This window comes from Camelus bactrianus, chromosome X (genome assembly GCF_048773025.1).
Source record: "Camelus bactrianus isolate YW-2024 breed Bactrian camel chromosome X, ASM4877302v1, whole genome shotgun sequence".
Classification (NCBI taxonomy): domain Eukaryota; kingdom Metazoa; phylum Chordata; class Mammalia; order Artiodactyla; family Camelidae; genus Camelus; species Camelus bactrianus.
The window spans coordinates 31368521-31655002 of record NC_133575.1 but is presented as its reverse complement, the minus strand read 5'-3'; the positions used below and the strand labels follow the sequence as shown (position 1 = coordinate 31655002).

Below are 286482 nucleotides of genomic sequence, written 5' to 3'. Positions count from 1 at the left end.
GGCCAAGCTCTTCTCTTGCAGGTCAGCGGCAGGATCCATAGGAGCCCACACGGTAGAGGTCAAAGGCAGCCCACTTACTTCATCTTGGGGAGAGGAAAGTCAGATCTTGCCAAAGCATCTGCAAAACCATTGGGGATATACAGCACGCTGCATCAAAACCACCAAGCAGAAACCACACGCTGACCACAGCAGGCAACACACCAGTGCCTGCAGATTGTGCAACAGCCTAGAATTCCCTGTCGACCTTAGCGGGGACTGTACGTTCCACCCCCCCACACACACCCCTCGCCTTGGGGAACAGTGCACTTGTCGCAAAGGCCTCCTACGGACATTCCTCAATGACACGAGGCTCCACCTGAGGCTAGTTCAAGGCCATTGGAGGCTGTGCATTCATCTGGGTGGGAGCCCATCTTCCAGTGCTCAGAAGCCTAGTATGTTCCCAGGGCATGAGAGTTCTTTGAGCTCTGGCCCGGACAGGTCAAAAGCAAAGAAACCAGATGTGTCACTTACAGTGATGCTGAGCTCTGATATGCCCCCCCTCCCCCTTCCTTCTTATCCCTTCGTGCTGGGTACAGTCCTAGATTCACAGACAGTCTTCTGGCAGCTGTTGAATTGAATTCAACATCCAGAGAGTCTGGAAATGGGTGGGAAGCTGAGCCGCATGGAGTAGGAAAGTTAGCAGCCGGGAATGAAGCCAAGGGAGGCTGCCCAAGTTCCGACTTTCTGATTTGCCCTCCTCCATCGGTCATTACTCCACTAGTTGGAGGATCGCAGTGGGTGGAGCTGATTACAATCTAGAGCAGGGAGTCTGCAGGCCCAGGATCCAGAGGTCTTTTTCCCAAGCAAGTGACAAGGCCAAGGGGAAAGGTCGGCCTCGGGAGAGAAGGCGCTGGAGCTTGAGCGAGCAGAAGCCAGGAGTGCTTGCCAGTGTCCAGGCCACATTCCTGGCCCGGAATCAGGAGCGGACAGAAGGGGGAAGGGGAGGATGGGAGCCGAGACCTCCGCAGTTGTCTCTCGAGGACTCAAGCCCTGGGCCACAGGCCAGAGTCTGAGCTCACATCAAGATGAGGGAGTGGACCTGGTCTATGGCCTGTGGCGGACTGAGGTGGTCCAGGCAGTTCAAGTCAGCAAATGTTCCAGAAGCCCTGACTCTCTGGGCCTGACCCAGCTCAGGTCTGAAGACTGAAGTCTGTCACCATGGGTCCTGCTAAGCTGTGGCCAGGAGGACCAGCTGCCCTGGTCACGCCGCTGGAAGGGCCACACAGGGTGTAGCAGATGCTGGCGGCTTCCCACTTACCCCATCACGGCTGATCATTCCAGGATGTGCCAACTGCCACGGAGCGGCACCTGCAGTCTCCCAGGGGCAGCCCTCAGCTGAGGACAAACAGGAGTTGGTGGAGAATCACCGCAGCTTCCTTGCCCTTTGGTGGGAACAGTCCTGAGAGGTGTCTTCACTGTCTCCCAGACATTCCCCAGGAGGATTTCAGCCCAGTTGCCCACAGTGAGACCTGCCCCATAATACATTCTGTACTGGTTTTTCTTGCCTCCATGTCTCGATTGTCCAGGGTCCAGGTCATCAACCTTGTCTTGGGGTCTGCTTCTGGGACCAGCCAACTAAGACACAGGATTAGGGGATGGGTGTGGCTGAAACTCTCCAGACAGGCTCAGACTGTGATCAGCACAGGGGAGACAAGTTGGCAGCCAGGCCTAGACAGCCTGGGAAGGCCGAGGAAGGAGGCAGAGGTTCCAGCCTCCATAAAGAACTGCAGTTTCAGCCCAGCACCAAGGAATCTCATGAAGCAGCCCCGGTCCTCCATAGACTGTGAGCTCCCGGAGGGCAGGGCCCCAATCTACCCTGCTCACCTGTCGGCCCCCGGTTCAATGCCTGGCACAAAACGGGTGCTCAAGAAACAGAACTGAATTGGAAATAGAAATGGACTTGCAGCCAATCCCAGGAACTCTTTCACTCCCCCACTGGACCACTGTCTCTCCTACTTGCCCCTCCCCGCCTCCATTCATTCATACATCCATGCGCTCATGAATGTATACAAATATGTTGGGCCCCTACTGTATGAGAGGCACTAAGATCACCTCCTTCTCTCTGTTTCTTCGCCCATATTTTGGGGAAGCCCGCCATCCTTGGTGGATTGGTAGCTGAGAATTATCTTAGCTGAGAATTATCTATGTTTTAAAAGAGGCTATGGAAGGTAGAAAATTTCTTCGAAGCAATGGCTTTCTAATGAAGAGTGGATGATGACAGTTGTTGCTATTTGAAAGAACGGCAAAGAGGCCCTAAAATCATGTCTCTTCAATGGAGTAATCGGCTCTGCCTGTGTCTCATGGGCGGTGGGTCCAGCCTGCAGACCCCACCCATGGCACTAACACACAAATACAACTGGACTCGGTTTCCCACACTCAGGACCACAAGCATGTGCACAGACACGCCCTTATAAAGAATCATATATGAGAAGACACACACACAGGCATCAAGGCTCCCATGAGCCCACTGTGTGCACACACGAGGCGTTTCTCCTCCCCGCCCCTGCCCAGCACCGAGACTGGTTCCTACTGAAAATGCAGCTGCTGGGTGATTGACAGGCCAGCCAGTAGCTTCATTCAGTTGTAATCTGAGATGCCATTACCATGGCGACCACAGCCCCTCGCAGCTCTGCAGCTCCGTTATCTTCCCTGCTCTGGGGAGTTAAGTGCTGTACCTGGTAGACTTTCCTCCTGGAAGCCACTCCTTCCTTCAGGAGTGGCTTTTAATTTTTCCCCAGGGCCTTGCATCTTTGAAGCAAATTGACTTTATACCTCCCTCTGGCTCTCCCTCTGTTAATGGTGCTTTAATCCAGCTAGAAGCTCCTAGAAGCTTCCAGCTACTCTCCTGGGGTGTCTGATGTCATGCTTAGCCAAAAGGAGTAAGAAGTCCACCCCTTTCTCCACAGGTTACCCCGGGGTTGGGGAACCAGAAGGGTGTAGCACTCAGTGGGGTGCAGTGCTCGGAGTCTCCCACCCCCTACCCCACCCCCCACTTCAAGACCAAGGGATTGGTTCCTCCAGCTGATAGTTCTCAACTGAGTCCCTCTCCAGGAACTGCCCTCAGCCCAAGAGAGCTGCCTCACCCAAGTCACACTTTCCTTCCCTGGGGACAGACCACTCAATTTGTGACAGCTCTGAAGGACTGCATGAGTTCCAAGGCTCCCAGGGGATCATGGGAGGTCTCTGTGGTGACTGCATCACAGTTGAGCCCCTCCTATGCCCAGTCCTGCTTCCCTCAACTCTCCTACAAATGCTGACCCTAAACGGAGCCCCAGGAACTGCCGACACACAGATCATCTCAGAGCCTGTTTCCAGGCGCCCCGACCCAAGACAAAGGGTATAGAGCTCACATCACACAGTCCTCCCTTTGACAGATGAGGAAACTGAGGCCCAAGGAGGGGCTGGGTACCCCTGAGGTTACTCAGGGAGTTAATAAAAAATTTAGTTCCCAGATCCAGACTCTCAGCATTAGAATAGGCCCTAAAGGTCCCCCAGTCTAAGCAGAAAGAAATGGAATCAAGAGGCTGCTGGGTAAGTTTCACAGCACCGATGGTAGTGGTGATGGAGTCAAAAAACCAGAACCAGATCCCAGAGGCCATTGCCAAGATGCCCTGCTGCCCTGGGAACTCGGTCTTGCTGTAGTGAGAACTCTACCTGTGAGCAGAGTCCCTACGGTCCCTACTTCTAGGTGTCAGGAATCCCCAGTTCAAAGTTACTATGGATGTCCAGATTGCGGGCCCAAGCCCCGGCCCAAGGAAGGCTGGAGAAGTGGGGTCCTGGCAGGACTGGTGGAGTCAGCCTGACTAGGTCACTAGCTCTCAAACCTGCCCACATATTAAAAGCACCTGGGAGTTTTAAGCAATCCTGATGCCTAGGTCACACCTCAGACCAATTAAGTCAGGATTTCTGGAGATAAGACCTAGGCATTGTTTTTTGTTTTGTTTTGTTTTGTTTTAAGCTCTCTAGGTGGTTCTGATCAAAAGTGGAGAACCTCTGCTATAGGGGAAACCAATGATGGAAAGATTGGGGAATCTCTTCATGGGGGTACCAGGCAGGGTTTGATCAAGGAAGTAGAACCACTCAGTGATACAGAATAAAGGATTTATTGTGGGAGATGGTTAAGCTGCCCGTGTAAGACCATTGACTGGCATCTGGTGGAGGGCCTGAAGGCAGCAAGGCCAGCAGCTGGGATGAAAAGATGGACATTGAAATAGTTATTTATTGCCGTGTAATAAATTACATCAAATTTTTGTTACTTGAAATAAAAAATGCTTATTATCTCACAGTTTCTGAGGGTCTGGAATCTGCGAGTGGCTTAGTGGAGTGGTTCCAGTTCAGGGTCTGTTCATGAGGTTGCAGTTAAGGTGTCAGTTGGAGCCTGCGGTCATCTGAAACCTGGAATGGGGTTAGAACATCTGCTTCCAAGATGGCTCACTCACATGTCTGTTGATGGGAGTCCTCAAGTGCCATGCTGGCTTTTGGTCAAATGACTCTAACCATGTGGGCTTCTCCATTGGGCTACTCCTGACAAGGCAGCTGGCTTTCCCCAGATCAAGAGATCTCAGAGAAAAAGGGAGAGAGGGTGGAAGGGAGGAAGAGAGAGAAAGAGACTAAGACAGAAGGTGCACTGTCTTTTGTAACCTAATTCATAAGTGACATCCCATTGCTTCTGCCATACTAATATTGGTCATACAACTAACTCAGGGCAATTTGGAAGGGATAACTCAAGGGTATGAATACCAGAAGGCAGGACTCATGGGGGGCCATCTTGGAGGCTGGTGTGGTACGGTGCAAAGACAAAGTGGTACCCACCATGGCAGCTAGAATTCCACCTTTCACTGCCTCCAGACTCCCTGATATGGGTCACCTGCAGGAAAAGCTGGCACCCTCGGCCCCGACAGCACAAGCACTTGGCCCAGGATCTGGAGAAGCCAAAGGAAAAGATCCAGCAAGAGCTGAAGAACATAAGGGCCTGGCTATGCCCTGGGGCCAAAAAGGTGAGCCAGATCAGCCACAACACGGGAAAGTTCCCATAGCCCCAGGCTCACACCCAGCTGCAGAGTATAAAAGTGGCTGCCGCTTCACCTCCACCTTCCAAATCTCATGCAAATTTCTCCTGCCGCCCACAGAATTGGGCAGAGAAAGGAATTCCGGGAAATGTAGTTCAAGCCTGACTTGGCAGCCACAGTGTAAATGTACCACAGGGCTGGAATGGGTGTTGGGGGACGGTGCAGCCAATGAAAGAGGTTCTCATAATGAGCTTTCCATTCCTTCTCGTCCAGCTGGAGCTAAGAGGTGCCAAGATAGCCATGGGAGAGCCAGAGTCTGACAGTGAGAAACAGAAACCTCAATCTTCTCAAAACCTCAGGGAAATCCTCCCCAATTCCCTCTTCAGGTTCACTTAGACCCAGTCTGGATTAAGCCTCTTTCATTCTGTTGGAGAGAGGGAGAGAGGGAAGGAGGGATGACAGATGGGTAATTTAAAAGCTGATTCCAAATCAGATGGAGTGGACAGTCATCTCTTCCCACTTCACTTCAATACCTTTAGACAGGCAGAGGAAAAGTTAATGATCTGGTTGCATCTAACATCATGGCCACTCATACCTTTAGCCTGGTGACCTCAAAATGTCTCACTCTAATGCTCCCGAACAGTGGTGAAATGGCATAAAAGATGGCACATAGGACAGACTTGCTCTGTCATTTCAGAAACCCCCAAATATTTCCCCCGCTGGCTTACTCATTCCTGAAATTCCCACATCATAGCATTAAACCTCCAGTCAAAAGCTTAACATGCAACTATCTCTAAGAGGGGTCACATTTTAGGCTATTATTGGTTATTTATATTCCTTAGTGCAAATGAAATCTGGAGAGGCATGTGACATAGGGGACAAGTGAGGGAACACTAGACACTTGGCAGGAAAAGATACACAAGAATGGAGAGTCCTGAGTAGACAGATAAATGAGTCACCTTGCTGTATGCCTGAAACATTGCAAATCAACTATACTTCAATTTAAAAAAAAAAAAAAAAGAAAAACAAGAAAAAGGGGGGAAAAAAAAAGGAGAGTCCTGAAAAGAAATAACCCTGTATGTTTGCAAAATCCCGTTGCATTTTCTTCTTTCTGGAGTCACAGAAAGACTACATTTCCCAACCTCCCTTGAAGTGAGACTGAGGTCATGTGATGGGGCACCTGCCAATGGGATCTAAGTGGAAATCATGTAAAGCATTCCTCCCAGATCCACCAGAAAAACAGAGAAATCTACCCAGTGGGGATACTCCGTTGGCCCCACTCATGTTCACACTGAGTGTGAGCACACACTTGTGAAGGCGTGTAAGCCAGCCCTTCAGGCTGCCATCTCCCCCTTATAGACAGTCACTGTTTCAACTGTCCCTTCCAATTCGCTATCAAACTAGTACCATGAGGAAGATATCTCACTGTCCATCCTTGGACACTATGAGCTGGTAAAGTGTGTTCCTTGATCTGAAGAAGTAATGCTCAGCTGTCCAAATTGGTGCACTGTCTTCTCTCCTGGTTTTCCCATCAAGCCTGAGCGCTTGCACCTACCACCGGGTAAGCAGCACCCAGGCCGCAGTCTGCACCGTGCCCGTCAGCACCCATCTGTAGCCCAGGGGCTTCCAGCATCAGTGTCACTTGCCAGCTGTGATCAAGACCCTCCCCCGGAATCTGCCACACAGCCCTCTGCACTTGCCGGCTCTCTTGTGGACAGAACAGCTCCTATTGGCATTTTGTGCCTCAGAGGGAGCGAGAGGACTGTGTCTAGACCCAGCCCGTCTCTGCGCGGCTGCAGTGCCCCAGGTCCACTCACTTCACGCACCCAGGGGGCCGCCTCCAGCGAGCGCACGGGGACATCTGCTTGTTGATTCCAGTCACCTGCCAAACCTGGCAGTGGGTTCTTCTGATGGGGAGGTTGACATGTCCTACCTTAATGCACCCCAATTCCCGGAGTGATTTCCCGGAGTGATTTCCTTGTCTGTGGAGAACTGTTTACAGTGTCCAAGTGCCGACAAAATCCAGCAGCTCCTCCCGCCGTTCCAGAGTCAGCTCTAGGGGAGGAGAGGCTCCCTGCCCCAGACTCTCCCCTCCTCGGACTCCCCGATCAGCACGGCCCTGTATAAGCCACTTCCATTTGTATGGAACGCTTCTGGGCACTGCCACCCCCAGCGGAGTGTTTCTCTGACATTACCCAAGACATTATGGGTATTTCTGGTTTCAAGGTCATGTTACGTCCTTCAGTCACAGGGGGCAGCTTCAATTAATGTCTGATTGCAAGGGATTCGATACCCCTCAAATGGGAACTTTGAACTAAAGTCCCAGCAGTGGTCGCTGGGAGGCTCACAGGCTCCTGCCACAAGCCCCAGTCCACACTCCACGAAAGGCCGCTGCACAGGGAATCTGTCCCCACCAGCGCCCTGGCATCTGTTCCACTGTGTGGGCTCCGGCAGTCTTACGGACGCCCATTTAGCAAGACCAATGAACAGTGCTTGACGGCAGGAGTTCCATGCCTTCTGTTTTACCATACCAGGCAGGGGACACATCCCCAGTCAGACACAGTGTCCGTCCCCATGACACCCTCAGGTAAAGAGACACTAGCGCATCATGTGAAGCCTGTTCCAGCACCCCAAGTCTGCAAACCTCTGCCTTCATCCCATCAACTCTTATGTTCTAACTGGAGCTTCATCCGCAGGTTGTGATTTTTACAACACTAAGTAGGGGACATGCTCCCCAGCCAGACAAAATAGCCATTTCCATAAAATATTCAGGTACTGCTGACACAACTTTTTTTTTTAAATTGAAGTATAGTCAGGTTTACAATGTTGCATCAATTTCTGGTGTACAGCGTAACGTTTCAGTCATACATATACATCCATATATTCATTTTCATTTTTTTTTCATTATAGGTTACTACATGATATTGAACATAATTCCCTGTGCTACACGGTAGGACCTTGTTGTTTATCTATCTCACATGTAGTAGTTAAGTGTCTACAAATCTCGAACTCCCAATTTATCCCTCCCCACCCCCTTCCCCCACTGGTAATCAAGTTTCTTTTCTATTGACACAACTTTTTTACATACTACCTGCTTAGACATTTCAACTTTCATAATCTTATCCACCCTTACATTTCTATATCCTCTCAATCTGGCTGTAGGCTGAGTGAGGTCATCAGTGGGTTCATGGGATTCCCGGATCAAGGGGTCCTGGGAACCTCTCTTCTCCAGCCCCAACCATTGTACCCACTCTTGTGCAAAAGGCACTGGGTCCCTAGTGAGAGGTCCAAACAAGGGACCCTGGCCCTTTTGTCAATCTTTAAGTTGATTAACCTGCCAAAGTGCTGCCCCCAAGTAATTGCTAGTCAGATTTCCCATCATAATCCCTGCCTTCCAGCTTTTTAAATTTCTCCAGATTGGTGCATATAGAGTGGACTTGTTTAATGTTGGGGGACCAGCAGGGGGTCCTTTGGCCTACCCAACCTTAGGGAATCTGTGTTAAAACCTTTGTTTCAACCCCATCAATGTCCAGTTTTATTCATCACATCTAAAGATTCTAAAGATTTCCACCCTGCTGGGACTTTTCCTCTTTTCCTTTGACAATATTTGCTTTATTTACCTTATTTCTTAATAATCACTTAAAATTTCCACCTTGTTAGGAAGAGTCCCTTGACTCAGCTCTCAGCCTCTCCCCATTCTCTTGTTAATTAATCAATGTTTTGATTGGCACCTGTAAGACTTATTGTGACAGGAGGGAGGGGGCCAGGCACAACCATTAAAAGAGTGACATAGCGTTGAGGTTATGACATAAGCCGGTTAGAACCAACTAGGCCCAAAACGGCAGAAGATTCGACTTGCAATACACCTTGAGCTTCATTATAGACTCATTGTAATACATGAGCATGCGAAATGACACACCCACAGGTGCTATGACAGCTTCCAGGCTGACCATAAAAGGCCAAAAAGTGGGTGGGGGCCCAGTTCCTGAAAATCCCCATGCCTTCCTCAAAACAGTTAGAATAATCCTCCCAATTGTTAGCATATGAGATTACCCAGCCCATAAAAACCAACCACCCTCACACCGCGGGCCGGCTTCCCTTATGAGACTGCATTCGGTCCGCAGAACGTGTATCTCTTTAAATAAACTTGCTTTCACTTTACTATGACTCGCTCTTGAATCCTTTTCTGCGCAAGACAAGAACCTACTCTCCAGTGACACTATGGGGGGCAGCTGAGAAACCAAATTCAGTAAACCTTCCTGAACGGTTTTTTGGGTTTGGTAACAATGACGGGTTGCCCATGTGAAAAAGATCCCCTTAACCATGTTTACCACGATCTGGGTAATGGACATATTCAGCGGGTGAATATCTCGGTCATCATAAAGCCAGTCCAGATGGCTTGCTTATCCTGTGTATTCCACTTGGCATTCATACGGGTGAAGGACAGCCTCCCCCCTCAGGATAAACACACATTACAGTGGCTTTTATCCAGTCCGCCCAGCTGGCTGTTCCCTCGGGACTAATCCCTTGTGTGTCCAGATCACAGAGAGCCACCTGTGATTGCTCCATAGTGAGTCGAGGGTCCTGCATCAACCCAAACATACTCTTCCACTCTGCAGCATCCAAAGTGGAGACAGGAGGGAAGGGGGCACAGCACAGCCACTGAAGGAATGACACAGCAATTGAGGACAGGACAAACTGGTTACAACCAAGATGGCAGAAGATTCAACTTCCAGGAGACCTTGGGCCTTATTCCAGGCTCACTGTTATACATGAGCATGCTAAATGACACACCCACGGGCACCATGACAGTTCCTAGGCTGTCCATAAGAGCCCAAGAAGTGGGCAGGGGCCCACTTCCTGGAAATCCCCACTCCTTTCCCAACATAGTTGGAATGATCCTCCCACTGGCAGCATATGAAATTAGCTGGCCCATAAAATCTAGCCACTCCTACGCCTCAGGGACGCTCTCCCTTCTGAGTGAGACTGACTGTGTGCTGTCTATGGAGCGTGTATCTCCCAGAATAAACTTACGTTCACCTTACTACTCTGCCTCTCTCTTGAATTCTTTCCCACCCGAGACAAGAACTTATTCTCCGGCAACAAAAGCAAAGGTGCTCCTCCTAAATTAGTTCACAGTTCCTTCACACTCTACCCTCTGGTTTCCATAGTTTCTTGGGTTTCTCCTTCCCCTACCTTGATTTTTACCTGGGAGGGCAGCTGTGAGGCTAGTGGCCACAATCAGGCTCACTGAAATCTGAGCTTGGTCTAGCATCAAAGTCCGACCGAGCATTCTCTTTTACTTTTGGTTTAGCTATTACAGAAAACCACCACCAAGGGAATGAATATTTTGCCTCCTTCTAATCAGTTTGCATTTCCCTAGGCATCCGGGGAACCAGCTGCCCCGGAGCTGGGTCCAGCTGTAGTAACTGATTGCAGCTTGGCTGCTGTTGTAAAGCCCGGGTGACCATGTGGCCACTTAGGGCTCAAAGGTTCCTCATCCTCCACCCTTTCATCCTTTCTCTTCCCAAACCACATCTTTCTGTGAGCCAGGGCCGTTTTAGCAAATCTCACTTCACTGACACCAACTCTTTTGGGTTCCTGGGCCTAATTTCTAATGTGTGTGAAGGAAAAATACTGCAAACCATATCAGCAAATAAAGAATGCTGAAGCCATCCAGTCATCAGCGGCTGCCCCACCCCCCAGTGAATACAAGCCTGCAGCCTGGCCTCTGCAGCCACGCACAGTGGTGCACCCTGAGGGGACTCAGAATAAGAAAGGACAGGATACTGGCCCTAGATAGCTAGATGCCTGTCAAAGGAATGAATTCAATAAGCCCAAATGTTTGCTCCCTCCCATACATAGAAAAGCACTAAATTCTTTAACTTGAGATGCCTGGTTTTCTTCAGTTAACAAGTAATCTTTTAATGTTCCAACTACCAGGTCTTTGTTGTAAAGCTCCTATATATCCTAGCCCCTCCCCTACCTCTTCGGTTCAGTGCCTTAGAGTCATCTGAGAGGCTGTCACCCCGGGCTCGAAGGGGTTCGAGTCCTCTGAAATGTCCGTTAAATAAAACGTAACTCTCAACTTTTAGGCTGTGCATTTATTTCCGTCAACACATGTTTGTCCAGGTGGGGTCTTCCCCGACACATCCAAGCAATGCTCCAGACACCAGCTGGGTGTGCTACAATTCAACTCAATTCTGATACAATCTACCCAGAAATAACATCAGATCCCCCAGGTTAAGGGCTCAGTCCCACAACACTGCCCCCTGGCCCCAACGTCAGCCACCAGTCACAAGCCCAAGTTGCTACCTGAACTTCTGACCACCTGGCAAATAAATCAGAGGCTCTCATGACCTATTCCTTGGGTTTGATTAATATGCTAGAGCGACTCGAAGGACTCAGAAATATTTTACCTACTAGATTACTGGTTTGTTATAAAACGACGTAACTCAGAAACAGCCAGATGAGGAAATGCACAGGGCAAGGTGTAGGGAAAGGGCACAGAGCTTCCGTGCCCTCTCTGGGCTCTCTGCCACATTTCCCTGTGTTCACTGACCCAGAAGTTCTTCAGACTCCATCCTTTTTTGGGTTTTTATGGAGGCTTCATGACAGAGCCATGATTGATTAAGTCACTGGCCACTGAGTACTGATTCCATCTCTGGCTCCTCTCCCCTCCCCAGAGGGCACAGGGTGGCACTGAAAGTTAGAACCTTCTAATCCTGTGGTTGGTTCTCCTGGCAACCAGCCCCCTCCTTAGGTGCTTTCTAAAAGTCACTTCATTAACACAACAAAAGACACCTTTAGGCTGTCATCACTTAGGAAATTCCAAGGGTTTTAGGAGTTAAGTGCCAGAAAAGGGGGGAAAAGGCCAAATAGACATTTCTTATTATAAATCAGAATATCACACAGGCAAAAAGGCCAGACTCTTAAAAAATAAAAAATAAAAAAATAAAAAATTAAAAAATTAAAAAAAAAATTAAAAAAAAAAAAAAAGGCCAGACTCTCCAACAGAGGCAAAAAGACCCACGTGCCTGGTCATCTGCATTCCAACGGAGTCCAGTCCTCCCAGAACTAAACTGTGTTTCCACGGAAAGAACCTAGGCTCTGGAACCAGGCAGCCCTGTCGTTTAAGTCCTGTTTCATCTCTTACCCACTGTGTTACATTAAGTAAGTCACTTAACCTCTCTGAGTCTCACAGCGCCAAATGGAGTGAATAACACCCGCTCAGAGGGCTCTAGAAGAATTAAATGAGATCAGGAGCACCAGGTACAGAGCAGGCGGCTTCTGTCCATCCTCTCTGACAGAAACCCAGCAGGAGCCTGTGGGGCCTTCCTGGGTACAAATCCTTTCTGTGTCATTTTCCCTGAGTTCCAAAGGACAGACTCAGTTTCTGTTTAGGGAAGTAAGGGAACGCAGAAACAAGGGAGGCGCAGTCAAGAAACAATAATGCAGGGATGAGGCAAGGTCCTGGCTCCCCCTCAAGGGATGTACAGAACAGTATCTTTGAGTTCCTGAGCTGGAGCTAAGGCCCCGGCCCAGGTGGAGGATGGTAACTTCAGGCTGAGCCCAAGATTCCTGGAGCACCGCCCTGTGATGTCACCTCCAGCCAATCAGAAAAAAGTCCCACATCCTGCAGCCCTCATCCCAAATTTAGCCTATAAAAGCTTTTCCCGAATACCATCAGGGAGTTTGGGTTTTTTGCTCGTTTGTTTTGTTGTTGTTTTTTTTTTTTTAAGCGCAAGCTGCGTGTTCTCCTTGCTTGGCCCTGCAACAAAACTTTCTCTGCTCCAAACTCTGATGTTTTGGTTTGCTTGGCCACACTGCGCGTGGGGCACACAAACTTGCGCTCGACAGTGCACCCACCGTGTATACTCAGAGGGACCCACACTGTTTGAAGTACAGTTGACTGTTGAATAACACAGATTTGAATTGTGCAGGTCCACTTATATGCATATTTTTTTCAATACTAAACCATCCTCGGTTGATTGAATCCACGGATGCGGACCGTGTGTGCATATGGACCCACCGCAGGGAGGGCTGGAGCCTCTAATCCCCACCTTGTCCGAGGGTCAACTGTATTTTGTGCCTTATTGGCTGTGGGAAGCTGAACAATGCCTCACTTCAAAACAAAAACAAAAACAAGATGTCAATATCTTAATCCCTCGAACGTTGCCTTATATGGCAAAAAAGGACTTTGCAAATGTGATTCAATTAAGGATCTTGAGGTGGGAAAATTATGGTATCTCAAATGGGAAGAAATGCTATCACAAGCATCCTTATAAAAGGGAGACAGAGGGAGACTGTAGAGGCGAGAAGGCCACGTGATCACCGAGGCAGAGACTGCAGCGATGCCCACACAAGCCAAGGAAGGCCGGCAGCCACCAGCAGCTGGAAGAGGCAACGAACAGATTCTCCCCTGGAACCTCTAAAGGGAGAGCAGCCCTGCTGACGCCTTGATTTCAGCCCAGTGATACCGATTTGAGACTTCTGGCCTCCAGAACTGTGAGCTGCCAAGTTTGCGGTAATTGATTTAAGCCACCGAGTTTGCGGTCGTTTGTTACAGCAGCCACAGGAAACGAATACAGTGGCCAGTGGAGTCTGTGACCCAAGGAGAGAGTTATGGAAGGAAAGGCCTGAGTCACAAGCCCAGGCTCTGAAAAGGCAACCCTTGGTACCTTGGGTGGGGGCTGCAGAAACCAAAGTCCCTCCAGCTGGGGCTGTCCGGGGTGGTCTTGTTGACATCCGCTCACATTAGCTCCCCAGATTTGCCTCACACCGGAGGCATGAAGGGGGGGGGGGGAGGAGTGAAATTAGCATCATTTCCCTCTCTGCCCAGACTTGCCCTCACCAGGGAGGGCAGGGATCCCCTGTGTCTGAGGCCCTGGAGTCAGACACCTGAAAACCATCTTCCCGACCAGGTCCCCTGGCTGCATCAAAGGCACCCGGGGAAGGACAGAACCCACACAAGTCAAGCCTATGGTGTCACCCTGCACACAGTTGCTTCCCCCAACCTGGGGCCGATAGCCGTAACCCACTTCTCAGGGATGCTAGAAGAGCTAACCGTCGTTAAGAGAACTAACTGCCACGGGAAAGCTCAGCTTCCACCAAACGACCTGCTGATGGTTTGGCCTGGAAAAAGCAGTCATGTTCAAGACTAATTATATTGCTAGATGTGTACTCAACATGGGCGCTGGAATGTACTGTGATGGCTTCACAGATCCCGAGTTTTCAGTTTGCAGCACAACCAGACCCTCCAACGTGGCACCTCCCTGCTTTGCAACCTGATTCTCTTCTGGTGAGTTTCTGTGGCCCCCCAGGTGTAACCTCTACAATCCGTGCCCCCCACCTCCTCAGCGTGCTCCAGACTGCCCATCGGCAGAGGCCTGGGCCACGTGGGCACTCAGAATTGACTCTCTTGACTGCTAGGCAAATGAGACTTAAATTTATAAAGGTGGACCTAACGGTTTGTATCTCTTAATCTCCTACCTCGATACTGTATAATGGTCCCTTCTGGTGACCATTCGTTTGTTCTCTGTATCTGTGAGTCTGCTCCTTTTTGGGCTATATTCTCTAGTTTGCTGTATTTTTTGGATTCCACATATAAGTGATATCTTACGGTATTTGTCTTTCTTTGTCTGACTTATTTCATTTTGCAGAATACCCTTCAGGTCTACCCATGCTGTTCCAGATGGCAAATTTTCATGCTTTTTTCTTCAATGGATGAATGATATTCCATTGTACACACAGAGTACTTCTTTCTATCCATTCATCTGTTGATGGACACCTGCATCGCTTGCATGTCCTAAGTGACTTAAATGTAAAGCCAGGGCTATGAGTCACTACTCCACAGTCCTCTATTTTCCAAAGAATTTGTTTTAAGTTGAAAACAAGTTATGCCCGGGCTATGGCTTTTTGTAGCTGATCTCTATTTTCCGTGATCATGGTTAAATAGGTGAAAAAAATGAGATGCAAAGCTCCCTTTTGTCATTTTAAAGTAAATAAATATTTTTCTCTAAACTAAAAAAAAAAAAAAAAAAAATTTTATAAAGGTGGGCGGGCACTAATCCCTCCCAGACATATGCCAGCTGAGAGAGAAGTCAGTCTGAGGGCCCACTAGTAAAACAAGACATTATTCCGTTCCCTTCCAAGGCAGAGACAGCTAGTTCATCACCAAAACAACTTCCCTTTTTCGGGGGCACACAGCTGGACTACATTTCCCAGTCTCCCTTGCAGCTGGGCGTGGCCATGAGACTGTGTTCTGGCCAACAGAAAGCAGGCAGAAGTGATGAGTTGTCTGGCTTATAAATGCCTGCCACGCCCTTCTCCACTCTGTCTCTTCCCCTCCCAACCAGTTTTGATGTCAATCCTCAGGGCAACCTTGGATATAGGAAATAGGGCCAACTGTCCGAGTTTGCCAGAAACTGTCCCAGTTTTAGCCCTGAAAATCTGCACCCCAGGAAACCCCTCACTCTCAGACAATGATTGATCACCCTACTTGAAAGGCACACGTGGAAGATGGCAGAGGCTCCATCAGCCTGGTTCCCTGAATGACTGCATGGAGCAGAGCCCCCACACACACACACCTCCCACTCCTGCCAATCAGCAATAAGTGTTTTAGATTTTATGCGAGTGAAAAATAAACCGGGATTTGCTACTTGAAGCATCACCACCCTAGTGTAACCTTAACTCATATACCATCTAATACTTTTGGAGAAACACAAAAATATCCAATGTCCCCTCAGCTATTTTAAGCAGACAGATACTAGTCATAAATAGAAAGACTATGTTATCTGGGATGGTTCTGGCTGACATCTGTTGTTTGGACATAATTATTAATAGCACACCCCCTTGACTCTCCAAAGCATCTCTGTTTGCACAATATCTCACACGGTATAGATAACATCTAGTGTGAATGCACACCAAAAACATTGTAGAAAAATTGTTAGTCGAATCCTGTTTTAAATGCAATTATTTAAGGAAGAAACTTCCTGTAATAAAAGTAATTTGCCTCATAGCTAATGCTCTAAATTCAACTCTCAGCTGGTTGGATTTTCTTTGTTGGACACACTGTATGCATTACCGAGAAACATCCTGAAATCCAGCTTTCTTACAGACTTTGTGTTTGGAGGATTGCCGTTCATCTCACACTTTCGGTCTTCTCCACCAGTTGATCAATCAAAAATTACATCTATGGAGTGGTCCAACCATACAATGGAATAGTACTCAATGGTAAAAAGCAATGAGCTATCAAGTCACAAAAAGATGTGGAGGGACCTTAAACGCATATTGCTGGGAGTGAAAGAGCTCAGTCTAAAAAGGCTACGTGCTGTATGATTCCAACTAGATGACACTTGGGGGAAGACAAAGCTACAGAGTAAGAAGATGGGTGGTTGCCAGGGGTTGTGGGCAGGGAAGAAGGAAGGGAGGAATAGATGGGGCACAGAGGATGTTTGGGGCGGGGAAATTATTCCATATGATACTGTAAAGGTGGATACATGGCGTGATGCACTGGGCAAAACCCCCAGAATGTACAACACGGAGAGTGAACTGTAATGCACATCGCAGACTTTAGTACATAACAATGTGCCAACACTGGCTCATCACTTGTGACAAATGTACCACAACTAATGCTAGATGTTAATGACCTAAAACCTAAAACTGCACTAAAAAAAAAAAATTAAGGAAAAAAAAAAACCTTAAAAAGAAGAAACACAATTGTATCTGTTGAATCCCCACAGAAGAGACACAGGAATATGCAGCCTCCAGCATGGAGCCAGGTGGACACGTGATGCCTGAAGGTGCCAGCGCAGACACCCAAGAGAAATGTCCCCAAGGTGGTGGGATCAGGGCCTGGAGCGCCAAAGGGCAGGGGAACTGATGAGGTGGGTTTGGGGTTGAGGCCACAAAACAAAGTCCCCTGGGGGCGGGTCGGTGGAGGCAGGGCTGCCCCCAGGAGCCATCAGCCTCCTGGGGGAGCCCGGCCACCCTGGAACAATCCAAACAGGAGGCTGTGGGCCCCAGCTGGACGCCGCTTACCACACAGTTAAGTGAGAACAAATCCAAAGCAAATACTTGCAATATTTAGAGCTTTAGGACGCCCATGTTTTATTCATCCACATTAGCATGGGGTCTGCAGGCCCCCGGAGTCTGAAGGAAATTAGAAAATCACAGACCGTCAGGGCTAGAAGAGGCCTGGGGACTGATCTAATCCAGGCCTTCTTTCGCAGAAGAGGAAATTGAGGCCCACAGAGGGAGGTGACCTGAGGTTACAGACAGAGGAAGGCAGCCCCGTGAGCCCTGGGCTTCTCACACTCCCAGGCATGTGCCTCCCTCCCTCCCTCCCTCCTTCCCTCTCTGCCTCTCTCCCTCCCTCCCTCCCTCCCTGCCCTGCCTGCCTTCTCTCAGCAGCACATCTGGGTACTGATTTTGTGCTACTTTCTGAGCAAAGTCAGAGCTATACTGCTGGCCATCCTCACATCCTCTGGAGGCTGGGGAACCATCTGAGGCCAAGAGGTCTGGCCAGACCTTGGAAAATCAGAGGCCTGTTCCTGGGATCATTATTATAGGGCCTCAAAGCCTAGAGGGCAGGTGGGTTAAAAAAAAAAAAAAATCACCCCGTGGGAGTCCCATTGTGTGGGAATTTTCGTCCAAACCAGAAAAAGAGTTCACAGCAACTGTGCAACATTTCTTCCCAAGCTCTCTCGCTCCAGATGCACCAGCCCTCTCCCCACGTGCCTCTCCTCCAGCTGTGAGGCCCTAGAAGGTAGCTGTCCTTCTTTCCAGAATTACAAGCGCCAGCACGATTCTAGGGTCCTGGTTACTGACTATGGCAGCCGACTCCGGGCAAGTCTGATGAGATGTGGGGAGGTGATGTTGACTTTGGGCTTAACAGTGATGAGAGGGAGGTGGCGTAAAGGGCCAGGCGCCTCTGGGACATCAGGTGGAGGGGGGTGCGCAGACAGCTGAGCAAACAGGAGGGACAGTGGGCCTGGGGGCAGACATCTGGAGTCCTCCAGCAGCTGATAAGCCTGCCCAAGACAGCAGAGGTCCAGAGAGTGTGCCTGGGAGTCTGACAGTGAGGCTGTGGGATGAGGAAGAGTCAGTGAAGGAGCCCTGGGGTCTTGAAGAGGACCCTCTAAAGTTGGCTCACTCTGACTCTACCCTGACCCTCCTCTAGCTGACTTGCCTCTATTCCAGGGTCCAGAAAGCCTGACTCCCTTGCAGCTAGTGGCAGCCATGTGATGCAGCTCCAGCCAGTGAGACATTAGTAGAAGCCAGCTGGTGAAGGTACCTCTCCTGCCCTCCCTCCTCCTTTCTGTCTTGACTGTGGATGTGATGGCTGCACCTGCAGAAGCCATCTTGGCATCATGAGGAGAAAGCCAAGAGAACTACTCTGACTTCTTTAAGCTGTTGAAATGACTACAAACACCAGCAACCAATTCCCTTCAGAATTCTTATTACCCAAGAGAAAACAAAACCAAACCACAAAACTTCTAACATGCTTAAGACATGATAATTTGGGTTTTCCATTACTCAAGCAGAAGATAGTCAACAATATTGAATGCTATGGAGATGTGCGTCAGTGAGGATCCTTTATGGAACAGAAAAGACAACGCATGTTAATGTAAAGGAAGACTTACTGGCTCACACAACTGGAAAGTACATGATCAGAATAGGCTTCAGGGGTGGGGAGGGATAAATTGGGAGGTCGAGATTTGCAGATACTAATTACTATATATAAAACAGACAAACTACAAGGTCCTACTGTATAGCACAGGGAACTATCTATATTCAATGTCTTGTGGTAATCCATAATGAAAAAGAATATGAAAAGGAATATACGTATGTACATGTGTGACTAGAACATTTATGTTAGATACCAGAAATTGATACAACATTGTAAACTGACTATACTTCAATTAAAAAAAAAAATAGGCTGCAAGGTGAGTTTAATCCAGCGGCTTAATGATATCATCAAGGGTCTTGTTTCCTTTCATCTTCCCATGCCCACCCTTGAAAGAATCACTATGGTAAAAGGGAGAGGATCAGGCTGACCTGGCTCTGGTCAATTGGACCCATCCCTGGAGGGGTCAATCCCTCACAAATCACTCAGTTGCTAGGCAATGGAGGAGGAAAAAGTGTCTGTGAAGGACAATCTAGATGCTATTATGAAGGGTGAATGGAAGCTAGGTGAGCAAGCAATGAGTGTCCACACAGCTATCTATTCTGGGAGACAGAGGATTGCACGGAGGTCATTGAACGTGGTCATCAGAAGGTCATTAGCAACTGTCTGTTGGGAAGGAGGCAATGCCAGTTGTGGTGAGCTATGCGGGAAGTGGAAGTGAGGAAGTGTGGACTCCTCTCTCAAGAAATCTGGCACTTCAAAGAAAAGAGAAATGACACCATTTGGGGTGAGGAGGCAGGGTTAAAGGAAGTTTTCTTAGAAAAGGGAGGCTTACGTATAGTTGTAGGATGGGAGGAGAAATACGCTACAAAGAAGAATTTGGGGAAGATGAGAACAATGCAGATTTACTGCCTACTGAGAATTCTGATGGAGGAAATGATACAGAAAAAGTGGCGGTGCTTGTAGGACGTGAGTAGAAGGTGTACGGAGACAGCCTGGGGCCCAGCAAAAACACTCCACAGCCATATTCCTTTTCTATTGTTATGTAACATATTGCCACAAACTTAGTGGCTTAAAACAACACACATTTATCTCAATTTCAGTAGGTCAGAAATCCAGGCCCAGTGGAACTGGGTTTTCTGCTCAGGGTCTCATAAGGCTGCATCAAGGGGTCTGTCCACAGTCTTCCTTTCTGGAGCTTGGAGTCCTCTTCCAAGCTCACACTTGTTGTTGGCAGAATTTGGTTTCTTGTGGTTGTAGGACTCAGGTCTTATTTTCTTGATAGCCATTGGCTGGAGATCTCTTTCAGCTCTTTGAGGACACCCTCAGGTCCTTGCCTTGTGGCCCCCTCCGTGGGCAGTTCACAATATGGCTGTTTGCTTTCTTCCTCAAGGACAGCAAGAGAGCCTCACTAATGCTTTACCCTCTTTGACTTTGAAGGGCTCATCTGATTAGGTCAAGCCCACCCAGGATAATTAACTTAAGTTAACTCAAAGTCAACTGATTAGGGACCTTAATTACATCTGCAAAACCCCCTCTGCCAGTCATAGGAGCTGTCTCTCATCACCTTCCCCAATCCCACTCACACTCAAGGAGAGGAGATTATCCAGGGTATGCACACCAGAGGATGGGAATCCTGGGTCCTCCCTACCATGACAGCTAAATTCTCAAGGTTTTCTGGAGAACTCATAAACAACTGAAACTGTTCTTTGCTTCCCTACTTGGCCTGCTTGAGGAGAGACAACCTAGACTGACCTCTTTACCAGCTGCCACTGAATCATTTTGCCCCCGAAATATGCAAACAAGACTCACTGTCTCCAAGTCACCTGTAGTTTTTTTTTTTTCTCTCTCTCTCTTTTGTACTACTTTTGCCTTGGTTCCTTAACAAGAGTCTACTGACTGCTCTCCCTTAAATGAGCAAATCAGCATGCAGATAGTGAACTAGATGTCTCTGAAATATTCTTGGGCACTTTATTTCTGGAGAGTTTACCAAGATAGTGTGCACCTTAGTCTTACAATCACAGCCAACAGAAACATGTTGGTTGGAAGAGACTGTTAGGGACCAAATGTTTGTGTCCCCTCTCAAATTCCTATGTTGAAATTCTAATCCCCAACAGGGGAGTATTTGGAGGTAAGGTTTTTGGGAGGTGATTAGGATTAGATGAGGTCAAGAGGGTAGGATGAGAGTGGGGCCCTCATGATGGGATGGGTGCCCTTCTAAGAGGAGGCAGCTGGTTCTCTTTCTCTCTCTCTCTGCCATGTGAAGACACAGTGAGAAGGCAGCCACCTGCAAACCAGGAAGAGGGCCCTCACCAGGAACTGAATCATCTGGCATCTTGATCTTGGACTTCCAGCCTCCATAATTGTGAGAACTAAATATCTGTTGTTTAAGGCCGAGCTGACTAAGACAAGCACCTTGTCGGTACCTGAAACCACTGAGGTCCCAGCTCACCTTCTCTCGACTCCATTGGCCAGACACTATGCCAGACTCTTTTTATATATCATTTCCACTGAAGTCTTACAACTGCTGTATGAGGCAGATATTTGCATAATCTCTTCCCCAAAGGGGGAGGCTGAGGTTAGGAGAACGCAAAGTGACTATCCCAACTCACTGCCCTAGCAGAAGGCCAAGACTGGGCTTTCTCTTGCCATCTGCCAGCCCATGGAGGCCACACCCTATGCCCTTTGGTCCAAGGGGGACTTACCATTCGACTTATCTTCATTATGGGACTACCTAGAAGGTACCATGAGCTGAGAACCCCACAAAACCCTCATTTTTACATGCACCCCAATGTTCATAGCAGCACTATTTACAATAGCCAAGACATGAAAGCAACCTAAATGTCCATCAACAGATGACTGGATAAAGAAGTTCTGTATATGTGTACACACACACACACACACGTATGCACAATGGAATACTACTCAGCCATTAAAAAGAATGAAATAATGCCATTTGCAACAAAATGAATGGACCTAGAGATTATCATACTAAGTGATGTAAGCCAAACAAAGAAAATATCATATATCACTTATATGTGGAATCTAAAAAAAGTGAGACAAATGAACTTACTTTAAATACAGAAACAGACTCGCAGACGTAGATAACAAACCTAGGGTTACCAAGGGGGAATGGGGAGGAGGGATAAATTAGGAGTATGGGATTAGCAGATACAAACCACTATGTAAAACAAAGAAGGTCCTACTGTGTAGCACAGGGACCTATATTCAATATCTTGTAATAACCTATAATAAAAAAGAACATGAAAAATAATATATATATATACATGTATAACTGAATCACCATGCTGTACATCAGAAATTAACATTGTAAATGAACTATACTTCAATTTTAAAAAAAATAAAACTTCAGTTTTGACACTGTCTTTGAAGCTACACGACCTAGGGTGTCTACAAACCCCTGTACTGAAAAAAGGTGTCCAAATGGCCTGCCTGAAGCCATCGGCCAGCTGGAGGCCAGGTGAGGCTAGCTGTTACTGAAGGCCCATCTCGGGAAAGTAAACTACGCAGTGAAGGGCCTGAAATGAGGGACACGGTGGCAGCAGCATCCCACAGTGGACGTGTGGGCCAAGCAGCGCCTGCTTCCCTCCCAGGGTCTCGGCAGACAGCGGCTGCCCCTCCCACAATCCAGGGCTTGCTTGCCTACTTGCGGAAGTCACAGTGCAGGCCCCGTGAGCTATGAATACCCCTCGATTTGCATTTCCACGTGTAGCCTACCCATCCTTCATAAGTAGGGCTGCCAGATTTAGCAAATAAAAATACAGGGCACCAGTGAAAGTGGATTTTTGGTAAAGAATGAAGAATTTTTTTTTAGTAGAAGTGTGCCCCCAAATGTTGCATGGGACATACACTGAAAAGATTCTTTCTTGTTTATCTGAAATTCTCATTTAACTCAACCTCCTGTATCTTTATCTGGCAACACTATCCAGAAGTCTTAGCCAGCAAGCAGAGAAGTTTAGGAGGAACAATGCCCCATGGACAAAGAGCCAGCATAAAACAGTTTTAAAAAAGTTTGTGTACAGGTAGCACACTCTCCTCCACCACAAATACACAGTCTCTCTCTGTCTGTCTGTCTCTCTCTCTCTCTCACACACACACACACACACAGAGTTTCACTCCCCCCTTGGCTTAGCATGAACCTTGAGTCCCTTGACAAAACCACCCCTGACCTAAGCCTGACCCCAACCCCCGTCCTGCATTGGGCCCTCGCAGCACCCACAAGACATCCAACGACTGACCTGTCATCAGGGTGAGTCCAATGAGTGGGACTGATGAGGGCAGCCCTGGGTGGGACCTGAGACAGACTGAGCCTACTAGGGCTTTACAAGTGGTTTTAGTATAAAGTCCCCAGATCACCTTTCAAGGCACTTCTGGTTTCTCCAGGTGAGAGCCCTGGGAGCACCAGCATATTAGTCAGCGTCTGCACAGAAGCTTTCAAGGGAAGGAACTTGTCTGCAAGGGTGCTTTGGATTGAATCATGTTTCAAATCCGCATGTTGAAGCCCTAACCCCCAGTGTGACTGCATTTGGAGGTAGGACCTATAAGGAGGTAATTAAGGGTGGGGGCCTGGTTCGATAGGATTGGTGCCCTTATAAGCAGAGATACCAGGGAGAGCTTGCTCTTGCTCTCCCCCACCATGTGAGGACACAGGGAGAAGGCACCCATCCATAAGCCAGGAAGAAAGCCCTCACCAGAACCTGACCATGCTGGCATCCTGATCTCAGACTTCCAGTCTCCAGAACTGTGAGAAATAAGTTTCTATTAAGCCACCCAGTCTATGGTATTTTGTTATGGCACCCCAAGCAGACTAAAACCAAGGGTGACTGGGGCCCGGATGTCCAGAGACAATGCCCTCCCCTGTCTTCCAAGGCTCCCTGGCAACAAAGAAAGGGCCAGGCTCCCGGGGCCCAGGGAAGAGGTGTGCCTCCTGCTGACATCTGGGTCTGGCAGGATGGGCAGAACAGAAGGCTTGAGCCAACTCCAGGCTCTGGGGTCTGGGGGCTAGGCTGACAGGTGATAGAGTGAGAGGGAGGGCTCAGAGAGGATGACCAGCTGCTTAGTTTGGTGAAGGCTGCTCCAATTCCAAGGCCCCAGAATAAGTTGTGGCTTGAGGCAAGGTTTTAAGTTCCCTCCTGCTGTATGGGCACAAGGCCTCTCTCCTGCCCTGGGGCATGGATGCTGGAGCCAACCTAGGCTCTGGCAGGAAGCAGGCTGTATTAGGCAGGCTTCCTCCAGAGAAACAGAACCAATACAATGAGAGAGAGAGAGAGAGAGAGAGAGAGAGAGAGAGAGAGAGAGAGAGAGGGAGGGAGAGAGGGACTGAGTATAAGGAATTGGCTTATGAGATCATGAGATTATGGAGACTGGCAAATCCAAAATCTACAGTGCAAGCCAGCAGGCCAGAGACCTCGAAGAGCTGATGGTGCAGATGAAGTCCAAAGGCCATCTGCTGGGAGAATGAATTCTCTCTTGCTCAGGAGAGGTTAGTCTTTTGTTATATTCAGGCCTTCAACTGATTGGATGAAGCCCACCCATATTAGGAAGAGCAATCTACTTTACTCAAAGTCTACCTGTTTAAATGTTAGTCTCATCTATAAACACCCTTAAACACTCAGAATAATGTTTGGCCACATATCTGGGCATACCATGGCCCAGCCAGGTTGACACCTACAATTATCATACAGGCCTTGGTCCTGAAGCTCTTAGACACACAGGCCTCTCTCTCCTCCCCATTGAGGGCCCAGCTCTCCCAGCCAGGAGCACTGGAGAGCTCCACTTTCCTCTCTGTTTCTCCCTGGTGCTTCAGCCCTGCACTGGCTTCTAAAAACTCCCTCCGAAAGGGGGTGGAGAAAAGGGAACCCTCTTACACTGTTGGTAGGAATGTAAATTGGTGCGGCCACTATGGAAAACAGTACGGAGGCCCCTTAAACTAAAAACAGGAACTACTATATGATCCAGCAATTTCACTCCTAGGCATATATCCACAAAAGATGAAAACTCTAATTCGAAAAGATACAAGCACCCCAATGTTCATAGCAGCACTATTCACAAAAGCCAAGACAGGGAAACAACCCAAGTGCCCATCGACAAATGACTGGATAAAGACGATGTGGTGTATACATGCAATAGAATATTACCCAGCCAGAAAAAAGAATGAAACAATGCCATTTGCAGCAACATGGAAGGACCTAAAGATTATCGTACTAAGTGAACAAAGTCAGGCACAGAAAGACAAATATTATATAAGATCACTTACTACATGGAATCTAAAAAAATAATACATATCAACTTATTTACAAAACAGAAAGAGACTCACAGACATAGAAAAAAAAAAACATACAGTTACCAATGAGGAAAGCAGGGGGAGGGATAAATTAGGAGTTTGGGATTTACAGACACACACTACTATATATAAGATAGATAAAAAAGGACCTGCGGTCTAACACAGGGAACTACATTCAATATCTTGTAATAACCCATAATGGGAAAGAATCTGAAGCTGTACACCTGAAACTAACACAATATTGTAAATCAACTATAGTTTAATAAATTTTTTTAATGAAAAAAAAAAAGAATAAATAAAAGCTCCCTCTGGGCACTGAGAAAATTTCTTTAACTACCTTAAGTTTTGGGAAACAAATTCTTAGCCACGATCCTCAGGGGCCATGAAGTAGTGAATGGGGAAGGAAGGGGAAGGAGGAAAACTCTTGTTAGGAAACACACACACAATTCAAAACCTCCAAACATTCCCCAACTACCTTGGCCAATGGCACCTACCCTGATGGGTGCTACTGCCACCCATCGGCAGATGCTGCTGTGGGACCGTTTAGAGCACTTCCTCCTGAGTCTCCTGAGAGGCAGGGTCATTTTTCAGGGCTGGGGGACGTGCTTGGCACCCGTTCGGCAGCCTGACCTGAGTCAATATCTCTCTAAGCCCCTGTTTCTTCATCTAGAAAATGGCAACCGCCGTTCCCACCCCTGCGGGGTGTTGTACAGGTAAGATCTGTGTGTTCATCAGACGTTAGCAGGGCGCCCACTGGATCAGGCCCGGGGCTGGGATGCTGTGGTGACAGGTTGATTGTCCTGCAGGCAATGGTCAGGGAGAGGAGGAGAGAGCAGGTAACACACCCTGGGGGTGCCGCGCGCTGGGGTCGGCAGGTGCTAATGGGGTTCTGAGCTAGTCAGGGAAGGCATCCCGGGGGAGGATGTGCTGTGAAAGCCTCTGCTGCATGGAGGAGGCCTCAGCAGGGTCATGGGCTGGGGGACCTGGACGGCAGCAACCAGGGCCGATGCACCTGAGGGCTGGGGCCGGGAAATGGAAGCCTGGACGTGTGGGTGTGTCTGACTCGGGATGAGGCCTCAAATGTCAGGCAAATCCGACTTTTTCTTGGCAAAGGATTTTTTGTGTGACAGCAACACAGCCACAGCCCGCCTGAGAGGGCCTGCTCTCAGGGGAGTTAGAAAAAGGGAGAGAAACCTCCAAGGCGGAGGCAAGGAGGCTGAGTCAGTGTAGAGGGGCTCGGGCTCGGGCCGATCCCTGAGACACACCTGTGGGAGCTGCCAGCAAGCCCCTCAGGTGACGCTCCCTGTCAGGCGAACAGCTTCCCCCAGGATGCCTGGAGCAGCTCCTGCCTTCCATCACTCCCTCCAGGCTCACCTGAGGCAAGGCGGCCAGGGCAGGCCTGGGCCTCCTCCGCCTTTGCTATCCATCTGCGCATCCCTGTTCACCAGGCTCTCTCCTCTTATTGTGATTAAAACACCAAGTTCTACTGATTCACTGAGACATGAGTACCAGGGGGGAGGGTATAGCTCAGTGGTAGAGCACACGCTTAGCATGCACATGAGGTCCTGGGTTCAACCCCCAATACCTCCATGTGAAAAAAAAACTTAAGGAAAAAAAAAAAAAAGACATGAGTACCAGCAGATCTGAGTTATGCAGTATGGCAGCCCTGATTCGGGGATTCCCTGCCCTCCACCTCCCCTGGCCAGCGATGACCCAAAAAACACAAGGGGATTTCTTTCTTTGAAGAATCATTCAGTCACTTTGGCAACAGGGCAGCAAAGCACCCCGCCCCCCAGTAGGATCCTCTCACCTTCAACCCTGTGAGCTCACCCCAGAGTCTCCCCTTCCATCTCTGTAGCAGCTTAGGACACCAATAAGTTTTTAGAGCTGGAACGGATGTGAGACACGAACCTCAGATGTGAAAGCAGAGGCCCCATTTTTCAGATGAGAAAGTTGAGGTCAAGAGAGGAAGTGGCTTGCCTAAGGTCACGTAGCTGGAGGCAGAGGCAGGCTTTCCCCAGGTATAGCTCTCCTGCTCCCTGCATGAGCCCTGGCTTCCTCCTGCCAGATGCAGCCTCCTGGCCTTGTGGGCCGACGGGCCTTGGGAGGCCCAGCTGAGAACAGCGCGGATGCAAGGTCTGGCAACCGAGGTCCAGAGCTGCCCTTGGCCCCAGACCTCCATCCTTGGGCCTTCCCCAAGGACGCTGCCCAGGATGAGAAAGTGTGTCACCCCACCCTTTAAGCAGTGCCTTCCGGGGGTAGGGGACTGGGAGCAGCCCCGCAGCCATGGAAGTGGATGAAAGGCAATGCTGAGCAAGTGCCCAAATTCCCTGAAGAGGGACGCGGAAAACCGAGGTCCCGTGGAGGGGCTGTCCAGGCGCAGGAGGGAATCAGGCGCCAGCACACGCCAGTGGTGCGGGAACCACACTTAGATTCCTCATCCACAAAGTACGGTTAGTAACAGTACTTACCTCATAGGGGTTACACTGAGGATCCAGTGAGATACCCATGGCCCTGGTTTAGCAGAGACTGAGATCAATTCCTCACGCCGTGCAATCCGAACAGCAGGGAAGGCGCACGAGGCAAGACGCATATGCCAAGGACGGGAGCCTCAAACGCACGGTTGAGCCAAGAGCAGCGGCAGCCAGCCAGCAGGGTGGCAGGGAGGCACGAGCTTTGTCTCCACACACCACTGAATTTAACATAGCAATACACAGCGAGGTCACAAAAATATAAAGATGTGTCTAGAAATGACAGACACCAAGTTCCATTTGGTGGTTACCTGTGGAGTAGAGACGGGAGATGCGCTCAGGAAGGCTTCGTCGGTATTGGCAGTGCTTTATTTCATTCGGTGCAGGAAACACAAAACAGGCAAAACTCCCTGTGCCCTTGGAGAACAGCCATGTATGTTTGTTGAATGAATGAATAAACTCAGAATGACTGAAAAGCCCACCAGAAATATCTCAGTCTCTCGGCTCCCTATTTCCCTCCCCACTAGAGGAGCTTGGGAGCAAGGAGATGTGAAATTGAATCAGTTAAATAAAAAAAAAAAAAAACACCTGCTCCTAAGAGAACACAGGCAGGAGGCCAGGACCAGGATGGAGGTAGAGGATCCAGGAGGTAGTTCCACACGCAGCCCAAGGGACCCCAGTCCAGGAGGCTCCTCTTGATTGATTTTCCTGGGGATCTGCTGAGATGGTGGAGATTATCCCCGCTTTCTCTGAGGGTGACCCCCTGCCACAGCTCCGCTTCTCTGCAAATATCAACCAAGCTCATCCCTCCGGTGCAGGCAGAGCATAATGAAAACAATACACGGGCAAGCAAAGTTCAGACCCAGCTGTCCCCTGTTTAATTCAGTGTGGGGGGCAGGGAGAAAGCTAGGATTTCTCCCCAAGCCTCCTCCCCTCCCATGCATCTCCATTCTGAGCTAACTATCCCTAGGCTGGGATCTCACAGTGTGGTACCAGCAGCATCTGGCAGCGTGTTCGAAATGCAGATTCCTGGGCCCTACCCCACACCTAGAGGATCGGGTGCTCTGGGGGTGGGGCTGGCACGCTGTGATTTAACAAGCCCTCTAGGGGCTTCTGATAGGCTGCCTCACTACACTTGGAATCACCTGGGGAGCTTTAAAAGCTGCTGATGCCTGCATCCCCCACCCTCAGGGAGTCTGATGTAATTGGTCTGGGAAGAGGCCAGGTGATTCTACTGTGCACCCGGAGGGCAGGCCTGAAACCCGGTCCCCTGATTCTGTACTCAGGGTGGAGAAAAAGAATTTCTTGCTTACAAAGGGATTCGTCCTGTGGGATCCAGCACTGTGTTTCTCAAACTTTTGAGGCCCTTGGAATCCCCTAGAGGCTTATTAAAGTGACTGGGTTTCTGAGTCAGCAGGGCTGGGGCTGCCCGAGAATTTGCATTTCGAACCAGTTCCCAGGTGGTGCTGCTGGTTTGGAGACCTCTCTGGGAACCGCTGCCCTGGAGGATCCTTAAACAACTCTCTGAGGTCAGCACCATTACTCTCACTGGAAAGACGGTGAAAGGGAGGCACAGAGTGGCTAAGTGACTTGCCCAAGGTAACACAGTCAATGATGGAGCTGGATTTGAAACCAAGCAGTCGACTCCAGAGCCCGTGGTCTTTCCCGGGTGACATTTGTTCATTGGGGTGACCAGGATTTTTGTCCTGAGGAAGATCCTGAGCTCTTTCCTTTCCTCCCAGCCCCCCACCCCTCCAGGGCCAGCAGCAGGTGGCAGCTCTGGGTGCCTTTCTTGTGCTGACAAAGACTCTCCCCTTTGACCAAACTTGAGTCAGGCTCCTCCGAGATCTGTGACTAGAATTCAGCCTCGGCTCTGTTCCTGGTCCGGTGGCTCTGCCCACTTAACCCAGTTTTAGCGAGATGCCTGCTGAGTCAGTTTAGCCCAAATCCACACCTTTGATGTCTCATCAAATCCCTCATCCTCCACCCTTCTTATCATCCTCCCTACCTTCAGCAAACATCCTGTCAACTCGGTTTAGCCAGAATCCCTCAAACCCTGGTATTTCCTCTAATTCCCATCCATTGACAGCCACCCCGCTCCTAGGCTATAAACCCCTACTTGGCCCCAGCCTCTCTCCTCCACTGCAAACCCCACTGCAGTGGTCCCTGTACTCATCGTGATGGACCTAAATAAAGTCTGCCTTACCATCTTTAACAAATGACAGGAATAATCTTTTCTTTTAACAGTGCCCACCTTCCTCCAAGCTCTCTCCCCTAGCTGCTCTGTGCCTCCTGCTGCCCCCTGATGATTTGGGGCTGTATGCAGGCCCGGCCCCGCTAGGCTTCCCTGAAGTCCCCTGTGCTTTGACATTGCATCCCAGGTCCTGGCAGACCCACGTTCTCCCATCAGCTGTCACTTTCGCACTAAGTACAGTTGGCCACTGTCCCTCCCTGGGATATCTGCCTTCAACATGGGGAGACCTTAATCAAAATTAGAGACTTTAATCACCTCTCGGGATGGAATTTAAGGCATTAATGTCAAAACTTTACATCACTCATTTATCCATCAATCCATCCATCCAACCATCCATTCATTTATTCATTCAAACAGCCATTCAATTAACATTTATGGAACATGTTCTCTGTAACAGATCCAATACTAGGTGTTGGGAATTGAAGTATATGGAAGACTTGGGCACTACCTTTTTTTTTTTTTTTTTTTTTTAACTGAGGAGACAGGGAGACAAATGCTTTGGGAAAACCAGGGAACATAAGCCAGGGATTCTACCTGGGTTGTTCACTGCTGCCTAGAGCAGAAAGCGGCACACAGTAGGTGCTCAATAGGCATCTGATGAATGAATGAATGAGTTGAATGGGGAAAATGCCTGAGAGATCCCTCTTTTCCTTCTCCCCAGGCGTCAGCTGAGCCCAGAGTGTTCTAGTCTGTCGATGGATCTGTTTGGGGGTGATGTTCAGATTGAATACGCATGTGTGGGCCCTGCTAAAGAAATGCTCATTCCAAACCCTCAGTGCAGCTTCTAATCTCCTCCTGCCAGGGTTCTGGGCTCTCAGAAGGTATTGGAAGTACTCGTGGCCCCCAAGGATGAGAGTGGAGGGCGAGCAAGTGCCATGCATGAAATGAGCAAAACCACTGAAGGAGAAGAAAAAAAGCGGGGAGAGGAGCAGCTGAAGGGTGAGCCGCAGCCAGGGAGACCAAACCATCCCGGCTGGACGTGGGTTACCCTAGTCTGGGGGGCAGGGAGAGAGTGGGGTCTAGACTTGCAGGGAGAGGAGACCCTGGGCAAAGCAGAGCGAAAGAATACCTGTGCAGAGCAGAGGGCTGCATTTCCTCGTTTCTACCGCTGAGGTCCTGGGCTGGATCTGGTTCCCCTCCAGATGGCCCACCAGGGGGGCCAGCAAGTTCAAGGTTTCAGATTCTGGCCTCAGCTGACCAGGGTTTACATCTTCTGAGCCTCCATTTTCTCAGCTGTAAAATGGGCCAATGAACCACACTTTCCTCACAGTTACTGAAAGGGTTAAAGGAGGGAGGAAATATAAAGTACTCAGCACCATGCCTGCCACATAACAGGTATGAATGGTGTTCAATAAATCCGTGACCCTGGATGGGACTTCTTCATCCCTGGTGATGAGACTTGGGTAGGAGGCTGGGCGGGGGCTGGGCCCAGGCCCAGGCCCAGGCCCATCGCCCACTCTGACCCCTGCTGGGGAGAGGGGCAAAGAACACAGGTCTTCTCCTTGACCTCCGCTGATGGCGCTGAAGATGACGAGGGAAGTGGGTGTTCATCCAAGAGAGAACCAGGTCCATCTATGGGTAGGTGAACCTTCCACCAGCCTGGCCCCGCCACCCCCCTCCCTCACCCTGCCCGGGTTCTCTGACTTCCTCACCTCCACTGCTCTTGTCCCCAACCTCCCTCAGCCACTCAGTGCCCCAGCGAAACCTTGGACCTTGTAGAAAACTGCTGCTCCTCCTTTGACTCAGTGCCACGAGTCCCTCTTTCTAAGGCCTCTTAAGTTTCCAGCTCAAGACCCCCAACATTCCTCTCCTGAACCAGACTTCCACTGTCATGGACCTGTTAGGTAGTTAGATAAGTGGGGGCACCAGGCAGATGGGTGGAGGAGAGGAAGGGTGGTCCGGAAGATGGCAGTATGCCGCCTTCAGCATAAAGGGGCTTTACTTCCTCTATATGAGTGCCAGCAAGAAGCAGGTTAGAACTTGCCAGCCACAGCTGCGAAGTAGCAACAGGGACCAACCCAGACGTGACCCAATGGCATCAAAAACAATCAAGTACCTAGGAAAAAAAAATTTTTAAGGACCATAAGATGTCCTGCAGAAAATTATTAAACATTACTGAGAGAAATTAAAAGAAAAAAAATTAAATAAATGAGAAATATACCATATTCCAGAAGTGGATGGATCAATGCTGTAAAGATGTAAGTACTCCCCAAATTGATCTTTATATTCCATGAAATTATAGTCAAAATCCCAACAGGTGTTTTTGTTTGGTTCTAGCCATTGCAGCAATGCAAAAATAAATAAATTAAACAGAAGGTATAAAAACTAGAAAAGAAGAAATAAAACTGTAATTATTTGTAGATGATGTTACTAGGTACACAGAGTAGGAAATCCCAAATAGTTCACAGATAAACTATTACAATTAATGATCAGCAAATTGCTGACTACAATTAAAAAAATCAATTGTACGTATATATACTAGCAAAACACAGAACTGAAATTTGATGCCACTAAGCATTTCTGGATTAAATCTTATGTGATAAAGGTATATTATTCTTTTATTTCCCCCCTATGTTTTATTGCTAGGTTCAGTTTGCTAATATTTGATCAGGATGGTTTGTATCTATGATCTTGAAAAAGGTAGGCCTGTAAATTTTCTTTTGTATCACGTTCTTGTTGTATTTTGTTATCTAGGTAATATGGGCTTTACCAGAGAAGAGGAATGATCCCTCTTTTTTCTACTATCTGGAAGAGTTTTGTAATATTGGTATTATTTCTTCTCTAAATATTTGGCCTGGAGTTTATGGGGGGAGAGATTGGGGGGAGTGGGGGGGTATGGAAAAGTTTTAGATTCAGTTAACTTAATAGTTGTAGAAGAATTCAGATTTTCTATTTCTTCTTGAATCCTTTTGACATGTTTCATTTTTCTAGCCATTTGTCCATTTCATCTAAAATTTTTGTTTCATTGTCATCAGAGAACCCACTTTCGGTTTTGTTGAATCTATTATAGCTTTACTTTTTATTTCATTGATTTCTGCTCTTATCTTTATTATTTCATGTGTTCCACTCTCTTTGGTTCAAATTTGCTGTTCTTTTTCTACCTTCTTGATATGGGTGCTTAGCTCATTAATTTTCAAGCTTTCTCATTTATTAATATATATATTTAAGATTCTACATGTCTTAGCTTTAGTAACACTTTCGCTGTGTCTCACGAGCTTTGGTATATAGCATTTTCATTATCATTCAGTTCAAGATGTTGTCTTATTTTCATTGTCATGTCTTATTTGGTCATTTAACAGTGTATTCCTTAATCCAAACAAGTGAGGATTTTAAGTTATCTTTTAATTATTCAGTTCCAGCTTAGAAGCATTATAGCCAGAGAATGTGCTCCATTTCTTGAAATGTGTTGAAACTTGCTTTATGGCTGAGCCTAGTTAATTTTTGTAACTGTTTCACTGGAGTTGATAAAGAAGCTATTTTCTACAGTTATTGAGTACCTTGTTTTTTATATGTCTACTAAGTCATGTTTGTTAATTGAATTGTACAAATGTTCTATATCTTTACGAATTTTGGTCTGTTTGTGCTACCAGTTACTAAGAAAAGTATGTTAAAATCTCCCATTATGATCAAGGATTGAGCTTTCCCTTTGTAATTATATTTTGCTTTATTTGGAGTCCTTCTTATTAGAAGCATACGCATTTAAAATTAGTATATATTCTTGGTGAATCTAACATTTAAAAAAAATCCTTATAAATTCTTTTTTATATCTAATAATACTTTTTTCCATAAAGTTTATTTCTCTGAGACTATAGTCATATCTGCTTTCTTTTGGTGAATATTATATATATATATATATATTCACACACACACACCCTGTTACTTTACATGTAATGTGATTAATGATATATTTAATTTTAATGCTATCGTTTGCCAAAGACATTCTATTTGTCCTTCAAGTTCTGAATTTATTTTCTCTCCTTTTGTGACTTCATTTGGATTAATATAGTAGTTTTTAGTATTATTGTATCTATTAGCATCATTATGGAGGCCTATAGCTTTTTGACTTTTTGCTTTTAATTGGTGATTGGTCATCCACAACTTTTTATTGTTTTGCTCCAACGCATCAGTTGTGCTCAGAAATATCCTTCCAATTCCATAGTCTTTATAATTATTGTTTTCCCCGTACCTCTTAAATGCCTAAGACACTGATTGCATCAGGCCACTGAATTCCCTTCCATCAGTATTAAAAGAGACTCTCATCTCCTGTGCATTAAAAGAGACTCTCATCTCCTGCAGCCACTGGGTAGAAAAAGGTGAGAGTCAGGCCCAGGAGTTAGTTATAAGAGTAGCAGAGCTCTAGACAAAGTAAAATTCTCAACTCCAACATGTCTGCCGTACCAAGATCATGGCCCTGATTGGGAAGGAGAGGGACCCTGAGATATAGAATAGGGATATCTGGATCAATACAGTAAAAAAAAAAACACTCAACCCTCTGGGCCTTCAGAAGTGGCCCACTTCTCCATATCAAAGGCTAATGCTAGCAAAAATGGCAAAGTAAGAAATACCAAAAGTCTATCTTTCCATAAAAGCCATGACAAAACTGGTCAAAACTGTCATCATCAACTTTTTCAGAACTCTGGAAAGTAACCAAAATGTTGCAGCAACCAGGGGAATGTTTACTCAAGAAAAACAGGCTGAATCTCAATAAGAACAGTGACCTTTGTGACATTCTAACTAACCTTGGTCCTATCATCTTCTCCCCATCATGGCAGTGGCCTTGATGATGACAGCCTATGTTCCCAGTACTAGCACTGGGACTAGAGGGAGAAGAATGGCCCTTACTCACAAAGAATTATGGTTGTTTACTTTGACTTGTCTGGTGGCTTCCTGAAGGACCAGCTCAAAGGACTTGCCTTTATCTCATCTATCTCAGAACTCTCCCAGTGTTGAGATGACTACTGGAGGCATTTGTTGAAAACATTTACAGGCATCTATGTTAGTCACTGCCATCTGGGGCAATAGATAACCATTGGGGCAAACAAACAACCGACTAACTAAAAAGGTTGGGAGAAAAAGCTGCGTAATGAGGTGCTTTGGGAGTAAGGGCTTTGAAAACTGAGATATTCCTGGGATTCGAGAAGGCCACATGCCTGCCCAGGGCTGTGTGGATGCTCAGGAAAGTCCTAAGAAGGCCCTAGGCTCTGATGTCTGTCTGACAGTCAGGCTCTGTGCAAGCCGGAAGTGAAGGCTAAGGCAAAGTGGTAAATTACCTGGCTAAGTGTTGAAGGTGTACCCTAACGTACACACAGAACTTTTTTTCCTTTTATTAGTATTTTTTTGTTGTTCTAGGAATTTAAATAAATCTTTCTCTAATTCTAGTTGACAGTTAAGCTAATGGAATCAGACTTCAGAGGCCACAGACAATAAAGAATATAGACTTTACAAAATTAGTTCAGAAAAGTCTGTTAAAAAATAACTGCTACAACAAACAGCAGCAAAAAATCCTGGGGTTGGTGGCGGGGGCAGGGAGAAGAGAGTTTAATTTCCAGAGTTGCCATATTATAACATTAAAAATGTCAAGTTTTCAACAAAAAACTTATGATGCATGCAAAGAAACAAGAAAGTATAACTCATACACAGAAAAAAAGCAGTAATAGAACGTCTCTAAGGAAGCCCAGACATTGGACTTACTAGAAAAAGACTTTAAATCAGCTATTTTAAATCTGTCCAAAGAACTAAAGGAAACCATGAGAACAATGTCTCACCAAAAAAGGAATGTCAATAGATAGAAAAAAAAAAGGAACCAAATAAAAATTCTGGAGTTGAAAAGTGCAATAACTGAAATGAAAATTTACTAAGGAGTTCAATGGCAGATTCAAGCAGGTGGAAGAAAGAATCAGCAAACTTAAAAATGTGTCAGTGCAGATCAGCTAGCCTGAGGAACAGAAAGAAACAAGAATGAATAAAAGTCAACAAAGCCTAAAAGAACTCTGGGCATCATCAAGGCATCCTAACATATGCATAATGGAAGTCCAAGAAGAAGAGGAGCTAGAGGAACAACCAGAAAGAACATTTGGAGAAATAATGTCCACACTTCCCAAATTTGATTGGGGGAAGGCTCACGGAACCCTCATGAATGGGATTCGTGCCCTTATAAAAGAGACCCCAGAGAGCTGCCTTACGCCTTCTACCACACAAGGAAACAGTGAACACATATCTGAATGTGAACCAGGGACTGGGCCCTCACTGGGTGCTGAATCCCCTGGCACCTTGACCCTGGACTTCCCAGACTCTAGAACTGTGAGAAATAAATTTCTGTTGTTTATAAGCCACTCAAACTATGGTATTCTCTTATAGCAGCCCAAGCAGACTAAGACATAGATTAACAGCTGATTACCCATCAGAAACCATGGAAGCCAGAAGGCAGTGCGATGGCACATTCAAAGTGCTGAAAGAAAACAAACAAACCCAGAATTCTATGTCTAGCAAAATTATCCTTAAAAATGAAGGGGGGTAGGGATAAATTAGGAGTTTGGGATTAACAGATACACACTACTATATATAAAATAGATAAACAACAAGGACCTACTGTATAGCACAGGGAACTATATTCAATATCTAATAATAACCTATAATGGAAAAGAATATGAAAAAGAATATATATATTCTTATATATGAGAATCACTTTGCTGTACACCTGAAACTAATACAACATTGTAAACCAACTATACTCCAATTTAAAAATAAAAATAAAAAGCACCAGAAAAAGAAAAAATGAAGGCCATTCCAAGCCTACCTGAATTCTGTGTTCTCTCTCACAGAGTTTGTCCTCAAAACTTAGTGCTCTAAATTTCTTCCGAAACAAATTCTGTGAAAAAGAACAAATAAAAATAATTGATAAAAAAATTTTAAAAAGAATCATTTAACTGACAAAAGAAAATAATTGATAAAGTTTTTTAATGAAGGAGAAATTAAGATATTCCCAGATAAACAGAAGCTGAGTGAGTCTGTCACTAGCAGACCTGTCCTACAAGAAATGCTGGAGGGAGTCCTTCAGGTTTAAATGGAAGGACACTAGCAGTAACTCAAATCCACACAAAGAAATAAAGCATCCTGGTAAAGGTAACTGTTTACATTAGTTTAAAAGTCAGTATTAATGTGTTTTTTATTTGTAACTCCTCTTTTTCCTATCTGATTTAAAAAGACATATCTGTGTTGATGGGCACATAATATATAACAACGTAGTGTAGTTTGTGACAATAACAACATTAAAGGGGAACAGATCTCTATAGAAGAAAAGTTTTTGTATACTATCAAAATTAAGTTGGCACTGATCTGAACTGGATTGGTATAAATTTAATGTGTTGATTGGAATCCCTAGGGCAATTGCTAAGAAAATAACAAAAATATACAGTATAAAAAATGACAAGGCAATTTAAATGGTACACTAGAAAATATCCATTTGATATGAAAGAAAGCAGTAATAGAGGAATTGAGGAATAAAAAAATTAGAGACATACAGGAAACAAATAAAATAGCAGAAGTAAGTCCCTCCTTATCAGTAATAACATTAAATGTAAATAGATTAAATTCACCAATTAAAAGTTAGGGATTAGCAGAATGGATAAAATACAAGATCCTATGAGTGCTCCTCAGTAAGCTTCCCATGTGCAAATCTCTGCCTCAGGGTCTATTTCCCAGGAAATTGTCTTGAAGTGGTACTCTTGGGATCTACCCAAGTAAAATACTGGGTATAGTGGCAGTGACTGAGCAGTTACTGCTTCCATCCTTACAGCTTTGAGGAATCCTCATGCGTCTCTGAAAAATCAACACCAGCGACACAGAAGGAGACATTTCTATTGGTCTGTCTTCCTCAAGTTCTGACTGGGAGGGAGATTTTACCATTGATCAATTGGACAATACCACACTTACCTAACTGCACTCTGAGGATCCTGGCATTAATTATTCTAGAAGCAGACCCCACCCTTGGCCTAGCCCCACGTCTTTGCAAAGACTAACTCATAGGGTAAAAGTAAGTGAAATATAGTTACAGAGAGAATCCCACTCAGACATCATACTTATTTATCTGTGCGGAGACAGCTGAGACCGTTCTTGACGGATAGTCCCATGGTAACTCAGCAGGACTGGCTATGAAAGTTGAATAGTGTCTGACATTTGGAGCAGTGAGAAACCTCACATGCCTTATGGCTCATCTTTCTAGTAATCTACTTCAGAGCATCATTAGCACACTGTACCAGCTTCATCATCAGCCCACTTATCTGGAGGTATGGGGGAGGATGGTCACAGTGGGATGAAGTTCTTGTCCATAAATACTCTCTATTCAAGTGAGACAAAGGCAGACATATTGCCAGAGGTAAATGACTTGCAATGCCCATGCTGTAAATCGCCCTTTGAAGACCTGACCATGTGAGAGCAGGGGTCTGAGCTGGAACAATGAGAATATCAAGTGATTCTGCAAAGGAGCCTATCACAATCAAAAAGTCCTGCCTCTGGATTGGTTCTGCAAAATTCTTGGCCAGGATTGCATGGTCTTCTCAAGGAGAAGGAAGTACATTTGCTGAATAGACCACAAGTCCTGGGAAGTCCAGGCATGTATCATTAATATTGCTGTCATTCCAATATTAGACTCTATTCTCATGTTTTCCTGTGAACAGTTCCCTGATATATGTACTGTGGCCAAGGTAACAATTTGACCATCTTTCTAGAATAATCGCAGCTTTGGTGAGACTATATTGTGACAGATACAGTTACCAATTATTGATACGTTGAAACTGGAGTTGACCTTCTGCTTGCATAATCAGCTCTTACTGAAAGCAACTGCAAATACTTGGCTCCATCCTGGCAGAACTCTATGAAATAGAGAACAGCAAAAACCATAGACATTGTTTTAAAAGTCAAGAGCCAATTCTATAAAATGACTTTTAAAAAGACACACCTCTGGTCAAGCATTGTCAAGAATAAAAGGGAGAAAATGTGAATAAACAAAATACAAAAAGATATGGGAGAAATAACTACAGACACAAAAGTAATGATTAAAAATGAGAAAAGCATTATGAATAATTCTGCACTACTAATATTGCAAATAAAAATGAAATAAAGTTCTAGGAATATATAAAATGTCAAAATTTAATCAAGAAGAAGATTCCAGGCCAACAAGTCCAAAGTGATTGAAATGATAGTCAAAGACATCCCCTCCCCCAAAATATCAGGCCCTGATAGTTTTATAGGTGAGTTTTATTAAATTTTTAATACTTAATTCCTATTTTATAGAAATTGTTTCAAGGATTACAAAAAGAGTGAAGTTGTCCAGTTCATTTTATGAGGCCAGTATAATCTTAATTCCAAAACTAGTTAGTGACAAAATTTTAAAAAGATATTCATAGGGCTTTTTCATTTATGAATATAGATCTATAAACCCTGAACAAAATATTAGCTAACTGAATTCAACAGGTTTTTTTTAATTCATCATAATAAAAGTTTAATCCCCAAAATTCAACCAAAGTTCAATATCAGTAAACCTCAAAAACTAGGAATATAAAGAAACTTTGATAAAAATTATGTATCAAAACCCTCAGCAAATACACTCAGTGGGCAGACTTTAGACACATTCCTTTTAAGACTGTGAATAAGACAAGAATGTTCTCATCACTACTACTGTTTAAGATTGCATGAAAGTCCTGACCAATGTTAGAAAATGAAAATAATTAAGAGGTTATATTAGTCTAGGTACCAATAAGATGTAGACAGATATATAGATTAGATAGATAGATAGGGATAGAGACTTACTTTAAGAAATTGGCTCATGTGATTGTGGGAGCTGGAAAGTTTGAAATCTGCTGGGTAGGCTGGTAGGCTGGAAACCCAAAGAAGAGCTTATGCTGCAGCTTAAGTTCAAAGAGACTCTGGAGGCAGGATTCTCCCTTCCTTGGGAATGTCAGTCTTTTTTCTCTTAAAGCCTTCAACTGATTACACACAGCCCACCCACATTATTCTGCTTTACTCAAAGTCTACTAATCTCAGTGTTAATCATATCTAAAAAATTTTTTTTCACAGCAACATCTAAATTGGTGTTTAACAAAAAAAAAGTTTGGCACCATAGTCTAGCCAGGTTGACACATAAAATGAACCATCACAGAATTATTTCAGAAGGAAAAGGATTCAACTGCTATTTGCAGGTGATATGATCATCTCTCTAGAAATAAAAATATAATCAACAAACTTTTAACTCAATAGGAGATGTATATAAGGTTTCCAGCTAGAAAATCAACCTACAAAATTCAGTAACAGTTCTTTACCACCCCCCCAGAAATAACTAGAAACTATAAAATGTGATAAAAACAAAACATCATTTATAATAGCCACAAAACTATGAAGTGTCTAAGAATTAACTTACTCAAGAATATACAAGCCCTTTCTGGGTAATATAGTGAGGTGCTAGCACAGGGGTAAACTGATCAATAGAAAAGAATAAAAAACCCAGAAACAGACAAACATTCAGGTCACTGGCTTTAAGACAGTGTGACTCAAGTGTTCAGTGAGGGGAAGAAAAGGATAATCTTTTAAATAAATGTTACTGGGTTGATTTTATATCTAAATGAGAAAAAAAGAATCTGGATCCCTCTCACACTATATACATACATCAATATCAGAAGAATTGCAGCTCTAAACATGAAAGCTAATATAATAAAGCTTTTACAGGAAAATATCTTCATGGCTTGGTGTGGGCAAAGATGTCTTTAACAGAACACAAAAAAGGACTATTGGACTATTTGAAATGAAAATAATTAAAAGGCAACCTACAGAGTGAGAGAGGACATTGTCAGTACACATATCAGAAAAAAAGACTTCCATCCAGGCTATATAAAGAACATTCACAAATTAACAAGGAAAAGACATCAACACTGCAAAAGAGAAATGGGCAAAAATCTTGAGCAGACACTTCCAAAAAGAAGCTATTCAAGTGGCAATTAAATATGTAAAAGGCATCCAACTTCATCAGGCAGTAGGGAAATGGCGATCAAAACCACAGTAAGATATGAGTATGCTCCCACCAGAATGGCTAAAATGGAAAGAAGATGGGAAATACCAAGTACTAACAAAGACGTGGAGCACCCAGAACTCTCAAACCATTCTGTGGGAGTGTCAATTGGTACAACCATTCTGGAAAGCTTTTTGGCAGAAACTACTAAAGCTGAACATATGCACAGCCTGTGGCCCAGTAGAAATGTATACGGAAGTTAATCCAAAGATGCGTACATGAATTTTCATTGCTGCACTATTCCATATGGCCCCAAACCGGAACCTCCCCAAATGCTCATCAATAGTGGAAATGATAATTATGCAATGGAATACTATACAGCAATAAAAAGGAACAAAATGCAATTAGATGCAACAATATGGATAAATTTTACAAACATATACTGAGTGAAAAAATACCAGACACAAGAGAACATAAAGTATAATTCCATTTGTATGAAGTGAAAAAACCCACCAAAAACCCCCACTAATCTATGATAGGTAGTGAATGGAGGGCTTCTGGGGTGCAGGCAAGGGTCTATTTCATGATGTTTTCACCTTTGGAAATTCACCAAATCATTTATGATTTGAGAACTTTTATGTACGTATGCCATAATTTAAGAAAAAGTTCAAATTCTAAATAAGAGATTTCTTTTTTCCAACTACTCATGTCAGAGCCAAGGCTTGGGAAATCACCTGTGTGGAGATGAGAAAAAAAAACCTGACATAACAAATGGGAAAAATTAAAACTGAATCCCAATCCTTTGGATTAAGAACATTTGATATTGTGATTTATAAGAAATGTATCTTTTGTTTTCAGTTTAAGTAAGTCGTATTATTTATTTATTTATTAAACATTTTTTATTGAGTTATAGTCATTTTACAATGTGTCAAATTCCAGTGTAGATCACAATTTTTCAGTTATACATGAACATATATATATTCATTGTCATTTTTTTTTCACTGTGAGCTAAGTTGCATTTTTTAAAAAGAATATATTTGAATTTGCTTATAAATTCAGAAATAAATGTTGGAAAGACACACAAGAAACAATTACAATGACTATCTGAGAACAGCAATGGCCGGGTAGAGTCTACTTGGATGTTAAGTATGAGTAGGAGATAGTCACTTAATTGTGTTAAAAAATAAAAGAAAGGAAGGAAGGAAAAAAGATTTGGTCATTCAGATGATCAAAATATATTTCTCATACATATTTGGTCTTCACGTTTTTTCTGGCTCACAGCTCCTAAAATCCTTGGAATTTCCTGTGATTAAAAACAATAAAACTGTCTTTTGTGATGTTAATGAGGTGATTTTTGGAAAGCCCTTAGGTGACCTAAGGATGGGGACTCTTTGCCAAAAGAACCAATCAGGTGATTAGAAGGTTGCAACTTTAAGACCCACCCCCCAACCTCAGGGAAGGGGAGGGGGCTGGAGATTGAGTTCAGTTGCCAATGGCCCCTGATTCTATCACTCATGCCTATGTAATGAAGCCTCCATAAAAACCCAAAAGGACAAGGTTCGGAGAGCTTCCGGGCTGGTGAACACGTGGAGATGTGGGGAGAGTGGTGAGGTGAGCCCAGAGAGGGCTCGGAAGCTCCACGCTCTTTCTCCATACCTTGCCCTCTGCATCTCTTCATCTGGCTCTTCCTGAGTTATATCCTTTTATAAGTAACCAGTAATCTAATAAATTAAATGCTTCCTTGAGTTCCTCTAGCAAATTCATACATCCTGAGGAGAAGGTCATTAAAGCCTCCAATATATATCCGGTTGGTTAGAAGCACAGGTGACACCCGGGGCTTCTGACTGGCATCTGACATATGTGAGGGGGCGGGGGAGGGGGGCAGCCTCGTGGGACTGAGCCCTTAGCCTGTGGGATCTGATGCGGTCTTCAGGTACATGGTGTCAGAATTGGGTTGAATCCTAGGACACCCAGCTGGTGTAGCAGAGAATTGCTTGGTGTGAGGAAACAACTTCCACACATTTGGTGACCAGAAGTGTCAGAAGGGAGGTGTTTTATGTGAGTAATAAAGGAGGCTCACAGGGAAGACACACACGCAGTAGGGAAGAACTGGGCTTTTCCCGACACAGGAGGAAAGTTTCCCCTATTTAGAACCTAAAAGTGAACCTTAAAACCATACACTTAATGAAAGAAAATGTAGGAGAATATATTTACAATCTACAGGCAGAGAAAGACTTCTTACATCAAACTTCAAAGGCACAAACCTGAACACGGAAGAAGAAATGTGACTGCTTCCAAATCAAGAGTTGAAAGACGCCCCAAAGTGAAGAGCTACATGGCAAAAATGGAAGAAAATGTTTGCAGTCTCTAAAAGCAACCGCAGATTCATGTGGCAAGTATACAAGGAATACCTGCAAATCAACGAGAAGAAAAACAGCACCCTCAACAGAAAACTGGGCAAAAAATTCCAACTGACAGTGTAGAGAAGAGGAACCCACTTGGAGAGGTGCTCAAAATCATTTGCAATCAGGGAGATGCAAATTTGCAAAAATTAGATATCACTTCTTGTATATTAGATTGCAAAAACTAGCTGCATGATGCCAAGTGCTGGGGAGCTGTGGGTAAGAGCCCCTGGCACTGCTGGCGGGAGTGTAGATGGGGTGGCCATTCTGGAGTAGAATCTGGCACCTCTGACTCAAAGTAAGTAAACACATAGAAAAGACCCAGCAATTCCCCTCCTGGTATATATCCCATGGCATCTCGGAGGTCCATAGGGTATATGTATGTGAACGAAAAATACTGCAAACCACATCAGTAGACAAAGAATGCTGAAGCCATCAAGTCATCAGCGGCTGCCCCACCCCCCAGTGAATACAAGCCTGCAGCCTGGCCTCTGCAGCCACGCACAGTGGTGCCCTCTGAGGGGACTCAGAATAAGGATGGACAGGATACTGGCCCTAGATAGCCAGGTGCTTGTCAGAGGAATGAATTCAATAAGCCCAAATGTTTGCTTCCTCCCATACATAGAAAAGCACTAAATTCTTTAACTTGAGATGCCTGGTTTTCTTTAGTTAACAAGTAATCTTTTACTGTTCCAACTACCTGGTCTTGGTTGTAAAGCTCCTATACATCCTAGCCCCTCCCCTACCTCTTCGGATCAGTGCCTCAGAGCCATCTGAGAGGCTGTCATCCGGGGCTCGAAGGGGTTCGAGTCCTCTGAAATGTCCGCCAAATAAAACATAAGTCTCAACTTTTGGGCTGTGCATTTATTTCAGTCAACGTGTAGAAAGATGCTCAATGCAGGGTTTTTTGTGGTGGGGAGTGTGAATGAAAAACGTTGCCTGCCATATCAGCAAACAAAAGAGGCTGGGCCATCAAGCCATCAGCCCAATGGTGAGCCTGAGGGGAACTCAGGGTGGAGGCAAGCAGGCTGCCCACTGCCAAGCCCTCAGCCACTGCAGCCACCTGCAAAGGTGCACCCCGAGGGGACTCAGGATGGGAAAGAACAGGATACTGGCAACTAAGGTGCATATCAAAGAGATGATTTCAGTGGGTTCAGACTCTTGCATCTTCCCATACGAGAAACGCCCTAAATTCATTAACTTGAGATATCCGGTTTTCTTTAACAGTCATCTTTTGAAGTTCTGACTACCTGGTTCTTGTTACAAAAACTCCTACATATCCTGGCTCCTCTCTTACCTCTGGGGAGCAGTGCCCCAGAGCTATCTGAGAAGCTGCCTCCGGAGCCTGTCCATCAAATAAAACTTAATTCTCAACTTTTAGGTTGTGCATTTAAAAAATTTTGTAGTTTTAAAATTTTTTTTTAATGGAAATACCGGGGATTGAACCCAGGACCACAATTGTACACGCTATGCATGCGCTCTCCCACTGAACCATCACCCTCCCTGCTGGTTGTGCATTTTTTTCAGTCAACAGGAGCAACCTGGCTAGTTGTCACTGACGGGGCAGTTAGGTAAAAGCTGGGGCTGCCCACCGTGGAATAAACAGAAGTTTTTAGTAGCAATGGATTAGATGTACATATAGCTACATGGGTGAATCTTAAAGCTAATGCTTAGGGGAGAATCTAAGAAATAAAATGAGATATGTAACATAAATTTAATATACATCCATAAATAAATACATACAAATTTAAACTATATATATAAATTTATGTAATGTATATAATAATTCATAATATACATACATTTAAACTATATCAGAGGAAGGATGGATAAATTGTTACATTCATACAACAGAATAGTCCTCAGCAATTAAAAGGAACAAACTATTGATACATGCAATAATGTGCATGAACCTTAAAAATATATTGAACAAAAAGCCAGACACAACAGAGTATGCACTATAAGTTTCTGTGTGAAATTCTAGAACAAACAAAATTAATATCTAGTTAGAAAAAGCACAGGAGTGTTGCTTAGAGCTGGGGTTGAGGGAGGGGAGTGACTGCAAAATGGAACTTTTCGTGGTGAGAGAAATGATTGCTATCTTGATTAGGGTGTGGTTAAATGGGCTATACGTTTGTGAAAACTCAGAACAGTGCACTTAAAATGGGTACATTATTTGCATGTAAATGATACTTCCATAAAGTTGATTTTAAAAGTAAAAGAAACATACATGGCTCCCAATACAACATACATTTTCTGAGAAAATACAAATTAAATATTCACATTAAACAGAATAAAGTGATTGACCATAAAGAGGGACAAGTAATGGAAATAGGGTATGCGAATTAAAAGGAATAAATTTAAAACAATAGTAACAAAAACACTTGGCCCACTCCCTCTGAATAAGTTACAACAAGATTCAATGTCTGGGACCACTCAAGGTAATATGAACAGCCTCCAACTTCACTGCCATCACTACTGTCACCGCTACCACCACCAGCGTTATTGCCTCCACCACCACCATCATCATTACCTCTATCACCACCACCATCACCACCTCCATCATCACTATCACCACCATCATCACCTCCATCATCACTACCTCCATCACCATCACTACCTCCACCACCATCACCACCACCACCACCATCATCACCTCCATCATCACTACCACCACCACCATCATCACCTCCATCATCACTACCACCACCGCCATCATCACCTCCATCACCACCATCTCTGGCAGCACTGTTTCACATCAAGTAACAGCTACATGCCAGTTGCAGTGCTAGACATTTACATATATTATCTTTAATTCTTAAAACAGCCACAGAAAATGAATAATGTAATTCTCATTTTGACATGGGAAAATTGATAATCAGAGAGATTGTCTAGTCACCCTAGAACACAGCTAATAAAGAAAAGTTCAGGCTCCCATTTGGCTGGCCATAAAGCCTGTGCTCATTTAATCCCTGCCCCTCGAGCCTGCCATCACTTCCTGGCCGAAGCTTTGTGGATTTGAGGATCATGATGTCTCAGGTACATCATGAATCCACCCTCCATCCTCTTGAATCTCCCAGATGTGTATAGGCATGGCCAAGCCACAGGGCTAGAATATGGGGGCTGGTTTTGCAAAGGCAGGGTAGGAGCCCCCCTGCCCTGAGTTCCCACCAGCAGAGTCTCCTGCCTTTGACTCAAAGGCTGCTCATTGAATTGTTGCGCCACCTCGGGCTGGGACATCGCTAACAGGGCCTAGCCTTGGGTTGCTCTGTGTGCCCAGAGTTCAGGTTTATCAAGAGGTTCTGTTAGATCAACCTGTCTGAGTCCCACAACATATGTAGATCTTAAGCATCAAAGCCCTCCCCACGCTGCTGATCCACCTCTGATGTTCCCATTTCTGAACAAGGTCCAAGCCCTGTGACTCCAAGCCCAGTGTCCTTCACTTTACCCAACAACTACTTCCCTGTGACAAGGATCACAATTTCCAGGACACAGACTGACACCAAACAGCAGAAAGGGCATGGTCCTTGAAGCCAGAGGGGCGAAGGCCCAGCTGAGTAACCTTGGGTAAGTTTCTTTACCTCCCTGAGTCCTAAGAGGAAAATAAGATCAGCCATCAGCAGACAAAGAAAAGGAAGATGGTGAGCAAACAAATCTCATTCAGGGGAACTATTGAGAAGAAAAAAGCAAAATAGCATTGCTATTATGAAAACATAATCAGCTATTTGGGAGTCTGTTAAAGAAAGAATGTGCTGGCAGAAGGGGTTTACTCTGAAGCTTTTATAAAAGGGGAACTCAGAGAGGCCATATGCGGCTTGGGACCAGCACTGCCCTGGGGAGCGGACCCCCTGACCTGAAAGCACTTGGGCTTGTCTAGGGAGGCAGATGGAAAATGGATAACTCCCGAGCCTAAACCCATCTCACCCTCCCGCCTTGACTCATCCACACCCACTAAGCCAAATGCTGCCCGGTTTGGCTTTCCTTCTGGCTTTGCCTAAAAGGAGGGTCACCAGATTTAGCAAATAAAATACAAGTACTTGTACTAAAAAATTATTTGTTGTTGATCTGAAATGCAAATTGAACTGGGCATCCTGTGTTTTATCTGGCAGCCCAACCTACACCAAAGGTTTGCTGACAGCTGGGTGGCAGAACCTCCCAAGTTCTGCCCAGAAACTAAAAAAATAGATACATAAAAGCGCCCAGACCATGCTGGCCAACCCCCCGCCCCACTGGCGTACTTCACACATGCTACAACCGCCTGTTTATCATCATTTGTCTCCAGGCCACGAGCTCCTTCAGAGCAAGGACAGTGTCTGGTCCACCACCAAATCCTGGAGGTGCTCGGTACAAACAGAACTTGTTATCCTGTCTGCGTTTTATTTTTGAAATACTTCTACCTGTATGGTGTGATATTATGTCTGCGTTAGTTAAAGCTTCAGTTCTGGAGGTAATCATTTGCCCTCTTGGAAAATTCCCTCTCCAGCTCTGCGTTAGAGGGGCCACATCCAAATGCAAGATCACAAGGGCTTCGTCAATACCCGAGGCTTTGCTAATTAGCAAAGTGAAAGTCAGAAACAGGTTTTCATTGATGAAATTGGTGGCCTGTTAATTAGCATGACGAATGTTAGAAATAGGCTCTTGGTGGTGAAATTAAAGGGATTCAGGATGTATGGATTTGTTTGCACATGTTCGAGACACTCTCCACTTTTACACGAAGAGGTTTTCAAAATCTAGTAGGCTGCACCTTAGCGATGCTACCTGGGGTTAGGTCCAACCTTTCGTTTTGGAAGATTTCTGGTTCCCTGATGCTTCTGGAACATGGCATCTGCCTTGAGTGGACCTTTCATGCAAAGAGCAGACTGAGAGCTGGGACTTCTCAAGCCCAGAGAACAGGTGGCAGGGACTTTCTTGTGCCTAGTTGCTAATGAATGCACGTTTAATAAATATCTCTGTGTGTGACGTTTGGTCAGAGGCTGGCTTTTGTGTGAGCTGGTAGTGAGGTTATGGGGGAGGAGGTTCGCTCACTCTCACTCAACCTCAGACTTTTTGGAGATGTGCCAGTTACTAAGACACTGTGTCTCAGCTCCAAATCCACCCTTCTTTATGATGCTGGGCTGGAGCTCTGCAAAGCACAGTTCTGCGTTGCCAGCTGCTCCTCGTTAGCTCTGCCCAGAGGAGGTGCTAGAGAAAGGCTCAAGGCCAGAGGAAGAGGAAGGGGCTTGTTTCCTACTTTGGGAATCTGGGATCTGCTGGCTTCCTGTTCGCTTCCTGTTCGCTTCCTGATCCCCTGAGTGGCATCGCCCATGTTTCTTCACTCCAGCAGCAGCAGTTCCTTCCTGTAGCAGCAGCTGAATCCAGTTTGCGGTTTTTCTGACATCCACGGAACCAGCCAGCATCCCCTCCTCGGGGGTCTGGGTCCCACGTCTGTGGGGCGCCTCCTCTGGGGTCAGACACCAGCACCAGCCAGCAGGCGCCCTTTCCTCTGGCATCTGAATTTCAGTCCCATGCATTCCCTGCTCCAAGCTTCGAGGTTTTAATCATTCAAACGTGTTCCCTTTGTTCCCTCAGGAGTGGTAGTTGCTGCCGGAAATGACAACCTCCATGATGCTTTAGAGTTCCCTTTTTACTTTTTTGGTTCTTTGGTGACTAGTTAATAATTCCTTTTACAGGCATACCTTGGAGATATTGTTAGGTTCCAGACCACTGCAATAAAGTGAGCATCGCAATCAAGAGAGTCACGAAGTTTTTGGTTTCCCAGTGCATGTAAAAGTTATATTTACATTATCTTGTAGTCTATTAAATGTGCGATAGTATTATGTCTAAAAAGTAATGCCTATATTTTAATTCAAAAATACTTAATCACTAAAAAATGCTAACCAGCATCTGAATCTTCAGAGAGTGACACAGACACAAAGTGAACAAATGCTGTTGGGAAAATGGTGCCAATAGACTTGCTCGATGCAGGGTTGCCACAAATCTTCAATTTGTAAAAAAAAAAAAAAAAAAAAGCACAATAAAGCGAAGCAAAATCAAATGAGGTAGACCCGTATCTAGCTAACAATTCTCTATAGTAAATTCTCTCTGTTAAAATAACCAGTGTGGTTTCGGTCTCCTGCCCACAGGCTATGTTACCTTCCGGAGAGAACTTTAGGGTTATGCATGACCAGCCTGGCTCAGGTCACCACTCAAGTATTCATGGAATAAGTAAATGAGTAAATGACTGGATTTCTCACTGTAAATTAATAATGACTTTCCAGGTTTTTTATACCAATCTCCAGTGATTTTAATTACCGCGAGTCAGTCCCCTGAGCCCTCTTGCTTGGGAAGGAGACTAACAATCAGATCTAAAAAGAACTAGATACTGAAAGTTTAAAGGAATAAGAAGTCAAGCTGGGGCCACAGCGGGGGTACGTGCACCCACCAGAGCTCTCTTCCGGCTACTTCCAGTTGAATCAGCTCTGCACCGGGGACTTCTCGCCTAACCTAAAAGTCTGCTTCCCTCTGGCCTAGACGTCCAGTATCTCTTTGATCTCACTCTTCTCTCAGCCCAGAACCATCTGGGCTCTTCTGGGGGAAGCTGAGAGGCACCTCTGTTCCCCAACCCTCCACCGCATCCACACACACAAAGTTGACAGCCTCATAAGGCATCACTTATTCAAGGGAATGAGCTGGTGGCTGAGAGGCTGCCCAGGTTCAAAATGATCATTCCAGAGCCAGCTAAGACCCCAGTCCTTGTTCCCAGAGAACCACATTTCAGTCTTGGCCCCCCGGCATTGGTGGTTTGTGTCTTGTTGGAGGAAACATTCTATCTCGCATCCTTTTGGCAACAGTGACATAGGCAGGTCATATACCAGGCCTCGTGCTGATGGCTAGGGATGTGAAGCTGTTCCAGTGGAGCTCACAGCAGAAGCCCAATGATTGTAACAAACACCAGAGAGGCACAGCGGAGGAGCAGCAGTCATGCTCTTGAAGGGGAGGGAGGTCAGGAAAACTGCTTGTTCTTTACTCAGAATCATTGTTGCCAATGTCAGTGTTGCCCCCCGGCTTCCCCGATACTTCTGTACAGTTTTTGAGCCCCCACTGGCTTCAGAGGGCTTTTGTTGCCAATAAACAGCACCTGTCTGTTCTTTAGAGGACCTGCCCTCCGGCTCCCAGAGCAGCTTTATTTGGGAGAGCTGGAAATGGCAGGCAGCATCTCTCTCCCGAGGGCAGGGCAGCCCTGCCAATGACTGATGGTTTGGTAGCCCGGGTGGGACCACCCTGAAGTATAACTCACACTCCAGAGCCGCAGCCCCAGGGTCAGGCTGAGTGAAGCTACAGGATTTTATCTGAAATGGCTTCTTCCTCAACCTAAGCTGCCCGTTCATCCGTGTCTGTCTCCGGGGGGGCCCTGGGGGCCTCCTTTGTTTCCCTCCCTAGGTGCGCCCATCCAGTGCCTGTGGGGAACACTAGCTGATAAGACTTTGAACAGCCTTTGTTCTCAACTCATTCATTCAGCGGCAGCTCTTCTGAAGCCCCTGGGCAGAGCGTTGCCAGCTGACTTCCACAGGCAAGCCGCTCTGTGTCAACTGAGGGAGGAACTCTCAAATTCCAGATGGAAATCTCCCGCCCCAACACCCCATTCCCCTGGCCCCCTGGCCCCCCTTCACCAGGCAGCCCACAGCAGAAGGGGCGCCCCCCATCATGTGAAGTCCTGATGGACTCCCCACTCTCCATGCGGTGCCCTCTCTCCTCCCTCATCCTCTTCCGTCACCTGCAAGCACCCCTGTCCCCAGCCCTCACTCCTGGACCTCTCTCTGCCTCTCCTCTCAACTATTTCACCAGCACAGATGACTCCAGAGCACATCTCACATATTATTTCAGCTTCAGACACTGAGGGACATTACAGTTCCCAGGAAATAGTCAATGGGGATCTTCAGCATCTGAACCCAAATATCACATGGTTCCTGGAGTAGATGCTGCCCAGCCTGCGTACCCGCGGTCCACCCAGAGGGACGTGGTCTGCTGACATCTATGTGCTTGCCAATGGTTTCTGAGTTCCAGTTTCCACTTGGAAGCTGTGACCTTGGGCAAATCCCTTCATTTTTCTAAACTTCAATGTCCTCATCTGAAAAATGGGAATAAAGACACCTACCCCCCACCCCAGGGCTACTGTAAGGACTGAATCTGATATTATCTGGGGAGATACTTTGTAGACAGCAAAGGATTATCCAGGTATTATTACTGGGCGGAGGCAGTGGACAATAGGGTGGGGTCAGAAAAGCAGTCTGTGGAGGCGACAGCGAGGGACTAAGGCATGGAATGGATGGGAGAGAAGCGTTGCAGGTTGGGCTCTCCGGAAGCAGGCTTTTGAAGGACATGATGCTTGTTAGGAATGACATCTGATGAAAAGAAGTGAGGGAGGCAGGACAGAGCAGAGGGGGAAGCTGAGCTTTGGCAGGGGCCCCACAAAGTCTCAGAGCAAGGATCCCCCACTGGAGTTTTGCTGCCATAGGCGGAAATGGCCACATCGTCATAGCCTTTTCATACTTTCTAGGAAAGCATACCTTTGTGCTCAGTCACCAGGCATGGGCTACCGGGGAAGACCGCGACCTACAGCAAGGTGGCTCTCGGTACTGAGACAACTGGGGGCTGTCTGCTCGTCACACACCCAGGCATGGGCAACAAGGACTTCCTTGAAGGGGAGCCTGGGCACACATCTCTGTGTCTACCACAAGAAGGATGGGGATAACACTAGAAGAGTGGTCCTCCCGACCAGTAATTAATTCTGTAGTTCATTTAGATAGATCATTGGCCAGTCAACACATTATTATCAAGGACCTAAACTAGGTGCTGTGGAAAGATATGCAGACAAAACAAGGTACCACCGTGGTTTGGACTGCCCCAGAGGTACAGATCCTGAGATAAGAAGTGAGCACTAGCTAACCATTTGTTTGGGAGGTTCAAGAAACCACAAGAGTGAGACAGGGAAGGGAAGTCAGTCAATGAAGGGTAGGTTTTACTGGCTACCACTGTGGGCAACCAGAACTCACACCCCCAGGGAAAACTCAGAGTAATGGTGTAGAGCCATGTCTCAGAGTTATCCCACCCAAGGGGCAAGGGAATTGGGGTATTTATACACCAGCTCCCATCATTCATTGGTTGAGTGCTGTGCTCAGGAGCCATTGACAGTCCCTGGCACTTTCAGCCTGCCCTATGCTGCTGGGCACAGAAACGGTCATTGCTGAGAGGATACAAGGGCAGGGCAAGGGGTAATGGCTGTGGGTACTGCACTCAGAGCAAGCAATTTGCAGTCCTGACGGGAAGACTGACCATCAGAAAATAGCCCGAGAAGTGCAAAGACAGAGGCATGCAAAAAGAAGGGCCTAATCTCAAGGATGTGGCCTAACACATAAATTGAGTCTTAAAAGGTAGCAAAGGGTTGGCCTAGAAGAAGGGGCTGAGAAAGAGCCCCTGACACTTTGACAGCTGGGCTGCTTCAGGAGTTTTCAAGTCATACAGTATGGCTAGAGCACAGGCAGCATGTGAAAGAAGAGGAATAGGGGGATGAGACAGAGAGAGAATGTGGTGCTAGATCACACAGAGCCTGAATGAGGCTTTCTACTTCCTATGGAAGGATTGGGGAGACTTTCTAGGATTTCAAGCACAGGTATGTCATGAAGCTGATATACTTTCTAGAGATATCACTGTGGCTGCAGAGCAGAGAATGGATTCAAGGAGATAGGACTGGGCAGGAAGCCCAGGAGAGAAATTACAAAGGCTGAAAACAGGGAAGAGGCCATGGAGAAAAAGAAGGCAATAGATGCAAGAGAAATGAAGAATGCACAAGGCTTAATGGCAAACAGGGTGAGGAGCCCTAGAGAGGCATCTATACCAGTCATAGATTCCCATCCAGAGTTTTAATCATATGATACCTCTGAACTTTCTACCACACCTAGAAGGACATTTTACTTAGAACCAGAATATAACAATGAGATCTTTGTGAGTTCTACTACAGCGAGATCACAAGCATAAACTGTGACTGGGTAATTGAGATGCAAGTCCCAGCTCTGTGTTATTACCCTGAGAACATTCCAGGTCCAAAGTCAGACAAAGGGCCCCAAAGTCTTGATTTAAATCCACTTTGAACTAGAAGATTCATCACAACTTATTTTTCAAGGCACACAAAATGTTAGAAGACCGGGTTAAAGACAGTCTTCTGTGTCATTTTTTAAAAAATTTTAAATTGAGGTATAATTGACATATAACATTATGTTAGTTTCAGGTGTACAACATAATGATTCAAAATTTGCATATATTGCAAAATGATCACCACAATAAGTCCAGTTAACATCCATCACCGCACACAATTACAAAAAAAATTTTTTTCTTGTGATGAGGATTTTTAAGACCTACTCTTTTAACAATTTTCAAGTATATAATACAGTGTTATTAGCCATAGTCACCATGCTATACATGACATCCTTATCTTTTATTCATTCTATTACTGGAAGTTTGTACCTTTTGACCCGCTTCATCTATTTCATCCCCCCACCCCCTCGCCCACCCCTGGCAATCACCAATCTGTGCTTTATATCTGTGAGCTGGGGGTTTGTTTTGTTTTCGTTTTGTTTAGATTCCACATATAAGTGAGATCATATGGTATTTGTCTTTCTCTGTCTGACTTATTTCACTTAACATAATGCCCTCGAGGTCTGTCCATGTTGTTGCAAATGGCAAGATTTCCTTCTTTTTATGGCTGAGTAATATTCCACTTCATATATATCTATCTATTTCACAATTTCTTTATCCATTCATCCATCAGTGGACACTTAGGCTGTTTCCATGTCTTGGCTGTTGTACATAATGCTGCAGTGAACATGGTGGTGCATATAAATTTCCAAATTAGTATTTTTTTTTTCAGATAAATATCCAGAAGTGGAATCACATGGTAGTTCCAGTTTTAGTGTTTTGAGGAACCTCCATACTGTTTTCCACAGTGGCTGCACCAATTTACATTCCCACCAACAGTGTACAACGGTTCCCTTTTCTCCACATCCTCGCACTGTATCATTTTTAGCTCCTTTTTTTCTCCATTGACTTTTTGATCCTCACACCTTGCCTATAGTACACTGTTTTGGTTGCTGCTGTTTTATTTTTTTTTTTCTCCTAACAGGCACCAAAGCCACCCATCTCATTCAGGTAAGGTAGGATGCAAAAACAGTCACGTGCAAAATGTTGTCTTTCCAATTGCAGTGGAGTCTCCAATAGAGTCTGGTGTATTGTTAAGATCAAGGCCTCAAAGATATTTCCTGAAGGCTGTATAGACCCTTTCTATGTATACCCCGCTGGCCAGAACTTAATCATATGGCTGAATCTAGCTGCAAGGAAGGTTGAGAAATGTAATTTTCATTTCAGGCGGCCATGTATCTAGCTGAAAAATGAGCTTTTTTTTTTTTTTTTTTAATGAGGACAAAAAGAAGGGACATTGTGGGGCACTTGGAGGTCCCTGGTATATTAACTAGCTATTGTTACCTCTCAAATCACCCAAAACTTAGTCGCCTGAAACAACTACCATTTTATTTCTCATGACTCTCTGGGTCAGGAATCTGGGGCAGAGGTGAGGTGGGAGGATGACTCATCTCTGCCCCACGTGATGTTGTCTGGGGCTGGGGGACCCACAAGGCCGCACAACTGATGGCCCAGTTGGGGTGGCTCAAATGGCTGCGGGCCCACTGGGATGTCTGGGCCTCTGTCTTCTCATGGGATTGGCAAGATTCACTAAGACGTCTGGGGGCTCTGTGCTCCAAGTCATTTCTCTCTCCAACAAGATAGCCTTTACGTGGTCGCTGGAAATCCTCAAGTGAAAATGGAAGCTACACATTCACCTTGAGGCCTGGTAATTCCACCTTTTAATGGAAGGAGCTCAAGATACTTTGCAAAGGGGAGTGAATCCTGGGAGACATGGCTGGGAGCCATCTTTAAGAATCTACCACACCTGCAATTGGGGGTGTACTGGTCTCCTTGAGTTGCCTTAATACCACAGACAGGGTGCCCTAAACAAGAGAAATTTTATTTTCTCACAATTCTGGAGGCTGAAGGTCCAAGATCAAGAGGTTGGTAGCATTGGTTTCTCCTGAGACAGCTCTCCTTGGCTTATAAATGGTCCCTTTCTCACCATGTCCACCCTTGGTCTTTCCTCTTGTGATATTGGGATTTAAAATAAATAGACATTTGGTCTTCATCCCTGTTTCTGGCACAGAGCTTTCCTAAAACTGTTGGAGTTTCCTAAGTGTTGAGAGCAATAAAGATGTCTTTTGTTATGTTAATGAGGTGGCTTTTGGAAACCAAACAGGTAACCTAAGGATGGAGTCTGGTTGGGGGGGGGGGGACACACGACCCAACCATGTGATCCAAGGATTGGAACTTTCAGTCCCTCCCCTCACCCCAGCTTCCAGGAAGGGGAGAGAAGCTGGAGGGTTAATGGATTGCCAATAGCCAGTGATTTAATCAATCATGCCTACATAATGAAGCCTCCATAAAAACCCAAAAGGATGGAATTTGGAAGAGCGTTCAGGTTGGTGGACCAGAATGCTGCCACTTGCTGCCGTGCTGGGCCCCAAACTCCACGAGGACAGAAACTCCTTTGTTCAGGACTTTGCCCTGTGTTATCTCTTCATCTGGCTGTTGATTTGTATCCTTTAATATCCTTTGTAATAAACCGGTAATCTGAGCTCTGTGACCTGCTCTAGCAAATTAATTGAACCCAAGGAGGGGGTCGCTGGAACTTCCGATCTGTAGCTGGTCAGTCAGAAGCACAGGTGACACCTCAGCTTGTGAACGCAGTCTAACATTGTGGGGGAGGGGCGGTCTTGTAGGACTGAGCCCTTAACCTATGGGATCTGATGCTGTCTCCAGGCAGATAGTGTCAGAATTGCATTGAATTGTAGGACACCCAGCTGGTGTCCCAGAATTACTTGGTGGTGTAGGGAAAACAAACCCATACATTGTAATCGGTGACCAGAATCCTGAAATCTGTGCTCACACATCCCTGGTGTCTCTTCCTCTTGTAAGGACACCAGTCAGATTGGATTAGGGCTCCATCCTTACACCTCATTTAAACTTAATTACCTCTTTACAGGGCCTATCTCCAAATACAGTCACATTGGGGGATTTTAACACATGAATTTTGGGAGGATATAATTCCGGAGGTAAGATTTAAGTTTGATCAGTCATTTACACCACTAACCACTGCCTATAAGCTAGCCTCACAGAGACTGAGAATTTCCTCTTCAATTCCACCATGTAAACACGGATGCCTTGGTTTGGTTATCTATGCCCATATCAGGGGTCTGAAAGAAACCAGAAATTTAACAAAATATTAATTCTTGTACTTTTCCTACAGAAGCATCTCTCTTTGGGGGAAAAAAAAAGCTATCTACTTAGGATATAGAATGCTGAAAATAAACAACAACGACGACAGCACTCTGGATAATCTGAAAAAATCACAGCTTTCCTAGAACTTCAGTGAGCTGAGGTCACAGGGCAACCAAGTGACCCGAATGCTAAGAAAAGACAGGTGCGCCAAGGTGAGACAAGATGTGAGCACCTGTTTGCCTGGGGGTGGAAGCCACTGGACACTGGCCTGAGTGGAAAAAGTACAAGCACATGCAAGGTCAGATGGGTGATTTCATCAGAGAGAATAAAACTATAAGAAAGAATCAAATGAAATTGCTAGAAATGAAAAACACTACTGTGCCTTTAATGGCTCATCAGGAGACTTGACACAGCGGAGGAAAGAATCAGTAAGTCTGAAGATAGTCAATGGAAACTACCCAGACTGAAACACAAAGAGAAAAAAATTATAGGGGAAAAAACCAGAACAGAGCCTCACCACGCTGTGGGAGAATATCAGCCTTAACATACATGTAATAGGAATCCCAGGAGAAGAGAGAGAAGAGGGCAGGGGAAATATTTGAAGAAATAATGGCCAAAACCAACAAGATCCTACTGTGTAGCACAGGGAACTATGTTCAATATCTTGTAATAACCTATAATGAAAAAGACTATGAAAAAGAACATATACATATATATGTGTAACTGAATCACTATGCTGTACACCAGAAACTCACACAACACTGTAAATCAACTCCAATAAAAATAAAGATAATGGCCGAGAATTTTCCAAAATGTACAACACAAATTTCTCATCACAGTCTCTTCAGCATTACACTTGCGCTGTTTTAAACAGCAAAGTCACCAACAGAAAGCTCAAAAACATGGCACTCAACAGACCACAAAAAAAGACACTCATTTTCAGTATGGAATCCAGAACAAAAACATAGAGCATCCTCACGTTCAACCTCAGCTGGGAACGGGCGCGTCACCCCTCGGCACAAGCCTGTGAACGTCTGTGAATTTGCCTTGAGTGCTGATCTTGAGGTTACAAATAAATTTTAGTGAGTAGGCAAATTTGCAAATAAGGAATCCACAAATGCCAGTATTCCTTGGTTTTCTAAAGTTTGCTTTATGCCACTTCCCTTTTTACTAAAGATCTGTATTAGTACCTGTTTTCGCTAACCCAAAGAAATCCGAAGAGGATTCTCACTTTTACAAAAAAAAAAGATGAAAAGTGAAAAAAGCGTTCTGTGTCTGCTTTGCTGTGAGCTGAGCTGTTACAGAGGCAGTGCGCACGTGCGGCCACGACAGTGGCCCCGCCAAGCTCCGTCCCTGGGAACTACACGCAGCATCTCAGCATCAAGCCGCTATAGCTTTCACCTGTGTCTGTAAGCATCTGCGCTTTTTCCATCTCGATTGATTTTGTGAATCTGTGGGCAAGATGTGCCCTAAGGTAATGGCTTCTTTGCTTTACGCCATTTCAGCTTACGAAAGATTTCACAGGAACACTCCGCTTTCGGATAGCAGGAGGGACCTGTAAGGAGGAGCCACTGTATTTGCACGAGACTTGGAAGGCGAAAGCGAGGCAAGAAGCAGTATTACTGTTTCTCCAGCAACAGCAGGCAGATGCGACGGGTATAGCAAGTGGAAATTTTCATGGCAACCCTCAGGCATGTCTCTGAGAATCACCTACCTTGGTCCTGCAGGCCGGCACGCAATTCACTGTATTCTCTGGTGCTCTGGAAGTTTGGAGGACTCTGTGAGCCGGTATCAGCTTTTCTGGACCTTTGCGCTTCCAACTGTTTCCTAAGCACCTAAGCACCTTCCTATTTGAAGCACAAAGTGTTGTTTTCCCAACTAAACCCGGACTAATACATATTCCTTAAAAAAAAAAAAAAAACCAACAGCTTGGAGGAAGAATGGAATAAGAATTAAATGCCGAAGTTTGTATAAGTTGTCACAGCTCAGGATTTGCTGGCAAGGCTGGGGTGTGACCTAATTCAAACGCAAGGGTTTTGTGAGTCCCTTTGGCCATGTGACAACAGAACCGCTTTGTCTTCAAAAGTGCTGCCCCACTTCCTATTTATATTTTCCAGGGTAAACCCTTATCTTAGGCCACGAAGACACTGCGACAAGGATTTGTGTGCAAGTGATTGATGAAAACAGTGCCTCCAGGAGAGACCAGTTAAGGGAGTAGGGAGAACAGGACAAGAAAAGCGAAGCAGTCAAGTGAGGGCGCACATTGGGCCTGACCCCGCCGGGGCTCTGGGGTGTAAATGACGCTTTAGTCTTCCTCCTGACCTCAGGCAAGGGAGCGGGGCTTGCAGACTCCCGCACAGTGAGTCATTGGCGAAGTGCCATCCCAATTCCCAGGTGTGGTCCTTGTGGCTCCAGGAGCCCGAGGGCAGACCTCTGAAGAGTGTTGCACGTGCTGCCCGTTAGCAGCAAAAGCACAGGGAATTCAGGGAAGAGGCACCCAGAAATTGGGAAGAGGATTTGAGAAGAGCTGTGCGAAACACACACCGTGTCTGCCCTACCCTTTCGACACGGAGAAAAGGCAGGAAGTTAGGGTGATTAAGCCCCAAGACTCAAAAGCCATTTTGACTTGAGTTTAAATCCCAGCTGTGGTAGACACTGAGTTGACCCCTGATATCCATTTTTCTTAATACAGAAGCTCTGTCAGTTGGGCCCATGGCTGCTCAGAATAAAAGCCATATTTCCCAGTCTCCCTAAAAGCCACATGTGGCCAATGTGAGGTGAGCAGTAGTTTGGGGATTGACTTCCATGAAATGTCTTTAAAGAGAGGGAGACCCTTCTTTAACCCTCTTCCCTCCAGCTGCCTGAAGTGTGGTCCTAAGGGCTGGAGCATGGGCAGCCATCTTGAACCATGAGGTGGAGATAGGGTTGCCAAATTGAGCAAATAAAAAGATTTTATTTTTACTTCATTTTTATTTAATTAAGAAATTTAATACTTTAATTGTACTACTTTAGTTAATTATTTAATATGGCACAGGATACACTTATACTAAAAAAATTTTTTGTTGTTTATCTGAAATTCCAATTTAATTGGTGTCCTGTATTTTATCTGGCAACCCAAAGCATAGAACCTATGCTGGAGATGATGGAGTAGTGAGATAGAAGGAACTTGCATGGCTAACGATTATAGAGTCGCCGTACCAGAGTTAGACTGCTTACCACCAAACTTCGTTTTTCTAAGAAAGAATATCTTTCTTATTTAAGCCAGTCTTCCCTGCCCCTGGCCCACCATCTCTGACAGCTGAACCCAATCAAATACCACTGGATTAAGTACAAATTTGTCGAGTGACCTTGTGGAAAGTTACCTAACCTCAAGATGGCCATCCATTAAATGGGGCCGATGATCATAATCCACACCACAGAGGGCTGCTGTGAAGATCAAATGTTGCAAGCATTTCAAGTGGCCAGATATGTCAGGCAGGGTTCAATAAGTGTTAGCTATTATTGATGCAATGGGGTCCCCCTCTCACTTGTAAAGGATCTCCAGCACATCTCCCCTCCCCCAAAAAACATCACTGCAAGGCACCCAGGTTTGCATCTTCACCCTTGAACACCATATTCCATCTTCTCTGAAGGTCTAACACCTCCTGATTTATAGAACCACCATTTGGCATCAATCATTGCACCCTTAGGAAGCGCCTCCTGAATCTATTTCCTCAGTTTTGTATGGATTAAAAAAAAAACAACAAAAAACCACACACACAGACAAAGAAACTTTGGCCGTGAGACGTGAAGTCTTCAACAGTTAAGAGTCTTTCTATCTTTGCTCGGAATTAGACACAAGAGGAAAACCGCTGGTGCATTCTCACCTTCTGTCTAAATTTAGAAATCTGAAAACACTGTTCCTTGTGCCAGATATTTGGTGCTTTACTTGTGGGCCTGGAGGTGGAGATAAATCTCGACACTTCCTTGCATGAGAAGAGTGTATGGAACATTAGACAGCGGTCCCCAGGGACACGTGTACTTACAGGACAAGATTTTTCCTGCAAAGAGAACCAGCCGAGCCAGTGTAGGATCGCAGGCCTTGCAGCCACTTGCTCAGTCCCTCCGGCTGCCTGCAGGTGTCTGTTTCCAATATTTGAACCTGTCTCATGCACAGGTCCATTCACATTCAAGTGAATTCTGTCCCAAAGGCAAGGGGAGAGCCCACCCAGGTCTGACAACTTGTAGATTTCCTCCTGTCAGCGTATTCTAATAGCCTGATTAGCAATTCTATTGTATTTAATTTGCACCCAGGGTAATTCATTGTCAGCCAGAAGAGCCATCAGCATGAAAAATGGCACCAAAATTAAAAACCAATAGTCAAATTTGGGTCGGAATGAGCTTTCCTGGCATAATGACGAAGCAGGATTAACTGAAGTCGGTGGGTCCAGCCCCCAAAGTGCAAACACATTTGTTACTAACATGCTGCCTGGAGTTTGCGCCAGGCCTTTCTGCATCCTGGGAAACAAGCAGCCAAGTCAGATAATCAAAAAGGAAAAATGTGTTGGTCCCATTAAACTGTCAAGTCGAGTGGCTGTTTGCCATCTCCGAGCGCACCTGGGTGGTTTTAAAACATGTCCCCCCATCCTTTGAAAGTCCTCCTGTCAGAGAGCTGAGAAGTCTAATCTCTTCCCTGGAATCCACTGGCTTTTTAGGCTTGCATGGGATGAACAGAGTATGGTGGAAGGGAGACTGCATGATTTCCAACACTAAGTCATAAAAGGCGATACAGCTTCAGTCTGTTTCTCTTTCTTGGAAGCCCTGGGCTGATGTGCAAGAAATCCCACTGTCCTGAGCTGCCATGTTGGAAAGGCCATGCGGAGAGGCCACTCAGAGATAGGGAGGCCCAGAGAGCCCCAACTGAATCTCAAGGAAATATCATAAAGCGGCAGAGACTGTGATATGGTGGCAACCTCAAGAATCCAGCAGCGACAGTGCCCTACAGAGGCTGTGCATGAGGGGGTGTGCTGACAAGTCGCACCCACCTCACACCAACCAGAATGCTCTTGGTTATGAGTCCTATTCTCTTCTCTCAAGCCGGTGGACTACCTCACACTTTCCAGAAATCCCTCTCCTACTGAAGTCAGGTAGCATCTGTTTCAGTTGCTTCAAACCAAGAAGCCTGACTCAAAGCACCCTCATCCTAGCTGAGCCCAGTGCACGGGTCTAAAATTAAGAAGAGGCACTGAAGTGCTCCTAATCTCACTAGGAGGCCTCCAAAGCTACAGGGGTCCAAGGCCACAGCGAATTGTGTTATATGTTCCATTTACCCCACTGGCTTTGGCATGGAAACTAACCAGAGGTAAACTTTGCAAACTGTATTTATTACAGGGTTGTATAACCTTATATGGGATAGTCCAATATGATAATATATATTCTATCTAAACCTTCCTATGAGCACACACGCCACATCCACACATATTCCTCTGGGGCAGGGGTTAAAGGCTACTGTAGCTTAGCGCCTAGGCAGGTACCTAAGATAGTCCATTATTCATCTCATAGGCCTGTGCACCAGCTGCCGTCACTGTTGCCTCCCACAAGTCCCCTCGCTCTTACCACTTAGGGCCTCCAGGCCCAACTTTCAAATGGAAATCCCTGAACTTCTTCACCTGGGGGCTTCTACTGGTCACCAAAGCTGCTTTGCCTGTGCCCACAGCTGACTTGGGGTGTGGAAACCAGTGCTCCCCTGGAAACAGCCCCCAGTGGATGACTGACGCAAGCTGGTGGATAAATCCCCCAGCTTCCTCACCACCCTGTGTCTTCACACGGTCAATCCTCTCTGTGTGTCTGTGTCCTATGGATACCAGTCAGATTGGATCAGGGCTCTTCCTAAGAACCTCAGTTTACTTTAATCACCTCGTTAAAGACCCTATCTCTCAATACAATCACATTCAGAGGTCCTGGGGGTTAGGACTTCAACATATGAATTTTCAGAAGACGCATTTCAGCCCATGACAGTTGCCCCCAGAGGTACCTGGCTTGCTTGTGCATCCTTTATTAGCTGTGTTCCTGTACACCTGCACTCCCCTGCTGGCGCTTTCTGCCCCCGAATCTTCTTCATCTCAGGCTTGCTTTTGAGCGAACCCAAACTATGACAGTATAGTCACTCTCTTCCTCTCACCCTTGGTCACTTTGGCTGTCACTGTGGGTGGATGGGATCCAGCACCTTGTCAGAGCAAATCCTGAGTCCTCCATGGCGTCTCCCCTGCAGTGGGAGTGGGTGCCCATCCATCTGGGGACGCTCAGGGGCTTGTGGTCTATGGCGGTGAATTCCCTTCATGTGATTGGCTCCCCCAGCAGCTTTGCTGTTTATACCTTGGCTATGATTGGCTGCATGTAAATTAGCTAAGCCTAATCCATTGATCCTAGTTATGATTACTGCACACACTGCACTACTCACCCGGCTGGGTTTGCTTGTAAGTTTGGTATGGATATGCAAATTAGGCAACCCTAATTTGTTGGTACTGATAAGATGCGGGACACACGCAGCCCTCCTGTGTGGCGTTGATAAGGTGCTGAGGCCAGAACTGGGATTCAGAGTCACAATTCATACGCTCACACACTCCATAGAGACCATCCCAGCACACCCAGGAGCCAGGACGCATTGGTTGAGAAATCGTGATGGAGTCAAGACATCTAGGGGCCCGGTGACATTTCCTGCCTTTGTATTCATTGTCCAGGTGTCACATCACCCCAGCCTGCCAGTGTGACCCTGCTGATATGTCCAAGAGACTTAGTTCCACAACACCATCACCTCACAACTGTGCCAAATGATACAGCTTATGAAATGCCGCCCACTCCATCAGCTCCTTCAAGACAAGCCTGCAAAGTGGAGAGAACAGGAATTGTCATCATCATCCTTCATCTATTTCTAGTTGACTCCTGAGGGCTCAGAAACTTTGCCTATTGGCTCCACTGTTCAGGGGCTATCTAGCTGGAGCCAGAGCACAGCCTCTGGCCTGTGCCTCTGGTCCTTTCCCAGGTGTCACTGCACGCTGCTTCGACAAACACTCAGCTGGCAATGCTGGGGCAGCCCGGGCCTCGGGTCCCTCTGCCAGATGCCCGGGGGAGCAGCACTGGATGAGGCGGTGGAGAGGGGCCAGAATCTCGCAGGTTCTGGAACCTCACTCACACACCAGCCTGATTCCATCTCTCCCCGACTCCAGTGTGGTTTTCAGCTGTGGCTTTTTCTCAGATCCTGACCTTGGCTCCTAGAGGCCCAGCTGTTTTCAATTGCCGGCGTCGGTGGGGGAGGGGGCAGGAAAGGCCCTATGCACACCAAATCTCAAGTGTAGCAACAGAATGGCAGGCCCTAGCAAAGCCGAGCTAAGCCAAGTGCACTTTGGTGCCTCAGATGGATTTATTCAAAGTTCATAATTACCCTGAAATCTCTTAAAATGAAAACATGATTGAAGAATTAAACCTGGTAAACAAATTAGTCAGAAAGAAAACCTCCGCATAGCAAATGACAAAATCCAAAGATCCAATCCAGCAAATGAATGGGGCTGTGCTGTAATTGGCAGCCGGGGCTGCAGACTAGACCCCAGGCCCTGGCAAAGGCAGGGCTGGAGGAACAGCCAGCCTCCTGGGGTAGGGTAGGCTGGGCCCCTGGGGGCTGGCCATGTGGTCCGTCAGGTGGCCGGGCCTGGGGAGGGATGTGGCCAGCGGCCTGCAGTCAGCCGCAGCTGCATGGGAAGTTGTAACCGCCAGCCGCTGGGCTCCACTGTAGCTGCGTTCGTTCAGGAGCCTTGCTCTGGCAGGGGCTGGAGGGACGGCAGCTCGTGGGTGGGGGTGCGGGAGGCCCGTCTGCGAGTGGGTCCTGGGGGAAGGGCGGTTTCTATTTTCTGTGCCACCCGCCGCGCCCCCATCTCTCATCAGAGAACCACTGGGGATTGGGGCAGGGGTGCTTGTTCAGACGAGATATATTTTCTTTGCCTCTCTCTGAATCAGACCTATTTCTCAGGAACTGCTAACCTCCTATTTGGGGCTTTCTTTAGACAAGGAGGGGGGTGTCCTGATTACTGTTGCTGTGGGACCAACCACCCCCAAACTTAGTGGCCTAAAATAGCCATTTTATTAGCCTCAGATTCCATGGGTCAGGAATTCAGTCAGGGGACAGCAGGGACAGCTTGTCTCTGTGCCACAATTTGAGGCCTCAGCTGGGGAGACTCCATGGCTGGGGGTGACTGGAGAGCTGGAGGCTGGAATCATCTGGAGGCAGGGGATGCTGGCTGTCAGCTATCTCAGCTAGAGCTATTGGTCAGAACTCCTACGCGGGACCTCTCCTTGTGGCCTTGGCTAACTCCCAGGATGGTGGCCTCAGGGCAGTCCCACCGTTCACATGACAGCTCAGGGCTCCAAAAGCAAATGCTTCTGCAAAAAAGGTAGACACCGCATTGCCTTTTCTGATGCACCATTGGAAGTCATGCCACATTCTTTTGGTGACAAGTGAGTCATAAGCCCACTCAGATTCAAGGTGAAGGGCAGTGACACCACCTTTCCATGGGAAGAGCGTCAAAGACCTTGTGGCCATGTTGTAAAACCAGGACAAGGCGGTTCCTACTGGTCCAGCTCTTCTTGGCAAGAGTGTATCACATTCCAGGGACAGCAGATCTTTTTCTTAGGTTCAGACGCCTGGTCCCTCTATTCCCATCTGTAGTGGACTGAACGCTGGCATCCAAAAAGCTACGTCCACATCTTAACCCCTGGAACCTGGGGGTGTGAGCTTATTGGGAAGAAAGGGTGTTTGCAGATGTATTTAAAGTAAGGATCTTGAGATGAAATCATCTTGGATTATCCAAGTGGACCTTGGAAGCCCATGACAAGTGTCCTGACAAGGGACACACAGAAAAGTCACATGGAAAGGAAAGAAGAGCATGTGAAGACAGAGGAAGAGATTGGAGTGATGTGGCCACAAGCCAAGGGATGACTGGGGCCACCAGAAACAGGAAGAGGCAAGGAAAGATTCTTCCCTAGAGCCTTGGGAGGGAGCGCAGCCTGGCCAACACCTTGATTTCAAACTGCTGGGCTCCAGGACTGTGAGAGAATCTATTTCTATAGTTGCAAGCCACCCAGTCTCTGGTAATTTGTTACAGCAATGCTGGGAAACTAATACACCATCCATGGGACCTTGGCCGAGTGGCCTTAAATCATTGAGTCTCAGTGAAATGGGGATAAAAAGAGTATCTGCCTCCTGGGTTGTTGGGCAGATTCGTGCTTGGCCCAGCACCTGGCACCATTCTTGCACTGTTATTATTAATATAGAAGCAGGTGGAGGCCTATTTTTTAAAAAAAAATTAGAAAGACAATGGAGTGTAACACAAAGGCAGGTGATGTCAGCTCTGTTCAGTGCTGCCTGCCACTGTCCCTTCACATCACCTGCCTCCAGCCCTGGACTCAGGACCCTTTAGGAAAGTTTGCCCGCGACCTAGGACCCACCCTTCAAGATGCGAGCTGCCCCGTTGGCTCTGGCCGGCTCTCTTCCTCCCTGCCTTTCTCTAAGGCTGCTTCTCTGCGCCCCTGGCCCCACACTCGCTGCCATGGGGACTGCTGCCTGGCATTTTCTTGGCCTCAGAGATGTCTGTACCATCTGAAATCCCCACCCGGATCGGGAGGGTCTCCAGGGCCAGAGCTATGCGTCTCCCTTTAAACTATCATTCTCCTATAGATCAAATAAGATTGGCCACGAGTTGAGGATTGTCCGAGCTGGGCAGTGAGATCATGGGAGGTCATTATATTACTATCGTTACTTTTGTGTCTGTTTTATATTGTCCATAATAAAGCTATACATTATATGTATGTATATGCGTGTGTGTGTGTGTGTGTGTGTGTGTGTGTGTGTGTGGTGTGTGTGTATATGCCAGCTGTGGCAGGTTCGGTTTCCCAGAAAGCAGACTCTGAGATGGAGCTTAAGATGCAGGATGTTCATTAGGGAGACCCCGTGGCACCGACTCCTGGGGAGGGGAGTGGGGAGTGCAGGACTGGACCAAGGGAGGCCGAGCAGCAGCCTACAGGGCCCCACTCCCCAACCCCGCCACCGGGGGCGCTGGAGCTGGACCCACCTTCAGACTTGTATTCGTTTCCTATTGCTGCTGGAGGGAAGTCCCACAAACTTGCTGCCTTGCATCACCACAAATTTATTCTCTTAGAGTTCAAGGGATCCAAACTCCAAAATCGAGGGGACAACCGGATTGTGTTCCTTCTGGAGGCTTCAGGGGAAAATCCATTTCCTTGCTTTTTCTGGCTTCCAGAGGCTACCTGCATCTCTTGGCCCTGGGCCCTGCCTCCAGCTTCAGAGCCAGCAGGCACATCGCTCTGACCTCTGTTTCCATGATCACATCTCTTGTGACTCTGATCCTCCTCCTGCCCCGCTCTGCTAAGGCCCCTTGTAATTACACTGGGTCCACCTGTATAATCTAGGCTAATGTCTCCATCTCAAGATCCTTAATCACACCTGCAAAGTCCCTTTTGCCATGTGAGGTGACGAACATACTCACAGATTCCCGGAACTAGGATATGGACATCTGGGGAGGGTGTGGGGCATTAGTCAGCCTGCCACAGGGTTGCCCGAGGTGGGCCCACATGACTAGGCCTTTATACCCCATATTAGAAGGCCACTGAAAGGGTACGACTTTGACTCGGGCACTCTCTGTTGCTGAGACAGCCCCTAAAGGTGCTGACAGCCAGAAGGGGCCCCTGAAAGCACCCCACAAACCGGGATAGTAAGTGCTTTCTTAAAGGGGAACCTGGGCCATGTATTATGGTGTCCAGCACCACGCTCCAGCCCCAATCCTAGCCCATAAATGGGCACCAAGTAGGCTCTTAACCTTGACTTCAGGTGCGTAAGTTGCCACCAAGATGCTCACCCACAGAAGGATCCCCAGAAACAGATCATAATGACAAAAAAAATATGGTACCCCACCGACAGAGCACAGACCATCTGCCAGGCACTATAATAAGCCCCAGGCTCCCATTACTTCATGGCGTGCCCGTCCCCACTCTGTTACTCTTCCCATTTGTTTGAACAGAGAAGGAAACTGAGGCTCAGAAAGGCAAAGTCCTTTGTCTGAGGTCACACAGCCCCAGGAAAGGTGAGACTCAAACCCACATCCTTCTAGCTGTCCAGCACCATGACGTAGTTCAACTGAAGTGAGGCGGCCATAGTAGAATGAACTGGACACTCAGAGACCAAAAGGGTCCCCTGAACTGTCACCAAGCCTGGCCATGTAAGTCTGGGTGTGTCCTCACTTGACCCTGCCATGATCCCTCCATGTGGGGGGTGGTCCTCAGCCCATCGCCACCTCACCAGCTGGTGGGAAGAGCTGTACCCCAGGGTCTTCAGAAGAGATTCTCATGTGTTGCTGGAGGGGATATAAAATGGCACGGCCTCTGTAGAAAACAGGATGGTGATTTCTCCACAAGTTACACCTAGAATTGTTGCGTGATCTAATCGTTCCACTTCTAGGTATAGACCCCAAAGAATTGCAAGCAGAGGTTCGAACAGACATTTGCACACCCATGTTCAAAGCAGCATTATGCACAATAACCAAAGAGAAGAGGCAACCCACATGGCCATGAGCAAAATGTGGTCTATCCATGCAATGGAATATCACTCAGCCTTAAAAAGGAAGGAAATTCTGATATATGCTAGAACATGGATGAACCATGAAGACATTAAGCTAAGTGAAAGAAGCCAGACACAACAAGACAAATACTGTCCCTTTACCCCTGAGCCTGTGCCGCGTGGACTACAGCAAGATGGAGCCCAGAACATCCGAGTGTGGGCCTCAGCCTGGTCTGCCTTTGACTCCATCCACATCGGCATCCACAGGTGGGCTCAAGGCCCCTCCAGAAGAGTGGTGTAGATGTAACAGGTGGCAATTGTAACAGATGCTGTAGGTACCTATGCAAATGCCCCTGGTATGCATCTCCAGCTCTTTGTCTTGGGGGAGCTTCCTTGGCTGCAGGGAAGGCTGTGAGGGCCAAGGAGTTACCACTCTCAAGGAGCAGCCCTCAACTAATGACTGATAGGGTTGGAGGATAAATACCCCAGCTCCCTCACCCCTCAGGTAAATTCTACACTCACTTCCAGAGGACCTGGCAGGATTGAGTCGGCTTCCCATCCGCTTATTCACTCACCCTCTACCACTTTTCTTCCCTTCCCTGTCTCATTCCCTCCTGTGCCCTTACTGGTGTCTCTGGGGATCACCTCCCAAATAAACTCCTTGCACTCAGGGTCCGCTTCTGCATGTGTGTCCTGGTTGTATGTTTTGTGTTGGTGAATGAGGTCAGGTTTGTACAAGTTTTGATAAATAAAAACAGGAAAGTGAAAAAAAATTCAGCCCAAACTAGGACAAAACCTAGCACAAAGAACATATCAGACTTGGCCAGGTGAAATCTCGGAAACCAGATTACATTTGTTGTTGACGTTTGAAGCTTGGGCAGAGAGCATATCTTCACGTGCCATGGGAGAAGAGGTGGGCATTTGTTCTCCTTCACTCTCTCTCTCTCACTCTCCTTTTTCTCTTCAACTTCATCTCTGCCCACTCCCTCTGGCACATTCCACAGTACAATGTCCACTCATTCCCTGAATTACTTATAATTCTCTGCTCTTTCAAGCCTCTATTCCTTTCTACAGGTTATTTCCTTTATTGGAATGACCTTTCCCCCTTTTGTCCAACCTGGAAAACTCCTATTCAGCCTTGAGAACCCAGTTCTGTCATCCCTTCAGGAGACCTTCTTTGACTCCTCCCATCAACTCTGTGCTTCTTCCCTTGGTGTTGTAATTGAATTTGCTTCCTGTCTCTAACAGGACCCCCTCCTCCCCTGCAATACACACACACAGTGAATTCCTTAAATGAAGAGCCTGCTATACTGTTAGAAACTGGGACACACAAGACATAGCGCATATTAGAAACTCAACACTGAAATTTAGTATTGCTTATTTCTTTTCTATCCTGCGTGAGAATTTTGGGAAGTTTGTATTAAAAAGGTGATCTGTTTAAAACCTAAGTTGTGGGGGAAGGTATAGCTCAAGTTGTAGAGTGCATGCACAAGGTCTTGGGTTTAATCCCCAGTACCTCCATTAAAAATGAATGAATGAAAAACAAATAAATAAACCTAATTATCTCCCCCCCAAAAATAAAAAAACTAAAAGATTTAAAAAATTTTTTTAAAAAACCTCAGTCAGTTCATGTCACTCCTTTGCTCAAAGCTCTGCAGTGACTCCCCATTTTACTCAAAGTCAAAGCCAAGGTCCCGACAATGATCTCCAAGACTGTTGGGTACAAGAGAGTACAAGAACCTGTCCCACCTCTCACATCTCTGCTCTTATCTTCTATTCTCCTCCTCCCTCTGCCTCAGCCACACTGGCCTCCTTGCTGCTCCTGGAATCTCCCAGGCGACCCTGCCTCAGGACCTTTGCACTGGCTTTTCCCGCTGGCTGGAACACTCTTTCCCCAGATAACTGCCCAGCCTACTCCTTTACTTCCTTTGAGCCTTTGCTCCAATGTCACCTTTGTGATGAGGCCTACCTGACCATCCTATTCAATTCAGCCACTGCCCCCACCTCACACTCCCAACCCCCCTTCTCCTCTCTTTTTACAGTTTCCATAGCACTTCTCTCCTTTTTAAGAGATGAGATCATTTACTCATTTGTTGTGTTTATGGTTTGTCTTCCCCTTTTCCTAGAGGGTAAACTCCGTGAGAGGTGGAATCCTCTGTACATTTTGCTCACGGATATGGCTCCAGTTTGCCTAGACCAGCTCCTAGCACGTGGCAGCCACTCACTAAATATTTGTTTAACAAACAAACCTAGGTCATCATTCCCTCTTGGATTAGAAAAGACAGACCGGCCCTCCTGGAGGTAAAAGCATAAAAGCAGCCAGAACCCCCAGTGTGTCTGCCCTCCAGGGAAGCTCAGGGCAGGGATCCTCCTCCTTCCTGGAGATTCTCCCAGAAATGCTCCTCATGTCCCCTACAACCGCTTTCATCTGATGAGGAAGTTCCTCCCTCGCAGGCACTCATCATCAAATCCCCAAGCCGGAGGAGCCCCGGGAGTGGAACGAGAGCCCCAGGAGCCAGCCAGCTGAGGCCCCCTTGGCCTGTGTTGGTGGCGGGGAAACCTGGCCACAGTGACCAGTCCTGAAATGTGCCCAAGAGGCTGGGAGAGGCCTTGCCACCTCGTACCTCCCTCCCTTTGAGTTTGGGTGCTTAGCAGCCTAAACCTGCCGGGGAACCCATCGGTGGCAGAGGGTCCATTTTGAGCAATTACAACACCATCTCTCAAAGCCATCTCTCAAGTTTTAAGGAAAATTCCACAGGTTTGTCTACCCTATTCAAAGAAAAGAGAAGAAAGCTCATCATGATTCCTCCCTTCCCTGGGCCAAGTTCTGGGAGACCAGGCAGGCCCCCATCTAATTAGCTAGCCCGAGAGGCAGGCGTGATTCACCCGTCCACCATTTACAAGCATATCAAAATTTCAGGTTGTGCAACCGAGGTGCAAAATGAAATGGTTTGGGTTTTGCCGACCTGCTACAGCGTGCTGGCTTCAGCTTGGAACTGGTGATTTGGTAAACGACTGGGTGTCGGGAGGCAGGGGGTGGCGGGGTGGACCCAGCTCCTCTTCCATAGGCAAGACTCGGCCGCCCCTGCACAGAGAGCTGAGGCAGCAGCTTAATAAGAACAGGCATGAAAGGGGGTGGGGTGGGGGGGAGGTATAGCTCAGTGGTAGGGTGTGTGCCTAGCACGCACAAGGTCCTGGGTTCATCCCCCAGTACCTCCATTAAAATAAATAAATAAAAACCTAATTGCCTCCCCCAAAATTAAAAAAGACGAAAAGAACAGGCATGAAAGCTGGGAGAGGAGTTGAGAGGACTCTGAGGTGGCGGGGATGATGGGGTAGGAGTTGAAGGCATGGGAGCACATCAAAGGGCCCCCCTCAGGCCGAACCAGTGGAAAGTTCTTTGAACTCCTAATCACATCTATTTATCTTGGGTCAAGCCTGAGACAAAAGAACCTCCTGGAAGGACCAGCCTTTGAGGGCAAGCTGGGCCCGTGAGGACCGCTTGCTCGGAGCGCTTGCTTCTCTGAGGGCACTTGGGATTCTGTGGGTAGTTCTTGCACAACCAAGAAGGCAGTTCCGGGATCCCTGAGCCCCGATGGACCTGGCTTACCAGGACCCAGAGAGCTGCAAATAGCGAGAGGGGGCCAGAAAGAAGCCGCTGGGCCCTGACCTCAGTGGCAGCCAGATACAGAGGCGAGAGCAGCCACGTCCCAGGGGTCTACTTGTCCTCTAAGACCTCCAAGTGTGCGTTGTGGAGGGAGGGGGCTGGAGGGTGGGAGGAACCAAGTTCAAAGTGGCCTTTCATTTGACTCCCTCCCCCGCCCCCGTCTGAAAACAACAACAGCAATAAAATCACCTACTTCGCGTCTGGCCCTGTTCCAAACTTCCCCTTTACTAACCATCCTATCACGATAGCCATCCTATCACGATCCCCATTTTACAGATGAGGAAACCGAGGCACGGAGTAGTAAGTGGTTCACACAAGGTTACACAACTTACAAATGGTGGAGCAGGAGACTTCGACCTGGTCAACCCAGCTCCACCATCCATGCGCCACCCTACTAAGCCCACGGCCTCCTCACCCTCACTTCCTTCCCCGCCTGCCTTCCGACCCTGAAACGGCAGGACGCGGGCAGAACCAGGACCTAGGCGGCCCTGACCTGACTCTAACATCCAGGCTTTTCATTTCAACCTCCCTGGCCCCTGGTCCTCATCTGTTTTGTCAAAGGCTGGTAACAGACCCCTGCTCCACATGCTCACAGGGGGGTTTGAAAGCTTGGGAGATGCCAGGAATGTGAATATGTTAAAAAACAAAAACAAAACCATCACCACCAAACGTGAGAGTCTGATTGTTCTTTCCTTTCCTCTTCTCAACTCCTCTGGGCTTCCTGTGAGATCAAAGTTATGAGAGGTGTGTGGTGGAAAGAGTCTGAGGGGCAGAGCTGACTGGCAAGAGGGGGTTGGGGTCCTTTCCAGCTCTGAATCTCCTCTCCTTCTCTGGCCTACCAGCCGACCCTGGAGTCTTTAACTCCAGGAGGCGCCATTCGCACAGGATACAGCGCTCGCAGTGACCCCCTGCAGTCATTCAACAACTACCAAGCTGAGTGGGAGAAGCTTCTCGAAGGGGCACATCTGCCTGGGGAACAGCCCAGCCCTGACCACAGCCCCTGGGCGTGGGGAGCGGGGACTTAAAGGCCTGAGGCACTGGACGGGTGGGGGTGAGGGGAAGGGCAGAGGCCAGGAGAGGGGTCTGGGGAGGCCAGACAGGCAAAGAGGGGCGGGCAGCCGTGAGGGAAAAGCTCAGGGACGCCCGTGCCCCCGCCCCGGCCGGGCTGTGGGAGGGAGACCCCGACCACATCAGGGGTGTGTGGCGAGGAAATGAGGCCTCCTCAGGAACGAGCTGCAAATGAGAACCGTCTGGAGCTCGGGATCCCCGCAGGAACACAGGGAAAGGATACAGTTGCGTCCATGGGAAAGTTATTATCATCTCCGCTGAAGTTAAACATTCAGGAGGGTCTGTTTTCCATCTCCTCCGCCTGGGAGCCCGCGAAGGGGGAGGCGCGTCAGGGGCTTGTCAGGAGGGCCTGGTGGGTCACGTTTTCCGAGGGGAGTCAGGGACAGGGAGGCGCTGTGAGAGGCGGCCAGGGGAGGGGAGGCCACAACCGCAGGGCCCTGCGGTGGCCGGCTCTTTCTCCAGTGCTCGGGAAGCCGTTTTGCCGAGGGCAGGCTCTCTCTGGGGGCCATCAGAGGCTGCTGCACCTCTGCAAGGCCCCGGGCAGATGGAGGGGAGGAGTGGGGAGAGCCTCTGGCCCCGAGAGAGACAAACAGGTCATGTAGAACTCATGCAGAGATGCAGGAAGGTGAGGGCCTCAGGCTTCTGGACAATTCTCTATCCCTTCAAAATGTACTAGGAACAGAAGTGTCGGGAAGAGAGGTCCAAGAAGGGGCGAGGACCAGCCTCCAGGTGATGCTCCACCAGCATCCACTAATGACCTTTGGGACAATAAAGCTGCCTCTGAGAATGGTCCTCCTGCTGCAGAGGACACGGCGACCTCCAAGCCTGTGGGAGCCCCAGCTCCTTGGCGGGCCCCTCCGAGGCCCCCACCTCAGACGTGGCTCCTTCTCTGTTCCCCCTCTACCCGGGGATTTTCCCTTCACCAAACTGGGAGGGCAGAAGGCTGTCTGCTACCTGCCTCATAGCTTCTCCCTACCCTCTATTCCACAGCTCTCCTGAGATTTTTTTCTGGGCTTTTCTCTCAAGGATAAGAACAGGGAAAGATAGGAGATTTTTAAAGAGAAAGACAGGAGATTTTTAAAGGCTCATTTCTGACACAAACACACACATACACATCCTACTTTTCTGGACAGGCAGGAACCTGCCTGGCTGCCCTTGAGGTGCTGTGGGATCTGCAAAGGCCTCAGTCCAAGCCAACAATGCCTAGCCTTGGAGGACCTCCCAGGTACTGTCCCCAGAGGCCAGCAGGAAGATCCAGGCTGTGGCCCCATTTCTGCCACCAGTCAAGCCACCTAACCTCTCAGACCAGTTTTCTCAGCTGTCAAAGTGAGGAAAGTAATGCTAGGAGCCAGAATGGTTTTAAGGGTTAGCTGACAAAACACCTCTAGCCCATGGAAGGCACATGCCAAATGAAGATCCCTTTTCTGTCCACATCCCTGACACTGGAGACACCAGCCTTGAGAACCGGAACTGAAATGAGTCAGCAATCAAATTTAAACGCTAATAACAGAGATCTAACTACAGAGGTTTATACAAATTTGAAGTTTATCCTCTCTCATCAAAAAGAGGCCAGCGGTGGGCAGTCCAAGGCCGGTATGACAACTCGACAGTCATCAGGGTCCCAGGCTCCTTCTATATTTCTGTTTTACTTTCTTTAGCATGAGGCTTCCATCCTCAAGGTCACAAAATGGCTGCTGGAGCTTCAGCCATCATCATTGCAAGCAGGAGAGGTTTAGGAAGAAGGAGAAGAGCAAGAGACAAAGGGGACTCCTCCCAGTGAAATTACTTGCCGTTACATATTATGAGCCACCTCTTCACTTCCAACAAAGCTGGGGATAAACGGCCCCTTCCCTAAGCCTCACCCCAATGTCCCTCCTTGTGGCCCTGTTCCCTCCTCTATCTCCCTATAACCTGGCAACAGACAGGTCAATGCCTAGCCCAGCAGAAGACCCAAAGTACCCCAGTTCAGCAATGGGTAAGCATCTGCTCTGACTGGTCATTGCCTGTCCTATAGGCAGTGAAATATTTCAAACATCACCCTTGGAAGGATGGGGGTCAGGCAGGTGAACAGCCCAAATGAAGTTTCCTAGTAGTTGCACAAGAAGAAGGAAAAGGAAGTGAGTGACAGCTCAAAGGACACAAAGCAATTCTACCAAGCAAGATTTGGTCCACTCTCTAGAATAAGAAGTACCCTTAGAACTGGGCAATCAAGACCCCTGGCCTGGGTTCCATGATCTAGAGGGCCCTGCTCTAGCCACACCTCTGCCCACAAGGCAAGGCATTCACAGGACCAAAGAGACACCCACCTGGAGTCTCTTCTTCCCTCTGGATACACTCTGGGATCCTGGGACCCCAGAATTTCCTGCCAGACAGCCCTAAGTTCACTACCAGGGACTGCCCAGACCTCTTCCCCTTGTCGGTCCTCTCAAGAGCACACATCACTGTCTGTTCACATCCTTAGGTGGCCAAGGGGTGGCTGTTTGCTGGGGGAGTTTGGGGGAGGGCAGAAAGTGGACAGCACTGGACCAGGTGGGCTGGAGGGCGAGCATGTCCGCGCACCAGGCCTCTCCCAGTGCAGGACCGAGCTCCACAGGTGGGAAGGGGACCCGCAGAGGGGGGCCGGGAACCAGCTGTGCTCCAGTGCAAAATGCTGCGGAATCCAAGAATTCTAAACTTGCACCTGGCCTTTCACATCACTGTGAAGTTACATTTGTCAACATACTTTACGTAATGGCTGGTAGGCTTGATTTTAATGTTTAAATATTTACAGATATGGAACGTGGGCCTCTGTGTGTACTCCTGTCCTGGCCCCCAACAAAATTAGGGGTAGGCATGTCCACAATGATCACTCATCTGTGAGTCTGGCTGCTGTACCTTGGGGGAGGGAATAATCAGAGCGGGAAGCCGACCTGGATGGAGTGAGCCAGCCGTGAGGCCCGGGAGGTGGACTTGAGCGGCACCATCAAGGCAGCCAAGACCCAAGGTCCCCCACCCATATCTTCCCGTCTGCTGTGGGAGCCCTGGGTGTTCCTCACAGGATTGTGAAGCAGGGCCGCGGCTCTGAGGTCTGGCTGCGTGTTGTTTAATGACCATCTTGGCTGCTGCAAGGGACACCTAGTGAGCATTTTCTGGGGCTGATGAACCAGGCTGTGTGGAGGCAGGCGGCAGCCGCGGCGTAGGTACCACTCACGGTGGAGGAGGTGGAGTAACGCACCAATGTCTGCTCTCGAGCTCACAGAGAACTACAGGTAGGAGAGGCTGTGAGTGAGCTTACTGCCGATGGACCAGACAGATGCCACCCACTGGCAGGACAGCCTGCGGAAAGGCAGCAGATGGAAAGACCCCAGCCCCATCTCTGGAGGAACACCCCTTCCCCAGTCATAGGGAAATCAAGAGCTTTGCGAATGGTCTGACCTGCCCCTTTCCCTCTGGAGCTTGCTGGAAGTGACCATTTCAGCCCATCTTTCCTTGCAGTGACAGACATGGGGCACGGCACGGTTACCGTGACAAGGACCTGAGCTGCTTCTCATTCTCGCCCCAGCCTGCAACTCAGTCCTGGCTCCCGGGGCTTCCCAGGTGCAGCTCCCCTGACCCCCTGCAGCCCCGCCTCTTCTCTTTCCCTGGAGCCATCTCCCCCGCACTTGGGCGTCTGGAGAAAACGTTAAAGCTGAGCCCTGCTTACATGTACCAGCCAGCCTGGGGTCCCCGGCTTCTGGGGACTAAGAGTCACTCTCCTAAAACTGGATGGCAGATTCAGTCTGTTGGCACGTCTGGGCACTCTTTGGGGAAGGGAATCCCTAGTTTTCATGTGTCACCTAGCAAAAAACCCCCAACAATTTCTGGTTTCTTGTGAGTAAACACTTTTTAATACATGTGTGTCCGATGATCGTTTTCAGTAGGAAATATTGTTTTGCTAACTTTGAAAAGTATATTATAAAAGCTTTCATGGCTTGGAATAAATAAGTCATAAGCTTCAGAAAGCAAAGGGGAGAAGATGGTAGTCGCGGTGAGGAGAGAGAGAAGGGGAGAGAGGGAGAGAGAGAAAGAGAGAAATCTCACTTCCTGAGAGAGGCTTTGCCAATGGCCCAAACAAAATCTAAATCCTCTATTACACTCTCTCAGCGTCTCACATTTTTCCTCCAGAGCATTTATCTCGATTGGTGATTATGTGTTTACTTATAAGGTGATTTGCTTTCTGGCTGAAGTTAGGAACTGTTCCTATTTTATTTTCAAGCATCTATGCATTGCCTAGCACAGTTTAGGCACTCAATAAATATGTGTACAGTGAATTAATGAATTTTTTCAAGGGAATAGGTCCCGAAACAAACTTACAGGCTTTTGCAGGAGAGGGAGACCAGCTTCCATGTACTCTCAAACCAATTCCAATTATTGGTTAGGATTCAGCCGCAAAACACAAGATGTGAGAGGAGACAGATAGTGCCTTGAGCCCCAAATCTGTACCTATGCACCTCCTGCCCCTCCCCGCCCCACCCGGTGCCGTCCCAGTTATGAGATAAACTGTGTAACAAATTTTCCCAAGACTTAGTGGCATTTAAAAAAATAATAATTATGCTCACAGATTCTGCAGGTCAGGAATGCAGACAGTAGGGACAGCTTGTCTCTGCTCCGTGATGTCTGGGCCCTCAGCTGGAGGACTCGGAGGCTGAGGGCTGGGGCCCCCGTGTCTCTCCCCATGAGCCTCTCCATGTGGACTCTCCGCTTGGGTTGGTTTGGACTTGCTCACAGCACGGCAGCTGGGTTCCAAGGCAGAGTATCCCAGGTGGAAGTGGTATTGCCTTTGATAACCCCGCCTCCAAAGTCAATTAGTATCCCCTCCGTGAGACAGAGAACAACTCATGGCAGCAAGTACAAGGTCCTACCTGGGATGAAGGAGGGGGACTCAGACTCCACCGGTGGATGGGAGAGTCATGGTTCTAGAAAACTATGGAGGACCAGAAATATGGCTACGGCTATTTTTGGAAAATAAAATCTGCCACATGCCTGACACCAATGTGCCAGTCCCAGGCATCATGTCCTCAGATCCATCCCTCGTCCCTTCCTCTGTCTGGTTTTGTCTGCCTGTTTCCTGGCACCTGTGGAAGGCACCGGAAGGAGCCTGGAGGACAGGAGGAAAGGAGAAGCCAGGGTATTTCTCCTCCTTGCTCTCTGCCTCAGCAGCTGGAGCACCTCTGTGGCTGCAGAACCCAGAGGACAGAACCACTAAAGCTCCGGTTTCTGCCTGCTGAGTCCACTTCCGGGATCCGTTGACCCCACTTCCGGGCTCCAGTGACCCAGCTCTTCCCCTCACCCCTCCAGCTTTAGGGGCAACTGAGGTTTCCTGGACTTGCTTATCTCTAACTTGCCTCCCTTTCTGTTTGGCATCTCTGTCTTCCATCACATGTGTAAACAATTTTATGCATTAAGTTCCATCTGCTCCAAACACCTAGAGTACTTCCCATATTCTCAACTGGACTTTGACCAATATAACTAGCAAGGACCAGCGAGCGCTTGCAGGAGAGCAGAGAAGGTCACGGAGTATGAGATACACCAACCCTGTGCTCTCATCAGCCCACGGAAAGGAGCAGGGGCTCTGGATGTGGCATGCGCGATGGGCTCTGATCCAGGAGGGGACCCTGCCCCTCCCCACACTGGATGCTACCTTTTAATTTTATAAGTTGGAGAGGCTTTACACACAGGGGACAGTCAAGATTTGGAGGCAAGCATGCTGGAGGAAGGGGAGCCCTCAGCCCAACGCAAACTTAGTTTCCGTCACAGCCACTCCCACTAGGGGGAATGTGGGGGTCCTCAGCCTGAGCAGGCAACAAGAGAAGGGTTCTAGGAGTCGTCATTGAACCCTGCTTGTCACTCCACAAAATGTTTGCAACATACACAGCAGGCAAACTGTTTCCATCTATAAGCAAAGAGTTTCTCTAAATTAGGAAAAAATAGTCCACTAAAAAATAAGCAAGAAAGGCAAAATATAGGATCACAAATCACAGATGAAGCAGCATACAAGGCCCATAAACATATGAGAAGATGCTCAAATTCACCCAGTGACAAGAGTAATAGAAAATTAAAGCCAAAATGAAATACCATGTTTAACCTGTTCCACCGGCAGAAAAATTTAAACTGACAACAGTTCGTGTTGGTGGGAGGGTAAATTGGTTCAGCATTTTTTTTGTAAAGCAATTTGGCAATATCTTTCACAACTGTAAGTGCATAAATCCTCTTTGCTTAATACCCCCTACCAAAATCGATCTTAAGGAAAGCCCAGGGAAACATGAACTCGTTCACTCCAAAAATAAATATTGCATGCTGTTCCAGGTGCTGGGGACTGTTCCAGGTGCTGGCACCATTCCAGGTGCCAGAGGATGTCTCAGTGAAAAAGCAAGTCCACGCTCACATCCTAATGGAAGAGACAGTTAAAAACCTGTGGCCATTGCACTCACCAAGGATGCTACAAAAGACTGACAATGTTGAGTGCTGATAAGAATATGGAGCAACCAGAACTCTCATACTTTGCTGGTGGGCATGTAAAACAGTGTCAGTTTCCGATAAATATACACTTATCATATAACCCAGCATTAGTACCCTTAGATATTTACACAGGAAAAATAAAAACATATGACTGCAAATCCTTGTAGATGAACATTCATAGCACTTTTCTTCATAATAGCCCCAAGTATAAATGACCCAAATGTCCGTCAAAAGAAGAATAAATAGACAGATGGCGATATATCCAAACAGCGATGTACTACTCAGCAATAAAAAGGAATTAACTATAGTTTCACACAATAACATGGATGAACCTCAAAAATATTATGCTGAACAAACTATTACACAGTCACATGAGAGGGCATCCTGTATGATTCCATTTATATGTAATCCCAGAAAAGACGAAAATTGATCTTTAATGGCAAAGCAAATCAGTGCTTACCTGGGGCTGGGGGTGGGAGGAGGGGCTTGACTGTAAAGGGGGCGCAAGGAAACTCCAGGGTGATGAAAATGTTCTAGACTTTATGATGGTGGTTACGCGGTAGGTGGTAACATGGGTTACGTTTGTCAAATCTCATCAATCTGTACACTTAAAATGGGTCCATTTTATCGTATGTAAGTTATCCATCACTGAGGTTGATTCAAAGAAAATGTGTGGGTGGATTCTTGCTGTATATGACACAGTCCCACCCACAAAACCTTCTGGAGACAAGAGCATGGGTTCAATCTCGTGGCCTGCAAATCAGGCACCAAGGGCCATGCTGGAATGTGTGAGAGACACTGAACTCCGCAGTCACACAGATGAGGACGCAAGGGGACACCTGTCAGGAAGTGCCGTCTCTCTCAGGAAGTGCAAGATAGTGTTTTGATCAGAGGCAGCAGATATGAACTGAAATAGTACTGCTTTATGATGTTAGGGACTCATGGCCTGAAAGCTGAATCCAGGATTTTAAAACTATACCGAATTATGCGTCACCCTACGGTTTAGGTGTATAACCAAAGTTGCTACTGTCCTTGTTACCTATTGCCACATGGTGCCCCCAAACCTAGTGGCTTTAGTACAACTTACTATTATCTCTCACAGTTCTGTGAGTTGACTGGGCTCAGCTGGGGGTGTTTTTTTACTCTGGGTTCTCATGTGGTTGCAGTCAGGTGTTGGCTGGGGCTGGAGTCCTCTGAAGGCTTAACCCAGCGGGACGTCCAAAATGGCACACACATGGGGCTGGCAGTTAATGTTGGCTGTGGGCTGGGAACTTAACTGGGGTTTCAATTGGAGTGCCTTAGAGGCGGCCTGTCCACGTAGTTTGGCCTTCTCACAGCATGGTGTCTAGGTTCCAAGAGGGAGTGTCCCCAGAGTGAGCATTCTAGTAAGTTCAGATGGAAGCTTCAAGGCTTTTCGTGACCTCGTCCTGAAAAATCACACAGCATCACGTTCGCCTTGTTCCATCAGAGCAGTCATAGGACCTACCTGGGTTCAAAGGGGTAGTGAGATAGACCTCCCTCCTTGAAGGTCACACTGCAGAAGAACATGTGGGATATTGTTGCAGCCATCTTTTAAAAATGCCACCCATCCCAACTATATAAGGAAACCTCATTTTTCTTTGTTCCTCAGTATAGTTTTACATTGGGCGCCAACAACTTTGACTAAGGGCAAAGGTTTGAGAGCGGCAGGATTACACTGGTGGTCAGCACAGTGGTACGTGGGGCCTTGTTACATACACGCTAGCAGAATTAGGTATTACAGAACTTAGTGTCTTCAAATAACTGGTTACTTTTCCTCTACAGCCCTTGGAGTGCTTAATATTGTCTCTTTTACTCCAGGATTCCCCTCTGCTATTAGCCTTCACCCTTCCCTCAGGATCAACCTAATCTGAAAGCTAATTCTCTGGGCCACACCTGACTCTACAATCTCGTCGCCCAGCATTTCAGTCCCTACTGTTCTCCAGGCATTTACAGTACCTCCTAGAGCTGGGCTGCAATGCCTCACTTCACCAACAGGTGGCAACAGAACATTTGACTCAGGCTTGTATTTTAAGGAAAGGGGGTGTGGGATAGGGTCCCTGAGAAAGAAAGGCAGCAAAGGAAGTATATTAACATTCCTGCGTTCCAGCCTGAAATTTTCATCTTTGAATTTTTAATTGCTCTAAAATACCTTTTTTTTGTCAAGCTTTGAAGTTTGATAATACTAGCTTCCTCTTGAACAAAGGATATCTATGCAGCTGTACCAGAGGGAGTCTTGATAGTAAAAGATTTCATCCATTATCCCAACTCATTATAGAGCCAATCAACAAACCATAATGGATAAGCCACTGTGCCAAGGACATTGGATTAGGTTCTTAAGGTGGGTCATGATAAGAAATCAAGTGCCTACTTTCAAGGCACCTACAAAACAGTGTGTAATCAACTTAGACATGGCAGCTGAGGGCTCAGGTGTGGGCCAGTGGAAGCCCATGACTGCCCCAGCGGCGGGGGAGGGGAGAGGGACCAATGTGGGGAGGGACAGGGCGGGAGAGCCAAAGGGAAACCGGATATTGATGCCCACAGGATACGGCTGGGCAAAATGTCAGAGGGAAATAAGGGAGAAAAGTAAAGCAGTAAAAAGAGAGTTGCACAAAAAGACAGACTTAACTTGAGTGGAAGGTACAGACCTTAATTTCGAATTATAAGATGTTCATACCAACAGGAACCTCCAGAGACCATCCAGCCCCAAACTAATGACCAGTAGGGCCACCGTCAGTCAGCAGAGCGCCCGGACTAGAAGTGCCGCCCTGACTTCCACGTTAGGGCTCTTTCCAAGTGCTGAGCGAAGATGATGTAACCCAGGCAAAGACACAGTTATTAGTCAGAATTTCCAAGAGGCAGTAACCTCTCCTCTTTTTCACCAAGTCCAGCTCATTCTGGCAACTCCCTGAGTGACCTCGGGGAGGTTGCTTCTCCTCTCTGAGCCTCATGTCTGTCTCCCGTCAAACGCAGAGTGTATGCTTTGCACAATTCATGATGCTTTATATATGTCAATTCATTTCCTCCCCACTACAATCATCTGAGGTAGGTATGGTGACTCCTATCCCCACTTTACAGATGAGGAAACTGAGGCAGGGTTTAGTAAACTTGTCCAAAGTCACGCAGCTAGTAAGGGGTAGAGAAGTAATTCACACCGAGGCTATCTGACTCCGAATCTGTGCTCTCAACCACTAGGTCATCCTGCCTTTCAGCTGGCACGGCTGAATGGGACAAGATGCCCTCCACGGTCCCTTCTATGGCTGACATGTTTATGTTCTACCCACCTGCTTCCTCAAGGACTGGTCCAGGAGAACCTAGAGTCAAACTCTCTTAGGTAGGAAAAACCCGACAAGAGTGACAGAACAGACCCAGTGCCTAAGAAAATCCTCCCCGAAGGACCATGTATCCTTCTGCTTTTTGGCACATTTTACAACTCTAGACCTCATGGAAAAGGCCAGTGGGGACGATCAGAATCCTGAGATGAGAGACGAATGTGGAGGGCGATCGGAAGAACTTGCCTTTTTCAACCCGTCCGTCTTTGTTGTTACTTCTCTCGGCGGCTGTTCTTATGCACAGAGGGCCCACTTTTCCAACTGTGATTTTTAAACTGCAGCAGAGAGAAAGCAAAATAAACACAGAATGGTCGGCCGAGGGCCCGTACTTTCTATTCCCTGGTTACAAAGTAAAATTAGCTAGCTGGTGGCCAGGGCTGGGAGATTTATTTTGGTCTGAAGTCAACCCACAGATTAACAATATTGGCAAAAACTGTACAGGAGGGGAAAATATTTTGGACAAGGCTGCAGATGTTTGCAGATACATCATTCCCCTCTGCGCCGTGGCCAAGGTTAAAGAGAATGGGAGGCAGGAGCAGGCTGCGCCGTGTCCTTTCTGAGAACAGTCTTTTTTCCCTGCACGATGCCAGCTCACGCCCTCTGAGCGCTGTGGTGTGGTGCTCAGCAGGACAGAGGGAAGGTGGCCGGGAAAGCACACACCCCATCTTTTAGAAGACGGGCTTGCTCATCTTTTATTCCTCCTTTCCTTCCAAGACCCACATTCCATTCTGAGGGTAATTCTCAGGCAAGAGCAATTTCCGGATTCTCAAGGACTAACCGAGGGTAGTGTCAGAAAAAATTATCCAAAACTGGAAATAGGCGAAAGAGATTATTGGGTATTCTTTCAGCACAGTGCAGGGCTGGCACCTTTGATTGATTTCCTATTGACTGGGTTATTTTACAATCCCACGGTGGCAGAGGTTGGTTAACTTTCAGATTTTTGTCTGGTAGAGATGCAAATAATCTCTAACCTAGCTATCTCACCCTAACATTCTTCTATTCAATTGCCTATAAATACCGAGCTCCTCGCATTCTCACGATAACCAGTTTTAACATCTTAGAGGTTCCCTCATTAATGAATGAGTTAAATCAAATCTTTGACATGTGGTCATTTTATATTTGCATGAGAGTCAAGCATTTTCACCTTTTGAAAATTTCATTTTAACACGGGCATGCTTGCATCTATTGAGACGACATTTTTTTCTTCTGGACTCTTTGTCATCCCAACTCAAGCCCCAGGGGCCAAGACCCCAGCCGCCTCCAGGTGGACTCCACATGGTGAGGCCATCTCGGTCCCCTTTGTGGCAACGGGGCTGCAGATGAGCCCCCGGCCCCCTGGTCCCGCTCATCTCCACCCTGCCCTGGAGTCTGCTGGTCCTTCAAGGAACAGCTGTGGGTAGGGAAAGAGATCCAGGACACACAGGAGTCACCGGCCTCTTCCAGAGAGCTCATGAGCTTAGGCACAAGAGGGCATCAGATCTCTGACTCTGAGCAAGTTTTCTCATCCTCAAAATGGGGAATAGTCATTGCCACATTGTAGATTTCACGGGAGGTTTCTAAAGGGCTTCGCAAACTTTAATGTGCATGATTCACCTGGGGGATTTTAAAATACGAATGCTAATTCGGCAGGTCTGGGGAGCAGCGTAGGATCTGCCTTCCTGACAGCCTCTCAGGTGATGCTGCTGCTGGTCCACGGGCCCTTTGAGTGGCAAGGCTCTGGGGCCGCTGGGAAGACTGCCCTTTGAAAACCCCAGGGCACAGCAGAAATGTACCTTTGAGTAGTTAACGATGTCCACTTACTGCCACAGGTCTGAATAAAATCCTAGCAACCGCCGTCTCCTAAACCCACGATGTGCCCTTAACACTCCTGACCTCCCTGAATCCCCACAACCAGCCCATGAGGGGAGGAACTGCCATCATTCCAATTTTACCAAAGAGGAAACTGAGGCCCACACCGGTTACATAACAGCGCTGGCTTTTGGAGCCCGGTTTGCTGAGCTCTAACCACATTACCACACAGCTTCCTGCCTCCACCACAACCTCGCAGGGCTGGGCTCCTCGGCCAGATCTGTAGGGGCGTTTGAAAGGGAGAAGGGAGAACTTCCCTTCTTTACCACGTGGTCCCCCCACCCCGCCCCCGTTGCCCTCTTGTTGCCTGGATCATTCATCCACCCTCCCCCACAGCAGCTGTCAGAGGGAGGGCGCGACTTCTGATTAATTCCACAGTAGCCAAATGTTCCTTAAGAACCTAGGGGTGGCAGAGCTTGGTTCTTCGCCCTGGAGAGGAATCTGGAGAAATTCAAAGAACGAAAACAGATCTCTGCCTTCAGGAAGGTTAAGATCCCACAGGGAAGCTAGCATGTATACACTACTGCAGTACAAATTCAGATAGTCCCTGCCAGGCCTTTGGTTTGGGGCGCCCCCTCTCCTCTGGGCAGGGCCCCTGTTTATCAGCAGACCTTTTGGTCTGTAAAGATAATCCTTCTGAGTTTTTTTTTTTTTTTTTTATTCTGATAGACTGGGGGTTGGGGGAAGGACAAGGCAGGTGGCAGATGGGGCGGGTCTGTTTCTGTTGACGGTGTGTGCTCCCAGGGACCCAGGGACTGGGTGCTCCTTTGCCAAATGTAAATATCAAACCAATAAATGCTAATGTAGCATGAAAAAGTGCTGATTTGGGAGAAAGTTCCAATCATTTAGAGAGCTTGTTGCAGAAAGCGTTTAGGTGTTCCGGCTATGAGAGAGCTGGGAAAGGAATTAAGGGGATGGAATTCATAGTTCCCTTCTGGGGGGTGGTACGACCCTGGCCACCCATTCCAGGGAAGGGGAACCAGCAAAGACAGACAGGGCAGGGTGTTGGGGCGGGGCAGTAAACCAGACAAAACCAGGAGAGGGGGTCAAGTTCCTGAACACCTGGCACCAGAAGAGGGAGATAGCAAAGAGCCCTGTTAACTTGACACCTGCCTTGATGGGTCTTTGCCCAAGGTCACTGTCATCCTGATGGGTTTCCTGAATGTAGCCCCAGCCACATCAGCCTGCCTTCAGGGACCCCTTTCTGATTGATAGCTCTGGTCTCTCTGTCCCTCGCCCCCCCTATTCCCACCCCACCATACACCCACACCTCTAACACACCTATCAGGAACCACCGCCCCAAACCTGCCGTATCGCCTCACCTCACAGAGGCCCTGGAAGAACTCTGCAAATACTTACGACCTTGACTCCATACGAGTGGTTGTTAAGGGAGCTGGGAGATGAGAAAACAGGGAAGGATGTTGAAGAGAAAGACTCAGCTGGGTTCCAGGACAGACTCTGCTACCTCTCTGACCTTAGAAAAGACATCACAGCTCTCTGAGCCCAGAAGCCTCACTTGCTTCATCTGTAGAATGGGAATCACAACTCCCACCCGGACAATTAAAAGAGACAGTGATACATGTGCCAGGACTCGGTAGCCTGCACATCTAGACAGTCATCCCTGCACGTTTCTCAGCAGGGCAGTTTGCCTGGGGGATGAGGAGCAGTGGGGGCCTCTGGGCAAAGGACATCAGGGGCCACACTCTGCAAGGCCCCAGGCCTTCTAGGTTCTCTTTCTGGTCTCAGGACACTGAGCAAAGCACCTTAAGCCTCCTTATAGCAACTGCTGCCTCTGAACATCACAGAGGAAAAAACTTCAGAGGGAAAACCACTCACCCATCATCCTGCCTTCTCCCCTCTAATCCAATCTGGCTGTCTAATCCAGTCAAGTTTACATCTAAATGTTTCTGGAACCTGCCTCCCCCTTTCTCAGGGCTCCGCCTTGGTTCAGATCCTCTTGACTTTTGCTCAGAAATTTGCAGGTTCCCTGCTTTAAGACCCCCACCCCAGCCCCCTCTTCCTCCTCGTGGCTGCCTCCATCACCCCACTGCTCTGCTTTTACCCCCTGTTCTGGCCTCATCTAACCCTGCCCTCGCAGCCCAGCCCTCCTGGCTCAGAGGGCTCAGAACCTGCTCCCCACTGCCCCACCTCAGGGCCTTTGCACCTGCTACTTCAGCAGAACAGCAACTTTGATCTGGCCTTTTCGGCTCAGCTGGAACCCCGGGCTCCTTGCTTACCCTCAGTGGAATATGAGCTCCTCGCACGCACTTCCTTCTCTCTCTCTCTCAGGGTTTGCACAGCTCTCAGCCTGCTAGGACAGTCTCCCTTTGAACACGCTCAGAAGTCCAAGGTCAAGCTCTGGAAGGAGCATTTCCAATAAGGAGGGGCACCTGGGCCCTGGGCCTTGGTGGCTGTCTCTCCCTGATTTTCCCCTTCCACAACCTTGGGATCCTCTTTGAAACCTTGAGACTGCCGTCAGCCTGGGCAGGGGCCTAAAAGACCTTGCAGAAGAATATAAAAGGCTGAAAGCAGAGTGGCTGAGGCAGTCAGTTCTCAGCCTTTTAAACTCTCACAGAATACTGAGCTGGGCATCAGGCTGAGATACGGTGGAGACTAAGAGAGACCCAGATTCTACCCTCCCGGAGAAACTTGGCTGTAGGGGATCCCAGCTGCCATGGCATGAGGACACTCAAGCAGCTGTGTGGAGGCCTGCGTGGAGAGAACTGAGGCCCCCAGCCAGCAGCCAGTGCCAGCTTGCCAGCCACGTGACTGAACCACTTTGAGCCTTCGGACAACTGCAGCCTCAGCCACGTCTGACTGCCACCTTTTGAGAAAAGCTGGGCCATGGCCACCTGACCAAGCTTTGGATGTCTGCGCCAGAGAAAGCAAGAGAGTGGGGAAGAAATGATTTCTGTTGTTTTAAGCCACTAAGTTTGGGGGTGACTTGCTACCCAGCAATATACGACGAATACTGTGCCACAGATGGTTGAACTCAGGTTGGATAAGTGAATAATAGATAGTGTCACAGTGGCTCCCGTCTGTTGAATACCCACCCACGTGCCAAGCGTCCTGCCATCCTCTGCACGCCTCACCTAACCTGCTCCCACAGTGATCCCGAGGCAGGACTTCTTCCCAATTCAGAGATAAGCCACTTGTCCAAGACCACGCAGTAAGTGGCAGAGCTCTCTCTGGCCCCACAATCTGGGACACTGTCCTATGGGCCTGTGTGAAGAACCCCCTCTCCTGGGTTCAGCTCTTCCTCCTCGTGTGTCCCACTCAGCTCAGACTCGGGCCAGTGACCTGTGATGGGGAAGGAACAAGCATGATCTAGCAGAGACGCTGTGTGGGGTGCCCAGGGCCTGCATTCCCTCAGCACCCCCTGTTCCCACCCATCAAAGACAAAAGTCTTAGGAAAATTGGGGTGCACAGCAGACTGTCTTTCCCAAGAAAGGCTGCGACAATATCATCCAGCCCATGTGCTCTTCTACAATGTGACACTGACATTTCCCATTGAGAGACTGGGTCTGTGACCCCTTCCCCTAAATTCTGGCAGGCTTGTGACTGCTTGCATCAAAAAAGTACAGTGGAGGGGGCAGGTATAGCTCAGTGGTAGGGTGCATGCTTGGCATGCGCGAGGTCCTGGGTTCAATCCCCAGTGCCTCTGTTAAGGTAAATAAAGAAATGAAAGAGAGAATGAATGAAAGAACAGTGGAAGTGATGTCTGGTGACGCCCAAGGCTGAGCCCTAAACGCCCATGCAGCTTCCGCCTTGTTTGCTAGAACAATCACACTCGAAGCCCTGAGCCCCCACGTCAGAAGTCCCACCAAGCCGAGGCCACCATGCTGTGATAAAGCCCAAGTTATGTAGGGAGGCCACCTGTAGGTTCTCCGGCCACCATCCAAGCCTCTGCTTCCCCCCAGCACAGGCACCGGACATGTCGATGATTGAAACTGCGAATAACTCCAGCCCGCAACTATCATCGCTGGGCTCGGAGTCTTCCCAGCTGAGGTCCCAGACGTGGTGACGCACAGACAAGCCATCCCCCGCTGCGCCCTACCAGAATTCCTGACCCACAGAGTCCATGAGCATAACAAAATGGTTGTTTGAAGTCACGAAATTTTGGAGGGACTTATTACATAGTGATGGTAACTGGAACAATGTTCCAGAAAAAGAGGGCAGAAGGCTGGGTCAGCCAGTGGGTCCCCCCTTCCCCAACATACACAGACCAGCCACAGTTGTGTCTCAACTCGGAAACCTAGGAACCTCTGCATCCTCCCTTATACCACTGCCCCCCACCTACCCCTGAGAACTGAAACCCCCAAATTCCCTCTCCCTGTGAGTCTCAGCCCCGCTATTAACCCCTTTACATGGTCACCTCCCATGTTGAACAAGGCTGCCCTGTGTAACCAACAGCATATTTTGATGATGTGACACTTCCAAGGTTAAGTCATAAAAGACACTCTGGGTTCTGTCTGGCTCTTTTGAATCACTTGCTCTAGGGGAAGCTAGCTACCATGCCAGGAGGATTCCCAAGCAGCCTCATGAGGGGCCCACATGCCAAGGAACTGAGCCCTCCTGCCAACAGCCAACCCCGTTTCACCAGCCACGCAAGTAAGCCACCTTGAAAGTGGGTCCTCCAGCCCCGGGAAATCTTTCAGATGATCATTGGTGACTCGGGCCAACATCCTGGCTACAACCTCACGGGAGACCCCAAGCCAGGACCACCCAATTCAGCTGCTCCCAAATTCCTGATCTTCAGCAACTGTGAGATAAGAAATGGGTATTGTTTCAAGTCACTACACTTGGGGGTAATTTGTTATTCCCCGTCCCTACGTTAAACAGCACCGGGACCAGACATACTTTCCCATCCCCATGTTGAAAGAATACTGAGAACAAATGAAAATAACTTCGCTATTTGTTCTAAGAAATACTTCCACCGGGAAGATAACCAACTAAAATAGCTTGTTAACAAGACCAATAGCTAGCTTATCAAGACCTAACAAAACCTCTGCCTTGCTGTGTTCACCAATCCAGAACGATTTTGTCATAAACTCTGCCCCATCCCAGACAGTTTCTTGCCTTGAAAGACCCAATTTCAAAATAACCCAGTCCAGTCTCTAAAATGCTATAAATACCCTTCCCCAGTGTCCCTGCTTGGAGACGTCACCAGCATTCTGTCACCCAGGTACGCTTCCTTACTGAAGTAGGTCTGATAAATTAAGCTTTGCTTGATCAACAGTCTTTTGGGGAAGTTGATAGTCAATACCATACACCCTCCAAACCGGGGCATCCACTCTTGGGTTTTGCTTGATCACCTGTCCCTTTGCTGTCCAACACAGCGGTCACTAGTCACATGTGGCTACCTAGATTAAATAAAATTACGTAAAGTTGAACATTCCTGTCATCAGTTGCACTAGCCACATCTCAGCACAGAGAGAAAACCTTTCCCTTCTTACCGAAATTTCTATTGAACAGCGCTGCTCTAGGGGAAAGCGGATCATTTGCTTCGGAGGACGGCCACCCCCGAGGAAGCTCACAGAAGCAGAAGAGTTGGGGTGGGGGGGTGGCTGCAAACTGGGGGCAGGCCACTGCCCAGAGCAAAGCAGATCGCCAAGGTCCAAGGTCCCCCCCGGGTTGACAAGCGCCCGCCTAGGCTGTGGGCATGAATGATGGCAGCAGGCAGGCCCCTCTGTGGGCTGCAGGAAGTCATCCAGCTCTAGGGTCACAGGGCAGGCAGGCACACCGATTTCTAGGATTGGGCGTGATCTCTGCAGCCCTGGCTCAGCCGGAAAGGGAGAGAGATGATCCCTGCTGAACACATGGCCTCCCTCACCAACTCACCGGCCTGCGGCGGGGCTCGTCTTCTTGCCTCAGGTCTGACAGCGACCTGCCGGCCTTCAGAACCTTCTGGCCAGAGTCCCTCGGATTCTTGTCCTCCCCCAGGTCGGGGACCTGGGGAGAAGTTGGAGAGGAAACCATGGCCTAGCCTGCGGCCGTCACAGAAGAAAACCCAAGGAGAGGGGCAAATTAGAGATTCATCAAATCCTTTTCTTTTGGGGGCTTTGAGAATTTTTATTTCTTCCATGGTAACTCCTCCTGGCTGGGGAATGTCATTTAAAATCATTCTGTCTTTAAAACTGTGGGATGAGGGGAAAGAAAAAGTCACCTCCAACTAGGTCTTCACCATGCAAATCAAGGACATTTCAAAATGCTGGCAAGCTGCTCGGGGACTTCAAAGATGTCCAGGTCCAATTACGTTTCATTTAGGGTGTGAATTGAGGAACTCCGGGGGAGGTGGCCCGCGTGGAACGTGTCAGGGTCGATACTGTGGTAATGAACCCAGCTGCTGACAAGTGGGCTGTTTCCTGAAGGGCGGAGAAGCCACCAGGTGCAAGAAGCAGGGTAGAAATGTAGCTGCCGGTTTAAAAAAAAAAAACATTTTTAGGGTGGCTTTTATTTTTCTTCATTTTCAAAACTCAAAGGTTTGCGACAATATTGTACATCAACTATACTTCACTTTAAAAAGGTTCACGGTGCGGGGAGGGTAGAGCTCAGTGGTAGAGCGCATACTTAGCATGCATGAGGTTCTGGGTTCAATCCCCGGTATCGCCATTAAAAAAATTAATAAACCTAATTACCTCTCCCCTCCACAAATAAAAGCAAACAAGTAAAGGTTTTTGACAATTAAAAAAATTAAAAGGAGGCGTCAACATCGAAATCTTGTCATGTCCTGGAAATAGCCACGCTGAGGGTCTCATGCGATTTGCTGGAATTGGGGGTCTGGAAAAGGACTCTAACTTATGGCTGAGGTACATACCACCTCAATTTCTGCAGCAGAGTGTGTTTGGATGGGCACTGGAACGGCCTGACAGGGGAAAATTGGATGGTTGGAAAAAAAAAACCATTTTGGGGAATAATTTTGGTTTTGCTAGCTAGTTAGAATGGGACTGACTGGCTGTTACTGGTTTGGGAAACTCAGCCCTTTGTGGGCAAGGTTGATGGCTTAAGGGCATTCAGAAAAGGATTCATTCAAGTTCTTCCAGCCCAAAAATCCCCTCAAAAAGACACAGCATATTCAGAAATCTCAGCCAAGACGGCTGGGTAGATTCCTAGCAGGACATGTGAGAGTAATAAATCTGCTGTAAGTGGGAAAAAAAGAGATCAAAAGCTGGTCTCTCCCACTCGCTAGGATGCTTACGCAATTCATTATTTTATGTCCTTGGTTCTTTTTTCAAATGCAGATACCCTGAGAAAGGTAACACATCCAGTTACTAACACCTTAGTGCGAAGGCGTGCAGTAGAAACATTTGGAATCGCGGAGGCACCTGGGTAAGGCTGCCTGTGAATAGGGAATAAAAGGTTCAGATGCTGGAGTCACACCCCGGAGATTCAGTTTCCTAGGGTGGAGCCCTAACAGCAAAATTAGTTTTTAAAGCTCCCTAGGTGATGTCAATATATGCGGCCAAGTTGAGAACCTCTGGGAGAGAGGAAGGAGGGGTGGGGCTGGAGAGGGAGGGGGTGGGACGAGACAAAAGGAAAAAATAAGAGTTCCTCTGTGAAAGACCTGGTTTGAATCTTGGCACCAGACTTGCTGGCCGCACAATCTCGGCCGAGTGACTTGGCCCCTCTGATCTTCGTTTTCTTCATCTGTTAAATAAGAATCATATTCTTCGTCAAACTGTGGCTCTTGGAAGGGCATCAGAATGACCTGGAAGGCCTGTTAAAAACACAGCGTCCCAAGCCCCACCCCCACTCCCAAAGCTTCTGACTCAGTAGGTCTGGGGTGAGCCCCCCAAATGTGCATTGCTGTCAAGTTCCCTGGTGACGCCGAGGCTGCCGGTCCAGGACAGTGACCTGAGACCCGCTGGTATCTTGGGCGCCTGGCCAGGTTATTATTAGCTCACCGACTTCATCCACGAGGCCAGAAACCAAAGGTAATCCCCCCGTTCTCTCTTCAAAAGGACTCAACCCCAATAAGGGTTGAAGGTGCACACAAATATTTGCGTTGTTTTAGCATTTTTGCTAAGACTTGGTCCACATTCAAACCCAAGGCCTGAAGCCACCAATGAACCAGCAAGGAGAAGACGGCTCTGGAAGAATTGTGCTGGGCCCCAGAGAGGTGACATTTTAAACAACACCCCTCCTCCCCCCAACAAAAAGCATCCCTGACCTGTGTCGGAGGCCTGGCCTGGTCCTTCCGGAGCCCGCTGGGCTGGGGCCCGGTCCCGAGAGCAGGCAGAACTGAAGCATGCTGCGTGATACCTGAGGGCGGAGGCCTCCCCACCTTCTGCAGCACAATCCACGCCCCTGATACCACTGAGTGAGGGGCCACATTTCCTCTCTCAGGATGGCTTTCAGGGGCTGGAAGAGGGGCTGGGGGGCTCCTACGTTAGCTGACCCTGAGATCAGGGCTGGTGAGGCCGGACTTTGAAGTAGAGAAGATCACAATTGTGCACTCCGTCCATCCCAGCCACCCACCCCTGCTTCTCTTCTTCCGGACCCCAGCAGCTTTTTGTCTCCACCCTGGGTTTTTGGCCTCTCTCTGCCCCAGACTTCCCCTACCTCCTCCTATTAGAAGGCTAGCAGCTCAAGCTTCCCTGGTGTCAATGAGACGATGATAAAGGAGCCCAGTCTTCACTCGTTTGGGGGTCTTTCTCATGAATCGTAGCCTTTCCCCCCCGGGGGCATCCCTAACACGGGGATTCACGGAGGATGCTGCAAGCCACAGAGGAATCTCCAGGATCAAAATCAAAGCCCGAACATGTCAAGGCAGCTCCAGAAGGAGACTCTTCATTGAGAAAAGGGAAATTGAACCAGAAATTGCAACTCTGTCCATACGGTTACATCTTTCACTTACGGGGTCTTCTACCCCAAGTCCCGCAGTCACCAATTAACTAGGCATGAAGAAGCTGAGATATACCAGATCATTCTGGCTCACTAGGGCCTCATGCCCATCTGACCACAGCTGCCACACATTCCTTGCTCCCTGGACCCTGCAAGCTGGGCCCACCCTACCCACATGACTGAGCTTGGGGTGGATCCTTTCTTTCCTTGGTTGAGCTTTGAGATGACTGCGGCCCTGGACCATACCTGGACCACAGCCTCATGAAAGACCCTGAGCCAGAGCCACCCAGCTAAGCTGGCTGCTTCCAGATTCCTGACCCACAGAAACTGAGAGATAATAAATGTGTGTTGTTTTCAGCCACTAAGCTTTGAGGTCATTTGTTACACGGCAATCGATAACTAATATGCATGTTAACATCAATAGCATAATTTCATGAAAAAAGGACTGTGTCTTCTGAAACAAAAAAAAATTAAGGAGAAAAGTGACATTGTTTTACATTTTTGCAAGCCTCTTTAATGTCTGGCTTCAGAGAAGACAGCTGCTTTCTCCTAGCTGCTTCAGCATCCAATCTGTTGTGCTATGTGGTTTTGGTTGAAGTATATGAAGAAAATCCAACCTTATGGAGCTTTGCAGTTAGAAAAGACAGTCTGAAAAGGTCTGGGGTACCATGGGGATCATTGGCACACACTTTGGGAACTGCTGACTTAGACAATCATGGCCTCGAAAGAGTAACTCTAAGGCCCTGGCCCCTAATCTTGGTTTCCTGTTTGGGACATTTGCCAGTTTCTCCAGATGCTAGGGTGATCGTGGCAACTGACACCACCCAGGAGGTCTTGTCCCCTGCCGGGAGGGAATAAGGCTCTCCTCCAAGGCCCAACAGAAGAAGACAGTGATGAACAAATGCCCAGTCTCAACTGGGTCATGCACAAGGTGTCACCAGAAGGGAAAGGATGGCCCACCGCTGGCAGCCAAAGTTAAGGCTGAAGCATCTGGGGTAGGGGGCGGCAGAGGGGGGTTGTTCTGTACAGTGAGGGCTTCTGGAGGCTGTGGTTAGCTGGATCCTCAGGGATTGCCCCCTCTTTGCCCCTTTCCTGCGCACCTCCCACTCCCTGCCCTGTTCCCCCACCCCAAGTTTAAGGCCTGCTTCACCGGGAGCCAGAATGATTTTCTCTGCCTAGTTGGTCAGAGAAACGCACGCAGCTGTAGCAAAGAATAAAAATAGCCTCCTCCGTGACCAGTTTCTTCCCACTTCCCTTTCTCTCTCTCCATGCTCGCCTCTCTCTCTCTCTGTCCCCACCTTCTGTGGAGGCAGGAAGGTCCCTGGAGGGTGCGAGCATCACTGAGATACACCAGGCGCCCGAGTTTCCCTCCCAGGCAGCACCTGTTCCTGATTCTATTTTGCTGGGGCCCCCACAGGCTGACACAGGCTGACACAGGCTGACACAGGCTTCCCAGGGGACAGAGCATTGACAGATGGGTCCATGCCGCCCAGCGTCCATCCACCTCACCGGGCCACCTTGCCCTGCAGCCCACAAGCGCAGCAGATATTGGCACAAGGAGTGCCCGCCGGTGGTGCTCGAATCTGGGGTGCCCTGCCTTGCTCAGAGTCAGCTAAAGGCCTGCCCATGAACCCTCCGGATATCTTCTGGCAACTTAGAGGTTAAACAAGAAACCTCAAGCTGGAGGAGGGGCGGAAAAAGCCCTGCTGCTATGCGCCCAGGCTCCAGGCGGTGTCCCCAGCGTCCTGGGCTTCCTCTGCACAAGGCGACTGCGCGTCCCGGAGGCAGCCGTGGTGAAGGTGGAATCTGAAAGTGGGCATGGGCTTTCTAGTTTGGAAGCAGGGGCAGAGAATCAAATCTGCAGCAGCTCAGCTCCCGATGCGGACGTCTCGCCTGCCTTGGGCGACGGAGTGTTGCTAAAACCCCGAGCCACCGGCGAGAGCCAGGGGCATGGCCCGGACATGCCCCAGCCTGTAGGACCCTGCGGGGAGAGAGGATCGGCCACCTAAATCATTCCAGGGTTGGTTTGTGGGGTCCAGGGCCGCTCACCTCATTGCACTACAGTTGGGAACAGAGGAAACAGCTCCAGCAAAGCTAGCTGGACTTGTCCAAACCGCACAAAAGTTCAAACCACACAAACGTTGGCTCCAACTGGGCTTGGAGCGTGGGGCTGGCTTTATCTGTCCCCGAGGGCTGCGCCCTGCCTCGCAATTGATTAGGGCTCCTGAAAACCGCTGAAATGGTTTATCTTGCCCACTCAGCCTCACGCCCCCTGATGGGCTGGAGTGGAGCCTGGATTGTTCTGGCAGCCAAGCCCAGCCCAGCTTCCTCCCAGCTTCATGGCCCCCAGGGCCACCTGCCTGGCCCCTCACCCCACAGACGGCCCTCATTTTGTGACAGGAATTAGGGGCCGATGCCACGGCCATGAGAATGTTACTCACCAAAGAAAGGGAGATCCTTCAAGCCTGATGGGAGGGGAGGGGAAGGTTTTGTAAACACAAAGATTTAACTAGGAGGGGTAAGGAATGAATGTGAGCTTTAACACAAACTGATGGGCTAACAGGGGAGCCCAGCATGGGTAGGGGAGAGTCCCGGGGTAGCTGACTTTTCAGGCTCACATCAGGGCATCTGCCACCTTTCCCAGGCACCGTGGAGCACCAGTCATTGTTGTAACGGTGAACAGAGAGGCAGAATTCCCCCTGAATCCACAGGAAAACCCTTGCAGCCCCCAAAAGCAGGTGACCCACTCAAATTACCTAAATTCATTCAGGCTGTCTTCTGCCCCAGCAGTTCGAGGTGAAAGAACTGACTGGGGCGTGTAAACATTGGAGTGACACGTCAGCAAGATTTCCATCACATCTCGTCTCCCCTGACAAAAGGGACACTCTTTCTTGAAAAACACCTAACATAACTGAATCACTGTGCTGTACACCTGAAACTAACACAACATCGTAAATTAACTATACTTTGGTAAAAAAATTTTTTTCTTTTTTTTACCCTAACAGATGTTAAGGGCTTTACAGTTTACAAGGCTGTATAGCACCCATCACCTCATCTCATCCCAACAACTGTGTGAGCAATGGGGTGTGACTCCTATAGTAGTTAGGGTTCGGCTGCAGGAAACAGAAAACCTCTCCAGCTATCTTAAGCTAGAAGAAATTTAATACAGGAAATTAGGCGCTTACAAAAATAATTGGAAGGGCTGGAGAAGCAGGTTCTAGACTCCCATAACACCACTGAACTGGGCTGCCAAGATTGATGCCATCTCTGCTATCATTAGGAAGGTGGAGGAGGGCAGGGGCCAGTCACGGAGATGTTGATTTCAAAAGGACACTATTGTAGTTGCCATCCAGGGATCAGGAAGCCACTGCCACCACAACACCTCTCAGTATCCACAAAGCTGGTGACTAATTGACTGATCAAACACTAGAATGTTCTTTCTCTCTCTCTCTCTCACACTCAGTGTTTTCAGCAGCAACAGCCAGAGTAGCAAGCAAGTAATCTCTTCCTCGCCGCTGCCTTCTGAAACTCACACAAGTGCATCTAATTGGTGAAATCTAATTCTCATCCACAGCCCCAGCTGCAAAGGTGTCTGGGACCCTTCCAGCCTCTGCAGAACATGAAGGCGCCATAGGACCAAGTTGGAATGGAGGCTGGGTGCCTGCCACCTCATCTGCATTTTGCAGATAAGGAAACTAAGTTTCAGAGAAGTTAAAGAACACGTACAAGGTCACATGGCTGGTAAACCCCAATCTCTCTGCCTCCGAAACCTGCACTCTCCTTCATTACGCAGAACGAATGGCACCATTCCATTTGGGGCTATCTCGGTCTTAGGGGCATCTTTCGGCCCGCTGGCTCAGACTACAGCAGAAGCTACCACATACCTTGTGAAAGCTCGAAGGCAGGGCAGCAGGCTGTGACGTGGAACTGAGCCTCGGGGCCTCAGAATCAAACCCAGGGTCCCTGACCCAATATCGTGTAAGATGTTTCTGTCCTTAGAGACACACACACACACACACACACACACACACACACACACACACTTCCATCAGCATCTGGAGGAAGGGAAGACAAGCTGAGGCTGTCCCTGGAGGCATACAATTCTCTAGCACTCCCTGGGGACAACTGTTCTACATTTTTCCAGGTGAGGTAAGTTCATGGCTGACCCGCATCCACCCTCCACTACCGTGTCTGAGAAATTCCCTGTCTTTCTAGTTGCCTCTCACCAAAGAAGAGAAAAACACCACAGAGCCACTTTCCCAGCTGCCACTGCAGTTAGTGTGGGCTCCTGACTTACGCTCAGCCAATCAGATGCTCCATGAACAACTGAGTGTCAGCAGGTGATGATGCAGAGATGTAGGGAGCACAGAAGTCTGTTCTGGTGGAGGGTGGCAGTCACTATGGCAATGACATTCCATTCCTGGAATGGCAGGGACCATAGCTATGTCTGGAGGTGGCAGTATAAGCCGAGGTGTCCTGGACTTGGCAGTGGGATTGTCGTTGGATTGGCCTGACTTTGGCCATGGTCCTGACCGCTGCGCAGCATTCTTTGTTTGGCCTGCTTTCCAAACCCGGTTCTCCAGCCCTCCTGGTTATTTTGTGAGCCTCCCAAGACCCTTTTGATAGGGTCCTTTTCTGCTGAAATAAACCAGAATTGCTTCCTGTTGCTCGGAGCCAAGAGCCCTGGCCGTTCCAGCTCAGTTGCCAGATTTTGCCTGGCTTTCCTCAGCGAGACCACACAGGACATGAGCAATTCTAGATTCCTCGTGCATCGCAGTCCACTTCCGGGGAGCTCCGTACCCCAGGACATCAGCCTGTTGACCTTACATCAGGAGAACTGGCCTGGTCTGACAGAGGGTCCCACATCCATCCCGGGTGATGTGTGCTGATGTTCCTCGGCTGCATCACCGACTCTCTCCCATCAAAGGCTTTCTCATTGACCATGACTTTTCCCTGGGCACAAGTCAGAGAGGGGCCTCCCCCACACACACACGTCCCCAAGGTCTCCCATTCAGCATCCAGAGAACATTTCCTCTTCCTCCAGAGGCTTTGCTTTCGGTTAGCCTTCACTCCACGCTGAGGCAGAACGGCTGTGGGCCCCGCTGAGACTCCACGAATGCCGGTTGGGGGGAGGGTGCTGGGTCTCCTGCAAGAGATAACGGTGGGAGATGACATCCCAAGTTCAAGGCCCCAGCTCTGCAGTCAGCTCATGATAGGGCATTGAACAAATGGCGTACTCTCTTGGGGCCTTAAGAAGACGGGAGAGTGAGAGTCCAGCCACAGGAAAGTGAGAAATGCTCACTGCCCACACGGACTGGGAGCAGGGAACGACAGGGAGAAGAGCATTCCTCACCCAGGTGCTGGGCCTTCGGGGCACCAGTGGTTGGAATTGACCAGAGTCTCACTCAGTCAGAGGCAGGCAGGAACCAGAAGTGGCTGGGTTCCTAATGTCATCACCAAGGGGCCAGCTCAAATCAGCCTCTGGCTGAGTGTAGACAGAGGTGAGGGTAGGGGGCCTGTCCCAGGCATTGTCCCAGCTCGTGGGCAGACTGGAAGTCCACTGGGAAGACAACAGTGGGCTATAAACTTGGGCTCATGTCTGTAATATTGTCATTGTTTCCAAGATCCTTGCTTTCCTGGTAAGGGTACCGCTGAAAATAGAGCTGAAGTTCAGAGAGGTGTGTGTGCCCTGAGGCCAGCAGAGCCAGGATGCTGCTGTGGTTGGAGATGCCACGAGTGAAAGGGCCACCACCGTCCTGGCTGGTACTGGGACTCTGGGGGAAGCAGGAGTAGCTTTCTGTAGTCGACGTGTTAGGCAGAAGAGCAGAAGGGGCCCAGCAGAAGGAGGGTGCTTTTCTCCCCTTCATCAGGTGAGCAGGAGAGGTTCAAGGACATCGTGGTATACTAGGGCAGGGGTAGGCTGCAGACAAGATGGAAAATCACCTCGCCTTCCGACTCTGGTTGGGGGTGGTGCACAAACGCTAGCCTGCCATGGGGTCAGCCTCAGCCATGCTTTGAGGGAGCATAGATTTTGGAGTCAGGCAGACTTGGGTTCAAATCCCAGCTATGCCATTCAACAGCCGTGGGACCCTAGACAAGCCTTTTTGTTTGTTTGTTACCTGGGCATCCCCAATGCTTCCCAGTATGTGTGCCTTCATGTTGTCCCCTCCCATGCTGAGTCTGGGTTTGGGCAGGTGGCCAATAAGGACTTTGGCTTTATTTGACATTAACAAGGACATTAACAAGGATGTTATAAAGCAGTGGCTCGCTAAGAGCTTGCATGCTGAGGCTTGTCCTCTTGGGACACACCCTTCTGGAAGTCAACTGCCAAACCTGGGGAAGCCCAAGCTAGCCGGTGAAAATGTCAGGAGGAAGAGAACTGAGGCAGCCCAGTCCACAGCTGGCACCAAGACACCAAGCACGTGAGAGGTCTTCTTTGACCTTTCAGTCCAATTGAGCTGCCAACTGACTGTATTCACATGATAGAGCCCAGCTGACCCCACCTGGAGCCCAAGAACCACCCAATGAATCCACAGAGTCATGAGAAATTGTCATTCATTCATTATCATTCAGTCTTATTTTAAGCCACTAAGGTTTGGGATGGTTGTTACACTATAATACGGAACTGAAATACTGTTTAACCTTCCAGAGCCTCAGCTGACCCTTGACATAAGATGGGGTGATAATATTTGTTGCCAAAAGTTAAACTGAAGACATAATAACAAAGACATAATAATAATTGACAATAACAACTGATTGAGTACCTGCTATGCTTCAGGCGTGTGATAGATGTCTTATGTGTGCAATTTAAAGCATCTCTTCTGCGGAGCATCTGTCTCTGTGACGTAAGTACTGTTAAGCCCATTTTTCCAGGTCGGGAGACAACTCAGAGGGGTTTAGTAGCTTGCCCAAGGTGACGGGCTAAGGTCAGAGCTGGGACTCTAACCAGGTCCCTCTCACTGTAATTACTCTGGCCCAGCAGGGCCTCCTCTGCTGGCACCAGTGAATGAACGACCTTCCAGGGAAGCCCCAAACCTTCCCATGTTTCAAGAACTTTGTCTCCGTCAGGTGGTTGGAGGAGGGAGGCGGGGGCGTGCTCATCAAGTCCAAGCAGCCTTGAGGGTGGGTTAGCATGGCTTGGTCTGGTGGCCAGCCCTGTGCTCTTGGCGCTGCTTCGGTGAGCCCTGGGTCACCAGGGATGACAGAACTCAGAGCAAATCCATTTTCACTTCTAGGAAGCTAATGGGGGTCAGCAGCACTGCGGTTACAGCCAAAAGGCGGCTTGTTTCTCAAGAGGCAGGAAGCACCTCGGCCACGAGTGCCCTACCCCCACTGGAGGGCCTCAAGATGTCAGAAGCCAGCCCATTGTCCCTCCAAGAGACAGCCCCCCCTTGTCACATACACACACACAAAACCACAGGGAGGGGCAGCTGTGGGGACTGGGCTCACCATGGGGTGTGGGTGGGGTGCGACCAGAGGCCCCAGCTAGTCCAGGCAGCTGGGAGGCTCCTACCCTCCCCAAGAACTGGTGAGTGACACTGAAGAGGGTGGCAGAGGGCATACTTCCTCGTCCTGACCCCAAGCTGACGGCATCGTTCTCCACCCCAGAGGTCCCGGGGCAACTTTGTCCTAGGTGCCTTAGGGAACCTCTCCCCGCAGCTGGAAAAAAAAACCCACATTCTCCCCTTTCCTTGATTCCATCCATCCTGCCTTCAGAGGGTCCTTTTTGGAAGTGCTCACCATGATACAACCTGTGAAAAATATATTGCTGGAATGATCTCAACTGTGCTTCAAAAAGTATATATATTTGAAAATTGATATGTGTGTGTGTGTGTGTATTTTCATAAGCATATAAAAATGAGTGGCAGGAACCATCTGAAAATGTTGACAATGATTATCTCCAGGTGGTAAGATAAGGGTTTTTTTTCCTTCTTTTTATCTCTCCGTATCTTCGACTTCTCTACAAAGAGCACGGTTGTTTTTAGAATCAGAAAATAAACTATATTATCGGTGCTGCTTTTCAATGAATGTGTGTGGCCTGGAAAAGTCACACCTTAAAATTCGTCCCACCCAGCACCTTCATTATTGGTTCACAATCTGGATTACTAGTTAGTGCCAGAGTCTTCAACTAGGGGAGAGAAGGGAAGGGAGCGCCCTGACACTCAAGGCAAAACGGGGCGGGGCCATTGACGCCACGCAGAAGGGGGCTGGGTCAGTGAGCGTGGAGCCTGGAGCCTGGTGCCTGCGCAGTCTGGGCCTAGGGCTGGTTCCAGTTCTGTGGACTGGAAACCCGGGGCTCAAGACATTCCAAGGCCGGGCTGGAGAAGCCACTGGAATGGAGGGCCACCCCCGCCTGGCCTGGGAGAGCAGGCAGCCCTGGGCTGGAGGTAGAATTCTGAGGCTTGAGTCATGCATGCCGCCTGGTTCACACTGGACCCTATCACTTAGAGTAACAGCCCTAACTTGCAGGCTGAGTGTGGATTATAGGAGGTGAGGTGGCTCAATACGGAGCTCAGCACAATTCCTAGCACACACTAGGCACTCGGTACATGCAGTTATGATTGTTAGGAATAAACACATGCCCAGCAACTCTGGCTCTCCTGAGTAAGCCCAGCACCTCAGTCATCTGGTGCCAGAAAAGGGATGAGCCGTGCCAGGCGCTCAGCCGGCAATCCCCTATTTTGTCCTTTGCTGGGACCTGCTAAATACACAGCCAGATAAACTTTTTTTTTTTTTTTTTTTTTTTTACCCCCAGAGCAGTTTCTAGATGTGCTACCTTGGCCAAAGCAAGCTGCTCATAAGCATGGGTGAGAAATGCCCAGATGATACCATCAAAGGCCATTAAATTATCCCCAGTCGGTTCGGGGTGTTTGTTGTGCTTCCTATCAACTTTGCACAGAACAATGACAGTACTCCCAGCCAGAGTGGGAGCCATGCGGAGCAGGGCAGGTCTGGGGAAGGCAGACACAGCTGGAGATGGTGAAGTTCCTTCAGACAGAGGAGTGGGCTCAGGATGAGCTCTTCTATCCTCTGTACTTTCAGGTTGCAGTGCCCGGCTCTCTCCCTGCTCTGACTTACACACTTGCTCCCAGGAAGGGGTTTGAAGTAAGTCATTTACACATTAGTATGAATTTCAGTGTTCCTAGGGGCCTCTGATTTCATTGTGGAATAAAACTGTTTATTCTCTTCCCTTGAAATCCTACTGTTGGAGTGAGGGGAGTCCTTGGATTTAAATGAGAAAATGGGAAGAAGTTCTAATTCTGATGTTTTAGCCATCCCCAGACCCAGCCACCCAAGTCCCCCAAGGTCAGGACCTCCTCTATTTTCTGAGTCCAGTAATGTATGCATTCACCTTTATCTCTCATTAAGGAGACTTGAAAAAAAAAAAAAACACGAAAAGCTTTTCTCTAGCTTAAAAGAAGAATTTAGAGAGTGAAAAAAAAAAGTGTTGAACTGATAGAAAGAAAAAAAAAAGACACAGTACTCAGAAGTCATAAAGGAAAAGATGGGCAGATGTGACAACACAAACCTCCTTTCTAGGGAAATACAGCATCACCCAGGGCTTGCGAACTGGTACCTTGCTGATCCAATCCAGCCCAAACATGTGCTGTCTCTTCTAGTGCTTGAAATTCTTTGAATGAGTTGCCAGCATTTTAAAATTGGAAGTTTCCCCATAAAAATCCATATTTCAAGCATCTCCTGAAGAATCAGAAGATCTGGTCCGCTGGTTCCCAGCAAAGGCACGCATGCTCCTCCGAGCCTGCTTGGCTTATTCGCGTTGCTTGCCTCCCCACAACAGATGCCTGCGATGTCCCATAAACAAAACGAAAAAGCAAAAGGTGCTCTAGGAGAACATGTTGGCAACACATCCAAGAAAAACTTAATACCCATTATATATAAATAAGAACCCAACAGTTCAATGCAAAAATGGGGGAAAGTATAAGCAGGTAATTCATAGAGAAAGAAATTCAAATGGCCAATAAACATGAAAGATGCTCAACCTCCAGGTGATTAGGAAAATGCAAATGAAAATGAGAAGATACCTTTTTTCAAACGCCATCAAATTGGCAAAAAATCAAAAAGCTGTCTAGCGTCGCTGTGGCAAGGATGTGGGGACAGGAGAGCTCGTGTGTGTTATTGGTGAGCGTGTAAATTGATGCAACCTTTTTGGAGGGTGATTTGGCAGTTCCAGTCATTATTTTAAATACATGTACCTTTCAAGAAATGTAGGTAAATTGTTACTGAAGTGGAGCATGCATGTAGAAAAGGATGCAAATCCTAAGTGGGTGGCTCAGACACTGAACATGCCCAGGTGGCCATTGCAGGTGGAGAAAGAGAATATTATCAGTACCCTGAAGCCCCCCGTGCCTTCTTTCAGTTAGTAAAGCTCCCCAAAGGCAACCACTATCCCAACTGCAAACAGGACTTGGCTGTTTCTGAACATTCCATGAGTGAATGTTCCATTCCAGGAATGAATGAATTCATCAATGTCCATGAATATAGTATATATTCTTGTGTGTCTGGCTTCTTCCACCAAATATTATATTTTTAAATTTCAACTATGTTGCTCTGTGAAGCAGAACATTCACTTTCATTGCTGTATGAAATCCTATTGTGTGACTAGACTGGACTTTATCATTCTGTTGTATTAATGAGGAACATTTGGGTTGTTTCCAGTTTGGGGCTATTGCAAATAGTGCTGCTAACAAACATTCTTGTGTGACCTTTGGTGCACATAGAAACACATTTCTGTCAGGTATACAGTTAACCCTTGTACAACATGAGGAGTTAGGGGTGCGGCCCCTCCACATAGTTGAATCTGTGTAAAACTTATAGTTGGCCTCTGGATATATATGTGGTTCCTCCATATACACTGTTCTGAACCTGTAGACTCAACCAACCAGTGTAGCACTGTAGTATTTACTATTGAAAAAAATCCACATATAAGTGGACCCACACAGTTCAAACCCCTGTTGTTCAAGGGTCAACTGTATACCTCTTGACAAGACTGACTCTAGGAATCTATTTTTTTTTAAATTTTTTATTTGTTTGGGGTTTTCTCGGGGGGAGGTAATTAGTTTTACTTATTTATTTATTTATTTTAGAGGAGTAACTGGGGATTGAACCCAGGACCTTGTGCATGCTAAGCATGCATTCTACCACTTGAGCTCTACCTTCCCCACTGAGGAATCTATTTCATAGAAACCTCTGAGAGAAGAAGACTTCATGTCCAAGGCTATTTATTGTAATGTTAAAAATTAGTGTGGTCAACCTCTGTGTTTACTAATAATGATAAAGTTTAAAAAATATGATCTAATGCTTCACCATGACTTGGAATAGTATGCAGCTGATAAAAAGAACAAGTTACATAGATGGATTCTGATATGGAAGGCTGTTCACACATCATCAAATGAAAAAAAAATCCTGCAAAAAAAAATGGGAATAGTGTGATTCCACTTTTTAAACAAACAAAAGAGAAAACAACTTTATATGTGGAGATATGTGTGCATTATATCTGGAAGGACTTTTCACATGTGAACTAGGGAAGGGAAATGCAGTGGGGGGGGTGAGATTTTATATATATATATTCTGTATGTTCTCAAATTCACTTACTTTTCTCCATTCTGGTTGCCACTGGCCCATGCTAAGCCACCATGACCTCTGGTGTTGAAAACACAATGGTCTTCTTCCTGGTTCACCTCTCAAGTCATCTCTGCCACCATCAGGAATGTGGGTTCAGGGGACAGCCCATGGATATGTTGGCCTCAAGAGTACACTATTGCAGTGGGGTCAGGAGGCCGCTGTAAGGCTGCCCATGATACTGCCCATCTAGTAAAAATAGAATCTTGCAAAAAAAGTGGGTAGGGTGTAATCCCATTTTTTAAAAATTGAAGTATAGTTGATTTACAATGTTGTGTTAGTTTGTGGTGTACAGCATAGTGATTCAGTGATTCAGTTTTATATATATATATATATATGTATATTCTTTTTCATTATAGGTTATTACAAGGTATTGAATGTAGTTTCCTGTGCTGTACAGTAGGACCTTGTTGTTTATCTATTTTATATATAGTAATTTTATAACCCACTTTTTAAATAAAAATTTTAATGTTAAATAATACAAGTGAATATATATATGTGTGTCTGTGTGCATTAAAACATTTGGAAGTCATGGTTGGTACAGCATTTCATTATCCACAAAGCAGGTGACAGGCAAGTATTTTCCTAGGAACAGCTCCACAGGGCACCCAAATGACCTTGCATGTATCACATGGGCCAGGCAGGCAAGGCTTGAACTGCAGCTAATATGGATCTTGGCAGACCATGAAAAGATGGAGGCCTGTGAGGAACTGCTCTGAGACCATCTTCCATTCATCTCCTGTGTTAGTCAGCTCGGGCTGTCATACACAGTACCACAGACTGGGTGGCCTACGTAACAGAATGTTATTCCTCACAGATCTGGAGGCTGGAAGTCCAAGATCAAGGTGCTGGCAGGGCTGGTTCCTTCTGAGGGCCAAGAAGGAAGGATCTGTCCCAGGCCTCTCCCCTTGGTTTATAGATGACTGTCTTCTCCCGGAGTCTTCCCATCATCTTCTCTCTGGGTCCTAATCTCCTCTTCTCTTAAAGGCATCAGTCAGATTGGATTACGGCCCACCCATCTGCTCTCACTTTAATGTAATTACGTCTTTACAGACCCCGTCTCTAAAGGCAGTCACATTCTGAGATACTAGGAATTCGGATTTCAACATATGAATTTGGAGCTGGAGATATAATTCAGCCCATAACATCCCCTTATCTCCCTTGGGAGGCTCTCAGGAGACCGATTCTCATCACCTCCTGGGTTCTGATGAGGTCGGAGACTTTCATACCATCCCCTTCAAGATCAAACTAGTACAAAACTGCCTCATTTTATATTTTATACTGCCAGTCTAGAATGGGCCCATCTGGCCCCTTTTGTTTCAATGTCATCCTTTTTGGGGTGAGACAAGCACCCAGGGACTTGGCACCTTTGGCTAATTTTCCTTTCATTGTGTATAGAAGTAATAAAGTGTCCAAATCTGAAAGTGGCTCACTGCATCTTTATCAGCCAAATCAGCCAGGGAAAGTCTTATGTGTGCTTGACAACTGACACTGGAATGTGTTGCAAAAACAAAAACAAAAATCTTGCTAACAGAGGTGGGAGAAAGGGAAACAAAAAGGACAGCTCCCAACTCTGTGCTCCTCCCCTCCCCCGAGTCCAGCACCCAGCGCTCTTATGCTGGGATGACCCAGGCCTCCCAGTCCCAGTTTCTAGCTTGCCTGTATTTGAACTTACTTGCCATTAAAAATGAATGACCAAAAGATGAAACATAACTACATGTGCATATCTGTGTGCACCGAAATATTAACAGCTTTTTACATATGAACTGATGGCACTGATAATCCTTAGAAAACAGATTTTAACATTTTATGCATATTTTATACAACAGGCCCTGGAGGACACAGGTGAACTGCCAGAGGTGGGGAACGTTGGCCTCCGACGGGAAAGCTGAGCCCACTCACAGTTAACATCCTGTACAGGAATCGTCACTCTCAATTTTTTCCTCAACAAACAGAAGTTGAGCTAAAGAAATCAAAACCACGATGAGGGACCACGTCACACCCATGAGGATGGCTATTTCCAAAACCCAGAAAAAAACAGAAGATAACAAGCATTGGCGAGGATGTGGAGAAATTGAAACCCTCGTGCACTGCTGGTGGGGATGTAAAATGGTACAGCCATTGTGGAAAACAGTAGCCAGATGCAAAAGGACAAATGTTGTCTGATTCCACTTATATGAGGCCCCTAGGGTGATCAGATTCATAGAGACAGAGCGTAGGCTGGTGGTTGCCAGGAAGAAAGGAGGAGTCAGTGTTGAATGGGTGCAGAGTTTCAGTTGGGAAGATGAAAAATTTCTGGTAATGGATGGTGGTGAGTCAATCATGTCTTGCACAACAATGCATATGTCTTTTTTTTTTTGTATATGTCTTTAATTCCACTGAGTCATACACTTCAAAATGGTTCAGATGGTCAATTTTGTTATGTGTATTTTACCACAGTAAAAAAAAAAAAGAGTCCAGTGCTTGCTACCGCAACACATATACAATTGGAACCATACAGAGAAGATTAGCGTGGCCCCTGCACAAGGATGGCAGGCAAATTCATGGAGCGTGTTCCGTATTTTTTTAATGCAGAAAAAGGATAAGGACTAGAATAAAGATTTCCTGGGGGGAGGGAGAGATAAATTAGGAGTTTGGGAGTAACAGATACACGCTACTATATATAAAATAGATTAACAACAAGGACCTACTATATACCACGGGGAACTATATTCAATATCTTGTAATAACCTATGATGGAAAATAATCTGAGAAAGAAGATATATATGTATATGTGTACCTGAATCAATCAATTTACTGTACACCTGAAACTGACACAACATTGTCAATCAACTATACTGCAACAAAAAAATAAAAATTTCCTGGTATCTGAAAACCTATCTCACCACACACATGCACACACACAACAGTATACAAAAGGATCTCTTCTAAAGTAAACTTTATACTCCACACACACAAAAAATTTAGCTCAGGATTTGAGAGGCTTTGCTGCCTGGAGATGGAATTTAATAAAGACATCAGTTCCTTTGTCGCAGTTTTGCACCTGTTGAGAGAGGAACTGAGCTCGGCCACCTGTGAGCTAATTGCCAGAGAGCCTGCCCAGGTGGGGATGGTCCTGGGCCAGGGAGGTTGGATACACCATGGACACATCATTTCCTTTCTCTCTGTCTACAGCCTGGGTGAAAGGACACAGGGTTAAAAGCTAAGACGCGCACAGCGTTCTTTGAATCTCCATCCTCTCTGTCTCTCCCCACCCTCAGCCCATTGCACCTCCTCTGTGGAACCTTCCACGAACTCTTCCCCTAACTGCTACAGCAGTTATTCATTCCACATGTGACTTTCAGCATGTCTGACTTACTGTTTAATATCATGAGCTGACTTTGCATGGGTATATGTCTTCCGTCCCCAACTAGACTAGAAGTTGCCCTCAAAGGTAAAGACTGATTCTTAGCCCCCCTTGGATCTCTTCAGCTCTCCCATCAGTGTCTAGCGTATAGGAAGGGGCAGTACATCAGACAACGGAATATAGTTCAGTGCTAAAGAGAAATGAGCTTGCAAGCGGCGAGAAGACATGGAGGAACCAGAAATGCCGATGACCAAGTGAAAGACGCCAATCTGAAAAGGCTACCTGCTGGATGAGTCCAACTACTTGATACTCTGGAAGAGACAAAACTATGGAGACAGTAAAAAGATCAGTGATTTCCAGGGCTGGGGGGAGAAGGAGGGATGACGAGATGGAGCACAGGGGATGCTTAGGGCTGTGAAACTATTCTGTATGATACTGTCATGGTGGATACATGATATCGTGCATTTGTCAAAATCCATACAATGTATACAACAGAGAGTACACCCTAATGTAAACCACGGAGATTGGTTAATAATAATGTATCAATATTGATTCCTCAATATTGAACCAATATTCTAATGCAAGATATTAATAATAGGGGAAACTGGGGGTTGTATATGGGAACATCTGCCCAGTTTTCCTGTAAACCTAAAACTGCTCTAAAAAAGAAAATCTATTATATATTTTATATATAATTGAGTGGTTAATTGAGTGAATATTAGACCATCCAGATGGACACATCCACTTAGGAGCAGGCTGGGAAGATTTATCCAGGCCTGACATTTTTCAAAATTCAGTGAAACATAGTTGGCAGTTAATTAAGGTTTCTTCTTGCAGCCAAAGAAGAAAAATTAGAAGATGACTAAGCACCTATTTGCGACTTAAAATATATGCAGAAAGTTGCTAGATTTGCCCCTAGGTCTTTGTGTTTCTTTACCTTTTGCCCTAATTTGTGTATCATATTTTGTATTGAAATCATAAGTAATTTTTACAGAGAATCAAAGCATCCTTAATTGCATCTGACGTCCCCTTTCCAGGCTTCCTCCAGCCCTGACCTCTAAAGGGAAGGAACAGGCCACACCTCACATGGCTTCATTCAGAGAACTAAGGAAGGGAGTTAAAAACCAAATGCCCACCATATATCTGGAGAAAAACAAAATTCAAAAAGACACATGCATGCCAACGTTGACAGCAGCACTATTTACAACAGCCAAGACATGGAAACAGCCCAAATGTCCATCAACAGATGACTGGATAAAGAAGCTGTGGTATATATACAATGGAACACTACTCAGCCATAAAGAAGAATAAAATAATGCCATTTGCAGCAACATGGATGGACCTAGCAATTGTCATTCTAAGTGAAGTGAGCCAGAAAGAGGAAAATGCCATATGACATCATTTACATGAAGAATAGAAAAAAATTATAACAATAATAAGGACACAAATGAACTAATTGTTATTTTGATTTCTTGACTATGTATAAGCACATTTGACTGTCCTTTATGACTGGATTACCGCATTCTGTTGATTCTTATTTTGTGGTTGGCTTTATTCCTTTGATAACTATGTAAGTTTAAAAAGCTAAAGATCTAATGTGTTCTTAGAAATAATAATTAGTACATATATGTAAACTGAAAAAAATGTGCAGTGTACTGTATACATGTATTTATGTGCACTCTAATGTGTATGTGCAGTCAAACTGTAATTTAAAAAAAAAAAACCCAACGCCCACCATTACAGCAGTATCACCTGCCTACCAGTTTCTGGAAAGATAGTATTCAGGGAACTGCATTGCAGAGAGAAACACAAGGTTCTGATGTCAATAGATATTTGTCAAGAAAGTGCTTGACCAAAAAGGCAGTGGGCGGGACAGCCATTCCCAGCGGCCATTTTGTTTCTGTAACAGACCAGGGAGGGTCCATGTCAGTGGCCTGTGTGAATTTCCAGAGTCTTCTTGCCCCTCCAAACTTACAATGCAATGACATAAACAGGTTTAAAATTCTTCCATATTTCCCAAGTTTCCAGCCTTCATTATCCTGAGCAAGCAGCGCTAACTAATGTTATTTTGTTCATGTTAGGGGCACCTGACCTCTCGCGTGTGCAGAAAGAAGAGGCAAATGCGTGTCTCCAGCGGGAGGTCCTGACACTGGGTTTTATATGGGAACTTCCCACTGTTCCTGGCTCCCAGGTGACTGCATTTTTCAGCTCCGCAGTGCACCACAGTTCCCTCTTTCCTTTATCATACACCCCTGCCACACCGCATCATCCACCCCATGCCGACTCTGATAAGAGGCTAGAAAACAGACCTTGTAATCCTGCTGTCAAACAGTAGCCTGAGACCAAAGGGGCTCCCTGGAAAGCTTCCAGAATAGTTTGGTTTTGACAAGAGTGGCAAACTATACAGATGTTACTCTGCCAGGTGCCACTGTAAGCGCTTTATGTCTCTTACCTTCATTTAATCCTCACAACAACCATAGGAGGGAGGCGTTATTATTGACCAGCCCCATTTTACAGATGAGGAGACTGAGGCCCAGAGAGGTTAATTAAGTTGCCCAAGTTAACAGTTGGAAGTAGCAGAGCCAGGATTTGAACCTAGGTAGCCTGGCTCGGGAGGGCTATACCACCACTCCACGGCCCCTGGCTGGCTGTCGAGCTGGAGTAGACGGTGCTAGAAGACAGAAGACCACCCCAGGTGCCTTCAGACTAGTGTGCCTTCAGACCACACATCAGAATCACCTGTGGGTCATTGTTGCACTACAGAATCCAGAGCCTCATTCTGAATTTATTGGATAAGAACCCAGGGCTGAGGGCCAGGTGGAAATCTGTACATTTAACAAGTCCCCCAGGTGTTCCAACACAGGTGATCCAGAGGCAATTCTGAAACCCCACAGTTATTCAGATCGAAAGAGCAGAGGCCAGGTTCAAATCCTGATTCGTCCACTTTCTACCTGTGTGACCTTGGAAAAGTTCATTAACCGCTCTGAGTCTCAATTGTTTTCAATTCAAAAATAGAAATAATACACCTTTTAAGATTTTGTGGCTTCCTGGGCTGCTTCTCTCTTTTGCTCAGGCCTGTGGCGCCGGCAGGATGGGCAAGTGTCGCGGTCTTCGAACTGCCAGGAAGCTCCGCAGCCACTGACGAGACCAGAAGTGCCATGATAAACAGTACAAGAAAGCCCACTTGGGCACAGCCCTGAAGGCCAACCCTTTTGGAGGCGCTTCTCATGCAAAGGGAATTGTGCTCAGAAAAGTAGGGTTTGAAGCCAAACAGCCAAATTCTGCCATCAGGAAGTGTTTCAGGGTTCAGCTAATCAAGAATGGCAAAAAAAAAAAAAAAAAAAAAAAAAAAAATCACAGCCTTTGTACCCAATGATGGTTGTTTGAATTTTATTGAGGAAAATGATGAAGTTCTGGTTGTTGGATTTGGTCGTAAAGGTCATGCTGTTGGTGACATTCCTGGAGTCCGCTTTAAGGTGGTCAAAGTAGCCAAGAGCATAAGTTTTGATGGTGAAAGCACGAGAGTAATAAATTTTCATATGCAAAAAAAAAAAAGTTTGTGACATTTACACTGAGTTACTGTACATCTGGTATAATTCCATGTATATATATTTAAAACTGTATATGTGTATCTTACGCATATATATAAATATTAGACAAAGGTCAGATAGACTAAACTATTAAGGTTGATTATCTCTAGGGAGATAAGGGGGTGCGATAAAGGGGGGTAGAGAGTGGGATGGGAAAGGCTTCCACTTCTTACTCCATGTATTAAATTTTAATTTTTTGGAAAGAGAATGTATTAAAGTGTTGTATATATAAAATATCTTTTATCAAAACCCAAAAGATTAAATAGAATCCTGGAGATAAAGTGCCTGGCTCACACTACATGCTCGATTAATGGTAGCTGTTGGTCTCATCATCAGCCACAAACATTTGTTGAGTGCCTATTATGTGCGAGTCATCATATTTAGGCTGCATCGGCAGGCAGAGAAGTACAAAACAAAGTCCCTGCTCTCGCATGCACAAAAAACCCCCCAAACACCCAATGGCAGTGTTTACTTTGGGACCAATGAGTGCTATAGAAAATAAAGCCTTTAAGAGTTGAAATGAGAGAGATCATTTCCAGCTGGCCTCTTCAGGGGAGGTGGGGCTCCCGCAAGGCATTGAGGAAAGGGGAAGATTTCAATAGGCAGAGAAGGGGGGGGGGGGGAACATTCCAGTGGCAGAAAAGAGCTTGGTTCAAAGGGCAGTGGGACTTGGTGGGCATGCGCAGAAGACGTTGAGTGGACATTTGGTCTGGATCGGCCGGGCTGCGGGATGAAATCGTGCCGGATCCCAGGCAGGCAAATAGCGGGGCTTCCCCTCCCACAACTGAAATAACACAGTCTCTGAACCCAACCCTTCCGGTGCTTGGAATGGAGCCAAGATCGACTTTCTCAACAATTCTTGACCCTTGTGGACCAAACCTAGAATGGGAAGCTAAGTAGCCACAGCGATTGAAATTTAAAAAAAAAAAAAAAAAAAAAAAAAAAAGTGGATCCTCTCCCCTAACCGCTGGGGCCCTAGTGTCTGCAGGCACGTGCAGGGCGTGGTGGGGGCAGAGCGGAGGATGCGCCGAAACGTGGGGCTGGGGATACCGTGTGTATGTGCACGCTGCCACGTGTGGCGTGTGTGAGGACGGACGCGTGAGCGTGCACGTCGTAGTGACAGGCGGCATTTCCTGTGATTGTGTGCTGTGATGTACGGGGTTGAGTTATGAGCGCAGGGTGTGCTAACCGCATTCCTGAACGCTAATCTTTCTGAGCCACTAGGGAGGGGGTAGAGGGAAGCCGGCAGCGGGGGAAATATCCGTCCACAGAACACGCCCTCTGCCTTTCTAGGACTTCTGGTCAGAACTAGCGTCCTGGGAAGGGTGGGTGGCAGCGGGAGGAGGCAGGGAAAGGTTCACACAGGACATGGATGTGAGCAGGACCAGAGCTGTCCCTTCATCAGCAAAGAACCGCACCACGGGGATGCTTTTGACCACCTTTAAAGCACCCTGACATCTTCCTAGATCTGGTGCCTGTGTGTCTACATACTCAGTGTGTATAGAGACAAACACTTTTTTAAAAAAGTGAAAGCTTGATTAGCTGAACGCCACGAGGCCCTGGGAAATTGAGTTTAAGAAAAAATTTGGATAATTGGAAGAGCGTAGAATATCAAGAATGTTAAATACACAAGTCAGTGGAGCCCACGGAGTTTACGGCAAGCGCTGATTAAGACGAAGTTTCTGATTATCAAAGTTTTAATGGCAGAGGCTTATTGGAATTTCTTCTGTCTAAAAGGGAGATTAGATATCGTGTGCACAGAATATCTTGTGATATTTTCCATTCTTCCCAACTCCCGTTGAGTCACAAGCATGCTTTTTTTATGTATGTATTTATTTCGTAAAAATTACTCTATCCTTTGGTCCGCCCCAAACTACCCCAAGCAGGACTTACCACAGATGTGTTTATCAGATTGCACTGCAAATGCTAGGAGAGGAAAAGTCTGCCTATCGTCTAAGTGATTTCAAAATCAAAGCCATCCCAGGCACACCAGAAGCCTAAAGCAGCCAAGAGATAGGCCAAGTTTATAAACTTCTATAATATGTTTATTGCACGGATGGCAATTACCCAATATCCCTGCCCTCCTGGGTCTTAGATCAGAATATTTCCACAAAAAGAAATCTGTGTTTGACTGCAGTTAACCAGTCATAATTCCAGATGTCTGGAATATTCCAACACCAGGCATGGGGGTGGGGAGGAAGAAAGGAAGCCGTTGATCATTCGGCTACAGACTGCGTTGTCGTCTGCGGTGGCCTGTCTCCTGGGGCTGCCTGTCCCACCCCCGCCTCTCCCTAATGGCCAGGTGTCACAGGAGCGGTCATTGTATTTAGAGGAAGTGGCTGTCCCCAGCCACAGGCAGGCCTTTCTGTTCCACCTCTGGAAACCCGACACGTCACATCAGAGACATCATTTCTTAATGAAATGGCTACAGTGTACCTAATTTATGCCAGGACGGAAAACGCTGACAGGGCAGAAACGACACTTGTTTCTGCAGCAGCAGGGAGCACATGTGGGCCCCATCACTCAGGAATGAATCAGCCCCGCGTTCCGGGGAAGTCTGCTAAGAGAATTGCCTCGTCGCGAGCTCCTAGAAAGTGTTAAAGATATTTACTGCGTGCGTACATGCCGGTCTGCTCCGCCCCGTTCATTGGAACGCAGTCTGGTGTGAGCTCCATCATTTGTCCCAGACCCCTTTCTGGGCGTGAGTAAGAAAAGTAGAATTGTTCTATAGAATCACCAGTCTGGTTCATTCCGCCCTCTCCTCTAGGGCTCTTCTGGCAAACATGAAACCTCCCGACACCCCATTTAAGGGAAGTGAAGTACTCATTTCACAGATGGTAAGGCTGACACACAGGCTTGCCTCCATGACGCCTTATAGACAATGGGATAGATTTTTTTTCCCCCCAGCAAAGTGGGTGTCACATGTGTTGATGAACTTAACCCTAAGGCTTGGGGATGGTGTGGCCAAAGAGGTCAGGGCTTCTCCTGATGGTCGTGGGACTGTGGGCAGGGTCTTAAAGTCTGGAGCCTCGGTCCCCTGCTCCACACAGGGCCGGGTGCAAGAGAACTTTCTCCATTCGTCTCTATGCCAGGAAGTCTCCAAAGTGGGGGGGACACACACCCTCAGTGTTACACAAGACAATCCTTTTAGGGGTAGTGTCAATGGGTTGAATTATGTCCCCCCAAAATTCATGCATGGAAGTTCTAACCCCCAGGACCTCAGACTGTGACTTTATTTGGAGATGGAATCTCTACAGAGGGTAATCACAATATGACTAGTGTCATTTTAAAAAAGGAAAACTTGGGCACAGACCCACATAGAGGGAAGATGAGGTGAAGGGATACAGGAGAAAGACAAGCCAAGGAAAAAGGCCTGGAACATCCTACCCTCACACCCACAGGAGGAACCAACCCTGCCGGCACCTTGATCTTGGACTTCCAGCCTTTAGAACAGTGAGACAAGAAATTTCTGTCATTTAAGCTACTCTATCTATGGTACCTCATTATAGCAGCCTGAGCAAAATGACACAGATAGAAAGAAGATACCAGAACTTGAGAACTTCTGTTTATATCACTGTGGTGGTTTGGCTAATTCATCCTACTTCATCGCCCGCTTGGAACAGAATTAATACCGTTTGTCCTGTCACTTTGCGACGCCTCCCACTGTGAGGGGGATATACTCCTCCGACGCCGATCAAGTTGGGCTGGACCGAAGGAGTATGAGTGGACATGGCTTGTGAGAAGGACTCTGTGCTGGGTTGTTCGCCCTCTTGAGCTTCTGCCATCACTGAGAACAGGTCTTGGGTGGCGGCAGTCGCATCAGCCTGGGCTCCAGACCTGCACAAAACCTGCAACCTGGAAGTAAGCCTGGCCAACCTGCATCCTGAAAGAGCCCAACCCAGCCAAGATCCATGAAACCCCCAGAGCCCCGCAGGAATACGAGCAGGACAGAACCATAAACGCCCACTGTTGTAAGCCGCTGAGTTTTGGAGTGTTCATTCTGCAGCAAAATGGCAGCAAAAGTTGACTGTAACGTTACAGGGACCCATATGCAACAGGCAGACTGACCGCGAGGTCACTGCTCGCTGCCATCCAGTGTCACAGGCAAGGGATGCTGAGGCAAGAGTGGCAGTCCCCTAACTCAGATGGCAGCCGCCTCGCCGGATTTTTCACTTCAGTAAACGGCCGGTTATGGGTGTTGTGTCGAGTGGAATTCCAGATTATATTATCTCGCTCTAACTAAGCTAATCATCACGAAATGGGCAAGGGGCTTGAAACGGCTCCTCTAAAGAAACCGTGGCTTGGAGATAATACTGTGAAAGCAAGCAGAAGCTGGGAAGGCACTGGTGCCACTCACAGCGCTCCTGATTTGAGAGCTCGCCGGCCCCAGGAGGGGGAAACACCATGCTCGCTCTCAATCAGATTCCACAAGGAGTACGTTTTAGAAACTTCAAACTTCAGCAGATAATTTGAGATGTGGATTTTCAACTTCTTTTGTTAATAACGGGCCTCACCCACATATACATAGGGCCTTATGCTCTTAGCAGAAAAACATTAGCACATGAATGCGATTTGTAAGTAAATAAATAGATGAGAAATGGGTTAAAAATATTTCACTACTCAGGTTGAGGCGACTTGAAAGTCACTGGAAACTGAGCTCAGCACATTAAACTGATTTATTAACTTGTTGGCTGAGTTCATTGGTTTTTTTTTTTTAACTTTGTTTTGATTTCTTTGGAGGGAGTGTAATTAGGTTTATTTATTATTCATTTTTTAATGGAGGTACTGGGGATTGAACCCAGGACCTCATGCATGCTAAGCATGCGCTCTGCCACTGAGCTAAACCCTCCCCCTGCCCCCTCGAGTTCATTGTTTTTAATGTTGAGGAATTATTAGGGTGCTGCAGTTGACCACAGGAAAGACCCATCCCCTCGAAGCGCAGTGTTCAGAACCCACAGGCTCTCCAGTGTTGGGCTGTGTTCACCCTGTTTCTAAAGCCTGCAGGAGAAACTGATGTCACGGAAAAAGTGAGGACACATTTCGGCGCCGGGCCTAAGAAGAACCTTCCAGAGCGGGGAGCTGAGGTGCCGTGCGGCAGAGAGGATGCCCAGAGAGGCCCTGCTTCAGGCCCAAAGGCTCCTCCCAGCTTCTCGAAGTCCTGAAAGGGCCCAGCTCCGCTGCCCTGTCCCAGCTCCAACAATGATGGCATTAAGGGCGGGGAAACAAGGAGACGCCCCTACTCCCAACCAGAATCTCATTCCGGGCACAGTCACTGGGCGGCCAGAGTTTATGCCCGACTCTGCTTAACCGACAGTGTTAAGTCATCCTGACCACTCCCTCCACTTCAGAAAAGATCTTCCTCTCGTGAACCCCTGAGCTACATCGCTTCTGTCTCCCCTACGATGTGGACCCCATTTGGTCTGGTCACTTAGCGTTCTGCATGTGTGTGCCCTATCTCAAGGACACAGGCCAGGCCTCAAGGAGGGGAGGTCCCCATTTTATCCTCCTTTGAGCATAGAACCCCAGGTTTGTGAGTACAAGGCGACTGTGTGGGTCCCCGGGGGAGGGTAGGGCACTGGGTGGCCCTGATGTCTCCATTCTGAAGAATTCTCATCAAATTCATGGGAGGCCGCCGGAGCCTGGGCATTACTGTGAAGACTCGGGAAAGAAAGAACGAGGAGGTTGTGCCAGTCGGGGCTGGAGCGGGGACACACACCATAATGAGGATGCTGGGGGAAGGGCTTCATAACGGAACAAGAGCTGACCCAAATGTGGGAGAGTCGGGGAAAGGAAGGGTCTGAAGGTGACGCTGGAGGGACAGAGAGAAGCCACTAGCCAACCTTCCTGCCTCTGCCAAAGTGGGGCCACGAGGGGGAACTGGGGGAGCCACCCACAGGTGATGTGTCTCTACGTCTGGTGGTGGGCTTGGCAAGGCTGTGGCTCAGCAGGGCCAGTGGAGCAGGAGAGAACAAGGGTGAGCCGGCACCTTCTGCCGCCTTCTGTCTTTCTCCACATCTAACCATGATGACCAGCGAGGAGCAGCAGCTGCTTCTCCACCACCTTCCAAATGTGCATATTTCTCTTCTGACCAACTCTAATCAGGAACCGTAAAAGGAAGAGAATTCTAGGAAATGCTCCAGCTTAGCTGAGGTGACACAACACAAAACCACCACAAGATGTGAACTGACAGCCACAGGGTCCGCCGTCGCTCTTCTGCACAGCTGGTTTAGAGGTGACGATTACACGGCTAGTCCTCAAATATGTCGTGCCCCAGGCCTGGTAGGTAGCCTGGGCTCACAGAGGGAAAGACCTTTATGGGGCAACACCTTCCAAACCTCGCCTGCAGGTCAAGCTTGACACTGTCCTTTTGAGAGGGATGATTTCAGCTTAAGAGACTCAGAGAGAGAGGAAAACATAGCTAAGGGCCTATGGCAGATTGTATCTTCCAAAGAGGGACTGAACTGTGTCCTCCCTACCCCCAAATTCATACATTGAAGCCCTCACCCCCAATATGACGGTATTTAGAGACAAGGCCTTGAAAGAGATAAGTAAGGTTAAGTGAGGTCAGAAGGGTGGGGCCCTAACCCACTAGGACTGGTGTCCTTATAAGAGGAAGAGACCCCAGGGATGTGAGCACAAGGGGAGACCATGTGAGGACACACTGAGAAGGCAGCCGTCTGCAAGCCAAGGAATCGAGCGGAAGTAAAGCTCGGTGACTTCCAAGACACGGTCCTAAAAATCCCATGCCCTTCGACCTTGTTCCCTCAGGACGCCCAGCCTTAGAGCCCCACCACCACGCTGTGAGGAAGCCAAGAGGCCACGTGGAGAGGCCACAGTCAACAACCCCAGCTGAGGTCCCAGCGGCAGCCAGCATCAATGCTAGATGTGTGATCACGTGGGTCTTCGGGTGATTCCAGCTCCCAGCCGTCAAGTCACCCCCCATCCTTCGAGCCACCCCAGAGGACCCTGTGTGGAACAGAGACAAGCTGTTCCCACCGGCCTGGCCCAGACGGAAGATTTGTGAGCAAAATAAATAACTGTTGTTGTTTCAAGCCACTGATTTGGGGGATGGTTTATTAAGCAGCAGTAGATGAGCAGAACAGAGGTCTTCAGAGCAAACGCATCCAGGAGACCGCCTGGGAGAAAATGGAGCCAGGTTAAGATACAGGCTTCACCTGTTTTGGGGGTTATGCAGTGATTTCAGACAATCAAAGTGATGCAAACCTCTGGCATCAATGTAGAAAAACAGGTGCCAGAGGAGCGGTTCTCCGAAGATCACACACCCACTTTTACGATTCCTATTCATTTTCCGGCGACTCTGAAAGTCTTCCCAAGGAGATTTTTTTTTTTTTTATTATTCACGTTGATCAATCTCCAGACAGAGTTTTAAAGAAGGCCTACAGAAAGAAGTTGGTGGAATCGGGAGGTTGAGCCAGAGGCTAGACTAATTAAAGGTTAAACTCCAGGTTTGCATTTGGTATTTATAGAATTTTCCATGCTCGGTGTGAGGGTTTTAAAACCAGGCTGAGCAGGGAAGCTTCTTTCAGCTCTTAAAAGGAGGGAAAGGATTTTTAACACAAGGAATCCAGCCTGCCTAGTTCAAAGTTTTAAAAGGCAGCATGATTAAGCTGCTTTGTTGCTTCAAGTGATGCTGTTAAGGTGAATGGGGCTGGGAAAGGGGGCTCTGTGAACAAAACAAAGCCAAACAAAACATTTTCTTTCCCTACCAGGTACCCAGGGCTGTCGGCAGTGGGTCCCTGGGTCCTCGAAAGCTCTTTTCTGCTTCTGTTGCTCCCTGCTCTGAAGGAGCAGGAGCAATGCTTGTAGCGTTTGACACAAGCCAAGGCAAGTATAGGACAGTGGTGTTCTGGTGCATTGTGGGGGTTACCAAAGGATGCTCACGAAGGATACTGGTGGAGGCAGAGGCAGCGAGGACCTGGTACCTGGCTCGCGCTGGGGCTCGACTCACAGCTGCGCTCTGAGGCTGAATGCAGACTCCCCAGAATGCACTTCTGCTTTGCTTCAAGCTTCCTCTCCTCTCCTTTTTCCCTCTCCTATTTTCAGTATAGAACTTCAGAGAAACTCCTGTCTTTGTCTTTCAGCTTGTTGTTATCTGTTTGCAGGACATGGTTGTCTCCTTTTGTTTCCTGCAGCTTTGATGGGGCTGGGGATGAGAGGTCAGAGGAGGCGAGGCCAGGGGTATCTGTGCTACAGGCTGAAAACTGCTTCTCCCAGGAGAATTTTCCAAATGCATCATGCTTCAACCTTCAAAAGACGCAGGATGGGAAGGCTTGTGAGAACTTGTCTAAACTGGCACTGCATTTCTTTGTGAAAATCTAGACAAAAATCTTACTGAGACAGTCTATGATACAGCTATTGAGAAGGATGGTTATAAAGACCGCGTGGTAACATGGAAAAAAGGCAGGTATGATGTAACATTAAAGAAAACAGTAGAACTCCAAACTGTGCCTGAGGTCCTGTCACAACTCTGTTAAAAGCAGATTAGGAACAGGGACTGACTCAAATAGATGTGATACACCCATGATCATGGCAGCATGATTCACAATGGCTGAAAGATGGAAACAACCCAAGTGGCCATCAACGGATGAATGGATAAACAAAATATGGTCTATACGCACAATGGAATATTATTTGACCTTAATAAGGAAGGAAATTCTGACACACGCTACAAGAGGGATGAAGCTTGAAGACATTATGCCAAGTGAAATTAGCCAGTCTCAAAAGGACAAATACTGGATGATTCCACTTATACGAGGTCCCTGGAATAGTCAGATTCGTAGAGACAGAAAGTAGAGTGGTGGTTTCAGGGGCTGGGGGGAGGAGGGAATGGAGAATTGTTGTTTAATAGACACGGAGTTTCCATTTCGGATGATGAAAATGTTCTGGCGATGGATGCCGGTGACAGTTGCACAACATTGTGAATGTACTTAACGTCACTGAATCGTTCACTTTAAAAATGGTTAATTTTATGTTATGTGAATTTCACCTCAATTTTCTAAAAACTGGGTTAGGAGGCGATTGAAAGGGAGTACGGAAAAATGAGAACTATTTAATGCCTTAGGATGGTTAGGACTATTGGTGGATCCACTTTGATTTCTGAAAAAAATGGTTAAAACACAGTTTGTGCAATGTATTTGAGAAAAGCTTGGGAGAAATTCTGTTATAAAAAACAGACCGTGAAGCAACTAAACCAAAACCTCTTACTTTTTCTTAAGACTTGTGGGGCAAGATGGCACAGAGAAAAGCCGTAAAGAAAGAGAAATTGAGGACTGAGCTAAGACAGTGCTTGTCACTTCACAATATGTATTTATGTATTATGTGTCATGTATTAATATGTTAATAAAGAATCTATATTAATATCAATTAATAATAAAGAATATAAGAAATGAGCACAGTATGTCCTTACCAATCAATCAAAAATATGTATTTAACATCCAGCGTCTCCAGCATGACGCTGGGCCCAGGGGGAGGTGTCCTCTTGGAGTTGACACCACAGGGCTGACTTGTGTGATGCTGATGACAAGTGTGTGAGGCCAGAAAGAAGCTGAAGCCCCAGAGAGGCTGCCTAAAGGGAGTGGGGGCCCCTCAGCTGGACTTGGAGGGGTGGCGGGATCTGTGCAGGCCAAGGGGAGAGAGAGGCCCTTCTCCGCGCAAGGGGACAGGCAGAGGGCAGGAATGCCAGTGTCTGCGGCCAGGGGAGGGGAGGGGAGGGGAGGGGAGTAGAGGGCAGAGAGGTGTGCCAGCAAGAGAATTCAAGCAGTTAAGGCAAACCTTAAATGCCCCACTTGAGGGATAAACACTGTAGACAATGGGGAGCCATGGTTGGCTCCTGAGCGAGGGATGGAAGCCATCTTTTCAGAAGGTGACTCTGTCTGAATGACAGTAGGCCTTGGCTTCCCTTACCCTATCACCCCGGGGGGCCCAGAGAGGCCAAAACACAGCCAGGCCCCCAGTCCTGACCTGGATAACAGTAGCAGCAGCAGGGACTAATTTTGGAAACTCTGTTCTCTCATTGACGGTTTCTAGTTCCTCGTCCCCAAAGGGAACACGTTTAGAGAAAAATGGGATGCCTGGTTAAAGATATGGGATGGAACACGTGCGTTCATTCCTCTGCTCCAGTCCCCAAACTTCATGAAGATGAGAGTAGTGGAATTTTCAAAAGGCATTCACCTGCCAGTATAAAGAGACTAGGAAAGGAGAAAACAGCCCAGAGTCTGGGAAGTTGGAAAGCAGAAGGTTGTTTGGTGACTAACAGCAGGGCAGAGAAAGCTGAATCTCAAACTGGCCGTGGGGAAAGCTCAGGAGCTACCCAAGTTGCATCGCAGAAGCTCTCCCCCTTCCAAAGATTCAGAAATGGCAGTGCCAGGTGCTTCTGGAAGAGGAGGTGGACCTGAGACTAAGAATAGGAGGATGGACTGAAAGTCCATGCAAGCAGCAGTCAGACATTCAGATGCCTTTCCCTGCTCTGCGACCCTACATGACTGTCTCTTCACTCCCCCTCTCCCCTCCCAGACAGAAGACTGGACTTTTGCTTATTAACTGCAGAGGGTTTTAAAGAGTCTTTGCATAGGAAACAAAATTATGGTTACCAAACGGGAAAGGGCGGTGGCAGGGAGGGATAAATTAGGAGTTTGGGATTAACAGATACATACTATCACACATAAAATAGATAAACAACAAGGTCCTACTGTGGAGCACAGGGAACTACATTCAATATCTTGTAATAGCCTATAATGGAAAAGAATCTGAAAAAGAATATATATATATATATATACACACACACATATATATGAAACTGAATCACTTTGCTGTACACCAAAAACTAACACAACACTGTAAATCAACTATACTTCAATTAAAAAAATTAAAAATAAAAAGGGTCTTTGGTTAGAGACATGAGGGATAGTTGAAAGTAGGATGCCCAGTTGAAAACAAGGAGATTAGATATAAGTTTTTTTATGAACACTGTACCCCCAGCTAAGCTCTCCTGCCCACTCAACTCCCAGAAACTTGATATTCAGGCTTGGGCCCTCTAGGAAGGAGACTGAATACTGACGTCAGAGATCTGCCAATCAAAAGGCTTACCCAAGGACAAAAGTAAGTTAAAGCGAATCAGGAACCACACTGACTGTGACAAATGAAGTTCTATTATCAAAAGACCAAGATTTTATCTGGTGGTAGGTATTTTACCCATTATTTGTGTTCTAACTGTATTTATTTGTGGTATCTTTCATCTTAGATGTAAAATTTTAATGTAAATAAATACGTCAATAATTTTTTAAAAAGGCTTACCCAGATCACCGTAGAGAGGTGGTTCTCAAACTTCAGCCTGCATCAGAGCTACAAACTGCCAGGGTTTTAAATCAAGTAAATCTCCAGTGGAGCCTAAGAATATGCATTTTTTAGGAGTTCCCAAGTGATGCTGCTGCTTCTGGTCCTGAGACCCCACTTTGAAAACTGCTGCTCTAGAGTGAAATCTGCAATTGGCAAGCCACACCCACACACATAGGGATTTCCAGCAGCTTTTTAGTGCCCTGCTGTAAATGGGTCCACATAACTGGTGATCAGCAGGCATTTAAGGGAAACCTCTAACATAAATGACCAAGGTCAAAACAAACAGATGAAGCAAGCTGAAGGAAATGGAAACTATACTGAGAAATGTAAATTTCGCACACAGGAACATACACACACCCCATCAATAATGTCCCAGAAAAGACATTATTTTAATTGCATTAAAAAGAAGCATTCAGGGAATAAAAAAAAACTTTTAGAGAATAAAAATTGAGCCATTGGAAAATTAAAATATGACAGCAGAAATGAAAAAATTAGTAGAAGGATTGGAATATAAAATTGGGAACATTTTCCCAAAAATAGAGAAAAGAAGATGAGAAGCAGAAATTTTTTAAATGATTCCTCCAGAAGTCCAAATAAAAGGAGCTTTAGAAAGAGAGAACAGAGAGACAGAGAAGAAAACATCAAAGAAATAATTCAAGGAAATTTCCCATACCGAAAGGATGTGAGCTAATAGATTGAAAGGACCAAAGAAGTACCTAAAATATTGGATGAAAATAGCCTCACATAAATATATATCATCTTAAATTTCTGGATACTGAGGAAAAAAGCCCTTAAAGCTTCTGAAGAGAAACTATATATTATATACAAAGGATTGAGAATCCTCCTGTCTTTGGACTTCTCAACAGCAACTCTGGAATTTGTGAGAAAATAGAAAAATGTCATGCAAAAATCTAAGGGAAAATGATCCAACTTAGAATTCTATATCCAGCCAAACTATCAGTTAAGTGTGAGCATAGAAAAAACTCTGACAGGCAAGGTCTCATAAAATTGTTGCCCACGTATCCTATCTCAGGAAGCCACAAGAGATGGTCCACCAGAATGTTGGAAAATATCAAGAAAGGGGAAAATGTGGAATCCAGGGAACTGGGGATGCCACCCAAGACAGAGTCAAAGGGAATTTCCATGATGAGGGAGGCAACCCCACGGTGACAGCTGAGCCTGAAGCATAAGGAGCCACCAGCCTAGACAGGAGCTGCTCAGAAGCCTCCTGATAAGCGGAAAAGAGGGACTTGAGGTGTTTGGACACAGTGAGAAATCTACGAATTTGAGAAAAAGTTGGGCTGCCGCAATCTTCTTAAATCGGAGGCAGCCAGAAGGTGGTACTCCAGCTCAGTGACTATAGCCTGACCTGAATTCCGATTTTCCAGACAAAGATGAAAAGCCCTGACTCCGGCCTCTGCCTTCCTCCACTGACGGCCACATCCCCATGCATATTGGGGAAGGCAGAAATATCTAGGCCAATTTTATCATGCTAAAAAGAATCATCAAAGTTCAAACTCTCCATCATCGGATGATCTCAGCGTCTCCCCGGTGTGAAATTCCAACTGTCTGGGTCCAGGCGCTATATGTGTAGAAGGGAAACTGGTGATTGGCAATGTTCATTGTTTCATTGAACAAGATCTTGCTGGGGTTTAATTAGGTGACACAGATTCCTTTTTCATTTTTTATAGGAAGGTATTTTGCCATTACCTCGGAGTAAGGTGTGATATGTTTTATGGCCAGGAATTTTTTTTTTCACTTGTGTAGTATCTCTCTCAGTGGTTTATTTAAAGTCAAAATGACACCAAAATGGAGAACAAGTGGTTCAAGTGTTCTCTCCCCAGCCCTGCCCCAGAGCTGCAGTGCAGGTAAGTGTCTGTCACCTTGAGACTGTCTGGGACCTGGGACCCTTTGCTACAGTGCTTGCACCTGACAAACCTCTCCTGAAGCTACAAAGAAACTATAAGGGACTAAACATAACTGCAGGCGTGTGCAGTCGGGGCAACTGGGAAAAAGAAGATAAAAAAGATCAAAACCCAACCGCCACTTCTGAGGTGCCAGGAACAGAAGCAGCATACAGTGCATGATCCCCGCGCACAGCACCACCAAGAGGGTGGACAGACCACCGAAGCCACCCCTCTGGCCCAACTCACAGACCCAGCCCTACCCTCACCCCATTTAAGGGACCAGTTCGCCCCGCCTCAGGGAGTTAGCAAGGGAACCTGTTACTTGTTTTCAGTCCCTCGTGCTGTAGCACGAATCCCAATAAAACCTTGCAAGAATTCCTCGTCTGGCCTCTTATCAATTTCTGTGGACTAAAGAGTCCCAGAACCTAGGTCGCTAACGACCTTACACATTTCTCTTCAGCGGAATGGGCCGCCTTTAGTGGTTCACATTAGATATCAGTCCCATTCTACAACTTTCGTGGCATGACATGTGGGATTAATCGGGATGGGAAAACATCTCAGTGGACTGAAATAAACAAGTCCTCTGCCTATGGTTCCCCCGCCCCAAAAAAATCCATTCCATCACTCCATGATATAATCAAGTCTCAAAAGGAGGACAAGACCCCGCGGACCAGGTTTTGGCTCCGCCCTGCTGCCTGTCACTCACCCATGTTCCCACCCGCCAAGATGAACAACTGCCCCAACACCCATCGTGAGCTGCTTTCAGGAGTCTGGCAGACCCTCTCCTATTGCCCCATCTTCCCCACCCCCACCACATCTCTATCCAGATCAGGAGTCCCTTCCAGACTGAGTCCATCACAGGCCAGCAGCACCCCCACCCAGTCCCTGTGCCCCCCTGCCCCCTACCCATCTGCTTAGGTACCTTTGTCCCCACATCCCAGGACTGGTCACACTGCCCATCTCCCCTGGGACTGTGGCCAAGGGAGGGTGGAAAACATAGATTATTCATCTTTGAATCTGAGCATCTAGCAGAATCTGGCATGGAACTGCACTTAATAAGTACTTGTTGACTGAAGGGGTCAATGAACAAAATGAATGTATGGAAGAATATGACTTAGGGGCTTTGGTAAATGCCACATGAATTTATTGAGTCATATGACTGCCAAAAAAATGCTAATACCAAAGGCTTGGTGCTGCAGAGTCGTGGTGTTTGACACTCCACTGGGGTGCGCTGACAACTCTAATTTCTCTTTTTTTTTAAGGATAAAAAATATACGGAAAGTCATAATGTAAATATTAATGAAGATTAAGTTCTTTTTTATTTGTAGATTAAAATCAATGTGACTAGCCTTTACGTTTGCCGGGCAGATTGCCACTTGAGCGTGCCTTCACCTGGCAAGTACGACCGTGAATCTCAGTCACGGGTGGCACCCACGTGGCTTCAGGAGAAGAGCCGGAGCCCCACTGCCTCCGCCACTGTCAGCATATTGTGACGCATTGCAGCTTACAGGTGCCTAGCAATGTGGATTTACTGATCAGATGACCTAGTTTTCACTTAACTCCCAAATGAGCCATAGGGCTTAAAAAGATTCCTGCAAAGAAACCATGTGTTAAAATAATACCAATAATACAAGCGCAGCCGAACAAGATGGAGGCAGAGCAGATGTTTCTTCTGGTATGAGCTCTTTGTCAGCCACATCATGAGGCAACAACAGCCACCATCTAATCAGATCTGCGCTCGAGTCGGCCCCAAATTGAAAATATCAAGAGACGATTTGAAACATGAGTTTCCAATCACTGCCATCTTAATGACAAGCCTGGCCTTGAGTGTATGTTGTATAATGGGACTATCTGGTGAACGTCAGAAGCCTTCAGAACAGAGGTCCTTAACCGTAAATAAATACATCGGATTACAAAGGAAACCAACGAGGTCGAAATCATGATCAAATTATTAAAACAAATGTGTGATATAGAGATGGACATAGCTCTTTCTTCAGTAAATTGTTAAGGAACCAGATCCCGCGGCAGATCTAATAACTACCATCGTTTCAGAGTGTTGATGAGCATATGTGATCTTTTAAGATATCTGCTAATACTACTGAGATTTGTTGCTACGTACGTCATTGAAGGAAATGCTAAATTTGAGTTAGAGGCTAGTGAAAACGGATATGTCATTTTTTCTCCCCCATCAAATTCACGGACTTTGTGAATTCTATCCCTGAACCTCAGGTTAAGAGCCCCAGTCTAGAGCAAATGAAAGGCTATTGGTCCCCTCACACAACCTCATTACCAGATGTTCTGTTAAGAATCATTAAAAAAAAAAAAAAATCATAGCCAGCCACCCACTGAATCAGAAATCACACATGAAGACATTTATCACAAGCAGGCGCAAAAACCGGTTACGCAATCTGCTCTTGTCGCTCAGTGAAGTGCTGGGTCTCTGCCCATAGGCACACCAACAAGCACCTTGGCTAAAAGGTATGCTGAATATACAAGTGACAATCTTTAAGTGGCAGGATTCAACTAACCCTCCGGTTAGAACAGGCACAATGTCCTGTTAGGTGGCAGGCCACAGGAGTAAACAAAGCCTGTGGCCTGGGGTGCCACACCCCCAGGTTCCCCACCCCCCGCCCCGGGCTCATCAGACTCACAGACCCCATTCAGGCAGCAGCAGAGGTGCCAGTACGATATTTCTAGCCAATCCCCCCGTCTTGAACCTCGCTTATTCGTTAAAAAATGCGAATTGGTGAACCCTCAGTACAGATTTAGATAGCTGATGTGCGGGTGGTAGCTGTCTTTGGAGTGTGGATTTCTGACTCAGGTTTTTCAAATGCTAACTAACCATCCCTGAGGTGTGCTTCCTTCACGGGTGTATTTCAAATGTAAACCCACCTCTTCTACAGTATAGACTAAAAACACACTCTCTACTGAAGTACTTTGTTCTGGACTGAATTGTGCACCGCCCCCCCCACCCCCCAGTTTAGAGGTTGAAACCCTAACCGTCAATGTGACTATTTAGAGACAGGGCCTTTAGGAGGATAATTCAGGTTAAAGAAGTCATAAGGGTGGGGCCCTAATCCTACAGGACTGGTGTCCTTAGAAGAAGAGGAAGAGAAGCGGAGAGCTTTCTGCACACTCAGAGGAAAGACCATGCAAGGACACAGTGAGAAGGCGGCCGTCTATAAACCAGGAAGAGAGGCCTCGGGAGACATCAGCTCTGCCAGCACCTTGACCTGGGATTTCCAGCCTCCAGAACGGTCAGAAAACAAATGTCTGCTGTTTAAGCCACCCAGTCTGTGTGTTTTGTTATGGCCCCAGCTGACTAGGACACCTGCCCTTGATGGTTAAGCTTCTGACTATTTCAACCAATAGCAGAAGTTAAATTCTGTTTTACTTATGGTTTCCTTTGCTGTGCAGAAGCTTGTAAGTTTAATGAGGTCCCATTTGTTTATTCTTGCTTTTATTTCTGTTGCTTGGGTAGACTGCCCTAGGAGAATATTTTTGAGATGTATGTCAGATAGTATTTTGCCTATATTTTCTTCTAGGAGGTTTATTGTATTTTGTCTTATGTTTACGTCTTTGGTCCATTTTGAGTTTATTTTTGTGTGTCGTGTAAGGGAGTGTTCTAGCTTCATTGATTTACATGCTGCTGTCCAGTTTTCCCAGCACCATTCACTGAATAGACTGTCTTTATTCCATTGTATATTCTTGCCTCCTTTGTCAAAGATTAGTTGACCAAAAGTTTGTGGGTTCATTTCTGGGCTCTCTATTCCGTTCCATTAGTCCTTATGTCTGTTTTTGTACCAATACCATGCTGTCTTGATGACTGTAGCTCTATAGTATTGTCTGAAGTCTGGGAGAGTTATTCCTCCAGCCTCTTTCTTTCTCTTCAGTAATGCTTTGGCAATTCTGGGTCTTTTGTGGTTCCATATAAATTTTATTATGATTTGTTCCAGTTCTGTGAAATATGTGCTCGGTAATTTGATAGGGATTGCATTAAATCTGTAGATTGCCTTGGGCAGCGTGACCATTTTAACAATACTGATTCTTCCAATCCAGGAGCATGGGATATCTTTCCATTTTTTTAAGTCGCAGAAGTTAAACTCTGACTTCCAAAGCTGGATAAGAGAAAGCCGTGCAGATTCTGCCTTGTTTAGGTGGGCTGATGGGGCACTTGCTTTTAGAATCTGAATCATCAAGTAAGAAGTCTTTTGTTATAGGTTAAACTGTGTCCCTTTCAAAAAAAGACATGTTGAAGTCCTAACCCGCAGAACCTCAGAATATGACCTTATTTGGAACTAGAGTCATTGCAACTGAGATTAGCTAAGATGAGGTTATACTGGTGGGGGGTGGGCCCTAGTCAAATATGACTGGTATCCTTATAAAAAGAGGGAAATTTGGAGACAGACACACAGAGAGGAAGGGGAGTGCATGTGAAGACACAAGGAGAATGCCATGTGAAGACAATTTCTAACAATTTACTACATGTCTTGATGTCTGTGGGTCGGGAATTCAGGTAAGGTACAGTGAGGATAGCTTGTCTCTGGTCCACGATGTCTGGGACTTCAGCTAAAAGACTTGAAGTCAGGGCCTGGAAGATGCAATTGCATGGTAACTCGGTCACATGGCTGGCAAGGTGGTGCTGGCCAGTTGGCTTCTTTCCACGTGGACCTCTCCACAAGGCTTCTTGAATGCCCTTACAACATGGTGGCTGGCTTCCCCCAGAGCAAGCAACACAAGAGAGCAAGGCGAGACCTGTGGTGGCCAGCATAGTGATTACAGACACCAATTCTAAATTTCAAAGCTGCTAAGAGACTAGATCCTAATTGTTCCCACCATACACACACAAAAAGAGACGATAATTATGGGACGTGATAGAGGTGTTAGCTAATGCTACAATGGCAATCATTATTGCAATATATAAATGTATAGAACCAACGTGTTGCACACCTTAAACTTATACAATGTTATATGTCAATTATATCTCAAGAGAAATGAATTCTTAAAGAAAAGCAAGTTGCAATGTCTTTTGTAACCAACCTCAAAAGTCACAGGCCAGCACATGTGCAGGAGCCTACAGGTCACAGTAGATTCAGAGTAGATGCACCCTGATTCAGTTGTAGGAGGGGATTGCGCCAGGTCAGGGATGCCAGGCGTGGCTCACTGGGGCCATCTTGGAGACTGGCTACCACGCCTCCCATCATCTCTGTATGTGGATAATGATATATGCATGATAATGACAAGGACGGTAGGTCAGACATGGCTCTCCCACTCATGGCTTCTGCGAAAGATGCCAGCCTAGAAAGTATCTTAGAAGATTCAGGGTGTGTCTCTTCTCATATTCACCCGCCAGGGATCAGAACTTGTCATCATTACCATCATAACCATCATCATCTTTATCACTGTTATCAGTTACTGAGCATTTAACTATATGCCAAGCACTATGTTAGGTGTTTTACAAACATTATCTCCTTTAATCTCATCAAAGTCTTGGGAAAGAAGGTATGATTAGCCCCTCTTTACGAATAAAGAAAGTGAGAGTCAAAAGGTTACGCAACTTCACACCTAGCTAACAATGGAAGCAGAATTCAAAGTCAGGGCTCACTGGGTTTTTGTTTTCTGCCACATGGCCTCCCCGTCTGTATTAGCCAGGGTTCTCCTGAGAAACAGAACCAATGCGATGTGTGTGTATGTGTGTGTGGAGAGAGACAGAGGTTTATTTTAAGGAATTGGCTCATATGATTACAAAGACTGACAAATCCCAAGATCTTTAGTCAGCAAGCTGGAGACCCCGAAGAGCTGATGGTGGAGTTCCAGTCTGAATGCCTTCAGGTTCAAAACCCAGGGAGAGCTGATGGTTCAGGAAAGGCAGGAAAAAAAAAACAGATGTCCTAGCTGGAAGGCAGTCAGACAGGACGAGTTCCCCGTCACTCCCAGGAAGGTCAGCCTTTTTGTTCTATTCAGGCCTTCAACTGATTGGATGAGGCCCACCCACATTAGGGATGGCAGTCTGCTTTCCTCAGTCTACCAATTCAAATGGTAATCTCACCCAAAAACACTCTCAAAGACACACCCAGAATAATGTGTGCCCAAATATCTGGGCCCCCCATGATCCAGTCAAGTTGACACCTACAATTAGCTATCACACTGGCCTCCATGAACTCAACTTACTTATCCTTGGATGTTTTTAGCTTGTGGTACCAGTTTTGCTCTTGCTTGGCCTAAATTTTATGCTTTAAGGAGTCCTGCTCTCACCTATACATAATTTACATCTTTTCATAATCTTATTGATGTCGATAATGTCTCCTCTTAAATTAGGTGGGGGAAAATAGAAGACAGACAAAAGGAGTATTAGGTGTCCTAGTTCTAAATACTTTTTTTCTTAATAGACTGTGGGAGAAAATCAATGAAAATACCTTAATAGGAAAATAATAGTCTAGGACAGTTCTTAAATTATAAAGTGCATCAGAATCACCCATGGGCCTGTTAAAACACAGATGGCTGGGCCCTATCTCCAGAGTATCTGATTCAGTAGGCCTGGGATAGGGCCTGAGAATGTGTACTTCTAACAAGACCAGATTTTGAGAAGGAAAATGCTAGGGGAAAAAATCTTTACATAATGTGCCCAGAACTGGTATGGCACTCAGGGATCTATGTTTCTGCTATCTTGGTACACTTGACCATTCTACGCCACTTCACAGTCCAAGGTGGCTGCCTGAGCTCCAGCCATCAAGACTAGATTCCAAGCAAATTTTAGAAGGAACAGAGAAAGAGCACTCCTGTTAAGGATACTTCCCACTTCCCAGAAGTTGCATGCAAGACTTCTACTTACATTCCATCGACCAGAACTTAGTCACATGGCCACACCTAGCTGTAAAGGAAGCTGGGGAAAAAACTTTTTTTTTTTTCTCCAGGAGGCAATGTGCCCAGCTAAAATTCTATTACTTATAAATAGCAGAGGAAAGAGCTATTTGGGAACAATGAATGGTCTCTGCCATGGGGATCTTTCAGCTTGTTTGGAACAGGAAATAATTCGTTCCCTATGGCAGTGTGAAACCTGGGCCTACCTTCCCTTCTAAGTCAGAGGCACCGTCCATGTAGCTCAATAAACAGGACTTAGAACCTTGCAAAGCCTAGTGACTAAGGAATTACCAGCCTGGCCTATGTCACATGTTCTCCCTGCTAACTGCTGGAAGAATGAAGATGGAACTCCAAAGCTAGATACGGGCATTCCCGGGTTCCCTCTCACTGGTTTGGTTAATTGGTTATCCTGTTAACTGGCAGAGGTTTTGGTTTCCTCTGGATCACTTACCTCCCGAAATCCCGTAAGGACCAGACGTCAGCAACTTTGGGGGGAGATGTCCTCTGGAGGAAAGACCTGGAACTCCAGCAATGCACATAATTACACTTGCTCGCTCAGTTCTAGAGAGGATGTAGAATAAACAAGCTTTTAACAATCCCCATAGCCCTGCCAGGCGACAGAGGTTTTCTCACCACCCCCTTCTCCCCCTCCCTGCCACCCTCCCCGCCACCCCACCTCCAGCCGTAATTCTGGGCTCCCAGGTGGAGGATGGGCCCGCAAAGTCTGAGCTGCTAAGAGGAAAGGAGGCGTGGGAAAAAAATGCTGCCAGAGTTGAAGCCCTGACATTTCTTCAGATGCCTGACTCAGTGGTTTAATTTTTAAATGCAGCTCTGGTTGATAAAACTGAGATGCAAAAAGTAATTGCTGTTCCCTGATTAACCCTTCTAGCCACTGGGTGCCACTATTGATTTGTTGGGTTAACCAAACTGTAAAAAAAAAAAAAAAAAAAAGAGCTTTACTATGGGGGGGTGGGGGGATTCTCAAGGTCGATTGCTTTGGTAAAGCAGGAAGTGAAAGTTGGACAAAAAAAAAAGAAGTCTGTGTGTGTATATATATTCCTTTAGATGTGTGTTGGTTATTTTTTTCTCCTGACTTCCTCTCACCAGACAGCAACATACTTTTATTTCTCTGTAGTATCTCCTCCTTGATCTCATAACGAATTTCAGAGTAACACTTGAAGAACTGCTGCGAAAATATTATGTTTCCTAAAGTCCCTTACCGCTCTCAGAAATAGAAGTGTGTACAAACTCTACTGTTTAATGATGTTTGCAATCATTTATATATGTCATCATCATCATCAATAACAAATGTGTATAAAGGGCTTACTAGGTGCCCGGGGCTGGGAAATAGAGAAATCAACAGGTTCCTGCCAGCAAGGGGTTATATTCTCTCTACTCATGGAAATATGACATACAGTCAAGAATAAAAAGGTAAATAGCTAGGGAGGTAGGTAGATAGGTAGGGAACTGTAGCCAAAACTACAGGTTGCTTACCCAAGGATCTGTTCTCTCCTTCTGTGCCCTCAAGTTCTTTGCATCTTCCTCGATGGCCAAGCTCAAATTTTGTTCTTGCGTTTGCCCTCCAGGGTGATCAGGGAAGAGGACCCCCTCCCAGTCCTGTGGGGATGGTGAATCATGCTTGATCTAAGCCAACCATGATGGTCTCATATCCCTTACCAAAGATTGGTGGAGCACAGTCACATGACTCTGTACTAGACAATGGGACCGGAAGTAAAATCCACTAGAGCAGGAGGCGTCAATTTCTTTAAACTGAACATGTGATGCCTGGAACGGCTTTAGTTGTCTGTAGACCATGAGGCGTGTCACCCCCAAACAAGCCGAGGATAGTGAAGCAGAGAGATAGATGTTAGACCCTCCAGCTCTGGGAATGAGCCTGCCTCAAGAGTTCTCTTCTGAAACATAGCCCCCTTTTGTGAAGACACTTTTAGCGGGGTCTTCAATTCCTTGCAGCTGAAGGCACCCTATCCGATGCATGGCCATGTATGCTGGCTGTTTTACATATATTAACTCACTGTTGTCCCTCCGCCTGTGAGGAAGACATTATCAAGCCCATTTTAGGGATGAGGCAATGGAGTCTGAGAGGTTAATACCACACCCAGCTTCACACTGGTGGAGCCCCATTTTAAACACAATCAGTGAATGAATGGCACAGCATGGGGTGCAGCTGAGTGGCTGAAAGGCACAGCCATTTGGGAGCCGGGAAACACAACCCTGTGGGGGATGTACCCTGTCCCAATCTTCTGACCATTCTTAGACCCTCCAGCCTAAGAGTCTTCAAATTTATCCCAAACAACAGCTTTCTGGGTTTCATTGAAAAGCTGCTAATCAAAATCCAGAGTAAGGGCTATCCTTCTGGCCTGGAAGTCCTTCCTAAGATCTGACTTCAGACTCCTCCGTGGAAGTGCGCTCGGGTCCCCAGCTCCAGCACAATACATCCCTGTCCTCTTCCTTCTCTTTAGCAGGAGGGAGAAACTGTGGCCTTGGATTCAGCACCCCGCCCTCCAGGCAGAGCCGCGATTGTGAAAAGAAATCTCGTTGGAGACAAAGACTGCCCGGCTCCGAGCGGCCGCCTGCACCGAAAGTCCCAGAGCTCTGTTTCCGGCGTCCTTCACGCTCCTTAGCCAAATGGAAAGCCCGCACAGCAAAGCGATGCTTATGCCTGCCTCTCTTTTGTTCAGCGTCCATTACAGGCCGGCGATGACTGCTCAGCGGGCACATTTCTCTCTGGCTCACCACCCAGCTCCGAAGCTTGGACTCGAGGGCTGTCCTTCACCTGGCGCCACACCGCAGCCGATCCCCGCCAGCTTCCCTAGGGCGGTGTTCTAGGCGAGGAAAATTGCTCCCGAGATTGCTTAAGGCCCCTGGGGAAATGACAAGGAGAAATTAATCTTCCATTGCTAATCTTCCTACGCGGCTGGATCAGAACTGCGGCCTGCAGGAGATCGTTGCCTGGCTCCCAAGGGGGCCCCGGGAACCCTCCACAGGGCCGATGGGCAGGGAGCAAGGCAGAGGTCAGGAGGAGGCCTGAGTGTGATTCTCACACACCCTGCCCTGTGTCCACGTGCCAGAATTCCCCACCAGTTTGGACTCAATCACTGATATTTGACCTTGATCGTCCACCTACACTTAACCCTCTGGGCCCACAAGATCTGGACCCTGTCTGTTCCAGCCTCCACTTACATCTACCCCCTCTGGGCATCAGCCGCCCACCCAATGCCTGAACCTGGGCTGGGTCCTCTGCCTGGAGCCCTTATTTGTCACAGCTATAATGACTTTCATGTCCGTGTCCCTGCCAGACCATGAGGGCAGACACGTTATCTGTCTAGTTGGCCGCTGTACCTCCAGCACCTAACACAGTGCCTGCTGTGTACTGGATACTCATAAATAGGTGTTCCTGTGGCTGAGGATGAGGAAAGCACTGCCTCGGGCACTGTGGAGATGCCAGATGAGCACATAACTTTCATCATCATCACTATCCTCACGGCGGAGTCACTTAATCTGCACCAATGACCCCAAGGATTAGGTACAATTATTCTCTCCATTTTATGGAGAAAAAAAGTGAGACACAGACAGGGTAAAGTACCTTGCTCGATGCAGACCACCTCTTCCAGAACATATGCTCCTGACCCCTCTGCTAGCCTGCCTCTTGAACTGTAGGCCCTCTTGGGTGCTTCCACGTGCCTCCCCAACTAGACTGTGTCCTGTTTTAGGACAGGACAGGCCATGCCTTCCGTGCCCTTGGTATTTTCCCTAGCCCAGAGCAACCTAGGCTCTCAGTAAGTACCAGTTAACAGTTGTACGCAATTCAGTCGAAAGAATTCATCAGCCTCGTTTTCACTGACTGGCTTACTAAGACAAAACGAGACGGAAAGGGAAGAAGAGATGTCAGGGGAATCAGGGAATTGGCCCTCAACATTGGATAGTCTTGTCTTTTTCCTTCAGCGCTTGCTCTCTTTGTAAATCTGAAGCGAGAGAGAGAAATAAAGGCTGGAAGATGAGTGAAGCAGGTCAAAGACTTGCCTGCGGTCTCCGAGGCCGCCTGCCTTCCTCGACCTCTAAGTCTGAGATTTCCCAGGAGGGGCCTTGCCTATCCTGCTTGGGCAAAGCCGTGGAATTCAGACAGGGGCAAGAACAGGACTGGGAGTTGGCAGGGCAAGGGTGGCTGTGCTGCTCCAGCGGGTGCCAGCCCACCGCAGAGAGGTCTGACCCCCAGGCTCCAAGACTTGGAAATCTAGGATGCAGCCGCCGCTGACCTTGGCACCCTGAGCAAGTGTACCAGTTGGGACTGCATTAGGGGGCATGTAACCAAGCGCTCTGTGAACGACATCCTCCACCAACCTGAGGATTATTTTCTGCACAGAAGAAGTCTAGAGCGCGATGGCTACAGATGTGAGTTCGGTGACTTAATACATCAAGGACAGCGTTTCTGTGATTCTCTTGGCCTTTCCTTCTGGCCCCAAGACGGCTGCTGCAGCTCTAAGAGTGTGTTCATGGTCAAGGCAGGAAGGCGGGGGAGGTGTGCCAGCACCAAAAATATCTGTTCCTTTTATAAAGAAGGGAAAGCTTTCCAAGAAACCTTCCATAAGACTGGCTTCTGAGCCAATACCTGGCAGTGGGTCACGTGGCCGCCTATAACTGTGATGGGAGCTGGGGGAGCCAGGTTTCAGCCCTTTCATCCTGGATATCAGGGAAGGCGGGTGGGAACGGGGGTTGGTTGAAGTTCCCCGCAAAGCAGAGCCTGAGATGAGGATTTGGGTGCAGGTCGCTTATTTAGAAGGTGACCCCAGGAAGAGTGGTGAGGGTGTGGGGAAATGAGACAGAGAGGGAAGCCCATTCAGGGGATGTTGATGAGCGAGTTACCACTGGGGGCGGCTGCCACTCCATCCCACTGGGGACCCCCTGAGACGCCATGTGGGACACGCCTTGGAACACATCCCCCCTTCCAAACAGCCAACTTGGGGTAGCTGGGTTGAGAATTTCCCCCAGGATGCTAACTCTATGGCAGCTCCAGGTTGCATGCTTCCGGCAAGATCCTTCGTGCCAAAGAAAGTTCACAGGCTGAAAAGAGAAGAGAGGGGAGCCCTGTATGCTTTCCAGAAACAGCTCACTGCAGCTGCAGGTGAACCCAGAGGCTGGCTGAGGGGATGCAGAGATGGGTATCAATAGTGCCTGCTCTGGCCTCCGACACTTACTGCCAGTGTGACTCATTGGTATCCCCTGGTGCCCATCCTTGACTCCACCCCTCAGGGCCCAGTGCTCAGTGACCCCACCAGGGCCCCTCCCTCCAGCCCTCTCCCTGTGGGGTCCTTCTCTAGAGCCATACTCTCCCCTCCCCTACTCACCCTCCGGTGGGCCCTTTGGTACTCTGGGAAGAACTTACATTCATATTGGAACAATATATCAAGCGTAGGCAAGGCTCCTTAGAGTTCACCATGAACCGTTCTATGCGTTCATTTGTTTAAAACTCACAGCATTGTCTGGCGAAGAATCTGAGGTTCAGAGAAGTGAAGTAATTTGCCCACGGATACCCAGCTAATAAATTGACCAAACTCAGTACCTTCTAAATGCTAATACTCCAACTATCAAGCTATTCCTACCTCCCCACGATGCCTTCTGTTTTCCTGTCATGAGTAAGCACTCGAAAAATATTTGTGTTAAATGGACTTTTGCACCAAGAAAAAAAAAAAGCTAATTATGAGAATTGTAGACATTGAACGGTCTGTTAGGAAGCATGTTCTAGAATAAATTCCAAACTCCTTACTCTGGCCAACATGGCCCCGCATGGTCTGGTAATTATAAATAATAAATAAAACCCGCCTTTCCTTTCATCTCATCTCTCTCCTCTTGTCTACCTGCCATCACTTCCACAAGTCACATCCTTCGTTAATGACATGCCTGTTCCTTGAACAGGCCATGCTCTTTGCTGCCTCTGAGCCTTTGTTTTTGCTGTTCCATCTGCCTAAAATACTCTTCCCCTCGTTCTAGCATTACTGACTCTGACTCACCCTGAAGCTCTCAGATTAAATGTTGCCTCTTGTCAAGGAAGGAGTTCTCCCTGAAAACCAATTCTTTCCTCCCTTGATAAAAATAAAGCAAAAAACAAAAAACGAAAACCTTCCAATTTTTCACCAAACTACATAGTTTGTCAGAATAAGATCTACATTTTCCAGTTAGACACGGCCATGTGACAAGGTTCTGGCCAATAGTGGGTAAGAATGAAGGGGTGGATTTGCAATTAGTGTCCTTAATGTGGAATCTGCCCTCAGGAGAGTTGTTTCCTCTTCCCTGCTGGCTGGAATGGGCACCAGAAGGCTGGGGCTCGAGCAGAGTGGACCAGGGGTGGTTGCAACTGCACAGAGAAGACTCGCATCCGACATGGTGCCAGAGTCACAGGGCAGCTAAGGCCCAGGAGGCCTGGAGGCCAACGGCGTTCTCCAGCATGAGGAAATAGGCTGTGTCAGTGTTCCCCATCCCCACGGCTGGGACACCAAGAGGCCTCTGGGTGGTGCTAAGGGAACCGGAGTGGGCTGAATGAACCAGAGACGGTGGCAGCTCTAAAAAGGTCAGCAGCAAATGCATGGAGAAGAGAGGATGTAGCAGGCTGTGTCTTGAAACTTGGCCTCTACAACATTTGTGAATCCACATACTCTCCTAGCATGTGCCATTTCCCCATCAAAAGGTGGAGTCTTCCCCTCCTCCTCTTAAAGTGCAGCAGGCCTCTGTGACCACTTTGACAAATGGAATGTGACCAAGCAATACCACAGGATTTCTAAGGACCAGGTCATGAAAAGCAAATTGGCACACCCTTCCCCTCTCTTCTCTTCCCTCACTCTTAGAACCCAGCTGCCACACTGTGAGGAAGCCCAGACCACAGGCTGGGGCCACATGTAGGTACCAATGCCCAGCCTTCGAGCCACCCCAGCTAACGCCAAATGCAGCAGAGATAGCTGTCCCTGCCAAGCCCTGCTCAAATTGCAGCTTTTATGGGAAAAATAAATATTGTGTTCGTTTTAAGTTTTGGAGCGGTTTGCTATGCAGCCGGAGATGGATAACCCGATGGGCAGAAGTCAGCGAGTACCAGTGGTGGGAAGTACCAGTGGTGGCGTGTGGGCCCCTTCCTTAGGCCAGGCCCAGGGGTCAGCCCTTGCTTACCCCTAGGAGAAGAGAAGGAGGAGGTGAGGATGAGGGAGAACTGCCGTTTGCCCTGAAAAGGATGACCTTTAAGTGCTGAGCTGGGCTGACTTGGCACGCTGACGGTTTCCACCATCAGTGGAAACGAGAGCTTGAGAGCCAAGGTAACTCTAGTTAATTCTGGAGTTTTATGACCAATCGAGCAGAATTTCTTCCCCTTGCCCTATCCTCCCTGCTTCTCCCACCCTCACCCCCACACTAGTTTGGGTGCTTGTTCTTAACAACTCATGTTAATAAAAACTTAGAGGTTGCAAAAAAAAAAAAATGGAAAATAAAGAGCATTAGTCTCGGCACACTAGACTTTGTGACCAAGCAAAAATTCCTACCAGCTTGACAATTCGGAGCTGGGTGCTTCCAACCACAGCTCTGATTCTAGCCCCTGAGCAGATGCTAAATTCGCACGCAAAGACTAAGGCTGCACCAGACCTTCCAGGAGGAAATCATGATTCAGTGGCGTCAAGTCACGGCTCCCAGAACCAAGTCGGTCTGTACTAAGTTCATGCCTCTCCCATCCCAGCCCACCTGAGGCTTCAGGCAACAGGAGAGAACAGGTAGGATCCATGCTGAGTGGAGAGCCCCCTCCCAGCTCTGCTCTCGGTGGGGGGCACTTGGGGGCCAAGCTTCAGCCCCAGCTGTTGGCATTGTCTTGGCCTCTGCTCAGGGGGCCACAGGCTGGCCTAGTGGTTTTGTGGACAATCTGGGCAGAAGGTGGTGGGATGAACCAGATGTGCCTCTAGGCATCCCCAGCCTTCTGTTTCTGAGACAGAAGTTTTATGACTCAAGAGTTTGGGGAAGGCAGTCTTGCTGCAAGTATGCCTATTGTCACCTACCTCTTAAGTTGTTTTTTGTTTTTCCAAAATATATCTTTTTTACTTTGAGATACTTGAAACCGCTCTCTGTCCCCAAACATGCCTTTGGAACTGTGGGGCTCACGGTATCCCAGCTGAGCAGCGCCGCATTTTTTTTCTTCCTCCAATAAAGTAGGCGCGTACGCTCCAGAATAACACATGGTTGCCATTAACGCTCGTGATGTTTGGGGTTTGGTGTAAACCTACATTTTATCCATTGAACTAGTTCTTTTTTTTTTTTTCCAAAATAGTGAAAAGAAGTACAAAACACAAAAGCAATTTCATGACTTAACTTTCCATCTCTGTCAAGCCGTGATTAAAAGTGGAAAATAATACTAGCACTTTAGGTTTCTTTCTGGAAAGGCCAGAAGAAAAGGAAATTGTCGTGATGGTTGCTTTTTTTAATGCTATAAACTCCCGGCAAGGAGAAGTGGTGAGAATGATGGGGTGCCTGAAAGCATTGCAGCTAAGACCAAAGGCCTTTTTCATGAGGGACAGGGGTTTGGGGAGCACTCAGGTCCTAGAGAAATAAGAGATGTTCTCCATCGAGATACTTGGGGTTACCGCTTAGCCTCCAGTGGCTCATTCTCCTCCGGTAGAGCCCAAGGGAGATTTGCTGTGATAGTGCGATTTTTAATAAGAAATGGAGATTTGGTCTTTGTCTCTGGTGCAGACCTCCTGAAACTCTTGGAATTTGTTAAATGCTGAGGGTGATAAAGGTGTCTTTGTGATGTTAATGAGGTGACTTTTGGCCGGCACCTAAGGATGGGGGCTGCCCACCAGAGGAACCAACCATTGGAGTAGAGGGTTGGAACTTTCATTCCCACCCCCTGACCTCCTGGGAGGGGAGAGGGCGGGAGGTTGAATGAATCGCAGACGGCCGGTGATTTAATCAACCCTGCCTGTGTAATGAAGCCTCCAGAAACACCCAGAAAGATGAGGTTCGAAGAGCTTCCGGGTTGGTGAACACGTGGAGAAGTGGGGAGAGTGGTGAGGTGAGCCCAGAGAGAGGGATGGGGGCTCCGCGCCCTTTCTGCACGCCTTGCCCTCTCCATTTCTTCCATCTGGCTTCCTGAGTTATGTCCTTTTATAACAAACCAGTGATCTAGTGAGTAAAATGTTTTTCTGAGTTCTGTGAGCTGCTCTAGCAAAGTAATGGAACCCAGGGAGGAGGTTGTGGGAACCTCTGATATATAGCCAGCAGATCAGAAGTACAGGTGACAAGCTGGACTTGTGACTGGCATCTGAATGGGGACGGGGGAAGGGCAGGCTTGTGTGACTGAGTCCTTAACCTGTAGGATCGGACGCTATCTCTGGGTAACTAGCATCGGAATTGAGTCGAATTGGAGGGCACCCAGCTAGTGTCCCAAACATCGCCTTTGTTGGGGTGGGGGAACCCGTCTCCCTCCATGAATTGGATTTGGGATCTGGCCACTTTTACTCGCCAACAGTCTATACCAATGAGGGGCACGAACTGGTTCCTGATTCAGTAGCCAACCCTGAATGCTCTTCCCTGGATTCCTTGAAGATTTTAAAAAAGAAGCTTGGAGAGGTCCTCCCACGGCCATTAGCTCTACTCGACCCTCTTTCATCTGTCCTGCTTTGGATCTGTAGCCCTGGCCAAAGTTTAGGAATTCTGAGGTCACCCATGTGCCCATGATCCTTAGGAAGGTTGTAAAGGAACATCCTGGTGAAATAAAGAGGCTTACCTAATTCTGAATCACACAGGACTGCACTCAGCTGCCCATAATACAAACTCAACAACTGTGGTGGCTTCATGGCAAAGGCGCTGATTTGTCTCAGGCGGTAAGAAGTCAAGGTAACACAGCCCAGCTTTGGAAGGGTGGCCCACAAAGGCCAAAGAGGAGCCAGGGCCTGTGTGTCTCCCTCTCCTCAGTCCTTGGCAACTGCGGCCGCATCTCCAGCCCCAGGCCCTCACTCCTCCAAAAAGAGAAAGCATCTCTGAGGCGATGCCAGCTGACTTCTGACTGTGTCCCACTGGCTATAATGGAGTCACCTGGCCACCTCTCCTGCACAGACGTCCGGGAAGGTGGGTTATTGGATGTAGAGCTTGGCTCTAAAGGACTGTCAGCCAGAGGGGAGTTGAAATGGGTGTTGAGGGAGCCAACAATCTACCATACCTGCCCTGGGCTCTTTTGGACTGACGATGTGGTTTCTTTCTGTCTTTTTTCAATGAGATATAATTCACACACAATATTATATTCGTCTCAGGCATACAACATGATGATTCCCTATTTGTACATATTGCAAAATGATCAGTGCAATATTTAACATCAGTCACCATACATAGTTACAAAATACTCTTTCTTCGGATGAGAACTTTTAAGATCTATTCTTTCAGCAACTTGCAGATACTGCAATGCAGTATTATGAACTATAGTCACCATGCTGTACATGACATCCCCAGGACATTTATTCTATAACTGGAAGTTTGTACCTTTTGACTCCCTTCACCCATTTCGCCCACTGCCCACCCCCTGCCTCTGGCAACACCGAGTCTCTTCTCTGAATTTATGAATTGTTTTGTTTTGGTTTTTAATCATATAAGTGAGATCATACAGTATTTGTCTTTCTCTATCTTACTTATCTTACTTAGCACAATGCCCTCAAGGTCCATCCATGTTGTCACAAATGGCAAGATTTCCTTCTTCTTTATGGCTATATAATATTCCTGTGTGTGTGTGTCTACACACCACATCTTCAATGATGGTGTGGTTTCCTTTTACAGTTTGCTTCAGCCAACAGACTGGGCCTTCCAATGACCAGACCACTGTGTGCAATTCAGAAATAGATGCTACCCAAACTCCCCAGGGTGTACTTTAAGTCTTATTTTACTATTGATGTGGGGTTTTAAAAAAAAATTAGTTGGGTTCATTTTGTTGTTTGAGGGGCAGGAGTGGGAGAGACATTTCCTATCAAATATAGAGGGGCAAGAAACACTTACGTGAGAATCTCCACACCTCTGTCAACCTCAATTCTCATAGTAAGACTATTCAGCATCCAAAGAATTGCTGAGATAATGAACCTGTTTAATTCCTAGAGCAGTAAAAATTGCTCTTCGTTACAAGACAGAGAAACCCCTGTGGAAACTGGTTTACATACCGATTGGGGGATGTACTGGTTCACATAACCTTAGAAGTCCAGCATTAGACCTTCAGGGAAGCCTTGATCCAGCAACACTGTAGTATCTCCAGTACTCCCTGCCCCCAACCCCCTTTTCGCTGTTCTACCTTCAGAGGCACAGGCTTCTTCCTCAGGTTTTTCCCCCAAGGCAGACACTATCGATGCCCCATTCCTATCTCCTTGGCCTGCCTAAGTCCATAGGCAGCTACGGGAGACAGTTTACTGTACTCTAACAGCTTCCTTTGTCCAGCCTCCAAATATCTTTGATGCTCTGTCTGGGTACCTTCTCCTGCAACAGGGGAGACGGTGCTACTGCAGGCTGGGAATTGATACTGGGGAGACATCTCCTCCCTCTGCAGCTACATATGTGGATGCATTATAGTTCTATTGGACAATGTTGCTATAGATTCTATAGCAAACTACAGCCTGTGCACCAAATCTAGCTAGCCACCTGTTTTTGTAAATAAAGTTTTATTGGAACCCAGCCCCACTCATTCACTTATATGCTGTCTGTGGCTGCTTTGGCTGCAAGGGCAGAGATGAGTAGTCACCAGCAGAAACCATCTGGCCCACAAAGGTGAAAAGTTTTCTTCTCTGGCCCTTTACAGAAAAAAATTTGCCAATCCCTGATAGAGAATATTAACCCTAGGAATATTTCTAGGCTGCAAAAATATTACTGGCTTTCAGGAAAGAAGAAAACTTTGGTTATTTTTGGAATACATGAAAAATACAGGTTTACTGTGTGGGTGTGCACATCATATGTGACTGGTGTGTACGTGTGTGTATTTGGGGGTGGAAAAGGGAAGAGAGCAGCAATGTGGACACTTCAGCAGAACACTGAAGTCCCTGCTTCCAAGTGATGACTGACTCATTGTAAGTTTTGACCAAAATGAAAAGCATTTCTAACAAGCTCTTAACAACTTGCCAGAGAAGTATAAAAAATAACCTTTTTAGGCTCAGGGTGGCAAAGTCACTTGCTTAAAGTTGCACAGTGTGTAGGTAATAGAGCCCGGTTGTCTGTCTTCTTTTAAAGGAGATGATCTTAAACCTCCAACAACAACAACAACAACAACAACAACAACAACAACAAAGGTTACCAAACAAAGTAAAGGTGATAGAATGGAGCTCTTATTTTACTCTGCCCAGAACACATTCTCATACCCCTTCTTCTGATACCATCGCTCATACTGCCTCTGGTGAATCACTCCAGCCATGGGCCCCTGGCGTGTGGCAGTAATGACATCCCTGCCTACTGCCTAGGAATTAACACAGAAACTAGGCTAGAGCTGCTCTACTTCCTCCTGGACGGAGTAGTTGGTGCAAGGGGTAGCCATGTGACCTGAGCCTGGCCAACTGGAGACCTTTCCCAGAATTTTCTTAAGAGGAAGTGGCGGGGGTGGGGTGGGGTGGGGTGTGGTATAGCTCTAAGAATGTAATTCTGGGCTCTCGATTCCGCCTACTATCGTGTGGAACAAACTATGTCAAAGTGTAGCAGCATAAAACAACCATGTTATCACGCTCACAGACTCTGTGGGTCAGGAATTCTGATAGGGCATAGTGGGGAGGACTTGTCTCTGCTCCCCAACATCTGGGGCCTCAACAGGGAGGACTCAATGAACGGAGGTCAGGGTCCCTCATATGTGGCGGTTGGTGCTGGCTGTTAGCTGAAACTTCGGCTGGGGCTCTTGGCCAGAATACTTGCCTGTGGCCTTTCCATGTAGCTTGGACTTCCTGACAGCATGGCAGCCGCAGACTTCTGCCATGGCAGCTCAGGATCCCAAAGGCAATGTTTCAGTGAACAAGGCAGAAGCCATATCGTCCTTTATGACCTAGCCTTGGAAGTCACACAGTGCCACTTCCACTGTAATCACAGGCCTACCCAGATCCAGCGGCAGAAGACATAGACCCCCCACTGCTCAATGGGAGGAATGTCAAAGGCATATTGTGAGATGAGCGGCTGGGATGGGAGATATTATTGTCACCATTTTTGGAAAATATAAGCTGTCATTCTCTTGGTAGCCATTTTCCCTGCAAGAACAAGGCCAAGAGCCTCAGCAAGAGAGTAGAGAGAGGGTCTGGCAGGTGCATAGTTCCCTGTGCCAATACCCAAGGCCCTAATTCCTGGAATCAGTCTGTAGATGTTAGAATGTACCCTGGTCATCTGACCCCAAAAGATTTCCTTTTTGCTGAAAAAACTTTAAATGGGTTTCTAACACTTGCTGCCCTGCGCCTGGCTGATAAAATAAATAATTATTGATTTTGAAACTGAGAAAAGATTTCATTCACTCATCAAATAGACATAAATTTGTATGCATGGAAATGTGCTAAGTACTGTCGGGGGGGCAACACAATGAGTAAGACACAACCTTGAGTCACCCGCAAGGCTGTGTCAGTCAGTGCAGGCCGACCTAACAGAACGCCACAGACGGGTGGCTTAAATAGCACAGATTTATTGTCTCGCAGTTCTGGAGGCTGGTAGCCCAAGATCAAGGTGTCGGCAGGTTTGGTTCCTCCTGAGGCCTCTCTCCTTGGCTTGCAGACGGCCGCCTTCTCACTGTGTCCTCACATGGCCTTTCCTCTGTGTCTCTAAATTTCCTTCTCTTATGAGGACGCCAGTCAGCTTGGATTAGGGCCACTTTAATGGCCTCATTTTAACTTAATCACCTCTTTAAAGGCTACATTTCCCAATGCAGTCACATTCTGAGGTATTCAGGGGGTTAGGTGGTAACATATGAGTTTTGGAGGGGACACAATTCAGTCCAGAACACAGGCTTTTAGGGATGATAATTGTGAGAGACTGGAATATTGTTCAGTAAATATTTCCTCCCCTCCCTCTCCATCTTGGGTGTGGTGCTCCTCTGCCCCACTGACCTTGGGCTTGACCCTGTGTCTTGTTTTACCCAGTGGAATATGAGCAGATATAACACCAGCAAAGGCTTTAAACGTGCCTGCGTTGTTTGGCCCGCCTTTTGCTCTCCGGTGATCTGCCACAAGATGAGGATGCCCCAGAGCTGCTGGGCCAAGGAGGCTGAGGAGACTCGTGGAGCAGGCCTGGACCCAAGCTACAGAGTGCAGCCGAGCTCAACTCAGATTAGCAGAACCCCAGCCCTGCCACCCACCTATGAGCAGGAAATAAAGATTTTAAGCCACTGAGTCTGGGTGTACTTAAAACTTTTGTTACACGGCATGATTGCAGCAACAGCTGACTAATGTGATAAGTAACAAGTAAATTACGATGCCATGTAGACAAAAAGCTTTTCCTCTATGCCGAACTTTATTTTACCAAATATTTCCAACAGATATAACTCCTTTTCCTTCTAATGGTTAAACAGATGAGCCATAAATTATTTTGATTATCTAACGTACTTGACAGGAAGGAGAAGATTTTTCCAAACACACTGCATATGTTTTTACTTCCAAGAGGATTATTACTATTTCGTGACTGTCAGCAATGCGCCAAGTGCTGACCTGGGGATTCCAGGAAGTGCGGTTCATGCCCAGAAACCTCAATACTGGAGTCACCTAAGGACCATCAGACAGATGAGGTCATGAGCTAAGAATTTCTTAAATACGTGAAAGGATTGTGAGTAATTATGTAATTATGCTGGTGATTAAAAGCCCAAGTTCACATACCTTCAATCTCAGGTATGACTCCCTATGTATTTCCAAATTGAAATTTCTCCAAACTGGCATGGCCCTGGTATGTCCAGTTTCTCGTTTCTTATTTATTTTTTAAGTTTTCTTTTGGAGGTGTGGGGGAGGTAATTAGGTTTATTTATTTTTAAAGGGAGGTACTGGGGATTGAACCCAGGACCTCGTGCATGCTAAGCATGCGCTCTACCACTTGAGCTATACGCTCCCACGGTTTCTTATTTCTAATCCTAGGAAACTGCTCCCAGGGTTGGAGGCACGTTTTACACCCAACAGGGTCCAAACACTGGTAGCGCCATTTATCCATTCTTATTTTCCTGATAACCTGCCAGGATCCAAGACTGATAATCAACCGCATGGGATTTTGGACATTAGTTGAAATTACACTTTCGACGGTCCCCAGATCATCTGGTTCAACCTCCTTTAGGCTCACCCATTTCCATTGCATCTATAAGCAAAGGTCACGACCTCTTTTGAAAAGGGCTCAACGGAAGGGAAAACAGCAAGTCTACGTGTTGAAGTAAAAGAATTTGGTTCATAAAATAAAACTAAGGCGACAGAAGGCAAAGGGAGTTTCCGCTGTTTGAAAAGGGGCTTTCTCAGCACAAGCTTGGAAAAAAATGTTGATGATTTATGCAAATTAGAGAGGAAATGTGCCCCGAGGGATCTTGGCACAGAAGCTCAAGTCGGAATTCTGGATTCGAGGCTGGCGGTGTCTCTGATTCACTCTGTGACTGGGGCTGAGCCATTGAACCTCTCTGTTTCTAAATACCCTCATCTATAAACGCCGGCTAACAACGCTGTTCTTCCTGCCCCTGAAGGGGAGGCAGTAAAAATGAATGAAATGTCGGGGAATTACTTCTAAGAGCCATCGATTAGAAATACAGCATATGGTCTTAATGAGAGCTTGTTTCTGCCACAAATTTTTCCCTGCTCCCTGTGAGCACTCCAGCTAAAGTGCCACAGAAATCAACTTCTCTCTTCAGCTATCTTCACATGCCGCTCCTCAAATCACAGAGGTCTTTAAAACAGAACTCCTGCCTGCTCCGGGTGTGCGTTACGAGGCCGTGGCTCCTGGCTCTTTTCTACACCAAGCCACGCGGTCCAGATTTTCCGAGACGGTGGTGATTTAAAATATTCTGTCCCATTGTCAGACCATGTGTTGGAACATGTGTCAGATCACGTGTCCTGATCATTGCTTCAGAAAATATGGTCGCTCACACCTTCGCGGGAAAGGAAGCACCTGCTTGTTGCCTAAAGTCCTCTTTGGAAACGGATGGGAATAAACAATAAAGCTGTAGCGAGACCAACTGATTGATTGAACAGTGGATATTTTAACAGGGGACGGGGAGAGTGATCATTTGACTCAACCATTACTATGTGCCAGGGTGGGGTAGGGGCGGGTTATCTGTTAAGTAGCTAAGTTTGTACTGGGCACTGGGCTAACCACTGTGGTTACAGAAAGTAATAGACAACTGGCCTTGGCACCTTGCAGTGCAGTGAGGGGAATGGCAGGTAGCGATCAACAAGCCAAGGGCATGCTTTCGGACAAGGACAGTTTGTGGGAAGGCAGGGAGGGCTTCATGGAGGTAGTGACACCATAGCTGAGCACTGAAGGATGAGCAGAAGCTCACCAGGGGGGCCTAAGAAGGAGCAGGCCTTCCAAGCAGGGGGCAAGAGCCCCGCAAAGACCGTACAGCAAGCTCTGCTGGTGCTTCACGCATGTCCCTCCACCCACCCCGGAAGGCACCTGAGAAGACTTCCCAGATACAATGAGGACTTGCTGAAACTCCATCAGAGGGTGTTCTCTGGCCTCTGAAGCATGCTCAGCTGGCCACCATATGTGCGGGCAGATCCTAAGTGCTTAGCTTCCCAGAAATAACCCTCAGCTAACGTGGAATGAGAGCAGGGGTGTGCTGGAGCAGTGGTACTAGTGCTGGAGAGCCTGATTCTTACATATTCAGAAAATTTGCAAGCCAGTTGTGAAACCATTGGTAGCTTAGAATCAGCTACAGTGGGAATATTTACATCATGGCCATTGGCAAACACTACAAATTGGGACATCCTCTGTTCTCCCAGAAAGCTGGTTGACCAGCACCCCACAGGGTGGGAGTTGGTGGATAAATACTCCGGCTTCCTCACCTCTCACTGGGGCAGTTCTGAGGGGTGTGCTACACAGGATCCCAGTTGGACTGAGCCAGCAGGACTAAGCCCCAGTTGCCCACAACGGTAACCTGCTCACTAACATATACTTTGGTGGCCTTCCTCCCTTCCCTGTCTTGATTCTCACTCCCTTGCTGTGCTTCCTGGGAATACCTCTCTTATGCCTCAAAATCCTTGGCTCAGACTCAGCTCTGGGAGGGAATTAAATTAAATTAAAACAGGCATGGAAGCAAAAGCCATGATCACGGAGGGCTATTATACCAGGCAGAGGATGTTGAACTTAACCAAGGTATCTCAAGGTCTGGAAAGAATTTAAAGAGGGGAAAGATGGCAAGATCAAGTTTGCATTTTAGGAAGGTCACCTAGGGGCCTGTGTGACAGATGGAAGCAAAGGGAGCAAGACCGAGGCAGGAGGATGGTAGTGATGGATTCAAAACATGAATACTTAACACCATTGAACTGTACACTTACAATGGTTAAGCCAGTCAGTTGTATGCTATGTGTATTTTGCCACAATAAAAAAAAATGGAGGGAAAAATTGGAGGCGAGAGAACCAAGAACTAGGTCAGTGGGAAAGTCCAGGGAAGAAATGATAAGAGTGTTGGACAACTAGGGGGGTGCCATCCACATAGAACATGATGGAGTTGTGCTTGTCACAGCACTGCTTGTGGACAGAACTCTGAGCACAGCTGACATTGTAGGAGCAGATACCAGAAGAGAAGGACAAGACACAAAGGAAGATTGTGTCAAGGAAGTCAGGGTAAAGGGAATGTCAAGGAGGAAGTGTCACCAGGGCCACAGGCCAAAGAGAGATGAATGTGAGGATTAAATAGATAAGGGTTTAGTATCTGATATAAACTTCTCATTGAATCCTCATTGGAGCCCTACATTAAATTCAATGACCTTGCTGAATTCCCTTATTAATTCTAATAGCTGGATTGTAGGTTCTTTTGGATTTTCTATGTGCACAACTGTGTCACCTGTGAATAATGACAGTTTTATTTCTTCCTTTCCAATCTGGATGCTTTTTCTTTTTCTTTTTTTTCTTTTTCTTGCTTTATTGCACTGGCTATGACCACCAGAATAATAATGAATAGAAAGAGTGATAGCAGGCACTCTGTCTAGTTCCTGTTCTCAGGGGGGGAAGCTTTCAATATTTTACCATTAAATACAATGTTTGTTATAAGTTTTGTTTGTACATAATCTTTGTCAGATGAAGGAATATCCATTCTCTTCTAAGTTTGCTAAGCATTTCTACCATGAATGTGTGTTGAATTGTATTTCTGGTTTCTCTGGGTGACCCTGGGAAAGCTACTCCAACTGTAAACTGTAAAATGACCTACTGCTTTGGCACTAGATATATCTGGGTTCAAATTCCAGCTGTACCATTTTCTAGCTGTGATTCTTTGGCAATTTAATTATTTCCGCATATAGGAAATGGAGACAATTATAGTAACTCCTCCCCAAGAATCTGAGATTATTTTGTAAGTTCAAGAGCCCAAGAGTCTGGTTTTGAAGCAGGTTTAACATCCAAAGCCTACGGAATTAGTTCTCTGCAGAGACTGATGTTCCCAAGAGCCTTTTCATCTCCTGGCCCCTGCTCAGGATTTCCTGGAACCCTTCTGATAATGAATAGGGATGGATCTGAGATCTTCCATCCACATACTCACACTCTGCTCCCCAGGAATAAGAGAACAAACATATGAGTGGTTGGTCCACTGTGATAGCTAGTCTCCAAAGATGTTCCTCATGACCCACGCGTCCTGGTACTCATGCCTTCGTGTAATCCCCTGCTTCTGAATCTGGGTGAGCTCCTGACTCTCTTGAAATTAGATGAATTGGCACAAGTGATACTGCATGATATCCAAGGCTAGGTCAGAAGAGGCTTTCTAGGGGGTGGGGAGTATAGTTCAGTGGCAGAGCGCATGCTTGGTGTGCATGAGGTTCTGGGTTCCAGCCCCAGTGCCTTCCTTAAGGGAAAAGAAGAAGAAAGAAGAAGAGGCTTTCTAGATCCCACCATGGTCTTTTGGAACTTGGGCCACCAAGGAAAAAGGACTACTATCCTAAGGCCAGTACGTTGGAGAGGCCACAGATAGGAACCACGTTCTACAGTCTAGGGTGAGCCCAGCCTTCCAGCCATCCCCACAAAGCACCACACTTGTGCATGAAGCCAACTTGGACCCTCCAGACCAGCACATCCACCACCAGAGTACCACTGAGAGCCCCTAGCTGACCCCACATGGAGCAAAAGAATCACCTATTCTAGTCCCGTCCCAATTCCTGGCCCACAAGATAATGAGATACGGTAATACGGTTGTTATTTTAAACCACTACATTTTGGGGCTGTTCATTGTGCAGCAAGAGATAACTGGAATATCTACCTAATGGCTTTAGTCTTTAGTCAAGGAAATACGCCAAGCAAACCTGTCTAGTGCTCAAACCTATGACATCCATCTTGCTTGACCCCATTCTAACCACTTAAGTTAACCAGATTCAAATATGCAGTATTTAAGTACTGAAAAAACAGTCAGAGAAGGAAGTCATTTCACTCAAAATTCCCTGCATGCCTTTGGGTCTTAAGTCCTTCTATTAACAAGAAGGGGTGCAGACAGATAATCCTCATAGCAACCTACAACATTGGTACTATTAGGTCCAGCCATTTTTTTTCTGAAGGTCGAAAAAACGAAGGCTCAGAGAGAATAACTAACTTGAGCAATATCACATGGCTGGTTAAATGGCAAAGTTGGGACTGAAACCCAGTACTACGAACTGCAAACCAAGCTTTTACTTGTTTTGTTTTGTTCTTTGTCTTGGTTGGAGCACTTCTGGTTGGTAATCAGGGAAATCCATTCATAGTAGCACAAGGAACAGAAGGGAATTGATAAGGAGAACTCAGGAGCAAAAGTACAGCCAGGCCCCCAGGGGGCAGGACCCGGGCACCGGACCCCCTTCAGGAACCCATCTTTGCCCTCTCTGGGGCCCCATGTTTCTGAAGGCGCTCTGTTATTTACCGCATTTCTTTGATATTCTCTGCCTTTCTGCACACTGGCTTTCCCTGGCCTGGCATGGAAAGGGAAGCATACAATAACCCCACGGTCAGGCAGGGCTGACTACATAATTTGCGGGGCCCAGAACAAAATTAAAAGGCAGAGCTTCAGCCAGAGGCGGGGAAGTCATTCTCTCCTCCCCACATATCCACTGCCTCAACCCAAGTCAGACGGTGGCCTCCAAGGGATGGCCCAATCCTCCATTTCCGGGGGAGAAAAAGAAACAGAACCGGCTCAGTTAGGGGCAGACTCCACCTCACCTCCACGCTCGGACACACTTGGTGGCTGGATCCTCGGTGGGTGAGAGGCCCCTGCCAAGTGGCCGGCCAAATGTGCTCAAGGCCCTGCCAGCCCGGGCAGGGAAGGCTGTCCCTTCGCTCTGCTCTAAGATGCCATAAGGCTCACCGGACCCCAGCCCTGACCTTCCCAAAGTTAGCCACTGGGCCCACCGGGCCCGCGCCACCTCATGCAGTCCCCAGGCCAGGGTGGTATGCAGGAGGCCAGGCCGGGCAGGGGGCCACCAGGAGGTGGGGAGCCGGCCTCTGAGAACCTATCTGGGGGCGATAAGCCAGGAGAGGGTGGGAGGTGGGGCTGGGCGCCAGCTGAGGATCCCAGTCTCATGCTCCACTGTCCCATCAGACAACACCTACCAAACACAAATTTGAAATAATATGATTCAGAATGGCAAGGTGGTGACTGCAGAGCGTCGAACCCCAAGTGTGGGGCCCTTCTGAGCATAGGGCCATGTGATTGCACTGGTAGGAAGCCATGCAGCCAGCCCTGCCCTGACTGACCAGCTTTCTCTCTCCTGATCCCCCATTCCCCAGGGGGCAGAGGTGGGGGAGCCAGAACTGGCTCAGCTAGGGGCAGGCTCCACCTGCACCTACAGGCTGCTGGCATCCCAACCCCATGGAGGAGATGGAGGGCAGTTCCCAGAGAATGGGATGAACCCCAATGGGCCCTCTTGAATCGTCTCCTACCATCTACTAAGTGCTTTCATACTGTCCGTCACGTGCTCTGTGAGTCTATGAGCACAGGTGGCTGGCTGCTCACCCCCACAGCCATCCCCTGCTTCCTTAGTAACTAGAGGCAGCAATGAACTCCAGCTGAAAGGTAACATTCCTCAGCCTCCCGTACAGCAAGAGGTGGCCAGTGACTCGTAAGTAGAAATCACTGGGTGGGAGTTCTGAGAAATCTTTATAAAGGAGGCTGACTCAGCTGGAAGAGGGTGTTCTTATCTTCCCTTGACCCTCCCTTTCTTGCTGCTTGAAGGATTTAAAGCCGTGGGTGGCACAGTCAGATGGAGGAGGTGAGACTGGGGAGGGTGGGTTCCATTGTTCCATGAGGAATCCTCAAGGGTCTGAATTAAAACCGTTGGATGAGGAAGAGCCCAGGAGAGATGTTAAGGAGGTAGGACCTACAGGATTTGATGGTTGGGACCACATCTTGTACCTTTTAGGTGCCAAGTGAAGTAGAAGGTAAGCTCCATGAGGGCAGGGACCACATCTCTGTTGCTTACCACTGAATACCCAGGAGTAGCATGGTGCCTGGCACAAAGGGGGTAATCCCTAAATGTGGCCCAATAAATGGATGAGGGAAAGTGCTCCAGAAGTCTTTTGGGGGCTTTACTCCTAACTGGTCAGGAGTGTCCATCCCCAGGGAGCCCCTTGTACCCAGGGAATGATTCCCAAGTATGACTTCTCTTGCTTTGTGCCACCTGTGAGTGCCCGCCATCCCCACTCTCAGACTAGACCCAGGCTGGGTTTTGGGGGACCTAGAAGAGGAAAGCCATAGGAATGCCGCCCTGCTCTGAGCTTTTCCCAACTCTGGTTTGCAGGCCAAGTTAATGCCACTGTTTCCACAACATCACTTCCTCTGCAGCGTGAGAAAAGAGGAAGAAAACTCGCTCTGTGACTCTCCTTTTCCCCCAGGGAAAGCACAAAGCTGTTGGAAACAATAAAAGCAGCCCTGTGTAAAGGGGGGACTTTTGTCTGTGCAGTCAGGGGTTGCTGCGCCCGCGACTTCCTGCAGGGACATTCGGCAGCTTTGCAGATAAATAAATGCTCACATTCAGAATGACCAGCCTAGAACACTTTTATGAGCCTTTTCTCCTCCCCAGGCTGTACACAGATAATAAATCAAATTAGCATCCTGAACCTCTGGTTCAGCATCACTTGTCACCCGTTCCCCCAGCACGAGGGGTAAGTGAGTTTCGGCAAGACCGTGCTTAGCTACGATCCGGCCACGTGGGACTTAGGCCTGTGGCCTCCTTGGAAATCATTTGATGCTTCCAACCCAGGCTGGCCACAAGCTGAGGTCACAGGGTCCTGCTGGTCACTCCAGACCAGACTGTAAAAGAGGCGGCTGAAACCTTACCCTTATCATCAAGATTGGGTTGTTATAAAATAACGTTTTCTCTTCTTAGTTAATAATCCTAGGAACATGAGCCAAAATAGACAACTGTCAGAAAGAGAGAAGGACAAAGAAGGGAGGGAGGAAACGAAGGGGGTGGAGAGAGGGAGGGAGGGCAGACTATACCGATAATCAGAAACAGAGACTAGCCGTTTTCTTCCTCCATGTTCTGCCTAATATAGGGACTTACACCACAGAGGCATTCAACAGATGTTGGAGGAATCAAATTGGAAAGGAAAAAAAGTTTACTTTCAGGTAATCTGAAGTGAAATTTGTCCCCATTTCAGGTTGCCCAATTAGTGACATACAAGGGACAACTGGTTGGGTTTAGCAAACCAGGGTTGGGGGGAGGGAGAGATGACAACATGCTATAAAAGTACATTCTATTGGATTACCTGAATATATGAATTTTAAAAAATCGCATCCTCTCTCAGGCCACCAGAAGGAGCAGGACAGCACAGAGCACCAGCAGCCGCTCTCCAAATGACAGATGTGGTCCCACTGACGAGCGTCTCAGAGCGCTTGGTTAAGGTAGATGACTGCCTTCCAAGAGACGTGACCTCACAGCTGGTGAGGGCTGTGACTCTGGAACAAATGCACACATGCACAGATCGTGGTGTTCCTGATGTGGTCTGTGAATTAAAAAATAACTACTGAGCTGCAAGTCATGCTCCCCCCCCTCCCCATGCCACCACCACCCTCCTGGAGAAGGGAAGCCAATGAGCTACGTTTGGTGAGTGTACACTCCTTTCCTGTTCTACGTTCAGAATCACTTCAAATGCAGTTCCAGGCTGCCTGACCCTGAGCAGAAGCTTACGGAGAAGGAAGCGGGTCAGGGGAAAACGGCTGAGACCAGGTAAAAGCTGCTTTGGGTATGTGCCCCAGCAAGTTCAAATGCTGCCTGGCTGATTGGCTGGGGGATAGGGGTGGGAGTTAACATATTTTTGAATAAGAGTTTCCTGTTATCTGCAAACAGTCAAAAAAAAAAAAAAAAAAAACCAGCTAGAGATTTTATTAAGGTAAAACGGTCCTCTTAGAAGGAACAGTGGTTGGAGCTGTTTCCTCTAAGATCACTTGCCATCAGTGATTCTGTCAATAGTCAGATACCCGTTCATTTTAGCAATATTTATTGAGGGCCTACCATGTGCCAGTCACAATACAACATGGAAACTATCTTGCCCTCAAGCGAACATTAAGTTTCAAGTTTCATAGCTGGGTCTGTGCTTTTGATCCAAGGTGAGCACTAACATTACATTTAATCACCTTGGACTCTGGGAGACCTGGGTTCAAATTCCTAAGTCATTTAACTAGCTGGGTGACTCTGATAGAGTCACTTAACTGACCTTTCTCTACGTCTCAGTTTTCTGATCTGTAAAGTTCGGGGGCTTGTTCCGCGCAGCGCGGAAGCGGGGCCTACTCTTATTATTTATTGCAATTTCTCCACCCCACCCCAGCTCTGATACATGCCGCACTCCACCGCTTGGTGGTATTTCCGACGCTGACCAGGCCCTCTGCCGCTGGGCCGTGACCCTGGAAATCGGGTCAGGCACTAGTCAAGGCGGCCTGTGTGTGTGTGTTGGGGTGGGGATGGGAGGGAGTGCTTTCCCCGGGGCCTCCGGATAGTCTAAAAACTCACTTCGGAGGAGAGGAAGGAGCGTAAAGTGGCTCTTTCGATCTGAGACACCCCCTCCCGGAGAAATCACCCCATCCCCCCAGCCCAGCTCGGAGTGAAATCTTAGAAGCTGCCGCTGCTGGGTTTGAACGGAATGCCGGAGTCGGTGGAAGCCGGAGCTGGTGGGCCCGAAGGTCAGCGAGTTGTTTTGAGTTCTCGTACCCGGAAGGGGGGGAGGCAGGGAGGAGAGGACGCCCGGGCCCGAGAGACCCCGCGTCAGAGCAGAAATTGTTTGTGCTCCGGAACAGGCAGCTCAGCGGAAGCCGCGACGGGGGCGGGTCACGTGCGGCGGTGGCGGCGCAGCTGGCGGGGGAGCCGGGCTGGGACAAGGGCCGGGCCGGGCGGGGGTGGCACGGGGCGGCGGCTTTCGCAGCCGAGGGTGGAACCGCCGTACTCAGGGCGCTGAGGGCGAGTGGCACCCCGAGCCCGGGGCGAGGGAGGCGTGCGAGTTATGGAGGGACTGGGGTGGGAGCCAGGGTGCTCGGAGCTCCGCGTGGTGCGGCACGGGCGGGACGAGGGATTGCTGGGGGGATGGCGTGGGGGTACGGAAGCGGGCCCCCCGGGCAAAAGTGGCGATAGCGAGACCCACGCGGAGACTGCGCGGGCGTCCGAACCCCGAGAATGGAGGCGCCGCTCTTGTAGTCGCCGGCCTTGTTTTCTTCTTGCATGCAAATCCCGGAACAACCGGAACCGCCATCCCCGCCTGCGTCCCAGGGGTGCCCCATTACGCGTGACGAAGGCTGCATCCCGCAGGGCGACTCCGGGCGGAGAGGGATGCCTAGGTGGCTCCGCTGAGGGCGCGGGCCGGAGTCGTGGTGCACACGACACACACGCCTCCCCCTCCCCCAGAAGAGCGGGCAACGGAAGGCACGGGCCATCTCTGTGGGATCCCCGGGGCCGTGGAAGCCTTGTGGGGGCCGCAGAGCGGGGGAGGGTTCTGTAGAGAGACCATCGGCCCCACCCTGAAGACAGAGATGGCCTCGTGGCCGGAGTTGAGGCGGCTCAGGCTTCCCCAAAGTGGTGAACGCTACTCCCTTGTGGGAGGGAAAGGACACTAACTTAGCCATCCGCCAGAGCCCTTGAAGACGCCTTATTTCTCTGTCCCCCACCCCAGAGTGGCCCAAAGTGTCCCCTCAACTCCGTAGACCACGAGGTTCAGATCCTGGAACGGGAAAAGTGGGGGAGTGTGGTCAGGCCTCGGACAGGAAACCCACCCCTGTTCTCCGACGACACGCGGGGAAGGCGAGGAACAGTCGCCTCTCAAAGTTTCCCGCCCCGCCCCCCCCATCGGGGAAGGACTCTTCTAATGGAGGTGGGGGCCGGGGAATGGCCTCGGAACGGGGAGTGGTGCTAGTTCCTTTTCCCGCGACCAGGTCACAGGAGAGGGGGTGCGGGCCGCCTGCGTGTTCACATCCCCAGAGTGGCGGCGATTGGCCCGCTGCGACGTCTGCTCGGAGTCGCGGCAGCGGGAGCTGTGCTGAGTCTGGGACGACGCGAGACGCCATTTGCATCCCCCCTCCCTCCTGCAGGTTGGCGGGGGCCGGGGTGTCGCCCGCCGCGGAAGCGTATTCCTGGCAGTGACACTGATTAGATGCTGTGTCGGTACGTGCACAGAATCGGGTGGGCCTTCACCTCTCCTGTGCGCATACACTTTCTGTTGGAAAAGTTGCGGGTTATCCTCCCCACCCCACCCCCTCGCCGCACAGCTGCTGTCTCCAGGGCGGAATTAGGCGAGCACGTTTGCTCAGCCCGAGGGAGAGAGGATCGCGCCGGCGCGGGGAGGCCGCCGGGCCCGGGCCGCGAAAATCCAGCCCTGGCTTTGCGTCGAGCTGCCGAGTGCGGCGCTTACGCGCGCCCGGCCAGCCGAGGCCTGGTTTCCATCTGCCCCTTTTGCCTCCGTGTTAAGTTCGCCGGGGAAAACCCAATGATCCGTGCAGAGCCCCTCGGAGAACACTCCCCTCCCCACCCCCAGCCCGATTCTGACCGATGGAAAAAATGACAGTATAGGTCAGAGACGGCTGCCCGCGAGTATTAATGCGGCCGCCTCCGTTCCCGGTGCTTGGGGAGGATGGGCGCCTAGCCAGGAAACCGCCGAAGGAGGAGCCACGAGGGCCGCCTGCCCCTTCCCGGGCTAGAAAACGTGGATTCTTAGAGAGACCAGACAATTGTGGGCAGACAGCTGCGGGAACTTAGCCCATCTAAATACGGGTTGTCCATGTATCTTTCAAGCAAGATCAATCTTTTTTTTTAAATCAAGTACACGTTGACTCAGTTATAAATACTGTGATTACTGGTTGATTTGTAGATGAAACCCCGCTCTCTGCCTGGTATTAAATGTGTGTGCAGGAGGTGCCGGGCTGAGCACGATGTATCTTGGCACCGCCTGTGTGTGTCCTAAGAAGGCGCGGTCTCCTTTGCACCCCACCTTCGAGGACTTTTACTATAACTCTAAACGGGGATGTATTTTTACTTGTAGTTTCTATTTGGGGGTTGCTTGCTCCTTGCAGACTCTTGCCTGGGGTTGTTTGCACTTCATAGTGGATGGTTTTGGCTTTTATAAGCCCACATTTTTTCTCTTGCCTTTTTCTTTTCCTGCTGACGTGCAGCTGGGTGCAGGGAGTCCCGTCCCCCACCCTACCTCCTCGCGCGCCCCGGGACCCAAACGTCTGCTGCCGCCGCCCTCAGACTCTCTCACTCACCACGCGTCCTCGGAGGAGGGGAAATGTGAACTCTCCGGGTGGCGCTCGAGAACTGGAGTTGTGACTTAGGGCTGCGGGTTTGTTCCGGTAGCTGGCCGGCAGCGGCTTGGGAGCCGGAGGCTGTGAAGGGGAAGCCCCGGAGGTGACCCGGAGGCCTCGGGAGCAAACCCGGAGGCGCCTGCGTCTTTGTCTTTCCCGGGGCTGGCCGCCTGGCACGCACAGTTCCGATAAAGATCAGCTGTGAGAGCGAGAGAGCACCGCCAGCACATTTCAGTGATTAGGCGAACGCGGCAGCCACGTAAGGGAAAGGCCATTTGCGTTGTCTTTGAAAAGGAAAAGGCTGTCCCACCTAATGAATTATGAGTGACCTAGGAGAGACCAGGAGGAGAGTGAGTGGCGCCCAGGCCTCCTCGAGGCTCTTCTTTGCCCCTACTCCTCCCCATGGCGCAGGAGACCCCATTTGAAAGGAAATGGGAACCTTTTTGAAATTATAGATCTGACTCTATTTACATAAATAGTGGTGCATTTGTGTGTCCCTAAAATGAGGCCCAGCAGCAGCCCAGCGACCGGGGCCTGCCTCATGCTGGCCCTGGACCAGTGGTAAACTCTGGCTTACACCCCCAGAGGATGTGGCTTTTGCCCAGCGTCTCCAAGAACTGATTTATAGGAGGTGGCCTAGAGCCGTCAGAAAGGGTGGCCTGGAAGTCTGCTGGACGTTCTCTAAACCAGTGCTGTTCGCCCAAGGCCTCAGGGAGAGGTTGGGTAATGGTGCCTGAGCCCTGGCAGAAGCTTCCCATTAATCCAGTCTAAATGAGCACCATTAAAGCACAGTTCCCCCTTCCATCCCCCCACCACACACGCAGGCCTTTAAGGGAAAGTCTAGTTGAGACAGTTTGAGCCCATTTTGCCTCCTTAACGTTTTTGTGGGGAGTAGTGCCCTTTCCACCCCACCCAAACCCCCTGGTAAGAAAGTACCAAATTCTGACAACAAACATTGTAGCACTGCATGCCAGGCCGAGTTGTAGGCACTTTATATATTAACTCATATCATCCTTAAAACAACCCCGTGAGTTAGACACTATTATTGACATCATTTTACGGATGAGGTCACTGAGGCCCAGAACTGTTAAGTGGCTTTGCCTCACAGTTTGGGCTAAGGCTAGAATTGCCCCCCACAAAGGGAGGTAGGACCTCTCCAGTGTTGTGTAGTGAAGACTGTTGGGGGGGGCCTTGTTGGACCCCTCTCCCACCTTCCAAAGAGTTATGGGAAGAGACGTGGAAGCCCAACATTTGGCCCTTGTTTTGCAAAGGAAAATTCCGCAGCATCGTACAGAAGCACGTTACTGTGGCTCCGCGACGGAGAAGGGACCAGGGAAGGCAGTGCAAAGGCCCCTCGCCCCACCTCGCCACATAGCATCCGGCGGTCACGTCTGCCGGAGGTGACTGGGGGCTGGGGACAGCCGATTGCTGAGGAACTCCTTATCGCCGAGAGTCAGTGGTCCCGGAAGGCGGAGCTAAGCTACCGCCTGCGGAGGCGGCTGGGTCACACCGGTCCCAGGGCTCCGGGCGCGCCTCCGGGCTCCTTCCCGCGGAGTTGGCCGGACGCCCGGCAGTGCCTTCCGCAGCTCCGGGCTCCCCTCCGCCTGAGCCGCCAGCTCTGGGCACGGAGCCTCACGGCCCGGGGGGCTGGATAGGCCAGCTAGGCAAGCCCCCATTGGGACGGCTGGTTCCGGGCTGCTCACACTCACCCTGACTCCCTCAAGCACTCGTCCCTCTTTCCGGGCGCGCGCAGCACGCCTCCCGGGCCTCCGCCTTCCTCCTGCCCGCTCTGGCGCTTCGGAAGCCCGTGGCAGTTTTGTGCTGTGCCCGAGAAGAGTCGGGGTGGAGGGGCCGCGCTGCCCTGCTCCTCCCCAGCGTCGGTGCACACGCTGGCACCCCTGGGGCACGCAGCCAGGCCTGGGGATCCCCAACTCCCCCTGGGAAGTAGTGGCGCCTGGCGGGTACCTGCGCCTTCTGTGTTTCATGATGGCCCGGGAGTCAAAGGGGACGCCCAGACAGTGGGGCCTATGCGTGGATGGGGATGGCGATAAATCCCCTCTCCGCGAAAGCTGGCCCAGTCTCGGGCCACCGCTAGTAGGAGTCTACCCTGCATGTCTTGGATTGGCCGCAGCTTGACGCCCTGCGTGCCCGAGCCAGAATGTGGCTGTGTGTGGCTTGGGGTCGGGGGGTGGGGGTGTTGTGGTTCGAGGTGACGCCGGACGATCAGCTCACCACCTCACCTCCTCGAGCCTTTACTTTTAGCTCGCGAAGACCCATGGGCCCCGCTGGCCTGACCGCCGGCTGGCCTAGCCGTACTTACGGGCGTTGAGAGAGGCTCCGAGAGCCCAGCCGGCCGCCCAGACAAGGGAGGGAGCACAGCAGCCCGCGCGCCTCTAGGCAGAACACACGCCTTTCCCGGAACCTTGAAACCCAGGGGAGCCGCTGCCATCTTCGCGTGACGAGCAGCGAGACGCCGGTGATTAAGTGTTTCTTTCCGGCTCCCTCCCCGGGTTGCGGCTCTACTCCTTTCCACAGGGCTGGAAGAATAAAACCTGCAGATAAAAACACAACTGCGCTCTCCACTCGGCCTCGATGTCCACACTGGTCTCCCGGGGTGCGTCTACACCAGGCGCCCTCCACCCCCTTACACCCTGACTGCCGACGATCGAGGCTTTTGGGGGTCCACATGCCTCAATTTCCACCCGCCTCGGCCCAGATCTCGGAGTTTAATGCATGCGGAGGGGGACACACATTGCCGGGGACACACATTGCCGAAGCCACCCGACCCCCACCTCCATCCTCCCATGGGGATTAAACCTTAATACAGGAATCCCCCACCCACACCAGGGACTAATCCTGCCGCCCCTCCTGGGATTAACTCGGCTCACAGGTCCATAAAACACTTCCGGCGCGGCCAGAGGGTCTGTCTGCAGAAACACTTTAAAATTGTCCTCCCGGGCCTGGAGTCGGAATTGACCCGGTGGAGGGAAGTGAGTAAACAGACGGTTGTAAGAGACGATCTGTGCGGTTTGCAGGCTGTGGAAAGAGCTGCCTAAAATGTGGGAGGTCGGGGCTGTTTCAGCCCGGAGGGTGGCTGGGGTCCCAGTAGACACATCTCAGAAAAGGATGCAGCATTTACTAAATGACATTGATGTGGAGCAGGGTGGATGCAGGCAGGAGCTGGCTTCTGGCCCCAGTTCAACGAGTAAGACTCGATTCCTGAAACTTGTGAGGAGGGGTCCGTCTCCCCATCTGTAAATGAGAACAATAACACCTACCCTGCCCCTCTCAGGTGGGATCCTGAGGACCAAAGTCTTAAAGCACTTGGTAAACGGGGCATGACCCCCTCCCCGTCACTGTGACTAATGTTCAATCTCTGTTACCCTAGAAAACACAGTGATCTGCTGATTAAAAAGCAAAACAAAGCAAAAACCAGCCCTTCCTCAAATCCATGCAGGAATACACAGATAAAGGGAATCCAAAAGGAACTGAACGTTTTGAACCTCCTTTTCTTTTACATCACTTCAAATTAAGTTTCTGAGGTAATGGGAGAATCTTTGGAATGTTCTAAGAAAAATCCCTGTCTAAAGTCGGGGTTAAAGGGAAAGAAAAAAGGGCCTCTAAATTGGGTCAAATCACATTTTAAAGAGAAGAAAACCGGATGAAGAATATAAATTCCAAGGAGCTTTCTGGCTCTGTCCCCTTCTGTTAGTCTGGAGAGCATATGCTATAGAGAGGCACGCCACCCCCCAGGACCCCGGAAGTAGGCCCTGACTCCGGCTTGAAGAGCTAAGTGCGAGGTGACGTTGGCGTTTAGGGTGGAGACACTGATGAAAGGCAATAATTTGCTTAAGATGAACATCAGAAGAAAGACCTAGGCCTGCCTCTGCGTCCTGAAGGCCCAGAGCTGCTAAAACTGTGTGTGGGAGGGGGCGCAGGTGACCTCCTTCCCCGCAGATGGACTCACGCAGCGTGACCGGCCCCAGGTGGCGCCCAGGCGCGCAGGGGATAGAGGCCCAGGCTGCGCATTCACTCTACCTCGCAGATTGCAAGCGGGGGCCTCAGGCTGGGCTGCCCACCGACCTTTCTCTCCCCTCCCTGGCCCTGGAGGCCTCGGGGCAGGGTCTACTCGCCTCCACCCCACTGCCCCTCGTGCTGCGCCCTCCCCTCCCTGGCACCCAGCCCGGATCCCGAGGCCTCCCCCGCCCCCGCAGTCCTCGTTCTTCCCCTCGTGATTCATTTAGCAACGGTGCAGAAAGCCTGTTTACCTCTGCAGCCCAGGGCGACTCGATCTGCTTAAAAAACCCTAACGCCAGCGCCGACCAGTAGGGGGGGGATTGTCCTATAGATTATTTCTCCTTCTGTTTTTTTTTTTTTTTTTTAAACGAGCGGGCTTGGTTGGAGAGGGGGTGGGGTGGCGTGTTGCTGCTGTTTTTTAAAACACCGTATTTGAAAGAGAAACAAAAGCCACACAAAAGCCGTTTAGGAGGTACCAAGGCTGTTTTTACATATAAAAAGTGCAGCGAATACCAAGGGTCCCCCAGCAGTGATAAACTAAATGGTTGGCCGATTTCGACAATTAGCAGTTAATCTGTTATCTGCGATCTGCAAACAAGTTTTGAGGCTCGAAGGACACCGAATTCCTGTTCCAGTCGACAGCGTTATACTCGAATCTGTCGGGCACCTCCGATGCTCTCGGTTTCTCTGAGTGCGATTCCGGCTTTCGCAATCATGGGTTTCCCGAGTTGGAGGGCAGACTTGGGCCACAGAAAATTCACTTGGGCAGCCGAGGAGCCTCCGCCTGCATCGCCTCTCCGGCCTGAGCTTATGTTTGGTTCCGATTTCTCCAAATTGTTGGGGTTTTTATTCACTCCCCCTAATTTCGCGGACCTCCTAATTTTGCACATAGTAGGCCTCCAACAAATGTGGAATGAGTGTCAGAAACCAAAGTGAGGCTCTCTGCCTGGAAGGCAGACTGGTGAGCGGCCTCGCCCTCGGAACCCCATTTGGGTGCCCAGAGCCCTCTGGCCGCCGCAGCCTGCGCGCAGCTTCGCCCTGCGCGGGCCGGGGCGGGCGGGGGAGGCCGGGAGGCACGAAGCGCCTGGAGCCTGCACGATGATAAATATTGCGCAGACAGCCCATAAATAATTTGCATTATGTTCAGCTGACAACGCAGGGCGATTAATTTTAATAGCTACATATTTGCCTGGGCTGCTGCTTTCGTAGGCCCGGTAATGAAAGGCGAGGGGCCGCCCTGGCTCTGTGTTCGCAGTCCCGGAAGGCAGCCAGGAGGTACGGGAGGGCCTGACGCGACGTCTCCTCCAGGCAGTCCCCCTAGGAGCCCCATCCGCCGGGCACACCCTCGTCCTCCGCGCAATGTAGAGATGGGGTGTGCGCGCGCCAGAGAAGCACCCCTGGGGTCTCGAGCAACAGGAGCCACCATAATGACATTGCACATTTGTCTGTATGGGGAGAGCCACTTGTGGACCAGGAGACCCTCCCCAGGGCGATGCGCCCTACCCGGAGCAAGTCCGGAGTGAACTCTCTGGAGGGAATTTCACGTTCCAGTTTTGGTGGGGGTGGGGAGGTGCTGGTGTTAGCCCTCCGATTCGCCGGTGGGCCCCAGCGCGGCACAGACTTTTCGGCCCTCGGGACCCCGGCGAGGAGCGGAACAAAGCCCAGCTGCCCACGCGTCCTCTCCGCGCGCGTCCCAAGTCCTGCCGTCCTGCGCCCCGCGGGAGGCCCCCCTAAAATGCTTCCCGAGCTCCTCTATTAAAAAGACCGCACACATAAAAGACGGAAGAAAGGGTTTGGAGCAGCTCTTAAAAAGAAGAAGCAGGGAGGGGAAAGCGGCGAGGAAGGACACGGCGCAGCGGCCGCCGCGGTCCCGTGGTGGCCGGGTGCGCGCGTGTGCGTGTCTGTGTGTACGTTCCGATGACAAAGCCCCGCCGCCGCCAGCAAGCTCCTGGCTGCCTGAGCACTGGTGGGGGAGGGGAGGGGAAGAGGAGGGGAAGCTAGCGCTCGCGTAGGTAGCGGGGAATCGAGGCTTCCCGGGAGAAAGAGTTCATTCATAAGCTGGAGGAGGCCTCCTGGCCGGGCCAGGTGGAGCCTCCCGAAGCTAACACCTGTGTATTTTACTTTTTGGAAAGGGACGAACGTATCGATCATTACCATATTTTAATTGCTTTTCGCAAAGGTCACCCCTAATTATGGGTTGCGAGGAGGGTTAGCCAGGGGTCTGTAGCCCTTTATTTTGTGTGTGTGTGTGTGTGTGTGTGTGTGTGTGTGTGTGTGTGTGTTGCCGCCAAGACAATGCGCCCAGCTCTTATCAAAATGCCAGTCCGAGGGTGTCCGTGCGCGCCTGCGAGGCGGTCACGACGTGCTGGATCCACGCAGACAGACCAGGCTGCGTGTACAATAAAAGCCGAGCAGGCGGCGCATGGCCGCGCAGACCCACGGGTTTTCTTTTTAGAAACGGTGGTGCGAAGAGACTTGACAATAATAACACGCAGCAGGATTAAATCAGAGCGGGAATAAGAAAATGCATTTCGTTTCTAGAACCGCGCGTACTGTGTTTAACCCATCCTAACCCCAAGAGCTTTTTGTCCCCACGTGGAGTCCCGCGCAGGGACAGGTGCGGGGCATAGAGCGGCTGGGGCTGCCTGGTGAGGGTCCAGGACAGCCATCTTATTTTAATACCAATCTCTTCCTTTAATTCAGCATAGTTGTCAGTTACAGTGCCCTGGAATCCTTAATGATGTCTGTTTTATAGGTAATGATACCTGGCAAGTTGAAAAGGAGAAAGAAAATATTAAGGTTTTTTTTTTAACTTTTAAAAGTCTGCATTTCCTTAGTTTTCATCACTTGCGGAAACCCTTGAGGCAGAAGCCTATTTTAACATCGTCTGAGAGAGAAGAGCAGCCGGAAAGGTTGTTGGAGAGTCAGGGGTTCTTAGGAGGATATTTTAGAGATGAGGGGGTGGAAATACTTGAATACTTTTGGCCAGGGATGAACTTGACTTTCTCAAAGGAGCCTGGCATCTCTGAGCCACCATGCTGTTTCTGGGAGTCCCGCCTGGCAGAGCCAGGGGCAGGGGTCAGGAGCCTTGGAGAGTTGGAGGGTTTTGTACTGGCTCTGCTTCCTGCCTGCCCCCCACACCTGGCCTCCTGGCCTCACCAGCAGCCTGCTCTGCCCGGAGGAAGGCAGAGCCAGATGACTGGTCCAACCCCCGAGAGACCGCCTGGCTTTCTCCTCCCCTGTAATCAAAACCAGATGCACTTAAGCGCCTTTCATCAGAGGAAGCCCAAAGCCCTTTAACAGGCTTCAATAAAAGCCTGGCTAGGGCCTACCAGTCTGCCCAGTGTCCAGGCCCCTGTGCCCATGTCCCAACCGAGGAAGCCTGGGGCTGCAGTCAGGGTCTAGCTCCTCCCAGAGGGACCCCATAGGCCAAGGACATCTCCCCAACCAAGGCAGCCTCTCCAGGTAGATAGGGTGCCAGGATCCCTGCCAGGTGTGTAAGACTCCATTGATAGGAGAAAAGAAACAGGCATGGACATGGACGGGAAGCCAGCAGCTAGTGCCTAAGGGATGATAAGAAGAGTGGCCTTGTGAGAAGAAACCAGGGGGCGCTGAGAAAGTAGGGTTGAGATGGAAAGGCAATGATGATCAGGATGTTCAGAAGAGCTCCACGGTACTTGGACCATCCCACATGCATTCAGAGCCCCTATCCTGGCATATTGCACTGCTTCTGTCTCCCCTACTAGACTACAAACTCCCCATGAGCAGAGGCTGTCATGAATCTTTGCAAGCCTGGCACAGGTTGGCACAAACAACGTGATCAAAAGTGTTTGTGAGATCACAAGTGTGGAAAGCTTAGGAGCGAGACACATCAGGGCTTAAGGTGGGAGCTCTGTAACCTTTAGGTTACAGCGGTTATGTATTATGTAACCTTTCAGAGCCTCGGTTTTCTTATCTGTGATTATGTAACCTTTCTGAGCCTCATTTTTGTTATCTGGGAAATGGGCATGAGAATACAAGCCAGCTTGGGGAAAGAGTCAGTGAAGTAATTGCCTGTAAAGCACCAGGAAGGTAATAATAAGATTTTCATAAATGTCACGCCCTTGCTCTTGAAAGAGTGAGGGTTTGGGCTGATAGTGTTTGAAGCGTAGGAAGGAAGTTTCGTGCAAGGTCCTAGCTGGGCCCAAATCTCACTGGCCTGGGATGTGGGTCAACAGAGAGACTTGTTTCTAAGGTGTGTTCCAGTAGCCCTATGAATTGGAGGCGCAGGACCCCAATATCCCCACCTCTGACCCCTCAGACAATTTGGCCTATTTTTCTCCACATAACAGGTGGCTTGTTCTTTCTCCTGCTCTTGGCTGCCCTGCCTACTGGATGTGTGTGTTGGGGACGGGGTTGGGGGTTAGGACCCAGCCCCCCATCTCCTCCCCCTCAGTCTTCCACATTCCAGATGTCTCACAGCTCCTCCCCAGGTCTCCCCTGAACTCAGCACTTCCCCAGGAGGGCATGCTGTGAGTTAGGGCCAGTGGGCATCCTGGGCAGCCAGGGCCCGTGAGTACCTGTCTCAGGGAAGGAGGAAGAGAGGGAAGAGGGGAGGGAGAGACCAAGGACACTGCTGGGCAACTCTGTGGGTGTGGCCGAGCAAATGTGACTGAGTATTGTGAATGGAAACGCATGTGTCCGGACTGTGACACAAATGGGTAGTTGGGGGTCAGGGAATGAGAAGACTGGGATTTGTGGAGGAATTGGGAAGAAAATGAAGTAAGCTGACATTCTTTTTGTATTCCATAGCACCCCATTCCAAGAAGAGGCAAGGAAAATGTGAGAGGAGTGGAGGAGAGATGGGAGAGCAAAGCTAGCCTGGTGGAAACACCTGGTGGTCCCTCTCTCCTGCCCAGTGAACTGGCTCCCTCATACAGCCAGTCTAGGTCAGGAGGGAACAACAAATGGGGGCCTTTCAACCGGCTCCTTTAGGGGAAATGTGAGGTCAGATTTGAGGAGACAGGTCACACTGTCTGTCCTCCAGGGATTCCATAAAGAACAAGACGTTGTGTCATCCAAGGTGGAGGATTTGGGCGGTGATGGAAAATGCCCCGCCCACCACGCTGCTGGTTTCAATCCAGCTCACCTTCTCCTATGGATTTAGCAACATGTCATAAAACTCATCTCCCCTACTTACTATCACGAAAGTGAGGGTCAGAGCTTGTCAGCGGCAAGGGAGCTAGTGCAGAAGCAGTTGAATGCTGCTCGTGGATTTGGTGGGTCCAGAATTTGGTGGAAAAACCCAGCAGCAAGGGGCTGGGAACATCTGGAGGCTGCTGGCTGGGACCTCGGCTGTGTCCCACAGCACAAGCACAGGGCTCCCAGTGTGGCTTGAGCTTCCCCACAGTATGGTGGCTTAAGGGTAGTAGGACTTGAAGTGACAGAACATAGCGGCAGCTCCGGGCTCCAAGAACAAGTATGCCAGCACCACCTCTTAGAATCCACCCTCAGAAATCAGGTGGCCTCATTTCTTCTGTATTCTACTACCTATAGCGAGTGAGTCACAGGCCCACCCAGATTCAAGGGGAGGGGACACAGACCCTAGCCCTCAGTGGGAGGGGGTCTCAAAGAACTTACGGCCACTGGGAAAATAAAAAAGAAAGCAAGCCATGCCAGGCACTCTTGAGAGCTAAGCTTAATTAGCACTGGCTCCAAACAGAATAGTCTACGTTATAATAGGACTTTGTACCCTCAAGAGGCCACATAAATTATATTGGTGGTGGGGGGTGGTTAAGGGGGAGACAGAGAGCTAAAATTAGGCCAGGGTAAAAGAAATAGAGCCATAAAGCCAATATGGATTTTATGAAAAATCGACGATATCAAAGGACGGCTCTCCCCGTGAGCTTGTGAAGTGTGGGAAGGACTGAGGGAGAATTGGTTGGTGGGATCAGCCAGGTTTTAGGCCATTCAGCAATGAAAGGGGAGGCAGGTAAAGGATGGGACTGGGAATCTGGCCGCCATCATCCTTCACCCGCTGTCTTGGGTGGATCTGCGGTAACCCTTCATCACTTCAGGCAACATTATTTTCACTATTTGCTTGCAAATCGCTTTTTTTTTTCCCCTTCAACATCCAGATATCTTTCTGTGGTGCAGAGCTGGAAATGTAGTCAGTGCACTTGCTAAAAGTAAGTGTGGAAAAAATAATACATGAGTCTAATACTAAATTACTCTAATACTTAATGTTTGTCCCCTACCCCCAGGTGTGGTTCTAAATATCCAGCATGGATAGTGTTGTGACTGAAAGGGGCTGGGTACATCTCTAGGGCCCCGGGTTCCCATTATCCTTGTCTCTAACCCCTGAATGGAGAGTTTGACTTCTAATTTCATGCTAGGGGTTTCACAGGCAACATAATTGTATTTGCCTCTGCCTTTGATCTGCTATTTGATCTGCTATTTCATTGTGGCTTGACTAGGAGACAGAGATAGAAACGCAGTGGAAAAACATGATTTTGTTTTGCTTCGGAATTGGCAGTTATTATTTTCTCTGGCTCCCTTAATGTGACGCACCTTCCCTAAATCTGAAATCTAATCATTTCCCTGCTTTTGAAATTCCGAAAGGCACGTTACCCTCTGGCCTGCTTTCTTTTTTTGCTCATGAAGATTTTATTTTCAGCAAGGCTTTGGGGCAAGAGGTTCATGTTTTTAGATCTCAATGAAAATGGAAGTCCCAGAGTTAGTGGAGAACTCCTGGGTGAACTCTGACCTACATGCCCGTTTGCTGACCTCACCCCCAACTTCCCAGGGTGTATCTTATTCACCCCAGCCTCTCTTCAGGTGATCTGGGTCTGCAGGGCAGAAAACCAGGTCTGCTATGCAGGAAACCAAAGAAACCCAGAGGCAGCAGGAACCTCACAGGTCAGAACTGAGCAACATTCAGGGCAACTCCCGAAATAAGCAGGCTTCTGGAGCCGGGCCGCCACATCAGGTTGTGTAGTTTGTGTACTGCACAAAGGTCCCTAGCCAAGACAGGGAGTGAGGACTGGGATTCAGGCCCAGAGGCACCTTTCTCCAATGCTTACCAAGTCACCAGGTAGGCTAGTGGCAGTTCTATTTTCAGGGCAGAGGAGAAACAGATTTTCTCTCTGATCAAGAAGAAAAGAGATGGTGATACAAGGCAGGACGGGGGTCAAAAGGGCATCTTGGGAGCAGAGTGGGCCAGCCTAAGCTGCACACCAGGCCAGCGTTGACCTAGCAAGTTGGAGCAGTAGGCCCATTTACTCACTCTTTGTTTGTCACCTCTCCTCTGTAGGGTCCAGTGTTCATAAATTACTGAATTACTGGGTCCCTCCTACACTTTATTAGGTGTTAAAAAAAAAAAAAAAGACAGCCACCCAACCTATGTGTCTTGTTGAGCCAACAAAGTGGGATTTTTTTGGCAGGTGCGGGGTGGGGCTGTTTTCTTTGGTTTTGAGTGGGAAGCCTTTCAGGGATGTTGCTGACTGCAGGCCTTTATGTACTGGGTGTGGGTGTCTGAGTGTAAGACCCTAACAGGTGGTGCAATGGAGTTGGACATCCTGACAGGTTACCTGTGAACTAAAATTCACACCAACGGGTAACAGACGAAGACAATTTGCATTTAAAAGTGGAGGATCATCCGGAGAGAGCAATTCCTAATCAAAGTTAACTCTAAAGAGGGATTTTTTTCTGGTGTCGGCCTTAGGCTCAGAGAGGAATCCTTCGGAAGCCTTCTAAATTAACCCTGTAAAGCTTACTCTCGTTTGTTTCTATGGTGGACAGTATTGGTATTTAGAATTCCATTAATACTTGGGAAGATATTTTCACAGTAAAGCCATAAATGGCATCTTTCCTGAGAATGGAAAATTTAGATGACTTGCTCTTCCCTCATAACGAGGAATGTACGGGCCAGGAGCTCCAGTTCCATTCACCTCTCTCCCTGTTTCTTTGCCCACTTTGGGTAATTTGAGCAGGGTATGTTGAAGGAAGATAGTTTCAAAGGATGTTAGTTACATCATTGTGACTGTTTGAGGGTTCTCAGAGTTTCAGTCTTCTACATATGTGTGTTTTTAATTTAAAAAAAAAAAACCTAATTTGTATTTTTCACAAAGGAATGATTGCCCAAAGTTTATGAAGCCAAATAGCATGTAAAGGCTTGGTACAAAAAGCAGTCCCCTGTGGGTACCTCCCTTCTTTTTCTGCCTGTTTCTTCTGGTAGGTACCATATTTCTAAGTAATACGTAGATGTATAGATGTAGCCTTCTCTTAGATAATCCATGATAATAATATCATCTGTTGACCTCCTAGTATGGAACAGGAAGATTTCAGTTCTCTGCATCATGCTTCCCCTCCTCCACTCTCACAATAGAGCTACATCATAATTTCTTATTAAATTCATATCCAGTGTTTACTTTGTGACCACATATATATGTTTATTGCAGAGGCAAATGAGCTTCAGTGATTGCATTTCCTTTCTTGTGCAATTTTTTTCCTAGAGTTAATAATTGCCTCATTTTTTTATTTGCTTCATTTTCTCTGACCTGTGACTCATTTTCCCACACTCTTCAACCCCTGTACAAATCATCTTGGGACAGTGTTCTGCATGTTCACAGCTTGGAGACCATCTGCAAATAGGCTGGCCTTTTTTGTTTTGTGTGTTGGTTTTTTTAATCCCCATTTTCTTTAAGTCTGAAGCCTTTTGAGAAGTTTTTCTAATCTTCCACTTCGTTTTATTTTCTAAAACTTTTCTTTTTATGAAGTATGGTGGGAGTTTTACTGATTTCAAACGGGGCGGGGGGCGGGGTGGCGGGAAGGGGGTGGTATTGTGTTTGGATGGAAAATTGCATCTCTACCACCCAGCTTATGTCAGGACCTGAGAAATGAATCCAAGGTTTCTGAATCTTGGTATTTTGCTTAGTTTAAATAAACTTTCACCATTTTTCCTAAACATCAACGTTTCAGAAGTGATGACTGTTATTCCCTGGAACCATCCAGTGTTAGCAAGTATTTATCCTCCCCTCCTCTTCCCTCCTCGAACTGATTCTACATTTTTAGAAGTAAAGGTTATTTTAAAAATAATTAATTGGCCCTTCCTCAGACCATTTACTGCAGGATTCATGCCCTTTGTTTACATTCATTTCACATTGCCTTTTATTTGTGTTAGTCATTTACAAGCCTGCCTCCCTACCTAGATTGTAAATTGAGGGCCAGGGTGCCTTTTTAAAAAATTCACTTTTGTACTTTTGAATTCCCATAGGACCTAACCCAGTGCCTTGCCCTTAGCAAGCTCTTCATAAATGCATCCCAAAAAGTGGACAAGCAGAGTGACAGTCTTCTGCAATCAAGATCCCTTAAAGAGAGGTAACTTTCAAATCCTCTTGCCCCGAAAGCGACTTACAGACCCCCTGAACGGCGGGGACTGTGCTGCAGGCCTCGCCCCCCGGGATGACAGCAGCCCAAGTCCCGGGATGAGCGGCGGGGCCGCTGGGTGCGGGAGAGGTGATAACGCGTGGACGGTTGCAGGACTCCGGGAACCGGGATTAAAATCCGCTCTGGCGTGGCGGCCAGGGGTGACTACAGGCCGCGCTTTAACCGGGAGCGGCCGCCCGGGGGCAGGGGTCAGGCGTGACCCGCTGCGCAGAGGGGCCTCGGGAGGGAGCGGACGCAGCGCCCAGGGAACGCCCGCGCGGCCACCTCGGCCGGGCCTGCGGCTCTGCGGTCCCACCGCCGGGGGCAGCGCCGCCCGCGCTAAGATGGCGGCCGGCGTGCAGCCCGCGCCCGGGGAGAGGCGGGCGCAGCCCCCCGGGAGCCAGTGCTCCCGGCCTAGGGACCCCATCGGGGAGACCGCCCCTCCTTGGCCTACGGGGACCCCCGAGGACCCAGTCCTGCCCCTTCCCCAGACAGGCTCCCTGCACTGCGCCCTACCTGGACAGGCCCTAAAGGGATGCTTTATCACCCTACTCCCCCAGACTCCTGTTAGGAGGAGGTAGGGACAGGCCCTAGCTGAGGTGGGGACTACGAGGAGGATGGCTGCCTCAGCAGACACGGTGGACAGAGGAGCAGTGCGTACCACTGGGTGCAGGCCTTACACCCACGCCATTTCCTCCCACCCTGGTAGCTCGGCCAGTAAGCCATGGGACACCTTTGGTGCACAATCCCACAATATCAGTGACCGCAAGTAGCAGATCGGGCCGATTAAGATACAGGGCCCAGATCTCATGAAATCAAGAATGTCTTGGAAAGTCGGGTATATCTGATTGGGAAATCCATATTATCCAGTAAAGGCTACAGAATGTGTGCCGCCCATCACATTTGCTCTGACATCGGTATGCGCACTGCGTAGGCTGCCTTCCTCCTAGGACAGTCCAAAACCTGAGGTCCAATTTACCAGAAATGGCATTGATGAATGCGGTGCATTCTGAGTGATCTCGCCTCGGGCTCAGGTTGGGAGGTCAGAAGGGCCACCCTAGGGAGTAGCAGATGCAGGTAGAATCACAATGGTAGGAACGGAGAAGTACCCGGAAAAGCTTCCCATTGCCTTTGTAAACTGCGGGCTGACACCTCCCACTGGTTCAAGGTTCCATCCCAAGTTTGCATGTTGCTTATCAGCTCAGCGTGAGAGGCTGAATGTGAACTTTTTGGTTTTGTTTTGGTGAAATAAAGTCGTTCTGCATAACGTTTGCCCCGGCTGGTTATTCTCATGGAGAACACTTCCTCCACCCACCCAGGCAGCAGCCACACCAGCCTTCCTTTACTTCTGCAGCCCCTCTATTAATTACCTCTCTCTTGCCCCAGTTTAGGCAGCCCCCGGTGCTTTGTTCAAGTACAGCAATAAACCCAAGACTGGGCCTAATCCTCCCTGGTCCTGACCTTTCTTCTAGCGGGCCTGGAGCCTGGCGGGCCCTCCCAGGCCCCCAGCTGATTAGGGCCAAGGATCCTGTTTGTTGTGTTTGTATGTGTTTCCTTCCCCCTGCACACTTGTTGGTACTCTTCAGACAAGACTGCTTCACCAAAAAATAAATCGTCTGCAAGAAAAACCTCGAAGTGGCCCTTTGGAGCCAGGCCTGCACAAATGGGGCGGGGGGTGAATCATCCTGCCACTGAGCCAACCATCCTGTAGCCTGCACCAGTGGATTACCGCTGATCTTGGCCCCACCGAATTCCTCAAGTAACGCCCAGCTCAGGTGGCCCCGGCGCACCCACCTCCAGCCATGTCCACTCCCATGGCCCTCCAGGGAGGCACAGTAACCATAAACGGTAGGACAGGCGGCCAGTCGAGCTGGTTCCGTGACGACTGCTTGGAGACCGCCGCCTCAAGCAGCAGGCCCCATCTGCAGTGCAGCTGAACGAGTTAAGCTGCCCCGAGTGTGAGCGGCCCGGGGTGGGGTCCGGACTAAAGAGAACCAGTGGGAGCTCCGGGCAGCCTCAGCCTCAGGATCCCCCAGTTACAGAACTGGATGGAGCTGACTCCCTGCTCCCGAAAGGCTGCGTGGGAGGCCCAGAAGACCTCGGTCAAGGGTTGGGGCGGCAGGTTCGGAGAGGGACCCAATGTGAGGCTGCACTGGAGACCCAGGAATGGCATGGAGGATGCTCCCTCCAGGGCCCTCCCGGGCGGGGAAGTGGCTTCTGCGCCGAACTAGTAGCGAAAAGCTGCAACACCCGACCCTGAGGCTCCTGAGGCCGAGATGAGCCCCTGATACAGGCAGGCAAGGGAAGCGCGGCTCTCCGCGCAGCCCCAGGTGCGCTGAGGTTAACTCGCCACTCCAGGACAGTCCGTCCCCGCAGTGCAGCCCCTGCCCTCCTCCCTCGGGCGCCGGCCGGATCCTGGGCAGCATGGGCCACCGCCCCGGACCGCCGGGCCCAGCCCAGCGCCGCTCTGCCTCGGCCTCACAAAGGCCGCGTGCGGCTGGAGCAGACCAGGAGCGGCCACGACTCTCAGATCTTTAATTACGCCCCTACCCTTCCCCCCACCCCATCGCCGGCTTTCAGCCCTTTAATCAATTTCACGATATTAAATATTAATTTCCCGCCAGCCAGGCTTTCTCGAAGGACGGGGAGGGGACGGGCAGGGCAGCTCCGAGGAAGGGACGGCTTTGTAGGGTGTGACTCGGACAGTAGGGAGTGCGATCTCCTAAGTGACCTGCGCCAGGAACTCGCAGCCACGGGGTCTGCGCTTTGCGGCTGGGGAACTTGGAGAGTTCTGAACGCTGGGGTGCAGGCCTCCGGGAGGGGCAACTAGGTGCGCCGAGAGTCCCAGTGCGCTGGGCGACAGCCTCCTGCTCCTCACCACCCCCCCGCCCTAGCCCCGAGTCAGCCTCACGCGGGCCCGCGGCGCGCAGCGATGATGGATCGCGCCTGGCGGGGGTGATTTGGTGTTGATCGCACATTATCACTGGCAGGTTGGACTGGTTGCTGATGGACGACTTCTAGCGGCGGCAGCAGCAGCATCTTCAGACACCGCGCAGGGACTCGCTTGCTCTGCGAGGGTCTCTCTTTTTCTCCCAACCAGCCCCCGCCCCACTTCCTGGAGACAGGAGAACCTGAGAGTCCGAGCGAGGTCTTGCGGCACCTAAGGCCGCCGTGTCCCGGTGTGGGCTGCTGGCCGAGCGAGGAGGGGAGGCAGGACGCCTCTCCCACTTCCTCCCATTCCTCCTTCCCTTGCCGCCTGCTCCCCCCCCCTTCCTTCCTGCTTCCCCATCGAAACCGGGAGGGCCTGGGTCACTCGCCGTGTGGTTTCCCCGCCGCCGGGTCCAGGCCGCGGGGGTGGGTTGGGGGGGGACTAGCTCCCCCGCCCCATGGCTCCTGCCCCTCTCCTGGGGTTCGCAGCACCGCGGTGTTGCGGTGCGCCCCTCCTCGCCTTTTTCTAAAGTGCCTGCAGATACAAAAGCGGTTTCGTAATGCCTTCCGTCTGCGAGAGCCGGAGGACCTTGGCTGACCTTTCGGAAACTGATTGCAACTGCCTGTTAACAGCCCGTACTGACCGCACCGAGAGGCGCGGAGGACAATCATTTAAGTGACAGACGGCGAGGTGGCCTCGGCTCAGTCGAGCGGCCTGGTTAAGCCCGCCCCGCCCCTCCCCCTCGAGTCCCCCCCGCCTCTAGCCCCGGGCGCACTGCGGGCTGTGGCGGGCGCTCGGTCGGGCGGGGAGGGCGCGCCGCGCGCGCGCTTGTGAGTGTGTGTGTGCCCGCGATTACCGGACGACGGGTTAACCCTTAGCCGAGCCGCCGGCCCCTTTGAGGCCGGACGCTGCTGGCTTAATCTGCTATCTGCAAAAGAGGAATAAAAGGGCTGTCTCCGCCGACTTTCCCTAATGGATAAACTGTCCCCTCTCAGCGTGACCGGGGCTGCGTCCCTGCTGCTGCCGGGGAAAGATCCCGACCCTCGGCTCTTCCGGCACGTCCCCGGGCCCCCTCCCTGCGCTCCCTCCCTCCCTCTCACACAGACACCGACACGGGGACTGCGCGAGGGGTCCAAAGGCTCCGAGACTCGCGGTGCGGTGGATGTGGGTGTTCCCGGTGTTTTCTGTTTTGGAAACTGGAGAGAGGTGGGGGGTGGGCGCGCACTAGGAAGGCGAGGAGGGGGAGGGGAGGCTGGTGACAGGGCACCTCGGGCTGCGCTCGCTCCCTCTCTCGGGAGAGATCGCCAGCTGCTCTCCAACAGGCAGCGCCCTGAAATCTATTTAAAGAGAGGGAAAGGGGAGGAGAACAAAGGGGGAGGAGGGGGGCGGCGAGCGGAGCTTGGGCGAGAGCGAGCGAGCAGGGAGGATCCGCCGCTCCGCGGGCACATCAAGCGCTCACATCTGTACACTCCGCGATCGATGGGGAGAATGGATAATATTTGTCAGCTGCAGACCTTTCTCTTCCCGGTTCCCGAGGAGGGGAGGGGGCGAGGGAGGGGGAGGGGCGGGCAGACCAGGCGAGAGAGGCCGCCTCAAGGACAGCGCGCTTCTCGCTGCAGCCACACGGAAACCCAGAGCCATGAAAGCCCGGGGATTTTTCTCTTATTATCATTATTAATTATTTTTTATTATTCCACAGCAGCCAGCGAACGCTCGGCGGTGCCCCTCCCCCGCTCGCCCGCCGCCTCCCTTTGTTGATTCTCAGCTGCGAGCGCCGCGGGCCCGAGCCGCCGCCGCCGTCGCCGCCTCCGCCGCCTCCGAGCACGATCTGCTCTTGCGCCCTCGGTCGCAGCTGCGGCCCAGGAAGCCGGGGCTGCGTCCCCGCCCCCCGCCCCCCATGGCGCGGCAGCCCCCGCACCCCCTCCCCGCCGCCCGCCACGAGGCCAGCCCAGCCTCTTCGCTGTTCCTCGCTGCAGCTCCGCGTCCCCAACGCCGAGCAGAGGCGCTGGCTGCTGCCTCCCAGAGCCTCGGGCCGCGTGGGGGCCTTCGCCACCCCCCACCCCGCAGCGGCTGCACTCTGATGCCGCCGTCCCCACACATGGTCTTCATTTCGCACACTAGCGGCGTGCTTCCTCTCGGCTCCTCTCCTCGGGGCTTTTCGGAGCGAGGAGGGAGGTTTAGAGGAAGTTGGAAACCCAGCGAGCCCAGGGGAAAGGGGGAAAACCCTCGCTCTCAGTCTGAGCTTACGAGGCGGAGGGGAGCGCCCCGCGGGGGGTGGGGCAGAGCCTGGGTGCCCTCCCCTTCCTTAGGTGCGGGAAGGCTGAAGTGAGGGTGGCGATAGTGGGAGGACAGGGAGCTGGAGAGCAGGCGAGCTCCAGGTCTGCTTTCGCTGGTCCCCTCACCCGCTCGCACCGGCCAGGGCAGAAGTGACCCGCCCCCTCGCAACTGCACAGCGGGCCTGAGAGCCGATCGGATTAGCGGTCATCAAGTGAGACCAAAGACACCTCAGACTGTCCACCTCCCGCGCGAGGGAGCTCCCTGGGCCTTTGCCCCCTCCCTCCTCCAAGACTGAAAGCCTGGAGCCGACGCCCCACAGGCCCGGGGTCCGGGCCCACTCTGGGAGGTGGGGTGCAGAAAGTTCTAGTATGGGTTTACTTGTAGCTTTCTGCCCCCTCCCCCGCTGTCCTGCGATTCCGGGCCAGCCTGCGGCGGCGTCCCCGACTGCTCCGCGGTCCTGGGCAGGGCAGGAAGCTGGCACGGCCGCCGGCTGGGCCGGCGCCACTTGGCCGGGCCGGCTGCTCGCTGGAACTCGCGCGGCACCTTCGCGCCGAGTCGGGTTCCCGGGTCTCCCTCCCGGTTACCCTGAGCGGCTTCCCCCCCTCCCCCCCCCGTCGTCGTCCTCCCTCCGGAGTCTCCCTGTCTCCGCCCGCCCTCTCAGCTTTTCCCCTCCTCGGTCTGTCTCGGGAGCCCCGTAGCGCAGTCAACCGCCCTTCCCGAGATTCAAAAAGAAGTTTTGTGTTTCCCCGGGGGCAGCAGCCTAATGCTTCCCTTGTTTTCCGGAACAAAGCAGACATTCAGTGGGGAGGGGGCAGGCGCTGACTCCTTCCCCTCCCCGCAGCACCCCGCACCCCTGCAGGTTCAGAACGCTTGCTCCCGGGCCCCGGTGGCCTGGGGGTGGGGTGGGGGCCCTCTTTCCCCAGGCTACGCTACAAAAGCCTCGCCTCCCCCCCGCCTCTGCCGGGAGCCGGGGAGAAGGCGACATGGTGTTTGGGTGAGGTTCTCAGCCCGGGCGGGGAGGGCGCGCACGCAGCTGTTTACAGTGTGCCTGTGCTGCTGGAAGCTCACCCGCCGCCGCCTGACAGCGTGGGGCACCCGCGCGCTGCCAGCTCAGAGGAGGCGCGGAGCGGCGAGCCCTCCGGCACTCGGCCCGAGGCCTCGGCAGCCCCGGGGCCAGGGCGCACGGGGAAGCTCTAGGTCTCCGATCGCGCGTTCCTCTTCCAGCCCACAAACCGTGCCCCCCTCCTCCCCAACAATGGCCTGAATTGGGTAGTGTATCAAAGGGACTTGGAGGAAGGAGTGAAGGGCTCACAAGGGGCGCTCAGTGCGGTCTTTGCGCCAGGGTTCTGGGCAGTCCTTCCACGCTCCTAGGGTAAGTTCTCCGGCCAGAATGAGCAAAGCACACCACTCCTGCTACTTGGAGATGCTTCTGCCTCCGGAGAGCTCCCCGTAGCCCCACCTGCCCCTGCCCACCCTGACCGATGGACTTCCCCTCACCCCACCCCCGGGGGGGACCGCTGCACTAGCTGTGCCCACTCGCGCCAGGCCTTCTTGTCCGCGCAGCGCTGCCTTAGATCCCGCTCCAGTTCTTCCCCTCTCCCGGGCCTGTGGCCGGGCCCCGGCGCCTCTAGCGCGGCCTGAAACTTGATCCCGTGTCGGAAGGACAGTGTGTAAACACCAGGCGCGCTCCGAGAGCCCGCGGGAGGGGCCGGGCGAGGGCCGCCCGGGCAGCTCCGAGACCCGGCGCCCCCGCCCGCCTGCTCGCCCCGGGCGGGATCGGCGGGGCCGCCGCCTCGCTCTCTGCCTTCCCAGTTGGCTCAGCTAATTGGAGCCGCCGCCGCCGCCACCGCGGCGGCCTCTTGTTGAATTTTCTAGATCGCAACCGTTCAGTCGTGGTTGCTTGCGGCTCCCCTCCCCCTCCCACAGCTGTTATCTCGGCCGGCAACTTGGTGGTGGTGGGGACCATCCCTCCACTGACCCTGGCCTCAAGCTCGGTGTTCACTCCAGCAGTTCGGGGATATGTTCCTGTGGGGCGTGGGAGGGAAGTAAACTTACCCAAACCGTGAGGTGCCAGAATCTGAAGCCACTTGTTTCGGTGCAAATACCATCCAGGGGAAACTATTAGCAGAGAGCCATCATCCTCACTGTCTTGCATCAGGAGGTAGTGACAGCCCCTGAGGGGCTTCGGGAATACCTCCACTAGCTGCTTCAGTTGGTTCCAGGAAAACGTTCAGAAAGGTGGGGTGGTGGGAGGCCCGATGATACCTCCCCCTTCTGCCCCCAAACCCTCTCCAAGTCTGGGACTTGATGTGTGGGTTCTTCATGCCACAGAGGTCTGCACCTTGGGCCTAGCCCAACAATACCGGACAAGGCCACTTTCCCTCTTGGTCTGAAGTACCAGGTGGGTCCAAGGGAGGAGGTGTCCGTGGTTTCTGGTGGTGCACCCCCTCCAAGCCCAGTCAGCTCTAAGCTTGTGCCAGGAGGCCCTCCTGGGCCCTTGGGTCCCCCCAGCAGAGCCTCCCTTCTCCCTTGGCCAGCTGTCTCATACCCTAGTCACATGTGCCTGCTAGGTGCAAACTGTGGGGTCTGTAAACTGTCAGGTCTGCATGGGTCTGGAGGAGGCCCACAGCCTGGCCCGATGGCTGAGTTGGGAAGAAGTGAGGGAATCTGGTAGTGACGAAGGACTCAAGGAGATGTTGCTGGTGATGCTGAGTAGAACTTTTGCTAGTGCGTTTCACAGGCCTGGGGCCTGATGTTGTAAAAGTGGCTGCACCCCCAGCCCGGAAACGCATGAATACACACAGGCAAACTCCCAGGGGGCTGGGTCTGCGAGCCACCACCGCCGCCACCGCCGAAGGGATCTATAGCAGCCAGAGTGTCAGCTTTTCCTGTGACGGTTCTGAGAAGGACGCCTGTTCCTTCCCTTTGATGGTTTCTCTGACAACTGTTAGGGAACAAAGAGGTGAGGCCACTGGCTCATTAACTGTCATTTTCTAACATCTCTTTCCTTCCCTCCTAACTTTTACCCAAATTGCCACTTTGGGGTTTTCCTGAGGTGGCCTATTTATAACCAGAGCAAGATTTCCAACTCAATCCATATTGGTTTAAGCTATGATAAAAAGGGAATCTATATAACGAATATTGTAAGTTAGTGCCTAGGATGGCACTTCAGTAGGTCAAGTTCACCTAGTTCTTTGGCATCTAAAAACCTCCAGGCCTTTCCAGCTGGTAACCTAAGTGTGTCTCCAACTGTGAGTTTCTCTTCTCTCTCTGAAATGGGGAAAAAAAAAAAAAGGAATCCTCTCAGCGATGTTTATTCTTCTTCACCCCTTCCCTATCAGACTGTGAGAACCTTGTTTCTGTGTAGGGGAAAGTGTATTTCTGTGTTTTGATAAAGAAGACAGTAATTTGTGTTCCTCTTCAGGCCTGAAAAGATAATTATTCGTCCAGGGAGCTCGCTCTTCTCCTGGCTGTTTAACAGACAATCTGGATTCTCGTTCTGGAGCAGGAGTGCTTCCATGTCCCAGCATCCCTCTTATCATCGTCCCCTTCCCTGTCACCACCCAGCCATCACCAGGCCCTTGGGTCAGTCACATGGTCAAGGGTTTCTGTCTTGAAGGCTGATGGTGCCTCAGAAGACCCTGTGACTCCCACCTTAGTACCAGGCATTCACCTTTCTTTTACTGTGCAAAGAATATTCTGAGCCATTGGAATTCCCATTCCATCTCTCTGAAAGCTTATGCCAAAACCTCCCCATGGGGCCTATGGTGATGGATGTCGTGAGGGCCTGGGAAGGAGCCGTCATGGTGGGAAGTGTTGCGTGCTTTCCTGCAGGACTCAGACCTGAACCAAACCTAAGTGCAAAGGACAACAAAGAGGGCGGCTCCGTCCACCTGGTAGCTGGCTTGGAAAGGCATCCTACCCCACCCCACTCCCCGGCTAGTACAGCCTGGGGGCACATTGTTCCTTTGGCCTTCCTTTGGCTTGACTGAGGAATGGTGCACTTAAGCAGCTCAGGAAGCTGAGAAGCATCCTCTACTCCTCACTTCCCCTGGCGCTGGGCTCAGCTTGGCTGAACTTGCCGTTCCTGTCTTTTTAGAGGAGCTGGTTGTGTTCCCGAAGCAGGATTGCACTGCGCCGCCTCCCCAGGGGTCCTCAGCTATTGATTTTTAATATCCGTATTCAATATTGTGTATTAAATATTGAATCCATGCACGAGAGGATGTGATGCAAATCACCAGCCGTGCCTGAGACTTTAATAGTTGTTTTATTGCCCGGAAACCACAGTTGGACGCAAGGCATCCTGCAGCCGAGGCTGGGGGCGGGGATGACAGGCAGAGAGGAGAGCTGAGCAGACAAGCAGAGCGGCGCCTCCCGAAGATACAAGACCTCTGACATGGCCACTGCTGAAGGCACGGCCAGGCCCTGCTAGCTCGCCCCTGGGCAGGCGGGCTGGGGGCCGGCTTGCAGGCTACTTTGAAAAGGGGGGGCGCTGTTGGGTGAGACCTGGGTAGAGGAAGAGGTGTGGGGCTGTGTCCTTCCTTCCTGGACTTCCCTAACTGGACTGTTCATTCCTGTCCGGCCATCCACCCCCTTTCCCCTCCACACAGATATTCACCCAGACACACACACACACACACACACACACACTCTCTCTCTCTCTCTCTCTCTCTCTCTCTCTCTCACACACACACACACACACACACTCACAGAGCTATTGAACAGGAAAGTGAACTTGAGAGCAGGAAGCCCCAGGCCTGCGGCCTCCTCCACCACTCTTAGCTCTGCCACCTTGGTACAGACCCCTCTTAACCTCTCTGGGCCCCATCTCCCTCCTCTGCCAGTGGGGGTAACGCTATCTGCTCTACCTCCCTCACAGCCCGGTGGTGAAGCTGGTGCAAATGAGATAATATTCAGGGAAAAGGCTTTTGTAAACTGTCAGGCCCCACATAGGCAGGCTGAGGGATTAGTGTTGGCGTTCCCTTTATCCTCCCCCTCTCCTGCAGGCTGTGGCTCCGGCCTGGCTTCTTTTTCTCTCAGGCATGCGCCCCCTCCTCCATTATGGGCCCTCTCCTCCTCTTCCTTGGCCACCTCCGCCTGGTGTCCTAGGCTCCCAGCTCTGCCTGGCTCTGCGCTCAGGCTAGACAGTCAGGTTTCCAGGACGCCCAGCAGGGAGACAGGAAGGGCGAGAACCGTGTGTGTGTAGGGGGTGGGGTGGGGGTGGGTACAGCGAGAGTGCCGCAAAGCCAGCAGCCGCGGGAAAGCTCTCGGCTTCATCCGAGGGAGGAGAGGTGCGCTCCGGGGCTGCGGAGCCAGGGTGGGTGGGGAATGGGGGGATCAGTGAGTAGGGGACGTTGCTGGCCCAGTGTGGAGAGGGGAATCTGCTGGGCCCAGAGTGCACGCGGTTGGAGGGAGCTGCGGAGAACTTGAGGCTGGGGGCCTCTTCTCACATGACACGGTTCCTCCTTGCAGGAAGTCCAGTCTTGATTCCTGATTGTTGGAAAGTCAGGGCATGGGCTTTGCCGTAAGGGTCTTGGGATCGGGAAGCTGGAATGTCAATTCGGTCGAGGGTGGCGGCCTTCCAGCGCCTCCAAGTAAGATAAACAGTTGCCAGAAGCCCCTAAGATGGAGACACGAGTTTTCCGAGGGCTGTGCTCTTGCCCTGAGAAAATGCCGAGCTTCTCAAACTGATACCTTTGTCCCGGGCTCAAGAATGGGCAGAGACGAAAGGGGTCCCTATCAGTTAATCCCACTCCATGGACCCCACCATCTGCTGAGAAGGCCCAAGTTGACTCGCCGAGCCGGCCCAGGCCCAACAGAGACCTCCCCACCTCCTGGCAGTAGGCCCCGCTGGGAGTGCGCGTCGGCGTCCCTGGGCGCGCAAACCAGGGGATGCCAGGCAGGGCCTGGCTGCGCACGCCTCCGCGTCGGGGCTCGGGCGTCTGCTGCTGCCTGCGTTTCCGGGTCTGCGGCTGAGCCTCCCTGGCTCTCTCTCCTCCCGCTTTGTCTCTCTGCCAGCTTCTCGCCTGCCCTCGCCAGTCTCCTGGGTCGGCCGGTCGGGCTCTGCCTCTGGAGTGCGTCTCAGCTTTTACGCTACCTCGCTCTTTGCGCAGGTGTGTGGCCGCCTTCCCTCAATCCGGGCTCAGCTCGGCTTCTTCTCGCGGGCTTCTTGGCACTACCTTCGGATCACTGCGAATGCCCACCCCTAGCGCCCCCGCCGCAGGCTGCCGTATCCCGGGCTTGGTGACCTAAGGGACTGAAACACCCGAGGTTCTGGTTCTGGGAGTTTAGCTCCACCAAAGCAAACCCAAGAGGGCTCGGTGTATCTCTCACTGCGCTCCTCGTTGCTCCCAGCCCTAAGCTGCTCCTGGAGGGGGACGTTTATGAGATCTACTTGGCAGAGTTAAAGGGGGCCACTCCTGCGGTCGACTTCGCGCTCTCTGTGGCGTTCTCCGAACTCTCCGAACTGAGACTGTAAGCCTCTGAGAATTTGAGTACATGGTTGTGCAGCTGACCCGAAAGTTGGCTGGACGTGTGGGTCCGGGTGGGGGTGCCGGGAGTGCGTGTGCATATGCTGATCGCAGGGACTCTGAGTGGATTAGCCGCTACAAAGGTGGGGGAAGGGGACGCCGGCCTTGGGCGCTCGGGCTGGGGCCAGCCAGGGGCCTGCGAACACCCTAGGCCCCGCGGGGCAGGTGAAGACACCCTTCAGAAACCACCTCTCCCCCTGGGCCCGCACATTGCCTGCCTTTGAGGCGGAAACGCCGTCCAACTCCTTGAAAGTAAACTTGCCGCGAGGGGAGCGAAGGAGGGAGGGGCTGGCGGGGGTGTCTGCGTCGGGAAGGCTTGTGTCAAGTTTCAGCCCCTAATGACACTCGGTGGCAAGGTGCCAGGGCCCTGGGAACGGCGGCAGGGGGAAGGGCGGCAAGGGGTCGGGGTGAGAGTGACCGCGCCGCGGGGCCGGACTTGCGAACCCCGAGGCGCACCGCGCGCTCTGGGGCCGGAGGAGGCCGGCGGGGCGGGGGCGGCGGGCGGGGAGGGGGCGCTCCGAGAGCCGCCTGAGCGGAGAGGAGCGCAGGCATCTTCCGCAATCCATTCATGCACTGAAGCGCGTGCAGAGCTGCTGATCGCTGCCATTGTTACTCGCGGGCGGTGTGGGAGCCGAGCCTCCACTCTGGCGAGAGATAAATGGCCTCTGACAGCCCCTCCTCGCCAAGAGAGCTCCTCGGATTTCACCGCGCGGCGGCTCTCAGGTCTGTGCCTCGCTCGCTTCCCGGTGAGAACCTTTAGATCAGCCTCCTGGCCCTCCCTCCTCCCGGACGCTGCCCCCCGCCTGTTCAGGCCCCGGCACGGCCCCGGGAGCGCTGCGCGCAGTCTCCGGCCCCCTCCCCACCTGGTGGGGGAGACTAGGTGGGGAGCTCCGGGAGGACCCAGGGGCCACGGGGGGAGGCGGCTGGCGCCCCCAGCCCTGGCTCCGCACCTCCCCCGGAGCGGAGCCCCGCGCCCCGCCTCCGCGCCCACAAGATGGATCAGGCTACCGTGCGGAGAGCGGGCTGTAAATATTTAAAAAGTCTCTCGCGCGCCGGCGGTAATGGCTTTCGCAGTCGGAATGTGTGCTAGAAGAGAGGAAGGGCGATGTGTGTACTGTGTTGTGAGATGGGAGAATTGTTCCTGTGCCTCCTCCCCCTGGTCCAGGGTGGGCTGCAGGTTCCGGCTTCCCGATTTCCCGCCCTCCGCCTCTCTGCCGCCGCGTCCCACGATAGCGTCGAGAAAGCCAGTCGATAGGGAACTTGAGCATGGCACGGCGACAGAGGCTTGGACGAGGTGACCTGGAGCTACTCTCCCCTTCAGGGTCTCCCAAGGTCCTAGGCTGGGACTGGCAGGAGACCCCCAGTCCAGGTCCGCTTCTCACTAATGCACAGGGGAGGGCGGGAAACGCACAGGTTGAAGCCCCCTGAGTTTGAGTGGTCGCTAAACCCTGGACGAGGATCTCTGCAGCGGGACCCTGGGCCCTATTTGTGCCTTGCTCCCCTCCCCTTGCCTCTCTTAAGCCTTGATTCACTCTAAAGGAGAGCCTTCCCCTCGGCCCCCCTCCCCTTCTGAATCTGAAAGTAGCTTTGTGGCTGCTGGGACCGAAACCTGGGAGGAGGCAACGCAGAGAGATGGGGGAGTGGGAGGCGGTGCGATGCCCAGCGCCCAGGCTTAGTGGAGGTTACACGTGGATGTGCAGGGGGATCTTTCGTATTGCTTCAGAGTGTGGGCCTGGGATCTTTAAGGCCGAGCTCTGCCGGATGGAAGAGGTGGGGGAGGGGGCATCCAGTCTTCCCGGCTGGGAGAGGCTTAATGGGCCCACCACAGGGTGTGTGCCGGTTGAGGCTGTCGCCTTTGCCAGCGGCCCCTCCCTGGCGGGGCGGGGGCGCCGAGTTACCCAGAGCTGGGGTGGGCCTGGCGCCGCGGGTTCGCGCGGAAGGTTGGTGGGGTATGGGCCCCGGCTGGAGCTGCTCCCCTGCACCCCTCCGCTCCGCCAGCTCGGGGACCGGCCAGAGTGTGGGTGCTGGCGGCGTGTCAGGGCGCGCCAGGGCTGCTTTCTGCGTTCGAGCGCGTGGAGCTCCCGACTCCTGGCAGCTCCTCGCACGCCGCTTCCAGGGGCTTGTGTTGCGCCCTACTCGCTTGTTTGTCTCGTGTGAGCCTCGTAAACCGCCCTGATTTATTACCCAGACTAAATGCTTAATTTGTGAATATGAAACAGATTAAAAGGGGCGGGGGGGAGGGGGCTTGAGGTCGGCATATTTTAGCAATCAGACCAAAGCAGCCCGGCAGATGTTTCAAATTTGTCGACATTTTCAGGCTCATGTGGAAAGCCAGCCAGAATGGTCAAGAGGTCCTTTCTCCTTCCTTCAACCTGAGAACTTGGCAATGATCAAAAGGAGGTGATTAGTAGCTACAGAGAAAAGACACCAGCAGGCAAGGAGTTAACAGAGGCTGAGCCCTTCACCTCCAGGATTGGGATGGGGTGAGGGGGATGAGAGCTGGTCACAAAGGCGAGAGGGGTCCCTGCTAAAAAGGCCCAAGCCCTAGAAGCCAACTTTGAAGAACAAAGTAGAGGATCTATTAAAAGTTAATTCGGCAAATAAACTTCATTGGAGATAACACAAACAAGAAAGATGGAAACGCCAACTTAAAATAGCCAAAAGACAATAAAAATAAATCGTTCTTATGTGGCCTATACATGTGCTTCGCCTTTCGGCAGGCAGTCCCTACCGTGATCTGCAGGCCTCTCCGGAGACCCCTCTCCCTTTGAAAAGCCCCCATGTGTACAGGTAATGTTTTTTTGGCATTTATCATTTGGGGGCAACTTCACACATCAAAGGCGAGCACAGTGTTCTTATCAGCTCCCTGGTTCCAGCCGCCCAGTGAAGCAGATACAATTTCTATAAATTGGCCTTCTCCTCTGGGTTTTGATTGATCATCACCATATGAGATTATTGAAAGTCTAATGTCTTATTTCACTTTCTCCAAGGGGTGAGGAGGGGAACAGTTTATTGGAAGTCAGGCCACGTGAAGACTCTGGTGTTGTGCAATAGTAATTTCCATTAGCCTGGGCAGATCAGCCTCCGGAAACCCCCATGCGTCTCCTGCTGGTTCCTTGTACTACCTTCCCCCGCCCCCCTCCAGGTCTCGGCTTCAGTTGCTGTTAACAGGTACCGTACAAACTAGAGCCTTCTGGAGCCTTTGTAGTTAGGAGAAAATGGCTGTTGACTAAAAATAAGGCAACAAAAGATTCGTTTTTTAACATATTTATTATTAACTCAAGAATCCCCTCTTGAACATTGTTTCCTACTCCAAACTTTTTTGTTCCCCTTTTGCCTCGATACCATCTTTCATTTTATTAAAGTTGATTATGGTTCCTCTGTCTTGTCCTCAGCCAGACAAAGGCTTAGGGAAAGTCAGAGAACGTGTTAATTACATGTTTCTTGTAAACTGACTTTTCATTTCCCCCTAACACATTTAGTTGGCTTGGTGTTTAGTTTAGCACTCAATTGCTGCAAATATCCGCTTAAAAATGCTGTCTTTATTAAAACAAATAAATGAATGCAAAGACCTTTCTAATTTCAACTCGTGTGGGCTAGAAACAGAACAGAAAACCGAAAGCGAGAGCAAGAATGAGGGAAAGGCAGCAGGGAGAGAAAAGAGACCAGGAAACACACACACATGCACACACAGAGCATTCCTTCTGCCATCCCTCCCCCAGCCCTGTTAAACTGGTCCATACAATTGTCCCTGGCTGCGCCCTGCAGCTCGCCAGCCCGCCTGGATTTTCCATCACTTGGCGCCTAAGGCGATCATTAGCTGAGAACGGACAGCCTCCTCTACCTGCTGGAAGCCCATCACTAACCAGCCAGGGGAGGCTGGCTGCAGGCTCCTGCGCCGGGGCTGGGCCCCATTTGCTCAGCCCAAGAGGGGTCCTTGGTCCTAGCCCCTGGGTGCATTGGTGCCTAATTAAACTCTATCCAGGGCCATGTGCATTAAATATATGGAGGTTGAGGGGAAGCTGGGGGGTGGTGGGGGTGGGGTGGGGGTGGGGAGGGTGGTCATTACCTGTGCAGAGACAAGTGAATCTTCTGAGAGAGACAGGAAGGGATCCCTCTGATCACACTTTCTGTTTATCCTCAGCAGAGCCTCTGAATGCACCTTTAGCTCTCGTGGTGCTGAAATCAAGGAGAAATGGAAATTAGGAAGGGGAAAAAAAAAAGCCCAGAGCCCACACATAACTAAACAGGGCCTGTGTCACCACCAGGCAGGAGGGAGGTCTTCTGGAGCTCCAAACAGACAATGCTAGCTGCAGAAAAATGACTCAGGTGCCCTTGTGGCATGGGAGTTATTGCTCATGTGCCACGGCCCCGTCGCACGCGGGAGCTCGAGCTGTATAAATGGCTGTGAGGACAGAAAGGAGCAGACGTGTCAGGAGCCCAAGGACCAGGTGTGTGTTGTGAAGATAAACGGACCGTGGAAAAGTGGAGGAAGCATCCTCAACCGAAGGCCAGGGACCCCAGTAAGACCTGGGCCCGCGTGGTTTAGAAATGGCCCCACCAGGGTTTAAAGTGACAGCTGGGCGCACAGGAATGTGTGTGCAGACCTCAGCTGGCAGGGCTTTGATCAAGCCCCCATTCAGTCCAGCTGAGGAAATCAGTTCAGAGGGTGACGACACCAGCTCAAGGTGACACATCAGTGGCAAAACTAAGACCAGAACCCAGAGCTCCCAGCTTTGGGAAATGGAATCAGAGGTGGAGAACGACTTCTGGTTAGAGAGAGACCCAGGGTGCTCTTGGTCATGGACGAGGACTGGTATTTTTGTCATTTGGCATTTATTAAGCAATTGCTGTGTAGAAAGCACTGCGTTGGGCCTCCGAGGCCACCACACTCTGAACCCTCAAAGGACCGAGCAGGTGAGTAGGGGGTGACAGGCCATGAAGGACAGTGGGCGAGGGGGCTGGGAAGGGAAGAAGGGAGCCCACCGCTCGCGGCTCCACTTTTAAACTCAGCCCACCGCGAGGTTGACAGGAGGGCAGCCTGGATATAAGACCCCTCTCCTGAGGGCAGAGGTGGTGAGAGAGGGCCATCTGGACCAGGGGCCTTCCCGTGGCTTTTGTTGGAGGGCCTGACTGTGTTTCCCAAGGCAGCCCGGGAAAGTGGGTCTCCTACAAATCGAGGAGGCAAATTTTCCAGCTCGAGCCCGCCTTGCAGTTGTCTCTCTTGTTCTGGACAAACACAAGAGTGTAGCTTATCCCCCAGAAGCTCCCGGACAAATGTAGGCTCTCTGGGAGAGCTGGTGAGGGAATACTGCCTCCCTTAACAAAACAAACCCGAGACTCTCCAAGGTTTACGCTGGAAACAGTCTCCCAGCAGAGAAAGGGGGCTGGCTTAAGCACCCCCCCAGTCCGCTCTCTGCCCCCCGGATTCCACCTGCCCCTTGGGGGCACTCGCAGTGTGATCACAGGTGCCCTCCCTGCAGCCATCTGGCCTCAGCCCAGCCTCTGCTCTTGGTTTCCCTAAGCAGAGGCGAAACACGCTGGAACCTTCAAAGCACATTCCTAAACACTAAGGGAGAGCGGTGGGGAAGCGAAAACAAAGGCCAAGGAGCGCCAGAGCAGTTCAGCTTACAGAGTCTGTGGGCCAACAGGGCTGGCCCAAGTTCAGTCAGACTTCCTGGCTGTGGGCCAGCTGGAGCTGGCAGCCTGCCCGTCCAGCCCACCACTCAGGCCCGCGTCGCCCCCCAGACCGGGGCACACCCTCAAACCCAGCCCGGACCCCGGGAAGCCCTGCTGCCCCTTAGCAGCCCCATCAGCCTGCCCTCTCCCCATTTAGGTGGCCAGTTCCAGAGCCAGCGAACAGCCCCTGCAGCCCTCACCCCAGAGCCTGCCAGGAGTGGGGGTGGCCTGGTGGTCTGGCCATGGTGGGGGAGGGGCCGGTGGAGGGAGGTCCCCTGACTGGTAGCTTCAGGCCTTGAGCAGCCCAGTTGGGCCTTGGTGAACACTTGGTCACCATTTACCCTTGTGCGTCGTAAAAGTATCATCACGTTCTCCGTGTATCAAGGCTGGGAAGTACAGCTCAGTCGTGGTAAGTGTGACATCCAGGTCCCAGGATGTACCCACACATGTCATGGGGAGAGCATAGGGCCACGTGGCCCGTGACCCAAAGTGAGAACGGCTCAGTCATTCAGCAAGCATTCCATAGAGCCCCCTTGTCTGTTGAGCGCAGTGCTTGCAGCTGTTGGGGGTGGCCAGGGGAGACCCCAGGCTACCAGACCCCATCGCCTCCTTGGAGAATTTACCGTCTCCCTGAGAGACATAAGCCCGACGTGGCAGAAAGCCTCCCTGTGCTCACACGACCTAAAGCTGGAGAAGGAGCACCCCCCACACCTTGCTTTTCCTCCAGAAGCACATATTTTTCAAGCCAAAGAGCGGATGGTGTGTTTCTGCCCACTTTCCACTTACAGCTGGATAACCAAAGATTCCCCGACACTCTGAGCGGCCCACCTGCTGGATTGGGACTTGGGAACCCAGAGTTTTGTGCTTTATTTCCCGAGATTCCATCCAGACGATGTCACATTAGCGGCAGATGTTACAGGAACACCTGCCTGTGCCACAGAATTCTAAGGCTATCAAAGGTGCGCCTCTCCTGGTCCTATTCCTCAGTCACCCAGTTTGCCTCTCTACGGGGCAGTCACCACTCCCGGTTTCTTACTTACCCTTCCCAAGATAGTCTATTAAGGGTAATTCTTAAAAAAATTTTTTTTAATTTTATTTTGAAAAAAATCCTAAACCCGCAGAAAAATCAAAACAATACAATGAACACCCATATACGATGGTAAATTTTCAAAAGTGCAATATTTATTATTCAACGCGCCTACCCTTGGAAAGAATTCAAAACCCCTTCAAAGAGCTGAATTAATTTAACTTTATCTCAAAATGTTACTTAGGAGTATTTGGCCCTCGTGGAGACATTGCTTGGACAGGGTCCTCTCCCCATGGCCCCCGCCACCTTATCAGTGCGCCTGGCTCGTGGGAGCCAAGACTACATGATAGCTGGTAGGGAGGGTGCAGCCAGACTGCCCTGGTTCCTTGCAGACCTTGACTAGCTGCGTGGCCTTAGGCAGTTACTCTGGGCGCCTCACTGTGCCCGTCTATAAAATGGAAAGGGATACAGCAGATTTCATAACGCTGGGAGAATTAAGTTAGTTGAGGGAGATAAAGCACATAAAATCATGCCTGGTGTATAGAAGGTGCTTAATAGATATTGGGGAGATGAGACAGACACATCTGGTATCAACTTTGCTTTGGTGATTGCACGTGAGTCATCTGGCCCCGAGTTCACAGCCTGCGAGTTTTCATTGGTAACCGCGAGAGAGGCCCGAGGAAACCCGGGAATGTGGCTTCATCCTTCCCCGTCCGGCTGAGAGAATTGCCCGCGCTCAGCTCTGCTCGGAGCCGGGGGCTTCCCAGGGCCAGTTTTCACACTCACAGCGAGCTTCTAGCCGTGCTTATTAAAAAGACATTTGGAGGGAAAGTTTTTTTTTTTTTCCTCCCCATTTTCTAGCCTGGCTAGTTGCTGCCCTGCTGATAGAACCATCTTCGAAGAAAGAGCTAGCATTGACTTTTGGGACAAAGCCAGGAAGAATACATCCTCCCTCAGGGAGTTCCAGGCTCACAAAAGCCTGTTTCAGGCCTGAGTTGAGGGTCAGATAGAGCAAGTGGATGTGATCCCAGGGACCCCCCCACCCCCGACAAACCCGAGCGGGTCCTATGGACCAACCCTCAGACAAAGTTGTCTGGGATGCTCTTCACGTGGGCAGTGCTGAATGGTGGATCTCTTAAGAGCCAGAAGCAAGAGAGGGCACAGGAAAGATAAAGACATTTGTTTAAAGGTATACTTTGCTCTGTGCTATAAAATACTGCACCTAATGTGAGTCTCTGACACTGGTGTTTCTGCCATATAATTTAATTAACACGTGATGCTGGCACAACGCCAGAGAGTCAAACATTCTGATGGCTCTTGGAAGCCACATCAGTCCCTTTGAAGTGCCACCCCCCCCCCCCGCCATTTGAACTGACACACACAAACCTCCTCAGGTTGAGGATAGCCCCTGAGACGGGTGACAGAAATTTAGCTGTATCGCAGTTACATTGGATGGCACTGGCCAAACCACCTGCCAACTTGTCACAGTTCTGGAGGTCTGCAGTGGTTTCCGAGGGCCCTGATCACCGGGAGTGGCTCCTTGAGGAAGAAACCCTCATCCTGCATCAGGGGCAATAAACAGAGGTCTCCTATTGGCAGATTTTTCTCCACAGAATGTTTTCTTCTTCTTCACCTTTGCCTATCACCAAGTCGTTGTGCTGCACAGAGCAACATAAATTAGACAAGGCATATTAACTGAAGACAAAAAGAACTATCCATCCATTTCACACAATTATTTAACACCCACTGTGCACCTACCAAGGTTTTGGGCGTTTATAGCAGGGAGCAAAACAGTATCTTGGCCATCATACAATTTTGTTTTACTGGAGAAAGAGAATAAGTACATGAGCAAAACACACACATATATATAACATTTCAGGTTGTGATAAGTCTATGAAGAATTAAGAAGGGTAAGGGGAGAGAGATGGGATGTTCTTTTAGATGGTAGATTATGCATTGATGGAATAAAGTGTTTAGGTAGTGTATCAGTCAGCACTTGCCATGATGATGCTGTATAACAAACTACTACCCCCACACTTAGCAGTTGACATCAGTAAGCATTTATTTCTCACATCCATGTCTGTGGATCACTCGTGGTTAGCTGATCTCAACTGTACCCAACTCGGCTTGACTCCAAGTATGGGTTGTGTCTAGTCAGCTCTATGGGTCTCTCATCCCCCAGGGACAAGTGGGCTACCTGGGACATGTTCTCATGGCAATGGCAGAAGTGTGAGAGGCTGCAGAGTAGGAATGCAATGACTCAAGTCCTAGACTCAGAGCTTGTTACCTCAGCTTACATTCTATTGGCCAAAGGACATTTGTGGCCTGACATCGCAGGGATGGGGAGGTCCACTTCACCTCTAGAGGGATGAATTGTAAAGTCACATGGCAAAGGGCATGGATACAGGGTGGGGTGAGGACTTGGGAGCAGTAGTGCAATCTGAAACAGATGGTTCAAACCCAAACTATGTATCTCTAGCTATGACACTTATATATACAAACACGCGAATGATATAACTGCCTTTGCTGGCATCTTCTGTCTTAGATTAAATAAATCCATGCAATAATTACACATTAGCATCCCCAAGGTAGATTATGATGGGACCAGAGGCTTCTGGATCATGGGTGCCCCCCTCAGGAAAACCCAGAAGATGGACCACAGGCCAGCCCAATGCTGAGAGAGAAGAAGGCCATGATGGAGACCTGTCTTCCTGCCTGGGCTTCCTCTGCGGGGATGGGGCACAGATGGGAAAGACCAGAGGAGACCCTAGACCTAGCAGGTGTCCTTGCTGGCCTCTGAGCATGTCTTGGAGTGACACAAATCTGGAGTAAGACCCAGGAAGTGTCTTAGACCCACTGGGCCTAACTCTACTAGACTAAACATTCATCAACTGGTCTCAATGGCTGCCTAGGACATGCTCTTTCTTACAGCTCCTTTCCCGCCAGCCCTGCCCTGCCTTTCTCATGCCGTCTTTGAATAATGTGGGAAGGATGCCTAATGTCTCTTCAAAAAGTGATGATGTTTAAAATTGGGCCACCCTTCAATGAATTCCTCCATGGCTCTGCAGCAAACCAACTACTGGAACCTGGCCCTTCCCTTTAGGAAGGAGAGCTCATTGTTCAGTTGATTCTGACAGCTAATGGAGTCTAATCGCCTTTGCCCCAAGTGATTCTAATCAAAGGAATCCACTGTATAAAAATTCAAGGTGGCTGCATCAAGATTTACATCTTGTAAGCAGAGAGAATGGAGCATTGGGGCTGACGTTGGATGGTGGGGCCCCAAGAGGATTCAGGCCATTTTTTATTTGGGTGAATTCTGCCTCCTGTCTCCGAAGGTGTGTGAGGTGATCCATCTTCTGTAACTGATCCTAGCCTAGATCGGGAAGGGGGACCAGCTGGATGTAATCGCCTCTTGGACCAGCCACCATTACAGGGTGTGCGCTGGCATTCCTGAAACAGCAACTTGGTCTCTGCTTTCACTGACAACTTTGCTGGATTTAACTGGGTCCACCTTGAACTTATCCATGTCTGAGCCTCCCCCGGCTTCATGTCTTTGTCACTCTCAGCGTAAATCTCTTGGCAACCCTATCCTAGCAGCCCTTCTCTGCCTTCCGCCTTCGTTCCCCGTTAGATGATGAGGAGGATTTACTTTTTATTGACACAGAATAGCTGTACAGAAAAGCACGCATATCATTAGTGTGGGGCTTGATGAACACACCCATATTACCAGTACCCGGATCAGGAAACAGAACATCGCCAGCATCACAGAAATCCCCTCGGGCCCCCTTCCAAGTACCATTGCCCCAGAGATAACTCCTAACCTAACTTCTCATAGAATGATTAGCGTTGCCTGATTTGGTCCTTTAGACATGGAACCTACAGTATGAACTTTTTGCGTGTCTGCCTCCTTTTGTTCTATATTATGCTTATAAGATCCATCCGTATTGTGTGCCGTGTGGTTCACTCATCCTCTCTGCTGTGGCGTATTCCACTGTGTGAATACACCACATTTTATTTCTCTACTATTCTATGGTTGATGGGCACTTGGGGCTGTTACGAACAATGCCACTATGACCACTTGTGTACATGCCTTCTGATGAATAGATGGACACATGTCTGCTGGGTGTATGTGTACCCAGGAGCTGAGTCACTGGGCCTGTGTTCGGCTTTAATAGATAGCGCCAAAAGGTTTTCCAAAGTGGTCGTGCCAGTTTATACCCCCACAGCTCAGTAGGAGAATTCCCCTTGCTAGCACCTGGACTTTTGGGCTTCTGGTGGACCCTATGAGATTTCAAGCTCCTAAAGGGCAGAAACAAAGTATTTTTCTCCCTTGAAGACCATCCTGAGTGTCTCCTGTAAAACCACTGTGGGGAAAATGTTAGCTGATGCCATGGGAAATGAAAGCACGTGGTTTTCTTGTACTTTTCAGGAAAAGCTGAAATGTAGTCCTTGATCTTTAATGACAGTAGCTTTTGGAAACCGAGAGAATAAAAATCTGGATCGAGCTTCAAACCTCAAGCCTCCCAACCCCCTCCTCCCCCCCCCCCGCCCAGACCACCACCAGTCTGGTCCTGCTCTACACTGGTTTCCATGCGCCACAAGCGTACCTGCCAGGCAGCCCCAGGCTTCTCGCTGCCCACCCACGCCCCCCTGCCCGCTGAGGGAGCCTCAGCTCCCCGGCCCTCCACCTGCAGTGATCTCCTTGCTCACTCTGACACCCGGCTCCAGGCACACCTCCTCCACAGAGCCCTCCCAGACTACGCTGAAGTTGAATCCTCCCATTTGCCTTTGTGCTTTCGTCACAGCCACAAAACTTATCATTTGGTTGCAAAGTTACATCTTATCTCCTCAGCTCAGTTGTAAGTTCTTGAAAAGCAGGGGCCACATTGCACAGAGAGGTGTTCTCACCTACCAGCTGCCCACAATGGCTTATTGATCGGACACACGACCGTTAGGTTCTGTATCTTAGTTGTGTGGGGCTGGAAAAGACTTCTCAGATGTTAGGATCAAGAACATCTCCATTTGGTGGGGGAGGGTAATAGCTCAGTGGTAGAGTCCTCAGTTCAATCCCCAGTACCTCCACTGACAATTTTGAAAAAAAGAAAGAAAGTCTCAATTTAACCAGATGAGCAAATATGGTGAGTGACTTCCTGACACAGTACATTTTGAAGAAGAGCTTGCCGGTCCCCTCGAATTGTCTATAATAAACAGGCTGAGAGCAGCGGGGCCCATTGGTTGGTTCACTCACCGACTGCCTCAGTGTCACCTGGGGTGTCAGCGTAGGATGCAGGTTCCTGGCCTGACTCAGTAGGCCTGGGGTGGGGCCTAGAAGTCTCTGTCTTTAACCCTTACCACAGCTGACGCTGACCCACAGCCAGGTTTGGAAACTAGTTGGTTCTGGAAAGAATGTTCTCTTCTAGGCAGTGAACAAATGTCTTGGGGGGCATGGTCAGGAAGTCTGTGATATAATGTTGTGGACCTAGAGAGACAGTGTTGGAATCTCAGCTCTTACATTTACCAGGGGTGTGACCACGGACAAGTCACTCAACCCCCTGAGCCTCAGTTTCCTCCTCTGTGAAGTGGGAACCACACTCTGGATCTGGTTTTGGTGCAACACATTACTTCAGACCTTGTTGGTCATTTATCAACAAATTATTTCGCCCCTAAAACTGTTGTATTTTGGTCACAGTTCTGTGGGTCAGGAATTCTGGGAAGGGCTCAGCTGGGTGGCGCTGTTCCGGAGCTGCAGTCAGATATCCACGGGGCTGCAGCTGTCTGAAGGATGTCCAAGATGCGCGCTCACCTGGCTCTCAGTTGCTGCTGGCCATTGTTTGGGAGGTCACCCGGGCCATCAATTGGGGCATCTACCTGTGACACCCCCCCAGCGTGGCCATTGACATCTTTTTATCTTGTCCCAGAATGGGTGCCCCAAGAGAGCCAGGAGGAAGCTGCATGGCCCTTTTTCTGTTGCGTTCAAAGCAGTCACAAGCCCATCCAGATTTCTAGGAGTGGGAGCATCACCCTCAGCTCTTGGTGGGAAGAGTGTCAAATAACCCACAGATGTGTTTCAAACTGCCACGGTATCTCATGGGGTCACTGTGAGGATTAAGTGAGATGATGACTTTGAAGCACCGGATGAACGCGAATTCATCCTCTTCTAGTTTAGGCCCAGGAGCTCTGAGGGCAAAGTCAGTGCCAGGTGCCACGTTTCCAGCTGCAACTGTTCATGTCTACTGGGCTGCAAGGATGGGGTGAAGGGACAGTCTTTCTCAGTTCCTAGTCATTTTCAGTCCCTTTGGATAGTTAGTACAGGGTGGCAGAGGGGAGCTGTCTGACTCCCCGATGGGGGTTGTTGGGTACACAAGGTCTCTCATGCATCCCGGAGACCCCATATCAGCCCTGCATGTGCTTGGGCTCAACTGGAACCTTCTTGGGCTCCAAATGGGAACACTGGCTGAAGGCACGATGTCACCAGGACAGACACCTTGGTGTGGGGCCCTCAGGAGGCCCATGTGTGTAGGGATGGTGAGCCGAGTGATAGCTGAACTGAAGGCCATCAAAGAGTGGCTCTTGTGGGTGTGGTCCACCTCTGCCCTTGCTTTCTTCACCCCAGGTCGGGAGAGAGTCGGGGAGCTGAGGTCAAAAGGAGCCCACTGGGGCCAGCTCCCGGGCTCCCAGGGGAAAGTGGGTGATGGCTTGCCTTCCGGAGCAGCTTTCAAGGGTGCCTCTGGATAAAGCAGCGTTAAAAGAGAGGCTGGGTTCCAGCTGGTGCCTGAGTGGGTAGGATTTGCCCAACGGGCACCCTGGGAAGGCAGGACAAGAGAGGGAGTTGCTGTTACGTGCCTGCTGAGATGAGCTGTCCTTTGGGAAGGTGGTTGAGGTCTCTCTGAGGTAGGGGTCCATTGACCCCTCAGGCTCACACTCTTATTCTGGAAAAAGGCGCTGGGGCCTGTGTTGGGCAGTCTGAGGAAGATGCTCTTTCTGGTCGTCCTGCCTTTCCTTCTGGGGCTCCCTCACTTCCCCCATCAGCCTCACATCAGGCAACTGTGTTGTTCAGAGCGGGGGGGGGGGGGGGGAGAGGGAGGAGTCTGCGCAGACATGCCATAGTTTAGCCACCAGAGTTCACATTGCTCAGCTCCATCTATGTGCCCGACACCGCACTGCGGGCGAGAAATGGTCCACTTGCCTCCGTGATGCCGGCCAAGGGGAGCAAACTGATGAATACACACCACGTGCCCAAGTGAATAATGCACGTGTGTAAGCACCTCGGGGATCCATGGCCCGGCAGGTCCTGGAGGACTGGGGAGGCCAAAAGAGGACTCCTGCACGGAGTAACGAGGCTCGGCCACACTGCGGGCTGCTGACCCTCTCACAGCTCCGTGCCTCGGTTTCCCCATCTGTAAAGTGGGGGTGGCCATGAGGATGAAATGAGGGTGTGCAGATAAGCACACAGTCAGCCCTTAATCAAGTCGGTCTTCTCTGGTTAGAGATTTGCATAAGCAGGAGGGAGGGAAGAAGGGAGGGGCGCCTGGGGAGTTGCCCAGGCTGGAGTCAACCCGGAGGAGAAGCCAGCAGGAGCCAGGAGGAAGGGTGGTGGAGGGGCAAAGCCTGCTGCAGGGGTGGGTTCTGTAGGCCCCTTCCTGCCCCCATGTAAGGACCGTGGAAGGGCTTCCCACCCCCAGCCCATCCCCACCTCTCCAAGGCCTCGCAGCTCCTCCGGCTTCTGACTGCCTCACCTGCTCCCGGAGGCATCTCCTGGTGGCTCCACCCTGGTTCTCCCTTACAAACCTGGCCTGGCTCCTCCTCATAGACCAGCTCCTCATCTTTCTCTTCACTCAGGGAAAAATCCCCATTCTTCTTAAGTATCTAGCCTTGGAGGAGAGGAAAGACCATCAGTTTGCAAGTCCAGGCCCACTAGCTTTGTGACCTGAGTAGAGCTACTTAACCTCTCTGACTCTGTTTCCTCAGCCACAAGAGGGTAATAATTGTGATTAGTGACTTGTTTTGACCATCCTTCCACAAAGATTAAATAAGAGAATGCATTGACTGTGCACCTAGTACTTAGTAGAAGCTAAATTAATGGTGGCTATCTCCATAGTGATTCTACTGCTGTGTATCCAGAAGGTGTCTGATTAAATGATATCTGAGGACTTGAGACCTCCGGGGATTTGACTGGCCTGGGCAGCTGCTTGTCGGTGGGTAAAGAAATGGTGGTCTTCCTCTCCCTTGATGATTCAGGGAGAGCACTCCCTGCCCCCTTTACCTCCTGAGAGGTACCCCATGCTGTGCCCCAGAATTGGAAACAGCAGGCGCAGACATAGTGCGGGGTCAAGCCAGAGGTAGCTGAAGGATGAAATAGTTCTAGGTAAAGGTTTTTCCCATTTAATAGAGGGCTTTGCCCAATAGTCAGGAAAACATAAACTTTCTTCTAAAACTTTTGGATGGTAACCTTTCGACAGTATGTTTCAATGAGATACATTAGTTTGCCATTGCTGTGTAACAAAACACTCTGAAACATCATGGCTTAAAATAATGACAATTTCAGGGGGGATTAGCATGTATGAGGTCCTGGGTTCAATCCCCAGTATCTCCATTAAAATAAATAAATAAACCTAATTACCTCCTCCCAAAGAACAATAATAGTAATAATAATAAAATGACAATGATTTGTTGGGTGGGTTGGCAGGGCTCATTCATGCAAGTCACTCACCTCAGAGGAGGCCTAAGATGGCCTCACGCACAGTCTGGTAGTTAGTGCCAGCTCCCAGCTAGGGTGAACGGTGGCTCTCTACCCTGTCACCTTAAATCCTCTAATACACAAGACTGGCTTCCTTATGTGGCATTTTCAGAACTGCCTGAGAGGGTGAAGGAGGTTGCCGCGAGGTCTCTTAAAGCCTTGTCTCAGAAGTCACACAGTTATCGCTTCTGCCGCGTTCCTTCAGTCAGAGCAAGTCACCGGGCCAGCCCAGCTTCTAGGGGAGGGAATGGAGCCTGCACCTGAGGAGACTTGTAGATGGCCACCTTCTGTCTGTGTCCTCACATGGTCTGCACTCTGTGTGTGTCTGTGTCTGTATTTCCTTGGTTTATCAGGACCCCAATCAGATTGGATTAGGGCCCATCTATGTGACCTCAGTTTTGATGACCACTTTTTAACTTAATTACCTCTTCAAAGACCCTAACTCCAAATACAGTCACATTCTGAACCAGGAGGAGTCAGGACTGCAAAACAGAGATCTGGGGGGGGGACGGGACACATTTCAGTCCAGAACACACCCCTTTGGTGGGAGGAGCTACGAAGAAATCTCGGCCATCTGTAATCTAGGACAGAAGCCCATGCAGCGCCCGCCCGTAGCAAATGCTCAGACGTGCCAGCTGCTGGTATTACTATTTCTGCTCTTTTATTACCTGCCCGTTTTGTGAGGTTAGTGAGGAAAAACGCCAACTCTAGGCTCCCTTAAACCCTCCAGACTCACTGTCTCCAGCAAACACACACCTCCCCCAAGGCTGCTGCCCCAGCACATCCCTGCTGGGTGCACAGCAGGCGGCCGGGACCTCACCTGCTTGTGCCACCGGCTCACCCGGCTTTGAGCGGACTATGTGGGCAGCCTCCCAGAACAGGACAAGCCAGGTGGGCCCCACCTGCCTTTATCGCCCCCACGGCCCACCCCCTACACAAACCCCTTCATCTTCCTTCTGGCCTGGCACTTCCCCCGAGGTTCCCCGGGGTGTCTTTCTCAGGGCAGTGTAGTTCCCATAACACCTGACTTATCCATAGAGGGTCTTTAATAAGCGTTTATAGAATAGAATTGATTTCAGAGTGGTCCCCTTAATCCCCTGGCTCAACACTTCCCCCCTAGTCCTCAAATCCCAAAATAGCGCAATGGGGGGGCGGTTCGGAAGGTTCCTCCTATCACAGCTTTGGTGCTTATTCGTCCCCCCTCCCGAGACCCCTGCCCCTTCCTCGGATCCATTCCACAACTGCCTTTCCTCACCGCGTGGCACCTTCAAAGACGCAGGGTTTTGACACTGAACCTGACTGTGGATTGGTGGAACAGTGATGCTGGGAGGGAGAGGGAACCCCTTTCCACACACACCCCTACCAGGGAGCTGACCTGCGCTCCAGCCCACATCTCCTCCCAGGCTATGTCCCTGCACTTCCAGAGCCTAATGGACAGAGGAAAGTAAGACACAGCTGCAGATCCAGCCACCCCGAGGGAAATGAGAAAGTGTTGGAAGGAAACCAGAAGAAAAGGCGTGGAGTCCGGGGAGGTCAAGGGACATATTACATGCGGCTCTGATGGGCTGGCAGTGCAGGGACATGGCGGTGGTGGCAGCCCAACAGAAGAGGCTGACAAAGCCACCACCCACTGCCAGGGCTGCAGCTCTGCAGGGCTCTCGGATGTGTCCTGCCTCCAAACACCATTGTGGGCAGATGGCGAGTGTGCGGAAACCTTCACCCCCAAACATGCGTAACTGACTAGAGCTCCCTTACTGACTCTACACCACCCTCCCCACCCACAGTGCCCTGCTGGACGGTCCCCAAGGCCCTCTCTCAACCCTTATCCCCACCCCCACCACTGCACGTACAGCTTGGTGGCAGGCCAAATGTGACGTCCCCTCCGGAGTGGGAGAAACAGATTCATCCTGAAGGGGAATTCACCCAGGGATTTCAGGAAAGGGCCAAAATCGGGATTTTGATCCCCAGGACCTTTTTTTTTTTTTTTTTTTAAGTTGTTGCTTGACTCGCAGTGGATGCCTTTGACCCATAGAAAGGAAGGTCAGCCAGGGTCTGAGATGTCCCCGGCCTCAGAGCTGCCCTGGGGCCCGGGAAAGAGGTCAGCCGTGCTCACCGCCCTGCTGTGGCTGAGCATTCCTGCCGCGCCGAGCAGGTCTGCTAAGTCACAACGCGTGCTCCCAACAGTCTGGCCCGGGCGGCAGCGGACAGCAGCTGGCTAAGTGTGACGCTAGGCTGCAGGCCTTTAAAACGAGCACACTTCCCTTTACTCTAGGCTCTTGAGTTGTCTGCTTGAAAACAGAGAGCATCTCAGCCCTGGCGGTGAAGCCCTGGTGACAGGAGAGTTGAGATGCTCGGGATGGTCAGCTGAAGGCTGCTAAGAATATTTGGCCACAGGCCTGACCACAAGCCAGTGAATGCCCCGAGTGGCGGCTGCCGTGGTCCTTCAGGGGTGGGAGAAACGAGCTTACTGAGCAGCCAGTGCTCAAGTCCCTCAGTCGGAAGTGTGTGGACACAGAGGGAAAGAGTAAGGTCAAGTAACGTTTTAAAAATCCAACACGCCTGTCCTGCCCTCCAGGAATGCATAATCAGAGGAGAGAGGACAGCGACCCGTCGCAAGAGAGTTAGGGTGCGTTACAGATTCAAGCAAGGACAACCATCCTGAAGGACCCCGTGGCAAGCCACCACACATGAGGCTGTGAGTCTGCAAGTACCAACGAGAGAGCCCACCCTGGCTTCTTGCAGCAAGATGGAATGGATCTCGTGGCCTGATGGGGAGCCTGGGATACACGGTCCATCCTCTAGACCTCAGTTACTGTATCTTGAAAGCCAGGGGTTTAGGTCACTGTTTCATAAATGTTTTTGAGATTCAGTTCTCTCTGGACTTGATGCACATGCCCCTAGAAGAATGGACACAGGTACCAAGGCCCCCATTTTTGCACCACTTCAAGGGGGTGCCGAGCCCCAAGCTGACCATCCAAGGATCTCAAGCGAAGGTTCCAAGGTTTTGGTTCTTGGAGTTCTGGAGGGGGCTGGGCAGAGTTCTTGGACAAAGTGGGAATGAAGGAGGGGCAAAAGTGAAATATCCACTCCTTCATTCAACAAACGCTGTGAGCGGCAGCTGGGAGCAAGCACAGAAGATGGAGCCACGGAGGGTCTTGGGTCTCGTGGGACTGCCCTTCTAGCTCCAGCTACACCAGCCGTCCTCTTGCTCAAATAGTTCGAGGGCAGTCATACGTCAGGACCTGTGCACTTGCCCTTCGGCTGCCTGGAGCTCTCTTTCCCCCATCTCCATACAGCTGGCCTCCTCTCAGCTCAGAAGTCATGCCAGAGATGAGACTTTCCTTGCCATCCTCGCCCCCCGCAGCCGCACTGCCCCAGTTCATCTTGGTAGCGCGTGTCATCATCTGAAGTTATCCTCTCTATTTGCTCTGTGTTTATGGTCTGTCTCCCTCAGGACAGGGACCTTGTCAGTCCTGTTCTCCTCGGTGCCCTGGCACCCAGGACAGTGCTTGGCACAGAGTAAACACCTGTAGGAGATGCGCTGAACTAAATGAACTAATTATAGACTTAATGATGGATTGCAATGAACTGGTGAGGCCTGTGGTGCAGGGAAGGGCCAGGCGGTTTGAGAGGGTGAAGCTGGGAGACTAACCTGGTTCGGGGAACGTGTCTTAGAGGAAATGCTGTTTGGATAGAGCTCTGAATGACTAGGCAAAGTGGGTGGAGGGAAGATGGATCTCAGCAGGCTCCTGGGATGGCCCAGGTATGGGAAGGCGCTGGAAACAAGCCAAGAGCCAAGGTCTGAAGGACAGGGCCTGGTGGGCTGGCTGAGGGTTTTCATCTTCATCTCAATAGTGAAAGCTGTGGGAGTATCATTGCTTTGGCTCCAGGAACTGGTCTCTGTTACCTGTCTGATCCATCTTCCTGCTTTACACTCTGGCCACATGGGAATCCTGATTTTTCCTTATACACTGCAGGCGCTCACTCTCCCACCACAGGGCCTTTGCAGTGGCTATGCCTCTGCCTGCAACCCTCTTCCTCCAGAAATCCTCTTAGCTTACTCTCTCACCTTCTTGGAGTCTTCACTCACATCTCACCTTCTCAAAGAGGGCTCCCCTAACCACCCCTGAATCTTACAACCTTCTCCCCACCCCCTGTCCTCCGGTCCTTACCTGCTCCCGCCTTTCTTTCCATGGTGCGTATCATTGTCTACCATCCAAGGTAATTTTATGACCTATTACCTTTATTGTTTATCATCCATCTCTCTCTTGCTGGAATATAAGCACCTCAAGGACAGGCATCCATTTTGCTCCCCAGGGTGTGCTGAGTGCCCGGCAAGGGCATCTGATATCCAGCAGTGGTCAATATTTGTGGGGATGGTCATCACTGTTGGCTGCTGTGCCGGAAATGGATGGCAGAGGGGCAGGAGCTGATGACGGGGACCTGTCAGGAGGTCATTGTCAGGGCTTAGGCAAGAGAATGTGCTGGGCAGGTGCTGGATGCAAAGAGAATGGATACTTGGACAGCTGTGCAGAGGAAAGAAAACGGGATTTGGAGATGGGTCAAGTTGAAGGGGCGAGATGGTCGGAGAGGTCAGAGGTGACTCACAGGTCCCTGGACTGCATTTTCTGTGGAACTGGGTGTCATGACCAGGTGGCTGGCGGGAACCAGGGAGAAGGAGCAGGGTTAGAGGAAAGAAGGGGGAAAGGAGTTCCTGGAGGGAAACATTCATGGGCAGTGATGGGGGAAGGCTCTGCCTGTTCAGGGGAGAGTGAAAAGTCCAGTTTGGCTGGCGTGGAAGGAAGTGCCTGCAGAGGAGAGGAAGATGGGAGAAAAGGCAGGATCAGGGGGCTTGGCCATCAGCTAACGCCACCGGGTTTCTGCTCTCTCTCTCTGGAGTCCTGGGCCATGGGCAGGGCAGCTGTGAAGCCACACTGGGAGTCCTCACCCTGAATGTGGCACAGCTGCCTGGTGCATCCCTCTCAATGACTTGCCTCTATCATGGAGCAGAAAGTTTGCTTCTGTTCCTGTGATTTTAAACCACGCTTCCTGGCTGTCTCTAGAGCATCTTCACTGCCCTCCCCTCCCACCCCCACTCCACCCAGCGTGTTCCCTTCTCCTGCTGCCAGGTCTCCTGCCCAGAGCCCGTGTGCAATTATAAGCCTTTTTCTTCTCCAGTTTGTTTATTTATATATATTTTTAATTTTGTTAACATTCTACTGAAGTGTGGCACACGGACAGAAAAGTGTATAAATCCTAAGTGTACAGTTTGATGAATCTTTACAAGCTGAGCACACCATGTGGCCAGCATCCAGATGGAGATGCAGAGTGTGCCCAGCCCCCCCAGAAGCCCCTGTTGTGCCCCCTCCCAGGGGGTATGCCCCTCCTCTTTGTCCCCCTTCCTCCATGGTCGCCCCTACACTGACTTCTGACACCTTAGATTGGTTTTGGCCACTTTAAAACTTGATGTAAATGGAATCCTACTGTGTGTGTGCTTTCCAGGTGGGCTTGTATTTTTAAAAAACGGTCTTCCCAGCCGCCTCCCACTTGAGGCAAATGATGAGAGCTGAGCCTCGGGAGCTCCTCTGGCCTGCAGAATCCTTCAAGAAAAACTTGGAGGAGCCCTCATAGAGGCAGTAGAGGGGTGATGGTGACTTTGGGTGGGGGAGGGGAGTACACTGGGTGTTTTATGCAAATAATATGCAAAGCATCGTGTCAGGTGCTGCAAGGGATAAACAAAGTGGAAGATGTGGTTAGGAGGGAGTGAAGGCCAGCTGCGACTGCATCTAGCGAGTCAGGCCAGGTTCTGAGGTCTTGAACTGCAAGAGGAGGAAGGAAAGTAGCTCACCCCTGAGGGAGGGAGAGAGAGAAGGTCTGGAGGGTCGTGAGTCCCTGCCTCCCAGAAGGATGTTCTCCATGCTACCCCAGCTCCTGGAAGTCTCTCTTTAGCTAAAGATTGGGAGTCCTTGCCTTAGGGGAAGAGACAATTCAAGTTGCATTGTTTCAGTGTCTGGGAAGATTTTTCTGTGTGTGTGTGTGTGTGTGTGTGTGAGAGAGAGAGAGAGAGAGAGAGAGAGAGAGAGAGAGAGCGCGCGCGAATGAGCAAGCTTCCTGAGAACCCATCTCTCTAATAGTAATTCCTAGGGGGCCTCATGCCAGATGGGCAGTGCCGGCTTCTGCCTGAGTGATGGTGATGATGGGTGTGGGAGGGAGGGAGGAGGGGCCTCAGAGATGGGCAGAGACATTTGAGAATTTCAGAACCCAAAGTCCAGAGAGGATGAGTGACTTGTCCAAGGTCATATCTGAGGGAGCCAGCATGAGAAATGGGATCTCTTGTGCCCTCCCCGATCCTTTCATTACTGTGTACCAACCCCTTGCTTTACAAAGAGCCTAGTGTTGTCACCAAAAGAGCAGAATTACCTCATTTTTGACAGGCGTTATGAATTCAGTTCTATTATGTGGAATGGGGCACAGAGGTTGTGAGCGGGCATGACATTATAATTCATGTCCCACTCCTTCTATTTATCTTTGCTGGGCTTTGTGTATCTTTGGAAGCAGCCTTAAGTCATTATTGGAACAGAGTAGGGAGAAAAATAATAATATATAATTACAAATGAGGACGAGACCGTATGAATCCTATTAATTGCCTTCCCTGCAATCCTTAGTTTTGGTATTTTCAGAATAATTAAAAAGATTAGGCTTCCATTGGTGGAGGTGGTGGGTGAGCGCTGAACCCCGAGCAGCAGCATCACCTACTCCAGGAATGGCCCGGTGCCACCCGCCGCCCGGGACGCTGTCTGAGTAACACCAAGGGCTGGGCTCCAATCTCTGAGTATTTACTCTCTGCTGAGGAGAAACTCTGGCAACGGCTGTAAAATAAACCCCAAAGCCAGGGAGAAGCTGAAGAGAGGAAATACTCAGTGGCGCATTAATCATAGCCGCCAGACCTAGAGCAGAGGACAGAGGCTGGTTTGAAGAAAGACAGAACCTAAATTATCTTGGAGATTGATCTTCCCTCCTCCACGCTCCCTGTGCCAGCCATCAGGTCAGGAAGGTCCCGGCGCAGCCACTGGTATTGAACCGGCAAGGGCATCCACCCCCTGACCAGCATGCTTTGTCAAAGAGAGCAGGCCAGGGATGACCACACTCGGTCACGGGGATCAACCCGGAGCTTCCGCTCGCCCAGAATGGGCTGTATCTGGGAAAGCCACAGAACACAGGAGGCATCTTAGAGGGACCTTTGGGACAAATGCACTGCTGTCATGTCCTCAGGGGACATCGTTGGCATGCCAGGATGGAGTGAAGGCCATTTCCTTTAGATCCGAATAAAGCACCCAATCGTGACGAGCCTGTGGAATTGGCAGAGTAATGACGTTGACCACAGGTGCCTGGAAAGTCGGAAGACTTGCATGGATCAAAGTTGAGGCTCTAGGAATTGGGCAATGAGTGTCCAGGCAGGCAGGCAAGTTAATGATCCTCCAAGCCTCAGTTTCCTCATCTGTGAAATGGGGATAATAATAGTACCTTTATTATAGGGTAGTTTTCTATATGAAATGACATCATGAATGCACATAAGATGTTTAGAACTGTGCCTGGCGGATAGTGAGCCCTTAATAAATCCTAGCTATTGTTCTCCAAAGAGCTGAAAAAGGCTAGTGACCCTCCTCGTCCCCAAGCTCAAGAGCTTCCGAAGGGCTGGGTAGTGGGTTCTTCTGATATATCTCTTCCCTGCTTCAGCTCTCCCTGTGGCAAGAGCAGAATAATCTTTATCAAAGCCCAAAGCCGGGAAAACCCTTGCCCAAAAGTATGAAAGGGCAAGGTGGCTTATAATCTCCCCAAACCCTGAGCCCCAATTTAGCATTGGTGGAAGTGGAGAAACTTTTTAAACAGAGCTAGAGAATCTACTTGTTCTGAGGAGGAAGTCCTTCCCTTGAACTTGGTCCCATATGTTTTCAAAGCTTACCTGGGAGGAAGGCAACTTTTCATTCAGATGATAAATTCTTAGGTTCCCATGGTGAACACAACAGATCAGCTGAGACCTGCTGATCCCAGAAAGAAACAGACTCCTTTTCTGATATTTACTGCAGTTGGCAAGTTGTCAAGATGACCTCAGAAGGACATGATTGGAGAAGCTATGTAGGATTTGATCCCAGACGTAGTTTAAGGTTTGGGGAAACAGCGTGTATGTGTGGGAGACAATATACTCCACTGGAGAGAGCTCAGCTTTGGAGTCAGATCGAATCCCTGTCACCAAAGTCGGCCAGATTAGCTATATATTTTGCGAGGGCAATTGTGAGTTTCAGTTTCCTCAGCTGTAAAATATGAATCATAATATCCCGCCCAGAGGGTTATTTTGGGGGCTTACGTGAGGTAACTTGGAAATGTACCTAATAAAGTAACTGGAAAGAGCGAAGGCCCTCAATAAACAGTAGCTATTTTTATCACGGAGAAATTATTCATCCTTAAAAAAGACTTGCTTTGCCATCAAATGCATTGTAATGACAGTTACGGTTCAAAGTTGAATGGCGTAGAATTGAGAGAAGAACTCCAACTGCCCGAGGTCACCTGTGACCAGAACCCACTCTTCTGGTTTCTGAGGATCTCGAGAAGAAAGATGGTCTCGATCTCTTGCCACCAAGTAAGGACCAAGAGGTGGCCAACAGGCAAAGTACTCTAAGGAGGTTCTGGTTTGGGCTCTGTTTTGCTCTGTCTTGACTAGGAGGTCCCTCTCTCATCTCCTGGGGCTGATAGTCTATGGCATTTAGCAAGGATAGGACGTCCAAGGCCTGCCCCCAGCGTGCACACGCAGGAACCCTGGCTCCTTTGACAAAAACCTGTACTTTTGCAGCCCATGGGCCTCTCCAGGCAATAATGACTCCTCTGGCCTCATGCTTTACTCTCCTAATTTCTTGGGTCTCAGTTCTCACCAGAACTACAGAGCCACTCCCTGCAAACCCCGGCACCGTGCTTTTCCTGAAGCACACGCCCACAATTGTCTTGCTCTCTTGAACTTGGTTTCTTCTCTGGCCACAATATAGAATATTGATTACAGTTAGCAAAAATGTATTAAGCATTCCATGATTCGTTTACTCTTTATCGAGTATTTTTTAAGCATCTATTTTTGCCAGGCACTATGCCATGAATGTGCTGCAAACTTATGAGAACATTACATTTATACACATTTGTTGCTGGATATTGACACAAACTTAGTCCACTGTCATGGTGCGCCTTGTCCTTATGGAGTGTACAGTCTTGTTGGGGAGATGACAGCCCAGGGAGGAAGACTCAGAGCCTATGAAGGAGCTAACTACAGGCCCTCGGTGAGTAGGGTGGACAGTGGCAAGCCATGAGGTGACAGGGATTGTAAGCCTTGTTAAGGAGTTTAGGTTTTCTTCCAAGTGCAGTGGGAACTAGTCGGGTAGTGACATGTGACATGTTTGTTTTTTTTTCCCCCCAAAAGACCTTTGTAGCTGCCATGTGGAGGATGGGATGGAGGGAGGTGAGAGTGGCAGCCTGGAGACCAGTGGGAATAATAATCCTGTATGCTAATCCAGGCAAGGAGATGCTACCCTGGTCAAGGTGGACTTGGGAGAATGGGAAGAAGTGGGCTTACTGGATAGAACATCTCGAAGTAGAATCTGAGTCTTGCCAGTGGACTTGAGGAAGGAGACAGGTCAAGAAGGATCCTTCCCTCCCATCTCCAGGATTCTGCTTTAAGCACTTAAGTGGCTGAGACATTTTCTCTGATAGGGAAGGCAGTTGGGACAAACGGCAAGTTCCAGGGGAAGAGCTCGTCCCTTTTTAAGGGATAATTTGTCCTGCTTACCACACTAACTCCAGGACCTGTTGCAGGGCTTGGCATTTAGTAAATACTCCCAAATATTTGTAGATTAATTGATTTTGTTTTTTCGGCCTAGGTTTGAATCTTAACTCCACCATGTTCCGAGTCGCTTTGGGAACGTTCTGTGACCTCTCTGTCTTAGTGTCCTCATCTGTAAAATGTGCATAATAATTCTACCTGTTTCAGAGGGTAGTTGTAAGGATTAATAGTTCATTTCTATAAAGCGTTTGGAAGAGTGTTGCCAGCACTGCAAATGTTAGCTATTGTTAGCAGTAAGCGGGTTGTAGATTGCCCAATTGAGATATCAGGGCTGCCGTTTGATACGGGGGCCTGGAACTGGAAAAACAAATTGAAGGGTCATCAGCAAGGAGGTGGTATTTAAAGACAGGGGCCTGGATGAGACTGGGGAGGGGGAAGGGAGGCTCCAGGCCCAAGGCATAGAGCATAGAGAAATAGAGCATAGAGAAGAGTCCAGAAAAAGACTGAAAGAGACTCAGAGGTAGAATGAAAACCGTGTGTGTGTGGCATCTGGGAAGCCAAGAGCAGTTCAAGCGGGGAGTGGTCAGGGGTGTTGAGTGTTTCCAAGGCCAAGGAAGTCCTGAACCACATACCCCCTGCCCCAAAGCAACAAGGAAGTGACCAGTGAACTTGAACACTTTCTGCAGAATCGCCAGGGAGGGTGGTGGTCGAAGAGTGATAAATGATGTATCTATACAGTGAAATTCCACGAGCCTTGGCACAGACAAGGCTCATCTCTAAGAGAAAATGATCTGTAAGATGTAGTGATAAGTGTCTTAGGTGAGGTAGGGAACAGCTTGTGTGGTGTGTTCCCATTTCTGAAAATGAAGACAGTGGTGGGGGGTGCTCCCCAGCAGAGGTGAAGATGTTTAATGCACCTATCTACAAATATCTGTCTGTATCCTGTTGCTTTTTGTACAAACTGTAATATACTCAAATTGCAACATACTATACATACCCTTTCTGCACATTATGTTTTTCCTATAACAATAGACCTTAGGGGTCATCCCTATTGATACTACAGAGCAGATCTTTTTTATTTTTTTTAAATAGCTACAGAGTATTCTGTGGTATGCATGAACCATCAATGTCATTGCTGGGCATTTAGGTTGTTTCTAATCTTATACTGTTGCAAACAAAGCTGCATTTATCCCAATATCTCAGAATAACTTCAAAACGAGCTGATTTTTTGAGTGCACACAAGGTAAGGAAATGGAAATACCACATGGATGTAGACACCTCTTTTGAGAAGTACAGCTGTGCAGGGGAACAGATAAATAGGGAGCCGGGGAAGGAGATGTGGGGTCAAGGAAGGGCATTCTAAAGATGGGAGATGCTTCAAGGGAATGAATACAACAAGGTAATTCAATAAAGAGTGCATGGGGGTGGGGAAGGGAGGCAGCCAGGAAGAGCCTCTGCCTGTGATATTTTAGCAGGTGTAGGAGGATGACTTAAAATGGTATGAGGCCCTGTGCTGAGTGCTGTGGGAGTGGCGGGTTGGATGGATGGACACAGGCCTTCAGGAAGGTTCCACTCCAGCAGGGAAGCTACGATGTTTCATAAATACGTTGCAATATTGTTATAGGGTGGTTGATGCTGTTACTGAGGTACAAAGACCTACCAATATCCCACTGGGGCGCCTGCTGGTGGAGTTTGCCCACATTTCCAGTGATTCCCTGGGTTTCTGATAAGCCATTAGCTGGGGGAGAGGAGAATGATATTTTGCCTGAAATTTGTGGATTTTCCCATAGGAATTAAATGACATGCACGCCCTGGAAGGCTTTTAAAAAATCGGAAATAAATAAATAAAAATCCCAAGAAGAATTTATATTCCTGATGGCTTTGCTGATGGTCGTGTAAATTGTATATTTAATCAAAGGCACTCGAATGTCTCTCTCTCTCTTTTTTTTTTAACTATTGAAGAGCCATTTAAATGTCAACATAAGTGATTCCCTCCCAAATAGTGCTGTTTATACATTACTTCCCCTAATAGACCATAATGATTCATAAGGAGGCATTTCGCGCCTCTAAATTGTAGGCCTATTGAAATATAAATTAAGATGATAAATAATTTGACCTTACCTGAGAGTACTAAGTATTTACATGTGTCAAATACGAAATTACTCTGAATATCGGGTCCCTAAAAAGGCAGCCTTCCTCTTCTGGCTGAATTCAATAAACGAAACGGGTTTAGACATCTCCTTTAGAGTGTGGAGGAAAGAGAGGGACAGACACAAAAGAATAGACCCAGGGACCCGGCCGTCCCCGCCCTCCAGACTTCGCCTCGGGCTGGGGGGCGCGCGGGGCCCCCTCCCCCGGAGAGGGAGGCGGGTGCCGGCCGCCCCCGCGCGCCCTCCTCTCCATCACCTCCCGCAACGCCGCTGGAGTTTCTAAACATGGAGTTTCCACAGGAACTTTGCCAGGCCGAGCTCGCCGCCCTCCCGGGTCCCCGCAGAGGGATTCACCGAGTCGGCGGCGCCGCGCGGCCTCCCCGCCCCCCACGCCTCCCGGGAGCCGCTGACCCGGTGGCCTCCAGCTCTGCACGGCCGCTCCGCCGGGTTCATAACCCGAGAAGGCGCAGAGCCTCCCGGGCTTCGCGCCCCCGCCCGACCCTGCCCGGGCCCCGGAGGGTGGCAGCCCGGCGCCCTCGGCGGGGCCCGAGTCCAACCTGCCCGCCGGGCCTGTTTGTCGGCTGCCGCCTGCGCTCGGGGCCCGGGGCTCGGCGAGCTCTCCACTCCCCGGGCCGGGGCCACGCAGTGGGGGTCGCCGAAGCGGCGGAGGGGCGCAGGCCACGGCGGGCCCAGGCTGGGTGCGTTGGCCGCTCGCGCCGGGTTTTTGTTTTGTTTTGAAGCCGGGCGTGGGGGAGGGGCAGCACCTTGTCAATGAGAAATTTCCTGTTCGCAAGACTCTGCTTGCAGAGTTTCTGTCCTGCCCTTGAACTGACAAGTGGATCTCGGCAGCGCGAGCCTCCGAGAGTCCCTCCAGCCGCGCCGGGCGCGCGCGGGGGTGGGGGCGGGGACACCCGCGCCGCGGCGCCGAGGCCCCGGGAGCCTGGCGGAGCGGGGCCGACGCCTGCCCTCCCGGTTCCCCGGCGCACCCGTGAGCACCCAGCCGAGCGGTGACTAATCTGCGGCTCCGGGCCTCTTGGCGCGCAGCCCGGGCTCGCCTCCCGCCCCCTCGTTCCTCCCCCTCCCCGCCGTCCTCCCGGCCCCGCCGCGCCGAGCTCCGCGGAAAGAATCGCGCGGGCTGCCACCGCGTCCCCGGGAGTGTGGGAAGCGGGTCGAGGCAGGCGGCTCCCGAGCCGTCTCTCCAGTTGGCCTTCTTCGACCCAGGCCCGAGTGTGCATGTGTGTTTCCTTCCCCGTGAGCACTTTGATCAGCGTTTCCTCAGCGCCGCCGAAGAGCCAGGGCGAACCGGAGCTTTTAACCCACTGTGTGCCGCCCCACGGTGGGCTCCGTGGGGGAGGGCGCCGCAGGGAAACCTGGTCGACACGGGGGCGATCGGTTTGGTTTGGCAAGCCGGTGTCTGGAAGAGCCCGACCGGATCCGAGGAGCCTGACCAAGCGCGGCAGGCTCTCCTGGGGAGAGCAGGCCGCAAGGCCCAGGGCGGCTTGTTAATGTTCCAGCCCGCCCGGGGGCCGCACAGTAACCCGACCTGCCCAGCGAGGCGAGGTGCGGGCTTGCAAGGCCCTGCAGGCGGAGGCTCTTGGAGGGGGTTGGGAGGCCCTGGGGGGACCCACTTTCACGCACCTTGTCTGCTGGCGCGTGGACGGCTCCCAACACAGGGTGGGGGCCTCGCCCCGCGGACTCGGCTCTGGCCGCCGCTCCCTCCCCTGGCCAGGCCTCGCCGGGGAGTTAATGATTGATTTACTGGCTCCGCGCGGCCGGCGCCCTCCCAGCTATTTGTCCAAGCTGAGGAGTTGCTGGCTAGCAGCGCAAAGGCCGGGAGAGTGGGGGTCGCCCGGGAAGGGAAGCCGCGCCGCCGACGGGAACGAGCGGCCACTTGATTAGCTCCCACTGAGTGGCTCTAGCCGTGTCCGGGGCAAACCTGCTGGAGGCCCGGGCCAGGCGAAGGGAGCATTGGGAAGCGCCACACGTAAACGGGTTGGCAGCTGGTGATTAGGCCGCCCGGTTTTATGAGTCATAATGGGTCGCCTGCTTGGCCCTCAACCTGCTCGCTGTGGACTTGGCGCGCCAGGGTCCAGGCGGTGGACGGTTACGGGCCGTGCAGAGGGGATGCTCTGGGGGGCCCGGGCCGCCGAAGGCGTTGCGCAGGATTTCCTCTCATTTCTCGCAGAAGGCAACACAAACACCCTAAATCAAACCGCTCCGACAACCGAGGGCTCCACACAGACACATCAATAAGGATTTCGCCTCCCGCGTTCGAACGCACTGAAACACTTGTCCTATTTTTATGCAAATGACACCACACAAATAGATCTCGCAGGCCCGGGAGTGGGGCGAGAGGAGGAGGGGCGCCGCCGCCCCAGCCTGGGGGCTGTGAAGGGGGGAGGGAGTCCCAAGCCCGCACCCCGGGGCCCGCGCTGGCTCGGGCGCAGCGGGGCTGGTACTGGCCGGGCGTCCCGCCCCGCGCGCAGTGGCTCCCTGCCAGCGCCGCCAAGTCGGCCGCGTCCCCAGGCTGCCTGCAGAGGCGGATTAGGGAAGGAGCGAAGCGAGCCTGTGACTAATCGCGGGGCCTCGGACCGGAGCACCAAGGCCATGTGCGACTGACAGGATCGACACTAGCAGAGGACACGGCGACGCCTCGCTTAATTGCAGGCTTAAAAAATTGCCGCCTGAGCAGCTCCGGTGCGGAGCCACGGCGTGCGCTCTGGGCTGGGGAGCGCGCCAGGGGGACCTGCGCTCTCGCGGGGGCGGCGGGCGAGGGGAGGGAGGGAGATTTGGCGTCTCCTGGATCAAGGGACCGGGCCCTCCCGTCCGTCCTCCACTCTGCAGGGTCGCCCCACCCCGCGTGCGGACCGAGTGTAGCTGAGCCGACCAGTAGAGTACGATCCAGCTCCCAGGCCTAGGTTTCTGACCCTTTCCCCTGTGGGGCCCACGTTCCCCCTTCTCACCCGAGATCCTATAAAAGCGGCTGTACAGTTGGAGGTGAGAGATTCCAACAAACCCTTAATATAAAAACCACACACGTGAACCACTTTCTTCTCTTCCCTCCCCTTCCTTCTCCACCGGCTGATACAAAGCCCCAATGACCAAAGCGAGAGAGAGGCAAGTCAGGGCTTCAAGGAGCGAGGTCACTGAGTGCCAAAAACTCGGGGCCCAAAGACATGCACCCTAGGCTCTTTTCCCCTGGTCACAGTCCCTCTAGCCCAGACCTCCTTCCTGGAGCGCTGAGGCCTCTCGGGGGAGAAGGGGGAAGCGTCCGCAGGCCGACTGGCCTGTGTGTGTGAGGGGAGGGGGAAGGGGGGAAGGCGGGGTGGCGGGGAACCCAGCGAGAGAAGTTTCCACCACGCTCTGGTCGGCTGCTGCCAAAAATCCCCGGGCCCCTCCCCGCCCGCATCGCCTTCCGTTGCCACCACAAGTTTGGTTTAACGAGAACTCGGGACAAAAGCAAACGATTTCTATAGACCCCGAAAACAAAGGGGAAAGAGACGCGCGGGGCGGCCGAGAAGCGGCTGCTAGCTTAATGGTGCCGGGCCGACAGCAGAGCATTAGAACTGCAAAAGCCGCGCGGGCGGGAGGAAGTGCGAGGCGGGAGGCGGGAGCGCGGGGAGGGCGGGCGGGGGAGGGGCGCTGCGCCATGTTTCCGTGTCACCCGCCGAGTCGCCGGCGCTGGGCTCGGCCGCCGGCTCCCGCCTGCCTCCGTAACAGCAGAAAGCGTGCGATTAGCAGCCAGACAGGCGGGGACTCCGGGCCCGCGGGGCCGCCGCACACGCCGCCCGCGGCCCGGGCCCGCGCCCCCCCGCCCGCCGGGTAATCATCCTCCTCGCTGCAGCGCTGTGTGCACTCTCATTAGAGCAGGGAGGCTTTTCTCTGCGCACTCGCTCGGCTCCCGCTGGCAAAACAACGCCTTCCCCGGCCGGGCCCTGGGCCAGGAGCGCCGGGGAGGGCGGGACGGGGGAGGCAAGAGGGGGTGGTGAGGCAGGACAAGCAGCGCGGGTCATCTCGGCCGCTCGATCTCCTCGGGGCACAGAGATGGGGAGGGTCCATCGGCCCTCCCCACACGGAGTGGCAAAGTCCGAACCTGGTACCAGTGCCGCCATGACCTACTCACGTCCCTCGCTGGAGGCTAGAGTAGGGGCCGAGGGGCGATGAGTGTGTCTGGTTTGGAGAGCGGGGGCGGACACTGGGAAGGCTCCCAAAACAGGTTTTGCCCCATTTGTCTCGCGAACGACCTCTTAAGGCCAGAAGCTGGATCACAGGGGTGGCGGACCTTCGACCCTCAGAGGGACTCGAGTCCCCAAGCTTCGAGCTTGATCGCACAGAAACGGTGGGAGATGGGGGCGGCCGAGGCGCTGCTGCGCTTGGCCCTGAGCTTCGGAGCCCCATTTTCTCCTCTGCGATCTCTGCACACAACAGTAGGCAGCCTCTCCCGGCACCACGCGCCCAGCTGCAGGGCCCGGGAGCAGGTGTTCCTGCCCGGCCGGAGTGGCGGCTCCGCTCCCCTCCCGTCCCAGCTGCGGGGGGAGTCGCGCTGATGGCGGTAATAGAGGGAGGTCTCACTGGACCGCGAGAAGGGTCCTCCGGTCTTAAGTGGGGATGCCCCAGGGCGAGGGCGGCCGCCTGGGGCCGGGAGGGATCCAGGGTGACGCGCGGCCATCCCCCGTCTGGAACAGCCCTGGGGGCCTGAGGAGGCCGCTCCGGGCGGCGCAAGGGCTTCCGGTCCCGGTTACTGCAGCGGCGGCGGCGGCGGCGGCGGCGGCGGCGGCGGCGGGGCGGCTGGGAAGTTCCCGGGGCGGCTGCGAGGAGCACCCTCCCCTGGTTGCTGCCGCCGCCGCGTAGCTTTCGGAGCGGCGCCCTAGGAGCCTCTCGGCGTCTGGCAGCGCCGCTCTCGGCTGGCGCGGGGATGGGGGCTGCGGGGTGGTCCCGACCCAGCACCCCAGCGGGGCGGGGGAGGCGGGGTCCGGAGACCCCGCGGGAGCTGCGGCGCGCCTCCCTGCCCCCGCTCCTCGCCGCCGCCGCCGCTGCCTCTGATATGGCGGGCACGTGAAGCGCAGCTCGGCGCCTCGGCGCCAGCCTGGGAGCGGCCTGCCCCGCCGGCTCAGCTTACCCGCGGGCCCAGGAACGCGGAACCGAGCTTGGCCGGGCCCCGCAGAGCCCGTGCCCCCGCCCCGCTCCCAGCTCGCCGCGGCCCCGCACCCCCTCCCCGCCCGCGCCCGGCCTTGGGGCAGCGCCAGACGGCTCGCCCGAGGGGAACTCAGGCTGACTAATGGGACGCGTGTGGGCCTTACGTGAGGCCCGGCTGTCAGCGGATGCCCGCTTGCTCGGCGCCTACGCCGCGGCCAGGCTTTTCGGGGAAGGGCGAGAGGAGGGGTTTCCCCGCTCGGCGGTTTCGGCTCCCCGGGGACTATCCGGCCGCGGCTGGCCCCGGGCTTTAGGTCGTGCAGGCTCGCCCAGAGGGAGCAGACTCAGTGTGCACCCAGCGCCGAGGTGCGAACCCGGGATGGGGGGTGAAGAGGTGGGAGCTGGGGAGCTCTAAGCCGGAGGTGGGCGCAGAGGCTCATCAACTCGTCCTGGGGCGCCTGTCTTGATGTTTGCGATCTGGGGCCAGCGCCTGGGCGGGGGGGAATTCACAGGCCGCCCTAAGGGCCTGGAGTTCAATACCGAAACCTCCCTCAACAAATACAAAGTCTCCGGAAACCCCTTCGTGAGATTTTTGTGCGGAGAAAAGGATTTTATAAGACTCCCCGAGAGTCCGGTTCGGCCGAGAGTGCTCGGGTTCCGGGCCGCATGACGCCTTTTCCTTCCTTTACAGGGGCCTGTAAAAATCAGCAGAGTTTCTTAGTATTTCGCATTAACAACCACTTCGTGTTGACATAGTTATATGACCGTCCCAAATATAACTTACCTGTTTAGTTTCAACACACGAGCGCGATGGTGAAACACAAACGCCGATCAGTAACTCAGAGAAGGAAAACCCGGCTGCGAGCTTGGGGTTGGATGCAGGATAAATCCTCATCACGCATCCCTGGTTTTATTCAGCCTAATTACACTAGGTAATCCTGTCCCCCACGAGAAAGCCTGAAACCCCGTAGTAGAGGTGCGACTTTTCCTGGGGAGCCCTGTGGATGGAGAGGGGGGTGCTGGTGTAGAGGAGGTGGGTTTTAAATGTCACTTCCAAATGAAAATGCTTTCCTTCAGCCTTTTTCTTTTTCTTTTCTTTTTTTTTTTTGATGCAGTTTTCCAAAGGAGCATTTTTCCGAGATAAGAAGTGACCGATCAAAATCGCTGAGGGGAGGTTGTAAGCAGCCGCTTTGCCTCAGCTTAGCGTTATCTTATCTTTCACACTTGCATGGCGGAAAAAAAATTGGCTTATCTTTATCCCCACCCCCTTCTCGCCTTAATTGCTAAAAAACACTGGTGTGTTAAACGGGGAGGAATGAGGTCTCTGGATTGTCAGTGGAAAGGGAAGATTCAGAAATGTGGGCGCCTGGGGAAAGCCAAGGTAGCAGGGTTTATTCCTTCCCCCAGGCCTTTCTAGTACAACGTAGAAGGTCCAGTTCCGAGTGGAAGCCTGATGGCCAGATTAAAAAAAAAAAAAAAATCTGGGGATGGCCTTCGGTCGTGTGGCTTCCCTAGGCCTGGCTTTCTCCCTGCTGCACATTTCATCGCTCAAAAGCTAGCGGTGGGTCTCGGGTCGAGGCCTCACACTCTGCCTTCATGCCCCCCTTCCCCTCTATACACATCCCCCTTTTGGGGAGGGGGATGCAAAGCTGGGACGCATGGCCTGCTGGAAATCATTAAAATATATGCGAATGTCTGCAAACACACACTTTTAAATCATGGCGTTTCCCCTCCACGCTGGTATATTTAAACTCTAGAGCGAGCTGGATCTCCTCCCTCTCAGTCGTTTGTCTGTGTCACCGACAGGCCGCTAATGGCCGGGCTTCCAGGCGCTGTGCATTATGCATTAGCCTCCTTCCTTCGCCGCACACAGAAGGTTCTGTCAGCCCTCCCAACACAAACCACCCTGCGTCCCCCACCCCCCAATCCACACCCCTGGCTGGGGGCTGCTCCACTGCTAACGTGCTGGAGGCGCCGGGATGTGGGGGAGCATCAAGGCAGAGCAGAGTGGACCCGGAGGAGGGGATGGGAGAGAGTGCCACGGATTAGGCTGTTTGGAATCCCCAGCCCTGCGCTAGCCCCAAGCTTTGCTCCTGGCTGACCTTCCCGAGGCAACCACCTCGCGCCTCTCACCTCTGCGCCCGACTTCGTGGGGGCCTCAGAGGTATTTAGGGACAGATCAGCACCGCATTTCCATCCGCTGGGCCGTACTCCCTTCCTGCCCCGAGCTAGGGGCTGGTGGATCCTTCCAGATCCCTCCAGTCTCTGCCAAGGGGCTCGGGGTGGTGCTTGTCTGCAGGGGTCCCGCGGCCTCGGAGGAGGGAAGCTGTATACAAAATGGCTGGGGCGGAAGGCCGGCCTGCTGGGTCGGCGGGCGAGGAGTTGGTGTTCTCCGCGGCCTCTCCCTGCGGTTCCCACTCACTGCCCCTGGCCGGGTAAATTACGAGCTGAAGGGACCTCGCTAAATAAGCACCCAGGATGGGACTCGGCATCCGAGTTTATCTACAGGAGCATCCGACCCAGTGCCGCAGCTTCGAGGGCTCTTAAACCGGAGCCAGGTGGAGAGCAAGACCCGGCCTCCCCAAGGCACCAGTATTTATGCTCATTCGACTGACACCCATCTAAGCAGCAAGCCCCTTGGTGTAAAGGGCAGTTCATCCACGGGTGCCTGGTCAGAGCTTGAAATCCAGCCCAGACGCTGGACCTGCCTTCTAGACCCTCCTCCCGCAAATGCCCCCAAACCCTTCAAAGACTAGGCAGAAAGAGCAGCCATCTTCAACCTGACAATCCCTAAGTCTAGCAGACTCTGGCCAGGGGAGGCAGCTAGCTACTTTAGATGTTTCCAGATAACTGAAATCCCTGAGGCAAGGATGCCTTGTGCTTGGGGGATGGGCCAGTGGATCTTCTAAGCGTCACTGGGTAAGCCCAGAGTTCTTTTACAAAGTGACCAGGGAAGACTATTAGTGTGGTTATTTGTGTGTGTTTCAAAATAGTTAACATTAACGGGCTAGCTCACACTATGCCAAGTGAAAATGCATTATCTGTAATCACCCATATCGCACCTATTCCAATAACCAGCATCATAGACGTGAGAACATCCTCTGAAGAGGGCCATCGAGGGCCTACAGAGCTTTGTGATTTAGTCCCCGCACATATGTTACAAATGAACCCCACACACGATGTTGGGGTCCCAGGATCCCCCAAACACTGGGTAAGAACCTAACCCCAGGATGCATGACAATTCCCCTAGGCCTAGGTGGAGGTTGAAGGTGTGGAAGAGGGCCTGGCAGGCCTTATACAGTCAGCCTGGCCAGAAAAGGGGGATCAGGCTCCAGGCCTGCTCCCTGAAGCGTTAACCTGCCTGTCCAATTGCAGAGGCTGGGTAGAGTCCACAGCGGAAGCGTACCCTAGGGCCATAGCTTATAACCGGGTGACCCTTCCGAGGGGACAAGAGGCAGGTGGGAGAGGGGTAGCCCTGCATCTCTGCTGGAACGACCTTGCTTTCTGTGCCTATTTCTTTATTCCTTTCCTCCGCCGCCTGTGCGGCCTCCCCTCCCTTGAGCTCACTCACTGGCTCTCTCTGCTGCCTCCTCCTCTGCTTTCATTGAAATCCTCCCCTTGCTGAGGGCCGAGTGTAACAGCCTGACCCCCAGGTCAGCTCCTGAGGGACTCGTGGGAGGGCAGGGGAGGAGGGAGCAGGAGAAGGCCCGCACACGCTGCAGGCTCTGTGGTGTCCTCAGCTCCCGGAGCCCCTTCCCGAGTGGGGACACAAGATCGGAATGCCATTCGTGAGCTTTCTGCTTCTCCTCCTTGGAACAATTCCAACTAACCAGGCCAATAGGTGTAAACTCACCACCCCTCCTCTGCTTTAAAGCACCTCGGGAAAGATCTCACATTTTAATTCCCAGGGAGTCATGAACCCCTCCCCCATTCACACACATTCATGTCTCTGAGGACTCCCTTAATAAGATATTTTAAAAATCCCAGAGTTGGAAAATGTATCCCTCGGAGATGGTGGAGAAACCCTTTAATCCCACCAGCCTGCACGAGAGGAGGATATCTCGGAGGCAAGACTCCTTAAAAAACGGGGGTGGGGGTGGGGGTGGGGTGTGAATGCTGCAAATTACGTCAAAGGCGAATTTACTGGTCTGTTTGTCTCCAGCATCAAATTTCTCCCACAGTCAGCCCTCCTGTAGGCCCCTTCACATTTACAGCGCCACCCCCCTCCCCAATTCATTTTAACTCTAGGACTTTTAAAGTTAGACAAACAGGCCCCTTTGTCAGCAGCCCCGGGAGGCCACAGGACTCGGAGAGGCAGCGGGCTCCATGCTTTCACTTGGTTCCTGGATTTTCCAAAAGTTCTGGACGGTTACATGCGACTCTTAACTCCGGGAAAAGCCTGTGCCTTGGGGGAGAGTTGGGGACGTAAGGGAAGGAGAGAGAAGGTGGCCGGGCATGGGGCCAGGGTCTCTGTGGCGGCCTAACTGAGCCGGAAGAGCCTGGCACGGCTCCGCACCCGCCCAGGCCAGCTCTCCCGCGCGGCCCACGGTGGCACAGCGGCCTCCTTGCCTGGAACCGCGTTCGGAGAGTTTCCCCACAAATACCCAACTTCAGCCTTCCCGGTTATTTTAGACTTGTTTTGAATAAAAGGAATCGCTTCAAAAAGAAATGTTGCTACAACACACAACCAGAGGCCTTTTCTCCAGCTGTGTTTGTAACTCGCATGCGTTCAGTCTAATAACTTTTAATGTCTGGCCCTAAAATGTCTTTATAAAAAATAGCTTTACAGCATAATAGTCCAGGTGTCTTTCTGCTTGTTACCGGAGATTAAAAAAATGTGTGGGTTAGCTTTCAGAGACATCCACCTCCAGAAAGACTGGGAAGAAAAAGGCGTACATTCCATTATGCAGGCGCGGGTCCTGGAAGCGGTGGCGGCTCAGCAGGGCAGGGGACTGCTGGCAGGGGCACTTGCCCGCCTGTCTTTTGCATCAGTTGTTATAAGCAGCTCTGGAGCATGAAGATTGAATTCTGCCCGAAGTTTCGGGTTTCAAACGGTAGAGATGTTTCACTTCTGCTTTGAAAAGGGCTGTTTTTACAACTATGTACTGAGAACTAAAAAAGAATAAATAAAGTCGCACTTAACACCAGTCCCGCAGTCAGTATTAAGTCTAATTTTTTAAAAGGGATCTGCTAGCTAGAGCTGATTTTGGCCTTGACCTTGACTTAGTTATCAACTTGAGATGCTTTTGATTATTTTTGGCATGGAGACACTCCAGGATATTTTAAAACTTTCCGTGTGGATTTACAAGCTACCTCCATTTCGGATTGATGTTCTCATCGAGCCTGCACCATCTTGTCCTTAGGCAGAAAGAGACTCCCCCACCGTCAGCATAAAAAGACCCCATCCGGCAACCGACTTGGGGTCACCTTTTGCCGCGATGTTCGGGCCCGCGGTCTGGGTGCGGTTAGGCCGGAACACCACTCCCCCACTCCCACCCCTTCCCGCCCGCTTCACGAACTGGGGTTTCTCGGCTCGCCCTAGAGGCCCTGCGCTCCGGGGAGGCCGGAACCTCGCCTCTACGCTTCCCCCTCCCGCCCGCCCGCCCGCCCCCGCCCTCCCCCCCCCTCCGCGCCCAGCGCCGCGCCGGGTGCGCTGGAGAAGCTCAATACGTGTCAATTGAATTGAACTGCTGCGGGCGCAGGCTGTACGCCGCCGCCGAGCAGCGATCAGCACGACGTTACCGAGTGGAAATTTATGGGGCGAACGGTGTAAGCCAAAAGTTGCTCCCTGCCAAGGAAAATAAAACGCGGGAGATAATCTCCCGAGGCCGGGGCGAGGGGCCAGGACAGACCCTCCAACCATCTGAGATGCAGACTATGAAATGCCCTCGACTGGGGAGAAATTCTGGCCCATCTCCGCTCCCCTACCACCCCCACCCCCGCCTCCTTGCGCCCCACGGGCTGTCTCCTCCATCCCCCGCCTCTCCAAACAATTCCCACACAATTGAAACGTCCGGGGAACTCGGGCGCGGAGTTCGGGCGGAATGGCCACTGTTGCCCAGGGTGGTGTTTTCGGGTAGCTCTTGACACCAAAATGGGACAGGGTTCCTCCGGGAGGAAGGGGAGACCCGGGGTGGGGGTGGGCTCCAACTTGCACTCGCCAGGCTCTGCTGGGTCTCGGAGGGGACGCGCAACCGGGAGAGCGAAGCGCTGGTGGTGAGAGGAGGCAGCGGCGACTGCCGCTGGGGTTTGACAGCTTTGGCTGAGCGGAGTGCGAGGCGCTTTATGGTAATTGCGGTCCTCCACTGGCCTTCTGGGTAGCGAGGGGAGTCTCGGCGAGCGGCTGGGAGAGCCACCCCCGCCGCCCCCCATCCCCTCGGCTCGGGATCAGTGGGCCGCTCGCGCCGCCGCCGCCTCCGGAGTCGATCTCTGGCTCGCCCAGGACGCGCGCCCGGGGACGGGTGTGCGCAGCCAACTCGGTCCGAGCGGGGGAGGGGAGGGCAAGGGGCGAGGGGGGCAAGTGGTCCGGGGTTCGGACCCAGAGAGGCGAAACGCGCCGGGAATCGGTGACAGCTGGGGAAACTCGTGCAAACCTTTCCTGGGGAATCACCCCTCCGAACCCCCACCGCCGAGGCTCCGCAGCGGAGGGTGAGCGGAGGCTGGGGGAGCTCAAACTTGCGAGAGCTGGAGGCGGCGGCGGGCGGGCGGCTGTCGCCCGAGCGCTGCGCCTACGGGGGGAGGGGAGGCGGCTGCTGGGAGGGAGGGAGGGCGGGCGGGAGGGCGGAGGGAGGGGGAGGAGGAAGAGGAGGGAACCTGGGAGGGGGGACGCGTTGGGATCGCGGCGTGCGGCGGCAGACGGAGCCCGGGCTCCCAGCGGCAAGGTGAGGCAAAGCTACGCTCCTTGCTGAACGCGGGCCGAGCTCGGCGGCTGCGGGGGAGACGCGCCGGAGCCCAGACCGCGACCGAGAGCGGGAGCGAGGCGGGCGGCGGCGGAGGGGGAGCCCGCGAGCCGCCGGGCGGGGAGCCCAAGCCGCGCTGTCGCCGCGCAGGGACGACTTGGCCAACACACTCACACACACACACACACGCACGCACACACACACACATACACACACACACACTCACACACCCAGCCCGAGCGGGCGCTCGCGGCGATCCGTCAACATGGCGCTGGGGCTCCTGCCCGAGCGCGGGCGGCAGCAGCGGCGGCGCGGGAGCTGCTGAGCCCGGCCGAGCCCGGCCCAGCCGCCGGAGCCCGGAGGATCGCGCGGGGCTGTCGCCACCTGCCCGGAGGCTTTGAGCCCGCCCCGCCCCGCCCCGCCCCCACCCGGCCCAGAGCCCACCCCTCGGCGGGGCCGACCCCGAGGGCAGCCGGCTGGCAGCAGACGGCGAGGGAGGCGAGCGAGCGCGGCGCCGCGAGCGGGCTGCGGGCAGCCGGGGACGGCAAACTTTGCTGCTCGCCGCGCTTCCCCGCCCGGCTCCTTCTCCTGTCGCCAACGTCGCCACCCCACTTTCCTCCAACCCCGCACACCTCTCCCGACCCACCCCGCCGCCCCTCGCTTCTCCTCGCCGCCTCGACTCTGCTCCGGGGAAAAACTTCAAAGCGCCGGATTGCAGGCTCCCTGCTTACTCCTCGGCCGGTGATTTCAGGTCAGTGCCCGGACCACCTTTCCCTGGGGAGGCCGTGCGGGCTGGCGGGCGGGAGCGCCGCGGGCTGCAGTCCGCCCCCTCCCTCGAGGCCCCCGCCCGCGGCGGGTGGCTCCTCCGACTCTCTCGCGTACCCCGTGAAGCTTGCGCCTCGCGCTTCCCTTTGGCGGCTTTGCTCGCTTTCGTTTTTATTTCATAGCTATAAGTTATTAAAAATGCAGCCAACCTAAGCGGCCCCGCGTGGGCTCCGGGGAGGGAGGGGCGCGGCGGGGGGGGCCTGCCGCCTCCCTGGGGGGCTGGGAGGAGAGCGGGGAGTTCGCGGAGTGGAAGTTTGCAGCTAGTGTGTTCCTGTGTGCGCGGGAGCGCGGTCGTCTCTGAGCGCCGCGAGTCGGGCGCGGGGGGGGGGCGCTGGGCTGGAAGCTGGGAAGCTCGGCTCGGCGTTAGCTCGCGAGCAGGAAGGGGAGGGCGGCGGGTTCCCGTCTGCTTTCTTTTTCGACTCGGGAAAGAACTGTAAAAACCCCCAGCCGCCGCCGCCGCCTCGTCTCGCCTCTCCGGGGGCCGCTCGTTCCTGCTAGTGGAACGACGGTGTGTGCGTGCGCGAGGGTGTGTGTGGCGGGCGCCCTGGGCCGAGCCGAGCTCGACCTGCCGCCACCGCGCAACTCGGGAGGGGAGTCCCGGGTTTTTTTTTTTTTTTTTTTGGCTTGCCCCAAAGCGCGAATCACGTGGATTAAAAAAAAAAAACTACTAGGAAATCAAGCAGAGCGAGGGGTTCCAACTCGGCTCGTCCGCCCGCCCGCCAGGTCAGACGCTTTGTTTTGTAAATGTTCTTTTAAAATTTTAATCCACGACCCCTGCCCACCCCCACCCTCCCCGCTACATCGCGGAATTGGTTTTGAGTTGTGAACCCCCAGGGGTGGGGGTAGATCGTGCGGGGGCGGCGGAGGGGGAGGGCGAGTAGGGGCGGGGGGGGCGAGACCTGGGTCCTGCACTGGGCAGCGGGGAGCCTGGTGGGAAGCCCTGTTGGGCGTGTGCGAGTCTGCGGCCGGAGGAAGTTGGTCCCACTCGGGGGGCGTGCGGCGCAGAGGCTGAGGGCGAAGAGGAACTTGCGCACCCCGGCGCGATCCTCGGCCGTGTCGCGGAGGGCGAGGCGCCGCCGCGCTGCGGGACCCGCGCTCGGAGCGGGTGGGCGGCTGCGCTGCAGAGCTTCCGCCAACTCTGGGGCTCGGGGCGGCGGCGACTTGCGCCTACTGTTTACCAAGCAAGCCCTGTGTGTGCGGAGTAGGGCTGCTCGAGACACGCGTGGTCCCGGCGGGCTTCCCGCCGCCTGCACTCTCGAGTGGGCACGTCCCCGGGTCTCTGAGACGGCTGAGTCTGGCCGCGTGTAGGCCGAGGACGGGCGAGGCTTAATTTGCTGTTAATGAATCTTTTCCAGAAAGTCTGCGATCTCCAGCTAGAGGCTGTGAGTGCCCGCGCGCGAGGGCGCGCGCCGCCGGCGCCTGAAGGGTGGGGGTTGGGGCAATGGAAGAGCGAAGGAAGGGGGAGGGTTATGTGTATTTAAAAACAAACCTTAAAAAGAAACCAGCGCGCTTCAAATAGGTATTCTTACAGCCTCCGGTGTCTAGACTAGACAGTTCAGGGTTTTAGCTGTTTTTTTTTTTTCTTTTTTTGAGAGAAGGCCAGAGGAGGGGTAGTGGTATTTGGTTCTAGGGATAGCCTCTTGGAGAAAAATCCTTAAAATGGCCTGGGAATAAAAACGAGGAGGAAATGTCCCACCCCAGAAGGTGGTGGGTGGTGAACGCAGACAGACTTGGGTATTTCTAGCCATCTGACACTTCCTGTGGCACTGGAAACGGACACCGCGGGCCGAAATCAATCCTTACGAGGTGTTGGATTCGGTTTTGCCAACAGAATTGCTTGTGTGGAAGGCATTTTAATTGTCAGCCTCCGAGACTCCTGTACGTGGACACTTGGAGAATACGTCTGTTTCTGGACCCTTCCCTCTCCACCCCCGACCTGCTATCTGGTCTGGGCTTTGCAGTGTGGGTTCTCGTGTTTATTTGGGGCATGATTTCACCGCGTGGAGGAAGGCGGGGAGATGGCGGTGATTAATATGCCGTCCGGGTTTAATCCGAGGCTGGCCTGAAGTGTACGGGTTTACGCCGCCACTCACCGGGATTGCCTGGGGTAGCAAGGGGAGCGCGCGGGGTTCGGGCACCAGGCGCTCGGCGGGCAGGTCAGGGCTGGGGCTCGGACGGCCTCTGCGCTGTCCTTTGAGGCGCTGTCACCAGTAGGTGACTGAGAGTTAATTAGGAAGTGTTCTCCGGATCAATGGGCCGCACAGCTCATTAGCGATTCTCTCCAGCCCTTTGCAGGGCCGGCCGGGTCTCTGCCTCCCACACAGAACGGGCCCCGCGGTCTGGGCTGCGGAGAGCGCCGCTGGGAAGTGGGGAGGGACCGGCGGCGAGGGGCGGCGGGGAGGCGAGTGTAACTTCGCCGGGAGTCGCGTTGCGTGCGGCGCCTCGAGGCCCGCGCAGCCCGCTCTTTCTTCCTGCTCTCGGTCGCCTCGACTGTGTCTTTAACTCGCTCCCGCTCGCGTCGCTGCCTGGCTGCTCCTCCCCGCCTCCCTCGCCTATCTCTTGTTCTCTAAGCACGATGCCTGTGCTCCCCGCCCAGTTTGGGATTAGACAAGATAAAAATAGGACTGCCCAGCGCGCAGAGCTGTGACTGTGCCCCGGCAGCCGGGCTGGCGGGAGCGCTGGGGGCCGGGGCCGGGGCCGGGGAGGACCTGCCGTGCGCTCGGGGCGGCCAGCGCCCGTAGGCTCCCACCCCCACCCCCGCCCCGCAGGCGCGGTCACGCTCCAGGGTTCCGTCCGCCGGGAACCGTGCGGGCAGGGGAACCTGGGCAGGGTCTCCGCGCTCTCGCGGGTGTTGTTGGTGTGCCTGTGATAGATCGGTCTAGACAGGCATGCAGGCTCCCTCCCGGCTGAAGGACGGGGGGGGGGGGCGGGCCGCGGAGGCGGCGGCAGACTCCCGTGAGCCGCGAGTGAGCGAGCAAGCCTGCGAGCCCCGAGACCAGGGTTGAGGGAAGGCTGCGAAGGTTTCTCTTAACCCTTTAAAGGCGATGGGGAGAGGGTAAGGGGAGGGGGAGGGCAGGGGCCTAGTAAAAATTCCTGGAGGCAAAGTAGCCCCCCCGGGTGGAGGTGGGGGTGGGAGTCTGAGCCTAGGGTTTTCCTTTCTCTTCTGTGTCTGCACACTCGCATCCTGGTGCATTGAGCTCGATTCTTCGACAAACCTAACGTGGCTGGTGGGTGATCTAATTTGACCTGGTACTTCTAAATGGGGGAGGTGTGAACATATACACTGGGCACCCTCACTTAAGGAACTGAGTTTGGGAGATGCAGAGGTAGACTTCAATGTTCTCAGAATTCCTGCGAGCGATCCAGTATAGGAAGGTCTGCTCAAAGCTTTAGTCGGGTGGGGCCTCTGACCAAGACTGCTGCAGACCAAAGACCCGAGTCTGAAATGCCAGACCAATGTGTATAGGTATGAATCAGAGAGAGAAAAGGGGTCCTTGAGTTGTCTGTGTAAATAGACACACTTTTAACCATGAACTTGTGGAGAGTTCGAATCAGATATGTGCAGGGAGACAGTCTCCAAACAGGAGTTGGATAGTGATGTGTACAGGATCGATCATTTGTATACACATACATGGGGGCCAACATTGAATTGGTCTAAAAATTTAGCACAGCTCTGCAGACATTGGTCTAGCTCTTTACAGAGGTTGAAATTGGTGGGTGGGTTACCCCATATATAAATAAATCCTTAGTAACACTCCTCTCCTTCCCAGTCCTCTTCCTTTTAGGGTTTGTAGTCTCAGGGTGATCCTCTAGTTCCATTTAAGCTGCAAACCCATATTGGTCTGGCCTGGGAATGAGCCAGTGTTATAGGCAAAGCAAGAGTGTAAATCGTAGGGAGGTGTACGTGTTAGACAGGAGTGCACAGATTAAGATGTACGCCTGAATGACATGTGCTGAGACAAATCAAGACACTTTGGCTCTGATGCCCACATGGAACAAGAGATACAGAAGAGATAAAGAATTGGCCGAGAGGAATGTAAACATGGATATGCAAATACTGAGACCTAGAGCCATATTCTAGGAGAAAATCCCAGACTTTGTTGAGCTGGAAACTGGGGCAGAATTTCTGTAAGTTCGTTCCAGAGACAAAAGCCCATTAAAAGGTGTGAAGAGGGTCACTTGGAAACACAAAAAGCATTCATATGCATACATCCATGCTTAGACACACAGGCTGAATGACAAAAACTCCTCAATGCCTGATGGAGACTTTCCTGCCCAGTGAGACCGACAGGGGCACGGAAGCGTGGGCCACACAACCACATTCGCACACTCATTCACAGGGAAATCATGTGTCTTTGGCTAGAGGGAAACTGAGGGCAAAGGGACCTAGCTAAGGGTGGAGGGCCCTCAGTTACTAGGATTACTGCTGGTGATAGTTTCTTCCCGTCTAGAACGAGGAAGAGGACATGTATTGAGCAGGTAGGAGGATGTTTAAAAGATTTTGAGCTCTTGACCTTGACAGGATGGATGGTGGAGGAAGGAGGAGTAGCTTTCCACTCTGGGTCAGGAGGAAGAGATGTTGCGCTGCTCTAAGTCCTGCTTGCTAAGGTGCTGCAGGGCCTAGTGCACTGATAAGAACTGAACCGAAAGAAGTGCGAAGTTCGGCCTCTCGGTGGAATGAAGGGGAGATAGTCTTTCCTTCTTTTTTTAATCTTTTCCTGGAGGAGACCATGCAGGGACGGCCTGCGTAGGGTGGATTAGCAGGCGCCTCTGTGACCCCAGACGCGCACGTAAACTAGGCTAGGGTTTGGTTTGCCCGCGGCGTCGATTTGCCGCGGTCCCTCTTTGTCTGAGCCCAGCCGGGAATTCCAGCTTTTATTGGGAAGACCGCACTCGGGTGGAGCCCGCGCCGGGTCGGGCGGGGCGGGGCAGGACCGCGGGGCTGGGCGGGAGGCTCGCTGGCCGCCCAAATCCCAGGACAGCCAGGACGGTCCTCAGGAGCGCCCGGCGGCCCTGACAATGCCACCTTGGTGGTTTCCTCGAGGGCGCCGGGCCCGGCCGGCGCAGCCAGGCGCAGCGGGGCGGGGGACCTCGCGGGTCCACTTGGGCCGCCGCTCCTCCTCCCTCCCCCCGCGGGCCCCACCCCTCCCCCGCCAGCCGGAGGCCGAAAGGAGCTCTGAAGGCTCTTTGTTAGGCTCCAGGGTCACACCCGTGCCCTGGGGGCCGCGGAGGGGGCGGGAGAGCCGTGCTGTCGGCGAGAAAGGACCTTCTCCGGGCTTGGAGGCCTCACCGCCTGCTCACACGGTTCGGCCGGCGGGGCCTCTCCCAGTCTGGGGAGGGGAGACCGAGGCCGGCCCCGGCTGCTTTGCTTGTGTGTACGGCCCGCAGGATTCCGTCTGGTTTGCAAGTCTGGCTGCGCCACCGGGGCTTAGGTGGCCGCGGCCGGGTTGAGAAGCAGCAGAGGCAGGAGTGGAAGGCCTCCTCAGGCCGCCCCCGGGGTGGCCAGGCCTCCTGCGTCTGGAGCACTTGGCCCCGGACGTCCACCAACCTCCAGCCCGGCCCGACGGCTCTCACTGTTTGCCCCCAATGTGTTCCTCGGAAAGTGATAGCTGACCTTCCGATGGATGAAAGTTAATGAACGATGCTTTTCCGCGACGTTTCTGTAGAAGGCCCCCTTTCCCAGCGCAAGCTCATCTCCGCTTGCCGCCAGTCGAGGGTCTCGGAAATGGGGGTGTCAACCCTTGGTTATTTTTTAGAGCCATGTTTCCCCGGCCAACCATCACCCCTCAGCACCCAGGGGCTTGGTACCCCGTGATTAGACTAGCAGGGAAGTCCGCTAGGAGAAGATCCTGACAGCATAAAATATAATTTGTGATCTAAAAGACAGTTTCCAGTATAATCTCATTATGCACCACAGACTCCCGGTGTTATTTTGTGGAAGGCGGACAATGATCAATTTACATTGACCCGGGGCTGGGCGAGCTTTTAGATGGTAATTGCCATATTGATTTGCATGCAAAAAGGAGACCTGCTAAAATTAAAGACCGGAAGCTAAATTAAACTAAATTTATTGTCTAGGTGCAAACCAGAGGAACTACTGGGAGTATGGGGGGGTGAGTCAGGTCAGGGTGCCTGGGGTAGAGCAGGTAAGGTGCAAGAGCTTTGGGAGGTCACAAATTTGGGAGCGATCTTTGCCCTGGTGATTTCGAAACGGGAGGAGGGGGCTCGTTTAAGGTATGGGGACCCAGCGGGAAAAAGTTATAAACAGGCACTATTGCATTGAAGGCGCTGGGGTCTTTTAATGCTAATAGTAACTGGGAAGGGGAGGAGAGGTTTATAGGGTTATAGGGGTCTTCCTGCACCATTTCCGGCACCCCCCCATTTCTATTGTTCTACCCTAGCGCTCGCAATCATAACAAGGACACCCAAAACTTGCATCTGAAGAGTTAAATTAAAAAAAAAAAGCAGCCTATAACCCTTCCCTCCCCTCCCCCTCCCCTAGCGTCTGGCCTTTCCGAGGGAGCGCGAGCAGGGGGCGTTACTGCATGCGCGCCGCGGGCAGGCCCGGACCGTTGGAGGTTGCGGGCGCAGCAGTCCCAGATTCGGCCGGACGCTGATCGCTTCGGGAAGCGGCTCTCTCCAGGTGGCCCAAGTGGCGGGGGGGGGGGGGTCTCCTGGGGCCAACGACTAGCGGTGCCCGGGGGCGGGGGTCACCTCCCCGGAGGTTGGAAGGGCCTGCCCCGAGCTGGGGGTGGGGGCGGGAAACCCTGCTCCGATCGGCGGTGATCGCCAAGGCCGGAAAGTTTAAAAAAGAGAAAGCCACTGGCCGGGAGCCAGGGGCGGCCGGGCCGCCGGGGCGTGTTCGGCTGGCTAGCGGGGTGAGGACCCGGCGCCGCCATCGCCTCGATCCCTCCCGCTGCCGAGGCCCTTGCCCGCCCCAGGCGCTCCTGGAGCCATTTCGCACATTCGGAGCTTCGGCCTCTGGACGGGCCACCCGCCCGGGACCAGGAAGCCCGCAGGGGCGGCAGAGCGTCTGCCGGTTCCCCTTTTCCTCTGAGCCGAGCTGGAGACAGCCTTCGGGTGTGGAGCCTGTGGCTTCAGGTGTGGATAGTTCCCAGAGCATCTGAAAGCCTAGGGCAGACCAGGAAATTGGAGATGGGGTGAGGAGGGGATGTTGGGCGATGACCCAGCTCTGCTGGGACAAGAAGTTGGGGAAAGGAGAGATACCCCAGCTCCCAGCTTCTCTTGGGACTTGGCTTTTCACCCCCCCCCCCCCCCCGGTGTCTGGCATCTTGCAAGCCACTTCCCTCTCAATTCCCATTCCCAGCCCACTTTGGTCCCTAGGTTTTTGGTTAAAATCCTAGGAAAGGTAGGTGTAGGCACTCTTTCCAAAGGGCTTTTGCTCTGTCTAGATAATTTGACTTACTGCTTTATGTGGCAAAACTAGAATGGGAAGCCTAGTTCTAGTAGCAGGAGTCAGCACTTTCTGCAGAGACCTAAGAGTAGCACCCACCTACCCCTGCCTGTTCTGGGCTCCTGGAGGAGGGGAAATGCAGCCTTATTGGGATCCCTGGCCTCACACCAGGGTGTTCCAGTATTGGGAGATTTGTAGGATGTCGGGGGGAATTGCGAAATACTACATATGGACCAAGAGTTTACTGGGTGTAGGAGAAACTGGGTTCCAGGCTCCCCGTGGACTGAGTTACATGGGTGTTAAGCGCTATTCTTTCACCCTGTATATGAATACAGGGGCTCAGGAAGCCTTCCGAACTTCTTGGGGATTTCAAATGGCACAATTAGACCAATAATTGGCTCCTCTCCGCAACTCCAGGACTGAGTTTGACCGTGGCCCATTTTTACTAGCTGTGTGACCTTGGGGGCAAGTTATTTATGGCCTCTGAGCCTCAGTAAGTTTCTTCATTTGTAAGACTGGGAATAATTATCCACCTTTAGGATCAAAGAAGAAGACTTGACACATAGTAGGCCCCGAGGATTAGTAATTGCTTTGAATGACTGGTCAGGTTCCTATCGGTTGCTCTTCGTTGCCTGCCGCCCCTGAGGCCCTCTGAGACCCCCTGAGACCTGCTTAGGCCAGTGTCTGGGGACCAACCTGCAGGTGAAGTTCCCCTCTGAGTGTATTCCTCTGGGTCTGCCTCCGTGGGTTCTTTCCCTTTGTTACAGTTCTTTGCATTCTGGGTTTTAAAGGATTCCATATGAAAGGTCTTGGATTTTTTTCCCTCCCCCTAAGTGGGATCATTTATATGGTTAGGAATTGATTCCAGAACCAGTATTTAGGTGCTCTTTGGCAAGTCCTCCCATCATTCTTGGGGTGGGGGTGGGGTGTGGGAGGGAACAGCCGCGGCTAGAGGGGAGAGACCTGGTGGGAAGAGGTGAGAGGGTCTGGCCTGCTGCAGAGGCCAGAGGTGCTGTGGTTTGTTTGATAGGGATTAAGTCCGGATGTTATGAGGTCTCAGTGTGGTTTTCAATAAAGTCTGCCAGGGATTGCTTCTTTTATATCGATATGTATTTAAAGAAATTACTAGCAGGAGAAGAAAACCAGACCTGTATGGATCCAGGCCGGTAGTAAGCTACTGTGATCAGGTTTCCTACTCGACTCCCAGAGGGGAAGTCAGCATTTGATTGAAGCTACACTTGGTTCTTGACTCTCTGGGGATGCCGGCTCTGAAACAGGAGCCCTCCCTTTCTCTCCTCTCCCCCCTCCCTCTTTTTCCCTTCTTCCCCTAAAAGCCTTTGTGCTGAAAGAGCTTCAGTAGGCACGAATCCCTGGTCCCTCTCTAAAGAATGCCTTCCAGCCTTTGCTGACATTGTTTTGTGAACAGTGGGTTTTACCAGGCCAGCAGTTTTCCCCCCCATCTTAGCTCACTATTTTAGAGGTTAGAGGATGGCCAGGATGCGCCTAACTGCAGTGCTTTCCAGTGTGTGTGTCGCCAGGGCCCTGACTGTAATCTGAAGACACCTTAACCTTTGCCCTAGGTGCCCCACGGGGTGGGGGAGCAAAGGTGGGGAGAGCAAGGACCGAATTGTTGTTGAGGGTCTGTTTGTTTTCTCCAGCAACAGAGGCTGAGGGGTGGAGTAGGGCGAGTCAGAGAGTACGTTCCAGCCTTGGGTCTGATTTAAAACTTGGTCTAATTGGAGAAACTCTTAGGCATTTAACAGTTCTGTACAAATGCAAACTTGAAATAGCTCTAGGCCTACGTCATTTAGGAAAGAATAAATGAAGTACAGAAATGTCCAAACTATGTAAATCCTAGAGTTGTCTGCCCTCCCATAAACACATGACAAGTGCCAAGGCATTTCCAGTCAAAACACCCATGGAACCAGCAGCCTCCATCCTTTGTATTTATTATTTTATTAACAGCATTTTACACAGCATTTAACAAGCACAGCCTGCCTGCTTTGCACCATGGCTCTTAGCAGACTAAGAGGTGGAAAACAGATGGGGGTGGGGAGGAGTGGTCTCTAGAAGAGACTTCTGGCTGGAGAAATGTCTTCAGACAGGCAATGGAAAGGAGCATTTGGGGTTTCTCTCCCCTGGCCCCAAAGAGAAGACAGAAATAATGCTTTGGAAGTAGAAACCCCCTCTCCCTTCTCAGGAGGAAAGTTGTGCAGCTGTGGTCTGTCCAGCCTCCACTTCGATTCCAGAAGGTGTGAAACGGGGGTCTGCTTTCACGATGCTCTGCCCATTGGCTGTTGGTACTTTTTCAAAGAATTAAGTATTTGTCTGCTGTCGTTATTCTGTATCCTGGTGGAAACTTTATAACGAAAAGTAATGCCTTTCTTAAGTCATAAAATGAGCCTTGTATGATTATTTAATTAAAATCTATTTAAGGACCGATTAGGCGTGTAATTTGCGCTAATAATGACGATTATGGAAATGTTCGACTTAACCAAAAATCATAAAGGAGACATTTTGATCAGTGGGGCGACCAGTTAGGATTCAGGGAGGTGGACAATTTTCTGGAACACACTAGGCGTTGGGCCAAGCTCCCAAGCTGCGTGGCCTTGGGGACAGGGCAGAGGGAGCTCCAGGACCCCTGGCATGACCTGGACAGGCTGGCCCACGCTTTGCCGAGAAACCAACCCTGGGAGTCTGAACACCCTTTATTCACAGTTGAGGAAATGGGCGGGGGGGGGCCTGCCTTGAGCTACTACTAGGAGGAGGAATCTCTGGGAGAGGGCCGACGAACCACCCCGAACTCTCTGTCTGTGCGAAGTGGCTGTGTTCTTTAACAATCAGCGGCGACAAACGCGCTGCTGCCTTGGCTAGCCTTGGCTGGGGCCTGGAGGGGCTGGGGGGGGTCCCTTGTTCCGGAGAAACCTGCCAGCTGCTGGGCTTGGTGCGAAGGCAGACACAATGCTGCTGTTGTTGGTTTGATCTCTAACTGTGGATTGTTAGTCTGGCTTTAACTATGTGGTAAGGGGGGAATGTGAAGGCTGTTTACAGCGAGTGCAAATAATGTGACAGCTGTTGGTGCGCGAGCAGCGCTGTGCCTCCTCGGCACTCACACAAAGCGCGCACTATGCAGGCCCGCGGAGAACTGCAGAGGTGGCCGCCACTCTCTGGCCAGGGTGTCCTCACCAGGGCGTCCTCAGACTCAAGAAAGCTCTTAGCAGCCCCACACCCCGACCCCGATCCCCCCAGCACACGTCTTTATGGCTCTCGGGCTTGGGGTGGACGCGCCCCGGTTTGTGTGTTGTGGTTTGGGGAACTTGTTAGGCTGGGGAAGTGGGGGGCAGGGGGGAGGAGGCAGGAGAAGGCCTGCGGGGTCATGAGTGTCAACTGTCTGGAGGGGTTTGGCTGGGATCTGTGGACCTGGAGCCCCAGCGGCTTGCGACTGGGTTGTTAAGATTTGGGAAAATAACTTTCAGCCCTAAAGCAAGCTTGTTGGAAAGAATGTATTATTAACTGAAGGCTTTCTGGAAATTGCAGACGCTCTGAAGGCCGTTGTTCTTCCTCTGAAATGGCCCTGTTATTCAGACAAGTTCGAAAGACAGGCGGGCGCTGTGTTCTACGCACTCTGCCCTGTTTCCTGGATTGGAAACACAAGTGTGTAGGTTCAGGACCCGAAGTGGGGGGGAGGTGTTGGGAGGGGAGAGGTGCAGGTCGACTTTTGGTTACCCACCTCCCTTCACCTTCCCGTTTCCAAGAGCGCACTTGCCTTCAGCTGCAGGACCAACGGTGCTGTCTTGAGGTCTGCCCACAGCACCACCCACTCGGTGACTTAATCAACTAGATGCCCACAGCCACAGGCCTTCTCTGAGTTCCTGGTCCTCTGCCAGGCACTGCAGGGAGGCGCCAGGGTGGGAGGGAGAACAGTTGGTGGGTGGCGGCAATCCCCCGCTTGGCCGGCCCTGGAGATGCATGCCTGGCCAGGGCTTGGGATGTCCAGGAAGATGGGCCTGCCCCTGGGCTATCCTGGGGCAAGCTGGGTGTAAAAAAAAAAAAAAGCAGCTCACCCCCAATCTCAAGTTTGAAGCTTTTGCAGCCCTGGCCCCGGGGCTTTAGAGGATCCTTTAGAGCTGACTTAATTCTATAGCCTGTTCTTCTGTGTGACTCTGGCCCTTGGGCGGACAGTCTGCAGGATATCTGCAGTTCATCTCCCTGAACCGCCCCCAGGTCTACCCTCTCTGAGTTTTAATGTGGACTTCTGCATCTAGTTGGGTTCCCTAGTGGGGAGCTGGGAGATGCTTCTGGAATGATACATGAACTTCGGTGCCAGTTCTATAAATTGGTCTCTTTTTATGACGTGTGCCATTTTCTGTAGGAATGTTGCTTGCAAAACGAGTTTCGCCTTGGAGGAAAGGCGGAAAGATAAACAAGCCTGCAACTGCCAAAACACTGGCAGTCTTTCCCTCCTTCCAGCTCTCTTAAAGCAGCCGGGCTGTATTTCCAGGATTAGACTCCTGCTTGTGAGGAAGGACTCTGGTTGGCTTTTTTTTTCCCCCAAGCAAATGCAAATTAGAGAAAAATAATTTTCTTTCAACGATATGCAATGTATTAGTCACTTGTTATCGTGCTCCGAGGCAGGCCTCATTTGCGCGTCTGCCAGCTCGCTCACATCTGCTCGGCGCTGTTCGGGGCATTTTAACCTTGGCGGTGTCGTGTCTAGTCCCACGGATCAAGGAGGAGTAATTAAGCTCTGAACAGCTACAAAAATTCATGGGCCCCCATCTCTACCGCAATTTTCCCACAGCTTTGTTTGGGGTGTTCTGAGTTCCAAGACTGAGTAGCAGACATGGGGTTCCTATTGTTCCTTGTAAAGAAAGTGGGCGCCCCTGTCCTCCCCTGACCCTCATCTCCAGTCTTCCCAGGACTCCGAGGCGGCACACAATCAGCCAGGAACCCGGGTGCAGATCTCAGGACCCTGTGTTTTATGCATCTTTTATTCGTAAAAAGTTCCTTTGTGCTTCCTGTGTGTACTAATGATAGCTGTTGTTAATAGCCTTATGGTATAGCTTGTTCCTGGCCAGGGGTGGGGGGGTACAGTGAGTGCGCGTTATTTCCAGAGCCCAGATGGAAACTGCAGTGCAGTGACACCCCCTCTAAAGTTGTGGTATATGGACCGTTTATTCTGGATTTGCCCCCAGGTTGTGTAGACTCCAAGTGGGAACCCAGCCCTGTAGGGACCAGACCGGAGGGGGTGTTGCTGGGGGTGGGTAGGGAGGAGAGGAGTAAGGGTGATTAATTGCACTCAACCTAGGTTTCCTGGCCTGGGCTGCCTCCTGTTGAGGGACACCAGCTTCCAAATGAGGCCCCCTCTTGGATACACATGTGGTTGTGTGGCATAACCGTGAAGGGAATAAAAGCTCAGGCATGGAGTCAGGGGAGAAGAAGTGTCTGGGGTTGGTCCATGAGCTGACCTCGGGCCGTGGCTCTGCCTGTGGGAAAGGGGGTGCCTGGCGGGCAGCCCGGGTTGGGCAGCGGCTCTCCGGGTCATCCTTGCTGCTGCTCTCCCTTTCCCCGAGTCCCCTCCCCCCCGTTTTACAGTTGGCTACACTTGGCTTGCATCTTTACGGGAGGGCGAGGGTCACAGAGAGCAGCACCAAGTCGAGTCCCGCCGAAAGGAGCCCAGGACAATGGCTGGGAGGGGTCTGCAAGTGCCTATTCCCTGGGTGGGCTCGGCTGCATATCCCAGGTTCTCCGTGCGCCCACCTGGAAGTTGTTTTTTTTGCTAGAGATTCAATGGCCGGAGCTTGGGAAGGGGGAGCACAGAAGAGCGGCGCGGGAAGGGTGAACTAGGGTCGGAGGATGGCGGAGAGAGCTGGAGTTCCTGGAAGGTCGGGCGGGAGCGAGGGCGCGCGGGTGTGTGCGGGGGCGCGACCCCCGCGAGGAGGGCGAGGAGGGGCTAGGCGCTGCACGGGTGTACGTGGTGGGAGAGAAAAATCCCTTTGTTTTGATCAGGCTCAGGGCTGAGGCGGGGGAGGGGTGCCCCTCCCCCACTCGCCACCGCCCACTGCCGCTGTGGGGCCAAGTTCACTCCTGACCTGAGTAGCTCTGCTCCATCCAGGCTCCCTGGGAGGAGGCCGGAGGCAGGAAAGGTTCTGGCTGCCCTCGAGTTTCCCGTTTCTCGTCTGCTTCTCTTACCCCTCCACCCCCACCCCACTGCAGCTCTGCAGCAAAACTTGGAACATGGGTGGGGATGCCCCCAGAGGTTATGGCTGTGACTTGGAGTGTGCCAAGAGACAGTGCCTGGGCAGGCTGGATCGCTCCTCCAAACCCTACAACCCATTTCAGCACCCATCTAGTTACCTCCCTCAGCCATACCCCAGGAAGCCTGTGGCCCTGTCCAGACCTGGGGGCAGCCTTGGGGTCCCCCTCTCCCCACTGCTGCACACACTAGGGAAAGCATCCCAGGAGGACCTGCCCCAATGCTGCACATTCTAGACTGCTTTTTTCTCATCTCCTACCCCCATGCAGCACCCCCATCCAAAACTAGGAACTTCTTCACCACTCTCTTCCTTGACACCAGTAGAGAAGTGCTGGTGGGCAACTCAGTCTGTGCTTGGAGCCACCTTAGAAAGGGTCTCTGCTTAGTGAGCTTTGGGCTTCCATGAAAGACACACTGCCAAAGTTCACCCCTCCCTGGCCCCCTCTGTGTCCTTGCCTCAACCTTCCTGTTGCCACAAAGAAACTATGCAGCAGATTCTGGGGTCTGTTTGTTACACAGTAGACTTGGTGGAGTCAGATGCGGTTTAAAGGGGTTAAACGTGGCCTGCACCAGCTATTGCCAGGCAGAGCTCAAGTCCATAGTGCGGTTTAATCCTCTGGAAACACATTGCCAAATATTTATAGATGAAGAGACCAAAGTTGAAAGGATTCGGCCACCTGCCCATAGACATGCTGTGGGTGAGGGTGGGAGCTGGGAGGCTGGGGTGACCACGTTCTCGCATGTTCTCCAAGGAGAGCCAGCTATGCAGTGAGGGAGGTCGCCAGCCTACAGAGGACCCCAGTACGTGGCACAATGGCCAGGATCCCTGATGTCCGCCCGGCATTCGGGAGCTTCTTGGCCACTAGCTAGATAACTGCCTGATGGGGCAAGGAGTGCCTAGCGAGCGAGGCTCTAGGAAGGAGCACGGATCAGATTTGTGCGTTGTGTGAAGTTGGGATGGTTCAGTGGCGATGCTTTCCATTTTGTTGGTACCGCTTGACAAGCGCGATGTGCAGACTTGAACCGATCGGCCGCCTCCAGGGTGGAGGCAGCGGAAAGTGGCCTGGTGCCAGGAAGAGCCGGGGTGGAGAGAAGGAGGAGTGCCAAGAGTGGCCTGGTGCTACCTCCCCTTGCTCCACTCCCGCCAGCCTCTCACAGCCACTGCGCCTTCCTTTTCAACCTGCTGTTCCTTGTCTGCCCAGGGACATCTCCTTGAAAGAAAAAAGACAAACGTCCTCCCTTTCCTTGGTCCACGATGGTGTCCTCATGGCAGGAATCGACAGAGCAGTGGTGGTGGGTACAGCTCGGGGGCCCGTGTGCCCCCCTTGTGTCTTTTCACAGAGGGCCAAAGGGCCCCCTCTCAGGGATGCCAAGGTTGAGGTGACAGCTCCTAATCTTGATCCCTCTGACCTCTTTCTGCCAATCAGGCTCTTCTCCCCAGTGTCCAGGCCAAGCTCGGATGCTAATCATAACTCTTGGCTTCCAGAGCAGATGACTGCCCAGGTCTGTCAAGGGAGACCCAAGCTCTCCTGTGCTTGCAGTTACGGCCAGACCGGAAGCTGGAGACCACTCGGGGTGTTGGCATTTTGCAAGCTGAGTCTCTCTCCGGAACTGGGTGTTCAGAGGGCAGCCACTACAGTTCCTCTCTGTTCTTCAGACACTCCGTCTCCTCGGCTGACACTTGTCTCTCAGCCATCTTCCCTGTTCATCCCTGTCCCACATCCTTGCCCCCTTCTCCCCACTACTGGGGAAAAGGGTTAAAACCCAGAGCCAAGGTGTAGCTTAGCAGCTCACCCTGGAAACAGGTTGGTGCTTGTAAAGTGCTTTTCATGACTGACTTCACACTTCTTGGCACTTCCAGAAGCATAGCCTGCGTGTGGAAGAAAAGGAGGGGGGGATGGTTGAGAAATAAGGGCAGCCTCTTATATAGCAGCAAAGCGCCCGCTCTGTTTGTCATCTAAATCACATCATTTGCCCTCCTCACCGTGACCCACAGCCAAGGGTCAGAGAGTCACTTTTGAAGAACTTTCCCTCAGAGGTTTAAAAAAAAAAAAGATTCCAACTATTTCAACAGCAGCTTCTAGAAGTGGAGCGAAGTGAGCATGGCTGGGTCTCTGCCTCTCAGTCTCTGTGTCCCTTACTTACCCCCAAGACCCCCTTAGTTCATTCTATATCCCAGATAGATGGAGGGAGGGGTCCCCATTCTTCAGTGGTGGCGGGGTGTGAGCAGTCTGGCCTTTGTGCGGGATGAGGGTGTTCCTGCTGATTTGGGCTGTCACTCTGGAGGATGGCCTCCCACCAGCCAGGGCCCTTGCTCATTGGCCCTTTCTAGTCAGCTCCATCTTTGACCAGGAGCTTGAAGAGTTAAAAGTCTTTAGCTTGTTGCAATGAAATTATGGCTGGCAGTGGCGCCGCTGTTTGTTCAACAGACCTCCACTTTTAAACAGTTCACAAAAAGTTCATGGGGCAGCTAAAGATTATAAGTGTGTGTGTGTGTGTGTGTGTGTAGGTGTAGGTGTAGGTGTAGGTGTAAGTCAGCAGGATCATCGTCCGACACTGTGCCTTGCCCCTCCTCCCCTTGCTTCTTCCTGGCTAGCCCGGTCCCTTGCCCCCACCCCCATGACACTGGACCACACTCTGGGCCTCAACCCTCCATCTGACCCTGTGCATGTAAGAATACTTCATTCTGGCACTGGGTGTCATTTATCTGTGCGACATTAATATTGAAAACCCCACTGGGCCAGCCCTGGAAAGGGGGGAGAGGCTTTCAAAGCACCCTGTGCTCCCAAGCGTCTCTAAACTGCATTCACCTCTCAGCTAAGTTCAGGCCGCCCTTTCTTAAAAAAAGCCCTTTGTGGGAGAGGGAGGTTCAGTAGGGTGAATGAGGCAGCAGCCTTCCTATTTCCTTAGTCAGGTGCTCAGAGGTCCTTGTCCCAAACTGACAACTAAAGGAGGCGTGTAGGAGGCAGCTTGTTTTAAGATTTGAAGATTGGGGCATCAGAAGATTGGGGCTTCATGGGCACACACATCTTGTCTCCCCTTATCCCTGTCTTAGAGGTTTGATGGAGTGACCCTTGGCTTCTGGCGTAATGTCCATATTTCATCATGTCCTAATTTCCCCCCTGAGAGGGGATGGCCTGGTGCAGTCCTAGCTCTGCACCCATGCCCAGGACACTTGGGCCCAGGAATGTTGCTCGCCCTTCTAGATGAGGCCTCCCTGAGTGTCTTCCTTTTGTTAGAAGGGGTGGCAGCGGTTAGAGAGGGGACACTGTTAAATGTGCCTTGTGGTCAGCCCTGGGCCAGTGGTGTCCTTCCCCCAGCTTGATCTGTGTATTCGGGACAGGGAAGAACGGCCCCCAGGCCCCAGCAGAACCTCCCTCGACACCCGAGTCCGTCTTTTCAGGGCGCTCTGGCCAGCCCACTGGAAATGCCCGTGTGTCTGAAGACAGGGACGCTTCCTAGTGAAACAGCTTCTTCAGAAGTCCAGCAGACCTGACCCAGCTGGGAGATTTCTGCCTCTGCCTCTCCCCCAGCTTCATTGTTGAGCTCGAACTGTGCACGGTGTGTCTGCGCGCGTGGCTCTTGATTAACAGACGGTGTTCTATGTATAGGGGCCGATGGGGGATGCTGGTGGACAAAAGCCTGAATTAGGACAAAGAAATGCGGAAAGATAGCCTGGCCTTGGGATTCGGGTCTCGGGTGCTCCCCCACCCCCACTCCGAGTCGCTCTCGCAAAAAGAGTCCCCAGAGTCCCCGGACCTGGTGGCTCCCACCCAACCGACCTGGCAGTCATCTCCATGCGCTAAAGTGTAAAAGCAAGCATTTGCATATTTTTTCCTGCTAACAAAGGAAATGTGTCGACTTAGGGAACATTTGGGCTTTCGGAAACTGTGTGGGTGGGTGTGTGAGGGAGGAGAAAGAAAAGTTCCCCCGATGATCTGATCTGCACACCAGTGATTTCACACTCGGGTTTGGGTCCCTGTGTAAAGAAGCCGTGGTCAGGGGCCCCGGGACAAGGGAGTCGGGTGAGCGGGGGAATTGCTGAGGGCCATCGGTCCCAGGCATTAAAGGCTCCCCTACTTATTAACCCAGCATTTAACAGCAGGATATGGGCTGAAGCGCAGTCAAAAGAAACGGCTCAACCTCCAAAGAGCAATTAAAATCCTGCACGAGGATAAATCACGCGCCGTGATAATCCTGTTAATAAAATGCAGCTTGTCCTGACCCTTCACTCATGCAGCAAACTAGAATGTGATGTGGGTGGGGGTGGGGGGCAAAGAAGGTAAGGAGGGCAAGCGGGGAGAGGTGCTCTTCCCTCTGCCTTGGCAGCCTTCCCCACCCCCCTCTCGTTGGGGAGAAAAGGGGTGGCTTTTGCCTGCTCCCCGCGTGCCAGTGGCTCGCAGCCCGGCAGCCTGGGCTGCTAAGACTTCTGCGCTCGCTAATGATTTCTTGTCCCCAGCGAGCGGGCGTCATTGAATTACTCAGCCGCCTCCCCCTGCAGCTCCCAGGCCAAACCACCCAGGCAAAACCACCCCGGTTGGGGGCTTAATCTAATCTAGGGCTTGGGTGGGGTGGCTCACCAGCCCACTGACTCTGTTTAACCCTTGCTCTGGAAGTTGGACACACCACAGCCCTGGGAATCCAGCCCTGAAAATGAATTGCAGTTTGGGCCGCCACACCGGACTGTTGTGCCTTTTATGCCATATCCCCACCCCCCCCATCCCCATCCTTTCAGCCCCATGAAGAATCAGTGTGGGATTCCCTGGGATCTGGCACCTTCCGCTTGCTTCCAACCCAAGTGTGTTTGCCAAAGGCTGGGGATGGGGAAGGGAGGATGGCAGGTGGGGGGCAATAGGTACGGTACCTTGGCTGGTGTGGCCCATGGTGCTTGAACCCTCTCCCTGTCTCCAGCACCTCCTGCCAGGGAAGTTACATCCCCCACCCCCCCTCTGGGTCAGGTGTGTTCCTGTGCTCCGGGACATCTGTAGAACATCGAGCAGGATCTGCCTTCCCGAGTCTACATTCTGTACGAATTGCCTAGAAAGACTTTCTCTCCTTCCCTGTTTGGCTCTTCTTTATTCAACCGCCTGGGATTTTTTTTTTTTTTAAACAGACTAGACGCTTGAAGAGAAGCTGCCATCCAAGAAGACGACATGCTTTCAGCAACCCCCCTGTATGGGAACGTTCACAGCTGGATGAACAGCGAGAGGGTCCGCATGTGTGGGATCAGCGAAGACAGGTGAATGCGCCTGTCCGGCTGTGGCCTGGAGAGAGAGCGGGTCCTCCCCGCCCCCACGCGTCCCCCGCCCCCGCCCTGCTCCTGAGCAGGGCCCCCTCACCTCACAGCCAGAGTGAGCCCAAAGGGGGTGGGGGAGAGAGCTCTCCCGCCTAGCTGGCGGCCCTTGATTTACAGTTTTAACAGGCAACCCGGCTCAGCGAAGCATTGCCGCCCTTTAAGAGATTAGCCCCTAAAGCGGCCTTTCAGTGCACTTTCGTCCTTAATTTATTATTTCATATTTATGAAGGAGAATTAATCCCAGTCTATATGCTGCTTTAACTCTAAATGTCAGAAGTGTGGGCCCAGGTGGATCGGCATTCGATGTGCTTTTAAAACAAATAGTTTGCTCAGTAATAAATGAGGAGATCGCCACCCTTCACTTCGTTTAAGCCCAGGGTTTCTCCCTGTCCTCTGCCGCCTGTTCGGCGAGGCCATTGGCTCCTGGTTTCAGTCACCCGACAGCTCTGTTATGCTTCCTAATCAGTAATTTTGGAGTGTGGGGTAGAAGTAGCTAAGCAGTAGATAATTGAAGCTGCTCTTTGGGGTAATGATGAAACTTTCCTCCGCCGCTTGTCAGCAATTTTATCCTGGGGATTTGGAAGTTGGCACCAAGCACTTTCTTTATCGATGCTCTCTGATAACAAGTCCCAGGGCAGCCGCAGCAGCCTGGCACAGATGTGCGGCTTCCTCTGGAGCCTGGAGCAGCTGACATGCGTATGATACTAGTGTGTATCCCCCAGCATTTTGATAAAGGCAGTCAAATATGGCTTCATTATCACCATGGAAACCAGTTTCATAGGACATGGTCTTTAACTTTGGGGGAAAGTTTTGAAAGCCTGTCCTCTTGGGTAACACAGAAGTGATTGATGTGGCCAGCCCATAGACTTTAGCCGTGAGGTCCTCCCCCTGGCTTTGGCCATTGTACTGCTTAATGTCTGTTCTTAGGTAGAGCTTATAAGGGTTGGCTTGGACAGCTGAGCCCAGACTAGCCTGCTCAGCTTCTCTAGAGAGAAGATTGTGAGGGACAGGTGTTTGTGCCTGATTTTCTGTCTTGCCCACCCAACTCAGGGACATTTGTGATTCCACATCCCCGTTGCCCTGCCTTTGCTTTGTTTTTCCCAGTCCACTAGGATCACCATTTGGGGACAACTTTTAATATGGGCCATGGGGGAGGAATTTTTTTTTTTAAGGGCAATTGGAAAAATGGGAATAGAAACTGGTCTGTTCTGGGGCAGTCTATGAAAGATGGATTAAGTGAAGAATGCTTTCGTGAAGTTGGTGTGTCCTTTTAAATAGGAAAATTCCCGTAAATGATGGTGACGCTTCAAAGGCCAGACTGGAACTAAGGGAAGAAAATCCCTTGAACCACAACGTGGTAAGAGATTAATGGCTTCTGTTGATGTGCTATCTGAATATCAGTGATCTGTAATCAATCGTACATTTATCTGCATACCATTAAAGGGCCTTTGAGGGGCCGGGGGCGGTGTTTCAAGGCAGGGCTGAGTAGAAAGCCTAGGCTCCAGGATGAGGCCTCCCCTAGTTTCCTCCTGGCTCGCCATTTCTGTCTGCGTCCTCTAGCGACTGGTGCGATACTTGCTGCCTTTTCTTCGATAAGCTACGTGCCATATCAGTGCTCCTAGCCGGATAAATTTCCAGCCTCCAAGTAGACCCTTAGGGTTTACCTTCCCAGTAAAATATCAAATGAGAGCTGTCTTGAGACACCAGGGAGGAGAAGTCAAAAGACGCAACTACAGTTTGACCCATGGCCTCTTTATTGATGTAGGAATGAGACAGCTCAAGTCCTCCGTTCCTTGCTGAGCCCCTGAAGATTGTTTTTTGTTATGTTAAATAATGCCTCTCTACACCCCGAAAAGCACAGTGCACATCGCCCCGCCTCACCCCGGGTACCCCACGAGGGTGGTGCTGAGAACAGTGCAGTTGGTGCCACCTCAGTTGTAGCCAAGAATTTTTGCTGTGAAGGTGGATTTTCCAGAGTTAATAGATGACTGAATGAAAGCAGGGGCCTCAAGTCTAAAGGGATCAACGTTTTCCGTGCTTTGAGGATACTAGTTGAACAAAGGTGAGAAGGCAGGCAGCAGAGGGTTCTGGATAAAGAGGGAGGGGGCCACAGAGCTTGTGAATCCTTTTTTAACCCTTTCTACTCAGACGTTGGGGCTGATGTCAGTCACGTTGAGCCTAGTCTGTGGTGTCTCTTTGGGATGGGCTACTTTGAAGGCGTGTCCTCCGTAACACCCATGTTCTTCTTCTGTGAAGGTGGACGCGACTGCGGCCCATCGGATCGATGGCCTGGCCGCACTGAGCATGGACCGCACCGGCCTGATCCGGGAGGGGTTGCGTGTCCCTGGAAACATCGTCTATTCTAGCTTGTGTGGACTGGGCTCAGAGAAAGGTCGGGAGGCTGCCACGACCACTCTAGGTGGTCTGGGGTTTTCTGAAAGAAATCCAGAGATGCAGTTCAAACCGAATACGCCTGAGACAGTGGAGGCCTCCGCTGTCTCTGGAAAACCCCCAAATGGCTTCAGTGCTATATATAAAACGCCACCCGGGATACAAAAAAGTGCTGTCCCCACGGCAGAAACACTGGGCTTGGACAGGCCTGCCAGTGACAAACAGAGCCCTCTCAACATCAATGGTGCTAGTTACCTGCGGCTGCCCTGGGTCAATCCTTACATGGAAGGTGCCACGCCAGCCATCTACCCTTTCCTTGACTCGCCAAATAAGTATTCCCTGAACATGTACAAGGCTTTGCTACCTCAGCAGTCCTACAGCTTGGCCCAGCCGCTGTATTCTCCGGTCTGCACCAATGGGGAGCGATTTCTCTACCTGCCGCCGCCTCACTACGTCAGTCCCCACATCCCGTCGTCCCTGGCTTCGCCCATGAGGCTCTCGACACCTTCGGCCTCCCCAGCCATCCCACCTCTGGTCCACTGCACAGACAAAAGCCTGCCCTGGAAGATGGGCGTCAGCCCTGGGAACCCGGTTGACTCCCATGCATATCCCCACATCCAGAACAGTAAGCAGCCTAGGGTGCCCTCTGCCAAGGCGGTCACCAGCGGCCTGCCAGGGGACACGGCTCTCCTGTTGCCCCCCTCGCCTAGGCCTTCACCCCGCGTCCACCTTCCCTCCCAGCCTGCTGCGGACACCTACTCCGAATTCCACAAGCACTACGCCAGGGTCTCCACCTCGCCCTCCGTCACCCTGTCGAAGCCATACATGACGGTCAGCAGCGAGTTCCCCGCAGCCAGGCTCTGCAGCGGCAAGTATCCGAAAGCTCCCGAAGGAGCCGAAAGTGCCCAGCCAGTTCCTGGGCACACCCGGAAAGCAGCGGGTCAAGACAGAAAAGATGGCAGCTCACCTCCTCTGTTAGAGAAGCAGACGGTTACCAAAGACGTCACCGATAAGCCGCTAGATTTGTCTTCGAAAGTGGTGGGTGTAGATGCTTCCAAAGCTGAGCACGTGAAAAAGATGGCCCCCACAGTCCTGGTGCACAGCAGAGCTGGAAGTGGCTTAGTGCTCTCCGGAAGTGAGATTCCGAAAGAAACTCTATCTCCTCCAGGAAACGGCTGTGCTATCTATAGATCTGAGATCATTAGCACGGCTCCCTCGTCCTGGGTGGTGCCCGGGCCGAGTCCCAACGAAGAGAACAACGGCAAAGGCCTGCCCCTGAAAAACAAGGCCTTGGACTGGGCCCTCCCGCAGCAGCGCAGCTCTTCGTGTCCCCGCATGGGCGCCGCAGATGCCGTGGTCGCTAACGTTTCAGGGTCGGTGTCTAGCGCCGGCCGTCCGGCCTCCGCGTCGCCGGCCCCAAATGCCAACGCAGATGGCAGCAAGACCAGCAGGAGCTCCGTGGACACCACGCCGTCCGTCATCCAGCACGTGGGCCAGCCCCCGACCACGCCTGCCAAGCACAGCGGCAGCACCAGCAGCAAGGGCGCCAAAGCCAGCAACCCGGAGCCGAGCTTCAAAGCAAATGAGAATGGCCTCCCGCCAAGCTCAATATTTCTGTCTCCAAACGAGGCGTTCAGGTCCCCACCGATCCCCTACCCCAGGAGTTACCTCCCTTACCCAGCGCCCGAGGGCATTGCTATAAGTCCCCTCTCCTTACACGGCAAAGGCCCTGTCTACCCTCACCCAGTGTTGTTGCCCAATGGCAGTCTCTTTCCTGGGCACCTTGCCCCAAAGCCTGGACTGCCCTACGGGCTGCCCACGGGCCGGCCGGAGTTCGTGACCTACCAGGACGCGCTGGGGTTGGGCATGGTGCACCCCATGTTGATACCTCACACGCCCATAGAGATCGCTAAAGAGGAGAAACCGGAGAGGAGATCCCGGTCCCACGAGAGGGCCCGCTACGAGGACCCAACCCTCCGGAACCGGTTTTCCGAGGTGCTGGAGGCTAGCAGCACCAAGTTGCATCCGGAAGTCCCAGCGGACAAGAACCTAAAGCCCAGCCCGAGCTGGAATCAAGGGAAAACTGTCGTCAAGAGCGACAAGCTTGTCTATGTAGACCTTCTCCGAGAGGAGCCAGATACGAAAACCGACCCTAACGTGTCCAAACCCGGCTTCGCAACTGAGAGTGTCGGCCAGAGCGCTGAGCCCACCAAACCCCCGACCGACCCAGCCCTGCAGCCGCACCGGGATTTCATCGCCCTGAGAGAGGAGTTGGGACGCATCAGTGACTTCCACGAAGCCTATACCTTCAAACAGGCTCCGAGCCAGTCAGTCTTCAGCTTAAGCAAGGAGAATGTTCCAGCGGGAACCAACAAGGAGAACCTGGCAATTCCAGTCTCCACTCCGTTCCTGGAGCCAACCCTGGGGAGCGATGGTCCTGCTGTCACTTTTGGGAAAACCCAAGAGGATCCCAAACCATTTTGTGTGGGCAGTGCTCCCCCGAGTGTGGACGTCACCCCCACCTATACCAAAGAGGGAGCTGACGAGTCAGAGTCAAACGATGGCAAAGTTCTGAAGCCAAAGCCATCTAAGCTGGCAAAGAGAATCGCCAACTCCGCTGGTTACGTGGGTGACCGGTTCAAGTGCGTCACTACCGAACTGTACGCAGATTCCAGTCAGCTCAGCCGGGAGCAGCGGGCTTTGCAGGTGAGCCCCCCGACCCGAATTTCAGGAACTTGACCAGTTGTCAGTTTTTTTTTTTTTTTTAAATGTGTGAAGAGGACTTTGGGGGGGTATGGTAGGGCAGGACACTGGGCAGGTTTTGGTTAATGAAGCTTATGGTAATTTAAATGTATGAAATGTGTCCAGTAAGGGGATGTGAGTGGATATTTCAAGTTATTCTGTAGATTTTTTAAAGTAAACTCCACTCAAATGCTGATAATGGAAGTTTTAATTATTGCGAAGGATGTCTAAAGACTGCATGACATTTACCTATCAATTGCTTTGATTTCTCTGCCATTACTGTACGTTAACAAATATACCTAAAAGCGCTGCTTAGAATGCCTTACGTTGATACTTGGTGGAGGTGTGTAGCAGCCGCATGTCTGGGATTCATGCGATTTTTTTTTTCCACCAAAAAAAAAAAAACTCGCTTAAAGGGATAGAGTATGTATTTAACTTGCTAGTGAATGATAGATGTTGTATAGGAATTTCCTTAAGATATTTTACTTTTAATTAAAAGATAAATAAAGCCAAATTGTTTTGCAATGTTAAGAAAAAAATTGGTTTATGCTTATAAAAATGGATGAAGTTATCTAAATGATCCATTGAGTGCCCATTTTAATTACATAGATGGAAGGATTACAAGAGGACAGTATTTTATGTCTACCCGCTGCTTACTGTGAGGTCAGTTCTTCAAATTTTTATTACTAGAATCTTCCATAAACCTTTTGAGTTAAATTTCATTTCCAAATATACAAAGGGAAGTTTGTGGGCCATGGTCGTCTTTATTCATTGTGCATTTGTTTTCTTTTCTGTTGTGTTTTTGTTTTGCTTTCTTTGCGTTGTGTTTTTGTTTTGTTTATTTACCTTCAAAAGAGAATGTCTGTCTCTCTGCCACAGTGTATGTACGGTTGTACATACACACCGTGTATATCTCTATATACGTTATGGCTTTATGAATAAAGAGTGTGTGACTACTTACATATAGACACTCACATTTTTTATCGTTAAGTTTTAAAATATCTCAGTTGTATCATAAATTGTGGTTGGTTTTGGGCAAACTTTTCTCTGAGAATACTTTCCTTTAAGGTAAGGCTAGTGAAATAGCTTTGATGGTAAGGTGTGTGTTTTTTTTTTTCCGTCTCCGTTCTCTTTCTAGCGTGCAATGATGCGCTTCTCAGAGTTGGAGATGAAAGAGCGAGAAGGCGGCCACCCCGCAACCAAAGACTCCGAGGTGTGCAAATTCAGCCCCGCCGACTGGGAAAGGCTGAAAGGAAGTCAGGACAAAAAGCCAAAGTCGGTCGCCCTGGAGGAGGCCATTGCCGACCAGAACGACAGTGAGAGATGTAAGTGAACCCAGGTGGCTCGCGCGAGCTCCCGCGTCGCTTGGAACGGGGCAACGCTCCCGGAGCTGAGGGACGGACGTGAGGAAGCTTTCAACCACCTGGCATCCGGGTGGTGGCTGCTCGGAGAAGCAGGCCACTCTTGTCATCTTTGCCAGCCACAGAGTGCAGGGCTGATTGTCCTTTTGACCGTTGTGGCATCCAGGAATGAGGCACCTATGAAAGATGATTTCTTGGGGAACATCTCCTTTTCCAGAGAAATGCTGGTCCTGTAGTTAGTGTAGCAGTCTAATCCAATAGAGCAGAGGAAAGACAGTGCAGGACCTCAAGTGTAGCATGTCTGTGTTCTGTTCGTAGCAGGCACGGAGGTGGATTTTTGGTAGCTGTGGAACGATCTGTCCAGCTGGAACCAGGCCCTCCGTGGTGCCAGTCAGTCTCCTATGGTCCGGAATGGAGAGTACTCGTATTCTCCCTCCGAAGGCAGACGTTTTGTTAAAATGGGCTGAGGGCTGATGAAGGCACCAGGAAGATAGTCATAATTATTTTCTGTGGTGGGTTTGTCTGCCATCATTAGGAGTTGACAACATACTCCTAGAGCGTGGGATAAACGAGGCCGTTCTTCCCACTACACAGAGGGTGTATTAGGTTTTGGAGGCAAAATGTGAAGTGCTTTCCTCGCAGTCCCCTCCATGGTCCCCTCCACAGCTGCTCCCCTGCTGTGGTCGACTTTGGGATTTGTTCTCAAGACATCTCGGGCTAATGAGATGTGTTGGGGAAGGTCTTGCTCCTGCTTCCTTAAACGTGCGTACTTGTGGCCCGCTGCGGACCCCAGAAACCTCGTCGGTGATGGTGAATTAAGGCGTCTAGGTGAACGTCAAGGAGAGGGTGGGTGCAAAATCCTCCTGACACAGGACAGTCAGGGACGGTGGGTGCGCATAAGAGCTCTATGCCCTTGGACGTTGTAGGTTTGGTGTACCCCCAGGACACTTGGGTCATAGGTGCATGGAGTCCAGGAAAATTCGTGGTCAGGGATAGCATGCTTCTCACTGCTTAGAGCACAGGACCCCTCCTCACCTCCAGCTCATCTTCAGCGTCAGACAGAGGCCTGTGGCCCGGGTTCTGGGTGAACCCCGCTGGGACGGCTTGGTTCTACGTTGCTCCTGCCGGAGGGGGTTTCTGTGGCCAGTCAGTGGCACCCTTACCCGAGGAGCGGGGACCCTTGATGGGCCTGAAGTAAACGTTTCGGAACTCTTCCCCATCAAGGGATTGGAATGGGAAAGTGAGGGGTCCAGACTGCTCTTAAGTTAAAAAGGCAGCAAGAAAGCCTTTCTCCTTGCTGACGTTCACGAGTGACACACAGCCCTCCCCTTCCTGAGTTGCTTCATAACACCAGCTCTTGGGAAAGCTTCTCAGAGGCTTGGTAGGAGTGGGAAAGGCCAGGTTCCTGGGAAGGCACTTCTCTGAGGATGAAGATCCGCCTGTGAAGGAGAGTCCCTCTTTGTTCCGGGTGGATGATGGGAGGAGGAGGGTGGGAAGGGAGCCGGTCTCCGTCTTCCTGCCCTTTGTCCTGTGACCTGGCCAGACCCAGGGTGGCCGCTGCCCTTCACATCTCAGTGGCCTCACCTCGGCCTTCTTCCCAGGGAAGTTTGTGTCCTTCCCAACTTTCCTGCTGAACCTTGAGATGAGAAATCAGTGTGGCTGATGGGGAGCAGGGCCTGAGCCCCAGATGATTCAGAAAGCCCTCCCCCAGTGCTCCTCTTCCTTGTGTCCCTCCAAGCTCAGACTCGTGGGTCTGTTCCCAGAGCACACGGGACATGGCCCAGCGAGCCATTATTGGCCCCCGAGGAAGGGCAGGAGAAGGGTTGGGGAAGGTGAGGGGCTCCTTTTGAAAGATCAGGGCCATCAAGGAGGTGGGTCACCATCCCCAGTGTTTTGGGGACTTGTGGTTTGTAGTTGGTCAAGAAGGGTAACTTAAAGGAACCATTGTCCTTACTGCCACCTCCTGATCAGGGTGTGGCGGTTGTTCAGTCCATTCAGCTGGAAATTAACAGGCCTCCTTGTCCTTGGGCCATCATGTTATGAGCCCACATGGGCTCAGGTCCTTCTCATGGATGTCAGTGTGGCTGAGACCCAAGCTGTGAGCTTGTGGGAGCTGGGGTGAGGAGTTGGGGTGGGCAGGGGTCACATTAGAGGGTACAGGACACCTTCAAGATGCCTCCCCACTTCTGAGGCAGCCCTCTACCCCTGGAGACACCAGGAGCTTCTAAGGTGGTGGGTGCTGCTTGCATGGCCTCAGTGGCCCTGATGTGGGTGCATCTTGTTGAGGGACTTGCTTAAGAAAAGTGAATTAACTTTGAAAACACAGTGGTCTGGATTTTTACTTATTCTTTATGATCATAGGGGTGACTGAGTTAAATTTTTATTTTAGAAGTTCAACAAGCGTGTTAGGAGGCTCCTCGAACTTGGGAGTTCATTACTAGGATCCTTTGGGGGCATTTGAAGATGGGGAGGGACAAGGAGACATTGGTACCTTACTTCTCAAACTTAGAGTGACCGTCTCCCTCGCCAACCAGTTGGCTGGGACAGACCTAGGACCTGCTTGGTGGCAGTGCCCACCAGGACCTGGAAGAAACCTCAGTCAAGGGGCTTCAGAAAACTTCTCTTCCAGCTGAGCCACCTGGATGTTTGTAAATGACTTTTAACTTGGGACAGAAATTCCCTGGGCTGCTTCTGTAGAGGGCGTAAGTTTTAACAAGGTTAGCCTTTACTGGAGGTGCTATGATTAACCTGCAGAGAAGGGAGTTTTGATCCTGGGGAACCTTCCAACATCTAAAAACCCTCCCACCTTGTTTAGGCCTCACCTAATCATGGGCATGGCTCAACAGTGGTGAGGGTGCTTTGTTGCCACGGTGACTTGTAAATGTTGCCATGGTGATGCTTCTGAAGGTGAGGCTATGGCGCAACCATGATAAATTACGGGATATATATGCTGTGAGTCATATGACCATGCTGCAGGGAGCAAGTGTTAAACCTCAAACAACAGCCACGTTCACATCTGCTTAGACAGGGTGACCAAGAGCACATGGCTTTCCTGCTTTTAGAAGGGCCAAAAGTAGTGGCGATGGCGAAGCCTGATGGTTAGAATCCCCGTGTATCTATTTATCTCCCCATCTCCTTTGCCCTCAAGGGTAATCCGGTGGGTCGTGGTTAGAACAGAGTCACTGAGAAGCTCCAAGTGACGCGGAGCCTCTCCCCCGTGGCTGGTGGCTGTGTGTATCTTGGGCAGTCAGCGTGGGTGCTCTTCAGGGTTATGACCAGCCTGCGTAAAGTCACATGAGGTCTTGAGGGGCCTTTACTGAGGGGAATCTTTGCCCTGAAAGGCTCGGGGGTTGGGGAAAGGGTGGACAGACCTAGTTTCAGACGAGGTCCTCTTCCATTACGTGGAACAAAGCAACTAAACTATGGGTGATTTCAGTGAGCCCCGACTTCAGCCATGGAGCGTTCCTGATAATAGTTCAGGATGAGGAACCACAGACATCACACCGTGGGAGTCCCTGGGGACAAGGCAGGAGGGGGGCTATCGAGAATGTTGGGCCCATGTGCAGCACACTCTCAGTCTCGGCTGGTGAAGAGGCGCCTTCCACACCCAGGCAGCTTTCAGCACATGGGAAGCCAGGAGGAGACAGCTGGAAGAGTCTGTCCTGTAGGGGTGCTTCTGCTCTTAGGAGCAGAGGGAAGAGGTTCCCCAGTCAGTCATTGCCTGCCAACACCTGAGAAATAAAGTCATCTCAAGTCGTCTAGGTGGTTTTCCATGGGCAAGAGATGCCAGCCTTTTGTGGCATAAGGTGCGGTGGGTGAGATATAAACTAGTTTCACTGTTAGGTAGGAAGTTTGCAGTGAGGGTGAAAACTTAGGTAGAAAACCTTCTCCCAGAGTAAGATGCCTCTTTAGATGGTTTGAAACTGTAAACAGATACAGGGTTAATATGTAATCTCTGGAAGTGGAATCAGAAACACTGGGGGTTGACAGATTCTTAATGTGGTTGAAGACATCAGATGTGGGCAGAGGTGGCAGCTCATTCTGGGTGGGGCCACATGCTGGTTAATCTGTGCCCTAATGGGGACCCTGGAAGGCATTGCTGACATCACCCAGTCACCACTGCTTTCAAATCACCAGGTTGGAATGGAACCATCTTTGCTACCTAAAGTGGAGGAGGGAGAACACATTTTAAAATTAACTTTAAAATGGGACATGGGGGTTCTTAAGATAGCCCTTACATTTCTACGCTGGTCCCCTCCCAAGGACGGGGCTTTCAGGGAAGGCTGATTGCACTGGAGAAGTCAAATGGTGTTTGGGGCAAAAATTCAAGCTGGTCTGAAAGGCTTATTGTCATTTGGTTAAAGTGATTTCTCCAGCTGGTCCCTGTGCTGAGCCCGCCCGTGTTTATGAAGCCCACCTCCGGGAGGCGGTTTGTAGTAACATTCCCACTTTACAACTGAAGGAGGCCGAGTTGTAAAGTGGCGCTGTTACTGCCAGAGCAGTTAAGAGGGTCACAGAGCAGCCGGAGTGAGAGTTCCCCCTCTTCGTTGGGCTTGCGGTGGTCTGGGCTGCATCGCCGGGAAGCACAGGCCAGGGGTTCGGGCAAGCTGTGGGGTTTCTCCCGCTGCCATGACAGAAGACCCGTGTGGTTGCGGTGACTCCATCATTCGTTGGCAAGGGTAGATGGGGATCTGTCCCGCCTTAGGATGCCCTTGGAGAAGAGGTGGCTGGGTTCTTTCCACCATTGAGAGCACAGGCTAGCCAAGGCCAGGGTGAAGCTCCTTCCTCCCCACAACTGACTGCTACTCAGTACTGGGAATGCCCCTCAAGAGAAGGCTGATCAGGCGGCCAGCGGGCTGGGCGCAAGTGGGAGTGGTGTTTGAAGTTGACTAGGGAGAGGAGGAAGGATGGGAGCAGCATGTGAGGGGCGTGTTCATGTTTTCATCTAGCAAAATGGCTGTGGGGGGCTAAGCTCCGGTGTTACCGAAATACCAAACTCATACCCTCCGGTGATGGGCAGGATCTTCTTAGGGGAACACCTTAACATCACAGTGATCATTACAGAGTCATTGTGTGTTAGAAATATATGCAACCAGCAAAGCAGTCAAGCTATTTCTTAGGCTAAAGCCAAAGGGGAGAGTGATTTTAGGCTGGGATGATTGGAGGAAAAGCCCCAAGTCGATGCTGGGTTGAGTGGAGGGAGCAGACACAGCACAGGTAGAGCTGGAGTGAGAGCAGTTAGCACCTGACGAAGGGGGCTGTGTCTTGTCTTTGGAACGTCTTTAGATGCTTGCGTGTGGAGGAAGGCACGCACGGAGGAGTGCCAGGTGGGTTGACCAGCATCCCCGTGGGTGTGCGTGGTATCACCCAGGGCCTTTTTCCTAGACAGGAATTAGGAGCAGTGATAAATGCTTCCTCCCCCACAGGTGTGGGAAGAGGACAGAGGGACTGGTAGCCATTGGGTTGAGTTTGATTGACATTGCTCTGGACCCTTGTGTGCACACCAGGAAATCTTGCCTTTGGCTTTGCCAGACTCGTCTTCCCTTGTTCTCCCAGCTTCCCTGCCTCCCACCATTCTTTCCCGACTCTCATTTCACCCTCTCCCCCACTGACTGACCCAAGTGAACGTTGGTGCTGTCCGTCGGGTAGAGAACATTTGGGGGATATTTGGTTTCTATTACATCAGATTCCTTTTATTTCAAAACAGTGACCTCAGCAACTGTTTCCATAGAGATTTTGAGTTCAGCCTTAGCTTGGTTGACTCTTGCTTCAGGGTCACCCGTCCCCTGTGAGAAGGGGGTGTGAGTGCCATCAAAGTTGACCCGCTGGGAGGTGGCAGGCGGGGAGTTCTCTCATACATCCATCCAGACAGATGATGTTGATGCCTCGTCTTGCTTCTCTCCTGCCCCAACTATGAGATGGCAAAAGGGAAGCCGTGAGTGTGCCTCACGCCTCACTCTCCAGCTTCCCTTCCTTTGGGTCACTGTCTTTCTGAGGGTTCTATGCTTCCAACGTGTGAGGCCCCTGGTCTCCCAAGGAGGGTCCGTTGGGAGCAGATTACCTTGGGCCTGTGGGGGGGTCCTGCCTGCTCCCCTAGCCCTGCCTGCTCTTCGTGACCTATGTTCCTTCCTTTCCGGGTTGTCTCCCCTCCCAGGCGAGTATAGTGCTGGAAACAAACATGACCCCTTCGAAGCCCCCGAGGACAAAGACCTCCCCGTGGAGAAGTACTTCGTGGACAGGCCGCCTGGGAGCGAGCCCCCCGCCGACCAGACGGCCCCAGACATGCCACCCAGCCCCACACTCCGGCTGGACAGAAAGCGCAAGGTCTCAGGTGACAGCAGCCACACCGAGACCACTGTGGAAGAGCTGCCGGAGGACCCTCTGCTGAAAGCCAAGCGGAGGCGGGTCTCCAAAGGTGAGCTCGGGGTGGCTTCGGGGCCGCAGGGCACGGTGGGGGAAGTCCTGGGGTGGAGCAATAGAGGGTTCCAGTCTTGCCCTGGAGCCCCGGGGGAAGCCGCTCACACCTCCCCGCCCCCCAAGCCAGGTGCAGGAGCTCCAGCCCAAAGATGGCCAAAGAGAAATAGGCCCTTTCCCAAGACTGGGTGACCAGCTCCAGCCGAGACAGTGACCACACCCTCCCCTCCCCCACCCCCATTAGTGATGTGTAAGACAGTTTGTTCCCCCCCCAGGGGGCTTTTTGATTAATTTGTAGTTATTTCTCCATTAGATGACTGGCCTGAGAGGGAAATGACAAACAGTTCCTCTAACCACTTAGAAGACCCACATTATAGTGAGCTGACCAACCTGAAGGTGTGCATTGAATTAACAGGGCTCCATCCCAAAAAACAACGCCACTTGCTGCACCTTAGAGAACGGTGGGAGCAGCAGGTGTCTGCAGCAGAGAGCAAACCTGGCCGCCAGGGCAGGAAGGAAGTGACCCAGGCCGTACAGCCTGAGGTCACAGCCCAGGGCAATAACATCTCTGAAGAGAAAGCTGGCAGGAAAAGGACCGAGGCCAAAGGCAACAGAAGCTGGTCGGAGGAGTCCCTCAAATCCAGTGACAATGAACAAGGTACGCGGGGGCCACTCCCTGACTGGGTCTGTGAGAAAGGGCCCGGAGGGGACCTAAGGGCCACCTAGCACGTGGCAGGCAGGGAGTTCTCTCTCATGAGGTCCTTCTGGCCTCCACACTTCCTTCTGGAATGTGTACTTTGAGGAGGGAGCTTGACTTCTGGGCTGTTCCCCACCCAGCCCGCCCGTTGCTAGGCAGGAAGGAAAGTCTGGGGTGACAGCCTCAGGCTGTTCCCGGTTGCCCAGTCCCCGGAACCCAGACCCTTAGAAGTGGGGCTGGTTGAGAGGGAAGGGCTGGCTTCTGCCCTCTTGTCCCGGCCCTTTGAAGCAACTTGCCATTTGGCATTCCGTGGGTTAACCTATTTGCCAGTTGAATGTGGGATAATTAAAATATTAATGCTTTGAAAACATAATTGGTATATCTTTAAAAACTGAAGCCGCTCCAGTGATCAGTGCTAACAATGGGCTTTTCTTTCCGCACTGGCTACAACTGTGTAACGCCTGCTTCTTCTCCCCCTGCCTCCCGCCCTCCCACCCCCTCCCCTCTGGATTTAGGCTTGCCTGTGTTCTCCGGCTCTCCGCCCATGAAGAGCCTTTCATCCACCAATGCAAGCGGCAAAAAGCAGGCTCAGCCAAGCTGCACGCCAGCCTCAAGGCTGCCTGCCAAACAGCAGAAAATTAAAGAAAGCCAGAAGACAGATGTGCTGTGCAGAGACGAAGAAGAGGATTGCCAGGCTACCTCCTTGCTGCAGAAATACACCGACAACAGCGAGAAACCATCCGGGAAGCGACTGTGTAAAACCAAGCATTTGATCCCTCAGGAGCCCAGGCGGGGCTTGTCGCTGACAGGGGACTACTACGTGGAGAATGCGGATGGCAAGGTAACTCTTGCTCCTTGCTCTCCCCCCTGGGCCTGTGCAAGCACATCCTGCCTGCCTGCTCCTCTGCTTCTGGGGACAAAGCTTTCCTTTTCCTGAACTCTTCTCCCCCCCCGCTCCCCTACCCCGCGCCAAAGGCACTACCCCGTCCTCGTCCTCGGGGACCTGGCTCCTGGGTGGTGGTGAAGTTTCCAACTAGTGAGAATGCAACCCCTTCCTCCCCAAAGAAAAGCAAAGGAAAAAGTGCTTTCCTCCGCTCAGGTTTGTGACTCGGGGAGGAGGGGAAGAGGCGGGTGGAGGAAAGACGGCCTGAAAATGTGTGCACTGCCTGGTTATGTGATAGGTGACCGTCCGGAGATTCAGAAAGCGGCCCGAGCCCAGTTCCGACTATGATCTGTCACCAGCCAAGCAGGACCAGAAGCCCTTCGACCGTTTGCAACAGTTGCTCCCAGCTTCCCAGTCCTCGCAGCTGCCACGCTCAAGCTCCCCTCCAGAGACCACCCAGTCGCGCCCGATGCCACCCGAAGCACGGAGACTTATTGTCAATAAGAATGCCGGCGAGACCCTCCTGCAGCGTGCTGCCCGGCTAGGCTACGAGGTGAGCATCCCTGTGGGGGCCCTGGATTCAGGATCCACCGGCTGCTGCTCCTTGAGGTTGAGGGTGAGGGCACGCTGGCTGGGGCTGGCTGGGGCTGGAGCCGGGGGGCGGGGGGCGGTGCTCAGCCCAGCCCCCGCAACATGAGGGGCCGGGCTGGGTGTTCCAGCAGGATGTTTGCGTTAGCCCCACTCCACTGCCGGCTCTTTGGTGGCTTGTTCAGTCGCGGTGTGAAAAGAAAGGCCTCTGATGTTCAGTTCGTGTTCAGGCAGGTAGGCTGCTTCGGCATCCTCCAGTCTCGCTCACTTATCTCTGATATAAAATCTGAGATAACCCAGGGCTTGGCGACTGCGGGAATTTTAATGAGCCCTTTTGGATTCTGATTAGCAACGGGGAGAGAAGTTACTAGCTCTATTTTGGGTTGCTCTGCGCTGTTTGGGGCAGAGTGGTGCCCCTGTGGGACAGCAGCCGGGAAAGGTCTGTGCAGCGTGGGGGTGGGGCAGACCTGAGTGGGCAGAGGAACCAAGGGCTGATGCGGAGGGAGGGGCGAGGGGATTGAGCCTTGTTCAGAACTCACTGTCCACACCACCATATCCTGACCCAGCCTGGCCAATGACAACAATAGCCCATCTTGCCAGAGCAATAGAGATAGAAAGATAGCTTATATCTTTCTAAGACCGTGTGATCCGTAGTAACTCCTTTCACCCTTTTAACATCTTCATGTGGTAATAACTAGTGTTAGCCCACTTTCAGATGAGGAAACAGCCTAGGAGGGTTTAAATGATACTTTTGCAGGTAGCAATCTGGCCATCTGGCTGCAAAGCCCACCCCTCCCCCACCTCACTCGCAGAGGCAGGCTTGCATCAGAATTGCTCTCCTTACAGTTCAAAACCTCTGTGAGATAGATTACTCCCTCTGCCCTGCGCAGCTCCCCCACCGCACTTGTCAGTTGAAATTGTGATGTAATAGCCCACAGGGCAAAGGCATTTTTTTTATGCTGGCATCAGCCCTCTGGGAGTTGAATGGTGACAGTAAAATGCAGCTCAGCAGGCTAAGTGTGGAGGTGTGGATGAGCACTGGTGTGGCAGGATCCATGCTAACCCAGAGCTCTGGTTCCCACACCTCGGCCAGCTCTGTGCCCCTGTCCCCTGTGCCTTGAGCCCTTTGAGGTGTGACTGCCCCCGCCGTGAGCTCACCCTCCAAGCACGATTGCATGGGTGGGAAGTTGGAAGCACTGGTCCTTTGCCTAGTTTGGGGGGTTGTTTTTGGTTGTTGTTTGAGTGTGCTGTTTGCACATTTGTTGTTTCTATCAACATGTCTCTTGGAGACCTCTCGATTAGCTGGAGAGAACTTTCTGGTAGTTAGTGCAGTTACTTGAAGATGAAATCCGAGGGGCACCCAGCTGGTTTCCCAAGAGCTGAGAGCAGCAGCACCTAGGAGGACAGGATAGATGTTGCACGTGGCACCGAGCTAGACCCCACATGCCAAGCATCAGCTCATGACACGTCGTGGTTGAGAAAATAGACTCCTGCTTCCAGCAAACGTGGGAGATGAGAGCAGGGGAGGGCAGGAGGGCAGCCTGCTGCACCCGCTGTGGAGGGCAGGGCTCCTAGCCCCACCTTTGAAGTCAGCATCATTTCTACCAGTCTCCCTTTGGGACCAGAGACCTCGAGAGCTTCGTTGGTCCTCTAAGAAAGTTTCCATTTGGGTTTGGTGGGTCTGAGGCTTGGACCCAGGGGCAGTTGATCCATACTTTTTTTTTAGGCTACCTGGCCTCTGACAGCACCGGAAACCTGGGGAATGTTTATGGTCAGACAGCTTTTTAGTCTTCAAATGTAAATTGCACAGATGACCAGTTTTGATGCTGGATGTTTTGAATACCAGATGAACACTTTCAACTTTGTATCCAACTTTCTGGGATTTAGTCAGGCAGAATTTTAAATGTTGGGATGATGGCCCAGTCAGGAAATGTGGCAGTTTAAATTGTTTCAAATTGAAGGACAGTTTGCTTAACCCGATAAAGGTGTGGTTTGAACGCACAGTTTGGGAGGGTTTTCCTGAACTTTTGTCTTTGCCATTCTCTGCTTAGCTAAACACAAAGATACCATGTACAGGAAAAAGGCTGTCTGAGCTCTACGTCATGTTAATGTGGTTCTTGAAGTTAAGAAACACACTCTGGCTTCAGATCTGCGTTAAACAGATCACTTGCATGGCCAGAGACCTCAAAGCTTTCCCTCCTGGTAAAAAGGCTTCTGTTTCTTGGGCTAAAATGCCAATGTGCAACCACATGCTTGTGCGTTTAGTGGTGATGGTTAAATTTTCTATGAATTGAATAAATCATGTTTTTAAAAAAGTTAATGAGGCATTTAATTAATTAACAATGTCGGGTTTATGGCCTTTATGGTTACATTTTGCGGTTAATGGCATTCGGCTTATAGCCGCTTAACAGAGAATTGTCCAACAAAAACAGTTTGATTTTGTTTGGGAACGGGTGGGCTGCCCTTCAAACACTCCCATTTCTAGCGGAGAAAATAAACCAAGAAATGGGTTGGGTAGACAGACTTGCCCGGCCTCTTAACCATTCTCTCTAACTTGGTGACAGAGGTTGCCGTCCGTTTAGAGGCCATCGTCCTCCTGGCTAGGAGAGTGTAGCTAGCCACTTGACCCCAACAGACAGGGCCAGCAGGATGCTCACGCAGCTAGGTTGTATCCCTCAAGCTGAGTCCCTCTTGGGCCTTTTGAATCTTCCCAGCTGACCGCGTACCAAAAGACCTGAGGTAGAGGTCTAGTACTTCGTGTTAATTGAACTTGGGGCTTCACCTCTCTGGGCTTCAATTTCCCCCAGTGTTGAGTGTGAACAGTATTACCTTCCTTCCTGATATCTCCTGGGTTCCTGTGGGATGACAGAGGACACACTCATCCAGGGGAAGGAGCAGCACTGTGAAGCACCATGTAGGTAGCGGTAACACGGCTGAGTTAGGACAGCCCGTGACAGAAAGTCTGACCTGGCCGCTGGGCTCCTCCCGCCTTTGCTGCCATCTTCCAGGAGAAGAGGGTTGACTTACCCATCAGCTTGGGTGTCCTTTCATTTCTGGTACCCTCAAATCAGCCCTCGTAGCGATAAGGGTTTCCAGGTGAAGGCCCTAATTGCCAGAGCAAATAAACCCTGAGTTGATAGAACATCAGGCAGGCCGCGGGCCTGGATAAATTGATCCATGGACAGCAGTTGGTGGCGGTCAGGCCTGATCCCCCAGCCACGTGACGGGACCTCTCCCTGGCTGGGGCAGACAACTCGTTAGCTTGCCGCCATCCACTCGAGTCTGGCCACTGAGGGCCCACTAAAAGAGCAGCAGCTTCATCCTGGATACCAGGGCTTGGGGCAGGTGGCCTGGGAGCCCAGAGGATTGTGGGCTTTCTGGCAGGTTAGGATCTGAACGAAGAAATGCATTTGTAGATGTGCCTTCTCTCTCCGTCCTCTTGTTTTGGAAGGGAGCTGAAGATGGCCAGGTCTACCAGCACGCCATGTTAGGTTCCCAAGGTGAGCACAAGGGACGTTCTAGGTCGCTCCCAAATGAGTGGTCACCTTTGATTGGCATGTCTTCCAAAGGCCATAAAAGGTTTGACAGAGCCCATTTTATGTCTACAGGTGGCTGGAATGAATCCCACTTTAGGTTTAAGAGATGAGTTACTTAAGAGTTGTCACAAGGAAGCCTGACCCCATCCTGTCCCCCCTTACCGAGTGGACCACGTGTTAGGCCACCTGCAGACTCTGCCTACCCCCAGTGCTCAGAACCTGACAGCTCTCTGCTGGGCGTGACTCGGAGGAAAACAGTATAATGTGTTTTCTGGCGGCAAATGCTGTTCTTTGTGTTTGAAAACTTTCTTAATCAAGGTAATAAAACATCGAATAAATTACTGCTCTGCTTACTGGGAGCAGTTTGTATTAATATTTTAACACGCCAAAGAAGCAAGATTAATAACAGTGATTTTAATGCAAACTGTTGACACACGGAACACCTTCTGAGGAGGAGGAAGGCTAGACTTGTTTTATTTGGGTCTGGAAATGTGTAGGTTGCGGTATATGCTATATCAGATCCCTGTCATTAACTTCAGTAAATATGAAAATATAGGATTGATTCTGGCCCAAGTGGGGTGGAGTGAGGTAAAACAGAGGGCGAGGTTGTTCAAAGCATTTCATGTCCTTCTTAAGGATGGAGAAAGAGAGCCTCTCTTTAACGCAACTTAACAACAAACAGGAGCATTTGCAGGCCAGGCTCAGATTCGGGGTCTTGACGGGGTCCCGAGGACCTGGCTAACCTGGGCATCCCTATTCTAAGTTGAGGAATGTTCTCCGGCTGATTTAATCTCTCTGTAAGCATCCATCATCCATACTCGTACCTAAACTTGTGTTGTCATCCCTGACACCTCCCGAATGGGCTCATCAAGTGAGACTGCTCTGTACTTGGCAACGTGTCATCTAAGATGTTAGCAGCCGGGATGCCTCTGTACTAGCCAGGCGAGCCCCTGGGCTGAGGGCTTCCATTGCTCTCTGAATGTGTCTTCTCAGCCGCCCTATGGAGGCCTGGAGAGAAGTTACGGGTAACTTGTCCAGGACCAGGCCACCAGGGCAGCAGGGCCCTAGAAGATGCTGTCTGCATCACCAAGCCCTTCTTCACTCTTGCCCCTCACCAAGACGCCCACCGCCTGCCCCTGCCATAGTGGGGCTCTTGGACCCAAGGATGTATGCCTTTGAACCAAGCTCTGGCAAGGTCTCCTTTACAAAGTTCACTGCTTGGTGGTCTCATGGCATCCCGTCTCCTCTCCCCACAGGAAGTGGTCTTGTACTGCCTGGAGAACAAGATCTGTGACGTGAACCATCGTGACAACGCGGGTTACTGTGCCCTGCATGAGGCTTGTGCCCGGGGGTGGCTCAACATTGTCCGTCACCTCCTGGAATATGGCGCCGATGTCAACTGCAGCGCCCAGGATGGAACCAGGTCAGTGACCGGTCTCACTGTCAGCCTGGGCCTGCTGGGGCATAGGCAGTGGTCCTCAGGGTGTGCAGGAAACCCCAGAGGCGCGGAGGTGTTGTCTTTTAAGAACCTGGACTCTTCATCCGCATCCGTTAAATCACAGTATTTAAAATACGTGAGTGGGAAGTCCCAGGAGTACCGACAGGGCCAGCAGCCACTGGCTTGGTAGGGCCTGTCGCACACACCCACATTACCGGGTCTGGTTCCACCCTGTCCTTAACCTCAGTTTATTGGTCAGAGGCCCAGGGCTGAGTCAGTCCCGGCATCTTCCTGGTTGTATGCCTTGGATGCTACCAGGGGGGCCGGGCACTAGGGCTTTCCTGACAGTCATAAAATTAGCAAAACTGAAATGTATTTGGTGTTTCGTGGTTTCCATTCTCTCAGGATGGGACTGTGGGCAGCAATCTCGACCCCAGAGGTCACGGGTGGGAGGATTCTGTACCCCCCTGAGAATTCGCTCTGGTGACTGCTTCTGGGCCAGAGGGTTGATCCTTAATCTCCAAGTTGCTTTCAGGAGAAGTTCCACTTTACCGCTAGTGTCTCTTTTAAAAACAATTGGCTTCCATGATGCTGGGATTTTTTTTCACTCTGTAAGCTTTCTTCTTACAGTCTGCCACTAATTAAGTTCATTGAAAAGATTTTCATCATGGCATGAGTTCCTCCTTAGGCCCTGGGTTAAAGATACAGCTGCATTTGAGAATTAGGCCTGAAATAGTCCCTTCACCTGCCCTATAAAGGGTTAAGTATAGAAAACAGTAATTTGTCTCCCGACTGTGGGCCAGTCTCCGTGCCTCAGTTTCCCCGACCATCCGCACACCTTGATGAAGTATCACGCCTACCAGGCTGGGCACATACATATGCCCGATTTTGCCTTCTGCCGTCGGAGGCAAGCATCGTGTCCACAAGTCTGACCTTCCCCGCGCCTCCCCTAGGCCTCTCCATGATGCCGTCGAGAACGATCACTTGGAAATCGTCCGTTTGCTGCTCTCCTATGGTGCTGACCCCACTTTGGCTACGTACTCAGGTAGAACCATCATGAAAATGACCCACAGCGAACTTATGGAGAAGTTCTTAACAGGTAAGACAAAGTTCAAGAAATGTGCACTTACTCAAGCGTCTAGATGGTGACTTTCCACCATTTCACCCAGCCCCGCCTTGTTTACTCTGCGTTACACATACTGGGAAGAGCAGTGTAAAGTTGGTCTCCAAGAAGAGGTCCAAACTGGAGTTTTGCCTCTGAGGGCTGAAAAATTCTTAGCTTGCCAGGCTAGCTTTTGTTTCGAGGGCTGGGGCAGCGAGGGCGGCTGTCCCTCGGGCTGCCGGGCCAACAGGTCGGCGGGTTTTCACGAGACACTTGGAGAAATGTGCAGAGGGAGCTGTCAGGGAAGCCCCGTGCCAGCCCCAACGTGAGATGTCCCCGAACTCCGCCAACATTTGGTTCTCGCCAGCAGGTGTTATCGTGTTTCTTTCTCTCTCTCTCTCCAGATTATTTAAATGACCTGCAGGGTCGCAGTGACGATGACCCCAATGGCTTTTGGGACTTCTACGGCAGCTCTGTGTGTGGTGAGCAACGTTGTTTTTAGTTCAGTGGCACGTGAATGAGTTACAGAACCTTTATCTCTGGCAGGGGGAGGGGTAGCCGTGGAGGTGGCCGAGGGGTGCTGTAAGCAGGGCTCAGTTGGGAAAGAATTGTTCAAGGGTCCTTTTTTGATAATGGCTGAAATCGTGCTATGGTTTACTGAGTCCTCTCTCTCGTCTACCCTCCATTAGAACCAGATGATGAAAGCGGATATGATGTTTTAGCCAACCCCCCAGGCCCGGAGGACCAGGATGACGACGATGAGGCCTACAGCGACGTGTTTGAATTTGAATTCTCAGAAAGCCCCCTCTTACCATGTTACAACGTCCAAGTGTCCGTCGCTCAGGGGTGAGTATGGCTGTCGTGTAGTTGAGAGCCAGCCAAGCAGCTCTTGGGGTGATGGGAGTTAGCAGATGAGGATGGGTGGGTGGGTGGGTGAATTCCTCAGCAGGTGTCCGCCCACATCACGTATTGCAGGAAAGGTGGGTGTGGGTTGGGGGTGGAGGCGGGCTCCCAGTACGGCATAACTGCCCTCATCGGAACACACCCCCAGAGCCCCAAGGACGTGGAAGTCAGTGCCTGGAATTGCACAGTTTCAGTCACTAAACTCTTGGGGAAGGGATCCTCCCCAGAAGGCCACCATAGAGCCTTCCAGGGCACTTGAGGACAACACTGATAGACACCCTCTTCTCGTGTGAGATTAGGAAAAGCGCTATATGGCAGCTGTGTCATCACATTTGGTAGATCCGGTCTTGCCCCCATGGTCGGGCCACCGTACGCCTGTGACCAGTCCCTTGGAGTGGACATGTCAGGAGACTGTGTTCTGCTGTGTGTTGACCCCAGTGCTTACTGAGCGGCATTCTCCTTGGGCTCTGAGGCTATGAGCGTGTGTCTCCCTTTGCAGGGACGGTCTCTGAAGACCTGAGATTGCCGAGTTGGGTAGGGTGCATGGAATGGACGTACTACCTTCTTTCTCAAAAGCATCACTCCCCACAGCATTGAGGGGTGGGCAAGGAAAGGAAAGCCAGCTGCCCTTGAGTGTTTCCAGTGCTTTCTCCCCGAGGGTCCGAGGGATTGTGACCTCTCTCAGGTCGGCAGACAGACAGGTTTTCCCCAGTGATGACAGCAGGGCAGTCCCTTGGAAGAGGGGTGGCCTGAGTTGTGGCCAGAACCGACTGAACAAGTCTTCACTCGTCCATCTCCATTGGCACCCGCGGCACTGAAGCAGCCTGGGGGAGGGGTGCCGCTCCCGCTCTTGTCTAAGTCAGTTGATCCTCCCTAGATGGTCACTTAGCACATCTTGATGAGTCAAAGAGTCCCTCACAGAAGTAGATCTCTCCTGGGTACGGTGAGAAATGGCAGGGGGGCGGGGGGAGTGGCGCCATTATCAAAGCAGAAGTAACAGTCTCTTGTTTAAGCTGGGGACTGGTAGTTACCAGTTAGGAGCGCTTTTAATTTTGCCATGAACTTGAACCACTGTCCTTCCTCTGTGCAGGCCTCGAAACTGGCTGTTGCTTTCAGACGTGCTAAAGAAACTGAAAATGTCCTCCCGCATATTCCGCTGCAATTTCCCGAATGTGGAAATCGTCACCATCGCGGAGGCGGAGTTTTACCGGCAGGTGTCAGCAAGTCTCTTATTCTCTTGCTCCAAAGACCTGGAAGCCTTTAACCCTGAAAGCAAGGAGCTCTTAGATCTGGTGGAGTTCACTAACGAGCTCCAGACTCTGCTGGGCTCATCCATGGAGTGGCTCCACCCCAGCGACATGGGCTCGGACGACTACTGGTGAGCTCGCCGGGCCCACGGTGTACAGTGTGTCATAGTGTTAATCCTTGTGCATATGTGTCATAATACGACTATTTCTGTAAAGAAAGGACACTATTACATATGAAAATATCTCTTCTTTATATAAGAGAAATGACTCCAGTCGGAAGGACTTAGAAACATGTTTTTTTCTTTTTAAACTTTTAAGTCAGTTTTTACGAAGTTGTTACAACGTTTCTTTACTTTTCAATGCACACATGCTTTGGGATATGTTTGTTTTTACTTGGAACATTTCTTTCTTTTCTTTTTTTAAGGAAAAACAAATGAGGAAAAGGAGCTCCACGCTTTGACTTAATTTCATACAAAGCTCCGATGACAGAGGCCGTAACATAGGCAGAACCGTGTGGTTGGTTTGGGGGGAGTTTGGTGAAGGCACTTGGCGATATTGTAACTTTATGTTTTGTTTACAGAGTACCTGCTCGGGCCAGGTCAATGCTATTGGATGTGATCCAGTAGTGTCTAATATAAACTCAAACCGTATCCACACACAACAACTAATTGTATGAAACTTTTATATCCTAATTTAAAAGCTGTGAAAGTAGTTTTCACGCATCAAACCGGATTGTTTATATGTTTAAACATTTTATGCTCTTATTTAAAGAAGACTTTGAGCTATTTTTTTCTGTACCCTGTAAAATATTGAAAACTAACATAATATGTTGAGGTTGCTTGAAATTGTACATAAAACTAAAATTTTCTGAATTGTGTGTTTATGTTTGAAATCTGTGTTTTAACTTTGTAAGTAAATTCTCTGCCTTTGTATTTATATTTTACAAAAATTTTCTTAAAAGGCAATAAACCTGTTGAGGAAAGGAGAAAATTGAAGTACCTTGTGTCCTATGTGTTCCTAAAACATTAGTGTTGTCACAAGTTTTTCTAAAGTGGTGTTGATGGTCAGTCCTCTAGAGATAACGTTAGGGCAATTTATAGTGTCTATAAAGCGAAGCAGACTGGAGGATTTCAGGGGAGTTACACTCGGAATACAATGTCAAATCCTATCCTGAAAGCTCAATTTCTGGACATGTATTTGGATGCCTCTATCTTTAGGAGTACCTTTTCTAGAATCAGGGCTTTCGTTGTGTCACTTCTCCCTCTAGACCTCATGTGTTTCTGTTACCTTTTAGCTTCAAAGTCAGATCTGCTTGGCCCAATAGTTGAGGCTTGTGGCTTTGACCCCTTTGCTCCTCCACTGCTCTTACTTCTTGCAGCAGTGTCCCTGCTGGGTACTGTCACTTGGCATTCAATTTCCATCCTACATCCTTTTCATTCCTTCCTGCATTGCAGAGGCTAGAATCCTGGACTCCCTTGCAGCTAGGATTCTGACTGGTTGTTCGGTTTGGAAGGCAGAGTGAGGTAGAGGCATCTTCCTGCTCTACTGGCTGCTGATAAGAAAGATCAGGGACATATTGGCCAATTGGAGTGACTAGACCAGCCTTCCAACACTGGCTCTCCCGCTTTGTGGCAATAAGAAGCAGTAATGATTGTGGTGGCAGCTTTCTGTTTCCTGGATGACAATCTCAGCAGATTATTCTTAAACCCAGTGGTTCCAGTGTCCTCCCTGACTCACATTTCTCCAGCCCTCCCAAAGATTTTATAAGCATCTGATTCCTTGTATCAAATCCATTTGAGCTCAGAATGTCCTTAGTGCTTTTCAGTCTTGCATTGAACCCTGAGAACCCTTAGGCAGAGCAGACGGAAGGGTCCTCTGGGATCAGAGAAGAGGCTGAAGAGATGATGTACTTGAGTGGGGTCTTGAAGTACGTGGAGGGAGAGGGCCTGCAGACTGTGGCCTGGCAGGTGGGAACAGGAAAATCCAGCACTGACAGATGTGGAATGAGAGAGAGAGAGCCCAATATTGGCAAAGACTTGGAGTACCAAATGAAGTTTGGGGTGCACCCTGAAGGCAAAAGGGAGCCAACAAATGTGCTTGATTTATTTTTTTGATTATTAAAAAAAAAATGCTTTTTATTGTTTAAAAAAATCCAAGCATTTCAGAAATAGAGGTTCTTATCATCCCAAGCCAACCCTTCCTCCTCCCCTTCCCCACTCCAGGATTCAAACCAGTGTTAATAGTTGGCTGAATTTTTGTTTCTCAGGAAGTCATCTCAAGCGGCAGATGGGAATGGATCAAGAAAAAGCAAATTGCAAGACCAGTAAAACAGACCTGCAGAAATGATTTAAGCAAAACAGCACCGGTGAGCCTGAGCTACTGTAGCCAACAAGGGGCTCCCGAGAGTCCAAATTAAAGCAAAGAATAACTCCAGGGCACTTGGCTCTTTGTATTTGCATTTGAGCTGGAGGTAAAGGGAGGGCCCCGAGGCCAACCAAGGTTCTGTCCTGAATGAAGGTCATTGTATTAATTAAGCCAAGAAAACAGGTGGGAGACACAGGTTTAAGGGGAACAGGGGAAATAATGAGCTTGGTGTAGGAGACATTTAAGGTTGTGGTTCATACAGTTGGAGGAGCTATCGGCAGGTTAGACCACTTATTGTAAGATCCATCAGGGTGTTTGAAAACGTGGACCAAAAAGAACTAAAGAACTGACCCAGGGTACAGATGAGCTGACCATGACCTATAAAGGTTAGGCTGTCAGGGAACTCCCTGTGGGTAAAGACGAGGTACCATGGGTGTATAAGCACCCGCTAACCCCCCATGAGGATAGAGGGAGCCCAGGTGGAGACCACATCCCCCTGGGTGTAGAGGAGCTCTCCGTGGTGAGTGAATGAGAACGCGCTGACTACAGGGGGATGCCAGGTTATAGAGTCACTCATCCTGCTCACCACATTGGAGGCAAGTATGGTTCATTCAACTTATGAAGGTGTCTCTAAAGATCAAGGGCATGCCCTCTGTCCTGTCCTCCATCCTGGCTGCGATGTGGCTGTGACAGCTATAGCCACAACAGCCACCCTGGACCCTGAAGCGTGGAAGTCAAGTACTCCGCGCGTTTGGAGGAGCCTGGGTCCCTGAGGACCTAGTGGGACAGAGCTACCATGCCCCGCCCTGCCCTGCCCTGCTCCGATGTATTGAGAAAAATAAACAATTCTGTTGAAACCACTGGTATTTTGAGTTTTCCTGTTACTCCTGTCAAATCTAATCTTCACGTGCTTACTATCTGTGTGCACTTGGGCGTGTGCCTCTTTCGTACTGGCCCAATAGGGTAACAGCGAAAGACTGAAAACACCCAAATCTCCATCGGGCAGGCCCTGTTTAACGTAACAGCGGTACATCCGCACGGTGGCGACTATGCAAGTGTACGAGGAGCTGAGGACCAGCTCTAAAAATTGCCTTAGTGTCCTTCAGGGTATGTCATTAAATGAGGAAACAAAGTGAAGAAAAGTATGCACATTTCCTACCATTTAAGAAGGGGATGGGGGAATTACTCATATACACATAGGTGTTTTATTTTTAAAAAAAAAATGAAAATATAGACATCTTTGAAAAAATGAGTACCTCTGGGGAAAGAAGACCAAGCTGCGTGGGAACGGGATGGAAGCTTCACTTCTCTGAATGTTTTTCAAATACTAATTTGACTTTAGAGTTTACATGAGTATGAACCGAAAGAAACGGCAAATCAAGAAGTAGATGAAGCAAACCTAACTATCGAGTTGGTAGACTAACCACACAGAAAAGAACTATTTCAAGTGACTAAAACACAATAAAGTGATTATATAATCCCTCACCCTAAGGACTAGAAAGTGTAGCAACATGTGAGAGTGTTTTCACAAGTCCTATCTCCTGTTTGTGTTGTGAGAGAAAGCAAAAAGTATTTGCAATTGTAGACAACTGGGATTTTCAGCATGGGAGAAAGGAGATGCAAAGTTGTGTAGTCTTGGTCTTGATTTAGAAGTATCACTGAGCTCATGATGAATTTTATTAAAAAAAAAAAAAAGTCTAGCTCTGTCCACTGAAAATGCCTAGAAACAATGACTAATAGAAATGAGCACCACTAGCTCCCAGACTCTGGTTTCTAAATACCTTTTCCTACCAAGAGAATTGAGGCTTCTTTGAGAAATGGTTGATTCCAGTAAAGGTTGACAGGGTGTGTGGATGTACACAGTAAGCTGATGGGGCTGGATCAGAAAGACTTAACAGCCAACGTGGAGGGGCCCCTACTGGATAAATTTGGGCCACTTTTAGCATCAATGAGATAACTGCAATGAATATAGGTTTTAGTCCCTGCCCTTACCTGCAGTTTCGCTTTCTAAGCTTTCAGTTACCCAGGGTCAACGTTGGTCTGAAAAAAATTGGAAAATTCCAGAAGCAATTCATAAGTTATAAATTGTGTGCTGTTCTGAGTAGCATGATGAAATCTTGCTCAGTCCTGCTCAGTCCTGCCCAGGACGTGAATCATCCCTTTGTCCAGCATATCCACGTTGTATATGCTCCCTGCCCGTTAGTCATTTAATAGCTGACGGGGTTATTAGATCAACTGTCACTGTATCACGGTCCCTGGATATAGGGTTTGGTACTGTCCACTGGGGGGATCTTAGAGCGTATCCCCCACTGATAAGGAGGGACTACTGGAAACATGAAATACGTTCAAATCTATGAGTTTATAATGGTATATAAAACAGCAAACCCATTGATCTCTTTGGAGGGATGTCAGGGAAAACCTCATCATTTGAAAACTGGCAAATAAAGGGGGAAAATGAAGTATTTCCCTGCCTTTCTTATATGAAAGGAAACGTTTTGCTTTACAACAGTATTCCAGCCAATACAAGAAGAAATGATAGAATGTTACCATTTCACAACCGTTAATGAAATAGTGGGTCTAGGCAATGACCATTCACGAATGCCAACATTACCAAAAATAGAAAACACAAAAAAGAACAAGCAGGCATTCTGAGGCTCCTGGTAGGCAAACGCTTCACCTCCTATGAAGGAGTCTTGTCAAAAAATGGAACCCAAAACTGACGAGCCTCCAGAACTGCGCTGCCCAATAGAAACACAACGTCACACATGCAATTTAGAATATTCTAGTGGCCACATTTTAAAAAGTGAAAAGAAACCATGGAACTAATTTTTATATGTTAACTCAGTATATCCAAAGTATTATTACCATTTCAACATGCAATCAATAGAAAAATCATTATTAATGAAATATTTTACTTGGGTTTTTTTCCACTAAAACTTTGAAAGAAATCTGATGTATACACTTACAGCCCTTTACAGTTTGGACTGGCCACATTTTAAGTGCTCAGTAGCTTTGTGGCAAGTGGCTACCATACTGGACAGTGCAGGTTTAGAACTATTTACAACTTACAGGAAACATAGGGGACAGGAGAGCATGTTAGGACACTATGGATATGCATTCAGCAAAAGCCGAACTATAAGGGTTCTATAAGGCACTTGATTCGGTTTCTTCAAATAAATGGTAAGTGGAGAAAAATAGATGGAGCGGGGAACCTATGGCCTCAAAGAGACTTAGAAACACCCAAAATTGCAAAATATGGATCTTAGAGTATGATTTGGACAGATAAGCAAAAAAACAAAGTATTTGTGAAAACCAGGGGAAATAGGAACAGAGTATTTGGGGGGGGGGAGTCCTTATCTTTTAAATTTATGGATGAAATGATAGGATATTGGCGATTTCTGCATCGTAATCACCAGGAAGAAGGGGAAGGAGTGATGGGTACAGGGGATTTATTTGCACTAGACTCCTCTCTACTTCTGGGTATATATGAACTTTTCTACAATAAAAGAGGTCTTTGTTGTTGTTGTTGCTGTGGTTTTTAAATGGGCGTCAAAACCTGTCTTTCAGAGTTGCTATGAGGATGAGAAAAGCACCAAGCACGGTGCGCAACAGGTAGTAGGCACTAGATAAATGCTTAGATTCCTCTTTTTAAAAAGTTGTGTTTTATAAATAAATAAATAAATAAATTCTTAAAACACACACACACACACACACACACACACACACACACACACACACAACAAAACCCTGAGATGATCCTATCTCTTCACACACAATTTGCAAGTTACTGCAGATTAGATTCGGTTTCCTTATCTCTACCGTCTGGTGGTGACCTGTTCAATGGGAAAACTGGCAGAGAGAGAAGCTATGGCAAAAACCCAGAGAGGCAGGGATGGGGCAAGACTGTGTGTATGCCTATTATGTAGTTTTTAACGGTGTAAATATTCAAAACCCCAAAATGAAAATAGCTGAATAAGGGCAAATACTGAATTTGAATATAAACAGGAACAAATGAAACATTGTATCTCATCGATTACATTACCACACAGAGAAAAGAATTAGGCTAAGTCACTTTTAGACACAGCACACAGATTGTACATCCTTAGTGGAATGTATTCTAAGGACAAAAATCACCACAAAGATACCTTGAACTTCACTCAGCAGATCTCCTGTAGTGATATTTGTATTGAAATTGTACTTTGTTGAAAGTATTTTATAAGCATTGTAAGCTGGAACCAGCAATAAATATATCAGTAGTGTTAGGAACCGTGTCAGAAGGGAGATATGAATGTAGAATGCAAAAGGGAGAAAGAAACCTGTGATGTTGGATTTCAATTGTCAACTCAATATTTAAACAAATACAATGCAGATTTCCAAGCTCTGCTGCAGACTAAAAGGACCTAGAAAAACACTGATACTCCAGTAGCAATGAGCACATCCAGCACCAAGTTCTTGGTTTCTAAATACCATTCTCCACTATCAAGAACCAGGCATCGCTTGAAGAAATGGCCAACTCAGGGAATGTACAAGGCCAGCCTCGCCAGTAGAGGAACAGACTGGCACCATATGCCTCTCTGTGATAAATAAGAAGGACACAGCATCACCTCTGCAGTGTTCTTGTCCAAAACATGGAATCTTTTAAATCCAATCATGAGGAAACAGATAAATCCAGAATGTGGGACATTCTGCAAGACAACTGGACTGGCTTACTTTCATTTTTATTTTTTAAGCACTGCCATGAAAAACAAAAGCAGGGGGAATGTTCTAGACTCAAGAAGATTGAAGAGACAAAACATACACGACCCAATGCATGAACCTTGATAGTATCCTAGATTAGGGGGAAAATAGCTATAAAACACTTTTGAGATTACTGAGGAAATTTTTAAAAATCAATCTCATTGAGGTATCATTTACATACAATAAAAGACACCTATTTTAAATGTACAGTTCTATGAGTTTTGACAATTTTACACCCATGTAAACACCACCCCCAATCAAGAACCTAACATTTCCATCACCCCCCAAATTTCCCCTGTGCCTCTTTGCTTTCAACATCCCCCTCATCCCAGGCAACCACTGATGTGGTTTCTCTCACTATATAGAGTCAATGGGGAAATTGAAATAAAGACTATAAATTAGAGGGTATTATAAATTTTCTTAGGAGTGATAATGGTGTTGTGGTTATGCAGGAAAGTGTTCTTATTCTTGGGAGATGTATGCTGGGCTGTTTAGGGGTGAATTATCATGATGTCTGTAATTTATTTTCAAATGGTTCAGCAAAAAGCATATACACACACAGATAACAACAGCATGGCAAAATAATAAGTGATGAATCTCGGCAAAGGGTATATTAAACTGTTCTTTCAACTTTTCTATAAGGTTTGAAATTTTTCAAAACAATAAGTTGAGGGGAGAAAAAAAGAAAAAAAAATTGTAATTTTCATCTCAGACTTTTTTCAATGCCTCTCATAACTGCTTCTGTAGAGAAAGATGAAATAAAGACAGGTTAAAACATTTATTACCTTGTCACTCTTCTCCCTCTTCTGAAAGGTCTTAGGATTCTGTCAAAAACAGAAGGCCCAAAAGGTTTTGTAGCCCCTCCCCACTAAGTCCTCTCCCAAAGCCCAGGTTCAGAGTTTGGGGTTTGGATTTGGGTCTGGTTTGGGGGAGGGGGTGTCTCTCCCCCTCACACTGAAGTCACCCCCTCTCTTAGTCTGTTCAAGCTGCTATAACAGAATGGCATAAACTGAGGGCTTATAAACGACAGAAATTTCTTTCTCACAGTCCTGGAGGCTAGGAGTTCAAGATCAGAGTATCTGCGTGGTTGGGTTGGGTTCTGGGGAGGGCCCTCTTCAGGGTTGCAGATTGCCAACTTCTCCTTCTATCCTCACATGGCAGAAAAGCGGCGAACCAGCTCTCTGGCCTCTTCTTATAAGGGCACTAATGCCGTTCAGGAGGGCTCCACCCTCGTGACCTAACCACCTCCCCAAGGCCCCACCTCCCAAACACCAGCACATTGGGGATTAAGATTTAAACGTATGAAATTTGGGGGGATGCCAACATTCAGTCCACCACACCCTCCTCCCCAGAGCCCTCTGCCTGGCCAAATGGGAGAGGTTTTTTTTGGGGGGGGTGGGTAGAGGGAGGTAATTGGGTTTATTTCTTTATTTAGTTTTAGAGGAGGTATGGGGGATTGAACCCAGGACCTTGTGCATGCTAAGCATGCCCTCTACCACTTAAGCCATTTACCGTCCCCTCCCCCAGATGGGAGGGTTGATAGCCAAGTCTCAGTCTGAGTGGGGAGGTCCTCATTAAGTCAGTGCAGGCGGGCAGCCGGAACTTTGCTGCTGGAGTGAGTCGCTGTGCAGGTCACGAGAGCACACTGCTCAGACCTGCCCCGCCTGGGGAGCCTGTATCACGGGAGAGCCCAGCTGTCTTTCTCCTCTGGATCTACCACCACGTTCAGGCCGAGGCCATACTTCCCGGGGGCTGTTCCCAGCCAGTGACTGGGTGCCACAGCAGTACTGGGGCCGCTCGTTCTGGCAAGATGCGGGACCCCTCCAAGGGGTGACTTTAGCTCAAGCTTTCCTGGAACCACACTGCAGTATGACAGTCTCCCTACCCCTTCCTCCTTCCTTCTCCTCTCCTTTCTCAAGTGTTGGACCTGATCGAGGTCCAAAGGCTCTCCTTGACTTTTCCTGCTTCCTCCCCAATGACTGGCTTCCCTGTCTTATCCCAGCTTGGCCTCTCTGCTTGGCTGACCCAAACGCACCCACTTTCCCTCTGCCCCTCGTACTATGAAAGAGGACTAGGAGCAGAGAGAGCGGAGGCCCAATTTGATTCTGGAAACTGCTTTTTATCCTCAGTGTGTTTCTATTCAAAGAAAGCAGAGGACAAGGAAGCAAGAAAAAGTCAGCTTTAGATGACCGTTCAGGACAGAGAAGGCTTGTCTGGGGAGGAGACGTTTGAGCAGGTGAGTGGATCGCTATGTTGGCTCATGGTCCACCCAACGAGCTACTAGACCCCAGTGACACCAACCAAGACACATGTCACAAACTTATATATATACTGACCAAAATAGAAGGCAGATCACAGAACAATGTGTATGGCATGACACATTTATATAACATTTATAAATAGGCAAAATACCATGTTGTATTCTTGATGGGTTTCTGAGTAGTTAGCAAAGATATAGAAACAAGAAGAATGATACATCCTTAATTCAGGATAGCTGTTACCTCTGGGTGAGGGCACGGGCAGTGGAGGAAGAAATGGTTACCAGAAGGAGGCGGGGGTAGGGAGGGGAAGAGGAGGAGAAGGAGGAGGAAGAAGAAAGAAGGAAGGAAAGGAGGGTGGTTGATCCTTTCTGTCCACTCCCCACCCTGTTACCTCCCTGTTCTGGTTATGATGGCCACCTAAAAGTCACTCCCAAACTTTGTGGTTTCTGCTGGCGGAAGGGCAGACGTATAGACCAATGGGATAAAATAGAAACGAGCCCAGAAATAAACCCTCACGTAGATGGTCGACTGACTTCCGACAGAGGTGCCAGGACTGTTCAGTGGGGAAAGGACAGTCTTTTTAGCAAATGATGCTAGAAAAACTGGAAAGAGTCAAGTTGGACCTCACACTGTACCCCAAAACGAACTCAAAATGGAGCAATGACCTACACGTAAACACTAAAACTATAAAACTCTTAGGAGAAAACAGGAGCAATTCTTGGTTGGGCAATGTTTTTTAAGATATGACATCAAAAGCACAAACAACCAAAAAAAAGTAAATTGGGCTTTTTCAGGATTAAAGACTTTTGTGCTATGAATGATACCCACAGACTGGGAGAAAATATTTGTAAAACTTTTATCTGTTAATGGACTCGTATCCAGAATATATAAAGAACACTTACAACTCAATAGTAAAAAGATAAATTAAGTTACCCAATGGAGAGGTTAATAGCTCAATGGTGGAGCAGGTGCTTAGCATGCATGAGGTCCTGGGTTCAATCCCCAGTACCTCCATTAAAAAAAAAAAAAGGAAACATTACCCAATTAAAAATATGTAAAAGATTTGAATAGACATTTCTCCAAAGAAGATATATAAATGGCCAAAAGGTACACAAAAATATGTTCAAGATCATTAGCCATCAGGGAAATGCAAATCAAAACCACAATGGGGGTGGGGGGAAAAAGCTCAGTGGCAGAGCGTGTGCTTAACATGCATGAGGTCCTGGGTTTAATCCCCAGTATCTCCATTAAAAAAAGAAAGAAAGGGAAAAAAAAAAAGGAGGAAAAAAAAACGAGATACCACTTCACATCCATTAGGATGGTTTTAATCAAAAGACAGATAATAACAAGTGTTGGTGAGGATGTGGAGAAACTAGAACCCTTGTACGTTGCTGGTGGGACTGTGAAATGATGCAGCCACTTTAGAAAACAGTTTGGCAATACTTTAAAATGTTAAATAGAGAATTTTCCATATGCCCCAGCAGTTCCACTCCTAGGTGTGTCCCCAAGAGATACGAAAACATACATGCACAGAAAATCTTGTATGTGACTATCACAGCAGCTTTATTCATAAGAGCCAAAAAAGTGGATAGAAGCCAAATGTCCATCATTCGATGAATGGATAAATGTGAAAGTGTAGTCTAGCCATACAGAGGAATATTATTTTTCAATAAAAAGGAATGGAGTACTGACACCTGCTAGCACACGGATGAACCTTGAAAACATTATGCTGAGTGAAAGAAGCCAGAAACACAAGGCCACATATTATACGATTCCATTTATAAGAAATGTCCAGAACAGGCAAATCCGTAGAGACAGGAAGCAGATTAGTAGTTGCCAGGGGCTGGGGGAAGGTGGAAGGAGCATGAGATTTTTTTAGGAGGTGATGAAAATATTCTAAAATGGATTCTGGTGATGGTTGTGCGACTCTGTGAATGTACAGAAACCATTGAATTGAGTCAAGTTTATGGTATGTGAATTATATTTCAATAAAGATGTCAAAAAGAAACTTCTTGCTTCCAAACAATGACATTTATTTTGCTCGTGAATCTGGCACTTGAGCAGGCCTCCTCGGGGACAGCTCACCTATCCTCCACTTGGTGTCCGCTGGGGTGGCTCAAAGTCTGGGGCTGGAATCTTCTAGAGGCACTTGCTTTCTCTCACATGTCTGGCGATTGAAGCTGGCTGTTGGCTGGGGCTCCAGCAGAGGCTGTCAGCTGGAGCACCTACACTCTGTGTGTGGCCCTGCATGGCGGCTGGGTTCCAAGGCCAAGGATCCCTTAAAAGCGGGGACCACTTCCAAGCTGTCTTTCCTTTGATGACTTCCTCTAAAAGTCACGCTGTCACTCTCCCCACCTTCTATTTGTGAGAATTGAGTAAATGAGGCCAGCCTGTTTTCAAGAAGAGCTGGATTAGATTCCATCTTTTGTGGGAACAAGGTCAAAGAATTTGGAGGCATATTTTAAAGGCATCACGCACCCTTTGCACCAAATCTTTACAGAAGGGAAACCATTCAGGGAGTGTGAACCAAGAAATCCCACTGAAATGCCTGCAGAGGGATTTACATTTCACAGAGCCACGTGTAAAGGAGTAGTTTGGGCCAAAGGCTCCCAGGGACCTGACTTGGGGTTACCCCAGAGAGCGGCTGGGGCTGTGGGAACCACAAATGCCCTGTCTGAGGGTGCAGTGTGGCTTTGGGACAGCTGTCACTGAGAGGGGACTCTGGGTTGCCGGGTCTTCTGACCTTTCAGAAGAGAAGCCAGTAATCTGGATTTTTATGTGTACTCCCCCAGTCATGACATTGGTAAAACATTGTGTAGACCAAGCCAAACCAGCCCATCCCCAGGCCCACCAGCTGGCAAATTCTGATCTGGGGAGGTAGGTATTTTTCACTCACACGGAAATAAGGAATACAAGTTTCCAGAACTGCGCATGCTCTGGATGACTCACCCCCTGGGGAGGGACAAGAGACAATTTAGAGAGCCTCGGACTCAAATGTCCCCTAGAGAAGCAGCACCATGAGGCCACTGAGCCTGGGGTCTTGGTTAATTTCCTGGTAAATAAATAAGTGAATCCAATTTAGAGCATGAACTTTAAAAATTCTTTAATTTAAACATTAAAAATTTTTTATTATATGGACTGCAAGCGCTCGGGTGGGTGGGAGGCAAGGTTTTGGTGACTATCCTTTCAACTTTCTTTTTCTGTTCATATATCTGTTTCCTTGTCTTTTCATATCGTACAGGTGTTTTGTTTTTTTTTTTTAACATTTTTTATTGATTTATAATCATTTTACAATGTTGTGTCAAATTCCAGTGTTCAGCACAATTTTTCAGTTATTCATGGACATATACACACTCATTGTCACATTTTTTTCTCTGTGAGTTATCATAACATTTTGTGTATATTTCCCTGTGCTATACAGTGTAGTCTATTCTACAATTTTGAAATCCCAGTCTATCCCTTCCCACCCTCCACCCCCCTGGTAACCACAAGTCTGTATTCTCTGTCTGTGAGTCTATTTCTGTCCTTTATTTACGCTTTGTTTTTGTTTGTTTGTTTTTGTTTTTGTTTTTTAGATTCCACATATGAGCGATCTCATATGGTATTTTTCTTTCTCTTTCTGGCTTACTTCACTTAGAATGACATTCTCCAGGAGCATCCATGTTGCTGCAAATGGCATTATGTTGTCGGTTTTTATGGCTGAGTAGTATTCCATTGTATAAATATACCACCGCTTCTTTATCCAGTCACCTGTTGATGGACATTTAGGCTGTTTCCATGTTTTGGCTATTGTTAATAGTGCTGCTATGAACATTGGGTTGCAGGTGTCATCCTGAAGTAGATTTCCTTCTGGATACAAGCCCAGGAGTGGGATCGTACAGGTGTTTTATCAGTAGCTTTTTAAACTGAACATATTGTGACATCTTACAACGTGAATAAGTACACTTCTCTGTTATTATTTTTGATGATTAACATATTTTACTATCCTCAGATTTATTTAATCAACACCCTGCAGGACCAGTTAGGAATAGCTTTGGATTTGAGGGCCAAAACCAAAAAAGTGAATGATAACAACACATGGATAAACCAATAGTGGCTTAAATAAGATAGAAGTTGAAATCTCATTCATATCAGGGAAGCCCAGACATGAACAGTGCCCTGCTCACCTACCATCTCTTGGCTCTGCCTCTCTCAATGCACTGCTTTCACCTCATGGTTCAGTGAAGCTACTGGAGTGCCAGCCATTTTATCTACATTCCAGATAGCAGGGAGGAGAAGGAGACCAAAAAGGCACAGCTTCTTCCTTTAAGATTTTTCCCAGAAGTCATCTCCAACAGCTCCATTCACAGGCAGACCTCACTTTTTTGCACTTTGCAGATTTTACATTTTTTACAAATGGAAGGTTCGTAGCAGCCCTGTGTTGAGGCATTTTTTTCCAACAGCATTTTCTCACTTTGTGTCTCTGTGTCACATTTTGGTGATTCTCAAAATGTTTTCATTATTATTATATTTGTTATGGTGATCTGTGATAAGTGATCTTTGATGTTACCATTTTAATTTGTTTTGGGGTGCCACGAGCCAAGCCCATATATAACGGTGAACTTACTCAATAAATGCGTGTGTTCTGACTGCTCCACTGGCTGGCCTTTCCCTCATCTCTCTCTCTTTCCTCAGGCCTCCCTATTCTCTGAGACACAATAATTTTGAAATAAGGCCTATTAATAACCCTACAGTGGCCTCTGAATGTTTGTTCAAGTGAAAGGAAGAGTCCATCCATGGGGCAAACTTTATTGTGGTCATATTTTAAGACGTGGCCACAGCCACCCCCACCCTCAGCAACCACCACCGTGATCGGTCAGCAGCCATCCACATCGAGGCAAGATCCTCCACCAGCAAAAAAGATAATGACTTGCTGAAGACTCAGCATTGATGGTTTGCATTTTTTAGCAATAAAGTATTTTTTAGTTAAGGTGTGTCTGTTGGTTTTTTAGACCTAGTGCTATCACACACTTACTGGACTACAGTCTAGTGTAAACATAACTTTCACATGCACTGGGAAGGCAAAAGATTCGTGTGACTCATTTTACTTTGTTGTGCTGATCTGGGACCAAACCCACAATCTCTCTGAGGTCTGACTGCGTGTCAACCATCACTTAGTCATGTGGTCATAGCTAGCTGCAAGGGAGGCTGGACAACGCAGACTTGACTCCAGGTGGACTGTGTCCCTTTAGAAATCTTAGTGCCCAAATTGTAGCCTCAAAATACCATTTTCCACTGAAAAGAATCAGGGCTTTTTGGAGAACTGGCTAATTCCAGATCTGGGGCAGGAAAAGCACAAGCTGTGAGCCTGGAACATATTATACTAGAAAGCAAGGACATTTTCGAAGTTTGACATGGGCTTGGTTAAAAAGGCTTAGGAGCCACCAGTGAAAGACGGAACAATGTGAACATCAAGAAGAGTAACTGCCATGGATTGAAACACGTTCCGTATGTTCAGTTTCATAGGTTCATGACGATACTGGAAAGAGAGAGAGACCCCATTGGTCCCTTTGCAGGATACCTGGGAGCCAATATTATTCTGAAGACTGGTTAATAAAAGGAAAGAATCAAGCATTTATTTATCCTATCTTTACGGTAACGGACCAGTTGACTTTTTACTTTCTAGAAGGATCCTAGCTAACACATATGAAGAATAAGTGATAGAATTGTAACTTCTATCTGTAACATTTGGCAGCCCCTGATGAACTAGAATCTACAGCGGTCAGCAAAGATCACCAGCATCACAGAAAGAGAGACAGCGGCCCGATGGAACATAACATCATCTGTGACATGCTCTTGCCAAAAAAGAAAGGAAAAAGAACACTCCAATCCAAACCGATAAAGCCTCTTGCTCTAAATACCAGTTTGCGAGATACAGGGATCAGTGGAACCTGGAAACAATACTATGGAGGATGCATGCCGTCAGCAAGAGTCAGACTGTGGGATGCTCTCGGGACAGATGACCCGGCTTCTTCATCACACGTGTGCTTTGTCTTAAATTCCCCTTCTCACATTATTATAAGGATGTCAGTCCCCTGAGTCCTGGATCCTGTTCCCACGGTTGCCCACTACCACCACTCTGACACTTCCCATGACTCAAGAGGAACATTTCTTAGATCGAGCAGGTGGGATAAAGAACAGACATGGCCACAAACTGGAATGGAGGCCAAGGACATGTGGTGAGGCCTGATAGCTCACACGTCCCCCAAAGTCCCCCTTTAAAAAGTAGCCCCTTAGATTCTGCATATAGGTGATAGCATACAATATCTGTCTTTCTCTGTCTGGCTTGTTTCACTAGCATAATACCTTCCAGGCCTATCCGTGTTGCTGCAAACAGCATTATTTCATTCTTTTTTATGGCTGAGTAGTATTCCATTGTATATACATACCACATCTTCTTTATCCCGTCATCCAATGCTCCTGTGAACATTGGAGTGCATGTATCTTTTTGAATTAGTGTTTTTGCTTTCTTTGGATATATTCCCAGGAGTGGCCTTTCTTTTTTTTTTTTATTGTTTTTTTAAAGACTCTTATCTTGAAGGGAATAGAAATGTAATGAATGAAATAAACTTTGAAACAGGCTAAAAAAAAATGTAGCCTCACTTTTGGCCCCTTAGGCCTGATGAAATTTTTGCTGTCACTTGGGTCTTCGTTTAGAAACTTCTGCCCTCCCTCAAATTCCTTCTTTCCTGACTTCCGCTCTCCTCGTCTCTGGCCTCTACAAGCCCCTAACTGTCCCCTAGAATCCCCAGAACTGGTCCTGTCCTCTTGACTTGCCTTCCTTGAGGGAAGAGAGGGTGGAGGCAGATATTATGAGCAGACTGGACACCCAGGAGCCCTGAGGTAAGACACTCAGCTTCACCTCGAGGAACTCTCCGGAGACTGGAAAAAATGCTATTTTCCACAGACTAGGCCCAGTTTCAGACCATGCTCCCACTTCAAGCTCCAGCCTCTCCCTGGCTGAGGCCCACTTCTCAGCTCGTCTTCAGAGCCCCTTCTTCTCTGAGGACCTCCAGGTCCTTCCCCAGATCAACCTGCATTTGGCTTCAGTGTCGCTCAGATGTCTCCCCTTCTTCCCCCAGGCCCAAGGCCAGAACCCAGGCCAGTCAGGCCCTGCCTGAATGTCCCGGATTCTACCTCCTTCCCCATCAGCAAAGAGAAATGGCCCGACCCAGGAGTCTGTGTTCCTTCAGGGAAGCCTCAAGCAGAGAGGCCTATGCTTTTGTTTATTTGTTTATTTGTTTGTTAATTAATTAAGTTATCCAGCATCTTTCTGGACACAAGAGGCCCAGCAATTTCAGAACCGAGGCCACCCGCACACCAAGCCTTCAGCCTTCTAAGCCTCACGCTACATTGTCTTCAGACAGCTGCCCCCCTCCTGCCCATCTGTGTGCTCCCCCAATTTTCTCTTGTTCCCTGTTTCCTATCATTTGAATTGGGAATCCCGCAAAGCTGACAGGTCTTTTCTTGAAAGGTGCAGCACCGCCAAAACCAAACAACCAACCAAACCAAACCAGAAATCCCCAGTTTTCTTGGATTTTACTGCTTGGTTGTAACACAGCTAAAAAGGTACTACTCCTCTTGCCCTGGAGGATTTTCCTTATATATTTTTAAGTACAGGAAAGAAAAAATCTGACTGAATCACACTACTACCTCAAACTCTTGGGGCTCTGGGTACTTTTGTGGCCCTGCCAAATTCACAAATATCTGTGAATTACCGGGTATCGGGTAAGGGTCACTACACTCCGTAGGACCCACGGCGCTTCTTCCCCAGGGACTCACTCACAGGTAGGTAGGGGAGGTAGGTAGGCCCCTGTCCAGAGCGAATTTCACAGCCTCCTCCAGAGAGTGTGAAAGGGCCCCCAGGGAACTCAGAGACCCGAGCAACTGCTTGGTGGGAGGTGCTGTGTTAGTTTCCTAGGGTTGCCATAACAAAGGGCTGTATCTGTGCTACTTTGTTAAGCTCTCACGTTTCTAGAGGGAGGAAGTCTGAGATGAAGATGTCACTAGGATTGGTTCCTCCTGAGGGTGTGAGGGAGAATCTGTTCCCGGCCCCTCCCCCAGCTTCCGGTGGTTTGCTGGCCGTCTTTGGCGTCCCTTGGCTTGTACAAGCATCCCCTCCATCTCTGCCTTCATCCTCGCATGGCGCGCTCCCTTTGTGCGTCTGTCTCCATACTTGTCCTCTTATAAGGACTCTGGTCATGCTGGAGTAGGGCCCACCTTACTCCAAATATGAATTACATCCGCAAGGACCCTATTTCCAAAAATGGTCACATTCTGAGATACTGTGAGCTGGAACTTCAACAGACAAATTTGGGTGGGGGGAAGACACACAATTCAACTCATAACAGATGTATTCTAGAAGAGGTGACAAAATGCCTGGGTCTTGAAGGACAGTGGCATTTCAGAAGCAGAGCCTGGGAGCAGAGGCAGCAGATAAGAGACAGAAGTAGGAGCGTAATACAAGTCACCGAATTGGACCCTGAGAGTCACTTTATTCAAGAATTATTTATTGAGCACTTACTATGGGTCAGGCACCATATCAGGACCTGGGGTAAAATGACAGACAATTTCCAACTTCTTGGTGCTTATAGTCTAGTGGTAGAGCAGATCCAAGAAGACATTGGGTTTGAGGGCAAGTGGAAAGAGACAGAGATGGGGCAATAGAGCTTCTTTTGCCTCCTTTCTGCTGGTGGGAATGCAAGTGTGATGGCTGGAACTTGTGTAGCCATCTTGTACCTAGGATGTTGAGATGACAAAATAGAAGGAGACCAATTCCCTGAAATGGAGTGCCATACCAGTCCTGTATGCCTTACAATGAAAGAGAAATAAGCATCTGTCTTGTCCAGCAACTAGGAGTGGTAGGAAAATAAAAGTACTCTTGCAACCAAACTTTCCCTCAGAAAATGGGAAACTTTTTCATAGAAACTTTTATGGAAATGTAATATACAAAAAAGTACACAAATCATAAATATACATCTTGATAAATATATGAATTTTCACAAACTGAACATACTCATGTAAGCAGCACCCAGATAAAACAGAACATGACTAGTGCCCCAGAAGGCCCCCCAATGACTCCCTCCATTCACCTCCCCACCAAGGGTAAGCCCTAGCCTGTCTATATGTTATATAAACCAGATCCTACGGTGCCTTTTCTTTTGTGTTTGGTTTCTCTTTCTCAACATTGAATTTGTTAGATTCATCCATGTGGTTACGTGTGGTTGTAGTCCATTCACTCTCACTGCTATGTGGTGCTCCATTCTGTGAATTTCCCACAACGTACAGACCCATCACGATGCATTGATCCATTTGACTGGTGACAGTTGCCTTACAGTTGAGTTCCAGAAAAAGCTCTTGCTTTGGAGGACACTCTCAATGACTTTATTTTGAACAACAGAGTAGTGTTTGGGGAAGACCCATTAACCCGAAATGGCCTCAATCAATGTTGGTTTGCAAAGCTTAAGAGAGGTCACCTAACAGAATTGGTTTATTTAAAAAAAAAAAAAAAAAAAAGGAAGCAAGGAAGGAAGAAGAAAGAAAAGGAGGGGCTGTTCAGGATGCTATGACAGACTACTGCACACTGGGTGGCTTATAAACAACACACATTTATTTCTCACAGTTCTGGAGGCTGGGAAGTCCAAGATTAAGGTGCTGGCAGATTTGTCTGGTGCGAACCCAGTTGTTGGTTCATAGACCGTTGCCTTCTTGCTGTGCCCTCACATGGTGGAAAGGATTGGCAAGCTCTCTGGGGTCCCTTTTATAAGTGCACTAATCCCATTCATGAGGGCTCCACCCTCATGACCTAATCACCTCCCCCAAACCCTATCTCCTGATGTTGTTACCTTGGGGGGTTAGGATTCAACATAACAAATTTTGGGGGGACACGAACATTCAGCTCACTGCAGAGACAAAGAAAGTTAATCAAGATTTAGTCATTATTCCTGGTTACAACACAAATAGTGGGCGTTGTTGTGGTCAAGCCCTTGAATGCCTGCTTTCAAATACAATACAGTCAGTGGTTCGTTGTGGAGGCCACAAATGCACACAGAAAGAAGGCATAAAAGAGAGAGCCTACTGGGTGGACAATGTGTGCTTGTAACTTTGGATGAAATTTCCACACAGAAAAGGCAGGGTCGCACTACTCAGTGAGTAGTGCCAGCGAAATCACTAATGTCAAAGATTTGTGGGAAGTTTAATAAAGTAGCTTTGGACTATGACAGTGGGAAAGGCAATACAATTTCAACTCATATGTTTTTTTAATAATAAATTCTTCTAAATAATAAAGGTAACTATGATGGTTTTAAAAATACATCCTGGGGGTGGGAATAGCTCAGTGGTAGAGCACATGCTTAGCATGCTCTGTATGTTGAAATATGCTATCAAAATACCAAAACCCCACAAATTTGTGATAAAGTCATTGTGGCCACAAATGTTTTGACACTTACCCTGTTGAGAGGTGGGGTCTATGTCCCCTCC

The 286482-nt window shown here is 50.1% G+C and overlaps 1 protein-coding gene, 3 long non-coding RNA genes and 1 other non-coding gene across 13 annotated transcripts; 3 read left to right on the top strand and 2 right to left on the bottom strand.

Annotated features, from left to right (window-relative positions):
- Positions 1 to 27204: 27204 nt before the first annotated feature.
- Positions 27205 to 34380, bottom strand: LOC141576270 (uncharacterized). Its single transcript, XR_012504581.1, has 3 exons — positions 28042 to 34380; positions 27765 to 27870; positions 27205 to 27674 (listed from the first exon to the last, which is right to left on the bottom strand). It is a non-coding gene; the product is annotated as an uncharacterized LOC141576270 (long non-coding RNA).
- Positions 34381 to 82263: 47883 nt separating this feature from the next.
- LOC123619448 (uncharacterized) lies at positions 82264 to 155249 on the bottom strand. Of its 3 annotated transcripts, XR_006728053.2 has the most exons (7): positions 154892 to 155249; positions 133514 to 134901; positions 132471 to 132580; positions 97618 to 98466; positions 92041 to 92123; positions 90318 to 90890; positions 82265 to 82903 (listed from the first exon to the last, which is right to left on the bottom strand). It is a non-coding gene; the product is annotated as an uncharacterized LOC123619448 (long non-coding RNA). The 3 variants fall into 3 exon arrangements; XR_012504850.1 differs by lacking the exon at positions 92041 to 92123; XR_012504849.1 differs by having other exon boundaries at positions 82264 to 82903; positions 90318 to 98466; positions 154892 to 155032.
- On the top strand, positions 107420 to 107525 carry LOC123619454 (U6 spliceosomal RNA). Its single transcript, XR_006728059.1, has one exon. It is a non-coding gene; the product is annotated as a U6 spliceosomal RNA (small nuclear RNA).
- Positions 155250 to 156183: 934 nt separating the features above from the next.
- On the top strand, positions 156184 to 173599 carry LOC141576437 (uncharacterized). The gene is made up of 2 exons (XR_012504851.1): positions 156184 to 156302; positions 172177 to 173599. It is a non-coding gene; the product is annotated as an uncharacterized LOC141576437 (long non-coding RNA).
- Positions 173600 to 184631: 11032 nt separating this feature from the next.
- Positions 184632 to 267597, top strand: BCOR (BCL6 corepressor). Of its 7 annotated transcripts, none has more exons than XM_074359829.1 (15): positions 184632 to 184787; positions 243118 to 243243; positions 244579 to 244657; positions 245557 to 248397; positions 249043 to 249096; positions 249572 to 249758; positions 255949 to 256209; positions 256522 to 256866; positions 257421 to 257746; positions 258087 to 258341; positions 263169 to 263335; positions 264304 to 264449; positions 264857 to 264934; positions 265142 to 265298; positions 266446 to 267597. In XM_074359829.1, exons 2-15 carry the CDS (start codon positions 243158 to 243160, stop codon positions 266735 to 266737), a joined length of 5274 nt encoding a protein of 1757 aa, XP_074215930.1. In that variant the 5' UTR covers positions 184632 to 184787; positions 243118 to 243157; the 3' UTR covers positions 266738 to 267597. The 7 variants fall into 7 exon arrangements, with proteins under 7 accessions (XP_074215930.1, XP_074215931.1, XP_074215933.1 ...); XM_074359830.1 differs by lacking the exon at positions 184632 to 184787 and adding an exon at positions 223470 to 223491; XM_074359832.1 differs by lacking the exon at positions 184632 to 184787 and adding an exon at positions 223498 to 224260 and having other exon boundaries at positions 256624 to 256866.
- The last annotated feature ends 18885 nt before the right edge of the window (positions 267598 to 286482 follow it).

Coding starts and splice junctions, on each gene's coding strand:
- BCOR (XM_074359829.1), top strand. CDS start 243,158: ATGCTTTCAGCAACCCCCCTGTATGGGAACGTTCACAGCTGGATGAAC. Junction 263,336..264,303: donor AGCGCCCAGGATGGAACCAG/GTCAGTGACCGG, acceptor CGCCTCCCCTAG/GCCTCTCCATGATGCCGTCG. Junction 264,450..264,856: donor TATGGAGAAGTTCTTAACAG/GTAAGACAAAGT, acceptor CTCTCTCTCCAG/ATTATTTAAATGACCTGCAG.